Source organism: Hyperolius riggenbachi, chromosome 2 (assembly GCF_040937935.1).
Source record: "Hyperolius riggenbachi isolate aHypRig1 chromosome 2, aHypRig1.pri, whole genome shotgun sequence".
Taxonomy (NCBI): domain Eukaryota; kingdom Metazoa; phylum Chordata; class Amphibia; order Anura; family Hyperoliidae; genus Hyperolius; species Hyperolius riggenbachi.
Window position 1 is genome coordinate 481626772 of NC_090647.1, and position 288358 is coordinate 481915129.

Consider the following 288358-nt stretch of genomic DNA (forward strand, 5'->3'; position numbering starts at 1 on the left):
GGAAACAATATCAAGACAAGTAAGGCTTTTAAATCTGTAATATGCATAGCTGAATAAATTAAGACAACTCCTTGCACAATGAAAACGAGATAATGAACCTGTGTGCAGCCATTTTGTTGACTGCAGACCTCATCTGAAGTAGTTCAGTAATTCCTCAAAGGTTGTGGTACCAGGGCAAAAACTGGGCAAGTTAATTTTAGTGTGTGGAATAAATGTGGAACACTGATCTATTATAAAAGGTACAGTTCCTATTTCAACTCAACCTGTCATAAGCCCAACGCAACAGCCGTTACCTTCATACATATAAAACAATCAGTGCATTCCAATACAGCAGCTGTTGTCTCATTCCCACTTTCATTGGTGGTCAAGCTAGTACTACATCTAATGGAAGTTACCATAGTGTACATCAATGCTCTAGTTCCTAGACCAAGCCTAGGCAAACTCCGCATTCCTAGCCTCCCCTTCTCTCCCCCCCCTCCCCCCTTCCTGAGTCGTGAGCGGGCGATTAGCAGGGGTTAACTTACCTACATAGAGCTTCCTGCTTCTTGTCTCCATAGTAACAGGCCGTCACATGTGATACACTGGAACGTCATCTGATGCAAGTCACTGTTACTATGGAGATGTGACGCAGGAAGTGCTATGTAGGTGAGTTAACCCACGCTAATCGCCCACTCGCGACTCTGCAGGGAGGGAGGAGGGAAAGAGTGGAATCCGCCTATCGGCAGGCTGGATGTACAGCGGGCCGTAGTTTGCCCAGCACTGTCCTAGACAGTGATCTCAATCACAGTGATGCCAAACGACAACTTTCTTACCCATAGGACTTAAAGAGCATAGCACATCTCAGTTCAATAATTAGTGGCAGGATGTATTTTATAAAGAGGGTGGAGCTACATGTCCATACATGCTTAACTGATCACATGGCTTTTCAACATGGATTTAATCATCTCTAGGAATGGAGCGGTCCTTATTTAAGTAAGACGTTCGTAGTGTATGGCTTTCATGACAGAAGACTACAGTTCCAAAAGGTCTGCAATGGACCATGAGATCACTACCCTGCTGAGATTTCACAAACTGTTGTGCAGCTGCAACAATTCCTCCAAATAGCCAGAGACTAAAGTGTGTAAAGCGTTACATATTAAGTGGATTTTCAAAAACATTATTCATGTAATGGGTGTAATGAGTGAGGAATCACTGTTGTGTGGCAATGGTGGGATTGGTGTGTTAAGGGCAGTAGGCAGTGCAGGTCTTTCTTAAGAGGTTTGTGTAGGGGCACTGCAATACTACAGCTAAGAAGTAATAAAAGTGGGTGATTCGCTGCCTTGAAAATAGCCTACAGTCTGAGTTAGACCATCTCCAACAAATAGATTCCCTTTACAGGGGCCACTCAACATAAAATACAGGATGTATTTTACCAATTATACTGTACTGTGTAGGTTTAAACAAGCTTATAACCTCATCTAACTGGTACATAGCCGCACAGTGTTTTAAAGACAGATAGATAGTGGATCTGGTTCTTAAGGTTTGAGATCATTAGAGAACGTGTGATTCTGCAATCCTAGCCTAGATACATTACAAACTGTCTACCATTATGTAGCAAACCTCAACTGAGTCATATACTGAAGCTTGCTCTAAGGTTAGTCAATTCGTTTTTATGTAGTTGCAGTTGAGAGTATCCAAAATGATGACCAGAACAATCTGGCTTTACTAAAACAAGAGTTCGGATTATGGGCTCTACATAGAACTACAAAAGCACAAAATACATTTCACTAACCTCCCAGCCTTCTTCTATGAGGTCTGCTCAAGGAGAGGGTTGCAAACTTTTGCAATGTAATAGCAGAACCAACATCCAGCCTAGTTTTGCTGGAACACTTATGTTCTTCAATGAGTTCATGCCCAAATGTAGTAAATCAAGAGATTTCTCCACTTCCTGTTTGTATAGGAAATACTCAGATGGGGATACAGAAACCAATCAAAGCCATAACCATCCTGAACTGAGAGTATCACAGAGGCTTTATTTCAGTTCACTTTTTATAATGCAGCAAAAGGTGATGAGGCTATTTGTTTTGTTTCGTTTTGTTTTAAGTCCAGTTACATAGCTGTCCTATTGATCTCTGGTCTTTTATGGTCTGCTGACTTCATGCTAGTTCCAGGTGTCAGAGTCAGAACACTGAACCTGCATACTTATTCTGTGTCAGCGATTCTGTCTCAGCTAGCATGAAAGGCAAACCAGCTGGACAGCCACCAGTAGATCCCTCTAGCTTTCTCTCAGGTCAGGATTCCTTTAATGATTCGTTTCATACATTTCTAAAAGGCTGTTTTGTTTTTTTTTTGTCCTTTAACACTATCCACATTTACATCTTCCATTTCCTTCTTAAGTTGTAGCCGGTGAGCAGTAATTTATCTAAATGAAATATGATCACAGTTATATGTAGCCCTTCAACACAGCAATGACCCTCAGATTGTCTCCATCACCATGAATATAGAAGAGAAGCCCAACGAGGTCTTAATCCTGGTTTAACCCCCCCATAGCCCACTCTTTGTTTTGTACATTATCATTTACTAGAGTTCCTTCTGCAACACAGAAATAGTACAAATATATAAATAGACCTATTTACAGCAAATTTTAGCCTGTTTTTGGATTCCCAGGATTTGTGCTTTTTCCCTCTGGACCTTGTCTCAGCACTGACATTTCAGATAGTTCTGCTCAGCATTCGGGGATAGGAGGGCACCATGGCTGCCCTCTGAGTGAACCTGTAGAAAACCAATGCAACCAATTCAGCTGACTTAATACAGAACAGCAACTGCACCTAGAAATCAAAGTCTGATTGTGCCTTCTGCATACACACTCATGAAGGGGTCTGTAGTGTTTTAGTGAACAGCCAAATGCTGGCAAGTCCATCTTGTCACATGGAAGGGAAATTACATTTTCTATCAGCCAAAGATGATAATGTAGCTTCCTGTGGATACTGTCAGGATGAAACAAGGGACTGTGAAATCATTATGTATTTAGAATATATTACCTGCCTCGTACTTATACAGAGGTGAGCGACAGGTAGCGCCGCTGCCTGGAACTGAAATGAGTAGGACTTGTTGGCCTGGGGGGTGTTGGTGGGAATGGGGGGGGGGCAGGTAACTTGCCTATTTCGCCGCCTATAGCTGATGCGGTTCACCCACATGCTTCCTCGTTTTGGGTTTGAAGGAGGAAGCATGTGAGTGACGTGAGTCGCAAATGAACCGCATTGGCTATAGGTGGCGATATAGGCAAGTTAACCCCCTCTCTGTCAGCAAGTCCTGCTCATAATTTCAATTCCAAGCAGCGGAGCTACACATAGCTCATCTCCATACTTATAAGTTTGCCAACCGGCTATGTCAAATGGGAAATGCTTACCTTTGTTACAGGACCACTATCACAGAAAATTGTAAAATGTAAAATACATACATTTACAATGTACATTTCTCCCACAGTAAAATGCACTATAAATTACTTTTTCCCCATATTGCAGTCACTTACAGTAGGTAGTAAAAAGCTGACAATCCTGACATATTTTGGACTAATTCATCTCCTCACTCCTCATAGGGGATTTTCAGGATTTTCAGCATTACCTTTATTCTTTACAAAAGCACTCTATGGAAAGGATCTGTACAAAGATGTCAGCCAGCTTCCCTACTCATTTTCACACTATTTGGCAGTTGGACTGAGCAACTGCCATTCAGTAAGTGCTTATGTAAACAAAGAAGTAACTGAGAATCCCCCATGAGGACAGGGACTAGTCCAAAACCCAAGAGAGCTGTCAGATTAAAAATCAAGTGCAATTTAGAAAGGATTTTCTTGAAATATATTTACACTGTAGTTCACGCAAATATGAAATATCATCAATAAATATTACAAGTGTATGGAGTGTGGCCAGCAGGTGGCGCTACAAAAATAATTAGATTATCCCTAACAATGTGATCAGCTTTTCAAGAATAGGGATGATCAATGAGATGCAAATATTTCTGAGTTGATACAAATGTATCCACATTTTCATGCAAACATATGCAGTTTGAAAATAGACCAATAAATTTAAAGCCAGGTTTAAAATGATTGGTCCATTTTCAAGCCGAATATATTTGCATAACAATTTGCAATAACTGAAAAATGTGCATATCATTGATCATTCTTATTCAAGAACAGCTCATTCCTTTCTCCTCTGCTTACATTGCAGTCAACACAGTGGCTTATGCTGACTGCACAGAGTACCACAAAGCCAGAGATGGCTGTTCTCTTAAACAGCCAAGATGTAGGCCACCTGGTGGACATCACTGAATCCACATAAAAATCATATGCAATATTTCAGATTTTTATAAAAGAAGCTGATGCAAATAAAAAAATAAATAAAAAATCTCGACGCTACACATTCCTTTTCACTGAATCAAGATTTGAGCAGAAAGACTAAAAACTGCCAGAATAGCTCATTTAGAAGAAAACAGCAGTGATAATACACGGTTTTCAACTTTCTGTACACGTTGCTTGGCTGGTTGACCTTTGCTAATACCTCACTCAGACTGCAGTGGTGGATTGGCTAACCGTCATCTCATGTCTAGGGTCAGCTCAATGGAATTCTATAGTGTGAGAAATATGTAGGCTGCCATCTTTAATCCCTTTTACAAATGTGAGTTACCTGGCTTTCTCCCATTGACCATCTGTTTGTAGTAGTGTCTGAGTCACACAGGTGTAACAAGCATGCGGTCTGTGAAATCATACCTGAAACAGGTGACCCGAGTTGCATACTTGAGTGAGACAGAGACTCAATATCAGAGGCTGAGGCAAGCAGTACGGTTTCACAGCAAGCAGTACTTTTTTTCAGAGACTAAACCCAAAACAACTAAACCTAAGACTGAACTAGGTAAATTCTATCAGCAATCCGGCTTCTTCCCTACACAATTTCTACACAGTTCTCAAAGCGGTGGACAGAATACTTGTTTAATGGGTCAAAAGTGCTTGACATTATAGTATGGCTCTCTCTTTCCTCTCTGGATTCAGTAGGCAGGTCATTCATAGGTGACCATGTTTCAATCACGTTGCTGTGAATGACAATTTTACCATTCGTTAAACAGACAAGGTAGCACCCATTGTGCAATCAGCGCAACCCTCGTTACCAAGATTATGCGAGCATTGCTAGGGTAATGCGCAATAAGTTACTTGCATAGCATGTTACTCTAACAAGGCTTGCTTTACCCAAGTAACACAGGTTGCGTTAATTGTGCATTGTGCGCTACTTTGTAGTTCACAGGACGAAGTAGTGATAAACTGCAAGGCCTCAAGTCTGCTAATAGAAAATAACAGTCAGGGGAGGCTTTGAGCTTGTATGGCCAGGTGCACCATAGCATAAAGCACAGACACACTAAGGGTTATGAATTTGAAAGTTTAGTTCCAAAGGTAATACTAATAAATTTACACTAATCAACATGATTGCTTTCAGAATTTACTTTGTTCAGTTTTGATTTTGCTGGGCTTTAAGGTATCAATTAAGGTGAATCCAACCCGTAGTGGCTGGATAGTGTAATGGTTAAGGGTTCTGCCTCTGACACAGGAGACCAGGGTTCGAATCTTGGCTCTGCCTATTCAGTAAGTCAGCACCTATTCAGTAGGAGACCTTGGGCAAGTCTCCCCAATACTGCTACTGCCTATAGAGCGTGTCCTAGTGGCTGCAGCTCTGGCGCTTTGAGTCCGCGCAATATAAATGTTCTGTGTTTGTTTGTTTACCCCAACTCATTACTTCCTAGTGGGAGATCTGGAGCAGTAGTTTGGGTAGAATGTTTAGATAGATAGATAGATAGATAGATAGATAGATAGATAGATAGATAGGATAGATTTAGCATGCATTCTGCCCAAAAACAAACAACTCTCAGGATTAAAATCTAGATTTGCATCAATGAGACGTGCAAAAACGTCCATTAAATTTGCAGTTAATTTAGCTGACAAAGTAAAATGCGTTGTGCAATTAAGGTTGCCCAAGTTATCTAGGTAATGTGAGTGTTGCTAGGGTAACTCCGGTTATGCTACTTGCATAGCACACTTTAGTTTAACAATGGCATTACCTGGGCAACGCAAGTAGTGCTAGTTTCTCAACGCATGCTACCTTGTCAATATAACGGCAAAAGCTTAAAGCAACTTTACTGGACTTTTGTGCATATGCCCCAATATGTGTTGTTTCGGATCCTCAAAGTTTACAGTTTCCTATTTGACATGCAAGATACTTAAAAAATATGCATACACATAATGGAACAGTGCAAGTCGTAGGTTTAAGTCCTGAGCAGAACCTTTACCACCTGACCTAATGTTACGTTTTATAAAGTGTTGGCTGGACCTTGATACTGTTCAGCTCTTTCTTCAGTGATACACTGTCTTGTTATTCCTTTGTTAGTTCTACATATATGTAAAGATTGTACACCTAACAGTTTCATTTGGTCAACTTCATCAGACTAACGAGTACAGTAGTTAGGATTGTTTCAACCCCAATGATAGAGTATCTAAAAAAATAGCATAAAACATTGGTTATATATGTTGTATACCTGAAAACTAATGTATGTAGAACTCCACCCACTATTTCTAAACATGGCTTTGATTGCTTATTCTAAGTAACACCAGTTTAAGGGATTATGTACACAGCCCTCTAAGTAATTTGTGTTTTTTTTTTGTAAAAAGGATGTCCCTTAACAGATGACATGCATTGATGAACAGGTATACCATGGCTTTGTTAAAAGGAGTAAGACTGTTAACAGTGCAGAGGAGTTTAGAAATGTCAGTAATACCTTTATATTAAAACTAATGAACAAAGTGCAGCAGCAAAGTGGTCAATAAGGAAACCCTTCATGGTCCCATCAATACAATGACATGTTCTGTCCAAGAAACCAAAGTGTACAAGATTCCTTTGCCCAGTTGTAGGCACCAAGCAGTCTAAGAAGTCACATAAAAGCAGCATTGCCAGCACTTACACTGCTAATTTGCAAATGTCTGGTCTGGCTAAGGCTGCCATTGGGACACTTTGAGAAGTTGTCCTTCTTGCAGACAAGGTTCTTTGAAATAATCTTGCGAAAAGTGTAACGAAAGTCCCTTATTTTGTAAGCATATATGATGGGGTTGACCACAGAGTTGGCATGAGACAAGATGATGGCCGTGTTCATGACCCACTCTGGCTTTTTCTTGTGGAACTCTGGGTCAAACAGGGTAATGCAGTTCAAGATGTGGATGGGCAACCAGCAGAAAGCAAAGAGGCCCACAATGATGGCCAAAGATTTGGCTGCGTTCACTTCCTTTTGAAGAGTGGTCCTTGAGTTGTCGGCACCGACACACTTCAGTTCGATCTGTCTCAGCTGTTTCCTGGCCACCATGAAGATCTTGATGTATATTCCCAGCATGATCAACAACGGAAGTAGGACGCAGCCAAAAAAATTGAAGTACACCATGTAAGTCATTGTGACGACTTTCTCAAACAAACAGGAAACTGTGCTGTTTCGGGTGGAGAGGGTGGAGTTTGAGCCACAGCCCTCCATGCAATTCCAGCCCATCAGTGGTGTTAAACCAATGCCAAAGGACAGAATCCAGAACACTGCAATAATGGTTCTTGCTCTTTTCCCAGTGACTAAACTCTTGTACCTGCAAAGGAGAAGAAAAAATGGATTACAAAAAGGTCAGGTAAGAAGACTGCTGTTGGTGTACAAGGAAAGACTGCCCTTTTGATCTTAAAGGAGAACTCTTATGACACATGGTTTCATTTGATATTTAATAGGAATACCATTTGTAGTTTAAAATGTCTTCGGCTGATTGCTTTTAGAGAAAAAACATTTTTCAATAGTATAAACACTCTCCCTAGCCCGCTGATTCACTCCGCTATACGAGTCAGGAGATGAGCAAAGAAATGGTCTCAGAGGTTGCACTTGTATTTAAAGATAACACTTCTATTCTTGAAGCTGTAATGCACATAATCTGAAAGAAGATACTTATCACTGCCAACCTAACAGAAGGGGTAAAAAACACATTTTGAAACACTGATCAGACTCACTTTATGATCTACATACAGTGTTTCAATAGCAGCGATGCGGTTTTCCACAATCTTGCAAGTGGGAAGTCTCATAAGACTTGGATAATGATGGCAAAATCAGTTAACCCTTTGCAAACTCACGTGCAAATGCTTCCATGCAAATCAATAAACCACCGCTATCCCTACAGCCAAGTTAAAAGCCGGGGTCTTTGTTATAAAAGAATACATTCTCTTGCCTAGTCACCTACACTACACAAAGGCTCTCCAGAGTTCATATGTGTCCTAACTATGGCCCATGTATGGTGCAAGCATACAGTGCATCAACCTATCAAAAGTTTAGGAGCACATATCCTAACGTCCTCTCTTTGGACAGATAATGCAGCACACTAATCCCACAAGGGAGCTATGAAATACATCCATGTGCACTGGGCAGGCCCCACAGCCATCTTGGGCTGAGAATGGGATGCAGTTAGGGTGCATGTGTAAGCAGCTTTACTGAATCAGAGCCAAGATATCGTAGTACTGGAAGTAAACATTTCTCCAGAGTTTTCTCCCAGGAGAGGTCACACCTTGGGAGATATCAACTAAAAGATGATAAAATTGCCATGGACTCCATGTCACAGCAATTTCACACAATGCTTACCTAGGTGACACGTCTTGCGCTCCACATGCAATGTAAACTGTGTATTCCTGCGCATGGTAATTTTATCTTCTTTTAGTGAATATCCTACATTAGCACTAAAATACCTTGTCAGCTCCAGGCAAGCAAAATTATTTAAGAATTTATTTCCTTGCCAACATTTTCACTTACAAGGGCAAACATGTACTGAATCAGAAGAACTGTTTCTAGTGTTATCCTTATCATGCAACTCATTTATATAGATTACCTTTCTTTTGTTCCCACATCAACAAAAAAAAGATAATAGCTTCTGTTCAGGATGCAATCAATCGAGTGACATTTTTGTAGTACAGGTCACTAAGTACTTATGAAAACTAAAGACTGCGGTCAATAATAGTCATTGATGTAATGAATTGTCCTTTGAACCCAGCTTAGGCATCTCTAGCTTACTATAGATTATGGTTGGTGGGTAAAAAGGATCTGAGCGAAAATGTGAATTTATTATAATAATTCAGATCAACCCCACCCCAGCAAGATGACCTTCTATTAAGAGAAAAACAGGGATATTAAGACAAAAAGAGGTTCTAATAATCTAGTCATACCCAGAGTCCCCCTAAAAACTTTTGGTCCCAGAGCCTTCTGTCATGCTGCCCCTACATTATGGAACTCCTTACCTAAGCAGATCATGACATGATTAAATCCAGATTGAAAACCCATCTGTTCAGTCAGGCATTTGCAGAAATATAACTTTTCTGTGTTAACACTTCATCCTACTACCAATCACTGAATCTGAGAGAGTTAGGATGTATAGTGTCGAACTTTAATAGTAGTGTCCATAGGGAAGGCTGGTTGTGATGCTCAGCGTACAAAAAATAATAATAATAATAATTAAAATGTCAATGCTCCACTGGAATACTGTGAAAACAGCAGCCTTTTCAGAAGTTTTCTCTTGATAGTTTGGTTATCCTTCAGGTTATACCATCATGTGCGGTGCCCTAAAATTAATTTCCAAGTTCCTTATTAGTACAACGCCTTAAATAAATACTATGTGTCACCATCACAAGTTGAATGCCTTATCCGGTCATGCTAATTAGATTACCATATGCTAGATCCTAACGAAGATGTCGTAGCCATGGCAACACATTGAAGCTATGCATACGTAGCAAGAGTGACATCACATGGTGATGTCATTGTGGGAATGTAAGAGTGTTGTGAGGGGATATTCATCCTGTTTTATTTCATTTCTTAGTTTTATAATACATTCACAATTAGGCTAAACTTAATAATAGTGACACTACTTCTTTCTGAATAAATACAGAATGTTTGAAACAAACAGGTAGATTAGTATTGGTAGCAGCTGATAGGTATGTTTGCATCTCAAATCTCTCAGCACACACACACACACACACACACACACACACACACACACACCTCCCACACACACACACGCCACACACACGCACCTCCACCCCCCGCACACACACACGCACCTCCCCCCCACACACACACCTCCACCCCACCCCCCCCCCCCACACACACGCCACACACACACACCTCCCCCCCCCCCCCCACACACACACACGTAAGATAAAAGTGACACCACCTAACAATCTCCCCCCCCCCCCCCCCAAAAAAAAACAAAACACAACAAATGGCTCTAACTGATAAGTCCATGAATTATCTGCATTATTGTGCTGCCCAGATGCGACTGACATAAAAAACTTGAGCGGACAATATGGCAGCCAAGGTCACGGGTGTCATTAGCAAACTGTATGTGCTGATTTGTTTAAACTACTATTGACTATGGAAATAGACCCAACTCTGAGAGAAAGTAGACTAGCAATACAGAATATATTCATGAAGACCTCCGATCATGGTCAGTGGATTGGAAGGTAAGGTCACAGAGACAAGAGTAAACTGGAGAAAATGGACAGGAACACTGATAGAAATCAATGCTGGATTGCTTTGTAGGTAGAGCTGATTGCCCTCAGTGTAGCATATTGATCTTTCTTTTTCCAATCTCAATAACAATGATCCATTCTTTCGTACGTATGCCAAAACGTTCTTTAGCCTTCGACTGTTCGTAATCTCATTTCTCATGGGTCACAATCTATGGCATAAGCAACTGTCAAATGACTTCCCCAGATGAATACAAATCTTATGGTCACTCCGGGTCACCTTTATGGAGAGTGGAAATCAATAATCAAGTGCAAGAGCAGGGAGATGTATACATATACATACAGTGTTTACATCTTTTATCACTGCTCGGATTTGTTTTGCAGCTGATGTGAAGCAAACTTTGGTTTGGAGAATACAGTCCATGTGGTAATTGCAAAAGGCCAAAATAGATGCACAAATTTCATATTAGTCAGATCTGCCAAAATGGCCAAGTACTGCTCATGCAATATTGTTCTTAGTCGCCCACTATTCTGAAGTGATGAATTATGGGAAAGGGTGTGACTTTTCGCCAATATGAAGCTGAATATTTGAAATACCCTCAGTATTAGGAAGGGAACTTGTACTTGGGGTAGTATTGCATACTTACATAGGTACAGACTAACCAGCAAGCTCATGGTGACCCAGAACTCATTGGAGTGTGTAAGGGACTACAATGGTCCTAAAAGCCCCCTTACTAAGACATTAAAAAAAACAAAAACGTTTGCTTTCCTAAAACAGAAAGAATTTGCAATAATTCAGGTTGGAGTGAGCTTGAGATGTCTCCTAGAGCATTAACAAATTAACAAGCTGACACATCATTGCAATCCAGCGGTTCTGGAGGTGTGTTTAGCTTCTAAGGGTACAATGGTTAATTTACATATATTTAGCAGTGTTGCTCTGGGAGACATCTCAAGCTCACTCCAAACTGAATTATCGCAAATTCTTTCTGTTTTAGGAAAGCAAACTTTTGTTATACTTACATAGCATGGATATTTTTCCCACAGCATTTTACTAACTACATTAAATCTAATGGCCCTAATGACACAGGAGACTAGGGTTCAAATATCAGCTCTTCCTATTCAGTAAGCCAGTACCTATTCAGTGAGGGGGACCTTGGGCAGCACTACCAAACACTGCTACTGCCTACTGAGTGCGCCCCTAGTGGCTGCAGCTCTCAAGTGTTTTGAGTCTGACAGGAGAAAAGCTGGAATTACTATTCTTATTATTACCGCTGTCAAGTCTTTGGCGGTCATGGATTGCACAGGCAGATAATGAAGTGGCCACTTTCTGCAGTAAAGTACAGAAGACTAGACACCAAAGAACCATGAAAGGAATGTTCATTAGGATTAGTACTCAATATACAAGTGAAGACATAAGTGATTGCTGGTTATTGTTGTTCCACTCATATTTACCATAACTAAGCAGAAGCACATAGTGGGAATAGGGGTGCCCAGAGGTTCAGGAGCCCTTAGGACCAAGTCACCTAATATTTTGGCAAAGTTTGACTTCAGCAGGAACCCTTATAAAGGAGACCCAAAGCTGGTGCTTAATTAACCTAGGCATGGGCAAACCTGCCCCTTCAGCTGTTGAGGAACTACAACTACAAGTCCCACAATGCATTGCAGGAGTCTGGCAGCCACAGTCATGACTCATAAAGGCAAAGACAAATATAGTAGTACATGATAATTGGTTATAAACAATTTCCAAGCATTTACTATTGCTTTTAATTAGCAAATATACTAATATGGCTTTGTTTAAATAAGATTTATTTTCTAAAACTCTAAATTTGTTATTCTTGGTTAAGTATATCAAGTCAGAGTACCCCCTGAAACCATCAGAAGTATCCCTTGGGGTACGCGCACCACACTAGATCTAGAAGACTCGACCAGAGTGGTGAGGCACTTCCCGAGTGCTGATACGCCTTACGGAGCAATAACACCGATGTTACGCATGCATGCTTATCACAGGCTCCACGCTTAAAGCAACACTGAATCCTACACTGTCGGCTAGCTTTGCATCCGCTTTTCATACAGGAGCCTTCATGTGCTAGTATATGGATTCCTGCACTATGTGCCTTAGAAATGTTCATGGGTGTATATAGAAACATGAAAGGACTGGTTTTCCTTTACAAATCTACATTAAACCCAGAACGATGGTTTAGCAGCATTGTTTCTTTCCCTATCAACAATGCTCCTAAACCATCGTTCTAGGTTTACTGTAGATTTGTAAAGGAAAACCAGTTGGTTAACAAACGAGATAGGGACTGTAGGTTTGTTCTTTACCTGAATCTGTTCTCAAGTCGGAACACTGTGCCATCTGTGTCCCCTGTACCTCCTCTGTGCCTCCAGTGCCCCCCCCCCCCCTCCTCTGTGTCACCTCTGCCCTCTGTACCTGCTTATAAAAGTTTAAAAGCCATTTTTTCTTTGAATTTTTTAAAATCAATTTTCTCAAAAACTACAAGTCCAATTTCAATAAAAAAAAAATTTGACTTGTTTCCATGGAAACAGAATACATGCCGTTCGTATCGGCGGGTCGTTAGTAAGTAGGGGACTACCTGTATTACTATTGGGAGTCATCATACTGTCATAACAATGTCAGCTGCTAATGCATATACTGCAGTAATATTAATTACAGTAGCTCATCATCGCTGAGAAGTGCTGTGTGTAACTTACTGTCCTCACTGGCCAAATGCTGTAATATGTGGGCGTGTCTCTGTGTGGACGGGGTCGACCCATACTGTATCATTTATTGTTGTTTGTTAGTGTAAACACACATAAAAAAGTTCAAACTGGCCGCAATGGTCAAACACAGTTTTTTTCATAATAAAGAGTTTTTTCATTTTTCTAATATGTGAGGCTCATGATTGTAACAATCATTCACTTCCTATTTGTTAGATAGACATGCAAGTCTCTGATTTGCTGGTCAAAATCATTTGCTAAAGCAGAATGTGATCACAGCAAATCAGAGCTTTGCAAATCTATCAGCTGATCCAACAAATCACATGCTTCTTCATGAGTTCTCCTAGACATGACCATCACTACTGCTGAATCGTTCATAGTGGCTCTGCATTCCAGATACCACCTGCAGGAGACACAACAGTGTCAAGCCTCCAGGTCTAAGAGCTGGAAAAGGTCACCTGCTGGTGGGTGGCAGAAGTCCACCACAGTTCACATGCACACTACCAGCAGCAGGTGAAACGTGGTAATATTCCTAACAGTGGGGCTGTACCAAGCCGGGAAGAAGGTTCCTTGAACTGCTTCATTTATGGTAAGGGGGGGGGCAGGCCTTGATTAACGGCTTTAGTGATGATGAACAACAATAAGGATGGGATTAAACTGAAATTACAATATAGCAGTTCTGAAATTGAATTTCTAGACCTGATTGTTCTGGCTGAAGGAAAGAAGGTGGTGGTAGTAAAACACACCTTAACCACTTGAGGACCTAGGGCTTTCTACCCCTTAAGGACCGGCCACTTTTTTTCCATTCAGACCACTGCAGCTTTCGCGGTTTATTGCTCGCTCATACAACCTACCACCTAAATGAATTTTGGCTCCTTTTCTTGTCACTAATACAGCTTTCTTTTGGGGCTATTTGATTGCTCCTGTGATTTTTACTTTTTATTATATTCATCAAAAAAGACATGAATTTTGGCAAAAAAATGATTTTTTTAACTTTCTGTGCTGACATTTTTCAAATAAAGTAAAATTTCTGTATACATGCAGCGCGAAAAATGTGGACAAACATGTTTTTGATAAAAAAAAAACCCATTCAGTGTATATTTATTGGTTTGGGTAAAAGTTATAGCGTTTACAAACTATGGTGCAAAAAGTGAATTTTCCCATTTTCAAGCATCTCTGACTTTTCTGACCCCCTGTCATGTTTCATGAGGGGCTAGAATTCCAGGATAGTATAAATACCCCCCAAATGACCCCATTTTGGAAAGAAGACATCCCAAAGTATTCACTGAGAGGCATAGTGAGTTCATAGAAGATATTATTTTTTGTCACAAGTAAGCGGAAAATGGCACTTTGTGAGAAAAAAAAAAAAAAAGTTTCCATTTCTTCTAACTTGCGACAAAAAAAAATGAAATCTGCCACGGACTCACCATGCCCCTCTCTGAATACCTTGAAGGGTCTACTTTCCAAAATGGGATCATTTGTGGGGTGTGTTTACTGTCCTGACATTTTGGGGGGTGCTAAATTGTAAGCACCCCTGTAAAGCCTAAAGGTGCTCATTGGACTTTGGACCCCTTAGCGCAGTTAGGCTGCAAAAAAGTGCCACACATGTGGTATTGCCATACTCAGGAGAAGTAGTATAATGTGTTTTGGGGTGTATTTTTACACATACCCATGCTGGGTGGGAGAAATATCTCTGTAAATGACAATTTGTTAATTTTTTTTACACACAATTGTCCATTTACAGAGATATTTCTCCCACTCAGCATGGGTATGTGTAAAAATACACCACAAAACACATTATACTACTTCTCCTGAGTACGGCGATACCACCTGTGTGGCACTTTTTTGCACCCTAACTGCGCTAAAGGGCCCAAAGTCCAATGAGTACCTTTAAGATTTCACAGGTCATTTTGAGAAATTTCGTTTCAAGACTACTCCTCACGGTTTAGGGCCCCTAAAATGCCAGGGCAGTATAGGAACCCCACAAATGACCCCATTTTAGAAAGAAGACACCCCAAGGTATTCCGTTAGTAGTATGGCGAGTTCATAGAAGATTTTATTTTTTGTCACAAGTTAGCGGAAAATGACACTTTGTGAAAAAACACAATTAAAATCAATTTCCGCTAACTTTTGACAAAAAATAAAAACTTCTATGAACTCACCATACTCCTAACGGAATACCTTGGGGTGTCTTCTTTCTAAAATGGGGTCATTTGTGGGGTTACTATACTGCCCTGGCATTTTAGGGGCCCTAAACCGTGAGGAGTAGTCTTGAAACGAAATTTCTCAAAATGACCTGTGAAATCCTAAAGGTACTCATTGGACTTTGGGCCCTTTAGCGCAGTTAGGGTGCAAAAAAGTGCCACACGTGGTATCGCCATACTCGGGAGAAGCAGTACAATGTGTTTTGAGGTGTATTTTTACACATACCCATGCTGGGTGGGAGAAATACCTCTGTAAATGGACAATTGTGTGTAAAAAAATCAAAAGATTGTCATTTACAGAGGTATTTCTCCCACCCAGCATGGGTATGTGTAAAAATACACCTCAAAACACATTGTACTACTTCTCCCGAGTACGGCGATACCACATGTGTGGCACTTTTTTGCACCCTAACTGCACTAAGGGGCATAAAGTCCAATGAGTACCTTTAGGATTTCACAGGTCATTTTTGTTTCAAGACTACTCCTCACGGTTTAGGGCCCCTAAAATGCCAGGGCAGTATAGGAACCCCACTAATGACCCCATTTTAGAAAGAAGACACCCCAAGGTATTCCGTTAGGAGTATGGTGAGTTCATAGAAGTTTTTATTTTTTTGTCACAAGTTAGCGGAAATTGATTTTAATAGTTTTTTTTCACAAAGTGTCATTTTCCGCTAACTTGTGACAAAAAATAAAATCTTCTATGAACTCACCATACTCCGTACGGAATACCTTTGGGTGTCTTCTTTCTAGAATGGGGTCATTTGTGGGGTTCCTATACTGCCCTGGCATTTTAGGGGCCCTAAACCGTGAGGAGTAGTCTTGAAACCAAATGTCGCAAAATGACCTGTGAAATCCTAAAGGTACTCATTGGACTTTGGGCCCCTTAGCGTACTTAGGGTGTAAAAAAGTGCCACACATGTGGTACCGCTGTACTCAGGAGAAGTAGTATAATGCGTTTTGGGGTGTATTTTTACACATACCCATGCTAAGTGGGAGAAATATCTCTGTAAATGACAATTGTTTGATTTTTTTACACACAATTGTCCATTTACATAGAAATTTCTCCCACCCAGCATGGGTATGTGTAAAAATACACCCCAAAACACATTATACTACTTTTCCTGAGTACGGCGGTACCACATGTGTGACACTTTTTTGCAGCCTAGGTGCGCTAAGGGGCCCAACGTCCTATTCACAGGTCATTTTGAAGCATTTGTTTTCTAGACTACTCCTCGCGGTTTAGGGCCCCTAAAATGCCAGGGCAGTATAGGAACCCCACAAGTGACCCCATTTTAGAAAGAAGACACCCCAAGGTATTCCGTTAGGTGTATGGCAAGTTCATAGAAGATTTTATTTTTTGTCACAAGTTAGTGAAAAATGACACTTTGTGAAAAAAAACCAATAAAAATTATTTTCCGCTAACTTTTGACAAAAAATAAAATCTTCTATGAACTCGTCATACACCTAACATAATACCTTGGGGTGTCTTTTTTTTCTAAAATGGGGTCACTTGTGGGGTTCCTATACCGCCCTGGCATTTTACAGGCCCAAAACCGTGAGTAGTCTGGAAACCAAATGTCTCAAAATGACTGTTCAGGGGTATAAGCATCTGCAAATTTTGATGACAGGTGGTCTATGAGGGGGTGAATTTTGTGGAACCGGTCATAAGCAGGGTGGCCTTTTAGATGACAGGTTGTATTGGGCCTGATCTGATGGATAGGAGTGCTGGGGGGGTGACAGGAGGTGATTGATGGGTGTCTCAGGGGGTGGTTAGAGGGGAAAATAGATGCAATCAATGCACTGGGGAGGTGATCGGAAGGGGGTCTGAGGGTTTGGCCGAGTGATCAGGAGCCCACACGGGGCACATTGGGGCCTGATCTGATGGGTAGGTGTGCTAGGGGGTGACAGGAGGTGATTGATGGGTGTCTCAAGGTGTGATTAGAGGGGAGAATAGATGCAAGCAATGCACTGGCGAGGTGATCAGGGCTGGGGTCTGAGGGCATTCTGAGGGTGTGGGCGGGTGATTGAGTGCCCTAGGGGCAGATAGGGGTCTAATCTGATAGGTAGCAGTGACAGGGGGTGATTGATGGGTAATTAGTGGGTGTTTAGGGTAGAGAATAGATGGAAACACTGCGCTTGGGTGGTGATCTGTTGTCGGATCTGCGGGCGATCTATTGGTGTGGGTGGGTGATCAGTTTGCCCACAAGGGGCAGGTTAGGGGCTGATTGATGGGTGTCAGTGACAGCGGGTGATTGATGGGTGTCAGTGACAGGGGGTGATTGATGGGTGATTGATAGGTGATTGACAGGTAATCAGTGGGTTATTACAGGGGAGAACAGATGTAAATATTGCACTGGCGAATTGATAAGGGGGGGTCTGAGGGCAATCTGAGATTGTAGGCGGGCGATTGGGTGCCCGCAAGGGGCAGATTAGGGTCTGATCTGATGGGTAACAGTGACAGGTGGTGATAGGGGGTGATTGATGGGTGATTGATGGGTAATTAGTGGGTGTTTAGAGGAGAGAATAGATGGAAACACTGCGCTTGGGTGGTGATCTGATGTCGGATCTGCGGGCGATCTATTGGTGTGGGTGGGTGATCAGTTTGCCCGCAAGGGGCAGGTTAGGGGCTGATTGTTGGGTGGCAGTGACAGGGGGTGATTGATGGGTGATAGGTGATTGGCAGGTGATTGACAGGTGATCAGTGGGTTATTACAGGGAAGGACAGATGTAATTAATGCACTGGCGAATTGATAAGCCGGGGGGGGGGTCAGAGGGCAATCTGAGCGTGTGGGCGGGTGATTGGGTGCCCGCAAGGGGCAGATTAGGGTCTGATCTGATAGGTAAAAGTGACAGGTGGTGATAGGGGGTGATTGATGGGTGATTGATGGGTAATTAGTGGGTGTTTAGAGAAGATAACAGATGTAAACGATACATTTGGGAGGTAATCTGACGGCGGGTTTGCGGGCGATCTAATGGTGTGGGTGGGTGATCAGATTGCCCGCAAGGGGCAGGTTAGGGGCTGATTGATGGGTGGCAGTGACAGGGGGTGATTGATGGGTGATAGGTGATTGGCAGGTGATTGACAGGTGATCAGTGGGTTATTACAGGGAAGGACAGATGTAATTAATGCACTGGCGAATTGATAAGGGGGGGGGGGGGTCAGAGGGCAATCTGAGCGTGTGGGCGGGTGATTGGGTGCCCGCAAGGGGCAGATTAGGGTCTGATCTGATAGGTAAAAGTGACAGGTGGTGATAGGGGGTGATTGATGGGTGATTGATGGGTAATTAGTGGGTGTTTAGAGAAGATAACAGATGTAAACGATACATTTGGGAGGTAATCTGACGGCGGGTTTGCGGGCGATCTAATGGTGTGGGTGGGTGATCAGATTGCCCGCAAGGGGCAGGTTAGGGGCTGATTGATGGGTGGCAGTGACAGGGGGTGATTGATGGGTGATAGGTGATTGGCAGGTGATTGACAGGTGATCAGTGGGTTATTACAGGGAAGAACAGATGTAATTAATGCACTGGCGAATTGATAAGGGGGGGTCTGAGGGCAATCTGAGCGTGTAGGCAGGTGATTGGGTGCCCGCAAGGGGCAGATTAGGGTCTGATCTGATAGGTAACAGTGACAGGTGGTGATAGGGGGTGATTGATGGGTAATTAGTGGGTGTTTAGAGGAGAGAATAGATGTAAACAATGGATTTGGGAGGTGATCTGATGTCGGATCTGTGGGCGATCTATTGGTGTGGGGGGGTGATCAGATTGCCCGCAAGGGGCAGGTTAGGGGCTGATTGATGGGTGGCAGTGACAGGGGGTGATTGACGGGTGATTGACGGGTGATTGACAGGTGATTGACAGGTGATCAGGGGGATAGATGCATACAGTAAACAGGGGGGGGGGGGGTCTGGGGAGAATCTGAGGGGTGGGGGGTGATCAGGAGGGGGCAGGGAGCAGGGGGGGGATAAAAAAAAAATAGCGTTGACAGATAGTGACAGGGAGTGATTGATGGGTGATTAGGGGGGTGATTGGGTGCAAACAGGGGTCTGGGGGGTGGGCAGGGGGGGGGTCTGATGGGTGCTGTGGGCGATCTGGGGCAGGGGAGGGAGAAATCAGTGTGCTTGGGTGCAGACTAGGGTGGCTGCAGCCTGCCCTGGTGGTCCCTCGGACACTGGGACCACCAGGGCAGGAGGCAGCCTGTATAATACACTTTGTAAACATTACAAAGTGTATTATACACTTTGTATGCGGCGATCGCGGGGTTAACATCCCGCCGGCGCTTCCGTATAGCCGGCGGGATGTTGCGGCGAGCGAGCGGTGACAGGCGCCGGCGGAGGATCGCGTCACGGATGACGCGATCGCTCCGCCCATGCCCTTAAATGGACCGCCGCCTCTGTGGGTGAGGCCGTCCTGCAGGGCTCCACTTCCCCGCCGCCCCTGTGTAGTGGGCGGTCGGGAAGTGGTTAAAGGACAGATGAAGCGAGAAATATATGAAGGCTGTTATTTACTTTTAAACAATACCAGTTGCCTGGCTGTCCTGCTGATCATTTGTCTCCAATACTTTCAGCCAAAGACCCTGAACAAGCCTGCAGATCAGATGTTTGACTGGATTAGCTGCATACTTGTTTGAGGTGTGAGATTCAGACACGACTGATGCATGAAAGATCGGCAGCACTGTCAGGCAACTGGGATTGTATAAAAGGAAATGAATATGGCAGCCTCCATATCCCTCTCACTTCAGTTGTCCTTTAAGGCAATATCCCAATGAGCAGCTGCCATCATCCCAAATAGATTAATAATATGTCGGAGGCGGTAGGCAGAGTATGAACTGCACAAGTTTAGAGGATTACTATGAACAAAGTAACATCAAGGAAAAGGCTTGAAGACAAGGAGGTATAATCCTAAAGATTTTGAGGCAGCAATAAAGGCTTGCAGTGCTGGTAAGAGGTAAGATAGGAGGAGGTGGCAGGGATCATGTAGATTAGAGTAATGTGTTTGTAGCCATTATAAACAATACAACTCAATTGATAAACCTATTTCTAAGCAATGGCCTATGAGGAAAAATGTCAAGATGTTGACCTATAGGCTTACGCATAGGCTAACATGTACACAGAATAAAGACTAGTTTACAATAAGCAGAGAGCTCCTATTTGAAATTTTTATTCTTCCAAAATATACTTAGCCAACATTTCAGTCGCACTCGTGTCTATGCGCACAGGAGAAAGCCTGTAGTGAGGACACGGCGGGAGGAGCCCTAGAGCTGCGCAGCCGCACTCGCAACTATGCAACAAGCTCCGGCAGCCATTTTACATGTGGAATGAGAGCCCGACCTGGGTGGTGGGGTCTGGAGCCAACCGGGGGTCTGGAACAGAGTGAGGAGCCGGCAGAAGTACACAGAGGGCACGGGTGGCGTGGCCATGGATACAGAATAAACACAAGTACCGTATATACTCGCAAGCAAGCCGAATTTTTCACCCCCCAAAAGTGGCCCAAAAGTTGGGGGGTCGGCTTGCTTGCGAGTCATGGGTAGGTGGGTGGGTAGGTGGTGCCCCTCTCCGCTCCCCCCGCGGCCGCCGCTGCTATTACCTTAGGTGGCGCCGCTTCCTCTATCCCCGTCCTGCTCCGATAACTAACTACTTCACAGCAGCGCGCCCCCCGCTGCTGTGATGACGGAGGAAACCATAGAGAGCGGTTCCCATAGTAACGGCATCGCCGCTACAGGAAGCCTAAGGTAATAGCAGCGGCGGCCGCGGGGGGAGCGGGGAGGGACACTAGCTACCTACCCACCCACCTACCCATACTGGGGCACTATGCTAGCTATACTGGGGCACTATGCTAGCTATACTGAGCACTATACTAGCTATACTGAGCACTATACTAGCTAAACTGAGCACTATACTAGCTAAACTGAGCACTATACTAGCTAAACTGGGGCACTTCACTAGCTATACTGAGCACTATACTAGCTATACTGAGCACTATACTAGCTATACTGAGCACTATACTAGCTATACTGAGCACTATACTAGCTATACTGAGCACTATACTAGCTAAACTGGGGCACTTTACTAGCTAAACTGGGGCACTTTACTAGCTAAACTGGGGCACTTTACTAGCTAAACTGGGGCACTTTACTAGCTATACAGAGCACTATACTAGCTATACTGAGCACTATACTAGCTAAACTGAGCACTATACTAGCTAAACTGAGCACTATACTAGCTAAACTGGGGCACTTCACTAGCTATACTGAGCACTATACTAGCTATACTGAGCACTATACTAGCTATACTGAGCACTATACTAGCTATACTGAGCACTATACTAGCTATACTGAGCACTATACTAGCTAAACTGGGGCACTTTACTAGCTAAACTGGGGCACTTTACTAGCTAAACTGGGGCACTTTACTAGCTAAACTGGGGCACTTTACTAGCTATACGGAGCACTATACTAGCTATACTGGACACTATACTAGCGATACTGGGCACTATACTAGCTATACTGGGCACTATACTAGCTATACTGGGACACACTAGGGGAATAAGGCGGCCAGCATTTCCTACCCCCGGCTTATATGGCAATCATTTTTCCCTGTTTTTTCAGGTGAAAGTTGGGGGGTCGGCTTACATGCGGGTCGGCTTGCTTGCGAGTATATACGGTACTTTTTTTTTTTTTTTTTTTTTAGACATTTTTTCTGTAGAGAGAGATGCTGCAGTTTAGTTACTTCCTGGTTTGCTGGAAGCACATACAGCAGGGTTAACCTACTGTGTTTACACATAGCCTGTGTAAATGGCATACTGCAGCACATATCAGACAGATATGACAGTTCAAATTACAGTGGCTCATTACTAGCAAATAGGGAGAATTAGACAGGTTGTTATTTCTAAATACAACTGGGGTGGGTTTCTCTGTGTTTGCCTTCTCTCCTGTGGAAGAGTTTAGGTCCTCTTTAAGCTGGCTTTTTACTGTACAGCTGTATTTTTGATCGACATTCTAATAGACATCACCAAGAACGAATATTGCTGTTTTCACAATGTTAATTGGAACATCTATTTTGCCCAATTAGACATTGTTGTGTAATCAAATGTCTAAATGGGCAAAACAAATGTATAGTGTATGGCCAGCTTTGATTAATTAACATGTATAAATACATCAGAGGGCAATATAATAGCTTGGCAGATGAGCTTTTTGTCCCTAGGCCTTCTCAAAGGACTAGAGGACATGATCTGCGCATGGAGGAAAAACGTTTTAGCCATTTATTTAGGAAAGGGTTCTTTACAGTAAGAGTGATTAAGATGTGGAATGCATTGCCACAGGAAGTCATTATGGCAAACGCTATACCTGCATTTAAAGGGGGCTTAGATGCTTTCCTTGCATTGAAAGACATCCATGGCTACAATTACTAGGTAATGCCTAATGATGTTGATCCAGGGATTTTATCTGATTGCCATTTGGAGTCAGGAAGGAATTTTTCCCTTTTGGGGCTAATCGGACCATGCCTTGTAAGGGTTTTTTCGCCTTCCTCTGGATCAACAGGGATATGTGAGGGAGCAGGCTGGAGTTGTACTTTATACTGGTTGAACTCGATGGACGTATGTCTTTTTTCAACCAAAATAACTATATAACTAATCCAGTGTCTGCCACTGACTTTTATAGGCATTTCCATGTCCCCATATTCCTGTGCCATGGATGTCTAAAGGAGGTTGGTGCCATCTTTCTATTTGACTTGAGATATTTAAATAATTCCAAGTTCATGCAGAATCATGCAAATGTTACTACAAATCTATGCAGCTTGAGGCTGGGTTCAGACTTGCCTAAAATCACAGACATTTTCCACAATGCGAAAATGCCGGCAAAACTGCACATAATGCTTCCTAAAGCACAATCGCAGTGGAAATAAATGCAGGCACCGCTGCTTTTTTCATGTTATTCCCCATTGCCGACAGTCAGCTGTTCTCAGCTGGCTGCTGGCCAATAATATGGTTTTGGTCGCGGGAAGTGTGACCCTTCCATCAAAATAGACCAATCAAATGCTTTAATGGCAAGATTTGGTAAGTCCATTTACAAGCTGCATAGTTTGTCATAGTAATTATCCTAATTCTCAAGCATCGCAAATGTCTTTGCACCTCAGCGATAATCCCTACTGACTAACGAGGACTTTGGTACATGTAGATTTGGGCAAGCCATTCACCACATACCGTAACTAGCACTGACACGTAGCCTTTAAAAATAAATATATACTGGCAGGCTAAGGGTTAATAGGGTAAAACTATATAGCGGTTCAAAAACATTTTTAGTTCTCATTATTTCAGAATCTGCAGGTGTTCATTTCCCTTTGTTCCTTTTCATTCTTATGCTGGGGATACACGGGTCCACCGGCGGCTCGATTAGCCGCAGGATCGACCCCAGCCTCGTTAGATGTATTTATTATAGTTTGGATTATCTGAATTTAATTCTTATCTGGAACTAAGTAGGCATTTGCAGACCCTTATTGCCTGATCACTGAAGATGATGAAAATTAACATCTATTAATTGCTTGATAAATGTATAGTACAGCTCTGTATGTGGCTCAGTGACCCCACTTATCAATGTCTTCAGTAGGGTGTTTCAGTACAGTTTAGTATTAATGCCTCTATGCTGTACAGTGACACTGATAAATAAAGTCAGCTAGCTTTCTAAGCACGTGTCATAAATTAGCAATGAGTACCACAACAGGACTAAGGCAGGAAAGGTCTATAGGCCAAAGCAGCTTAACCCTAATTATCTGCTGAAATATATACTGTACATGTATATCCACATGGCACAGACCATGAACCATGTCTCTCGGACCTGTAGAATTAGCAATATCTATTATATAGGATTTGTTTTTGTTGTCGGCATCTATAGGTGCTACTGTATCCTTAGAGATTGTCTGCTTCAGTCCAAATCTGCCCTACATTGCCTCGGCAAGTCCACAACCAGCAGAATTATAGGTTTCTTCAGGTTAGCGGAAACAAACAAACAGAATTAAAGAGGGAAGTGTGAAAAAGTCATCATCATTGAGGTCATGTTTGTCTACCACTACTATCCATGAAGCATCTTTTGTTGTTAGGTGACTAAATGCCAAATGGGGAATATCACTGAATATGTTAAATGACAAACATCGCTGTTTGTTATCAGTTTAGTAAAGGACAAAACAGTCTATCACTCCTATAATCCCAAGAGTCAAGTGCCATTTCTGTCGTCCGCTGCGGATCAAAACATTATCGAGCATCAGCCATTATGCAAGAGAGAGGCAGATCCCAGGTTTGATAACCCATCTGTGGCATAAGCCCAAACCTTCAGTAAAGTAGCCGTGCGCAGAGGGGAGGGGTAGGAACACTAGGTTAGGAGACGAAGTAGATATTTAGTAAGGCAAATAGTCTTGACATTCGGTGCAGATCTGGAAATGTGTCAGAGGGATCTTAGGATACATTATTTGCTTGTCGGTAGAGGTACATTATAAGGTTGTGATTCAAGGTTTCAAGACTTGAAGCATGGCAGGCAAAATCTGAAGAAAAGTGGCCAAAGATTGTAAAGTGCGAATGACAGGAGCAGTCCAAGGTGGAGGATATGAAGGTTTCTCATGTCAACCAATGGTTCGGAGTGGGATGATATCTAAAAAGTAATGAGGAAATGTATAGAGTGGACAGCTTATGGGGAGCTTTGTAAGTGAGATTTAAGAGTTAGAAATTAATTATCTGGGTAACTGGCAGTCAGTGGAGGGGAAAAAAAAAAAAAAGGGACAGCAGAGGAACAGCATAATAGGTAGATGAGACAAGTAGGACAAATCAGTAGACAAGACACAGAACATTTATATCATGCTTTTCCCCAGGCAAACTCAAAGTGACAGAGCTGCAGCCACTAGGATGCGCTCTATAGCCAGTAGCAGTCTTAGGGAGTCTTGCCCAAGGTCTCCTCACTGAATATGTGCAGGCTTACTGAACAGAAGGGGTGAGAATTGAACACTGGTCTCCTGTGTCAGAGGCAGAGCCCCTAACCAGTACACTAGATTAAGGGGAGTAGGTATCAGAGACACACCAGTCTGCTTTTGGTAGGCCACAGACTGTTACAGTAGTTCTGATGAGATATGATCAGTCAGTCAAAATGAAAGCCAAGTCAATTCCTTATGGACAGAAAACATTAGGAGCGGAGGTTCAACACCAATACGTGACCTGTACGTCTCTGAGTGACCTGTACGTCTCTGAATCAAAACGCCAGAGTAACTCTGCAGACTTCCTGCCTGCTGGTGCAGCCCTGAGTTACCTAATGCTCCCAGGAGGAATAGCCATGCTCATGGTTTCCTAGAACTCATGGAGAAGCAAATGCTTTGTTTGATGAGCGCACTCTACGTGCCTTGTGTTCTACAAGGATTCCTTTGCTTTGTGCCGACCCCTTGCCGTAGCAGATATAAACAGTTTGTAAATTACTTATATTACTGGGGTCCTGCAGATTGCATTGTCGGAGCTTTTGACAGGTTAAAATAAATATGTTAAATTGCACTTTCCAGAAAGTCATCTATTTTTATTTAAAGGTTTTAATGGGTAAGCTGTTGTGATACACATAGATGCCATTGCCTCAGCAATGCCAGCATGCTATAAACCACTGTCTGGTCTACAAGCCTGAATAGTGCCATTTCATTCAGCAGGACCTTTGCTGGCAGGTGGGACAAGTAGTAATTCTGTAGGCAACAGCCTTGGCCTGGCAACAAGAAACCCTGTCTCTATTAGAGCAACCAGGCAGGGGTGGGAATAACCGGCATTACCATGACATCTGCCAGCTTTAGCAGTTCCTATTCCTATATGTTCTGAAAGATTCTCCTTAGGACGACTTAGCAACAGAGAGATCTCAGGCTTCTGCTGTGTTTATGCTTCTGGCTAGATGTTGGCCAGACTTGCACAGAGGAGCTCTGGCCAAAGAAGCGGCTTACTAGGGGATTGATGTGGAATTGAGAGGTTTACTGTAAACTATTACACCAAGCTGACAAGACATAATCATAACACATTTTACAGGGGGTTTTATGTGTTTTACAGGCAAGGCCTGCTCAGGTTAGTAAATAGGACTTTCCTGAAAGTGAGGCAACTGCTAGGAAGCAATGTTTGAAATAAATGCTGAAAGGACTATTGTGACAATCGCTACATTTGAAAATACATGTCTGCATACATATCATACATGCATTTGTCCCAGAGCAAAAGGCACTGCCCGTAAGTAAGGATGACCAATGAGATGCACATATTTTCTCTTTGCATTCACATTTCATGTAAATGGTATGCAGCTTGAACTTGGACCAATAAGAATTGACAGGAAGTTATTCTGATAACTTCCTGTCGGGGGTATGAGTGCTCCCAATGCCTTACAAAGACTCCTGGAGGTGGCAATTTCAAACAGGGGTAGCAGCACTGGAAACTGGACACAGAGGGGGGAATGGGAAGGCTCTTTAAGATCCATAACCTTCCCTCTCCATAGGGAAGTATCTTGACTAAAGAGAACTCGAGGCATAAAGAAATACAAAAATCACGTTTACCAAAGAAGTGGGAAGCATGTGGATGCTAATGAAGATTCCCAAGCTGTCCTCCATCTCTGCTCATTCTGGGCCTCCAGCTGATTGGTGCTGGCCTCCTCTTCTGGCATGAGAGCAGACATGCAAGCACAGCTGAGCAGTAGCACAGAGTCCCTCCTGCACGTAGGCGTGGCCTGGTGCTTGATGTGGAGCTTGGCCCCGATCATATTACCAACAAGCCATTGTCAGTAATCTTTGGAGAGTCTGCAAGCAGCAATGGGGGACCGGAGGATGGCATGGGAATCATTAGGATCCAGAAGCTTTCCTCTTAGGCAAGTATGTGATTTCTGAAGTTATTTACGCCTCGGGTACACTTAAGCTGAATAGCAGGAATTGTCTTTTTTTTCCTATTATAATTTTGGCAGGTGCGGTAAAGGGGTTAAATGTTTCTTTGAGTTTGTATTGCTGTCTGTTGCACAGGAAGTCATGGAGACAGACAGGAACCTCTCTATTTAAAAATGGAAGAGGCAGCAGCATATAAAGCATATTTCCTTGCCAAGCTCATATTTTGCTACGGAAGATTACTAAAAAAATAAAAATAAATAAATGAAAAAAATAAAAAAAAGGATTGTGCTGCTTCTATAAACAACAGGCTCTGATTTAGCAAAGGTGCACAGCAGTCTTACAGTACCCATATGCACATCAATATCCCTCCAATGCGGTAAATATGATTCCATCCAGCAATTCAATTTGATCAATAGTTTTCAGCTGGAAACTTGAGAATGGTTTGATCCCCCCTCCTGTCTCACTTCCGTGCTTCTCAATCCATTTTAGCCCTATCGAGCATGTTGTGCAATTGATTCCCAGCAGATGTGATCAGAGTCATTGAATCTGTCAGGAACGTAACATATATGGCCTGCTTAGACACTGAAGCAAAAAAAACCAAACAAACAACAATGAATTGTATGCAGGGCTGTGGAGTTGGAGTCGAGGAGTCGGAGTCGGGGCAATTTTGGGCACCCGGAGTCGGAGTTGGAGTCGTGGTTTCAGAAACTGAGGAGTCGGAAGATTTTTGTACCGACTCCACAGCCCTGATTATATGTGTGGTTCGGATAATTTATAGAACATTAGTAGCAAAGAAAATATACTTTTTTAAAATAACATTGCATAATTCTCTAATATTCTATTTTAAACTATGAAACAGAGCAGAGCTAATGACCCTTTGAACGTTCCTGCAGTAAAACTTTAAACAGCGACCAAGTTGGGTCGGAGAGCTCAGAGAAGCTCTTTTGCATAGATACCAACTGAAGTTTCTTAACTCTCCCTGTACTATAATCAATATGGGACTCATATCTGTGCTACTAATGTTCTATTTCTTACCTGTACCACACATACAAATAATGATAGTTTATTTTCACTTCAGATTGAACTGGGAAAGTTAAGTGGGAAGACCTGCTGTTAAGTGGACCGATTTTGCAACCCAGGCTGGGTCATATCAGACCATTTTTGGCATTGCTATAAAAATAATGAAATATCATTATGTAGCCTTTGAACATTCAGAAAGAATGGGCCCCCCTTTTCTGTAGTCTGAGACAGAAGGACTCTCTGAAACAAATACCCGAGTCCTGTGATTTCTATACTAGGCTCCTATATGTTGCTTGCTTTCACATCTTGTATGAGCTAACTAATGTGATTGGGCTTCGCAGATGTAATTGGCTCTGCAAGAAGCCAAATGTAATGATCAAAGCTCATTCGCGACTGGCTAGTTCTAATCCAAGAGTGGCTTTAATAAGGCAAGGGTAATGATCTATCAAAGAATGTGAGCTGCAAATCCTGACAAAAGCAAAGGGGACAAAAATCTATAGCTAATAAATCAAAGTAAAGGAAAATCCAATCTCTATTTGCAGCATTTGTTCTTTTGTTGTGCGCAGTATATCATTATCTCCATGAAACACAGCCCTTAATTGTCCGCCTTCACCTCTGCTGTCATTACTGGTTGTGTCAGCCAGTACTTCTGTACGGTAGCACCGAATAGCTGTTTGCTTCCCTATTAAGGGCTTGTTCACATGACGAGTGATGTCTGGCCTCCTGTGCTGCTTACATGCACACGCTGGAAGTGCTGAGGCGATTTCTGGCCTCCTGTGCTGCTTACATGCACACGCTGGAAGGGCTGAGGTGATGTCTGGCCTCCTGTGCTGCTTACATGCACACACTGGAAGTGCTGAGGTGATTTCTGGCCTCCTGTGCTGCTTACATGCACACGCTGGAAGGGCTGAGGTGATTTCTGGCCTCCTGTGCTGCTTACATGCACACGCTGGAAGGGCTGAGGTGATTTCTGGCCTCCTGTGCTGCTTACATGCACACGCTGGAAGGGCTGAGGTGATTTCTGGCCTCCTGTGCTGCTTACATGCACACGCTGGAAGTGCTGAGGTGATTTCTCGCCTCCTGTGCTGCTTACATGCACACGCTGGAAGTGCTGAGGCGATTTCTGGCCTCCTGTGCTGCTTACATGCACACGCTGGAAGGGCTGAGGTGATTTCTGGCCTCCTGTGCTGCTTACATGCACAAGCTGGAAGTGCTGAGGTGATTTCTGGCCTCCTGTGCTGCTTACATGCACACGCTGGAAGGGCTGAGGTGATTTCTGGCCTCCTGTGCTGCTTACATGCACACGCTGGAAGGGCTGAGGTGATTTCTGGCCTCCTGTGCTGCTTACATGCACACGCTGGTAGGGCCAAGGTGATTTCTGGCCTCCTGTGCTGCTTACATGCACACGCTGGTAGGGCCAAGGTGATTTCTGGCCTCCTGTGCTGCATACATGCACACGCTGGAAGTGCTGAGGTGATTTCTGGCCTCCTGTGCTGCTTACATGCACACGCTGGAAGTGCTGAGGGGATTTCTGGCCTCCTGTGCTGCTTACATGCACACGCTGGAAGGGCTGAGGTGATTTCTGGCCTCCTGTGCTGCTTACATGCACACGCTGGAAGTGCTGAGGCGATTTCTGGCCTCCTGTGCTGCTTACATGCACACGCTGGAAGTGCTGAGGCGATTTCTGGCCTCCTGTGCTGCTTACATGCACACGCTGGAAGTGCTGAGGTGATTTCTGGCCTCCTGTGCTGCTTACATGCACACGCTGGAAGTGCTGAGGTGATTTCTGGCCTCCTGTGCTGCTTACATGCACACGCTGGTAGGACAAAGGTGATTTCTGGCCTCCTAAGCTGCGTACATGCACACGCTGGAAGTGCTGAGGGGATTTCTGGCCTCCTGTGCTGCTTACATGCACACGCTGGAAGTGCTGAGGTGATTTCTGGCCTCCTGTGCTGCTTACATGCACACGCTGGTAGGACAAAGGTGATTTCTGGCCTCCTAAGCTGCGTACATGCATACGCTGGAAGTGCTGAGGTGATTTCTGGCCTCCTGTGCTGCTTACATGCACACGCTGGATGCCCTGAGGAATACCAGCGTCTGCTGGCCGTTTACAAGAGTTGCCTTGCATTGCCAGATGCTTTTAGCGCATGCTCACTGATGCTTTTAGCAGGGGTTGCCTGGCACTTGAGGCTTTAATGATGCTGGCAGAGATTTTTATTGATGTCTGTGGGCACGTTCACGCTGGGAATGCTGAATATGGTTGAGTTGATAGAGGTTTGGCAGTACTTGCTTGGCCCTGAATATAGAGTTTAGCAGGCCGTATCTGGCATTTGCAGGTGCTTTATGGGCATTGCTTTGCATTTACAGGTGCTTTTAGCCGATACTGACTGGCACTGACTAGTACATGCTAGGATTCCCACTGGGGCTAGCAGACATTAAACATGGAGGAGAAATCTCTAGTCAGTGCCCCCAAAATGCAGGATTTTAGCAAAGCCATCCAACGTCAGGCTTGTGGAGTGAACGGCTTACCACATAGTCATGCTTTTGTCACAGCAGACTGTTTAATAAAATTCTTCTTAGGTTTTGTGGGACAGAATTATTATTTATTTTTTAGTAATAGCTGACCTAAGCCCGTTTGAAAACGGGCTCTAGGTCTGCCGCCAACGTGCGCACCACGCATGCACACACACACACACACACACACACACATCCGCCCGCCCTCCCCCAACGGCTGCCAGTGCTTGATATGCGCAGTAGCGCAAAAGCACTGACACAGGGACAGACGCAGGGACACTTGTACTTTATTAAATAGCATTTAATAGAGCTGAATCTGCTTCAGCGCTGTACAGAGTATATAGTCTTGTCACTTAACTGTCCCTCAGCGGGGCCCACAATCTAATCCCTGCCATAATCATACGTCAATTATAGTCTAGGGATGAAATAGAGGGAAGACCATTAACTTATCTGTACGTTTTTGGGATGTGGGAGGAAATCTGGAGTGCCTGGAGCAAACCCACGCAAAACAGGAACATGCAAACTCCATGCAGATAGTGTCCTGGCTGGGATTCAAACCAAGGACCCAATGCTGAAAGGAGAGCGTGCTTAACCACTACGCCACCATGCTGCCCATCGTCTTGTGGGTCTCCTTTGCATCCTCAGCAGTTGTACATACATCATGTACAGGGAAATGTCAAGGAGGAGGACGGCACAGTAGCTGCTCGCTAACATCAGCTGGTAATAATGGGAGCACAGAGATATTGCAGCAACACATTAATTGATCATATCTACATAAAATGTACTTCCAACAGATAGAACATAAGAATAGGACTCAGCCCACAGGTTTTTTTTTTTGTTTTGTTTCTTTCAGTTAGGGTCGGTTCACACAATGACGGACCAAGCCTGAGTAGGTGATGCACCTAATAGTGGTCCGTTGAGGTGTTTGTCTATGAAGTGAAAGTGCCCTATATTGGGTATATGAAGACACAGCTGCTATCTAAAAATTGTGCAGGTCATGAATGTCCATTAAAGTGGTGCAGTGGACAATTTTAACTGCTTCCCGACCGCCTAACGGTGATAGGCATCAGGAAGCTGGCAGCCCCAGGACTGCCCAGCACCGAAAGGCAGCAAGTCCTGGGGCAGGGTTTTGCAAGGGATCACCACCCCGTTTAAATGACAGAGCTCCGCTCGGTCATCAGTCTACCAGCGGTGATCGACTGTTTCGCCATCTATTTACATTGTACAGTGTAACGATCTACAGCAGCGCTGTACTTGGGACGGCCGTGTCACTCAGCTGTCCCCTGGGGAGGCTCAAGAGCGGTCGGCTGCAGCAGCAATCAGAGTCCAACAGAAAGCTCTTAGCACGCAAATGAATCCCCGGCTCCCCTTTTCTACCCACCAACAGAGATTTCTGTTGGTGGGCAGAAAAGGGGAGGGGGAATTAATTTGCGTGCTCAGTTGTATGGCTCTACAGAAAGCCATTAATGCTTCAGAGCACAAAATTGTAAAAAATAGCCTGTTCACTAGGGGGGTGCAAGCCTATGGTCCTCAAGTGGTTAAATACATAACAAATAAGTTTTGTGAATGGACCCATAGAAAAGCAGGAGTCTATTCCCACGTCTATTTTACGGCTGTCTGATCCTGGTAGAGGATATAGTGTAAACCAACCCACAGGATATACTATGATCTCTTCCTTTTCCTAATGTACCTCTGTAATGCAATAAAGCCAACTGATGACTTCCTACTACGTTGGCTGGTGGGAAATTATCTGCAGACTAGTTTTCTTTGCTTACTGTAGCTTGCTGCTTCTGCCAACATAAAACATCTTGTCACAGTTTCCAGAACACACAGAGGAGGAGACTTATGCAGTTTAAGCTCCGTTGACCACTCAATTCCCCCATGCGTTTGTGTGTGTTCAGTCAGACAATTGACAGGAGCAGCATGCTTAAGTCAGCAGAGAAAGTCAGGTTGCAGATTATTGCCCAACAGTCAAATAGCAGTGTTCTCCCCGGGCTCTTTTAGCCAGGTGCTCCACCCAGCTAAGTTTGGTGAGCACCTGGCTGTCATCAGCTCACCTCCTCATCTTCCACCTATGCTGTAAGTAGAGTTGTGCAAGCCCTGCATACCCCGTCGGACCCCACCCGGATACTTTTTCATGCCACCCAGCTAAAAAACAATTCTGGGGAGAACACTGAAGAGTAAGCAACCATCAATCAGCATCATCAGGTGACAGAGCTGTTTCAGGGCCAAAAGCCCGAAACGGGCTGTCTATATGTGGGGTTGATGTGGCTGTGTAATATTTAAAGCTATAGGCTTGCTATACACCAGCGGTTCCGGATGCTTGCCTGGCTTACAGGGGCAAAAAGGGATAATTTCCATATTCAGTAGAGATGCATTGTGGGTAACCACACATGTTCACTTATAGCTGAATTATTGCAAATGTCCTGTTTTAAGAAGGCAAATTTCACAGAGCCAGGAAGAAAGCTTATTAACTATCAAAGGTAAAACGTCTGATAGTTGTGTGTGCAAGTTCTGTCTAATTAATTTTGGCGGTCCTACATGTGAGTCACACTGCAGGGTTTAGGCACGCTTTATTGCCAAGTTTTTTTTGTTTCATGTTAATTTTGTCATTACATTCTAACAGCATGCTGATTTAAGAGGACATTAGATTGGTGTACTGTGAACAGAAACCTTATATAGAAAAGAACGTATGGTTTGCTTATAATCACATCATATACATGAATGGTAGGGTTCTATTTTCCTCTCTATGATTATTCATTGCAGTAAAACAGTCATCTGTACGGTAACTCCTCTTGTCCTTGTCCCCTATGTTACCACATCTTTCCTCCATGACGTAAAGGAACAAAAAGGAACTTAATTTCTTAATTATCACGGGGCTTTTGCTCACATTTCTGAACCTTCTGGTGTGACTACACTGCATGCGTGGATTATGTTGCAACTATGTGAAGTATGCTACAAGCTGCACTTGTGTCTGCTGTGCCTATTACACGACTCTCTCATAGATATGAAAAATATGCTCAAGTTTGTTTGAGTCTCTGGGTCTTGTACAAGTTTCTTGTTTGTTTTAGCTATTAAGCCCATGGCTGTCAACTTTGGATAAAAGAAGCAAGTTGCATCGTTCTGGGCGACAGGTTTACAAATGAGCGCTGTACTTACACATTGCCTAACTACAGACACTAGCAGCCTGTTCTGTTCCACCGAGGGTGAGAGAAGGGGGGTGCGACACTCAACAGATGAGCAGTGGATGGACGGATGGTACCCAGCTATAAAGAGGGTATGTCCAGGTCAGTTAGTGATCTGGCATGGCAGTTTGGTATACAGCATAGCATAGCATGCCTGTACTGAGGTCAAGTTTTCAAGACACACAGAACAGAACATTTATATTGTGCTTTTCTGCTGGGGGACACAAACGCTTCAGGGCTGCAGCCACTTAGGGCTCACTTCACAGCCAACCCGGATCATTAGGGAGCTTTTCCAAAAGACTCTGTGCTGTTTTACGTACTGGTTTGAGGTGAGAATCAAACATTGGTCAAAGGCCCAAACACCACATCAAAGGCAAGCAGCATGCTATTGTGAAATGATGGCATCTGAATATAGCTTAAACCATAGGACAAAAACAATATGGATGCCCCTATCATAAAGGAGTCTCAATAGAAAGATTGTTTAGGCATCTGTAGGCCTCATTCGTAGCACAAAATAGTAACTTTATAGGTATACAGGCTTCCTTCTCAATAGAAAATGTAATGCTGTAACAAAGCTCATTACAGATGTACTAATGATACTTTGTAAATATGTGTATTCTGGCGTATAAGGGCCTGTACACACTGCTGCGCTTGGTTTTTAAAATCGCAAGGTCTTTTGAAAAAGAATGAAAATCGTGATGACTTGTATACACTGGTGCGATGCGTTTTTTAGAAAAACTCAATCGCAGTGCCTGCTGCGCTTTAAGCGCAGCGCTTGAAAAACGCATTAAAAACGCATGTGCTTTTCAGAATTCAGTATCCCAGAAGACTCTGCAATTTCCTGATTCCTTTTGAAATGTAAACTAGGAAAAAAACAAAGGATTCTTTAGCCAATCAACAATTAAAAGAAAAACGCAAGCGCATCAAAAACGCAGGCAAAAGCGCATGAGTTTTTAAAAACGCATACGATGCGGTTTTAAAACTACATGCGCTTGCGATATTGCTTGCATTTTTCAGTGTGTACAGGCTACTTTTTAACCCTTAAAAATCTTCTGAAAACTCAGGGGTCAACTTATACGCCGGGTGTCATTGATGCCGGGTGATACGGCTCATCCTGTTACCGCCTCTCTCAGATCGCTCTGCTGAGGACTGTAGTGAAGTGGCGCAGGCGCACATGTGTGAGATCTGAGAGGCAGAGAAGGAGGTAAACAGTATACAAGGGTGGGCCAGAACGGTGAAAGAGATGTGTTTTATGGGCACAGCATGATCTATTCTTCCATACTCTGCTAAACAGGGAGAGTTGACCAATTCAATCAGTCAATTGCCTATATACTGTTATATACTGGGTACCATATACAGTACAGCACCAGTATCTGTTCATACATAGCACCAGTTTATGATATCTTTTTAAATTTTTATTTGGTGTGCATTAGAAGAGGGGTAGTCTTATACGGCGAGTATATCCCAAACTCTATATTTTAACTGGAAAAGTTAGGGGGTCATCTTATACAACCAGTTGTCTTATATGCCGGAAAATATGGTAAAAGTAACAGAAAAACAGAGAGAACACAGCTTTATATAGCATTAAGGGCCCTTTTCTACCAGCTGTTCTCCAGTTCAATAATCGGAGTGCTTGCGTTTTGCCGATCACATGGGCCTCACAATTAACATGTCATGAAACAAGGCACGACAATTATCGTGGTGCACTTTGTTTCACGGCAATGCAGAAAAAGCGATGCATGCTGCATTTTTCATTAGCTTGCGACTGACTGCTATAACGCTCCACGGGCAACCAGGATAATTAGGGGGAAATGTTAAAATTGCAGCAAAATTGATGCGATTTGAGAAAAATCGTAGGGATTTTGCCGTGACTCTCATTCGCATCTATGGGATTACGTTTTTCAAAACAAAAACGCTTTGCAAAATGCTTGGCAGCGTGTCTCGGCCCTTAGGGCCCTTTTACACTGGGGTGTTGAGGTGCGGTAAATGTAACACACCACGCCCCTAGGCAATGAAAGTCTATAGTGGAGTTCACACTCCTCACGTTGCGGTACGCTGCGCCGGGAGTTCCCCATTTAATGCAAGCGCATACCTGCTTTACCGTGCGGCTCCTGAGGCATTCTGCGTCTGACCAGAAGTCGTGTAAGTCTATGGAGACACAGGGTTTTTAAAAAACCAGTTCAGCGTGCATGCACATATTTGTTACAATACGCCTTCATGCATTTCTGTACACCAGAAACAGGAAGTGACCGCAATAGCACATCACTTCCTACTTGGACAGATGCCAGATGGGGTATACCGCAGTATCCCCCGAAGGCCTGTTTTTGGCAGTGCGGCCACCACACCGCATCTCTGATGCTAATATACAGTGTGAAGCCGGCCTCAAGGGGTACTTGAGAGGATGTTACCCACAATAGGGGTTACTTGGGATTCATTGATACGCAGCACATGCTATAATAACGTTGAGAAAGTGTACCAGAGGCAATATGTGACATGATGAGATAAACATGTGTATGTGCAGAACAAAACATTCATATTCAAGCTGTTTGACTTGTTTTATTTTGCTGCCTGAAAGACTTAATTTCTATACATGATTGTGTCAGCTTCTGTCTTGTTGGTAGCTTATCGGAAATATAGTAAACATCACTGATAAGCCAATTACAGCCATAAAAGTTTTCCTGGCAGAATACAACTTCTGAGGGTGGGGAGAGATAAAATACATGAACTTTTGACCTTTTTCTAACTCTGGGACACTTAATACACTACCACTGATTAGAGACAGTAAAACATTCAACCTACTTTGTAAATGTTTAAATCTAAAATAAAACCATGAGATATCTAAAAAAAAGTTATTTTTAGGAGTAGGAGGGTAAATATAATTGTTATTGCATCAGTTTATTTTCGCCTCAGTTCACTTTAAGGTAAGGTTTGCTGGAAAAAAAGAAAACTTTCAAATGAAAGGAAATTCTCGTCTGTCTACAGAGCAACTCACAAAATGCAAACCGACTATAGGGTCTCTCCAGGTTTATAAATGATTAACAGCTCAATGGTCAGGCCAGAGTATGCGAAGCACTCAGCATGCCTCCCTCAAGGTCCTCTGAGTGTAGAATGAAACTTGCCTTTCACAAGGAATGTCTCATGCTTGTAATAATAGTGCTGTTGCAGTGCATAAGTGGTAAATCATCCCCTCCCTTTATATTTACACAAACCAGTCAAGGTTAAACATTATTTTCTGCTTTGCCCCTACCTAGAAGTCTGCAGGTGGAGAGGTGCCTGTTAGCTGGTTGGTAATATATCTGCTCTATTAACCTCGCTTACGTAGGTCTCCCAAACTGCTGGCTACTATTATTTATTAATTATTCATATTATGCTCCTCAGATGTATGTGACTGATAATATCGGCACTGGAATAATGCATCAATTCATAAATCTTTTTTCACTATACTTTTGCAGTGTTTACACTTTAAGATTTATGGTAAAACTGGCCATAGACTTCTGAGGCGGGCCACACATGTAATCAGGCTTCTTATCCTGACACTAAATAACTGCGAGACCAACTTGGCCAGAGGGTATGGATTTCGGCCTATGGAGAGAGTAACAAGGATGCGGAGTCATCTTATCTAGACATGTCCCATCTTTATTTCCCCTGAGATTCGTCAGCTGGTGTTGTGTTATTGGGATATTGTCACAATGGACAGGCCAGCAACTCTCAGTTCCAGTTGGTAGATCTCTACAACAGGGCAGACAGCTACAAATCCTTTTTTTCCTGTCCCTCATGTCACCAAGACCCATAGTCCATGGATAACCCCAGCACAGGAAGTGACTCAATGCGTTCCTGACGGATTTATATACTTTATACAATGGAACCTTAGTTTGTAAGTTCCGGAAACATGCTTGTAATCCAAGCACTCTAAGGCCTGGTTCACACGTTAATCTGCCTTTTTCCTGTCCGGTCCAGTACTTGCCTGCACTGTCAGTTATCCGTTTTTAATCCATTTTCTATCAGTTTTAACTGACCGGAAATTTACACCTATTATATGTCATAGAAACAGCCATAGAAACACATGCAAAACTGATGCCAACTGTCAAAAACTGACAGGACACCGTTTTATGTGTGAACCAAGCCTTATATGAAAGCGCAGAGTTTCTTTGACAATTAACTTATTCAATGGGTTGCTTTTGCCTACTTTTGAGGATTTCATGGAAATAGGACATTGTAAAGTCACTACACTCAGAATAAGCACAATTCTGCAGCGTCAAAGGGAGAAGATCCACTGGCTCAGTTGTAATGACGTGATATACAAGCAAACAACGTATACGTGCATCAAGTCAAAATTTCACAAGAAATTTTGCTCGTCTTGCAAAGTGCTCTCAAATCAAGTCCAAGTTTTACTGTTAACTATATAACTTTATATATACACTATATAACATTTTCTCCTAGGAGATACATTTTCATCTCTTTAAAATACCTTTTCAGAACTCTGTAATTGAAAAGGTAGCAAAAAAAAAAAAAAAAAAAATTGGTGAAAAAGTACTGTCAAAACAATTCTGATTATTTTCTTATTTGCTGGTGCCTTCAAGAGAATCTGAAGTGAAAATAAAAAACAGATACTCTCCTCCTCAGTCTCCTCACGGTATCCGTGTTCCCGTTGCCCGTTAGCAGTCTGCAACCCATGGGTCGTAGACTGCTCCCTTCTGCTCCTGATGGGCTCCAAAAGTCTTCAGAAGCACTTGGGCTTCCGAAGATGGGCCATTCCATACTGCGCACAAGCGAGCACCCTCTCTCACGCACAAGCGTGTGCGCTGTACAGAGCCGCCCTTCGGGAACTCAAGTGCTTCTGAAGCCTCCCACAGAGGGAGATTTGAACAAGAGAGACAGCGCTGGAACGCGGGGACTGTGAGGAGAACGGGAAGACTCTATAGTACTCAGAACCTTCCCTCTCCATAGGAGAGTATCTGTTTTTTATTTTATTACAGATTCTCTTTAAAGTGCAACTGTCAGGCATAACAATCAATTCTTTATATTGTATCTGGTAAACCAGTAATAATGCTAACCAGGCAATACAAAAGTTAAAAATCCCTCTTACTTTTCTTCTCCATAAAACATCATTCCCCAGTTTCCCTGGCTCTTATTTGGTGCATCTGCCACAAAAAGGAAGTTGCAGAGCATGCTGGGTTTTCTTTTTTCTTCTTTACTTTCCCCTCAGACATAGCTAATGCAGCCTGATTGGCTGAAGCCTCTTTCCCTCCCGGTTTCCCCTCCTACACATCTGTTCCTCTCTGATTGGCCAATATTTCTCATGCTGAGACAATGCACTTTCTACTGCAGAGCTGGGTGGGAGTGTCTGAAGACTGGGAGGAGGGCGGGCAATGCCACACAGAAAGAGTAAGGGAGGAAATTATGTCAGGATTGGCTACAAGATAGACATAGTCAAAAAAAATTTACTATAAAAAAAAAAAAAAAAAAAAAAAAAAAAAAAAAAATCACTAAAATCAAAATGTGGACAGTGCAATACATATGTTATGTAAGTAGTGCAAGTAGTTATCTACGTATAAATGTGGGTTTTTTTCTGAATAGTATGGCTGACAGCTGCTCTTTAAAAGATATTTTATTTATAAGGTGTGAAAAGATCACCTAGGAGGAAACGTAGGAGAAAAAGTGAATTGAATAAGGACTTGTGTGTCTCACGGATTTGCATGATATAAGATTTTACAAGCAGTTGCACTTTAAAATGGGGCCTCAGATGGGAACTTAAAATAACAATAATACACGTAGCAAGAAAATAATCCTTTATCAGTCTGGAAAATCTTAATTCAATTTAATCAGGATAACATTGCATTATTTTATGTAGTAAACAAAAACATTCTAAGTCTTTAAGGGTCATTTGTTTTTTACTGAAGACTTGGTCTTGCTATGATACTCCCAGAAGAGACATATTGGACCATATGCTGAAAAAATAATATCTAGGATTTCCTAACTTTGATGCCTTAAAGATAAACCTTTAAAAACAAAAGAAATCAATTTTGAGGATACTGCATGAAGTCAAGAAAATAAAAATTGGACATGAATTTAAAGTGGACTTCAAGCATAAAAATAAAATCCACGTCATCAGCACAGGTAGCAGAAGTTATACTAGAGCAGCATAAAAATGAGACCTTCTGCATCATAAAATACAGGTTTAGTTGGTTATCCATGCCCTCCTCCTGAAAAACAACAATTTCCTACACACTGCAAAAAGATCTTGCCATATGTGGCAGGGAGGTGTGTCTTAGCCCAGCCCAGAGGGTGTGGCCAAAAAGTTACCATGCTACTGTCTGTGCCAGCCTATCTCAGAGAGAAGAGATGAAGAGACAATGTAGTGCCACCCATAGCATGAGGTCTTCCAGAGCTGCGTCTTTTCTTGTTAATACAGAAACCAGATGGTCCTGCATTGGGTGAGAAAGAGGGTGAATAGTAAATATCATTCTGGCTTTTTTTACACTTTGGAATTTATAGTCTAAGTCCACACTGACATCATGATCTGACCTCAGAATGAACCATCCTTTACTAGATTAACACAAGCATCCATGCTACTGTTGCTCAAACATTTCAATATGGACATTATGCAACCTTTCCGGGGCAGCTCCTCATAACTTTCTTTTTGAGAACTGCTGCAGTCATTGTTGAACGGAGGAACCTCAGACCCACCAGTAAACCTGACTGCAGATTGAGGTTGGCAAGTATCATAGTTATCTGCTTGGTGCTCAAAGTCCTCTACTCTTGGCTTGCTACATTCCAAAAATAGTTGTATTGACTGGCCCTCAGCAGGTAAAAATCTGGTCTCCAGATGGCCCATTCCAACTGTAGCTAGAAAGTCTTGGTAAGGATGACTCAATGTTATGAGAAGGTGAAAATGCCCTTTTACAAAGTAAAACCAGCCATACGCCTGTATGGCGTGTAGCCTGTGAAAGTTATATGAACACATTAACTGAATCTTGGACACCAGTGATGGCGCAGTTTTGCAGGGTTATAAAAAGGTGAGACTGCTGCACCTTAACAATATTCAGGGATGTATTTTAAACATCTTCCTTGATATTTTTTCAGGGTTTTTTATTTATTTTTATTTATTTTTATTTTTTTTTAAATATCCCCACAAAGCTATTTTTTTTTTTAAGTGTAGTCAAAGTGGTTTGAAACGCCGACATAACATTCAATAAAAATGTGTTTACCTACTTTTTATTGCTCAAACCCTTATTTTTGCTTTTGTGCATAAGTAATAATGTCTGTTTACAAATAAGTTTCCAAAGTGTAGTTTATCGTGCCCAAAATGCTGTCATTGCATTTTATTCAAACTGCTTTTTATTATATATTAACATCTTCTAATGAGCTATTCTGAGCGGTGTGTGTGTTTGAAGCACAGAGAGCTTAAAGGACTTGCGAGGCCAAAATCCGGCCCCCAAATGTAAAAAAAGTTATCTACCTGTATGACTTTCTAAGGCACGGAGGACGCCGTCCGCGCCCTCCGTGCCGTTCCGCCGGGTCCCCGCCTCTCAATACGACCCCGAATGGCTCCCGACCCCACGGCCAGGGTCGGGCTCTGCTGCCTGTATAAAGATGGCCGCCGACCCTGGCCGCGGCTGCGCACTCCGCATGGCCGCTACTGCGGCTGCGCAGCACTAGGGCCAACCCCCCGATCCACGCAACAGGCTGTTTCCTGTAGCGTGGATCGGGGGGTTGGCCCTAGTGCTGCGCAGCCGCAGTAGCGGCCATGCGGAGTGCGCAGCCGCGGCCAGGGTCGGCGGCCATCTTTATACAGGCAGCAGAGCCCGACCCTGGCCGTGGGGTCGGGAGCCATTCGGGGTCGTATTGAGAGGCGGGGACCCGGCGGAACGGCACGGAGGGCGCGGACGGCGTCCTCCGTGCCTTAGAAAGTCATACAGGTAGATAACTTTTTTACATTTGGGGGCCGGATTTTGGCCTCGGAAGTACTTTAACAGAGAGCTCCTTTTCACTTGTTACACTGTGTTTGTTCACATTCCAATGTTGTTACAATGTGTGTAAAGATACTGTTATCTACAGTTTGGATGCGGATTCGAAGCTGAATAGCAGGACAATGTGCTTTGTTTAACCATTTTAGTTCTGCTTAAAAAAAAATTCTGGGATAATAGTTTTCAAGATGTGAGGAATCTTTTAGAGCAAAGTAGAAATGCTGGCTTTCAGACCACTTTACCTCCTCGTTACCTGTATAGACTTGGCAGGCCCTGAGAATTTGAAGCACACCAGAGCTGAGCTCTCCCTGCTGAGCAACACTAGATACAAAAACATGGTTCTGATTGGGTGGGCACTCTGGTGGAGCAAAGTGAAAAAGTCTCTCTCCCAACCCCTTTCCTGAGCACCCTTGTCCAATGTCATGGACAACAGAGCACATCCCCAGCTCATGTTCAGGGAACTGGGGTAACTATGTTGGGCTCTGGGGAGGACTTATGGTGTAATCACAGAACTCTCTTTAATGAGGCGCTCACATTTGCATTTTCTCAGATAAAAAGAGGGGTCTTTTTTGACAAAAGTGTTAACATTAAATGTTTAATTTAAATGCACTCATATTTTCATATTAAAAGGGGTTTAAGAGGATAGTGGTTTAGACATGGGCCTAATGTTACATCTAAGGTTTATTTTGCATCTGTAAAGCCGGTGACATCTTTCTGAACTTTGCCTGATAAATATTAATTAGCCAACACATTTTAAATGGTTTCTAAGAGGTGACACAACCCGTTTTCAAGTGGCCGTTGATGAAACATGACCCATTGCACTTCTTCTGGCCCAGTCATTAGGCAGTCATTAGGCATTGTACAGCATCTAAAATAACTACACTGAGAAACGTTATATTATAAGTGGTTTCCTCATCTGACATGCAAAATGGTTTAAAATATGGATTGCTATTCAACCTCTTGAACCCAATATAAAAACAAGTGTGCTCAAGAGGTCACTGCCTGTGCCACACAGAAAGATTAGAAACTCTGCTAGATAGAGTAGTGATATTTTTAGCATTTTTTGGTGTTTTCATATTTACTAATGAGTGCCCCACCAACAAGTAGAAAAAGTGGACTAATTGCCTTTCTTCTAAAAGTTGGCACGGTGATGGCTGATGCCTTATAGTGGCTGCAGTGATTTATAACGCGATTTGCATCACGTTCAAATTTGAATAAACTACTGTAGGTTTCCTTTGGTCCATTGTTATGGACCAACTGGGATGTTCAGCAGGAAATTCAGTTATAATGACACCGTGGCTCCATCACTTGGCGATGGGTGTGTGCCCTGAACGAATGATGAGGCAGTAGGCTTTTAAAGGGTACCTGAAGCAAGAGGTATATGGAGGCTGCCATTTATTTCCTCATAAACAATACCAGCTGCCTGGCAGTCCTGCTGATCTCTGGCTGCAGTAGTGTCCGAATCACACACATGAAACAAGCATGCAGCTAATCTTGTCAGATTTTTGTCACAAAACATCTGAGCTGCATGTTTGTTCAGGGTCTATGGCTAAAAGTATGAGAGGCAGAGGATCAGCAGGACTGTCAGGAAATTTGCATTGTTTAAAATTAAATCAATATGGCAGCCTCCATATCCCTCTCACTTCAGGTGTCCTTTAAATCAAGCAAGAACACAGATGAAGTATTTGAAAAAAAAGATGAAGGTGTACACCATGACTAAAGCTGGGTTTATGGCTGGGACATGAAAAAGCAGATGCGTTGTCTGTATGTTTAGTTGGACAATTTGAAATTGGCGTTTAAATGTTAACCCTTTATGAAATAAGAAGCTTGAAACAGATTAACTAATTAACATGATGTCCCCTTTCTCAAGGGGAGGTCAGAGAGCACATGAGCATGTAGTGATGGCTAGTGAGCAGTTAATAAATGGATGGCATTGCGGACATGTAATTCGCCTCCTGTGGACGCTCCTCTATAGTAAATAGTGTGAGTGCCGTGCATTAGTGCTTTAATAAATTAAGCTCAGAGTGTTTTTGTGTGTTTATTTACATGAACTGTGAGTTTAGCTAAAAGGCGTCTAACTCAGATAATATGAAAAAGCTGCGAATACACCAACCAATTTTCCCCAGCAAATTTATTAACTGTGATCGAATCTGCCAGAGATCAATGTACTACCATGGCCACCCATTCGTAATTTATTAGTCTGTCTAGATGGAATATCTAGCTTGAAATACAGCCAGGTGGGAGCGCTGAGGTTGGCAATCGCCCAGGGTCCCATAGCCTGTAATCCTCCAGGGCCCCTGCAAAGTACTTACAGCAACAGACCGCACTCACCACTCACCTTTCCGGCCAGCACACTCCCGACAATCCATCTGTCTTCATCCTCGTTGGCGCCTGTTCTCCGTGACCCGCCAACATGTTGCACGAGTACGTAACATGCTGCTGGGTCATGGAGAACAGACGCCGGGGAGATGAAGACGCAAGCACACAGGAGGGAGCAAGTCGTCCGGACAGGTGAGTGTTCCCCATTGTCTCAAGTACTCTGCAGGGGCCCTGGGGAAGGACTCATTTTGGGGGAGACTCATTAGCTAGCTCTGGGGCCCCAGAGGGCTGTACTATCTGCAGCACTCCAAAGATTTTTTTTTATAGATTTCATGTTAAAATCTATTAAAAAATCTAAGAGTGAAAGTGTGTTATCAGATTCTAAACTGAGAGGGTCTAGCTTTTGGCCAAATTGGTTGCCCATCTACAAGTGTATGAGCACCTTAAGACAAACTGCAGAACCTGGCCCATCCTGTGCCTTACTAAACATTTTGAGGAACAGCTTTGAATGTATCACCATGAAACTTGTGAAAATGAACTTGTGTCACATATCCATATCATCCATTCTGCAGTGCTTGTTTTGGAAAAATGAGTTGATAGAATGTTAACCCCTGGAAATGCAGTTTGTACAACCTAGTTCAATGGTGACACCAGTTTGTTGCTGTAGCCACACCTCCTGCCTGCCAACCTGACCACACATCAGCTGAAGACTGTCTCAGATGAGGCATCTACCACTGAGGGACAATTGTTCACATAGTAGGCAAACAAACTCCACTATGTGTGGGTAGCTTAAGACAAAACAATCATTAAGTAAGCTAAAATTAGCAATAAGCCACAAAGATGATGCAGAGCTTTTCATGTGAACAGCAAACATGGCCTCCCTTTAAGACTGTGCTTTATTAAAGTGATATGAAACTCAACATTTCTTCTTTACAGAAAAAAAGTACTACCATTAAAAAAACACAGATAGCAGAACAGCATTCGAACAGTTTAACACAGCACTTTCTTCTTCAGTGGGTAGCTTAATGTAGTTGCCGAACTTGAGAAAGTGATTACAATAGTAGCTGAAAACCCAGACAAGATCGCAAACACTGCTAGCAGTATCTCATCTGAATATACCGTATATACTCGAGTATAAGCCGACCCCCCAACCTCTACCTTAAATTAAAAAAAAAAAAACCTGGAAAAATGTTTGACCGAATATAAGCCGGGAGTGGCAAGAGCCACAACCACAACACCACTCACAGCCATGACCAGCCACAACCATATATTAGAAAAGCAGTATAAAATCAGCAGATTGCAATAATAAGCCAGAACATAGGCCTACAATGGAGATGGACATGCAAAGAACTCCTGTAGTAAAGTTTAAGCTGGCATAACGATAAAGCAGAGAATGCAGAGCCACTTAGTCATGTATCTAAAACTTGATATAGGAATGCAAGGATTCGCACCACTCAGTAGACAAAGTGGCTGTATGCCTTCCAAGGCTAAAACTCAAATGGGGTTAGCTGGGACCCCCCACGGAAATGTCAAGTGTGTGTGGTCTACCTCAGATGATGCACCACTGTGCATATAGTGGGGGGTTGCTCATAGTGTAGTGACTTGAGTATAAGCAGAGACCCCCCACTCTTGGGCCACTTTTTGGCCCAAAAATTAGGCTTATACTCGAGTTTATACAGTAAGCCAAAAGTGTGCTTTGGTCCAAATCGGTGAAATCTCCCTTAATGGTAGTTTCATAACATGTTTAATTAATATTGGAGGATAGTGGTATCCAATGACTAACTATATTATGCTTCTTTTTTTCTTATTGACCTGTTCTTGTTAATTTCAATTTTCTCTTGGACACCCATTCCAATGTGCTGGGTTTATTTTTGTTATAGTTCTTGTTTGTTGCAATATGAGCACTACCTCCACAGCTAAGAAAAAGAAGGCCCATATGAGCAGCACCACTCAAGAATATAACAATTTATTCGAAAAATATATAAATCACATATAATAGAATGACATTAATGAATTTCAATGAATTAAAATCAATTAAAACAGACCACAAAGTCCTATGTTACTTCAGCTGCAAACAATCGTGCCCATTTAACCAGATAGTATATGCAACAATATGTAAGAGCATATAATTGATTGATTAATACCCCAAAAGTATATATTGACAGCTTGGTGGGCATCTATACAGAGTCCACCAGTGGTTGAACCCGGGTTCAGTAATTGTGCAATAGCAAAAGGAAGGGGGTCTGCACATGTCCTAAAATGAATCCTTTATTATGGACGTATCCAAAATCAAAACACCAAATCACGCATCAGCAGCTGACATGTTTCAGACCTACTGGTCCTTAATCATAGCTAAAGTGAAAATGACACAGAGTACCCATATATACCGACCTCCTGTGAAGGGGCGGCCCTGATAGCCAGGGATACGCCCTCAAACTTCACAGATGGGAGGGGATATTGACAGAACAAATGGGTATAAGGTTGTAAGGTATGGAAAATTTAATCAAAAGTCAAAACAATTGATTATATCCAAAAAAAATACACAGATAACAACCCCACTCGAATGTTATATACAATAAAATCAACTTTGTATAAAGATAAAAAGAGAAAGGTCGGGCTCGTGAGCAATATTAAGTAATTAAAGCCAAGTCCCATCGAGAATTCAAACCTCGAGGGAGCCTCGTACCTAACCTAAAAATGCATAAAGCCTCGCGGCTTTTCAGCTGTTTAGATGCATCGCCACCCCTCACATTCAAAGATATCCTTTCTAAGCCATGAAAGGAGAAGGAGGACATGTCGCCCTGATGCACTTGGCGAAAATGTTTCGCCACATGCGAAACATTTGAACTCAACCACCCAGGGCCGCAGTAATGTTCTCCAATTCTGGCACGCAGAGGTCTGGTAGTGCACCCTACATATTGCAGGGCACAATCACTGCAAGTAACCAGGTATATAACATAGCGGGTGCCACAATTGATGAACTGTTTTATGGGAAACCTGCGACCATTAGAGGTAGAAATGGCCTCCTGGGTCCGGGTATGGACATTGCAATAATGACAGGTCCTAACACCACAGCGGTAAGAGCCTATGGTGTTAAGCCAAGTAGGGACCCTCGACCAAGAGTTGTAGAGACTTGGGGATAATGATTGGGCCAGGGTGGGGGCGCGCCTACTTGCAAATCGAACCCCCTGCTGCAGGACACCACGTAGATCTTCATCACCCTCCAAAATTGGGAGGTATTTCTTCAGGATCGAAACGATCCTATCATACTCAACGCAGTATGTTGTCACAAATGTGGGTTTAGGATTTTTGTTATCACTCCCTTCAAGAGTTGGTCTCTGTCCCTAGAATTGTACAAAAACAGGTAGTCCTACATGTGCATACAAAAGCTTTATTGGTACAAAAAGGTTAAACTGTCGGACAGCTCAGTAAACTCATTTAAAATCACTAAAACCATGCGTAATAAAGGAACAGGAAGGAGCGCTCCTCCAAAGTATTCTTCCACTGGTCACCAAATGGTTAATGCACAACACGATCGCCCAGCGTCAGCCTATGCTGATCGTGTCTGCCACCGATCTGGTCCGACCCTGTGTGGACCCGCCACCGACGCACACCACAGAGGCCTCACACACACCTGCAAACACTGATCTCACTATAGATGTTTTCTACCCCTTAACAAGCTGGCTACTTCCCATCAAGTGTATTTCTCTGTGGCCTATCCCTCAATATGTTGTCTCCTGCTGCATTCTTCCCCCGTATCAAATGCAATGGATAGAGCTCAACAGTTCATGTAGGTGATCCTGATTTACGGAGCCATCTAAATGAAGTATATTGTTTCCATCTGTGATAGATAATAGATTGTCGGTGTCAGAATCTTGATCAGATCATTCATAAACAGCTCAAGGCTGTCAAACATTTACTCACGACTTCCACCACTTATGGCTGCAACCGTGTCTGGATGGGTACCTCCCGTCTCGGCTATTGTAGGATATATCTGTGCCTTCAGCAGTGCTCCAGCTACTGTTGAGCGAGCCTCTGCTTTCCGCTTCCAGTTAAATGGCGTTCAGTTTCCTCACCCCCGGTCCGCGGGATTCCCCAGCATGTGTTGCGTCATGATGCGTACGTACGGCTTTGGGTCACGTGAGCGCTCACTCCTGTTCCTCCCCTCCTACTTGTTGACGCGTTTCGCCCCTCCCACCGGGGCTTTCTCAAAGCAAAGGAGGTCTACGCCATTCCCTGTTGATGGTCTTTTTATTTAGTCTAGGGGCAGGACATCCCAGGCACGGCTCCACCTCTTCATGTATTACACCTCTTTTTCTGTCTTTACTGACTTCTTGTACGGACACGGACTTCCTAGATTTTTCATGTGGTATTCTTTTCAAAAAATTTGACACATAAATGATTCCTCACCCTGGAATCCAAATGGACTCAATACAGATCTAAATTTGGTATACTTCCTGTTTTTGTACAATTCCGCAGTCTATATATACCAGGTGAGTCCTCCTCATTTGAGTTGTGCAATAGCAATGAGGAAGTGCTCGCAACTTATATTCCACATTCCATCTCTGTCCCTAGAGTTGGCCCGCATTTTGCCCCTCCTAATCATCCATTCGGGATACCCCCTCTCACGCAGTCTCACCTCCACCTTCTCAAACTCCTCTTCGAGCCAGGCTGCCTCCGAGCAATTGCAGCGGGCTCTAATAAATTCCCCGACGGGGACCCCGCGAACAGTATGCATCGGATGACAGCTCGTGGCTCGGAGGGTGGTATTCCCACTACTGGGTTTCCGATATGTTTTAGTCTGTACTGTCCCTCTAATCGGGTCACCCACCAAGGTAATATCTAAATAATCTATGGAGGTAGCATGCCAACTGGAGATGAACTGTAAATTGAGAGCATTAGAGTTAAGATAGCTCAAAAAGGCGGGGATATCCCCAGGCACCCCCCTCTACACTAGGAGGTCGTCATCGATGTACCTCCCGTACCACGTAACACCCCCCAGGAGGCGGCTCCCACCCCCGAAGATGTAGCGCTCCTCCCACCACCCCATATAGAGGTTGGCCAGGGACGGGGAAAACTTGGCCCCCATGGAAGCGCCACACCTCCGGAGGTAGAAGCCGCCATCAAACATGAAGTAATTGCGGGCCAGGAGGTACTCTACAGCCAAACAAATGAAGGCCCGAAGATCCTCAGAATAGGTAGAGTATCTGATAGGATGGTATCTAATAGCTCCTATGGCGGGGCCCTGAGGTATGCACGAGTAAAGGGCCTTAACATCAATAGTGATCCAAGTATGATGTTCCTTCCAGGTAAAGCCCCCCAGACTTGAAAGGAGGTGCTTGGTATCCCTAATGAAACCCGGGAGACGTCTCACCAGTGGTTGGAGCAAAGAGTCCACCCACTCACTCAGGCGCTCCCCCAGAGACCCAATGCCGGCCACAATGGGCCTGCCTTCTGGGGGAACACCCGGTTTGTGGATCTTGGGGAGAGTGTGAAAAATCGGAGTGACCGGATGAGCCACACCCAAATAATCCACCATTTTCTGATCCAAAAAACTCCCAGACTGCGACCAAAGGATAGTAGATCCATGAGCTCCTGAAAGGACACTCTGGGATCTCCTCCCAGTCTCTGATAAACAGTAGGGTCAACCCAGTTGTCTCAGTGCCTCAGTCCTGTAACTATCACTATCGAGTACGACAACGCCCCCCCCCCCCCCCCTTACCAGCACTACGAATGACAATATTAGAGTTATTTTTAAGTTCAAAGAGGGCCTGCCGCTCCCGACGCGACAGATTAGAACCACCAAGTGGTCGGCTACTCTCCAGTTCGACTAAATCTCTCTCTACCAGCTCCTGGAAAGTCTCTACATGGTGGGTTCTACTGGTTAAAGGATAGAAATCTGGATTACGGGTCTGGATTGGCTTAACATCATCAAGGGAGATTATTCCAGTGCTTTCAGATGCCAGATGATCCAAAGCCCATCTGGCACTTGTCTCATCAAAATCCCCAATATCAGTGGCGCCAATCACAGTCCCCTGTTCACCAGTTCTACCCGGGTGTGCAATAGTGTAGACATCAATAGTGACAAAATATAAAGTGCTAATGCAATGATGACAGTGAGCAGCCTATATAGTAAAGTGCATAAGAGAAAGGAGATACTTAGCCCAGGAGAACCGGTGGAGCCAGGGCAGCGCAGCTGAGTATAGGTAGGGGTCCCCTCAAGACAGTCCCACTAGCTCCGCGGGCGTCACGACCGCTTTGAACGGAGGAGAGGACACCGCAGTGTGCGAACGCCAGACCGGCGGTTCAATAGAGCAAAGGAGGGAAGAGGTGTGCCAGGAAGCCGCCGTGCGTCAACCGGATGTGACGTCACAGATGCGGAAATAGGAAGAGACGGACGTAGAGGGAGTCAGGACAACGAGTGGTTGTTCCCGCAATCTGTGGGTACAAGCGTGCGATCACGTGAGTGAAGTTTAGCGACATACACCAATAACGACCATCATGACGGATCACGATGACTCTGCGGAAAGTACCGCAATTGCTTGGCTTCCCTTTCGTTTCCCGGTCGTTCAACATCGCAAGCAGGAAGAGGGATTGCCGAACGCTCATCGTCAAGAGGACATCGCTGGACTTGTTGGGTGGCGAGTACTCAGCATTAGAGGCAGGGGATCAGCAGGACAGCCAGGCAACTGGTATTGCTTAAAAGGAAAAATATCACAGCCTCCATATCCCTCTCGCTTCAGTTGTCCTTTAAAATATATGGACTCTTGTTCTACAAGCTTTTGTTTGAAGTCTTTCTTCACAAATGATCTCACCTTTACATGGAAGCTGAGGAATCTTTTGTTTCAGGTCAACAAATCACCCAAGACAAATTGCACCGAAACTCCCAACAAGAAAATCCCCCGCTACAAGAATTGTTCCAGAAAGAGAGAGTGCACCGGAGGAAACCGCTGCAGACATAAGACTTGTACAGCTCTGTTCTGTGTCTAACACAATAAAGGAGAGAAACCCTGAGTCTTTCTAGACAGCAAAGGTGACCACTTTATCCTCCCGGGCTGGAGAGGAGAAGCCGGAGTTGCTTATCCGGGAAGAGATGTGACAGAGAATAGATGCAGTGCTCTATGCTGAGGTTTACAATCTACATACCGATATACAGGAGGGACAATTCCTACAATAATACAGAATCCCACAGAGGTGGAACTGGAGGGAAAATAGGAGCAGATTCAGTCAAAATCACAGCCATTATTAGTGTATTGAAGCGGACCTGAACTCAGAACTTCCGCTCTGCTCCAAAAGATAAGCAACAGCATAATAACCTTTAAAGCAAACCTGAAGTAAAAAAAAAAAAAACACACACAACTTATGAGACAATGAATTGTATGTGCAGTACAGCTAAGAAATAGAACATTAGTTTCCAGTACAGGAAGAGTTTAGAAAAAATGACAGTTCTCTATGCAAAAGAGCTTCTCTGATCTCTCCGACCCAACTTGGGTCTGCTACAGTGGTATTTTCTGAAGTAATTAAACATCAAAGAAACCGTGAGAGACAGCTTCAGTTAAGGTTTTACTGCAGGAAAGTTCAAATGGCCATTATTTCTGCTTTGTTTTATAGCTTAAAAGGAACCAGAGACGAAGCACCCTTGTGTATTTTACCATATATATCAGTAAGAACATTATAGAAAACACTTACCATGCTCTCCGTTTCATCCTCACTGCTAAAAGTGTCTGTTATCAGCTGTGATAAGAATCCCGGACTGAGCATTCAGTCTAGCTTTGCAGGGAATAGTTATAGCTGAGTCATAGCAGAGCCACAAGGGGACAGGCTTGGGCTTGAAAAGACACCAGAGAAGACAGACTCAGCTATAATCTTTCCATAGCAAAGCCAGACTGAGTGCTCAGTAGGGGATTCTTATCAGAGGTGAGAACAGTCAGATTAAACAGAGAACAATGAAACAAAGAGCAGATTAGGTGTTTACTGTCATGTTCCCACTGATTTATAAGGTAAAATACAAGAGGGTGCTTCATCTCTGGGTCTCTTTAAAAGACGGAGTGTGGTCTCTAAATTGCAAATATGACAGAATAATGCAATGCTATAAAAAAAATCTATATAACTGAAAACAAAAAAATCTGAGACTCTTTTCTTTGCTACTTATGTTCTATTCATTATTCGTACCACACATACAATTCATTATATCATACGTTTGTTTGTTTGTTTTTCTGCAGTGTCACTTTAAAGAAAAAACATTTCTTTGTTATTGCGGATACAAATCCTGCAATAAATCTGCAGTGTGTTTCATGGAAGCAGACATATTGTTAACATCCTGTGTTTACAAATTAGCGGCTCTGCGTGTCAAAGGGGCATAACAGACTTGGAATACATTTGGGGACGTTAATGTACCACCATGGGCTGTGGGAGGAATACCAGATGAACTCCACACAGACATAGGGAGAACCTAGCAATTTAATGCCATATCCCATATAGGACTCACAGCTTGGACAATAAAGATGCAAGGCAAGAAAACATTGTCTTTCCTTGTAGCCTTGTTTCCAGACAACTAATGCTAATATAAAACAATTCTAGACATAACAGATCAGAGGTACCCTGTACTCTTCAGAGTTTGCACTGTACATGGTTTATTGCAAACTTTCCAAACATTAAAGTGAACCCAAGCGGAACCTTGGGTCAAAAGTAACACTATCCTCCAGACCACCACCGCTGCTCAAGACCCTCCTGCGCCGCCACGCTGCATCCAAGCGAGCATGGCCTGTGCACTTGCACAGAGCCACTTGTGCATGAGCGTCTCTGGCTTACTGCGCACGTGTGCTCAAGCCTGAGGAGCACAGTCATGATAGAGCCTGGAATCTGACAAGCTGCCGGATGCCTTTGGAGGGTCCAAGCTGGGCGACGGTGGACTGAAAGCCATACTGGTCTTTTTTAAGTCACATTTCATGTAAAGTTCAACCAGTTCAGATAGTTCTCCTTGGTGTATTACAATGTGCACATTATCTACTCTTTTGAGCACCCTGCAGGATAAACTTCCTGGTTCACTGTCCCGTGCATAAATGGCGTCAGTCATAAAAGCCAACCTGGTGTCTATATGGAGAGGAGCAGTGAGGCATGAACTTCAGGTCTGAGCCACATCACCTAACACACAGATGCTTAATGAGCTGGTAAATGGTGACCAAGTATGAACAGCTGCTAGGACTAAATATACAGGAGACTTGATCAGTGTTTCCACAGCAAGCCTCCCTAACATCGGGCACAGATATCACATTCTGCCATTCTAACAAGCAAATTACTCTAATTTTGTGTATTCCACGTAAGTGTGTTGCAACGTAAATACATAGGAAATAAAAGGTTGCCATGGCGTTATTTATAGTAGAAGTATGGAGTAGCAGGTATGTTTTGGCAGAAATAATGACTATTGACTGAGCAACACATTAACTACAGGTCACTGTGCCCATTCATCACTAAAACCTTTACCCTTTATCATTATAGTGGACCAATCATCTGGAAATAATAAAAGACACGTATATTGTAATGTAGCAGTATAGCTGTCCTATGACATAGGCAGTGTCAGCGTAGGAATAATAAAGTTTTCAGCTAATCTGGGTTGTAAATAAGGTTTATTGGCTGGACTGTGTGGATAATGTAAATAAATGGCAGACAAAAAAAAAAAGTTGAGTTGAAATGTTTCCTGAAGAACAAAAGTCAATAAATAAATAAAAAAATCAGCCCAGGATACAGCAGGTAACAGTATTGACAATGTTTATTTTGGCACAAGTACACAGATTTGTAGATCTCATGTAGAACTTGATTGGGAAACTGCTGATTGGGGAACTGATTGATGTACAGCCTGCAGACAATGCGGCCCTAACCGTCAAAAGATACCTAAAGAAGCGATCAGCTGTTATGCAGAGAAAATGCTTAGCTATGACTAGCATTGGTTGAGGTGACTGCAGGAGAGAATGCAACTTCAAGAGTACAAAGATTGTACATTAGAGAAAAACCTTTAATGTAAAGTACTGTTTTAGCGCTGTAAGGATCAGCCGGTGCTAGCGGAAGCAACATTGGGGTCAATTCATAAAGCAATACCGTATTCAGTAATGCAGAAAACAGCTGACTTTACCGAGCACTTAAGAAAAATGTCAATTCATAAAAGCCATTACCGCATGAAAACCTGAAATTCCCGAGCAGTGAGGTAAATTACCGACTTGTGCGGTAATTACCTCAACACAGGTCAGTAAATGTTAATTCATAAAGATTAGAACAGGCAATTATGGCGCAGAAGAATACAGCCTGCTTTGAGGTGGTAATAAGAGAGTGAAGTCTTTGAAGGACTGTGTGACTCACAAGCAGAAGCAGTGCGATCTCCCCTCAGGCAGCAGCAGAGCAATAGGAACAAACAAGGCTTCCCCTGAATACCTTAGGCTATGTTTAACCTCTTGGATTCCTGTTTTTAAGCTGGAGGTGAAAACCACAAAGCATGGCATGTGTAAAGATTCTTGAAGTTCTTCTAAGCTGTGGCAATTAAATAGATTGTTAAGAAAGACTCAGGCCCAGTGCACACCGGGCGGATCCGCCGGCCGAATCCGCCTGAAAATCCGCGTGGCTACTGTATCTCTATGGGCTGGTGCACACCGGCGGTTTGACGTTTTTAGCAAGCCGCAAACGTGCCTCTTGCTGCACGTTTGCGGTTTGCTTAAAACCTCAAACCACCGGTGTGCACCAGCCCAAAGAGATACATTAGCCACGCGGATGCTGATGCGGATGCGGCCGGTGAACACCCGGCGGATCGCACCAAGACTCACTCATCCGCACCCAAAACCGCTCGCGTTTTGTGGATCTGCTAGCGGTTTTGGTGTGCACTAGGCCTAAGACAGATTCAGAGCAGATTCAGGGCAAGCAGAGGCAGTATAACAAAACATGCACATCTAAAGGGAAGTTGGGATGCCTATTTTATTGTAATGCTGTCTCTGCATGGAGAACAGTGCAACAACTCAGACAGCTACTGGTTTGATAATACCGACAGTTTACTTCTGTAAATCCCCACACTTCTATCGCAGCTGTAAACATTTTTATGAATTAGCACACAAAAGTCTAAAATACCCAATGCGGTATTTTTCTGACCAGATTTTTTTTTTACCGCACAGCCTTTTATGAATTTACCCCTGTGTGTTTTAACAGTTTTGGGGGAAGTGGGGGGTTGGATCCAAGGAGTGGGCCCCATGTTTATTTCACTGGAGGGTGTCTCATGGGTTATTGCTATCCCATGGGTTAGTGCTCAAACTTTCAATCAGAAACACAGTTACCGGTGAGCAGCTCTGGACAGAAAGGCAGTGTTTTATCTCTTACAATACTGGGCATTGAGAGCTCTCATTCGGCCTGCCAGCCTTGAGTTTGACACCTGTTCCCTAAAGGAATCATATATGTGACCACCTATAAAACCACTTTTCAAAGTGGCTTTATAGTCCCCTATGTGATTGCTTTATCAAATGGCCTTATTGATGGCCCATTAACACTATTTGCAGACAAATTATGCATTTGAAAATTTTTGTGCAATAAATATTAGCTTTTTTTTGTGTGGTGCTTTCTAGTTACTAATTAGATCAGTGCTGGTACCTGCAAGAATTTGTATGCGGTGAAATAGTATACACCATTCAATGGGGTAAATTCACTAAACTGCGATGCTACAGCAGCACCAGTTAAAAAAACAACTTGGGAGCGCTACTCACACTATGCGCGGATGTGCTGCGTTGCGTGCCTTCCTTAGTTACGCACAATGTTTACATAGTAGCATGCACTACTTTAACTGACGCACGCTGAGAAGTATTTTTACCGCGATACTTCACAGTGCACGGCAGATAAAAGAAGCGCGCATTACTATGTAAATAGCATGCGTAACTAAGAAAGGCGTGCGACGCAGCACGTCCGCGCATAGTGTGCGTAGCGCTCCTAAGTTGTTTTTTAATCTCACACTGCTTAGCAGTGCACTTTAGCGAATGGACCCCATAGAGATTTTCTCAACAAAAGTACAATTGCTCTACTTTTGAAACGCTTAAATAAATACAATTGGAAAAGCCTCATTAACCACTTGAGGACCCACCCTTTACCCCCCCTTAAGGACCAGCGCTGTTTTAGGTGATCTGTGCTGGGTGGGCTCTGCAGCCCCCAGCACAGATCAAAGGGCACTCAGAGCGATCAGATCGCCCCCCTTTTTTCCCCACTAGGGGGATGATGTGCAGGGGGGGTCTGATCGCTCCTCCTGGCTGGCATTTTGCGGGGGGGGGGGGGGCACCTCAAAGCCCCCCTCCGCGGCGAAATCCTCCCCCTCCCTCTCCTACCTGCCACCCCCGGGAGATCTGGGCTGCACAGGACGCTATCCGTCCTGTGCAGCCAGTGACAGGACGTCCCCTGTCACATGGAGGCGATCCCCGGCCGCTGATTGGCCGGGGATCGCCGATCTGCCTTACGGCGCTGCTGCGCAGCAGCGCCGTACAAATGTAAACAAAGCGGATTATTTCCGCTTGTGTTTACATTTAGCCTGCGAGCCGCCATCGGCGGCCCGCAAGCTATTCACGGAGCCCCCCGCCGTGAATTGACAGGAAGCAGCCGCTCGTACGAGCGGCTGCTTCCTGATTAATTAGGCTGCAGCTGGCGACGCAATACTGCGTCGCTGGTCCTGCAGCTGCCACTTTGCCGACGCACGGTATAAGCGTGCGGTCGGCAAGTGGTTAAGATTCATTAAAATGTGACTGCTTTACCTGCGGAGATTTGTCTAATATTACATTTTCAAAGCTTCAGCCACTAAAGAATATTAGCGCACAAGTGTATGTAAACACCGCCATCTCTAAATCATACATTAATCAATCTTACAATACCAGATCCGGCAATAATGCAATTCCTTGTAGATCATCGAAACAAATTCTTGCAATCTCTTCCACAGAATTCTAGTCTTCTATATTCAACTTCTTCAGAGACTGGGAAGGTTACCGGAAACATCAAATCTAAAGGCCCATACACACTGTGCATAACTGTCGCCACAAACACGTGGCACACGCATGTTGCGGCTACAAGTCCTCCGTGTGTATAAGGCGCGCTCCACGAACTGTCGCTACCCAGAGCTGTCGCCAGGCGATTGACTTGGCCAATCGCCGGCAACAGCTGTCGCAGCAACCGTCGCTAGTCCACCACGCGTACTGCGTGTGTATGTGCGGACTAGCGACAGCTACCCATAGCCAGAAAGGAGCTCCCGGCGGGGGGAGGGGCGAAACTGTTGGCGACAGCTTCCGCTGCGTCTCTGCCTGTTGGACAGAGACATGTAGACAGCTGTCGCTCAGGCGGAGCTGTCGCCAAGCTGTTGCACACACGTCTCCTGTGTGCTAGCAACAGAAACAACGGTGGCCCGTGTGTATCAGCCTTTAAGGGCCAGATTAGTAACATTCCCCCATTTAATGCATTTGCCACTTAGCAGTGCCATAAAACAAGGATTAATGGTTTGAAAACACCTACATTGATGGCCTATTACAGGGCCGGGCCGAGGCATAGGCTGGAGAGGCTCCAGCCTCAGGGCGCAGTGTAGGAGGGGGCGCAGAATTAATTCAGCTGTCATTCCTAATTGTGTTTGAAGCAGAAAGAAATAAGAAAAGGGGATACATGGCAGTGACTGCAAGCCAGATAACTAGATTAGGTGTTGGGGAGGTTGTGGGCAATGTGGCGCCTCATAGTCTAATAGCAATCAGTGTGTGACAGCTGGGGTGGGAGGGATGGAGGGGCGCACTTTGGTGTCTCAGCCTTGGGTGCTGGAGGACCTTGTCCCGGCTCTGGCCTATTACAGATATGCCTGACTGACTTCCCAACAATAATTATAGTTTGCAGTCTAGTTCTATATGTGCCATCTCACAACTTCGCAACTTAACCTCCTCGGCGTTCTATTGAGATCGCCAGGGAGGCTGCGGGAGGGTTTTTTTTTAATTAAAAAAAAACTATTTCATGCAGCCAACTGAAAGTTGGCTGCATGAAAGCCCACTAGAGGGCGCTCCGGAGGCGTTCTTCCGATCGCCTCCGGCGCCCATAATAAACAAGGAAGGCCGCAATGAGCGGCCTTCCTTGTTTTGCTTAGATCGTCGCCATGGCGACGAGCGGAGTGACGTCATGGACGTCAGCCGACGTCCTGACGTCAGCCGCCTCCGATCCAGCCCTTAGCGCTGGCCGGAACTTTTTGTTCCGGCTGCGCAGGGCTCAGGCGGCTAGGGGGGCCCTCTTTCGCCGCTGCTCGCGGCGAATCGCCGCAGAGCGGCGGCGATCAGGCAGCACACGCGGCTGGCAAAGTGCCGGCTGCGTGTGCTGCACTTTATTTGATAAAAATCGGCCCAGCAGGGCCTGAGCGGCAGCCTCCGGCGGTGATGGACGAGCTGAGCTCGTCCATACCGCTCAGGAGGTTAAAGGGACACTTAAGTCAAACAAAAAAAAATGAGTTTTACTCACCTAGGGCTTCCAATAGCCCCTGCAGCTGTCCGGTGCCCTCACTGTCTCCCTCCTATCCTCCTGGCCCCGCCAGCAGCCACTTCCTGTTTCAGTGACAGGAGCTGACAGGCTGGGGACGTGAGTGATTCTTCACGTTCCCAGACACATTAGCACCCTCTATGCTGCTATATGGTATATGATATATGCTATAGCAGCATAGATGGCGCTATTGTGTCCAGGAACGCAAAGAATCACTCGCGTCCCCAGCCTGTCAGCTCCTGTCACCGAAACAGGAAGTGGCTGCCAGCGGGGCCAGGAGGATCGGAGGGAGATGGCGAGGGCACCGGACAGCTGCAGCAGGCTATTGGAAGCCCCAGGTGAGTAAAACTCATTTTTTTTTTTTTGACTTAAGTGTCCCTTTAAGCAAAGTGCTCTTTTTTTTTCTTGTTTTTTTCTTATCCCAGATTGCTCATAGCGTTAGTAAGAGCTCTTCCACACTGCATGCGATTTGATCCAATTTTTCGAAGTGCATGCGTTTTGCCGGTTGCAAGAGCACCATGATTAACATCGTAATCGCGCTTCGTGTACAGAGCGGTGTGGTCCATTTTTAACCCACCCAATCACAAATGTAGTGCCCGCTGCATTTTTCCTGCATTTGTGATTGTGTTAAACGTATGTAAGTGCACGCAAATCACATACCAAACGCCCTGCTATGCAATTTGCTGTTGACCTTCCTTTTTTTTTTTTTTTTTTTTTTTTTTTTTTACCGGCAGGAACCTGAATCACACCCTCTGTGAAACTACAGTTGCCTCAAAAGGAAATGGAATTAACGGAGCCAGCCTGATGATTGTAATATATTTATTGCAAAAAGTACAGCTCTCCGGACATAAAAAAAAAAAAAAAAATTTAAAATAAAATCTTTATTGGCAATTAATGCAAATTGGCTATCACATGCATTAAGGAAATAGGAGGCTGGCCTTGAGCATTGAAAGTCAGATCATGCAATTTAAAGAGGAGCTTTATTGATAGTAACATTTTCATTTTCCAATAGTCATTTATAATGAATTTAGTCAATGTTTGCGCCATATAAAATCTTTAAAATTTATCACATGTGGCCACATGTTTACTGCTAGTAAGGTGCATCATGCAGAATTTTGTAGGGTGTTACGAAGTGGGCAGAACACACAACTGGTCTCCCAGAGTGCTCAGGGCAAAAGTCTGCATAACTAAATAGCCTAGGTTAAATATAACAGGGAGGGCGGAGTTACATACCAACATAGAGTATAGATATAGGAAGGGTCTCTGATGCTGAAAGCAGGATAATTAACATACAATTGTGGATCCTGTATAATATAGTACATTCTACTATGTGTCACTAAACTGAGTGCATCTTGGATGAGCACCAGCACAGTACCCAGACTAGAAGGGGCAGAGCTCAGACAGCGCTGTCTAAAAATATCATATCTTGTAACTTTGAAAGTCTATGGAACAGGAAGTGGTAGATAAAGGGTTCCTTAATAAAAGGTTTATTAGACATCAGTTAATAAAGGAGTGGTTTATACCCTCGCAAACACTGAATCCATCAGGAGAAAAGTGCTATACAAATACTGGAATTATTATGATTATTAATAAACATGAGTATTGCCACTATGATAACGCATGGGGCCGGGCCGAGGCAGAGGCTGGAGAGGCTCCAGCCTCAGGGCGCAGTGTAGGAGGGGGCGCACAATTCATTCAGCTGTCATTCCCAATTGTGTTTGAAGCAGAAAGAAATAAGAAAAGGGGATACATGACAGTGACTGCAAGCCAGATAACTAGAGATTAAGGTGTTGGGGAGGTTGGGGGCCCTGGGGCACCTATTATTCTAATAGTGATCAGTGTGTGACGGCTGGGGTGGGAGGGTTGGGGGGAGGCACACTTTGCTGTCTCAGCCTTGGTTGCTGAAGGACCTTGTCCCGCCTCTGGATGGGGCTACGGGAAAAGGAGAACCTCGAGTTAGGCTTTCAGTTAAACAGACTAAAATATTTTACAAGTCACAATAAAATATTTAACACCAGTTTAGAAGTCCTCAGAAGTGGTAGAATGACTGTAGATGTGGGCTGAAACATCCCTCGACATTTTATTTTTATCTCTCAGAGGAGTTAACTCCTGTTGGGGAATGTGCAAGAATGAAAGGTAATTATTATGCATCTATCAATTACTTCTACACAGTACTCAGATTTCTGAACAGCAGCTGCCAGCAACTCATTCACAAGGAGTATGTAGCATCCCAATTTGGAACACTGCAGATAGCGGGTGTAACTAGAAATTATTGGCCTCATAGCCAACCCTTGATGTGGGTGTCTGGCTTGTTACATCCCCTCCCCCCCCCCCCCCCCCCCCCCAATCTCCCTACTGAGTGCAAGTTACCCTGTAGGGTCAAGACTCCTTTTATACATAATGGTCCTGACTCTAAACTTATGGCTGCCATACACTGGTCGATTGCCACCAGATCGACCAACAGATTGATCAGATTCGATCAGAGAGGGATCTGAGCGGGATCTATTGGCTGCTCATACACTGCACACAGATTTTTAATCAATTTCAGCATGAAATCGATTCACAACCTGTGGAGCTGCCGCTGCCTCTTCCTGCCTCGCTGCCCCCAGGCCTGCCTCCTTTGGTGCCCCCTTCCCTCCCTCCGGCAAGCAGAAACGATATTACCTGTCCGCCGGTGAGAGTCCCTGGGTCCGTGCTGTCCCTTTCTACAGCTGGATTTCTTTTCCTCTTCACATCCTGTCCTGTCCTGTGACAAGCTGAAATTCAAACAGTAGAGGGCGCTCTACTGTTTGAACTTCCCCTTCCCACAGGACAGGAAGTGAAGAGGAGATGGAGAAGAAGGCCAGCTGGAGAAAGGGACAGCACAGACCCGGGGACTCTCATCGGCGGAAAGGTGATAGTATTACTGCATCAGTCATCGCCGAATCTAACGCCAACGACGTGCTCCCGACCAGCCGGCGATCGAGCAAAATGTTCTGCCTGGAGAGATCAACTGAATCAATTGATTTCAGGATGAAAATCTGTCTATCGGTTAACGTTGCCGTAATGTATAAGCACCTTTAATCCTTCCAAATGACCCTGACAATACCCTCACCAATTCACCATGAGCTTGCTGGGTAGTCTGCAATTTTAACTAACATAGCCATGGGCTTTAGCCTTAGCCCCTACAAATAAAAGAACAGGATTATAAAACACTGGCGAAATCAAATAATAGTAAGTGGTTTTACTCCCTAACAAAAGGTCTGTGGTTCTGGTTCACCATGGCTTAAACAGTTTGTGAAGTCAAAAAATTGGAGGAAAAAAAGTTACTTACCTTAGTAGTAGAACATTGAACAGTCCAAGAACTTCCCCAATCACCTCACGCTTTCAGTGCTGGGACAGTCTAAACCTATTAGACACCAGCTTGTTAAATAGGTTTGTTGTGGCTGCTCGCTCCTGTGGTGTAGGAGTGCTTCCACATTGGGCAAGCAAGAGTACAGTCTGCACATGCCCAGTAGAACTAAGTGATTGTGCACAGAGGAAAAAAAGCCATTCTACTTAGGCATGCACAGACATTACTCAGGCATGCCCATTACAAATGCACTCGTGCACAGTCACAAGGAAAAGAGAGAGTCCACTTGCAGGAATGGAGGAGGGCTTGAAGAAGATCTGGAAAGCGTCTAGACCACCCAGAGGCATCCCACTACTGAGGTAAGCATCTAAATTTTACTCCTACTGCCCGCCACAAGTTTGCTTTAACTACCGTAGATGGTTTAGAAAACTCACATTTCCCAATTCTAGCTATAGAAACATATGAATCAATGCATTGCACTTATGAAGGCCACAGTACACACTGTACACCAGCAGCTCTGCATTCAAGCTTCCTTTTCAGGAACATAAATCAGTTCCGATTATTGAATATGCAGAACACTTCTTTATCATGGGAGTTCCTTCTTGTTCAGCTGAATATTTGCAAATGCAGTACCTTCTGTTTTACAGTAAAGGGGCTTTAAAGAGACCCAGAGATGAAGCACCCTCTTGTATTTTACCTTATAAATCAGTGGGAACATGACAGTAAACACCTACTCTGCTCTTTGTTTCATTGTTCTCCGTTTAATCTGATTTATCACCTCTGATAAGAATCCCCGACTGATCACTCAGTCTAGCTTTGCTACGGAAAGATTGTAGCGGAGTCTGTCTTCTCTGGTGTCTTTTTAAGCCCAAGCCTGCCCCTTGTGGCTCTGCTATAATGACTCAGCTATAATTATTCCCTGCAAAGCCAGACTGAATGCTCAGTCCGGGATTCTTATCACAGCTGATAACAGACACTTTTAGCAGTGAGGATGAAACAGAAAGCATGGTAAGTGTTTTCTCTAATGTTCTTACTGATATATATATTAAAATACACAAGGGTGCTTCGTCTCTGGTTCCCTTTAAGGCTCTTTTTAGTCCTTAATAAAATGAAGGCTGTGTAATCGAAGTAATTTTGGGTACCTGGAATCGGAGTTGGAGTCTGAGTCGGTGGTATCATAAACTGAGGAGTCGGAGTCAGGAGTCGGATGATTTTTGTACCAAATCCACAGTCTTAGTAAGTATTAGACTAAGGAATCGGAGTCGAGGAGTCTGAGCCATTGTGGGTACCTGGAGTCGGTGGTATCAAACTGAGGAGTTGGATTCAGGAGTCGGATGATTTTTGTACCAAATACACAGACTGTAAGTATTAGACTAAGGAGTCGGAGTCGAGGAGTCTGAGCCATTTTCGGTACCTGGAGTCTGAGTCTGAGGTTTCACAAACTAAGGAGTTGGATGATTTTTGTACCAACTCCACAGCCTTGAATAAAATTCCAGCGGTTCTCTTTCATAAGAACTAGGTACTCAGGAAAAAAAAAAAAAACTATTCTGAAGCTAAAAGTCAAAATAATTATGTAAGGGTTTCAGTTGTGCCAATAGAACATGTAAAACTTGAGTGTTACCCAAACTGTGTAACACACCCAAAAAGCTCAAGTTGTACTGCAACTTACACAAATAGGTGTGTAAAAAGAGCAAGATATGCTTAAGGTGCACACCGCACTTATGATATTTGCTTAAGTCGCAGTACACAGCGACGCTCATTGAATTTTATCACTCTATTTTTATATATTTGTCTAGCTAGCTATCAATGTAATGTAAATTTTAACATATATTGGTAGGTGAACAGAGGCGCCAGAAGGATAAAAGTACATACAATTTTTAAAAAATTGCTGGGAGGAAGTGGTGGACTCGCCTCCATTAAAGCAGACACCAAGGACTGTAAATATATAGATATACACATTTATTGAAAATACCCCAAAGATGCAACGCGTTTTGCGGGCACAGCCTACTTCTTCAGGCAATAAGCAGGGGATAAACAGCAATTCAGTTATAGCAAGCAGAGCACCTGCTTGCTATAACTGTTTCAATTTTTCAACAAATGTGTATATCTATATATTTACAGTCCTTGGTGTCTGCTTTAACGGAGGCGGGTTCACCACTTCCTCCCAGCAATTTTTTAACAATTTTATGTACTTTTATCCTTCTGGCGCCTCTGTTCACCTACCGATATATTTGAGTCCACCCCAGGTGGAGGGGTGATCTACCCCCTTTCTTCCTATCTACAGAGAGCGACTTCTTAATCCTGAGTGAGGACAGGTCTAATCTCCTCACCTGCCTAATGAGTGGTTACCTAGGTGGTAACCCGTGTTTGTGAGTATTACCATCTCACTGTTTCATTTATCCAATCAATTTTGACATACTACACCATATTGGGCTCTCGATTTCTCTTCAACTTTATGTAAATTTTAACGTTCTTTTGTGTATACCTCAAATGTTCTCAATAGTACATTCAGGATACATCTGCATTAAAATAAATAAATAAAATTAACGAATAACTATATGACCCATTTAGGTTTGCAGAAAATAAATTTTGCAAAACCAACTTGAACTCACAATTGATGCCTATGGGACATATATTTATATATGATGTAATATATCATTTGCAACATCCAAACATTCATGAAAAAAAGGAAAGAAGGCAGGCAACACAATTATGCATTGATTGATCAGGAGTACAGAGTGTGGTGTCAGGTAAGGACAAGGAGGTGAGAGAAAGTTACAGAAGTGTGAAGGTAAACTGGGTCCAAGGACATCAGGTATGGAGGAACTTAGCTAGGGAACCTCCTATGCTCATCGATCATACATAAGAGAATGACCCCATTAATCTCACTTGCTCAATCCTTATACTAGCTGAATCCAGTATCTTATCTTATTAACTTAGGAGTCGGATGATTTTTGTACCAATTCCACAGCCCAGGTAAGAATTAGACTAAGGAGTCGGAGTTGAGGAGTCTGAGCAATTTTGGATACTTTGAGCAGGAGGTTTCATAAACGGAGGAGTCTGAATCAGAGTTGGATGATTTTTGTACCAACTCCACAGCCGTGGATCAAAAAGCATTGCTATGGAAATCTGCAGCATGCCTACCAGATTTGCACTGAGGAGTGATCTGGACGTCATGCCACTGCAAAGATAGGCAGTGGTTCCCTGCGCAGCTCGCAAGTGGGAAAACCAGGGATGTGTGGAGTCGGTACAAAAATCACCCAACTCCTCAATTTATGAAACCACTGACTCCAGGTACCCAAAATGGCTCCGGCTCCTCGACCCCTTAGTCTAATACTTAACAGGGCTGTGGATTTGGTACAAAAATCATCCGACCCGACTCCAGGTACCCAAAACTGCAAATCTGGATATAGGGGCCCTTATAGTCAAAGTAGTTTTTATCTAAGGGTTACCTTTCAGCTGCGTAAAAATTAATTAGTATTACATAAGCTACAAACTCAGGTGCACGAATGACAACCAGACAATGTAGAGCAGGCTGCGGCCTTGGCTGTTGACAGATCTATGAACAGGACACAGTGGAAGAGATTAATTAAGGCTGGGTACACATCATGCAATCTTGTCAGACAGGCAAGAAATGTCCAATCGATAATTTCCAGCATGCCCCATCTGCTACAGATTGAGAAAGGGATCAATTTTGAGCTGCACGAATCTTACAATGGACCCTTTTCTTGATCAGAAGTAGGTTGGACATGCTGGAAATTTCCCATTGATGTGATGAAACATTGCTTGGTGTTTTCCAGGCATACAGCTATGCACACACTTTAGATTTCTAACAGAGATGACCAGGAATGGATGCTTTATCAGAGGAAAAGGTGTACAGATGTCTCACAATGCTACTGCCTTTCCGCTAAACACATTTGCCAGACTAGATCACTCTTCCCATTGCATACAATTCTTCCTGTGGAAGTTCTCCCAACAGGGTGCCGCTTGTGCGTCGTACCCTTCCCGTTACCAAAGAGCAGAACACACTGCTTACCTGTGCACAGCTCTCACTCCTACACAGATTATTGTGGGTGACCGTTATAGCAAGTGTGCTGGTAGCTTACATAGTGACCAGCCCAGAAGCCCAGTGCAGTCAGACCGCAGGGGAACACTTCTATGGCCCCTGTCATACTCACAGCCAGTTTGGACACCATCCTTCTACCCTTCCACCTGAAATCACAACAACTAGGCAGGTGCACAAAACAAAACAGAAACCGAGAGTAAGAACAGCAGACTACATTGACCTTTCACCAACTGTTTCTTTCAGCTATGGCCATTGGATATCCAAGGCTGAATTTCCAGCAGATCAGAGCCTCAAAAAGTCCATGACTGTCCTCCGTATTCCTTGTCTTCCTCGTCCCGATAACCTCTCCCCCGCATTTCTGTGAATTTACATCAGTGGTGATTCCATAACTGTACGCATTTTATATTGATGTGACAATTTGGATTCAATTTTTTTTTATATTTACTACACCGCTCTTTTAAAAGGATCGCTAAATTCATTTTTTTTATTTAAAATACATATATATATAAAATGTACGTTTCTCCCAGAGTAAAATGCACTATAAATACTTTTTTCCTTATGTTACTGTCACGCACAGTAAGTAGGAAAAAGCTCACAAATCTTGGACTAGTTCAATTCCTCATGGGTGACTGGCAGTAATACTTTTATTTTTTTTTTGCAAAAGCATTCCCTGGAAAGGACCTAAGATGTCAGCCAGCTTCCCTATTCGTTTGCACATTATGATGTCAATAAGGGAGGGAGATACCGAGAGCCCGATATGGTGCAGTATGTACTGGTAATTGGGAAATATGTGAAAAAAGAGGTTGGAGTAATACTCACAAGTCAGGGTTACCTGCCAGGTAACCACTGTGTAGGCAGGTGGGGAGATTAAACCTGTCCCCACTCAGGAATAAGAAGTCGCTCTCTGTAGATAAGAAGAAAGGGGCCAATTCCCCTCCACCAGGGGTGGACACAATATGGTAACCAATGTTACAGAGGCGTCGAGTTTATGACAAATAAAATATTTATTTATATACTCCAATATTTTGGCAAAATATTGGAGTATATAAATAAATCTTTTATTTGTCATAAACTCGACAATTCCTTGTGTCTGCATCAGGGAGGTAAGTCCACCTATTGCCTCCCTGTTTTTAAACATTTTATCTAATTTTATCCTTCTGGCGCCTCTGTAACATTGGTTACCATTATGATGTCAGCTGGACTGAGCTACTGCAGTTCAGTAAGTGCTTTTGTAAATGAAAAAAAAACTGAAAATCCCCCATGAGGAGATGATTACTCTAAAAGCAGACAGATCTGTCAGTTTTTCACTACCTACTGTAAGTGACAGCAATCTAGAAAAAAGGAAGTTGTATACATTCTACTACTACTATAAAAAAAAAAAAAATTGTGGTCTGCTTATCAGGTTTGGCCATCATGATATTTCCTGTTGTAGATGACAGAACTACACAAGCACATTTCAAGTTACAGAACGATGTGTTAACTCCATAGAACCACTTTGGAATCAGACAGAAAATGGGGGGGGGGGGGAGGTGATGACAGCATCACTGTACTCAGGACAGAGCTGGTGGTAAATACATATAGCTGTGTTCTTAGCTATACCTCCTCCTAGTCTTTGAAAGACGACTTTATGAGTCAGAGCCGCTGGATCCCTGGCTGCTCATTATACTCATGTTTCTCTCATCAGCGCTACAGAAATTGATTAGCCATCCTGCTAATATCCCCAGAGGCTAATCATAATGGGCATTGGATGATCTGTATCGGCCAGGCTCTGCAGTCTCGCTGCTGCAGTCGCATTTTAGACAAATTCTAAGATAAGTAGTGCTGTATTAAGCAGTACAATAGGCTAAGAAGGGGGTTCAACAAAACTATGCATAGTAACGGATCAACGCATGATGATAGTGATCACATTAAAAATGTATAGTGTGCTGTGAACACAAATGCTTGTACCATATACAGTGTTCCTTCCTACTAGCTGCATCCAGTAGGAAAATAAAATGGTTCAACTGGACTACGAATTCTAGAACCTAAGTTCTCAATGTGTGGTACGTGTACCCCAGTGGGCACTTCTGATGGTTCCGGGGGGACTCGTTGCTAGTTAGTTTCCTCCAAAGCCCCCCCTGCGCACTGTCAGACCCCACAAAACACAGCCGCGCTGGCGACACGCAGCGTGATCTCACTAATGTCAGTCTCCGCTCTCCCCCTGCCTCCTGAATCGCTCCGGTCCCCGCCCACGTCCCTTCCCTCCCCACTGATTGGAGGGAAGGGACGCGGCCAGGGACCGGAGCGATTCAGGAGGCGGAGGAGCAGCCGAGACTGACATTAGTGAGGTAAACACAGCCGCATAGCGTGGCTGTGTTTTATGGGGTCTGACAGCGTGCAGGGGGGCATTGGAGGGAACTAACTAGCAACAGAGGCTGGGCTCTATAGACAGACCCAGCCTCTGTATGGGGATTGCGATGTAAGAACCCCGCCTCGGGCTCTCTTTAAAAATAGTAAATGCTTCAAAATTGTTTAGAACTAATCATGTATTACGATTAAATATATATATTTGTCAAGGAGTACTTGTGATAATGTTTACTATGCTGGGGGTACTTGGTGAGTACAGGGTTTTAAAAGGGGTACATACCAATGTTGAGAAACACTGTTCTAGAAGACATGTCAGTATTAATTCAAATGGCTTCCTCTGTAGGACGTTGCAATAAATAGTGGTGATCAGTAGCTGCATTGGGCCACAAAATCAAGAAATATTCTGACTGGCTGCTCTGCTTCTATATTGCACTTCAGTTTTTATTGCCATGGAGACTATTTATGACGATCAGGATAAGGCAAAGCAGTGACCGCCGGTGAAGCCAATCAGCTTTAACTTAAAGGGAACCTGAACCGAGTAAAATTATTTAAAATAAACACATGATGTACCTGCACATGAATATTACATACTTACCTCGCCATCCGTTCCTCTCAGAAGCTCACCATTTTCTTCTTACAATGATTCCTTCCATATCTGACAAGATTTTGTGAGAACTGAAATATATATCAGGTGATGTCTGTTATAGCTGAAAGGACAACTGATAAACAAGGTAATGTCCATGTTTCCCTGGGGCTCAATAGGAATATATTCCAGTGTGCTAACCAGGAAGCCGTTATGGGGTAATGGCCATTTTCAAAATGGAGGACAGAGCATTCCAATGATCACAGTGGACAAACGGGACACAGGAGAGGCGAAAGAGATTGATGAGTAGACTACATGGGAGGCAAATATGACCTGTGTATGTTTATTTTGACTATTAATTTTCAGTTCAGGTTTACTTTAAAGAGAACTTGAAAAGAGAGAAATGGTGGCTGCCATATTTATTTCCATTTAAACAATGCCATTGCCTGGCCGTCCTGATCTTTTTTTGTCTGAATCACACACCTGAAACAAGCATGTGGCAAACCAGCCAGACTTCTGTCAGAGCACAGAGTGTCTGATCTGCATTCTTGTTCAGGGTTTATGGTTATAAGTGGTAGAGGCAGAGGAGCAGCAGGATAGCAAGGCAGTGTGCTTTGTTTAAAAGAAAATAAATATGTCAGCCTCCTTATCCCTCTCACTTCAGGTTTGCTTTGACTGCTGAAGCCCTATTGGCCCATTATATAACATAAAATGGATATTCTGCATTAAGCAGAACCTAATACTTTGCGCTGCCCATAGCTCCTGGAATACTTTGCTTTCCCCACCCCAGTGCCTGCATTCCCCGGCTGTATGAATGGTCCTGACAAGACTCCAGCTATGAAACAATAGGGCCGGAGTACGGGTATGGCTGGAGCAGATCCACATTTTGTTATGATTTCTGAAAAGCTCTTAATTGCGTTTCAGAAAATCTGACATTTTTTCCCCGTTACCGAGAGCACTGCGGGAGTGCATTTCATGTAACAGAGCTGATTTAATCCAGTAGAAGCACTTGATAGAGTCATTTCAAGTTCCCAGTCATCACAAGCTCATTAGAGGCATGTGAGGACTCTCGGTAAGGGCTCGTTTCCACTATCGCGAATCCGCATGCGTCCAACGCATGCGGATTCGCACATGGTATGCAAGTGGATGGGCCTGTTTCCACTGTTGCGTTGGTGATGTGCGTTTTTTTCAGCGGTGAAAAAACGCACAAAAGAGCCAACGATTTCGCCTGAGAGTGGAATGCATGCGAATCGCATGCAATGTATTTAATAGGGAAATCGCATGCGTTTTCCCCATGCGTTTTTTGCTGCGAATTCGCATGCGAATTCGCATAGGTACGATGAAAATTCACACAGGCAATGACATGGTTAAAATCGCATATACCCTCACCTATGCGAATTCGCATGCGAATTCGTGGCAAAAACCGCATGGGGAATCGCATCCGCATGCTATTTTATCAGCGGTGGAATCCAGGCGATTCCGCACCGCAACAGTGGAAACGAGCCCTAACACTCCTCACACCACTGACACCTCAAGTGCAGAGGTCTTATCAGGTGCTATGTGTAGCCAGGGGATACATCTGAGGGACTCCGGAAGTACCTGTGCTACTCACAGTCATTCTTTTCACAATAGCACTGCGTATTCAAACAAAATTAAATACGTATAGTATGTTTTAGTAGATGAAAATGCAGTTAAACCCTTTGGGAAAAGTGGATATTTCTTTGCCTGGTGCTTCTTTCTGCCACCTGTAGTCTTTGGGGTCCCTTGGTTTCCTCCGCATCCCCTCCGCTGTTCTGCTGTCACCACAATTAAAGTCCTTGACTTGTCCAGGTTGGACACTATGGTGCATTTGCTGTCTGAGCTATGTGCCTCCTCAATTGTGCTCCCGTAGCTGAGAACAATGCATAACTACAATTCATGCCCACCCCCACCCAGCGTAAAACGTTGATGTGGCTACCCCAATGTGCACACTCCTTCCCTTGCCTCCCCTTGGTGCCCTTCATGACCTTGGGGCCCACTTCTCAAGGGTCATAAAACAAGTATGGCCATCAGGATCTTCACACCCATAACAAGCATAGCCACACAAACACTTGATCTGAGGCAGGGATCACACTTGTCTTTCAGTTTTCTGCGCATTTTCCTACATACTTTTTCTGCACACCAAGTGGGTTTCTTTGCAGGAAACCGCGCACGTTTTTTTCACAGCAGCTGATGTAATTGATACAGAAAACTGACAAAATGTGCAGAGTCATGATGCAGAATGTCATTTTTTTTGCTGCGCGCAAACAAAATATTAAGGGCTTGATTCACAAAGCGGTGCAAACTGTTTAGCGAACAACACTTCACGTGCTAACTTTAGCACACCCGTGCTAAAAACAGTTTGCACCGCTTTGTGAATCAAGCCCTAAGTGTGTACTAGCCCATTGATTAACATGAGTTTTCAGTTTTTCTGTGCAGAAAACGCACACGAAAACAGTCAAGTGTGTTCCCTGCCTGAGGTATAGTCCCCAGTATCGGAGGAAGGGGAGGTTAGTAGTTGGGAGGACTCCTATCTAGAATATAAAGCCTCATCTACACGGTACAATTTTCCGTCAGATCAGATCTATTAGACGGACCTATTAGATCATTTCCAACCGGTCCAATCGGATTGCGATAGAATTTGCGACAGATTTTGGTTACTTAATGCAAAATCTATCGCAAAATTGATCTGAAACAATTTGTACGTTTGCACACTATTCAACTTCTTATCAGATCACCGGTCGATCCGATGGAAAATTGTACCGTGTAGATGCGGCTTAAAGAGAATCTGTATTGTTAAAATCACACAAAAGTAAACATACCAGTGCGTTAGGGGACATCTCCTATTACCCTCTGTCACAATTTTGCCGCTCCCCGCCGCATTAAAGGTGGTTAAAAACAGTTTTAAAAAGTTTGTTTATAAACAAACAAAATGGCCACCAAAACAGGAAGTAGGTTGATGTCCAGTATGTCCACACATAGAAAATACATCCATACACAAGCAGGCTGTATACAGCCTTCCTTTTGAATCTCAAGAGATCATTTGTGTGTTTCTTCCCCCCTGCATCTCTCATGCACTGAAGTTTCAGGCTGCTCTTTTTTCTCCTGCAAACAGCTTTGCCCTTGTCTGTAATTCCTCACTATGTGAAAGCCCAGCCAGCTCAGAGGACGATTTATCCAGCTTGTAAAAGATAAGAGAGAAGAGAGAAGCTGCTCTAAGGGCTGGAACCCACAGGAGCGCTTTTGGCAGCGTTTTGGCAGCACTGCGATACGCTAGCAGTTTGCCAAAACGCTGGGCTAATGTTAATGGATGGGGCAACTTCCACAGGAGCGTTTGCGTTTCTCAGAAACGCAAACGCAGGACGTGCAGCATTTTGGGAGCGTTAGTGCTTCAATGTAAAGTATTGAACCGCTAGTGGAAACGCTCAGCAAAACCTAAACTGAGCGGTTTTGCTAGCGTTTTGCGGTTCAGCACACTGTAACAAAATGAAAAATAATTCACAGGACCAATCAGGATAAAAACGCAAAACGCAAAACGCTAGGCACCCGCTGGGGAAAAAAATACAATGTTGCAAAACACAACCCAAAACGCGCATGAATCCGCTTGCAAACCGCTCAGACAAAACGCTAGCGTTTGCGGTTTTCAGTGGGTTCCAGGCCTCATCTAAATAACACACAGGCAGTTTGCATAGAGGGGCCTGGAAGGGGGAGTTCATAGCATAACCACAACACTGAAGAACTTGGCAGCCTTCCAGACACAGGCCGACAAGTCTGACAGGGGAAAGATACATTGATTTATTACAGAGACTGTGATAGTACAAAGTGCTGCAGTAAGCCAGAACACATTAGAATAGCTTTTGGAACTTGTAGGATGATAAAAAACAGGATGCAATTTTTGTTACGGAGTCTCTTTAAAACAAAGTAAACATTATTTCTGGAGACAGAGAGGGACAGAAAGTTGTTACTATAAATCAGTTTCTGTAAATGGCTAGAAGATTGCAACAGTGTCAGTCTTCATGCTACAGTATAAATCTGATGATACAGTGTTATTTTTTCATTCTTTTTCAAGAAATCATTTAATAAAGGCAGAATAATCACATCCTCCAGCACCATTTCCTGCTGAACCTGCTGCTGCCGCCAAGGGTTGTATTTTGTGATTATCAGCTAACCTGGGTGTTTTACAGCTAATCTACCCGATTAAGAAAATAAACGGATCCTCACCTTTGCCAAGAAAGATTAAAGGGCAATGTGGAATACAAGTTGCCTTAAAGAACACCTGAAGTGAGGGATATGGAGGCTGCCATATTTATTTCCTTTTAAACAATATCAGTTGCCTGGCAACCCTGCTGATCTCTGGCTGCAGTAGTGTCTGAATAACACCAGGAACAAGCATGCAGCTAATCTTGTCATATCTGACAATAATGTCAGAAACACCTGATCTGATCTGCTGAATGCTTGTTCAGGGTCCATGGCTAAATGTATTAGAGGCAGTAGATCAGCAGGACTGCCAGGCAACTGGTATTGCTTGAAAGGAAATAAATATGGCAGCCTCCATATCACTCACACCTTGGGTTCTCTTTAAAGAGGAACTAGAGTGAAAATAATGTAATAAAAAAAAGTGCTTCATTTTTTTCAATAATTATGTATACATGATTTACTCAGTGTTTGCCCATTGTAAAATATTTTAAATCCCTGATTTAGATTCTGACATTTATCACATGGTGACATTTTTACTGCTGGCAAGTGATGTAGCTGTAAACAGCTATTTCCCACAATGCAACAGGGTTCACAGACAGGAAACTGCCAAGAGTACTTTGGTACTCAGAATTTCTTTGTGGAAGGGGTTTCACCACAATATCGGCCATACAGCGCCCCCTGATGGTCTGTTTGTGAAACGGAATATATTTCTCATGTAAAAGGGGGTATCAGCTACTGATTGGGATACAGTTCAATTCTCGGTCGGAGTTTCTCTTTAAAGAGACACTGAAGCGAAAAAAAATGATGATATTATGATTTGTATGTGTAGTACAGCTAAGAAAAAAACATTAAGATCAGATACATCAGTGTAATGGTTTCCAGTACAGGAAGAGTTGAGAAACTCCAGTTGTTATCTCTATGCAAAAAAGCTATTAAGCTCTCAGACTAACTTGGTCCTGGAGAGGGCTGTTATCTGACTTATTATCTCAACTGTAATTGAACTGTTTACTTTTCCTCTGCTAGAGGAGATGTCATTACTTCACAGACTGCTCTGAAAGACTCATTTTGAATGCTGAGTGTTGTGTAATCTGCACATATTATAGTATGATGCAATGTTAGAAAAAACATTATATACCTGAAAATAAAAGTATGAGAATATTTTCTTTGCTGCTAATCTTCTAGTAATTATTCATAGTACACAACCAATTCATTATATCATATATATTTTTTCGCTTCAGTGTCTCTTTAAGCTGCATACAACCAGTAGTTTTGTTACCTGAACAATCATTTTGGATCACAGTTAATGGTTTGTACAGGTATCCCTCCTCCATCCAGGTCTTCTTTAGCAGGGCAACCGCTTTGCGGCATTGGTTCTAGACCCTGCATAAGTTGGCATGCGAAAGCGAATGCATATTTGCATGAGCATTGCCTCATGAATAGCCAATTAGGCCAAATTTGCTTAGACAGTTTTGTCAGGTGTTCACTTGGTGTTTAATGCACACATTCAATTCTCTCTGTAGTTCTTTAGCAGTCCGCTAGGGTGAAAATTCCTTGATCGATCGCCATTTTCCTTGCTTTGTCTGCAGCAAGACATCCCCGGTTTGTCCTCTCCCTCACCTCTGCATAGGACAGAATGTGCTGACTGGCAGTTAAACCATAAGCACTTATGTACAGATATCATGAGAACTATCACTTAAAGTAATCATGAAGGATTGTCTTGGCAATCCTTATCCAAGCTCTGTTTAGGAAGCTTCACTTTACCCCTGTTGCTTCTATAAAATGTTGGTCCGAAGGATTCTTTTCAACTTTCATTTGATTTAATCATTATGGTGGAATAAATGGGAAAATCGATCCTCCTTCCCCGCCCCCCCCCCCCCCCCCCCCCAAGAAAAAAAAAATTCAGGTTCGGGGCCCTTGTACACTTAATGCGTTGCTATGCTATGCATTACGTTTCAATTTGTGTTTTTTATCCTCCATAGCAGTGCACTGTGAAAAAGCTTTTGTTTTTCAGCGTATAGTGTGAAAGAGGCCATAGAGAAACATGGACACTGGACTGCACATCAGTTGTCCTTTCAGTTAGAATTGACAGCAACTGATGAAGTGTAAAAGGAGCCTAAGGCCTCTTTTATAATATACACTGAAAAACTGATTGTTTTAACTGAAAACTTTTCACAATGTACTGCTATGGAAAGTTAAAACACATTAAAATATGTATATTGTGAACTGAGCCATAAGAAACATGGACATTACTTTGAAAAATCAGTTGTTCTTTCAGTTATAACTAAGAGCAATTTTAAAGAGCAACTGTTGCAAAAATCTTACCATTTAAAACACATACAAATAAGTAATACGTTTCTCCCAGAGTAAAATGAGCCATATATTACTTTTCTCCTATGTTGCTGTCACTTACAGTAAGTAGTAGAAATCTGACAATACCAGCAGATTTTGGACTAGCCCATCTTGTCATAGGGGGGTTATCAGGGTTTTCTTTATTTTTTAAAAGCACTTATAGCAGTTGCTTCGTCCAACTGCCAAAATAGTGTGCAGCGAGCAGGTAAGCTGGCCAGCATTTTTGTATTAATCATTTTCAGGGAATGTCTTTATAAAGAATAAAGGCCATGCTGAGAATCCCCCATGAAGAGATGGACTAGCCCAAAACCTGTCAGTAATGTCAGATTTCTACTACTTACTGTAAGTGACAGCAACATAGGAGAAAAGTAATTTATGGCCTATTTTACTCTGGGAGAAATGTACTTCTTTGTATGGGTTTTAAAGAGAATCTGTAATGAGTAAAATTATTTAAAATAAACACATGAGGTAGCTTCAAATGAACATTACATAGTTACTTTGCCATCAGTTCCTCTCAGAAACTCAACATTTTCTGCTGACAGTGATCCCTTCCAGTTCTGACAACATTTTGTCAGAACTGAAATATATCAGTTGCTGTCAGTTATATATCAGTTGCTGTCTGTCAGTTACAGCTGAGAGGAGAGCTGATGTGTCCATGGTTCCCTATGGCTCAAGTGGGCGATGTTACAGTTTAACTGTGTGCTGACCAGAAAGCTGTTATGGTGTAATGGCCATTTTCCAAATGGAGGATGGAGAAATCCATGGATCACAGTGGACAAACAGGATGCAGGAGAGGAAAAAGAGATTGAGGAGTAGACTACACAGGAGGTAAGTATGACGTGTGTATGCTTATTTTGACTTTTTCAGTTCAGGTTTTCTTTAAATTTTAAGATTTTCGCGACAGTTCCTCTAACATTAGATCAATTGCTGTCAGTTGTAACTGAAAGGACAACTGGTGTGCAGTCCACTGTCCATGTCTCCCTATGGCCTCTTTCACACTATACACTGAAAAACTGAAGCCTTTACACAATGCACTGCTATGGAGAGAAAAAAAAACGCATCAAATGAAATGCATAGCAACGCATTAAAATGCATTACGTGTAAAGGGTCCTTTCTTTAACACCAGAGCATCCCCTGTAGTAGAACTTATATTGACCAAGCTAAGGAAATTTGCAGGGACCAATCAGAATTCTACATTGCTGGCCACTGTGAAAACTCATCAGTGGTTTGGGGTTCTGATTGGCCCTGCAGATCTCCCAGTCTTCCCACCTGGGTGGCTCCAGCTATTCACGGCAGGGTCACTTGAAGAAGCAGGTCATAAGTTTTCTTGCCACAAACCAGCAGCATTTCTGGGGTTCTGCCCAACCACAACAATGAGTCACGTAAGCCCAGGAACAACACAGGCTCATTGGGCTATACATCATTACACACTGCAGGCAGATTAGAGATTCTATTGGGTTTTACCAGATAGATAATACCTTGCTGCGGTAAAAGCAACCGTAATTGAGATTAGAGGGGAGATAAGATAAGTGGCTCAGATACAGCGCTGAGCCTGCATATGGAATGAGCATATCTATGTGACCACATGTACAATTATAGGAACGGTAACATGGAAACGAGGTTTGTTAACCATTGACTAGGTACAAGCTGAGCAACTTCTCCTTATATCTAAGAGCAGAGAAACTACAGTGCTGTGTTCTACAATTTCTGGATAGACAGTATCAGGACTGGTGCACACCAAGAGCGCTTCTGAGCGATTTTAACAATGGTAGCACTTTATAAAAAGAGTTTGGCTAATGTATTAGAATGGGATGGATCATACCAGAACAATGTTATTTCCTCCCAAACACAAACGCGGGTCCTGCAGCATTTCTGCTGATTTCTGAGACAATTCAGCCTCAAAGTTAAGTATAGGAAAGTGGAAAATCGCTCTGAGAGGTGCTAGATCAGAACGATTTCCCAAGCGTTTTTGTCACAAACACAGTACACTAGCAGCTGTACTGTACAAAAAAAAATGCTACACAAAAACGCTCCAAAAATCACTAGGTATTGATAGAAAATCGCTAGGCCTAGAATCGCCTTGAAAAATCACTTCAAAAAGTGTGGAGCGTTTGCAATTACGTTAGTGCTTTTTAGTGTACAATGGCACTTAGTGTAGCCCTAGTCTGAGTCATATGCCTAAGGCCTCGTTCAGACTATACACGCTGCCGTGCGAATTTTGGCAGCGCGTATAGTGTGCGACGCGCAAGAACGGTAGAAGGGCATAGACAGCCCTTCTACCGTTCCCATAATATGCGCTGCTTGGCAGCGCGATTGCGCTATCGCGTGCTGCACGCATTTTTGGTAATCGCAGTGCAGATCCCATTCATTGTAATCTGCAGCGCAGTGCATAGTAGCGCAGATGGCGTGCGATCGGACGCGTTGCGTTCCAATCGCACATCCATCTGCGCTAAATGATGTGAACGAGGCCTTAGCAGTAAGTCCAAACATTTCTAAATGCGTTTTCCTTATAGTCTTTTGTAACTATAAACAGCCTTTAAGGGAGATGTTGTGAGAAGGGTGGATTCCTGCAAATGCTTCAACCTAGAAGGAAGCGCGCACATAGAGAGACTGCTGCACATGGAACTAGGGAAGTGCAGAGCATGGAAGAGAGGGGCTGTGGTACATGGGAAGGGGGGGGGGGGGGGTCAAAGCAGTGCAAATTCCACAGGAACAGGACAATACATACTTCTACAAGGCTAGTCTAATGGCGGCCGCTATCGGTACAATTTTTAGCAAAGAATTGTTCAAACGAACAGAGAAACAATAATATGTAGGACAACAATTATTTCACGATCAACGAACGAACCAATCTGTACTTCTTATCCATCACATCTGATTATAAAAAAAACTTTTTTTCTCAAATCGACAAAATTGCCGTTGAATGATCACTTTAGGAATCGTTTGCAACAAGTCATAAGAATGGACTCTAGATTCACCCATGATGTAATTACAATTTGTCTGAGGGCTCTTTTCCATGGACGGTGCAATTTAAAGAGACACTGAAGCGAAAAAAAAATGATGATAATATGAATTGGTTGTGTAGTATGGATAATTACTAGAACATTAGTTGCAAAGAAAATATTCTTACATTTTTATTTTCAGTTATATAGTATTTTTTTATAACATTGCAACATTCTCTAATATTTGCAGTTTACACACTACTCAGCATTCTAAATGATTTTACAGAGCAGGACAGTGAACTATTGAACTGTACTCTGGAGAGAAAAAGAAATTACAATGACTGACAGCTGAGATAAGCTTCAGAAGACAGGGTCATGCTCAGATGCAAAATTGGGCGGCCACCTGTCTGCTGCTCGTGCAGAGAGCTAGCAAGCGCTCAACTAGTGGATAGGAGCAGCTTGGGTGAAAAAGTGAATTTCATATGGCCCATTGCACTTTAAAGTATGGTACTCAATACAGTAGCCCGGAGGGTGTCTGCATAAATATATTAACTACCAGGGCTGTGGAGTTGGTACAAAAATCATCCGACTCCAACTCCGATTTATTAAAACACCGACTCCGACTCCAGGTACCCAAAACGTCTCAAACTCCGACTCCTCGACTCCGACTCCTTAGTCTAATACTTACCAAAGCTGTGGATTTCGTACAAAAAAAAAAAAAAAATCATCAGACTTCGACTCCTCAGTTTATGAAACCTCCGACTCAAGACTCCAGGTACCCAGAATTGCTCCGACTCCACAGCCCTGCTAACTACTACCGTACAAGAGTTTATTCTTTGCAGACATTTTGATAACTGAGGAGCAATCAGATCACAGATAAACATTGCCAAAACTGGGGAGTTTGGTGAGAAACAACAGGAGAGGCTGGCAGAAGCTGCAGCGCTCCAATGCATTGCATGAAGGAGGGGAAGGTTTGAAAACATGCAGCCCAGCAGTCCTCTAAGCTTAGCAGGGAAGTGAAAAAAGAAATGGTCTATCATTACATTATTGTTAGTGGTGAGGGCATAGTGGCATAATGCTTAGCACTCTCGACCTTGAAGCGCTGGTTCCTGGTTCAAATGGCAGCCAGGGCACTATCTGCAGGGAGGTTGTATGTACTCCCCGTGTCTATGTGGCTTTCCTCTAAGCACTCCTTTCCTTCCACATCACAGAAACATACAGATAAGTTAATTGGCTTTCCCCTAAAATCGGCCCTAGTCTAAAGATACATACACTACACGATACATAAATAGACATATTACTATGGGAGGGATTAGATTGTAAGCCCCTCTGAGGGACAGTTAAAGTGTACCAGAGATGAATGGTATACAAAAATCGATACTAACCCGGGGGCTTCCTCCTGCCCCATAAACATGTGCGAGTCCCACGCCGTCCTCCCTTGGTCTACCGTTCAGCCCCGGTAACTTGCTCAGTTGCGTCCAGTCTGGGTCTTCTGCGCCTGCACTGACCTACTGCACATGCGCAGTAGACCTGGACCGACGTCGCTGAGCAAGTTACTGGGGCTGATCGCGGCTGAGCGGCAGACAGCGGGAGGACAGCGAGGGACTCACACGTTTATGGGGCGGGAGGGAGCCCCGGGTAAGTATCAATTTTTGTATACCATTGATCTCTGGTTTCCTTTAAGTGACAAGACAATATACTCTGTACAGCGCTGTGCAAGATGTCAGCGCTATATGAATAATAAATACTTTCTGCGTTAAAACTTTAATAAGATCTCAACTCAGCACTGCTACAAACTGTACCGAAAGAAGTCTTTGGACATGATTATATATATATATATATATATATATATATATATATATATATATATATATATATATATATATATATATATATATATATATATATATATATATATTAGATGTATTACCTATACGGATCTGTAGTATCTTAAGGTACTGCAGCAGTTACTACATGGCTTCCTTTAGAGCCTCACTAAACTTGGTTACTCTCCTCAAATGGTCTTGTTGTTTTGTGACAAATATGAGAAGGCAAGAGTGTCACTTTAAGGCCTGGTGTGTATGTGAGGGCCCAGGATGCCTTGCACTTCATCACACAGAGAGTTGCTTTTCTGCTGCTTGTAGGCTTCACTTCACCCTACAGGCAGTTCTGTGCCCGCTCAAACTGGCGCAATGTGGCAGCTCCAGATGCAGCTCAACAGGTCGTGTCTTATCAGCTTGCATCAACCCCTGCTCATTCCTTTCCACAGAGGCAGGTGACCTGCCCACAGGAATCCAAGAACCCTGCTGAGAGCAGCGTCAGCGCAACTCACCTTGCCTTGTGGTAAATGGAGTTCAGGACAACACAGACTTCCAGTGAAGGCCAGTCCTAACAAACACATATGTGATCTTCCCTCTGCATTCCCTCAGTAAAAGCACTGGCATACTTACAACTGCCTAGGTTTTATACACATCTGTTCAACCAACAAACACACACACACACACCACACACTTGGAATAATAATTGGAAGCCTAGGACCATGATTAGGACAAAGTAAGAAAAACAGTTTGAGGTATGTTATATGGCACAAGAATTTGAATACAGTAGAATCCCTGTATAGTAAACTCCAAGTGACAGGGCAATGTAGTTTACTATATCAGAAGTTTATTATATCAGAAATTGTCATACTCAAGCACAAAGTATATGATAGTACTGTATCTTAATTCAGTCAATAATTAGGATTCTTTTTTTTCTCGCCAATGCTTTAGCAAGCTAGAACAGACAGCTTCTAAGCTAGATCACAATGCACAGTGCTCAATATGCAGGCATTTGCATGCAATAATCATGCAACAGCTTGCACAGGAAGTATAGGTCTCATCAGTAGATGCAGCTTGCGGTCTTTAGTCCATGCACCAGCCAGTGCCTTTAAAGGTAATCCACACAGGCCCAGAGTAGTGTGCAGATAGCGAGTAGGCTACAAGTGGATTCCAGCCAGCCCACCCACTGATCACATGTCATGGGTCTCCGACTGACACATGACGCATGTCTCCGCCCACTTTTCACAATAGCTGGATACAGAATACTCCAGGTACCAAAAACAGGTTTACTATAACTAGTTCTATTATATCAGGGTTTACTATACCAGGCATTATCCCATATACTTATTATGTTGCTTGACTGGGACCTGGACATTTACTTTACTATAAATGAAGTTTTACTATACCAAAGTTTACTATAACGATATTATGCTGTACTGCAATATTACCCTTTAAATATAGGTTAGCTTGACTAACAATACATCCGTACAATAAATAGAGACCACCAAATAATAATATTCACAAATAAAAACAAAACATTCAAATAACAAAAAAACTCCACACAGTTTTTCCTGCCATTTGATACAATAACATTTGTAACGCGCTTTTCTCCCATAGGACTCAAAGCGCATGTGCTAACCTATCAAAAATATTGTAACGTGTGCGTCAGCCTTAACGACTACTTCCAGTGTAAGATAACAAGCCAGTGTAAGGCTTTATTAATAGAAGTGGAGGGGATGGAGCTTTTGTCATACATTAATTACAGGTGAGCGATTAACCCTCCCTGCATCCAATCCTTAAAAGCGGTATTGTCCCCATTAAAAAATCAAATTTCAACAGCAACTGGTCTGAGTGTATTTAGTGATAAAGATGCTAATCCTGCATTCAACACTTTCTTCTGTTATGGTTTGGAGTTATCACATACCTTAAGAGCACTGGCCCTTTAATTGCCATTGCCAAACAGTTGCATGCTGGGGGGCCTTTTTATCTATAATATATTCCTCCTTTTCCCTCTCCTTCTAATGACATAAGGCCGTGCACTTCCTAGTATAGACCTCAGTGGGAGCGTCTGAAGATTCTGGGAGGATGAAGTTAATGAATACACAATGTGAGGGAGGAAATTATGTAAGGAGGCCAAAGGTAACCAAGATGGAAACTGTCTAGAATAGGATTCTCTGCTTTTCCTTTATCAAATTCACATGATTCATAACGTGGACAGTGCAATACATCTGTTATGGAAGTAGAACTAGTATTTATCTACTTATATATGTGTTTTTGATTTCTAGGTTAGCATGGGTGTCACTTGTTCTTTAAAGCAAAAATAGAGAGCCTTACATTGCAGGATCTCTATTTTACACTCAAAGTACTCTATAAAATTAAAGGCACAAGCCCCTAGTATTATTGTTACCGTGTTATTTAATGTTGCATAACCTTAATATGCATCCTTCATGTAGACATTGTGGAAGGTTAGGTGTGGTGTAGTGTCTAGCACTAGTGGAGTTCTCTGGCAGTGGCTACCTGGCAGGTGTGTTTATTTGACACACACTGCGCCATCAGATTCTCCTGGAGGATTATTTACAAGGAGGATTAGATGGCAGATAACACCTCTAAGCGCTAAAACAGTGTAATTCAATATCTTGAGGAATAAAAAGATAAATCTTCATTAATGGTGCCAGTTTCTGTATTATGAAATGCTGCTCTTCTGTTACTGGCAACTACAACATCTTGTATTTAGAAGAACCACTGAAGTAGTATGCAGTTTGATCAGGTGACAGATTTGTAAGGCTCTGATTGGCTGATCAGGATCATGTGTAGCTTCTGTTTCCAGTGTAGGCTTAAGCTGTGGTAGACAAGAAACGAAAAAAACCACAGAGACACCGGGAGCCCCTATAGTGTATTATCTTCGTGAACCAGTATAGAAAAAGATAAAATATTACTCACAAGTGTGGGTTGCTGAAAGGCAACCACTCGAGAAGGCTTGTGGGGAAGTCCCGTCCCCACTCGGTCTTTAGGATAGATGGTCGCAACTCCTTTAGAAAAAGTTTTTTTCACCACAAACATACGTTTATGTTAAAACTAGCCCTCCCACTGTGTGGGATGCTATATGTATACGGGAAGGTTGTAGGAGGCGCCCTTGTTGTAGGTTTAGTGGTGTTGTATAAGGTGCAGCATATGATGGTAAAATAAACCGCCTACCTTATGAGACGACACTTCACTCAGTAGGGATGGTGAAAAATATTTATTAGTAGGATGCACTCTGGACAACGCGTTTCACGGTATAAACCGCTTCATCAGGTCTATATATGGTGCTGATAATAGGTGCGGACGGACTGGGCGCACCTACAACAAGGGCGCCTCCTACAACCTTCCCGTAGGCTTAAGCTGGCCACTAACGGTCCAATTTCTAGCGAAAAATCGTTAGAGCGATCAGAAATTCTGATTCTGTAAATAATCTCCATTGGTGGACACAATCGATTATGAACGAGTGAAAAAAAAATGTCACCCAAATGAATTTTCGTCGAACGAACATTTGGATTTTCTTGGTGGTCATGATAGATAGGAAGCAAATATTGGTTAGTTGATGGTGTAGTAAACGATTTTTCGTCCAATGAGAATTTCTGATCGCTCAAACAATTTTTCGCTAGAAATTGGACAGTTAGTGGCCACCTTAAGGCAGGAAGTGAACACAGAAAATCACAGGCTTTCAAATCTTAAGCTGACTAAAATGATCACACGTTTCTGCAGAGCTTGATAGGAGCTTACAAAACGAAATTACAGTGATCTGTTAAGAAGGAGACAGTCATTTACCTTTGTCTCGACGGATATCTAGTGTGTGTACAGCTGCCCAATGAATTGCTTTAGTGGTCCACCACAATAAATTGCTAAACAACGAGCAGATACTTGCCCTTCCTGCTGACATTACTTACCTGAGAGCCATACAGTTGTCCTCTACCCCCCTCTCCATAGGGTACATGCTGCTTCTCCGTAGAACATTACACACTGGTTGCCTATAGCCGGGTAGCGTGTCTGCACAATGCTCATTCCCAGCAATGTTGCCCAAGCGACAAAATAACGATTGCTAGGAGCAGAGAAAATCCAGCGCTTATACAAACTCTACTAGCAGCAGACAAACTACATGGAGATATAATCAGTTCAATATTTTTGGTAACACTTCAGTTTCATTTTAAAGAAACAGAAGCTGCCCTGCACCTGCTTATCATTGTTAGCACAGCAGGAGATGTAAAACCACCCCATGGCAAACAGTTCTTTTAATATAAAAAATGCTGTTTTCAGTAATCTGTGCTTCTGACAACTGTATAACCCAAGTGGAATGTCCCATTGAAGTTATGGACCCTTTTCTGGAAGCCAGTGATTACCAAGCAGTAGTTCTGTTGTTGTGGGTCACGTTATCCTGTGTCTCCTTAGCGATGGTATTAGCTGTGCTTTTTAAAGGGCCAATTTTACTGTTCTGAAACTGATCTTGTTGCTAAACTTGCTTGACCTCGTGTGACCTTTGCCACCCATGACCCCTGCTGCAACCTTCAACCCTGCATATTCTCTCTGCAGCCTGGTGGAATCTGCCTACAACAGTCCCTGCCTGGATCTCCAGCCACTTAAGACTTGTTTTGTGCATCCTATGGTAAATCAAAGCCTCCAGTTATATTCTCCATATAACGATATTCAAAATCTAACAGAGGTCGAGGCACCCATAGTAAATACAGCATGTGAAAAATAAAAAAGGGGGAAAGGGGATTGCTCTGCGAAAAGGCCCCCTTACCATCCTTTGGTTTGGCTAACTTAAAGAGAACCAGAGGCTTTTTTTTTGTTATCTCTTAATAGGACCCAGAGGCATTTTCTGTGCACAATTACATGGCTCTGTGTCCTCCTATTGCCACCGTTAGCGCACTGTCTCCCAAGACAAATAGTGCCAGGCTAGCGACATGAAGTGTAGACTGAGGCGCAATAAGGTGTGGCTTGGATTTCAAGCCAGGAAGTCCAGCCAAACATCAGTAAACCTTGTTCATGCCAGTAGCTTCCGCAGTGATAAAGCTGTACAGTACACAGCCCTGCCACAACTTTATTGTCATCCTGTCCTCTGTACAATTCCTTTCAGCAGATCTGAAGTGGATCTACAGCAATATTCACAACCTGAACATATTAGCCTGCAGGGTAGACTTTAGACATCTGAGATTCTCATTCTGGATCCATGGGGCTCCAGGGCCTGTTAGCCAACTCTAGCACGGGCTGGAGAACAGGTAGTCAACTGAAACTGTCCTAAGTGTGACACAGACAGCAATAAACATGCTGGGAAGCTCCAGTAGATTATTATTACTGACTGAACCCCCACTGAAGAGACCCCCTCACTCTTGCTGAACCTCACTGAAGAGACCCCCTCCCTCTTGCTGAACCCCACTAAAGAGACCCCCTCCCTCTTGCTGAACCTCACTGAAGAGACCCCCTCACTCTTGCTGAACCCCACTAAAGAGACCCCCTCACTCTTGCTGAACCCCACTAAAGAGACCCCCATCCCTCCTGCTGAACCCCCACTGAAGAGACCCCCTCCCTCTTGCTGAACCTCACTGAAGAGACCCCCTCACTCTTGCTGAACCCCACTAAAGAGACCCCCTCACTCTTGCTGAACCCCACTAAAGAGACCCCCTCCCTCCCGCTGAACCCCCACTGAAGAGACCCCCTCACTCTTGCTGAACCCCACTAAAGAGACCCCCATCCCTCCTGCTGAACCCCCACTGAAGAGACCCCCTCCCTCTTGCTGAACCTCACTGAAGAGACCCCCTCCCTCTTGCTGAACCTCACTGAAGAGACCCCCTCCCTCTTGCTGAACCTCACTGAAGAGACCCCCTCCCTCTTGCTGAACCTCACTGAAGAGACCCCCTCCCTCTTGCTGAACCACCAATGAAGAGACCCCCTCCCTCCTACTGAACCCCCACTGAAGAGACCCCCTCCCTCCTACTGAACCCCCACTGAAGAGACCCCCTCCCTCCTACTGAACCCCCACTGAAGAGACCCCCTCCCTCTTGCTGTACTCCTACTGAAGAGACCCCCTCCCTCCCTGTCCCTTCAGCCTAGGCTACAGTCCTGGAACCAAGTTTGACATTTCAGCTACACTGTAAATGTTTACTGTGGGAGTTGATTTGTTTGATATGGATGGGTATATACGTCTAATCTCACTCTCATTCATCTACCAAAACCAGAAATATCACTTCTGCACGGACTGGCCCTTTGAAATATATTTATGTAACAAAGTTTACGTTTCAGATATAATAGTAGCACTAATTCTCAGAAAACAACAACACTGACAAAATATTTGCTAGAAGCAAGCGGCTTATTAATAGCTCAAAACACATTCCACGAGTCCTACAACTTTGTTACAAAGGAATGACATTCAGCTCTGCTTATAACTACAGCTTCAGTGGGGTGATTTACATAGTTGCATAGTTCAAAAATAAATAAAATAAAGTAAGCATGAGGTAACGTTCCTTCCTGAATCCTTGCATATACCAGTTTATCCAGGGGAAGGCAAAAACCCCTACAAGGCTTGGGCCAAAGGACATCTGTAGCAAGGAGGTATGTGGAGGCTGCCATTATATTTCCTTTTACACAATAACAGTTGCCTGGCAGCTCTGTTGATCTATTTGGCTGCAGTAGTGTCTGAATCACACCAGAAACAAGCATGCACCTAATCTTGGCACATCTGACAATGTCAGAAACACCTGATCTGTTGCATGCTTATTCGGGGTCTATGGCTGAAAGTATTAGAGGTAGAGGATCAGCAGGATAGCCGGGCAACTGGTGTTGCTTAACCACCCTGGCGTTCTATTAAGATCGCCAGGACGGCTGCGGGAGGGTTTTTTTTAAATAAAAAAAAAACTAGTTGGCTGCATGAAAGCCCACTAGAGGGCGCTCTGGAGGCGTTCTTCTGAGCAATGAGCGGCCTTCCGTGTTTTGCTTACTTCGTCGCCATGGCGATGAGCGGAGTGACGTCATGGACGTCAGCCGACGTCCTGACGTCAGCCGCCTCTGATACAGCCCTTAGCGCTGGCCGGAACTATTTGTTCCGGCTGCGCAGGGCTCAGGCGGCTGGGGGGACCCTCTTTCGCCGCTGCTAGCGGCGGATCGCCGCAGAGCGGCGGCGTTCAGGCAGCACACGCGGCTGGCAAAGTGCCGGCTGCGTGTGCTGCACTTTATTTCATCAAAATCGGCCCAGCAGGGCCTGAGCGGCAGCCATCGGCGGTGATGGACGAGCTGAGCTCGTCCATACCGCTAAGATGGTTAAAAGGAAATAAAATATGGCAGCCTTCACATACCTCTCGCTACAGTTGTCCTATAAGGGGAAAAAAAAAATCCTTCCCAACTCCAGGTGACAGCCAGATAAAATCCCTGGATCCACTCCGCTAGGAAAATTTCCTTAAAAAAAAAAAAAAATAAAAAAAAAGCACTAAAGCTGGGGAAACAGGAAGATAAGCGATCCAAAAATCCTGGACTGGATTTTTTTTAAGTGTCTGCCATAAGGAAGAAAATGATAGCCATAGTGAGGATTGTTGAAGAATTGAGTGAATTCATTTACGTACACCAGGTTGAACAATTTTTTGTTATCACCTCATGCGATAGTAATCCACTATAAGCAGGCAGCGAAGTGTTCTTCCACTAAGCAGGTTGCTGAAGTGGCAGGTCAAGGTGTCCATGAACACGACTCTACCTATTCCATCACCTGGCATGGGCCAGTACACAGGGCCTCACTAGTCAGGGGAATTATGTGAAGTGACTTTACCTTAGCTGATTTTACTAAACAGTAAAGTCAAAGGATTTTTTTTCCTCCTCCTCACCTCTTCAACATGGTCAGCCTTTCCTATAGTTGTGAGACTATCCCAGGGCCAGATTTACCATTCTACTAGGTAGGTAGTACCACGAACCGTGACTACAAGCGCCTGATGATGGAAAGGCGGCTCACTCCCCTCCCTCCTTTCCCAAGCAGAGTCCTGATGAGAGAGTGTAAATGACAGGTTACTCACCCTACTCTCAGCATTCCACTGACGAGATCTCCCTTCAGTCAGGGGCACCGCTAGCTACTTAATACTGAGGTTGCTTTAGCTACCCAACACTTATGGGCACCTACCTCTAGCTACTTAATATTGAGAGTACTTCTGGCTACCTAATACTAAGGGGCTCCTGTAGCTGCCTATGACAGTCTAGGGAAGTAAAGGAAAAGTGACAGCTGGGCCAACCAGTACACTTGTGCTGCAGTTTGGTGGGGGTTTGTAGGTTCATGGAGGGCAAAGTCTAAGGTGCCAAAACATCAGTACCTATGGGCTCTGTGAGGTAAATCCAGGCCTGGACTAGTCTTCCCACACACTACCTTACCTCTACCCATGCAAGCACACACTGAAATCATGTCACATCAGCCGGTGAGACATAATCTACACACAACTCTGTCATTCAGTATTGTTGCGATGGCAACACACTGATACATACATGTGCTATTTACTGACAGCCACATCCCCTGAGAGAAATCACTCCTCCACAAATGTCATGACACTTTGCATGGATGGCTGCCTTTGGCCAGGTATTCCCCAGTACTACATTTCCCGCCTGCACTGCTCCACAGCACGTTATTTTGACGTCAGCGCCAGTAGAGATCAATGAAGTCCCATCTACATATATGAATTTACCCATGTTTTTCACAATCAGGTTAAGCGTTGCGTAATATGTTGGCGCTTTATAAATACAATAAATAAATAAAGTTTTTTGCATGGGCCGCCCATGATAATCAATAGACTCAATCACACACACACACACACACACACACACTTTTTTTCTGGTCTAGGGAAAGAAAAAAAAAAAAAAAAAAAAGAAAACAATCAGGTCAGAGCTTTGAATTTCTATTGGGAATATTCCCCCATGAGATAAACACTCTGCAGACAATTACTGTGAAAGCTTTGAGAAATGTACATGTGTGCATGTAAGCTCGCAAGGGCTGTACTTTACCAATACTGGTAGATGTTCATGTGATAATGTCTCAAACCACACATCAACTATGTATGCATTTGTTCTTGTGTTGCTGGTTATCCTGATTGTCCAAGGTTTTGAACTTCTCATTGCTCGCCAATATTGGTTTTGTATTGTACTACTGTTTTGTACTATGTGAGCGCTACGGAGTTGCCGCTATACAAATACAAAAATAATAATAGCCTTATAAAAAGGCTGCTCAATAAATTTGGGTAAGCAATGAGTTTTTATAAACTTATTCTAGTAATAATAAACCTTATTCTACAAGTAGACATTGCAGAAATGATCACAACTCCATATTTCTGACTCAGACTACCCTTTAAATATTCACACAAAAAAGAGCTATCCCATCAGCTTTCACTGAGACTTAAATGGGACATGCAATGCGTGCTATTAGCATTAGTCACTGTCTGTCAAGTGACATTAAGCATTTTCAAAAACTTTTAATGCCCATTATACAAATAGGTCATAACAAGTATTATCCATAGAATCTATTGTTATGTAACTGTGCCAATGCAGGCAGCCGTGGCTCTATCCCACACCCCGAATCCTTGGCTGCAGCACAAGAAACAAGAGATTTTACTTTTACTGTACTTAAAAATAGTTATCTAAACCAAATACATGTACGTAAAGATCAACACTTTTGCTATTTGCACCTTGGTTACACACACACACACACACACACACACACACACACACACACACACACACACACATATATATACACACACACACACGGCCGGCGCTACCATAGAGGCAAAGGGAGCAATTGCCCCGGGGCCCCAAAGCCTATTGGGACCCCCAAGGTGTCTCCCCACCAACTTAACTCTGTTCCCCTGCCACATCTTTAAAAGAGAGTCTCATCTGTCCCGGTGGTCACCACAGAGGAGCATGCCCATCGGAACAGGTGATTTGCTACTACTGTCAAAGACATTGCAGGGACCCTGGGGAGAACAGTTAAGTTTGGGGGGGTGGGGGTGGGGGGGGAAAGGTGCGCAAATTGCTTAGGGACCCTGCGGGCAAATATGGCTGCAACAAGGGGTCTGTAATGCTGCTCGATAGTCGGGGTAAGGGTGGGGGGGGGGGTCTCTGTCAGAGGCCCCCCTGGGTTAATTTTGCCCTAGGGCCCCATTGTTGCTAGAACCGGCCCTGCACACACACACACACACATATAACTAAAGACCTACAAATGTCTCGTCTTTACCAGAGAATACGAAATGAATACAAACCTGTCCATAATCAATAACGAAACCCCAAATATTTTTGTTTGGTCACAGTAAGAGAAGGTTAGAACCGCTGCTAGGATATTATTGCTGCCTGGGCTCATACTGAGAAGAATTCTCCTCACTTCCTGTTGCTCCCATGGACATCAAAGGACACAAAACGAGGCAATATCTTCACAACTGGGATACAATTAAAAAGAAAAACTTTCACTAACATGGGGATGGATTTGAACTTCTGTTTGGAAATTTCCCTTAATTCCTGTGGACAGGAAATGAGATACAGTATAATCTCTCCATTTGGGATACAGGTAGCATCATTCCCTGTGTATTTTCTCTCTGTGAACACAGGTTGTTGGCTCTCTGTTATCAGTTCAGCCCTTTGAGAATAGGAAAGGACAATAGAGTAGAGTATGCACTGAAAGGGTTAAAGGATATCTGATGCGGAACAAGCTAGAGAAACAGGAAGGGGGGGGGGGGCGTATACTGTCACCTGTCCTGATCCTTGCCGCTTCCCTCCCATTCTCCTCTGTGCCCCAGCATTCTACCTAAATGCCCCTCCAGCAGCCTCTGTCAGGTCCAGGCGCTGGTAGGGCTGCATGCGTCCTACAGCACACGCCCGTGGCCGGGAGCGCTCTGCGCATTCGCATGTCAGCATGTCCTGCCCATGACGTCTCTACGTCATGTGCAGTGCGCTCCTGGTCACGGGCATGCGCTGTAGGACGCATGCAGCTCTGCCAGGGCCTGCACAGTAGTGGCTGACTCCGGCGACCTGGAAGAGCTGTTGGAGGGGCATTTAGGTAGAATGCAGAGGCAGATAGAACAGGGAGAGCGGAAGGCATCAGGACAGGTGACAGTATATGCATTCTCCCCATTTCACTAGCTTGTTTCGCATCTGGTATCCTTTTAGCCCTAGTGTTTACAATATGGACAGCTGCATTGGAAAAGTGGTCTTGCAGTCTATTCTCATTTGCTGTTGAAGGACAACTGTAGCGAGAGGTATGTGGAGGCTGCTATATTTATTTCCTTTTAAGCAATACCAGTTGCCTGGCTATCCTGTTGATCCTTTATGGCTACAAGTATTAGAGGCAGACCCTGAACAAGCATGCAGTAGATCAGGTGTTTGACATTATTGTCAGATCTGACACGATTAGTTACACACTTGTTTCAGGTGTGATTCAGACACTACTGCAGTCAAATAGACCATCAGGGCTACCAGGCAACTGGTATTGTTTAAAAAGGAAATAAATATGGCTGCCAACACATGCCTCTCACTACAGTTGTCCTTTAAGGACTAATTAGGCAGGTCAGTCTGCCTAAACAAAACACAGAACACAGAGAAGTGAATTGCTTCAGCAGTTTTATGTAGAATAAAGTATTTTCATTGTGCGCTGTGCAAGAGTTCGGTTCCACTTTAATGGCTGGTTATTTCTGCAAAGGATTTTTAGTAATAATTAACTGGATACCTCCAGATGCAGTCTGTTTTATTTGAAAAGCCTTGTTCTTGTAAGGTTACTATGCTTGCGTTGAAAATGTAAGGACCAGATTGACTGGTCAATTGGAAAGTAGCAGAAAATGTCCCATCAGACACTTCATACAAGCTTCAGAAATGTTTGAGCCTGTGCTCTATGCAGCTATGATAGGCTGAAGAGGAGCAACAACAATAAGGTCCAAAATGTGATCCTCATGTGCCTATCAAAGCAAGAGAACGTCATACACATCCACTTTCCTTTTTTTTTTCCTCTAGAAACCATTCACTGCTGCTATATTTTGTGCCTAGTCTATATGCAAATAGCACTTATGAAATGCTTTAATCTTTCAAAGATAAGAGCACTTCTGAAAACACTTCCTGATTTCCAATCAGACTATGCTGTAATATCAAGATCTGAAACCTGATATGAACGAAATCAGCTATTTCTGGGAACTTGGTGCAGCTCCTGCTATTAGCCTGCTGTCAAATTTTCCTACCATTAGTGGGCACTATTTGAAGACAAGAGACAGGCTGCTGATTCAGCATCGCCATGATGCTGAATCAACAGCCTGTCTCTTGTCTTCAAATAGTGCCCACTAGTGGTAGGAAATGTTCAGGCTCTGCTGTAACTTATTCATACTGAGGAATAGATTGCACCACTGGGGAAAAAAAAAAGGGTAACAACTTTGGGCTGCCCAGTGCTGGTAGCCTAGCGTTTTCATCCACAAAAAGAGGTGAAAATTCAATCCAACAAATTGTTACTGGATGTAGCAATGGCTGAATGTCTACTTGTGTCATGAATAAGGTCTCTTTCCTCCATATTGGTTTAAAAAGAAAAAAAATGCATACTCAACCTTTAAAGGGAACCAGAAGTCAGAGGGATATGGAGGCTGCCATATTTATTTCCAAAAAAACAATACCAGTTGCCTGGAAGTCCTGCTGATCCTGTGTCTCTAATACGTTTAGCCATAGACCTTAAAGAAGCATGCAGCGGATCAGGTACTCTGACTCAGCACTCAGGTTTTACTGGATTAGCCATATGCTTGTTCCAGGGTTTGGACTCAGACACTACTTATGTCAGAAGATCAACAGGGCTACGAGGCAACTGGCATTGTTTGCAAGGAAATAATTATGGCAGCCTCCATATCCCTCTCACCTTGGGTTCCCTTTAAATGCACACCAATGGAAATGGAATGGAATGATATGGACAATATAACTGATAAATAGGTGGTTAATTTACCATATATAGGACAAGAAGCCACACACGATCCAATAGAGATCTCATCACTCAAGTAATCAGTAAAACCCAATCAAAAATTAGATTGGGGTTTATGTAGCTCCTGGTGCACCACATGCCATCATTTGAATTAAATTAGAATTTTGCAGAAATTTGATTTGAGAAAAATTCAAACCCGCTTCCTCTGGTTCTGCACTGAGCGCAGGTGGAGATTGGTGGAGATTTTCACTATTCCTGATCACACTTTTAATGATAAAATGTCCAAAACTGATTAGACTTTCATCGAATCAGCAATCCAGTTATTGAATCTGCAGAAAAAATATTGACCTATATCTGGCCAATGGAAACATGAACTTTGCACAATAGCTCAGAGACATGTGGGAATACATTTATTTAAACAAGGGGGGGGGGGGGGGGGGGGGAGTGCCTTTGAGGTCAGTTTGCCATTATAAAACAGCAACTACGCAACATATACCAATCATACATCATAGCTCTTCAATCCTATTCACGTCAAATCATCCGCAGTTTATTTCCCCACAGGGTGGTGACAGACATGCTATGTGACTAACAAACAGAGAAGTGCTGCCAGCATATCTTCCTCCGAATGCAGTCAGTGACTACTGCTAGAGCTAACAAACTTGGGAAGAGGATATGCCTCAATAGAGGCTAAAGCGACTGATCTCTGAACGGTTACTGGACGTTTTGTCAATACAGTAATAAGGTTTATATACGTCTATTATTAGTAAAACAGGACTTCGCAACATCTCACCAGGAGATATTACAATTCATTTCTTGCAAAAAAAAAAATAAAAAAAAAAATATATATATATATATATATATATATATATATATATATATATATATATATATATATATATATATATATATATATATATATATATATATATATATATATATATGTCATGTATGATACATGAATGTATGTTCTCCTGTAACATTCAACGCCTTTTAAACCCCCGGGAAGGGTTGTGTACAAGAGCAGAGTGAAATGTCATCAAAGCAACATTTAGGTTGCTTACACACAGGGACGTTACAGGCGCATGTTAGTGCGCCTGTAACGCTCCCCCAACGCACAGCAATGTAACTCAAGTGGGCTGTTCACACAGCCCACGTTGCGTTACATGTAACGCTGTACGTTGCCCGGAAAGTGCAGCATGCTACGGCGTTAGAGCGGCTATAGCCGCGTTAGACTGTTTACACATGCGCAGTAGGGGGCGGAGAGGAGGCGGGGAGAGCCAGCTACAGTAGCCGCGCACATGGCTACTTAATATTCACTGCACTGGCGGCCGCTGATTGGCCGGAGGGACCACGTGATGCGGAGTGTCTCGCTCCGCGTCACGTGGTCCCGCCGGCCAATCAGCGCCACTTTGGGAGACTTTATCGGAATAGAGCCGCCTAAAGCTGGCCACTAACGGTCCAATTTCTAGCGAAAAATCGTTTGAGCGATCAGAAATTCTGATCGGATTGGTTGTAAATCTCCATTGGTGGACACAATCGATTATGAACGAGTGAAAAAAAATGTCGCCCGAATGAATTTTCGTCGAACGAAAATTTGGATTTTCTTGGTGGTCGTGATAGATAGGAAGCAATGATTGGTTAGTTGATGGTGTAGTGAACGATTTTTCGTCCGATCAGAATTTCTGATCGCTCGAACGATTTTTCGCTAGAAATTGGATCGTTAGTGGCCAGCTTAACGCGGCTCACTCTACCGTCGGCTCTTGCAGCACCATACGTTGTGTTAGGTGCACGTTATACGACCTTAACGTGGCACCTAACGCAACGTCTTGGTGTGCAAGTAGCCTTAATTGAATGGAACACTTGTGCAAGTACAGTACTTTCTATTGTTTGTAAATGTGATTTGATGTAGGCAACGACCACTTCATAAGTCAATATCAACAGCCACTACACAAATGTTGCCAATGAGTATTATGTCCAACTTGTCATTTATGAAAGTGATTAACCAATCACCTTCTGAGGTACAGGCACATGAGCTCATCCAGCATTTTCATTGGGTGCTTCACAGCAAGTTTTCCTCACAGGAAAGTCTGCTGTTTGGTTGGCTTTAATTTCTAGATGGGATGAAATACACCAGAAAGTCGCCATTCTTTATTACAAGGGTGATGGTATTTCTGTACAGTGACTAAAAGAGTGTAAGCTTTAAAAAGGTACATTCCAGTCTGATATTGGAACAGTTGCAATATTTCCTGGCCAGTAATAACCGCTTCACTGATGTTAATCTCTAGTTTATTTTTATGTATGGAGGTTTACATGTCAACATTGCATTTTCTCTAAGAAACATTAGCGGGAGAGAAACTCTTGTGCTTTCCCCGCCGCCTCTGTCTGAAGGACGGATGACAGGTTTTCATTAATGCCAGTGTTCTATCTTGTCACAAACCACAAGGCTGTGACCATAGAAATCCCCTTTGATGAAAGACTAGATGAAGTATGGATGACAGACACCCCAAAGGGAATTTCCCTTTTTTATTTTATTTCCACTAATAAAACTCTGACCCGTGGCAGAGGAGATGATGTTACAGGCGATTTGGTATTCATTCATAATGCTCTGAGGTAGGAAAACGATACAGTAACTCTAAGTAGTACTTAGGGAATTTCCTTCAGCGCATAGGAAGGTCCATGGATAATTCATAAGAACTAAAGTTTGAGGTAAAAAAAGGGGAGGATTTTTCTACCACAGGGATAGATCTTCAAAACAGAGTAGTGTACCTGGCTGACCACATCACAAAAATGGAACAGCATTACTTTTATTATGGTATTACGTATCAAACTGAGACTAGTTTAAAGAGGGGAACTGCATTGAAAATAACAATGAAAAAAAGAGCTAAATTCTTGCAATCATTCATTATTAATTATTTAGTCAGTGTTTGTCCATTGTAAAAATCTTTCCTCACCCCAATTTACATTTTTTTACATGGCGACATATTTACTGCTGGCAGGTGATGTCTGTGGAAGGAGATGCTGCTTTATTGGCAGTTGGAAACAGCTGTTATTTCCCACAATGCAACAAGGCTCCCACAGTGTGCTGTCAGCACCATGGTCCTGACATCACACTGTGGGAGGGGTTTCACCACAATATCAGCCATACAGAGCCCCCTGATGATCAGTTTGAGAAAAGGTAAATATTTCTCATGGGAAAGGAGGTATCAGATACTGATTGGGATGAAGTTCAATCCTTGATTACAGTTCCTCTTGGTGGTGGTGATGGGAACAGGCACAGGCTGGAAATGCCCGATCGATGCTTTTATCCTGAAATTTGACCAAGTTATATACTTATAACTGATCTGAAGTAAACTACAAATCCAGTTATCATGCAGATAGATACAATATCTATTTATTTATCTATCTATAGATCTTTTTTTATAGATCCTGGAAACTGATATCCTAAAATTGCTGTAGACCTTTCACAGGAACTATTGAGCAGTCATTTTAACACCAATTTTCCTTTGAAGAAGCTATTGCGTTTCCAGGTGAGAAATAGGAATGTATAGGACAACCAGATACAGTATATTTTGGGAAGTCATTACTGCCTTTATTTAGTGTCACTATTCCTGTGAGGTAGGAAAAACAAACCAAAAAACACCACCACAATCAGCATCTTAACTCTTTTAGGACTGGACAGCACAGACTTCCTTTCCCTATTCTTATACAGAACTGGGATTAGTCTGTGATTGGCTCACAGAAATCACAGGGTCGGGAGCCAATGAAATTGGATCTCAGCCCAGTCTCTCATGAGACACGTTTGTCAAATTGAACAGAATTTATTACATCGTTTTAGTTGCTCCTTTTTGTAAGAGGCTTCTCATTTTTAGATTGTAAGCTCGCAAAGGAGGGCTCTACCCCCTTTTGTGTCTTGGAAATCATTATACATTTTATTCATCATGTTACTTTTATCACTGTCATTACCAATTCTATATTTTGTATCATTTTTTTGTATTTTGTCACTAACTATGTATCTTGTATATTGGTGTACACCATTGTCTGTATTATTATGTACCCCATGTTTGTTTCTTACTTTGTACAGTGCCACGGAATATGTTGGCACTTTATCAATAATAAAATCTTCAACATGCCAAACCAACTAACAGAACTATCCACCCCCATTACATGCAAAGCTTTGCAAAATCACCAGCGGGACCAGTTTGGAAGTTTCTCACCACACCAGGATTTGTACCACACTGCGGTCAGCCTTTTTCTGTGGTAATCAGCACGATGTATGTGGCATCCCACACACAGTGGAAGGGGGTATGGTCACATGAGAGACCACGTGATGCATTTCCACCTCAACAATGTTTCATCAGTTGTATGGATCACTGCACTTCCTGCCAGCCCTTTTACCATTTCCTCCAGCCAATCAATATCAGGTGGGTGGAGGCGGGGGCAATCTGTACTTCTCTGACTGGTAAAGCAAAAGGAATACATGATTCTGACTAACCAATCAGAGAAGTGAAACTGCTCACCTGAAAAATCAGCTATGCACTTCTCCATGCATTTTCCTTGCAGAATAAATTCTAAAATGCCCTTATAATACCTCTTCAGGACTATAGTAACATACAACTTTGTGGACTACCAGCTAACTGAATGATACTGCTCCAATCTGTACTGAACTCAGCTACTCAACTGATTCATCTCTTCTCTGCTACTCTTCTCTGTCAAGCTCTTCATTGGTTGCCAATTAACAAGAGGATCCAGTTCAAACTCTTAACCCTAACCTACAAAAAACTCTCCACACTCTCGCTCCCCTGTACATCTCCTCACTAGTTCCCAGATACCAACCCAACTGCAATCTCGATCTGCACAGGACTTGCTTTTGTCATCTAGAACCTGGGTTCTCAATGTGTGGTACGCGTCCCGTATGGGGTACTTCTGATGGTTCCAGGGTGTACTCGGGCTTGATATACTTAACCAAGAACAACAAATTTTGTGTTTTAGAAAATGATAACTCATTTAAACACCAAATTAGTGTTTTAACTAATTATAAGCAATAGTAAATGCTTGGACATTGTTTAGAACCAATTACCATTTACTACAATTCAATATATATTTGTCAAGGGGTACTTGTGATAATTTTTACTAGGATAGGGGGAACTTGGTGAGAACAAGGTTTTAAAAGGGGTACATACCAATAAATGTTGAGAAACATTGCTCTTGAATCAGCTCTTTGCATTCACATATACAATTCTGTATTTTGTATGCCTGTATTGGTGTGTACCATTGTCTGTATTATTATGTAACCATGTTTGTTTCTTGCTCTGTACAGCAACACAGATATGTTGGCACTTTATAAAATCAATAATTATAATAATAATAAAAAAGGAATTCTCAATCTCCTCTGAGAACCACATAAAAAGGGTTTGCCCGTCTCTGTGCTAATCCCAGATCCACAAATTCAGGAGACCCTGGCATGAGGCACACAAAGGAGGCAACTTACTATAAGACTTATGCACATGAGAACAGTGAAAATTAACCATATTTACTTCAAACATCCAATCAAGTTGGGGATTTACAATGTAAAGGGGCTTCTTTCCCAGGGTTGGGCGTTTTAAGTGAGCGCAGTTTTACCTCATTGTTCTTCAGGACGCAGCTAGTTTAATAGAAATCACCCCAACATTGAAAGGATCTCTTTACAGAAAAAAAAAAACAAAGATTTCCAGCTGGGCTGCTTCTCCGCATTCCTTTTCAAATATTGAGCCATGTGTAGCTGTGTTCACTGAATACTAAAAGGCCAATCTCTGACCAGTATGTGCTCTGACTTCCCTTCAAACCATCTTCCCAGTGTGACTTCTCTGTGAAAACCACGCAAAGGACATCAAGTGGCAGAAACTCCTCTACCGCCCAGTTTTCAGACTTACACGGGAAGAGGAGAGCCTCGGGTTCGAGGGCTGTCTCACTTTGCCCTTGTAGCCCAAAGATGATACACAGAGGAAAGTCACTCAAAAAGGAAAAAAATAAAACCACCCTGGGCTTTGAGCATGCCAACAAACTGCCTCTTTCAGAAATAAACACAAGCCGTCAGCACACAACACATGACCAGAAAACACAGGTAAATACGAACTACAAATGCCAAATGGGCAGTCAGAACTCTATTGCTCTAAGAAGTGATAAAACAATGTATAGAGCCATAAACATATTATTGATTTATTTACCAGGGCTGTGGAGTTGGGACAAAAATCTTCCAACGCCGACGCCTCAGTTTATGAAACCACTACTCCGACTCCAACTCCAGGTACCCAAAATGGCCCCGACTCCGACTACTTAGTCTAATACTTAACCGTGCTGTGGATTTTGTACAAAAATCATCCAACTCCGACTCCCACTCCTCAGTTTATAAAATAAACGACTACAACTCCGACTCCGGGTATCCAAAATTGCTCCGACTCCTCGACTCAGACTCCAACTCCACAGCCCTGTTATTAAGAGCATATTCTGTGGCACTGTACAAAGTAAGAAACAAAACACGGGGTACAAAATAATACAGACAACGGTATACAGCAATCTACAAAGTACAGAGTTGGTACAAAATATAGAATCGGTACAAAATACAGAATTGGTAATTACAGTGACAAAATTAATATGAATAAATGAGTAACAAAATCCAAGACACAAAAGGGTGAGAGAGCCCTGCCCTTGCGAGCTTACAATCATATGTATGTGAGCACGCTTTACCTCCAGATACCGCTTTACCTCCAACTAAACCTTTTCAACTGAACACTTCAGATTCAAAAACTCAGTGTGTAGCTCTGCTTGCTTGCAGCTGTGCATGCACCTACCCACACAGGCTTAAAGCAAACCAGAGCTGAAAATAAACTGATGAAATTGTATCTATCCTTCTACTCAGAGACGGTTCAGATGGATGGCTGCCAGCAGCTCGTTTAGCTGATGCTTGACACTTTTCTGCTACCCAGCAGACAAGCGTTGGATGTGGATTCCCGGCGTTTCATTGATGCATTGCATTAGGAGTCCCTAGGAAGACATGAAACTGTGAACCCAGCCAACACTAGATGCTACATGCAGTGTCTTGGGGAAAAAAAAAAAATCTATCAAATGTGGGTTCAAGCAATTGCCTGTAATCAACGATAAAAGTACTGAGTTGGATATTGCCCTTTATCTCAATGGGAGATATGATGGATCTCGGTGGTAACTGCCATGCAGTCCCCGGCAGTCTCTTGTCCTAAAAATGACTTAGAACACCCCAGCTTTCTTTTTTATTTCAAAGCTGAAAGAGTAGATTGAATGTGTTATTGTCTCAGCTAAATGACTGTCTGCCTTTCACACAGTTTGACAGCGTTCAGAGCCACAATCTATGAATATTGACTTTTTTTATCTATCCCCTGCACTCAGCTGCTGAGGGGCCGCGCATGCGCAGAAGAGCCGACTGCAATGACTGAGCCAGATTACCGGAACCGATACCAGGCGAACAGAGACACTCAGTAGGACGGCGAGGGACGCAGCGGTGCTCATGAGGTTTGATTGTACAGTACTTCTTATATTGTGTGGGGCCACCTTTAGGCTCCCCCTTGCATGGTGAAATTCAGGGCTTTATCCCTTTGGGCACAGGACTGCAATACTACCTTACAACTACAGTTTGTGGGTAAATCAGTTTGCTGGTTTGATGATGTAGAAGAACATTTGGAGGAAATACTAGGAGAATGGGTGAGCTCCATGCAGATACTGCCCTGTATTCAGACCTGGGACTTCAGTGCTGAAGGTCAAGTCTGCTAGCCAGCTTATGCACAGATCCTTGAGCGGTTACTGTCAGAATTCTTTATAAGAAATGAGTACACTGCTATTAACAGAGACAGGCCACATTCAGGGCATGATGACCCTGACTGACCAATCAGAGGAGTCCGTTATCATTTAGAAGAGACAGTTCTTTGGCAATTGAAGCCAGAAAAATATCCTGACCCTATTTGGAAGCAAATTACTCTACAAGTGCGAACCAGACTCAGAACCAGCCTAATGGTGAAGTGGCATGTGGTGACAGCATCATCGTTTCAGGATAGAGTATCTCATATGTAAATGCATGTAAGACATCTGTTTAGGAAGTCAAACCTTATTCTGCACAATAGTCTGTATGACGCTTGGCGTGCATCTGAAACACATGGATGACAACTGCTTTGCAACTATTTTTTATGTATTGATCCAATTACCGTATCTATTCCCTTTTCTTTAGTTTTCAAAATCGGATTATGACTTTTATGACAACAATTTTATAGGGAGGCAATCAGATTTTGCTCCTTGATGTATAGAGCAGCGATGGTCATACCATATTTACCCTAAACTGGCAGTCATTTAAATGGAGTAACAACAGATTACCTATTGTAGCCGTTGCTCCTTGCTAAAATTATAAATAATATTTTTTTTTTTTTAAAAGTACACAGACCACCGACTTCTATTACAGACATTTACCGTAGCAATCTGTGGCAAACTCACAAAACAGGTTGCTTGAAGCAAACACAACCGTTATTTCCATTAACTCTTGCTGTATATAGAGCTAAACTGATTAAATGGCAATTTCACTTTTGTAGAAGAAAAAAAGCCACTTTTAAACAAATACATTCTCCTTGTGAACAGGGCTAAATGTTCCATACGCAGCAAGAGGCATTAAAGGAAACACGAGGTGAAAATAAAACTAATGAGAAACAATTGTATCTATCCTCCTTTTAGATATCCCACGGTTTTATTTTATATTTACAATTACGTTTTTACCGTTTCATTGTTTCTGCTCAATGACACATGCATGTATGCCAGAGCTAAAATCTATGAACTATTAATCTTTTATTTATTTTTGTTCAGCCCTCAGAAGCCATTTTCTGCCAAGAAAGTGTTTTATGGCTCTAAGGCCTGGAACCCACTGAAAAGCGCAAACGCAAAACGCAACCGCTAGCGTTTTGTCTGAGCGGTTTGCAAGCGGATTCATGCGCGTTTTTGGTCGTGTTTTGCAACATTGTATTTTTTTCCCCAGCGGGTGCCTAGCGTTGTGCGTTTTGCGTTTTTATCCTGATTGGTCCTGTGAATTATTTTTCATTTTGTTACAGTGTGCTGAACCGCAAAACGCTAGCAAAACCGCTCAGTTTAGGTTTTGCTGAGCGTTTCTGCTAGCGTTTCAATACTTTACATTGAAGCGCTGACGCTCCCAAAATGCTGCAGGTCCAGCGTTTGCGTTTCTGGGAAACGCAAACGCTCCTGTGGAAGTTGCCCCATCCATTAACATTAGCCCAGCGTTTTGGCAAACTGCTAGCGTATCGCAGTGCTGCCAAAACGCTGCCAAAAGCGCTCCTGTGGGTTCCAGCCCTTATTCCTTATCAGTAAGGGTTACACTATAGTCCAACCCAGTCCCGATAGAAACTGTGACTTGTATACCTGATGTTTAACTCTTTTAGGCAGAGAAAGGAACACAGAATAGTGTTATTTGTGTGATTGGCGCTGTATACACACACACACACACACACAATCTCAACATGGCATATGTCACCTCATGTATCCTTTAAGTTAACTGGTAAGAAAATGTTGTCAGGTCCATGCTGGAATCAGGTGGGTGCCTCAATGCCTGTTCTCATAGAGACCTCAGCTTACCTAGAATGCAGTAAAAAAATAAAAAAAAACACTCCAAAACATGCTAGTCTTGCGCAAGTAGCAAGTTGCCAGTGATTAATATCCATCCGCTGCCCAAACTACTGTTTAATATTCCAGCAATTAATGGCCCATCTCCCACTGCTGGACTTGCAGTATTGATCAGTCTGTACTCTGTATGCTGTTTCACTACATGCTGCGGTTATTAAACGGATTCAAAGAATGAGTCAGTAAGCTGTGCAAAGACAGGGTGTCTGCTAGCCTGATTAATAAACAGTGGATTGTATTAATAACTGCCCAGACAGCAGAGGCAAACTGGTTAAGAAATTAACCTCTGAATGTCTATGCAAGGACGACAGGCAGGCAGATAAAAGATGATAACAGTAAAAGAAGAGTATATAAAAGAAAGAAAGAACAGAAACCGAAAGCCTAGCTCCTTATCTAAAACGTATTTCCAGATACCATCTACACACAATCTTTGCTCTACTAACAGTATTCTCCTGTTTTCTTCTTGATCACCTCTTCTCACTCCCTCTTACAGGATTTCTCCTGATCCTCTGCCCTCTTCTGGAGAGCCCTCCCTCAACATATCCGCCACTCACCCACACTTACTCTTTTTAGACACAATCTGAAATCTCATTGTTTCAGGCAAGCCTACTCTATCAGCCACTGACCACCATTTTTTCCATCTTGTACACAGCTTCCATTTACCTACAGTCCTATCCCTTAAACATTTAGACTGTAAAGGCTCATACACACATCAGACCATGGTCTTTGGAAAATGAAAGATCACAGACCAGTTTTACCCCCTTCCATGTAGTATGAGAGCCATACTCTACACAGTCTATTCTATGGAGCTGAACTCCCCATCAGAAAAAAAAAACTTTGCAAGATGCTGGACACACAGATCCTGTACAGACACAAAAGATCAGTATCTGCAAAAGATCTGTTCCTGCCAAAAATCCATTCCTGCAAATTGCAATGATAGTCTATGAGATCTGCAGATCATCATACACACATGATTTAACTGACAGATCTGCAGATCTGAAAATCCAACCTGGTGGATATGATCTGCAGATGAATGTCAGTTAAATCATGTGTGTACGATGATCTGCAGTTCTCATAGACTATCGTTGCAATTTGCAGGGTTGGATTTTTGGCAGGAACAGATCTTTTGCAGCTACTGATCTTTTGTGTCTGTACAGCATCTGTGTGTGCAGCATCTTGCAAAGTTTTTTTTCTGATGGGGAGTTCAGCTCCATAGAAAAGACTGTGAAGGTATGGCTCTCATACTACATGGAAGGGGGTAAAACAGATCTGTGATCTTTCATTTTCAAAAGACTATGGTCTGATGTGTGTATGAGGGGTAAGGCCTTTTGGCCAGGGCTCTCTTCCCTTTTGTCTCTGATTGCTGTGTAATCTATGTGCATACCGCCCACCCCGGTGTAAAAATCTCTAGTTGATTTGTTCACTGCATCAGCTGTAATCCACCATTGTCTTGTATTAACTGTAGTATGGTTTATTTTGTATGGTTATACCATGTATGCTGTTGTACAGCTCTGCGATAGATTCTGGCCCTCTATTAATCAATAGTAATAAAAGAATGGAAACATCACAATTATTTTCAAATGACAGTCCTTTTCTTGGCCATTGGTGTTGGTAGATATCACCAGACATGAACTAATCATTGCAGTTGAATTAAATGCCTGGTAACTGTAGTAGGATGTTCAAATATTTTATTGGACAGGTGTAATTTGAGCCCTCTTAGCTCCCCCCTATTACTCCCACAATGGCACCCACTACCATACATCCACATCCAAAGCACCACTGGGTTTAGAAACAGCCTTTCCTTACTTACCCGGCTATTGCTTTCTCAGATGGAGCTGCAATAAACATGGTAGATCGCTTCTCCATTGCGTACATATTGTAACATCGCCAGTGAGCTGGGCGCAGGGTGAGCCGAATTACAGCTCTCCCTGCTGCTGCTGCTGCTATAATTCCCGGCAGTGATCAAGCCTTTTCCCCCTCCAATTTGTAGCAACTCAGAGGGAGATGTAATTCGGGGTGTGGCGATCGCTGGAACCCTGAATTACTCTTGCGTGGGGCCCACTGTAACATTACTGCTAGAGCAGCGCCTAGCTTCGGTGCCGAAATGACCTGCTTTGTTCTTGAGTCTCCGTTTGTTTAAAAGGAGGTGCGGCCTACTGTGCTGAACCACAGAACAAATGGAGAGAAAAGTGTGGTAAGAAATTAAAAAACAATGTGCCAGCCACAGTGGGTGACAAGATGCCTGGTGCCTGCGGGTAAAACAGCTGGTAGTAGGTACCAGGGGTAATTAGGGGAGTAGGGCAAATTATTTAGATATTGCATTTTACAAGTGCTGATATTTTATGAACACCTTTATTGAAACAAGGTGCGTTTTTTATTGTTAAAAAAAAAAAAACAAGGTACATTAAACTGTATATGTTTAACATGTCAGTGTGCATGTCCCGGCCTAGCTTGTACTGACAGAAACTCTAAACCCAGAGTATATTGATAATCAAGTCTTGACTTACAACGTTCTCAAAAACACTGACATTTTCACATCAGGTAGTGAACTGCAAGAGATAAAGGCTCCTTTTACAGTGTCCATTGTTTTCAGTTAGAAATGAATAGACAACTGATGTGCCAGGTAATGTCAGTGTTCCCTATGGCCATTTCCACACTGTACGCTAAAAAAAAAAAAAAAAAAAAACTTAAGCTTTTTCATTACATTGTAATACACTGCTATTTATCTACTGAGCAGTTAAAACACATCAGATGTTCAACCTACAGTGCAAAAGAGGCCTTAGACAATTCAGGTTTGCCCGTTTTATTTGAAGCGGTGTATGGACATAAGATGATCACCATACCATATGATGGGATTTAATGGTTATGTCACTGTGGGTTGTTTTTGTCTTCTGCACTTAATTCGTAGAAAAGGTCTGCAGACCCAGTTTCTTAAAAAGACTGTTGGTGACAGTATTCTGAGTTTAAAGAGGAACTCCAGTGAAAATAATGTAAAAATGAAGCACTTTTTTATTACAATAATGATGTATACTTTTAGAAATCCAATACTGCTGCGCTTGTACTTCTCAAAGATCCAGCAGCAGCACATGTGGGGGGAAAAAAAACACAAAGAGGCAAACATAGGGTGTATCATAGAAGGCAAACATAGGGTGTATCGTAGATACTACTTCACCCACAGTGTAACTCCACATACTACCAGAAAGAGTGAATAAGCCCCAAACCCACCGGGACTGCCACCACCTCTCCCTATAGATTGGCTGCTCACCCGCAGTACTCTTGTATTCAAGCACAATCCCCGGCAGCCAACCATTGCCATCAGACAAAATATCCTAGAGCCAGTATAAAAGTGAACATCGCGTAATCCTATTTATTGAACATTAAAAGCCTGCTAAAAATCTGCCTACAGTGTAAACTCTTGATAAACAGCGTCCCTGTGACGAAACGCGTAGGGCGGAGCTTGGACGCTCAGGAAGCGAGGTCAATTCACTACACCCGGCCGGGGGACGCGCTGATGTTGCAGTGCAGTATTTTATTATGACACGCTGTTTATCAAGAGTTTACACTGTAGGCAGATTTTTAGCAGGCTTTTAATGTTCAATAAATAGGATTACGCGATGTTCACTTTTATACTGGCTCTAGGATATTTTGTCTGATGGCAATGGTTGGCTGCCGGGGATTGTGCTTGAATACAAGAGTACTGCGGGTGAGCAGCCAATCTATAGGGAGAGGTGGTGGCAGTCCCGGTGGGTTTGGGGCTTAGTCACTCTTTCTGGTAGTATGTGGAGTTACACTGTGGGTGAAGTAGTATCTACGATACACCCTATGTTTGCCTTCTACGATGCACCCTATGTTTGCCTTCTACGATGCACCCTATGTTTGCCTTCTACGATGCACCCTATGTTTGCCTTCTACGATACACCCTATATTTGCCTCTGTGTTTTTTTCCCCCACATGTGCTACTGCTGGATCTTTGAGAAGTACAAGCGCAGCAGTATTGGATTTCTAAAAGTGTGCAACGCCTATATAGAGGACACTGCTTGCAGCTCGGATTGTAACCAAGTACTTTCATTTCATCGTGCGCAGCATTATCATTGAATAATTATGTATAAATGATTTAGTCAGTGTTTTCCCATTGTAAAATCTCTTTCTTCTCCCCGATTTACATTCCGACATTTACCACATGGCGACATTTTTGTTGCTGGCAGGTGATGTCAGTGGAAGGAGATGCTGCTTTTTTTTTTTTTTTTTTTTTTTGTGGCAGTTAGACCCAGCTGTAAACAGCTGTTATTTCCCACAATGCAATGAGGTTCACAGACAGGAAACTGTCAGGACCATGGTGATCCGTTTGTGAAAAGGAAAAGATTTCTCATGGGAAAGGGGGTATCAGCTACTGATTGGGATGAAGTTCAATTCTTGGTCACGGCTTCTCTTTAAGTAGAGGGGTGTGGCAATAACCCTCGCAGCAATACCAGCTGCTATGGGGCCCTGGAGAATGGGGGCATCCTGGCACTTCTTTACCCATCTGACTTTCCAATTTTTGACACCCTGTGACTTCACATTTTTTACAATATGCTGTATGGACTTCACATTGCATCTTGTCAACACAAATCCACATCACAGGGGAAGTTGTCATACCTCTAGTGTGCACCCAGAATTATAGGTACCCCACATTCTGAGCACATACATCAAGTTCCCTGTTGATTTTTACCCCCACTTGACTTCTCCTTTAACTGGCACAGAGTAGCTGCAGCACATCTGCTATTTTTAATATGTTATTAATAGAGCCTTAATGTCGGCCTAATAAGATAGCGCTGACATTCTTGGATGAAGAAAGCGGGATAAGCCATTACCAATTGTTATTGCAGTTGTTTATCCTCCCCATTATAGCTGAAGACAGGACTGGGCAAATGACGCCGAACTTGGTTGTCATCAAAACAGCAGTCCAATTTAATGTTAATGTGGTTCCAGTTTGTCCAGAGATTTACTCATAATAACTCAGAATTATCTGTCCATTCCTAATGTAATTCGATGAACCGCATTTTAAAATGATGGGATTTTTACAACCATGCCGTAGTAACACGTCTCATAAACCGGGCGCTTCATTTGCCGCGTACACAAGTATATTGGTATACATTTCTGGCCATCTTCCATGGCTTTGCCTGACACTGGATGGCCCATCATCTGATAAGAAGGCCGTAATGATGTTACATGTCCTATAATTACACCCAAGTCTAAACTGCGGTTTAAATGACTGCTGGTGTCTCATCTCATGACAAGTTACATCACAGTAATAGGGTTTTAAATGACAGGCCGTGAAAGGTAAAAGGACAAAAGGTTATAATGCTAGACAGCTACCATAGTAACCATGTTAAAAAAAAACAAAACAAAAACAATCATCTAGATACAGTAAACAACAACTCTATTAGCCTTTGGTGACTGCGTCACACACGGGAACAGGCATGCAGCCATTGGAGTCAGAACACCTAAACTGCATACTAGTTGTAGACTAATGAACACTTTTATTCCTAAAGATGACCAGTAACAATAGGATTCTTCATGCGATCGACTTTCTGATTCGATCGCATTGATCCAGTTCTTGGATCGCTTCCATACATTTGATCGAATTGGATAGCAGCTGTACTACTGTTAGTGGCCCGAATGTTCGATATTCTGATCAAAAATTGATCATCTAAAGAACTATCAGTAATGCCCACCTTTAGTTTCACCATCCTCCCTTACAAAAATACAGAATTGTAACAATCTAAACAAATGGAGAGGCTTCAAATGACACAACATTTTTGATGCATACAGAGTACACACCGAAACAGATTTTAAATATCACTTTTAAAAAAATAAACAAAGTAATAGTCATATTGAAAAGAACCACCATTGCAAAAAAAATTGTTCAATTTAAAATATACGTATAAGTGTACAATTGTTTAGAATAAAATTAACTATTTAATTACTTTTTTCCTCTGTTGCTGTCACTCACAGTAAGAGCCCGTTCAGACTGCACGCGTTTCCAGCCGCGTTTTGGAAACGCGTGCGGGTGGCCTGTCACGCACGACATCAGACAGTGCATAGAGTGCACTGTGTGATGTTCACACTGCATGCGTTCCGGACCTGTGCGGTCCGGAACGCATGCTGCACGCATATTTTGCAAAAACGCACGGCTGTCCCATTCACTTTTCAGTGATGGGATCAGCCACGCAACGCATACAAACGCGGATGGCGTGCGTTCTTACGCGTTGCATTCCACATGCGTGGCCGTCCGCGCTTTGTAATGGGAACCGGCCCTAAGTAGTAAAAATCTAACAGGTTTCAGACTAATCCATTTCCTCATAGTGCACACTTGGGGTTTTCTTTATTTCCAAAAATATTAACTAAAGGGTAGTTGCTCAGTCCAACTGCCAAAATAGTGTGCAAACGAGCAGAGTAGCCGGCTGCCACCTTTGTATAGATCTTTTCCATGTAGAGCCTTTGTAAACAATAAAGGAAATGTTGAGACTTCCCCACGCGGAGATGGGCTAGTCCAAAACCTGTCAGATTTTTACTACCTGCTGTAAGTAAACAGCAACATAGGAAAAAAGTAATTTATAGTGCATTGCACTCTGGGAGAAATATAGGTTTACATTTTTTGTGATGGGGTCCTTTAAATATAAAATGGTTTGTACTCTGTAAAATTTAAAAATAATCGTGTCCATTTGAAACTTCTGCATTTGTTTTGATTGTTACAATACTTGTTCTAGGCAAAAAATAAAAGCATTACAGTAAGCTGTGTACACACAAACTGATCCACAGACATCCGTCCAGTAATTATGAGAGTCAATAATGAGAACAAGTTTATTGATCATTTCCTATTGATCTGCAGCAGTATTCACTTCTGATCAGTAGACTATTTAATCATCTTAAATCAGATCGTTCAAGGATTTGTATGTTCAAGTCCTAAGAGGCAGTGGATCAGCAGCACCCTTAGGCCTTGTTCACATCATAAATCGCCAGCGTGAACGCTTGCGTTTTTGCGCACGATTTTTTTAACACCTCCCGGTGCTTACCTGCTCATTAGAGGTTTTTTGTAAAGCGCTTTTCTAAGCGCTTTTGCAGAGCGATTTTGTTTTTTCACTTCCTGACGACAGCCAGGAAGTGAAATCTTTGACCCGGAAAAGAATAAATACATGGGGCCTGATTCACAAAGCGGTGATAACTCAGTTATCACGCCTAAAGACTTTAGGCGTGATAAGCTTTGCACCGCTGAGTTAGCACCGATTTGTGCTCTTTATCGTGCAATTCCGCGTGCAGCACCCATAGGGTTTAATGGGCGCATTGCGCGTACTGCACCACGCGATTGTGCGTGCAAAACTTTGCGCGCGGGATTTTATGCGAGTTTCATTTTATCACGCCTAAACTGAGTTTAGGCGTGATAAAGGGCTTTTCACGGGCGTGCAAACACTTTGCACCGCTTTGTGAATCAGGCCCATGGTATTTATGCTTACAAGCACTCGGGAAATCGCAATACAAAGCACTTTTTCAAGGGCTTAGCGAATTCCCTATATCTTCCATTGAGCCAAAACGCTCAAAAAAATGGTACAGGCAGCGCTTTGGTCATCGGAAAGCAATCAAAACGCGCAGATGTGAACACTCTCATAGGGAAACATTGCACAAGCATTTTAGGGTGATGTTCAAAATCGCTGGCACTTAAAAAAAACCCGAAAAGGTGTTAACAAGCCCTTAACTGAGAGGGATATGGATGTTTCCTTTTAAACAATACCAGTTGCTTGGCAGTCCCGCTGATCTCTTTGGCTGCAGCAGTGGCTGAATTACACACCTGAAACAAGCATGCAACTAATCCAGTTTGACTTAAGTCAGAGCACCTGATCTGCATGCTTGTTCAGGGGCTGTAGGTAAATGTATTAGAGACACAGGATCAGCAGGAGAGTCAGGCAACTTGTATTTTAAAAGGAAAAACCCATATCCTTCTCAGTTTAAGTTCCATTTAAGCATATAGCATTTTCTAAAAAGGAACAAAGATGGCAGCCTTCACATGCCAATCAATATAGCTTTCCTCTAAAAAAGGAGGTACAGTTTGATAAAGAAAAATAACAAATAATGAAAAATCTTTATAATTAGAAATGGGTGCTGCACAATTCTTTCTGCAATTACAGTACAGGTAGTCCACGGTTAACGAACGAGATAGGGACTGCCCACTCGTTCTTAACCTGAATCTCTCTGTAAGTCGGGACTACCTGTTCTGGCCCGTTGAAAAGAAAGAATATGGGCAGCGGAAGGTAGAGGCCTACTCACCTGATCCTCGGCGGTAGAAGGTGCCCTCATGGTGCCCGGAAGGTCCGCCCCTAGTGGCGGCGCTTCCTAATTGCGTCATTATGCGCCGCATGTGAAGCCAGGAGCCGCCGGGGAACAATGGAGGAAGCGAGAGGATGGGCTGCGGACCTTCTGGGCACCACGAGGGCACCTTCTACCGCCGAGGATCAGGAGAGTAGGCCTCTATTTACCTTCCGATGCCCATATTCTTCTTTTTCAACGGGGCAGAACAGGTGGTCCCCGGCGGGCGTGACGTCATGCGACGGGGCGGAGCTATGGTCGCGGCGTTCATATCGGCGGGTCGTTCGTAAGTCGGGCATTCGTAACCCGGGGACTACCTGTACTCTTAAAAATGATATGTCCAATCTGTAGCTAGCCAAGAACTTCCAAAACTGACAGTACCATTTCCAGAAGACAGCACCTAAATTACCGGCGTGCTACAATTGGCTGCAAAGGGCAAGAGGGTTAGGAGCAGTTGAAAAAGTCACAGCCAAAAATGGGCGCAATTGTTATTTATCGATATAGGTGGGCACAATTGTTATTTATTGTAATATAGAAATCCATTACGCTATTTAGTGGGCGGGTGCAATTAGATTGAAATGTATTATTTTTATTTATTTTTTTATTTTTTTTAGCAGGGATTGGGGGTGTTAAGGTTAGTCACCAATAGGGGGTCTTAAAGAGGAACTCCAGTGAAAATAATGTAATAAAAAAAGTGCTTCATTTTTACAATAATTATGTATAAATGATTTAGTCAGTGTTTGCTCATTGTAAAATCTTTCCTCTCCCAGATTCACATTCTGACATGCATTACACGGTGACATTGTTACTGTGGGCAGGTTATGTAGCTGTTTCTAGCTGTTCTGGCTGTTACAGACAGCTGTAAACAGCTCATTCCTGTCTGTGAACATTGTTACATTGTGGCAGTTTGCCTAGAGTACCGCGGTACTCAGAGCTTCTTGTGGGAGGGGTTTCATCATAATATCAGTCATACAGCGCCCCTGATGGTCTGTTTGTGAAATGCAATAGATTTGTCATGTAAAAGGGGGTATCAGCTACTGATTGGGATAAAGTTAAATTCTTGGTCGGAGTTTCTCTTTAAGGTGCGTACACCACGCCTGTTTTGCTGGGACGGGTCCATCGGATCTCCCTCTGGGTGGGCGTTCCAGCGATAGAGCGGGTGTACAGTCTGTCTGCAGACTGATCACACTGTTTCTGAACGATCCGCTGAGCGGATCGCTCAGAAACCGCCTTATCAGTCTGCAGACAGACTGTACACCCGCTCTATCGCTGGAACGCCCGCCCAGCGGGAGGGTCCGATGGACCCGTCGTTCCAGCAAATCAATCGTGTGTACGCACCTTTAGGGTAAGGCACCACTGGGGGGGGGGGGGGGGGGTCTTAGGGTTAGGCACCACCAGGGGGGTTTCTGTGTGAGAGTAGGGAAAGATTAGGTTATAGTTAGGTTCAACATTATTAGTAAATTGACCAATAATGTAATAGCACAATTAAATTCTTATAATGTTGCGCTTAAATTGTTATTTACCAATATTTATCATTATTTAACAACGCACCTAAATTCGCTTGCAACTTTTTAAAATGTATGCAAAGGGTTTGTTACTCATTTTCAGCATGTTGATGTACCTTACATGTCAGATATGTTCAATCAAGCTTTGACTAATTTATTTTTGTATTAAAAAAGGAACCAGAGGTGAGAGATATATGAAGAGTGTCATATTTATTCCCTTTTAAGCAATACCAGTTCCCTGGCCATCCTGCTCATTTTTCTGTTCAGAAGTGTCGGAATCACACACCTGAAACAAGCATGCAGCCAATCCAGTCAGACTTGAGTCAGAGACACCTGATCTGCTGCATGCTTGTTCAGGGTCTATGGCTAAACAGAAAAACAGCAGTACAGACAATGTGCATTGTTTAAATGGAAATAAATAGGTCAGCCTCCATATAGCTCATCTCGGGTTAAATTGAAAACAATTACATCAGAGTAATTTTAAATCAAAACAAACTCTAAACTATTAAAATCTCTCGAACAAGTTCTGCCTTTTAGAAAATAATGTACAAAGATTTTTTAGATTTTCTTTCATCGTTTTTCACAGTAAATAAAATTGCCATTTGAAATAAGCAGCAAAAAAGTCACTGTATATAATACGGCAGAAATGGTCCAAGGAGGTTGAAAGGGGAGGGGGGAGGGGGGGTTAGTTTTATAGTGTCAGTGCCATGTACAATGAGTAGGGTTGGAGCTATGTATGGAAAAGATGCAGAGAGGAGAAACACCAGTCAGCTGCCCTCCCCTGCCCCATCCAGATATTGCAGCCAGGCCCGATACTCCTTACCTAGATGAATTCACCATGTGGTAGTGTGGTATGGAGCAATTTTGAAAAATAGGAGATTTTTTCCTTTTACTTGGAGTCACACCAGCTAAGCAAGTTCTGAAGAGGGATAATTTTCAGCACACTGGCAACAAAGTATTTAGAAACAGGAGCCCAACTGGCCTATGGGGTCACCCAGTAACTAAGCATGTAATAACAGAAGCAGAGGCCAGTTCCATTCCAAAAATGGATCTGCTTGGAACAGCTAAGGATGCAGCTTGGTGACTTACTGCAGTGATGATGGCAATGTAGACATTAGAGGCAGGGGCAAATCTAAATGCCAATATCCCTGCAGCTAAGGAAAGAATTCTGGCCCATTTGCAGTTGGTAAGAGGTTATGGGCCATAGAGGAATAGATCTGAAGGTGATAGGCTTATCATAGGCCCTGTTATGCTTTTGGAGCAAAGCTACTGAGGCTGGCAGAATAGCCAAGTTGCAGGGTATCAAAGCTTTTTCTGCTCTTTTCACCCCAACTCCTACAGCAGAACATGCCTAGCCTGTATTCCGAAGATGAAGAACAAGGGACAGGATCTTGTTTCAAAAATAGAAAAGGTAATTCCAAAGGAGCGAGTTGGGAGCTATGTAGTGACCCAATGCTGACCTCCCTCAGACAGGGTTCATTTTACTAATGTTAATATCACTTTGAATCACTACCAGCTATGATATTAGTTTACAATAATCAGTTCTGTTAAGAGATGTTGAGTTATTTGTGCTTGTTCAGCAAGACAGCAAAGTAGAGGGTGTTCGTCCAACCAGACATCAGTGCATAAAATGTCTGCAAGAACCAGACTAAAAAGAGACAAGACAAAAGAGGCCAAATTTTATATGTCTGTCATGCTCCAAGCCTGGACATTTTCAAACAAACCCACCAGTATGGTCAATAGAATGCAAATAATTTAGAGTTGATGCAACATTACACAAATTTTCTCTGCAACTTGAACATAAACCAATCAGAAACTACTGAGGTAGAGTTCGATTTATTCAGCTTGAAAATGGACTAATCAAATATAACCTCAGCAGGATTCGAATGGTTTATGTTCAAGCTGCAAAATGTGCATACAAAATTTGCATAATCCAGCATCAACTCGAAATCATTTGCGCCTCATTGACCATCCCTACCCACAAGACATGCCTATTGAGACAAGCTTATAATTTGCCACAGGAATCATTTAAAGATAGCTGCCTCATCTGCTAACCCATTTGCCCCCCTCCCCCCCCCCCCCCCACACACACACTCTACTCTCTAGATTGTAAGCTCATAGGAGCAGGGACCTCCCCCTTTCTGTTTCCTGTTTCTGTGCATTTTTATCAACAACAATTGTATATATCTGTACTGGTCACTGGCTGTCCTCGTTGTACAGTGTGTTGAGCTGCTCATGTATCTAGGCTCCCCATTGTTGTATGTTTTGTACGTTGTACAGTGCTACAGAAGATGTTGGCGCTATATAAATAAAAAACAACAACTTGTCAGATAAGCCACTATTGTCTCAATACATTTCACCCTTCAAAGAATCTGGGACTTGTATCTTAATCTGAAACATTGAGGCCCCTTTTACACGTGTCACGTTGCGGTACTCTCCCGACGCTGGTCGTCACAGTGGCCATTAAAGTCTACGAGACATGGCGCACTGTTTGCGGCACAACGCTATGTGACTGAAGTGCTACAGTTGCCACAGAATTAACACTTAAAGAAGAACTCTAGTGAAATAAAAAAGTGCTTCATTTTTACAATAATTATTTATAAAGGATTTAGTCAGTGTTTGCCCATTGTAAAATTTTTCCTCTCCCTGATTTACATTCTGATATTTATCACATGGTGACATTTTTACTGTTGGCAGGTGATGTCACTGGAAGTAGCTGCTGCTTGCTTTTTTGGCAGTTGGAAACAGCTGTAAACAGGTATAATGCGTAATGTTTCAGAACCCTGAAGGAAAATGACAGGAATATGGAGGCTGCCATTGTTTTACCAGTCTTAAAAAATTTAATTTTCCTGACAGTCATAAACATCTTTTTTTTCTTTTTCCTTCGGCAACATCAGAGTCAGCAGATGCTTGGAAGGAACACGCAACTTTAATCTGAAAAATACATTAACATTTTCTTGTGTACACAAATAACTCTCTGGGGATTAAACTGTAATAAATAGACTCAATACATCAGAAATTGTTATTTGTTTCTAATGTTGCCAATTTACTAAAAAGTGAAGGCTTGTTTTGGTTGTGACATGAAGAAATGTCCATAAGAAATGACAGCGTTCTGGATCGCAGCCTAGTACCTAATGTGAAGAGCGTTCTTTAAAGGGTGCCTGTCAGTGAAAATCACACTTCATGTAAGATAACAGGGCACATGTCAGGATTACCAAGTCACATCATTTTAAGTAATGGCTCATTCACACGGAGTGCGTTTTTTCATGTTTTCCGCATACGAAAAGGTTTTGGACCTGGCAGCCTGTGTTAATCAAACTGGTTCACATTTAAAAAGGGGCAGTGCGAGTGTCCAGAAGTTTGATTGGAACTTGGCATACATAATTTTTTAAAACTTAAAATGTGAGGGATGGACTTGGTGAGAGGGGTAGCTAGGCCACTGGCCTCTTTATGTCCCTCGCTCCTTTCTGCTCCCTCATTGTGGTTTGACTTTTTGTGTTAAAATTATAAATCTACATAAAGGTATATACAGATGTACATATTTGTGAAGCAATAAAATGTCAAACGATGATGCAAAATAAAACCCAACATAAGAGGGCTCCGGTGAAGCGCAGCTAATCTAGTTGGGTATAGTACAATTTTGTACGCTGAGTTTGAAAAAAAAATAAATAAAAAAAAAAAAAATAAATAAATAAAAAGGGGCAGTATGGTGAAAACAATTTGGGCATATAAAATTGCACTTACTAGATAAAAACAGATGAAAGGCATATCAACATGGGCAAAAAAAAGCCCTAACTTGGAAACCTCTGCCTGTGTGTCCGCCGTAGCCTGCGGCGAGCTGTGTCCTGGTGGAGGAGGACTGGGAGGCTGACCCTTGGATATTTTGTGGGCTGGTAGCGTCACATTTCAGCGAATCCTCGCCTTCGTCAGGTCAGGACGCACAGGCGGCTTCCCTCAGAGGTTTCCAGGTTAGGGCTTTTTTGCCCATGTTGATATGCCTTTCATCTGTTTTTATCTAGTAAGTGCAATTTTATATGCGCGATTTGTTGAATAAATTTGGTTTTACACTACGGAGTGCTCCTCCTCTCTCCATTTCTGTCTTTTCACAAGAATGCCTTACAGCCAGGCATAAAGCAGCTGCTAAAAGTGTGAAACCTGCCACTGCTCACCAAGTTGTCTCCGTTATCCAGAAGCGCAAGATTTGACGTCTTTGTTTGTTTTTGTTTGGTGAAAACAACTGTAAGATTTAAAAATTAGATGTAGATGTAGTCCACAGATACAAGTGCATCTCTGTAATCGCTTCCATGGAATACTCCCAGCATGCACTGCAAGGCATGCGCGCACCTAAGCCGGCACTGTGCGAGCTCTCCGTGGAGAAGAGTGGTACATCCCATATGGATGAGAGGCTACACAAGCAGCCGCCTGTAGGCAAGTAATGCTGCTCATCCCAACCCCTGCCCCCCAACAGCACACTATGGAGAACCTCTTTGGGGAGATTTAAAAAAAAATAATTCCAGGTGCTCAGTTCACTTTAAGGACTCATTCATACCCTCATTAAGAATTCACCGCCTTTCAGCTGCTCTGGCCGGGTACTTGTTAGTGCTCAGTACTGGCGTAATTTAAATATTACATGGGCACTAGGGGTGCCGTTGCCAGATCTAGTACAGCATGGATTGGTACTATGCTGCGAAATGTACAGTATATACTCGAATACAAGTCGACCTCAAAATTCACTCGTCTTAAACTGGAATCTTTGATTGACTCAAGTATAAGTCTACCCAGCAAAGTAATTGGCTGCACTTGGGGACCAGGAAGAACATCTGCACTTGAGGCCTAGGAGGGATTTATGACTGCACTGCATACAGTATTGCAGCCATTAACACCTCCTTCCCCTTAAGTGCAGCCAATACCTCCTCCAGGCACCAGAGTTCAGCAATGATTCACTCCCCTTCCTGCAGCCCAGTATTTTCCCCTGGCCTTTTCTTGTTATGACCAGGCCTTTCACACCTGTGTTTTCTTGGCATTTCCTTTACCTCTGGTTAAATTGCTGCAAATGGCAATGTCACTAATAGCTCATATTGCTCAGTGTTGCTTGTGACTCGAGTATAAGTTGACGCCTATACTTTAAGTGAGTCAGACCTCAATTCCTAGATTTATACTCGAGTATATACAGTAATACCATTATTACGCTGGTACGTGTGCAATGGGGGCAGAGCTACAGCAAATGAGCTGGCATCAGCACCAACACCCCACACCACTAACGCTGGGTCACATCCTCTGTCTGGTGCGAGGCATAGAGACCTGGCCTGATCACCCCTCCCCCCCCCCCCATCCCCCCGGCAGCAGCACTTCTGCAAACACCCCCTAGTGCTGGAGGAGACATGGGTGATCACAAACATGGATTAGTAAGAGTTACAGGATTACACCAAGCATACAGATTTCATTTTTGATCAGTAACTAATTTCACCCACATTATTGTAGGTATAAGTAAACCATAACCTTTCACAAAGGGTGCTCACTAGGGAGGAGATGCTAATAATAACACGCTGGTGCGAATTGCATGCAAATCTAAGCTGCTTGATATTGGACCACTAAAATGCAGCAGCTGCTGGCATTGTGATTTTCACAAAGATGGCATTACTTTTGGGCCAAAGGCAGGTAAGATACATAATGAGGGCATAGAAAAGACCCACCCCCTTCAGAATATTCACATTTTTTCCAATCATTTATGTATACTGTGCATTTATTACACCAACACATAAGAAAAAGATAAATAAGCGTTAAGGACAGAAACCCACTAGGAGCGCTTTTCTGAGCACTTTGCGATTTGAAAACTCTTGCTAATGTAATGCTATGGATGTGATCCCACTTGAGCGATGTGATTTTATAAAAATCCCACATAGTATTGCATTAGCAAGAGCTTTTTCAAATCACTAGTCCTTAGAAATCGCTCCTAGTGGGTTTCTCGCCTAAAGTGGACCTGAACTCAGAACTTCCTCTTGGTTTTAAAAGACAAGCAAAATCATAACCTTTAAAAAAAAAAAAAAAAAAAAAAAAAATCTCGTTACAGCTGATAGAAATCCTGCAATAATTCTGCAATGTGTCTACTTCCCGCTTTCATAGAAGCAGACATTGGGTTAACATCCTGCGTTTACAAATTAGCTGCTCTGCTGTGGCTGCCAAGATTCCTGAGCTGACACAGCAGAGAGATCAAATTACAGTAGTGATTAGTCACAGATGAGGGGTAATTAGACAGGCTAAACTCTGTAAATACATAAAGGGGGGCTGTCTCAGTTTTCCTTCTGTCCTGTGCAGGAGTTCAGGCCCAGTTTAAGACTGCAGATTTCCTAGAACTAGAATATAATGTAATTTCTATCATTTCACGAGTAATGGGACAATGTCCGCATTGTCATCCAATAAACTGCAGGAAAAAGATAAGAACAATAAGCCTAAAGAAACAGGGAGATTGCAGGGAACATAATGTCTTCACACCAAACAATGCGGCCACAAAATGGCAATATTGGCAAACAACAAGATAGTGTGCAGGTATGTCCTTCACTATACAGTGTGGCTTTGTTTCCAAGAACGCACAATCCCGATTTCATAACAGATGGATTGTGCCAAAAAGGGGATTTAAATATAATATACTATGTGTGTGAAATGCGCATGTGAACAGGTTGTGGCTACAGCAGATGCCATCAGCCAGAAAGTGAAAAACTGATGTATTTATAGAAACTCTAAACATAGCATCTGTTTGTGGTAAGAGATAATACACTATGGGCCCCATCAAATTCACTTTTGTTTTCTCCCAGGAGGTAAATTTTTCTTCTATTTAAAATAACTTTTGCACTCTGCAATAAAAAAAAACAATTACGAAAAAAGTAGGTGGAAAAGTACTGACAAAACTATTGTAAGGGCCCTTTCACACCAGAGGGCTTTTTCGGCGTTTTAACGCCACGGCCGAAGTTGGCGTTTTCCAAGGTAAAATGAAAGTCCATAGACTTTCATTTTACCTTTCACATCTAACGCTGCGTTTTGGAGCGTTGCGTTTCAACGCTCCCAGGAGCTTTTTTAGGGCTGACCGCGGCGTTTCTCATTACAATTGATACTAGTGTATTGGCGTTAAACGCCTTAAAAATGCCAGCAGCCAAAACGCAGCGTTTTAGCCTTTTACCGCTGCCTGTAGTGTGAAAGAGCCCTTAGTATTTTCTTGTGTGTTGGTAACTTAAAGAGAACCCGAGGTGGGTTTGAAGAATATTATCTGCATACAGAGGCTGGATCTGCCTATACAGCCCAGCCTCTGTTGCTATCCCAAACCCCCCTAAGGTCCCCCTGCACTCTGCAATCCCTCATAAATCACAGCCACGCTGCTGACAAACAGCTTGTCAGAGCTGTCTGTGTTTATCTCTATAGTGTCAGTCTGCTGCTCTCCCCGCCTCCTGCAGAACTCCAGTCCCCGCCTGCATCCCTTCCCTTCCTGCTGATTGGAGGGAAGGGACGGGGGCAGGGACCGGAGCTATGCAGGAGGCGGGGGAGCAGCCGAGACTGATACTACAGATGTAAACACAGCCTCACAGCACGGCTGTGATTTATGAGGGATTGCAGAGTGCAGGGGGACCTTAGGGGGGTTTGGGATAGCAACAGAGGCTGGGCTGTATAGGCAGATCCAGCCTCTGTATGCAGATAACATTCTTTAAACACACCTCGGGTTCTCTTTAAAGGGAACCTAAACTGAGAAGTATATGGATTTTATTTCTTTTAAAATAATACCATTTGCCTGACTCTCCTGCCGACACTGTCTGTAAGGGCCCGTTTCCACTGTCGCGGAAACGGGCGCGAATCCGCAGAGTTTCCCCGCAGGCAAATCGCGCGGGGAAACTCTGCCATAGGGGAGAACGGCGCCGCCGGCCGAATTGCTTGCAGTAGCGATTCGGCCGGAACCCCCTACAGAATTCGCGGCGGAGGCTGCGATTCCCACAGCCGTGCATGGCACGGCTCATGGGATTCGCCTGCGATCCCGCCCACCCGCTCAGTGTCGGCGTGCGTCTACGAGACGCACGTCGCACTAGTGGAAACGAGTCCTAATACTTTTAGCTACAGCCCCTAAACAGGCATGCAGATCAGGTGCTTTGACTGCAGTCAGACTGGATTAGCTGCAGGCCAGAAACCCACTACGAGAGATTTTCTGAGCACTTGCATGCTTGTTTCATGTTTGGGATTCAGCCACTACCGCAGCCAAAGAGATCAGCAGTACTGCCAAGCAAGTGGTATTGTTTAAAAGGAAAAATCCATATCCCTCTCAGTTAAGGTTCTCTTTAAAGGACCACTCCAGCTAAAAAAAGTAAGCAGTTAAAATCTAACAAAACGGACAGGTTTTGAGCTAGTCCTTCACCTCATGGAGGATACGCAGGTGTTTGTTTGTTTGTTTTCAAAAGCAGCTACTGACCGTCAGTTGCTAAGTCTGAGGCCTTGTTCACATTATAGGAGTTTTTGTAAAAATTAAAGTGTGGGCTTTTTTCAAAAAACCCGCGATGAAAGCGCTTGTGAAATGATTCTCTATGAGAGAGTGCATATCAGAGCAGAGCAGTTTGCGATCCGTTTTGAAAAGCGGTGCTTGGGCCATTTTTGATGCGATTTGCCTCAATGGAAGGTATAGAAAAAAAAACGCAAAACGCTCACAAAATCGCTTAGGCAAGCGATTTTAAATATATATAGCCGAACGCAATCTGAACAAGGCCTAACTGCCACTATTGCTGCACACCATTTTGACTTAGCAACTGCCAATTACTTTGAAAACAAACAAAAAACACCCCCTAAAAATCCTATGAGGAGATGGATTAGTCCAAAATCTGTCAGTTCTGTTAGATTTTAACTGCTTACTTTTTCACTGGAATGGTCCCTTAAAAGGGTATTTTATTTAGAATATCACTCGGGGCGGGGGGCTGGGGAGGGAGACTTAGAAGAGAATTGAATCAGGCCCTATATATCTAAGATCAGTAGAGAAAATAAAGCGGAGAATGATAAAATGTTCATGCCAGTTATCATCACACATCGATTTATTAATGTGAAACTGTTATGCTTTTATAACATGTGCCAAACCTACAGAACATAAACAGCAGAAAGCGCTGAGAGTGAGTTTGCCATTGTTGATGTCTGGGGAACACACGGATTCTGGGCATCTGCTCTATCCCTGGCTACCAACACGTGGTGCATATAACATGGGGCAGAACTCTGGCGGTGGCGGATACATGGGAGACATGAGCTCGTCACTGCAGCGAGTTATCAGTATAAAAAACCGTATGCATGAATGAGAGTTTTGGTAAGGGGTAACCTAATTAAAAGAACATGTTTAGAAATGTTAGGAAAGGAAATTCCATTTTCGTTATTTAAAGATACTAATCAAAATGAATAAATGTAGATACATGCTCCACAAATAGAGGTAATCAGTTTTGAGTTGATACTAATTGTATGCAGCATGGAATGAGCGTTTTCTGTGGATTATAAGGCCACATACACACATCAGACCATAGTCTTTGGAAAATGAAAGACAGGCTCTCCGCACGCTGATGCCACCACTCGAGTGATGACGCTGAAGACGTTACATGACGACGTCCGCTCCTCTTTCCTCGCAGGCATGGACGTCCACGCACTGACGTCCATGCCTGCGTCTGATGTGCATCCAGGAGGTGGAGCCGGCAGCGCTGAGCGGAAGAGAGGATGGCTCAGGAGTCAGGACGCCGGGTGGTTTCCATGGAGACCCGACGCTGGAACCGGCGGTAGCGGTATGTATCTCTTCCTTCCTCCCCGCTCCAGGCCCCGCTCCCCAGCTCTGGCCAGGCTCAAGTTTTATAATTTGCGGTCTCCGCACCCGGCCGGCACCCACACACCCAGCAGCCCAGGACACAGGCAGCAGCAGCAGGCATGATGCACGACGCACAGCACAGTGTCCCAGGCTGTGCAGATTTGTTTTATGTTTGCTGCCAGTGGGGGCCGGGGCCCCCCAGGTGGCCGGGGCCCTAGGGCAGCTGCCTTCCCTGCCTTAATTGTAGCGCCGGCCCTGCCACCAGGATGGATTTTCAGATCTGCAGAGGATTGTCTGATCTGCAGATGAATGCCAGCTAAACAAGGTGTGTATGAGATCTGCAGATATAGACTATGAATGCAATTTGCAGGAACGGATCTTTGGCAGCAACAGATCTTTTGCAGATAACCTTGTATAAGGGAGAGACAGACTGGCACCAGATGTGGGTGGGTGGGTGCTGGGTTCACCGGATTGCGTACTCCATAATCAACGTGCTCTCCAGAGCATACACTTGAGCAATTGACAATGAAGAGAAAATGGAGGCACAGTTGAAAAAATAGAAATACCTTTTAATCCACGGTGTGCTGACACGCGGGGTACAGTGGGGGTGAGGGGATGCCTGACAGCTGTTTCGCTAAAAAAGCTTCCTCAGAGGCAAAGAATCTTTGCCTCTGAGGAAGCTTTTTTAGCGAAACAGCTGTCAGGCATCCCCTCACCCCACTGTACCCCGCGTGTCAGCACACCGTGGATTAAAAGGTATTTCTATTTTTTCAACTGTGCCTCCATTTTCTCTTCATTGTCAACAGATCTTTTGCAGATACTGATCTTTTGTGTCTGTACAGCATCTGTGTGTGCAGCATCTTGCAAAGATTTTTTTCTGTTGGGGAGTTCAGCTCCATAGAATAGACTGTGTAGGTATGGCTCTCATACTACTTGGAAAGGGGCAACATTGGTCTGTGATCTTTCATTTTCCAAAGACTATAGTCTGATGTGTGTATGAGCCTTAAAGAGGAACTCCAGTGAAAATAATGTAATAAAAAAGTGCCTCATTTTTACAATTATTATGTATAAATCATTTAGTCAGTGTTTGCCCATTGTAAAATATTTTAAATCCCTGATTTACATTCTGACATTTATTACATGGTGACATTTTTACTGCTGGCAAATGAGGTAGCTGCTGCTTGCTGTTTTGGCAGTTGGAAACAGCTGTAAACAGCGATTTCCCACAATGTAACAGGGTTCACAGACAGGAAACTGCCAGAAGTACCTCGGTACTCAGAGTTTCTTGTGGGAGGGGTTTCACCACAATATCAGTCATACAGCGCCCCCTGATGGTCTGTTTGTAAAAAGGAATAGATTTCTCATGTAAAAAGGGGGTATCAGCTACTGATTGGGATAAAGTTCAAATCTTGGTCGGAGTTTCTCTTTAAGTCTAGGCATTAGAGATGGGCGGAGCTTTAGTCAGTCACTATACTGGCCCCACCTCTGCCTTGAAGATAGCAGGAAGGGCAATTTCAGACTGCACTTTACAGACAGGTCAGAGGAAAAGCAAGGTGGTGGTGGGGGGGGGGGAATCTGGAACTGTCTGAATAGGCGTACGGCTGCATGTAAACAACAATACAAGATTCTAAATTAGAAAATGCAGTTGCAAAAGTAATACTTAACTTACCTTACTCAATTTATTCACTTTCAGAATTTACCAACTTCAATTTTGGGTTTAGTTGGGGTAAGTGGTATGTATGGATTGAATACAAGCTAATGATTTGCATTGAAGGAAATAAATTTCAGCCTCCATCTACCTCTCATCCCTGGGTTCCCCTTAAAGGGGAACTGAAGAGAGAGGTATATGGAGGCTGCCATGTTTATTTCCTTTTAAGCAATACCAGTTGCCTGGCAAACCTGCTGATCCTCTGCCTCTAATACAATTAGCCATAGCCCCTGAACAAGCATGCAGCAGATCAGGTGTTTCAGACTTTAAAGTCAGATCTGACAAGACTAGCTGCATGGTTGTTTCTGGTGTTATTCAGATACTACTGCAGAGAAATAGACCAGCAGGGCTGCCAAGCAACTTGTATTGATTAAAAGAAAATAAATATGGCAGCCTCCGTATACCTCTTACTTCAGTTCCCCTTTAATCCTTTGCTGATATCTAACCCAAACACCCCCTCCCTAACTTCTTTCTAGAAACTAACCTAACTTACCACCAACTACCCCCCCCCCCCCCCCCAACTTTAATCACGATTCCTAACCTTAACATCTAATGTGGACCTCGTCTACCACTGTCGCTTGATACAAACCCTCCACATCTTCTCACATACCCCGATCCTCTGCTTTGGTACTATTCTGTTTGACTCCAGCCTTCTGTATCACCCCCAGCACCTGCTGAAATCATGGACAGTCTACCAAAACGCTCGAGTGATGTGAGCCCCACTCATCAGGAAGGATCACCTGAATCAGCCTTTTCTCAAATTAAGGACTTCGTTTTAATGCCTTTGGAGAAATGTTTTTTGTGCTTTTCTGTGGACTGGAATGAATTTCATTTTTATTAGGCTGCTTTCACAGTGGGACGTTACAGGCGCACGTTAGAGCAGCCTGTAACGCACCCCCACCGCACAGCAATGAAAAATCAATGGGCTGTTCACAGTGCCCACGTTGCGTTACATAGTAACGCTTCACGTGAAGACAACGTACTGCAACGTCAAGACAACGTACTGCATGCAGTACTTTATACGCGGCTAAGCCGCATTAGACTGTTTGCACATGCTAGGTACGGGTGGGGTTTTTTTATTTTAGGGGCAGAGAGGAGGCAGGGAGAGGCCGCTACGTAGCCAGGCACATGGCTACTTGGCATTCACTGCACTTGCAGGGTTTACTCTTTGGAGCGGCCGCTGATTGACAGGCGGGACCACGTGATGCGGAGAGCTCCGCTCACGTGGTCTCCGCAGCGCCTCCGACAGAGCAGGCGCACCAAGAGCTGCTTGTAACGCGGCTCTTGGTAGCGACCTGCTCCAACACCACCAGGCGTTGCGTTAGGGGCATGTTATGTGCCCTATAACGTCCCCTAAACGCAACGTCCTGGTGTGTAAGTAGCCTTAACCTTTAGCAGCAATGTCCCATATGTACAGCCATTACTGTAAAGTGCTGCATACCTGGCAATAAACATGTATAGAAAAAAAAAATACAAATCTAAGGAAAACAAAAACAAAAACACAGGTCTGTTTTTCAATAGTGTTCAGTAAATGAATGCAGCTGGCAAGCTTCAATAGATAAAGCTGTGCTTGACAAGAAGATGTAAAGTAAAAAGGAGACACCAGGAGGAAAATAGGAGGCCGAGGAGGGATGGGAAGCCAGACACAGAATGGCCAAGCACACAAGCTGGCAGTTGTTTCCCATCACAGAAATAACGTGCTGTTCCTTATAGCAGCCCATCGGCATTTACTTTCAGCTGGTAAAGCAGAATAATGAATGGGGATGTCTGACAACTGCCTGCCTGAGCCTGCTGCAGAGCAACGCTTTCCAGACATCCCCAATGCGTGAAGAACAGACCAGCAGCAAACAGGGAAGCAGCAGTACATAAGGAACACATGGAAACTGAATCACATTTTCATTTCACAGTAGTCCTTACACCTCACAACTACTATCCTGAGTTTCCTGATGCAAGTTGCAACAATGTCACGTAGAGTTATGGACAGAGGGCTGCAAGTCTCTGCCTGAACACCTGAAGTACCTGAGCAAATTCTACACATTCCCAAAAAAAAAAAAAAAAAAGGAACAGTAATCGATTTAATACCCGAATAGCGCTGTGCACACTGACTTTTAGCAAACATCTACTGCTATGTCAACAGGACCACTGCTGCTGCTAGCTTTGTGCTGATCCAGCTATAGGAATGAGCATTGCTCCACTGACATGGCTGCATCTGCTCTACCAGTTCAACCTTAATATCGATCGTAATTACTTGAACCTGAGGTGGTGAGTGATATGGAGGCTGCCATATTTATTTCCTTTTAACCAATACCAGTAGCTCGGCAACCCTGCTGGTCTATTTGGCTGCGGCAGTGTCTGAATAACACCAGAAACAAGCATGCAGCTAATCTTGTTGTTCTGCAGCATATGCTTGTTCAGGGCCTATGAATAAAAAAGTGGTAGAGGCAGAGGATCAGCAGGACAGCCAGGCAACTGGTGTAGCTTAAAAGGAAATATATATGGCAGCCTCCATAACACTCTTACCTTGGGTTCACTTTATATCCACTTTTACGTCTAATTGGGAATAATAATTGCATAGTGTATGGCTACCTTTATGGTATTGAAATTAGACAATGGATGTGGTAGGGATTAAAGGACACCAGTAGCAAAAAACAAACAAAAAAAAAAAAACCACACACACACACAACACAGCCCCAAATGGGCATTTCCCTATAAAAAAATGGAGGCCGCTGGATAATCCAGGGCCTTCCCACATCATGTTGGAAAGCTACATCCCCGAAAGACCATGGAAAAACCCTTGCTGACAGCTTGCACCTGCGCAGTAACATGGACAAGACTGGGCTCAGCTTTTTCCACCAAAGCCCAGGAAGGTCTGTGCTACAGCGCAGGCACAGTGCTTCGGGGGTTTCAGTGCTGGAATGGCCTGACAGTGGGAGGAGCCAGAGGCTTCCATCTACTGCAGTAAGTATTTTATTATTTTTTGTTTGTTTTTTAAACAGGAAAGTCCCCATAATCCGGAACTCAGGCAACCGGAAGTCTCAACTAACCGGCATGGAGACAGTGCTTTGGGCATTTACAGAGCAGAACATACTTACAGAGCCTCCAGGTTTCTTGTTCTACCCTTCCTGCAGCTCTCTTCTGCCTTCCGGCATCCATGCACCGCTCCCGGCATGTCACGTGACCCCATGCGAGTCAGATGACACGCTGGGATTAGTACACAGAAGGCGGTGGAAAGTTGCTAGGAGCTACAGAAAAGGTAGAAGACAGTGTCTGGTGGCTCGGTAAGTATTTTCTGCTGCACGGGATGGGTCCTGACGAAGCACCCATCTGTGGGGTGCGAAACAGCTGTTGACCTCGTCTCATGCTGATCCCTCTCTCTCCTGCTACTCTGTTGCTGTGGATGTCAACATTTTAACTTTATACGAATAAAGGTTTTTTTACTGAATGTGCCCAGCCGCTCCTATCTATACATTATATTTTCTGCTGCACGGGATGGGGAGGTTTGTGCTTTTTCATCCTATTGCTCAAGCAACCAGCAAGTACACGTATCCGCAATCAGGCAATCCATGCCTGTGCTGGATTTCAGGAGACCAGGCCTCGTGTATTTGGCTCAGTCTGCAGGGCACAGCGTCTGTCTGGTGAAAAAAAAAAATGGATTTTAGCTTTGAGGACACAAAGTTAGAATTTCCATCCCATAAAGAATCTATTGTTCTATTCATCGAGGAACAAAACAAAAATGCTGCAAACTTGTTGGGGGTAAAAAAAATAAAAAATTAAAAAAGAGATGGGAAACAGGCAGAAAGAAAATGAAGAAAAAAAAAAAATACCAGAAGAAAAGTATTTAGTCAGTGGGCTGTTTCCATCCATCAGAAATCCCCAATGCAGACAGCTGTCCCTGGAGAAGTACTTAGCTGCATAAAGAATAACTGGAACCTCCGGCATCAACATAGCAGTGCGGGGCCTGGAGCAGCAGGACGGACTGGCCTATATGAGTTATTGCAGCTATGTTTACCATGCCAGTCTGACCTGAAAGCTTGCCAGAGCCAGCGTATAATGGCTGTGTGTTGTAGTGCGAGTTTGAATGGTACTTACAAGAGAAAAGTGTACTTATAAACACTTCTATAATACGGTTATGATAAAGAACTGACTTTTCTCACTTGAATAGAGATGAGACCACATGCACACACTCACCTATTTATCAACACTTTCCTACTGCAGCCCAAACACTGTGCATAAAAAACTAGATCCACCGTCTCTGCACCCTGCCAGCTCTTACATATCGGATCTGTAGCGAGAGCCTGATCACGCACAAGGCAACTTAGGCAAGTGCCAAGTGTCCGATAGGAGTATAAAGACAAGACACATAACATTTATATTGCGATTTTTCCCTGGCGCACTCAAAGCGCCAGAGCTGCAGCAAATAGGACACGCTCTATAGACATTAGCAGTGTTAGGGATTCTTGCTGAGAAGGTGCTGGCTTACTGAACAGCAAAAGCAGAGATTAGAACCCAGGTCTCCTGTGTCAGAGGCAGAGCCCTTAGTACACTATCCAGCCATAAGCTTCAACCTTACTAAGGACACCATCTTGTCTTAATCCATCTCTGCTGAGATGAGACCATTTCATTCCACAATACTCTTCCAGTTCTGGCCTGGGCGTTTGTGTTATCTCGGCGGCGGTCACCTGGGTGTGGGGAGAAGCTGATAGACGACTATCCACTCGCTAGGCAACGTACAAGAATATAACAAATATATTCCCATACTGACTATCTAGCAGGCACTCCAATTTACAGAGATTTCAGTAGGAATTCCGCCTGTGCCGATATAGCCGTAATAACATTACGTCAAGTTAGGCGCTACGTGATGCACAGCTAGAAATGTAGCAACAGAGGAATGTAAACAAGAGACAATGTCATCACCTCTTCAGATGTGGACCAGAAAAACACTGGAGTATAAAGTGCTGTGTTTAACTTTTTAAATGCTGTCCTGCTACAATTTTGTTCAGGATATTAGGTTTAAGTCTATAAATAATCTTTTAGAGCAAATAAGAAATGCAGAGTTTCAGCTCTCCCCCAATTGCCTAAAAATTAACCCCCTCTCAGTGCCTAAACACAAACCCCTCCCTATCCCCCACCTAATGCCTGAAAGTAACCCCCTCCCAGTGCCTAACACTAACATCCTCACCTAATGCCTAAACCTAATCCCCCACCCTAATGCCTAAATTGAACCACTCCCTATCCCCCACTTAATGCCTAAGGGAGTGTCCACACTTGTCAGCTTTTCTGTACATTTTCTGCACCGGAAAACTGAGAACCAATGTTAATCAATGAGCTAGTTCACACACTTAATGCATTTTTCACATGCAGAAAAACAACTGACAGCAATGCAGCAGTGTCAGACACCTCGTGCAGAAAAACTGACGCAGAAAACTGATAGACAAGTTTGGATCCAGCCTAAGATTAAACCCCCACCTCCCCCTTCTAATGCTTACACCTAACCTCCCTCTTCAGCGCCCACTATTTGTAGCCGATCAGCTACTGTAATATAAACCTATATAGTATCCAATCAATATATCGGAGTCATACTTAATGTAACCAATCAGTATATCACAGTATCGGTAATCGGGTGCCCGGGGCAGTGAGTTGAGCGCTCGATTACCAATACTCGGCATTGGTGTCAATTAGACGCCTGTCAAGCCGCACACCTAAATCACCTGCTTTAGGCAGTAAAGAGAAATAACTGACTGTTCTGTCTGTCTGGTTGTGCCCCAACTAACAGAATTGGTGTTTTCTGATATGTATGATATGAGCAATAAGGGGCCCATACACTGGTCAATTTTAGCCTTCCATCGATTCTATGGAATCAATTGGAAATTGATGCTAGCGAATCAGCCGATCGATTTTCAGCTGATTTCGATTGATTTGATCTGACAAGATGGGAAATCTGTTTCGATCTGCTGCTGGCAGCAGATTGATGGCCCATAGAGTTGCATTGGATCTAATGGTCCATTTCATTCTGAAATCTATTCGAAATCTGTTCCTAGTGTGTAGCACCCATCAGATAGATTCCTGTCAGATTCAACTTGACAGGTATCTGACAGAAATCTGATGGTCGAATCTGCTGCAAATCTATAAGTGTATGTCCAGCTTTATGCTGGGCATAGACAGTTCGTTTATGCGCCGGTATAGAGCCAGCTGCTCGATGCCGGCGCGTCACCGCTTGTCTGTGCAGATCGATCCCCACTTGTCCCTGCGGGCACTTCCTTTTCAGCGTTTCGTTTCTACCAGTCCGCCCGCGGGGATCGATCGCGGTATCGACCGCCGCGGTGATTGGACAGGTTGAATATTATCAATCGAGCCATCAGTGGCTCGATTGATAATATAAAACGAACCGTCAATGCCCAGCTTTAGAGTGTGAGCTCATCGGGAGCGACAGGCATGCAATAGTTATTTGTAGTCTGTAAGTTGCTGTGTGATAAGTGATGTAACTAGAGATGGAGATCACGTGAAAACAGAGATTGTTGAAGGGAGGCTGTTCTATGAGCCAACAGCCAGGCAGACAGTTCTATGTGGAAATGTGCAGGTGAGAGTGAGCCAAGTGCAATGTTAGAGGAAATACACTCTTCAGACTTTTACTGAGACTATGAAAGCTTCCATTGCCGATTCTACGCATTGCATAGATATCACACGGATCTCCTGGCTTCAGCAGTCTCAGTCACACACCTGTAACAAACACACACAGCTGATGTAGGTACAGGTCTGAATGGTGAAATCATCTGATCTACATACTCTTTCCATGTCATTGGCTCAGGAAGTATTTAATGCAGAGGATCAATACACAACCAGGTAAGCAGCATTTTTTAGATCAATGTCAGCAATGGCAACTTCCTGATCTGTCGAGATACAGTCAGCACACTTTACAGCACATAGTTCCTGCACGTCAGTGAAAGATAAACTTATCTCTGTGTAAAATCTATCATATTTGTGGGCGTGGCCTATCTGATTATATAAGCATCTTATATCCACAGCATTCCTTGGATGCAGACAGAGCAATGCGAGTTGATTGCAGGGATTGGAAAATTTCACACAACACCCCATTGTATGATAAGCATAAAATAATTGTAGTAGCGTATAAATGACTTAAAGGACTCACAGGATGAAAGCCTAAATATAGTTGCACTTACCTGGGGCTTCTTCCAGCCGCTAGATGTCATTTTGGTTCCTTGTCAGTGTCGTCACAACTCCGGTCCTCTCCGGGTCCCACTGGCAGCTGATCAGATTCGATCAGAGAGGGATCTAGCTTACCTGCCTATATACATTGTGTAATGTATGAATACCTTAACCACACAGATCTTTCAAAAATATTCAGTAGGAGTCAGCAATGTACCAGTTTTCTCTCCCTTTAGCTTCCACCTCCCCTCATTTAGTCAGGTGAACAGAAAATATCTGATTTAAATAAGCAAAAAACAACAACATAGATACTGTTCTTTGGCTTTTCACATAGCCATAGTTTCACTCAGTCTCAGCACAACTGAAACTGGGAGAGTTCTGAACCCTCTTAATTTCTACATGGCTGTTTACAAATTCATATAAACCCCCTAATTATGGCCAAAGCATCTCCCACCCAGCCCGAGCATCTCCCACCCAGCCCGAGCATCTCCCACTCCTTTAGAACAGCTGTGAAAAACAAAGCACAAGTATACCGGCGTAATCACCTCCCAATTACATTTACAAAGAACAATTGGAACTAAATATGCAAGCACACCTTTGATGGATGTCGCTTGTCGGGGCGGGGGGAGAAATCAGGACCTGATCCCCTTATGCGACACCGCTGGGCCGTGCTGCACAAGCGCAAGTTGTGTAGCTGACGACTGCACTGTGTTGCTATGTGGGTGGGGTGGGGGGGGGGGAAAGAGTAGCACGTGTGACACCACACAACGAAGGGGTAGTGGCCCGAACAATGGGATCAGTGGAAACCGTCCCTTAGTACTATGGACAGTGATGGTTTTAGGTCGGGACGGGCAGCAAGGTGGCGTAGTGGATAGCACTCTCACCTTGCAGTGCTGGTTCAAATAGCAGCCAGGGTAACATAAGCCAGAAGTTTGTATGTTCTCCCCATGTCTGTGTGGGTTTCCTCTGGGCACTCCAGTTTCCTCCCACATCCCAAAAATCACAGAGTTAAGTTAAATGGCCCTAGACTACATAACTGTGGCATGAATTAGATTGTGAGCTCCTCTGAGGGATATTTAGTGACAAGACGGTGTTCACCCTGTAAAAGAGTTGTGGAAGAGGTTGACGCTATATAAATACTAAATAATAATGGGTAAAATGGGGCTCTCGGCAAAAATAAAATGTTGGGCCCCTTACATATTCATACTGTACTGATTGTAAACTTGTGATTATAGCTCCTGACTTGTGGGGCCCTGAGGAGGTGGGGGCCCTGGGCAATTGCCCAGTCTGACCCTATGGAAGCACCAGCAGTGGAATACACTGGTACTTTATAAGTATCAAATAAACGGAATGGATAATGCTCCACTCAAATTAAAAGCAAATTTAATCAAAGATGGGCAGGTGAGGTCAAATGGAGGCTTGAGAAGCAGAGAGTTACATTCTGATAAGCGGAGCAGTACTTTCCATCATAGATAGACAGACAGACAAACACATAGTGGAACTCAAACATCCTTTGTGAAATTCAACTGCAGGAAGAGAACCATATTTCCCCCTCCCCAGGAACCAGAGCTGGATTATCCACCAAGCAACCTAGGCAGGTGCTTGGGACCTACTGGGTGACAAGGGGCCCACCTGGCACTTTCTTTGACCTCTCTCCACTTCAAGCTTACCAAAAGGACCACAAGGGGGCCCCAAATCTACTACCATGCCTAGGGTCCCATTACATATTAATCCATCTCTGCCAGGAATGCTCCTACTAGTCCACAGTCCTCCTCTTTAATACTTTGCAGATATAGTCTCACCTAGCAATGTTATGACAGCCATAAAGATGCTGCAGTTCCACATTACAACATGGCTGCCTTGTCCCACCCTTTCTGGTAAGCAATGCTATGGGAATACAAGGAGAGCAGCTTTGAGTGACAGTACCACTGCCCACTCAGTATCCCTGGATAGACGGCTATCAGAGGGCAGGATCCATCAACTCATAGCCAGACAAGACACAGAATATTTATATTGCACTTTTTCCTGGCGGACTCAAAACCCCAGAGCTGCAGCCAATAGGACGCGCTCAGTAGGCAGTAGCAGTGTTAGGGAGCCTTGCCCAAGGTCTCCTTACTAAATAGGTGCTGGCTTACTGAACAGGAGGAGCCAAGATTCAAACCCAGGTCTCCTGTGTCAGAGGCAGGGTCCTTAAAGGGGAACTAAACTGAGAAGGATATAGATTTTCCCTCTTAAAATAATTGTAGTTGCCTGGCTCTCCTGCTGATCCTGTGTCTCTAATACGTTTAGCCACAGCCCCTCAACAAGCATGCAGATCAGGTGCTCTGACTGAAATCAGACTTGGTTAGCTGCATGCTTGTTTCAGGTGTGTGATTCAGCCACTACTGCAGCCAAAGAGATCAGCAGGACTGCCAAGCAACTGGTATTGTGTAAAAGGAAACATCCATATCCCCCTCAGTTAAGGTTCCCTCTAACCACGGCCATGCTAGAAGAGGCATAAAGTAAAGAAAAGATTCAGTAACCGTCAGAGGGGAGAGATCTGCTTTTCATTCCACGGATATTTTTTGTAAGAGTGACACTTTAATCGCATTTGCCACAGCCAGCACATTGGCGAATTATCTGTGTCTGTACAAGATGAGAGAGGAATTGATTTTACAGTGCGTATATCATTCGGAATAAGTTTTTGGCTTTTCAAGTATAATTTGAATTACCATTAATTCTGTGAGTTGCATAAAGCATCTCGTGTGGTTCTAAAATAAACGACGCCAAGCACTGATCAAGTTAATGTCTTGCCTGGTGACAAAAACGGGCTCAGCTGTGACCTTGTATTACCCCCATGACCCCCCCCCCCCCCCTCCTTACCCTGCCTATTAAGTCCTTCACATATCCTTACCGCGTATATTACTGCATTATATGCTCATCATACACGCGGCTGCTCACAAGACACATGGATGCAGATGGCACTGTGTACGCTGACTGGGGTTTGTTTACAATCGTGTGTCTGTCACTCAGATCTATGTTTGCTATCGCGATGGCAATGCAGCCACCACAAAGGCAAATGCAGGAATGGAAGTCAGCTGGCGTTTTCATGTATGTGAATTAACTCCTTCAAGGCCAATGCTAAAATCTGGGCTCACGGCACACAGATAATGGCAATCAGCATTTTCCAGGCGTTTTAATACCTGACCAAAGCTACAACAGAACCTGAAGTTCAAGGATAGCAGAATAATAATCTATAGGCTTATAAGTGGTATCTAAAATAAACACAAATGCTTTAAAATTGTTCAGGTGAACTTTACTGCATCAGTGAGAAAGAAGCAGCCAAACTTCTAAGAACTGGAACCCACTAGAACCCACTTTCAATCGCTAGCGATTTCCCTAAACGCTCTGCCAATGTAAATGGATGGGACAGATTCCACTAGAGCGATTGCGATTAGGGATGTGGAAAGTGGATGGATAAGGGCCCTTTCACAGCAAGTCCATTGCGTCACAACGGGCAATGTCATTATATCACGGCACGATGAACTGATATTACTACAGGGTTTTTCATATCTAGTGTGGAGAAGCGCTGGGGGTTCCGACTCAGTAACACAGAGCATACAGGGCAATGCATACGTTTACTGTGGCAGTGAAGCATACTTTCACTGCATCGTATGCCTCACTGTGTGGTTGCACCACAACGCTAACGTGTGGTCTGAATTTTTGTCTCTGTTGAGTTGCAAAGCAACTTGCACAGTGTGGAAGGGGCCTAAGAGTTAATTGGAGGACTAATTATATAACAAACAAAAACAGGGGGGCGGGGGAGGTCTGGAGAGAAACATCACAATGTGAATGTATTCAGCTGAGAATTTGCATCAGCAGCAATGTCTTTGTTCTGCGTTGGACCACTGGAACTCAGTTTGTTTTATTGTTTGTGTTCAGCTACGTACACATGCTAGATTCCCATTGCAAATAATACATTGTTCACGATCATATCAGGTGAAAATCTACCACAAGTACAGGTGTAGCCAGTTGTCGCTGGTTTCTCCATCAGTGACCCAGTGTGTTGTGTTAATCTCTAGTGACTACTATTGTGGATTCCATAGTGGGGCACCTCCTGCTCTTCCTCTCCCATCCCTTAGGCTAAGTTCACATTGGGACGTTGCATTGTGTTCTCTGTTCAACAGGTACACAACAAAAAAAGTCGTATCGCACATTACTGCTATGTTAACGTTGCATACAGTAGGTACAGTGAAGCATATAGACAATGAAAAATATGATTCCCTGTATCTGTTAACCTCCCTGGCGGGATGACAATGTATTGTCCAAAAGCAGGGCAAAGGTTTCTCAAGCTTTTAGGCCTGGGGCACACCAAAACCCGCTAGCAGATCCGCAAAATGCTACCAGATTTTGAGCCGCTTTTTTTTATTTTTATGAGGCGTTTTGCGGATTGCTGCTGCGGAGTTCAGTGTACCATATTTCATATATTGTTACAGTAAAGCTGTTACTGAACAGCTTCTGTAACAAAAAGCCTGAAAAACCGCTCTGATCTGCCATTTTTCAGAGCAGCTTGTGTTTTTCCTATACTTTACATTGGGGGCAGAAACGCCTCCGCAATCCAAAAAATGCCTCACCCCGGGAGTATGCATTTCAGCAAAACGCCTCCCGCTCTGGTGTGAACCACCCCATTGAGATACATTAACCAAGCGTATCCACAGGCGCAAGTGGCTGTAAAAATGCCAAAAAAACCCGCTCGGTGTGCACCAGCCCTGAGACGACCCCGACCCAACCCCCCCCCCCCCCCCCCAAAAAAAAAAAAAAAAAACTGCTAGATAGCTCTGCAGTAGCCCTGCACATTCCACACCTCCTATGGATCCAATTCGGGATTACCACTATGAACTGCGGCTTTCCGTCCCAAGCCTGACTCTGGTTTACCGCTAAGGAGGTAACGCCTGCATGCAATAACAGCAGCGATGTAACGTTGCCAGGGCTGTGGATTCAGAGCAATTTTGGGTACCTGGAATCTGAGTCGGAGGTTTTATAAACTGAGGAGTCGGGAGGCGGATGATTTTTGTACCGACTCCACAGCCCTGGTAAGTATTAGACAAAGGAGTCAGAGTCGAGGAGTCGGAGCCATTTTGGATACCTGGAGTCGTTGGTTTTCATAAGCTGAGGAGTCGGATGATTTTTGTACCGACTCCACAGCCCTGAACGTTGCATAGACTTATCATGCAGTGCGGTAAGCAGCGTTATAAGACTATGTAGCGCACGATCTTAACGCCTCACTGTGAACCTAGCCTAAAAATAAGGGCTGGCGCACACCAGAAGAGCTTTTCAGCGCGCTTTGTGATTTTAAAAGCTCCTGCTTATGTTATCCCATGCGTGTGTTCACACTGGAGCGATGCGATTTTGTAAAAATCCCCCATAGCATTGCATTAATAAGAGCTTTTAAAATCTCTAGCGTTTAAAAAGCTCTTGTGGTGTGCACCAGCCCTTATACAACATAACAGGCTAGTCGGCAGATAGCCAGGCAATGTGTCTGTATGATAATAGCACACAGAGTGCAATCTCACGTATGTACATGGCTCTCAAAGGTGCCAACACAAGGTACGAAAGCCCAATTATACAAACGGATCTTAGCTGCAAAATCGACTCATCTCATCATTCAATCTCAATCGGATTTCAACAAAAATGTGTTTGAAAATCGTTTGCATGGCTGCTCTATTACCTGTGTTGCTCAGCTCAGTGCAATACAAAACTATGCAGCTGGCAATCAACCCTATGCTTCATTAAGGTATATTTACCACCACGCTGGACCATGCCTACAAGCAACAAAATGGATCAAAACGGATTGTAAGTTTACTGGTCAGCAACACGACTGATTTCTGATCAAAATGATAAACTGTACTGGAAAAAGTGGCTCATATAGAGCCAAACTTAAGCCTAGTACACACCTTCAATTTCGATTGGCCAATCACTTACCAAGTTTACCACCTCCATGTAGTATAAAGAACAACAGATACCGTATTGCATACTATGAGCAAAATGTGCAAGTAAATCCTCATACTACATACACATCAATTTTACTTGGCCAATCACTGACTAATTTTTCCACCTCCATTATTATTATTTAGTAGTTAAATAGCGCTGGCATCTTCCGCAGCGCCATACAGAGTATATAGTCATGTCACTAACTGTCCCTCAAAGAGCTCACAATCTAATCACTATCATCATATCACTATGTATGTATCGTGTAGTGTTTGTATCGTATTCTTGGACCAATTTAGGGGGAAGCCAATTAACTTATCTGTATGTTTTTGGGATGTGGGAGGAAATCTGAGTCCTGTGGGAAATACACGCAGATATGGACAGAACATAGAAACTCCATGCAGATAGTGCTCTGGCTGGGATACGAACCGGGGACCCAGCGCTGCAAGGCGAGAGCACTAACCATTATTCCACCGTGCTGTCCATGCAGTAAGAGGGCCAACAGATTTTCAATACTATAAACCAGGGGTCCCCAAACATTTTGGGTCGCGGGCCGGATCAAGGTTCTTCAGACTGCTTTGGGGGCCCGGAGTGTACATAAAATGATGTAGAAGTCTTTACGGGCCAGACAGTGAAGCATACCCAGGTGACAACCTGCAGTGGACCGCAGTATCACCTAATGTGGAATTTGATGAAACCAGCGAATGACTGCTTTCTGGCTTCCATGTGGATGGGTGGTGCCAGCACTACTATTCTATATGCGGACCACCAATATTTAAAGATGTAGCTGACCGCATCTATAAGTAATACAATTTGTGTGCGGGGGGCCGGTAAAAAAGCCTCAGGGGGCCACATTCGGCCTGCGGGCCTTAGTTTGAGGACCATTGCTATAAACAGTTTGTGTAGGTAAGTAATGATCATTGTAGATGAAACTGGTAAAATTGGTCAATCATAACTGGATGTGTGTATGCAACTAAAGGGGTAGTGCAGACCAAAAAATCGCAAATGCAAGTAAAGCGATTATCAAATCAATGAATAAGCGATTTGCACTTTTCACTCCAGCTGAATTGCAAGAAAAAAGAAAAAAAAAGCTGTGGGTTTACAAATGAGAAAAAAAAATTAAAATAAATAAACAAACAAACACCACAATGCAGCTGTGGAACACCCTCATACGGATACAGTAGACCAGCACTCAAAAGCCCTCTTGGTGTGCACCAGCCCCAAGACTGACTCAAACTGGTATTGGCAGGTGTGTTATGCAGCATTTGACACATATGAAGGAGAGATAATCTGGACCAGCTTTTCTCAACCATTTTACCTTGGAGGAACCCTGCCAATAACTTTTGGATCTCGAGGAACCCCTGCAAACAATTTTTTGATCTCGAGGAACCCCTGCATTTATTTTGCAGGCGGCATGATCTTTAAAAGTATGTGTATCTGTTTATTTCACTACTCCCTATTACACTGCCACTCATTATACTGTCTCCTGAGCCCCCAATTTAGTGCTTCTTGTTACAGTACCACCTATTATAATGTGCTCAATTATGCTTCCCCCAAGATAGGGAAAAATGCCAAGGAACCCCTGCAGAGTGCGCAAGGAACCCTGGGGTTCCAGGGAACCCTGGTTGAGAAAGCCTGATCTGTACAATGCCTTACACACATTTCAGACCAAAACATCTTAGCCACCTGTAATTGGAGGTCATTTTATTGGACACACCATAATAAAGAATTGTGTTTAAGGCATTGTGCGGGTCATCGCTCCTTTGTGTTGCCTTTTGCACTGGCCGTTCAGGATCGAGCACTACCTATGTTATAGGGGTGAGTATTACAACCCATCTTATCGCATATTTGACACATATGGCCATATGTGAGAAAGCGAACCATACCTTGGTCAATTTCTCCATCCAATTAAGCAATCCACTCGATTATATCATTAGATCAATTTTAAACGTCATCATCCAAAAGTGATCAATATGGAGTGGGAAAAAAAAAAAAAAAAAAAAAAAAAAAAAAAAGGTCGATGTATCAGGTTGGAAGCTTTTCATTGATTGTACAAGTATTTGACAGGTGTTGATCGGCTCCTGGTTTGATCATATTTTTACGTATGTCTACATACCCATACCTTACTTTCTCCTATGAATTACTACTACACAATCCAACGCATCATTTGCCACGTGTGGAACGGCGGTCAATTTGTTTTCAATAGACAGGCGATCATTTTATCAAACAAGCCAATCAATTTGAAGAACAATACATTCAACCTGTGTATAGCTAGCTGTAATGTTGCCAAAGCCTTCGCATTTGGTGCTTATAATGAAGTACACCATTCTCTTCAGAACTACATACACGTGTTCTGTCAACGATAACATTGCAAAGATCTAATTCTACAACAAACCCACGCAATACCTGTGCGCATAACACAAGCATGACGCCCAGTCCTCCATCACTCTTTGATTGGGTAAAAAGGTGCTGACAATAAAAGATGCAGAAGTAAAAAAAAATGCCCTGCAATTGGCTAGGTGGGAGAGTTTTTGTACAAAATGGATGGGATGGATTGAATTTATGATCACAGAAGAATATGAAAAGCATGAGGTTGCTGGTGGGGGTGGTTCCCATTGAGAGTATTTTTGCCTTTTTGTTGTTGTTGTTTTGGTTGGTATTTGTACTTTAATTGTATTGTGATATTTTTGTATCAATAAAAATGATCTATAATTGACATAACACAAGCATAAGTGTTATTAGCAAATCACATGTAAAAAGTCCTAATTTATCGGGATACCATTTTAGAACTTTGACATAGCTTTTAATATTTTCATCTAAGAAGAATGTGTTGTTATAACTGTCAACGGAGCTTGATATGAACATTGCTAGTAAGGTGCCCAGGGCAATATATATCCATTATACATGCATTAAACTGGTAACTGAGCAATTATTTTTTTTTTTTACATGAAATGACCTTCTTCAACTTGGAGGCTTATGATCCCTCATAGAATATAAAAAAACAGGAGTGAGAGGTTCATGGTACATTTAAGTCCTTAATGAAAACCAGGGACCGCCTGTGTGAATGGAAAGCATTATAGGTAGCTATGACTCAGGAGATGACTGTCCCCCTCCAGGCGCCTCCACAAGTGTCTCTTACCTGAGTGGGATCTTGATGGCCAGGTACCTGTCTATAGCCACAGCCAGGAGGCTGAAAATGGAGCTTTGGGTCAGCACCAGCACAAAGCAGGCAAAGAACAGGCAGCTGTGGAAATCAGTCTGTAAGCCGATGCTGATAGTGATGGCAAAGGGAATCGCAAGCAGTCCCACAGCTATATCAGCCACTGCCAGGGACACCAGGAAATAGTTGGTGGCATTTTTCAGGGTGCTGTTAATGGCCACTGCCCAACAGACCAGCACGTTCCCCACGATGGACAGGACAGCGATGATCACCTCCAGAACAATGTACACTGGACTTATAGTCATTTCCACTGCTGGTTGGGAAAATCACACAAGGAGACAGTTATAGGCATCTGTGATGGGGGAGTGGAGGGAATGTGGGTCCCCTTCTATTCCTGTTCAGTAACTCCTAGAAAGCAAGTAAGCAGGTGATCTTATCAGAGAACAGCTTATATATAGATCAGATATAGGGGTGCCTGCTGTCACCACTTAGAGTATTAGCTAGTCACTGGTGATCCCATGATACGCTCAGTCTCACAGGGGACCCTCCAGACACTTGACTATTAGCACCATGTCACTTCATTGATCCAGCAATCTACACCTTCTTCACATCTCTCAGGAAGGACCCCCGGGGGAAGCGACAGGATTGTCCTGCCAGCTGTGCCCACTTTGCCACCCCTACTTCAGGAAGGCTCGGCGCTGGCACACCGCTGCCTGGACATCAGAGAGGCGAGGGACCACACTTGGCACAAGCCCGGGAACCTCATCGAGCCGAGGAGTCACAAAAAGTTTTGCCAGGATTCCGGAGCCCTATCCACACGCTGACACCTCCACAGCGGCTCCTCGCTTGTCAATGGGAAGCCCGTCCAGCCCGCTCCGTGCTGAAAGTTTGCCTGCAGCTGCTGATGTGTAGATCCCGATGGCTGCTCTCCTGCCACTGCTCAGCTGCAGCCCGTACACATGGGGGCTCTTATTATACAGTATAGGCAGCGGAGTTTTAGGAAACGCGTCAGTGGATGTTCGCTGATGTTAGCGCTCCTCCCCTCCCCGTACTATATGCCTCTCCTATAGGGCGCTGCTACCCCGACAGTTTGCATAGGACCTTCCCTCCACCTCCCACAATCACACCAATTACCCCTCATTGTATTTCCCTGCAGAGAACAGAGCGCTGCACGCCGCCCGCGAGCAGATCACAGCCAGAGCTATCACTGCACGGGCTAATCATTGCTTCTGTTTATAGTAGGGAAGCTGGGGCTATCTTCAAAACACTGCTGATGGCTTTTATCTCTATGATCAGTACTTTTATTTGGTACATACTGGAAACCATTATGCATAAAATGACACGTTGGGTGGCAAAGACTGGGAAGCCACTGTGATGAAATGCTGAAATAATGATGATGGCAATAATTATTGTAATTACAAGGATAATTGTCATTATTAAGCTGTATTGAAAATCAATGGTGATGAGGCAAGTTAAAAGGGGAAAAAAAACTAGTATACGTCTATACGTAGCAGGTCGTTTTTATCATATGGAAATTTTACACTGGGCCTCCCTACACTGGGATGTAGCCATAGGGAGGCTGAGAATGTGACTGGTGATGGCCACTGCAATGACTGTTTATTATCCAGGTGGTTTATGTAAATGTTTCTGTATTTTGTACACAGGTTTGGATTGGTCCAATTGAAATACTCAGCTACTGCATTTGATTGCCCCAGTCTTGAGCTGTATACAAATTGCAAAGAAATTTGTATCATGTGAACATCTCATTGATCATAGGTGCAATCGTACCTGAGCCCCCTGCACCAGAGATCCCACTTGTGCCCTGCACCAGTAATCACACCTGAGCCCCCTGCACCAGTGATCACACCTGAGCCCCCTGCACCAGAGATCACACCTGAGCCCCCTGCACCAGAGATCCCACCTGAGCCCCCTGCACCAGAGATCCCACTTGTGCCCTGCACCAGTAATCACAAATGAGCCCCCTGCACCAGTGATCACACCTGAGCCCCCTGCACCAGAGATCACACCTGAGCCCCCATGCACCAGAGATCCCACTTGTGCCCTGCACCAGAGATCCCACTTGTGCCCTGCACCAGAGACCACACCTAAGCCCCTGCACCAGAGATCCCACTTGTGCCCTGCACCAGAGATCACACCTGAGCCCCCTGCACCAGAGATCACACCTGAGCCCCCTGCACCAGAGATCACACCTGAGCCCCCTGCACCAGAGATCACACCTGAGCCCCCTGCACCAGAGATCACACCTGAGCCCCCTGCACCAGAGACCACACCTCAGCCCCTGCACCAGAAATCACACCCGAGCCACTGCACCAGAAATCACACCCGAGCCCCTGCACCAGAGATCACACCCGAGCCCCTGCACGAGAGACCGCACCCGAGCCCCTGCACGAGAGATTGCACCCGAGCCCCTGCACCAGAGATTGCACCCGAGCCCCTGCACCAGAGATCGCACCCGAGCCCCTGCACCAGAGATCACACCTCAGCCCCTGCACCAGAGATCACACCTCAGCCCCTGCACCAGAGATCACACACGAGCCCTGCACCAGAGATCACACACGAGCCCTGCACCAGAGATCACACACGAGCCCTGCACCAGAGATCACACCCGAGCCCCTGCACCAGAGATCACACACGAGCCCTGCACTGAAGATCACACCTGAGCCCCTGCACCAGAGATCACACACGAGCCCTGCACCAGAGATCACACACGAGCCTGCACCAGAGATCACACCTGAGCCCCTGCACAGGAGATCACACCTGAGCCCTGCACCGGAGATCGCACCTGAGCCCCTGCACCGGAGATCGCACCTGAGCCCCTGAACCGGAGATTGCACCTGAGCCCCTGCACCGGAGATTGCACCTGAGCCCCTGCACCGGAGATTGCACCTGAGCCCCTGCACCAGAGATCGCACCTGAGCCCTTGCACCACAGATCGCACCTGAGCCTGCACCAGAGATCACACCTGAGCCTGCACCAGAGATCACACCTGAGCCTGCACCAGAGATCACACCTGAGCCTGCACCAGAGATCACACCTGAGCCTGCACCAGAGATCACATCACACCTGAGCCTGTACCAGAGATCACACCTCAGCCCCTGCACCAGAGATCACACCTGAGCCCTGCACCAGAGATCACACCTGAGCCCTGCACCAGAGATCACACCTGAGCCCTGCACCAGAGATCACACCTGAGCCCTGCACCAGAGATCACACCTGAGCCCTGCACCAGAGATCACACCTGAGCCCTGCACCAGAGATCACACCTGAACCCTGCACCAGAGATCACACCTGAGCTGCTGCACCAGAGATCACACCTGAGCTGCTGCACCAGAGATCACACCTGAGCTGCTGCACCAACAGAGATCACACCTAAGCACTGCACCGCAGATCTCACCTGAGCCTGAACCAGAGATCACACCTGAGCCTGCGCCAGAGATCACACCTGAGCCTGCACCAGAGATCACACCTGAGCCTGCACCAGAGATCACACCTGAGCCGGCACCAGAGATCACACCTGAGCATGCACCAGAGATCACACCTGATCCCTGCACCAGAGATCACACCTGAGATGCTGCACCAGAGATCACACCTGAGATGCTGCACCACCAGAGATCACACCTGAGCCCTGCACCGCAGATCACACCTGAGCCTGCACCAGAGATCACACCTGAGCCTGCGCCAGAGATCACACCCGAGCCTGCACCAGAGATCACACCTGAGCCTGAACCAGAGATCACACCTGAGCCTGCGCCAGAGATCACACCTGAGCCTGCACCAGAGATCACACCTGAGCCTGCACCAGAGATCACACCTGAGCCGGCACCAGAGATCACACATGAGCCTGCACAAGAGATCACACCTGAGGCCCTGCACCAGAAATCTCACCTAAGCCCCTGCACTAGAGATCACACACCTGAGCCCTGCAACGGAGATCACACCTGAGCCTGCATCAGAGTTCACACCTGAGCCCTGAACCGGAGATCACACCCGAGCCCTGCACCGGAGGTCCTACCTGGGCCTGCACCGGAAATCACATCTGAGCCTGCACCGGAAATCACATCTGAGCCTGCACCGGAAATCACACCTGAGCCTGCATCGGAAATCACACCTGAGCCCTGCACCGGAGATCACACCTGAGCCCCTGCACCGGAGATCACACCTGAGCCCCTACACCGGAGATCACAACTCAGCCCTGCACCAGAGATCACACCTCAGCCCCTGCACCAGAGATCACACCTCAGCCCCTGCACCAGAGATCACACCTCAGCCCCTGCACCAGAGATCACACCTCAGCCCCTGCACCAAAGATCACACCTCAGCCCCTGCACCAGAGATCACACCTCAGCCCCTGCACCAGAGATCACACCTCAGCCCCTACACCAGAGATCACACCCGAGCCCCTGCACCAGAGATAACACCCGAGCCCCTGCACCAGAGATAACACCCGAGCCTCTGCACCAGAGATCACACCTCAGCCCCTACACAGGAGATCACACCTCAGCCCCTACACCAGAGATCTCATCTGAGCCCCTGCACCAGAGATTACACCTCAGCCCCTACACCAGAGATCTCATCTGAGCCCCTGCACCAGAGATAACACCCGAGCCCCTGCACCAGAGATAACACCCGAGCCCCTGCACCAAAGATCACACCCGAGCCCATACACCAAAGATCACACCTCAGCCCCTGCACCAGAGATCACACACGAGCCTGCACCAGAGATCACACCTGAGCCCCTGCACAGGAGATCACACCTGAGCCCTGCACCGGAGATCGCACCTGAGCCCCTGCACCGGAGATCGCACCTGAGCCCCTGAACCGGAGATTGCACCTGAGCCCCTGCACCGGAGATTGCACCTGAGCCCCTGCACCAGAGATCGCACCTGAGCCCTTGCACCACAGATCGCACCTGAGCCTGCACCAGAGATCACACCTGAGCCTGCACCAGAGATCACACCTGAGCCTGCACCAGAGATCACACCTGAGCCTGCACCAGAGATCACACCTGAGCCTGCACCAGAGATCACATCACACCTGAGCCTGTACCAGAGATCACACCTCAGCCCCTGCACCAGAGATCACACCTGAGCCCTGCACCAGAGATCACACCTGAGCCCTGCACCAGAGATCACACCTGAGCCCTGCACCAGAGATCACACCTGAGCCCTGCACCAGAGATCACACCTGAGCCCTGCACCAGAGATCACACCTGAGCTGCTGCACCAGAGATCACACCTGAGCTGCTGCACCAGAGATCACACCTGAGCTGCTGCACCAACAGAGATCACACCTAAGCACTGCACCGCAGATCTCACCTGAGCCTGAACCAGAGATCACACCTGAGCCTGCGCCAGAGATCACACCTGAGCCTGCACCAGAGATCACACCTGAGCCTGCACCAGAGATCACACCTGAGCCGGCACCAGAGATCACACCTGAGCATGCACCAGAGATCACACCTGATCCCTGCACCAGAGATCACACCTGAGATGCTGCACCAGAGATCACACCTGAGATGCTGCACCACCAGAGATCACACCTGAGCCCTGCACCGCAGATCACACCTGAGCCTGCACCAGAGATCACACCTGAGCCTGCGCCAGAGATCACACCCGAGCCTGCACCAGAGATCACACCTGAGCCTGAACCAGAGATCACACCTGAGCCTGCGCCAGAGATCACACCTGAGCCTGCACCAGAGATCACACCTGAGCCTGCACCAGAGATCACACCTGAGCCGGCACCAGAGATCACACATGAGCCTGCACAAGAGATCACACCTGAGGCCCTGCACCAGAAATCTCACCTAAGCCCCTGCACTAGAGATCACACACCTGAGCCCTGCAACGGAGATCACACCTGAGCCTGCATCAGAGTTCACACCTGAGCCCTGAACCGGAGATCACACCCGAGCCCTGCACCGGAGGTCCTACCTGGGCCTGCACCGGAAATCACATCTGAGCCTGCACCGGAAATCACATCTGAGCCTGCACCGGAAATCACACCTGAGCCTGCATCGGAAATCACACCTGAGCCCTGCACCGGAGATCACACCTGAGCCCCTGCACCGGAGATCACACCTGAGCCCCTACACCGGAGATCACAACTCAGCCCTGCACCAGAGATCACACCTCAGCCCCTGCACCAGAGATCACACCTCAGCCCCTGCACCAAAGATCACACCTCAGCCCCTGCACCAGAGATCACACCTCAGCCCCTGCACCAGAGATCACACCTCAGCCCCTACACCAGAGATCACACCCGAGCCCCTGCACCAGAGATAACACCCGAGCCCCTGCACCAGAGATAACACCCGAGCCTCTGCACCGGAGATCACACCTCAGCCCCTACACAGGAGATCACACCTCAGCCCCTACACCAGAGATCTCATCTGAGCCCCTGCACCAGAGATTACACCTCAGCCCCTACACCAGAGATCTCATCTGAGCCCCTGCACCAGAGATAACACCCGAGCCCCTGCACCAGAGATAACACCCGAGCCCCTGCACCAAAGATCACACCCGAGCCCATACACCAAAGATCACACCTCAGCCCCTGCACCAGAGATCACACCTCAGCCCCTGCACCAGAGATCACACCTCAGCCCCTACACCAGAGATCACACCCGAGCCCCTGCACCAGAGATCACACCCGAGCCCCTGCACCAGAGATCACACCCGAGCCCCTGCGCCAAAGATCACACCCGAGCCCCTGCACCAAAGATCACACCCGAGCCCCTGCACCAAAGATCACACCCGAGCCCCTACACCAAAGATCACACCCAAGCCCCTGCACCAGAGATCACACCCGAGCCCCTGCACCAGAGATCACACCTGAGCCCCTGTACCAGAGAGCACACCTGAGCCCCTGCACCAGAGAGCCCACCTGAGCCCTTGCACCAGAGAGCCCACCTGAGCCCCTGCACCAGAGAGCCCACCTCAGCTCCTGCACCAGAGATCACACCTGAGCCCCACCGGAGATCACACCTGAGCCCTGCACCGGAGATCACACCTGAGCCCTGCACCAGAGATCACACCTCAGCCCCTGCACCAGAGACCACGCCCGAGCCCCTGCACCAGAGATCACGCCCGAGCCCCTGCACCAGAGATCACGCCCGAGCCCCTGCACCAGAGATCACGCCCGAGCCCCTGCACCAGAGATCACGCCTGAGCCCCTGCACCAGAGATCTCACCTGAGCCCCTGCACCAGAGATCACACCCGTGCCCCTGCACCAAAGCTCACACCGGTGCCCCTGCACCAGAGATCACACCTCAGCCCCTGCACCAGAGATCACACCCCAGCCCCTACACCAGAGATCACACCCGAGCCCCTGCACCAGAGATCACACCCGAGCCCCTGCACCAGAAATCTCACCTAAGCCCCTGCACTAGAGATCACACACCTGAGCCCTGCAACGGAGATCACACCTGAGCCTGCACTGGAGATCACACCTGAGCCTGCATCAGAGTTCACACCTGAGCCCTGAACCGGAGATCACACCCGAGCCCTGCACCGGAGGTCCTACCTGGGCCTGCACCGGAAATCACATCTGAGCCTGCACCGGAAATCACATCTGAGCCTGCACCGGAAATCACACCTGAGCCTGCATCGGAAATCACACCTGAGCCCTGCACCGGAGATCACACCTGAGCCCCTGCACCGGAGATAACACCTGAGCCCCTACACCGGAGATCACAACTCAGCCTTGCACCAGAGATCACACCTCAGCCCCTGCACCAGAGATCACACCTCAGCCCCTGCACCAGAGATCACACCTCAGCCCCTGCACCAGAGATCACACCTCAGCCCCTACACCAGAGATCACACCCGAGCCCCTGCACCAGAGATCACACCCGAGCCCCTGCACCAAAGATCACACCCGAGCCCCTGCACCAAAGATCACACCCGAGCCCCTGCACCAAAGATCACACCCGAGCCCCTGCACCAAAGATCACACCCGAGCCCCTGCACCAGAGATCACACCCGAGCCCCTGCACCAGAGATCACACCTCAGCCCCTACACCAGAGATCACACCCGAGCCCCTGCACCAGAGATCACACCCGAGCCCCTGCACCAAAGATCACACCCGAGCCCCTGCACCAAAGATCACACCCGAGCCCCTGCACCAGAGATCACACCCGAGCCCCTGCACCAAAGATCACACCCGAGCCCATACACCAAAGATCACACCTCAGCCCCTGCACCAGAGATCACACCTCAGCCCCTGCACCAGAGATCACACCTCAGCCCCTACACCAGAGATCACACCCGAGCCCCTGCACCAGAGATCACACCCGAGCCCCTGCACCAGAGATCACACCCGAGCCCCTGCACCAAAGATCACACCCGAGCCCCTGCACCAAAGATCACACCCGAGCCCCTACACCAAAGATCACACCCAAGCCCCTGCACCAGAGATCACACCCGAGCCCCTGCACCAGAGAGCACACCTGAGCCGCTGCACCAGAGAGCCCACCTGAGCCCTTGCACCAGAGAGCCCACCTGAGCCCCTGCACCAGAGAGCCCACCTCAGCTCCTGCACCAGAGATCACACCTGAGCCCCTGCACCGGAGATCACACCTGAGCCCTGCACCGGAGATCACACCTGAGCCCTGCACCGGAGATCACACCTGAGCCCTGCACCAGAGATCACACCTCAGCCCCTGCACCAGAGACCACGCCCGAGCCCCTGCACCAGAGATCACGCCCGAGCCCCTGCACCAGAGATCACGCCCGAGCCCCTGCACCAGAGATCACGCCCGAGCCCCTGCACCAGAGATCACGCCTGAGCCCCTGCACCAGAGATCTCACCTGAGCCCCTGCACCAGAGATCACACCCGTGCCCCTGCACCAAAGCTCACACCGGTGCCCCTGCACCAGAGATCACACCCGAGCCCCTGCACCAGAGATCACACCGAGCCTCTGCACCAGAGATTACACCCAAACCTCTGCACCGGAGATCACACCTCAGCCCCTACACAGGAGATCACACCTCAGCCCCTACACCAGAGATCTCATCTAAGCCCCTGCACCAGAGATTACACCTCAGCCCCTACACCAGAGATCTCATCTGAGCCCCTGCACCAGAGATAACACCCGAGCCCCTGCACCAGAGATAACACCCGAGCCCCTGCACCAGAGATAACACCCGAGCCCCTGCACCAGAGATCACACCTCAGCCCCTGCACATGAGATCGAACCTGAGCCCCTGCACCAGAGATCACACCTGAGCCCCTGCACCAGAGAACTCACCTGAGCCCCTGCACCAGAGATCACACCCGAGCCCCTGAACCAGAGATCACACCCGAGCCCCCGCACCAGAGATCACACCCGAGCCCCCGAACCAGAGATCACACCCGAGCCCCTGCACCATAGATAACACCCGAGCCCCTGCACCAGAGATCACACCTGAGCCCCTGCACCAGAGGTCACACCTGAGCCCCTGCACCAGAGATCACAACTTAGCCCCTACACCAGAGATCACACCCGAGCCCCTGCACCAGAGATCACACCCGAGCCCCTGCACCAGAGATCACACCTCAGCCCCTGCACCAGAGATCACACCTCAGCCCTGCACCAGGGATCACACCTCAGCCCTGCACCAGGGATCACACCTGAGCCCCTGCACCAGAGATCACACCTGAGCCCCTGCACCAGGGATCACACCTGAGCCCCTGCACCAGGGATCACACCTGAGCCCCTGCATGTGAGATCACACCTCAGCCCCTGCACGTGAGATCACACCTGAGCCCCTACACCGGAGATCACACCTCAGCCCCTACACCAGAAATCTCATCTGAGCCCCTGCACCAGAGATCACACCTCAGCCCCTACACCAGAGATCTCATCTGAGCCCCTGCACCAGAGATAACACCCGAGCCCCTGCACCAGAGATAACACCCGAGCCCCTGCACCAGAGATCACACCTCAGCCCCTGCACATGAGATCACACTTGAGCCCCTGCACCAGAGATCACACCTGAGCCCCTGCACCAGAGAACTCACCTGAGCCCCTGCACCAGAGATCACACCCGAGCCCCTGAACCAGAGATCACACCCGAGCCCCTGCACCAGAGATCACACCCGAGCCCCCGAACCAGAGATCACACCCGAGCCCCTGCACCATAGATAACACCCGAGCCCCTGCACCAGAGATCACACCTGAGCCCCTGCACCAAAGGTCACACCTGAGCCCCTGCACCAGAGATCACACCTAAGCCCTTGCACCAGAGATCACACCCGAGCCCCTGCACCAGAGATCACACCCGAGCCCCCGAACCAGAGATCACACCCGAGCCCCTGCACCATAGATAACACCCGAGCCCCTGCACCAGAGATCACACCTGAGCCCCTGCACCAAAGGTCACACCTGAGCCCCTGCACCAGAGATCACACCTAAGCCCTTGCACCAGAGATCGCACCCGAGCCCCTGCACCAGAGATCACACCCGAGCCCCTGCACTAGAGGTCACACCCGAGCCCCTGCACCAGAGATCACACCCGAGCCCCTGCACTAGAGGTCACACCTGAGCTCTGCACCAGAGATTACACCTCAGCCCCTGCACCAGAAATCACACCTGAGCTCTGCACCAGAGATCACACCTGTGTCCCTGCACCAGAGATCACACATCAGCCCTGCACAAGAGATCGCACCTGAGCCCCTGCACCAGGGATCACACCTGAGCCCCTGCAACGGAGATCACAGCAGACCAGAGATCACACCTAAGTCATATGCCTCCAGATACAAGAACTAAGTAGCCTGGTGTTTCCAGATATTAGTGTTAGGTAGCCAGATGTGCCTCAAATTAGCTGTATGAGGTTGTCCTTTAAGCCCCCCAGATTGCAGTTTTAGGTATTCCTGTGTTCCTGACAGATAGTGTTTGGTAGGTTAATGTACCCCATAGTTATTATTTAGTCCTGTGAGCCACTCAGATAGCAGTATTATGTAGACCCCCCCAAAAAAGAACTGTTAGGGAGCCATGTACGCCATGAAGATAACAGTAAAAGGTAGTCCCGTGAGTCCCCCAGATAGTACTTTTAGGCAGCCAGGTGTACCTACCAGTTAGTGGCATTAGGTAGTCCAGTGAGCCTCCCCATAGAGAATTAGGTAGCCAGATGTGCCCCCATAAAGTATTAGGTAGTTTTAAGTGCCCCCCCCCCCCATGGAGTATTAGGTAGCCAGAGGTGCCTCGCATGCGTACAGGCTGTGCTCCTGTAAGATGTGATGCACGTGCACCGCCTCCCTGCACCTATCTTCCTCTGCTGTCCCAAGTCCGCCAGTGTGCCACGCATGCACGCTGAACAAAACGCATGGGCACAGGAGGACGCAGAGACACAGGAATTATTATATAGGATAAGTTTTTGCTTCGAGAACAGTCTTGTTTGGCATCCTTCATTCGATGGCACCTGCCAACCTGGATTGACAATTGTTTGCTATTATGTGGTTAGCACCAGGATTATATTACTTGATACTCAGGAGGATACTGAGGAGTCCCTAAAGTAGTGGTGGTGCGACTGCAGCGGCAGGCAGCTTCCACAGTCAGCAATAGACTCTTTTATCCAAATCCAAAACAGCATGAGATATACAGTGCTGCCCATAATCATTCATACACCTGGGAAATATTGACTTGAAGTTACTTTTATTCAACCGGCAAGTAATTTTTTGACCGGAAATGGCATAGGTGTCTCCCAAAAGACAATAAGACGATGTACACGAGGCATTATTATGGAAAGAAAAACATTTATCAGCTTTTATTTACATTTGAGCAAAAAGTGTCCAGTCCAAAATGAGTCAAAATTTGCCAGGGGTATGAATAATTATGGGCTGCACTGTAGAAAGAGACTTCTCACTGAGGGCTCATGCATAATTCTGAAGTCACACAACCTAGTCAGTACGACAGCTGAGAGTTGCAATCTTCTAATCTTCTATCACGTTGCAGCATGTTGTTTGTTTGTTTTATTCAGTCCGGGTTTGCTGAATCACACATGACATCCAAGATAGAGATTCTTAGAGATGCCTTAATTACGCAACGCTACCTTGTAACTAGTTATGATGATAACCTACTAATTAATTAAATACGTAATTATGATTTGGATGCTCAACTGTTTTCAAGTAATCCAATCATACTTTCGCATAATTTTCGGATAATTCTGTGCCAACAACAGCAAAGCCCCAATACATGCTTTCAACATCAAAAAATATATTTTTCAAAAAGACCTTGTCGTTTTTGAGAAAATCGATTTTAAAAAGCAAAGGGAACATTTTGTCTCGTTCCCACTAATCCCCTGAACATACATAGTAATTTTGGTGATGATAGCATGTATTGGGGCATTAGTAGAGGTAATATTAGTAGGGGTAATTAGTAGATTACAATTATCACTAATTACAGGGTAGCACGCATTGCGTAACTAAGTCTTCTCTAAGAATCGTCATCATGAAATTACGAGAAAATTACGCAAAATTGCGAAATGAAGGTTCCTTATCACTTTTACAAATTAAGTTACTGTATATTCTGGCATATAAGACTTCATATTTAACCCTTGAAAATCTTCTGAATAGTTGGGGGTCGTCTTATACGCCGGGTGTCATTGATGCCGGGTGATACACCCTATCCTGTTACCGCCTCTCAGATCGTGCTGCTGAGGACTGTAGTGAAGCTGTGCAGGTGCACATGTGTGGGATGTGAGAGACAGAGAAGGAGGTAAGTAGGATACAAGGGTGGGCCAGAAGGGTGAAAGAAGCGTGTTTTTTGGGCACAGAGCAATCTATTCTTCCATACTGCTATGATAAACAGGGAGACAGGAAGAGCTTTCCAATCCTCTTAGGGAGTGGGAGCGTTGACCAATCCAACCAGTCAATCTCCTGTATGCTGTTATATACTGAGTACCACAGACAGTACAGCACCAGAATCTGTTCATACATAGCACCAGTACATCATGTTTTTCTAATTTTTATTTGGTGAGTGTTGGTAGAGGGGTAGTCTTTTATATGGCGAGTATATCCCAAACTCTATATTTTAACTGGAAAAGTTGGTTGGGTCGTCTTATACACCCAGTCTTCTTATACGCCGGAATAAACGGTACTTACAAACTTAACTGAAATTGTGAATTAAGATGCAAAATTACAATTATGCGAAATTTGTGCTCATCACTACCTGTCACTGTAAGTAAAGGTGACATAAGTGGATTGCAAATCACACATCTGACGTGATCCGCAGATATGCAGATATATGAATAATCCTGTCAGTTATGGTACTCAATATATGGAGGCGCCAGAAGAATAAAAGTCAAATTTAAAACGATAAAATTGTGGGTGGCAATAGTGGACTTGCTCACCCAACAAAAGCACAAGCACTGATTTAGTGTAGTATAAAACATATAATTTAATTATTACTCCTCATAAAAAACAAATTTTGCAACGCGTTTCACGGATCCCAAGTCCGCTTCCTCAGGCAAAGAAAATACACACAGGCAGGAGCAACAGTGTTGCTGTGCAGACACGAATGGCGCCTCCGCTCCACAGCAGAGGCGCCATTCGTGTCTGCACAGCAACACTGTTGCTCCTGCCTGTGTGTATTTTCTTTGCCTGAGGAAGCGGACTTGGGATCCGTGAAACGCGTTGCAAAATTTGTTTTTTATGAGGAGTAATAATTAAATTATATGTTTTATACTACACTAAATCAGTGCTTGTGCTTTTGTTGGGTGAGCAAGTCCACCATTGCCACCCACAATTTTATCGTTTTAAATTTGACTTTTATTCTTCTGGCGCCTCCATATATTGAGTACATATTGATCCACCTGGTGGATGGGTGTTGACACCCCTCTTTTTTTCCTCTACGGAGAGCGACTTCTTAAACCTGAGCGAGGACAGGTCAAATCTCCTCGTCTGCGTTTGAAGTGGTTGCCTCTACCGGCAACCCAGACTTGTGAGTATAACTATTTTGCCTTACTTTGTGCCAATTTTTAAAACGATAATACACTATTGGGGGCTCTCGATCTCCCTTTTTCTTTTCTTGTTACTGTCAGTTAAGGTGGCCACACACAATACAATTTTTTAAATTGCTTTACATTTCAAGGATTATAATACATTTTTTTCTGATTGATTGTAACATTTAAAAAATCTGACCAATGTACCACACACACATGTGTTCAATTCATGGGTGTCCACAGAACATTTTCTGGGTGACGTTCCTTTTAAACAATACCAGTTGCCTGGCAGTCCTAATGACCCTGTGTCTTTAATACTTTTAGCCATAGACCCTGAACAGGCATGCAGCAGATCAGGGACTCTGACCCAGCTGACTCAGGTTTTACTGCATTACCCATATGCTTGTTCCAGTGTTTTCATTCAGACACTACTTATGCCAGAAGATCAACAGGGTTTCCAGGCAACTTGCATTTTTTAAAAGGAAATAAATATGGCAGCTTCCATACCCCTCTCACCTCAGGTTCCCTTTAAGAATCTGACAATCTACCCTACACCATTCAATTTTCATAAAAATCGATCTGAAAAATCCACTACTCCCGATCGACTCACAACAAAAGAAGCAGGAAAACCGATTGTATTTCTTGCTCGAATTAAAAAAAAAAAGCTTTAAATTTTTCAGGACAACTGATTGTTTTGATCAAATTGCCATCGAATTGGATAATTTAAATGTACCGTGTGTGGCCAACACTGATTGATGGCTATGTATACTGTTAGCAGACAGAGGCAGTGCACAGACTGCTATTACTGGGGAAACCGTTTATTAATAGGTACCCAGGGGTCCTCAGATGCGCATGTATGATTACGCAGCTGGTGAGTTGGGCGCAGTTGCTGCCACTCAAACCCCCCGCAGTATAAAATACTATTCTTCCTCTGAGTTGTAGCCACTCGGAGAGAGGTGTAATTGAGGGTCTGGTGATCGCCGGATCCCTGAATAAAAAAACAAACCAGTAACCCTTCGCACACTCGCATGCAAATGTTCAAACAAATGCATTCACAGATTCACTCATCCAGGCACCACTGTTATCCCTACAGCTAAGTTAAAAGCCGGGGTCTTAGTTCACAGAAGAATGCATTCTCTTGCTTAGTCACCTATACTGCGCACATGGGCGTCCGCACATATGGCAAAACCGGGCATCTGCCCGAGCCTGGCCGCCCGCTGCCCCCCCCTGGCCGCGTGCCCGTGCAGCCAGCAGGAGGGGAACACGCAGAGAAGAGAGAGAGCGCTATGGGCACAGTGGGGAAGGGCAGACGTCTCCCCCCCCTTCCCTCACCTTAGGGGTCTCTCTCTCCCTCGCTGTCCCCTCCGGAATGAAGTGTGCAGCGGCTGGCAGCGGTGGGCGGAACTTACCTCCTCTCGCTCCTGCGCCGGAAGTTCTGGTGCCGCACTCTGGTCTGGATCAGGCCAGAGTAGCGGCTAATCCATCCGGCGCGTGCGACGAGAGGAGGTAAGTTCCGCCCACCGCTGCCAGCCGCTGCACACTTCATTCCGGACTCCGGAGGGGAGAGCGAGAGAGGGAGGGAGAGCCCCCTAAGGTGAGTGCCCATAGCTCTCCCTCTTCTCTCCGCTGCTCCCCTCCTCCTGCACACATGGCCACTTTTTCTGGGGACATATCCCCCTGGCTACATATACCGGGACATATACCTCTGCCTACATATACTGGGACATATACCCCTGCCTACATATACTGGGACATATACCCCTGCCTACATATACTGTCTGGGACATATACCCCTGCCTACATATACTGTCTGGGACATATACCCCTGCCTACATATACTGTCTGGGACATATACCCCTGCCTACATATACTGGGACATATACCCCTGCCTACATATACCCCTGCCTACATATACTGTCTGGGACATATACCCCTGCCTACATATACTGTCTGGGACATATACCCCTGCCTACATATACTGGGACATATACCCCTGCCTACATATACTGGGACATATACCCCTGCCTACATATACTGTCTGGGACATATACCCCTGCCTACATATACTGTCTGGGACATATACCCCTGCCTACATATACTGTCTGGGACATATACCCCTGCCTACATATACTGTCTGGGACATATACCCCTGCCTACATATACCCCTGCCTACATATACTGTCTGGGACATATACCCCTGCCTACATATACTGGGACATATACCCCTGCCTACATATACTGGGACATATACCCCTGCCTACATATACTGGGACATATACACCTGCCTACATTTACTGGGACATATACCCCTTGCCTACATATACTGGGACATATACCCCTGCCTACATATACTGGGACATATACCCCCGCCTACATATACTGGGACATATACCCCTGGCTACATATACTGGGACATATACCCCTGCCTACATATACTGGGACATATCCCCCTGGCTACATATACTGGGACATATACCCCCTGCCTACATATACTGGGACATATACCCTTGCCTACATATACTGGGCACATATACCCCTGGCTACCTGTTCTGGGGACATCTCTACCCCTGGCTACCAGTTCTGGGGACATCTATACCGCTGGCCACCTATTCTGGGGACACCTATAGACCTGGGGCTACCTATTTTTGGGGAACCACTGCTGTCAGATTGAGTGTATTTTGGGGAACTGCTGCCAGGTGAGAGGTGTCTACATATTAAGGGGGCATTCTGCCTATTTATGTGAAAAGCTGTCTATTTATGTGCCTCATGACTGCTGAATTTGTCTTGTTGCGGGCCTCATGGTTACTGACTTTGTCTTGTTGGGGGCCTCATGATTTGTTGGGGGCCTCAAGATTGCTGAATTTGTCTTGTTGGGGGCCTCATGATTGCTGAATTTGTCTTGTTGGGGGCCTCATGATTGCTGAATTTGTCTTGTTGGGGGCCTCATGATTGCTGAGTTGGTCATGTTGGGGGCCTCATGATTGCTGAATTTGTCTTGATGGGGGGGGCCTCATGATTGCTGAATTTGTCTTGTTGGGGGTCACATGATTGCTAACTGCGAGACTATGGAAAAAGCTGAATCATCATCATATGAGACAATAGCATTAAACCTACTTTTTCTGCTTTTTAAAACAGAAAATGAAACTGGGAGGTTCTAAAAAAAATGAATAATTTTTTTCAGGAGTACGATGGATGAAATTGTTTATCTTCACAGTTTATTTTCAACTTAATTTTCCATAATGTTCATGTATGAGTTAAAACGTTTGTATTTAGTTTAAATTGCTGTTGGCACTTTGTGATAGTAAAGTGACTTTGCAGTTTGGACACTCGACCTCCAAAAGGTTCGCCACCACTGTCCTAATCTAATGTCCCACCATTGCTTAGTTCATGTAAACTTGTCTCCACCCACGACCACACCCACATTCTGGTTCATGACCACACCCATTTTTCGGCGCGGCGCGCTACGCGCGCCGCATGACGTAGCTCCATTTTTTGGCGCGCGTACACCAGCCCAAATTTTTAACGCCCCACTTTTTGCCCCCCCCTGGAAAATTTTCTGCGGACGCCCATGACTGCGCAGAAGTACCCAGGTAAAGGTAGGTGTCCTAACTCTGGCCCTGTAATATGCATAGTGCAAACATGCAAACATTCAATGCATCAAACTTATCAATGGATTAGGAGCACACATCCTGACGTCCTCTCCTGGGACAGATAGTGCATCTTACCAATCGCACAAGGGAGCTAACGTAATCTATCCATGCGCACCATGCACATACACCAGCATAAGCTGTGTGCTTGCTGACAAAAAACACAAACGGGAAGGAGGGAATGCATTGAATTAAAACCCTGGCCACAGGGGGTCAGTAACAAGAAAAAAAAAACACATATATCCAGGCACATCTAGTTAGGACATTAAATAAGTTATTAAGGAAAGGGAGGTGCTGAAGGGGTGTGGCCAGAAAATTTGCAAAAATCAGTAACCCTTCGCACACTCGCATGCAAATGTTCAAATGCATTCACAGATTCACTCATCCAGGCCCCACTGTAATCCCTACAGCTAATTTAAAAGCCAGGGTCTTAGTTCACAGAAGAATGCATTATTTTGCTTAGTCACCTACACCTTCCCGTTTGTGTTTTTTGTCAGCAAGCACACAGCTTATGCTGGTGTATGTGCATTGTGCGCATGGATACATTACGTTAGCTCCCTTGTGCGATTGGTATGATGCGCTATCTGTCCCAGGAGAGGACGTCAGGATGTGTGCTCCTAATACTTTGATAGGTTTGATGCAATGAATATTTGCATGTTTGCACTATGCATGTTGCAGGGCCAGAGTTAGGACACTTACTTTTACCTGGGTACTTCTGTGCAGTGTAGGTGACTAAGCAAAAGAATGCATTCTTCTGTGAACTAAGACCCCGGCTTTAAAATCAGCTGTAGGGATAACAGTGGTGCCTGGATGAGTGAATCTGTGAATGCATTTGTTTGAACATTTGCATGCGAGTGTGCAAAGGGTTACTGATTTTTGCAAATTTTCTGGCCACACCCCCTTCAGCACCTCCCTTTCCTTAATAACTTATTTAATGTCCTAACTAGAGGCGATGTGCCTGGATATATGTGTTTTTTTTTCTTGTTTTTTTTCCGGATCCCTGAATAAGTCTTGTGCAGGGCATGCAGCATAGACACTAGTGCTATGACGACATCAGCACTGAGTGCCGGGTGCCGAAATAACCTTCTTCATCTCAGATGTCAGAAGAACAAAAACAATAATGAATTATAACGGTAACATTGATCAGGAGGTAATCTGGAGTTGATTTGACACATGCATACTATCATTAAAGTTACTGTTTCTCATAAATCTCCCCCCCCCCCCCCTTTCATAGCACAACCCCACCTTGCTTGCCCTCCCTGACCCTGCGCTCACTTAAATACTTTAATGCTCTTTATGTCTATTACTCAGTGTCTGGAAATGATCAACAACTGGGGCACCTTTTAATGAAATCCTGACTCAGATGCAGGATAACCTGTGTGCATATATATTTTTTCCCCAGTTAGAGAAAGTGTATCCAGGCATAACCATGCATTAGACAGGGTGGAGACAATTGCCTGAGGTTTTCACAGTGTTGACGTAAGGTACTCCTTGTATCTGCGGTTATTTGACTAGTCAGGTTTTGGATTTCTTTGAGAGATACTTATGCAATCAGTAAGGTCAAACATGCCACTTGCCTTTCTTTAATTAAAAACAGACAGTGTTAATTATCAAAATGACACACGATCATTCCAGACAGACAAGTTCTCGGTTAAAACTGGACCTGTTATTAAAATTCATAGATAACAAGGATTGATGCAGCACCTGTCAGCGCTAAAAACATTCTGCTCCATGAACTCCCTTGCGCGACCTACAGCCTAGGCAAAACATCACGCGGTCTCTGCCTATCAGGTGCATTGTGGTTTGAATATAGGCAGAGCAAAGAGGAGCTGATTTGTCACGACAGATACAAAGAAATCTGGAGCAAAATGTCGTTTAACCCAAAGCATGTTAATACCAGAGGCGTAGCTATGGGGGGACAAGGAGGGATATATGTCCCCGGACGCAGCACTGTGAGGTCGCTCAGCGCGGCTGTTCCCTCGTCCCCCCACGTGCATGAAAGGCGGCGTGCTGGCTGTCCAAAGTCCCCCTGCGTCTCTTCCTCCCTCTGCAGAGGAGTGCAGAAGCATTAACAGCAGCCAGACCGGTCCACCCATGATGCCAAGTGAGGCAACTTCCTCAGGCGGCAGAAGTCTGGGGACAGCACCAGGCAGAAACAGGAAGTGAAGAGAGTGCCTGGCCAACCTATACTGGGGGCAACTGTACTTGGCTACCTAACTATACTGAGGGTGTTTTTTGGGGGGCTTACAGCAGCTATAACGTGTGGTGCAAATTGTTGGGTGCTGTGCAATCATTCCAGCTTGGGGGGGGAGGGGGGACATCCTCACAAGTTTGCCTCAGGCAGCAAAAAGTCTAGAACCGGCCCTGACAGCTGTAGAAAAAGTGGAACACATCTGGCTATCTAAAGGGGAGCACATCTGGTTATCTAAAGGGGGCACATCTGGTTGTCTAAAGTGAGGTACACAGTGGCGTAACTAAGGAGCTATGGGCCCGGCTGCAAATTTTACATTGGGCCCTTACATGCTCTCTATGTATAACAATTGATTTGGCGCACCAAAACCTGCCAAGGACAACCACAGTGTCAGAGGTGCAAGAAGGGGATGGGGAACAGTTTGTTAATGATTACTACTATTCAAAGCATCTATAGAAGTGATTATTACCAGCACAGGACCAATAAAGAGCTAATACTGTGCATGAGGGAGGGCCCTATGTGGCCCCTCTGGCCCAAGGGCCCCAGTGCGGTCGCAACCTTTGCACCCCCTACTGCTACGCCACTGGGGGCACATCTGGCTATCTAAAGGAGGGCACATCTGGTAATCTAAAGGGGGAGGGGGGCATCTGGCTATCTAAAGGGGGGCACATTTACCTATTTAAAGGGGGCACATTTGGTTATTTAAAGGTGGGAAGAGGAGACATTTGACGAACACTGTAAGACAGGCAGAGCTGTGCCACAGTTTGTACTCTAGATTGGTCTTAAAACAGTAATTCTATGCATGCTACTAAGCTGATCAAACATCGTCAAGGTGTTTCCCCTGATTGGTTGTTCCCTACACTAACCATGTACCTTATTTACAACTGCCAGGAAACAAAATTATGTATCAAATCTTATTCAGAGCACTTAATCAGGATCTATACCCTAACCGTAGCAAAATCCACGTTTTAGGGAGTCATGCAGATCACGTTCTACACAGTTCTAATTAGCAGGGCTGGTTCTAGGTTAAATGGAGCCCTGGGGGAAAAAATAATAACGGGACCCCCTACATGACACTTGCTGGCCTCCCCCACCTGCGTTGCTATGGGCCGATCAGGTCATTTATTAACCCTATCCCCCCAATATTGCAGCACTGAGACAAAGGCTTACATAACAGGCTTTGTGTTTTACACTGTAAGTACTTTAATCCATGAACCCCCCAGGGGCGTAGCAATAGGGGTTGCAGAGGTTAAGACTGCATCGGGGCCATTGGGCCAGAGGGGCCCTGAAGGGCCCTCCCTCAACTACAGTATTAGCTCTCTATTGGTCATGTGATCATAATAATCACTTCTATAAATACTATGAATAGTAGTAATCATTAACAAACTGTTCCTCATCCCCTTCTTGCACCTCTGACACTGTGGTTGTCATTGGCAGGTTTTGTTGTGCCGTATCAATTGTTATGTATAGAGTGATTGGGGGGCCCCATTGTAAAACTTGCATCGGGGAACCCCCCCCCCCCACACACACACACACACACACACATCATCCCTTTTTTCTCAGGCATTATTTAATTTCAAAGTGAGTCATTTAGATGGCAGATACACCTGTAGATACGATACAATAGCCCGAAACAGCAAAGTGCCTCCCCCAGACCAATCATCCATTTTGAATATTTCCATTTAAATCCCATACCTCTGTAGCTTAGGGATCCAAGGATTCAAGGAAATTCACAGAAAGTCCATTGCAAATCAGTGGATACATAGAATCATGGAAGTAGACCTGGCCCCACGGCTTAAAGAGACACTGAAGCGGAAAAAAAAAATTATGATATTATGATTTGTGTAGTACAGCTAAGAAATAAAACATTAAGATCAGATACATCAGTCTAATTGTTTCCAGTACAGGAAGAGTTAAGAAACTCCAGTTGTTATCTCTATGCAAAAAAGCAATTACCGTAAGCTCTGCGACTTTCAAAGTCCTGGAGAGGGCTGTCTTCTGACGTTTATTATCTCAAGTGTTATTGAACTATTTACTCTTTCTCTTCCAGAGGAGAGGTCATTAGTTCACAGACTGCTCTGAAAGAATCATTTTGAATGCTGAGTGTTGTGTAATCTGCACATATTAGAGAATGATGCAATGTTAGAAAACACACTATATACCTAAAAATAAAAATATGAGAATATTTTCTTTGCTGCTAAACTTCTAGTAATTATTCATAGTACACAACCAATTCATTATATCATTTTATTTTTTTCGCATCAGTGTCTCTTTAAACACCCTTAGCAGCCTCTTTTTATATCATGCAGTGGCTGGCTACATTCTTATTCAGTATTTTAGGCAAACATGTGGGGATTACACACTTCCACAGCAGTAGCATTGCAACAACCAAGGTCAGGTCCAAGAGGAGAAGGAGATTTATAGTAGCTAAGAATATATTTGTTAATGTGCTATCATTATTATTGATTTATATGGCACCTTCATCTTCTGCAGTGCTGTACAATATAATTACAAGAAAAAAAAGTGTATAAAAAAAGGGGTGGACAACATATGTATAACAAATTATATATCATATCTCTTCAAGAGATGTGAATAATGCTGAGCAGTAAATTCTCCTATTATGCTCTTCTGGGAGGCTGGAGTTAGCAAATCACATTGGCCTCAATTCACTAAGCATGCTGGTGATAATAAGGCAAGAGAAAACTTGCCACCACACAGTGAGAGAGAGTTATCTTATCTCTTCATTCCTAAAGTTACCTCCTCTGTAGTTAAAGAGGAACTCCAGTGAAAATAATGTAATAAAAAAGTGCTTCATTTTTACAATAATTATGTATAAATGATTTAGTCAGTGTTTGCCCATTGTAAAATATTTTAAATCCCTGATTTATATTCTGACATTTATCACATGGTGACATTTTTACTGCTGGCAGGTGATGTAGCTGCTGCTTGCTGTTTTGGCGGTTGGAAACAGCTGTATACAGCTATTTACCACAATGCAACAGGGTTCACAGACAGGAAACTGCCAAGAGTACGTACTCAGAATTTCTTTGTGGGAGGGGTTTCACCACAATATCAGCCATACAGCGCCCTCTGATGGTCTGTTTGTGAAAAGGAATAGATTTCTCATGTAAAAGGGGGGATCAGCTACTGATTGGGATAAAGTTTAATTCTTGGTCGGAGTTTCTCTTTAAGTTACCTCCTCTGTAATTAAGTTACCTCCTCTGTAGTTAAGTTACCTCCTCTGTAGTTAAGTTACCTCCTCTGTAGTTATTTTCACACGCAGTTAATTAACAGTCTGTCTTTAACTTTAGAATTCTGGCGTTATTGTAAGTATTGAAGAGTTAACTTAAAGACAGAAGCGTTAACTTTAGGTTTGCCTGAGGTAAAATGTTTCCTGAATACTACATGCCTCGATAACTATAGAAACGTTATTAAAGACAGGAGATAAGCTTGGTGAATTTAGGCCAATATGTACATCAGATAGTGGTTAAAGGTTTCAACTGTTAGTAAGGATTTGCTGAATGCAACTTCTGCCTCCTGGGTGGAGCTAACTAGCATTAACAGAGAATTTTATTTGACAGCACTTGTGTGGAGTTTGTGCTGAATGTTTGAATTTGGGGAGCAAATAAAATAGCTTTGAGCTTTACACCTAGAGTGCTTTTGGATTTAAATTTCTTGAGTCAAATTGAATGGTTTATGTCCTAAGACAGTGGTGGAAAGAGTACTATATCTGTGCTGCGAGTCCTATATATTCATGGGATGCTTCTAAAGGCCAATACCCACTATACAGTTTTTCAGACCGGCGTCCGACGAGCGATCGTTTCAGTGATCTCATGACGCAGGTATGCAAACTATGTTTAGCAACAACAACAAAAGCTACAACGAAACATTTGTAAATCGCTTTTCTCCCGTCGTAGCACCCAAAGCACATAAGCTTGTCTCAGTTCAGTACATAGTGATCTGTACAGAAGGAAATGTTATGTGATCATACAGGCTAGACTAAACAGGTGGCTTTTCAGTGATGATTTAAATGTGTCCAGGGTTGGAGCTGTCATGATTATGTTTGGCAAAGCATTCCACAGGGTAGGGGCAGCATGACCCAAAGCTCTGTCTCCAAAGGTTTTTAGTTGAACTCTGGGGGTGATCAAATTGGATCTTTTTGATCTGAGATTGTGGGAGGTGTGACGCAGAAAGCAACACATGTAGTTAATGGCCCTCGCGGCAGATCGAATCTTTAAGATCCCTGACTACTCCACGCGAAGTACTGTGATTGCTTGACTTCCCATTTGCTCCCATTGTGCCATCATGTGACGTCTCCTGTACTCACCACCCGTAAGATGGATCATGGAATGCTCATCATCAGGGAGACGTCTCTGAATCCATCTTCCTCCCTCGGGTGGTGAGCACTATTTGGAAATCTATGAAGTGCCAAACAGATTGATCTTTGTAGTAATCATCACTATACTGCTGTTAGTTAATGGTGAGATGGCAGTAACAGGAATTTGGTGATCTTCTTTTAAAAGGGTGATCATTAAAACTGACTACCACTTTTAAAAATAATCTGATCTAAAAAGTGTAATTCTTTTGGGGAAAAGCCTTTTAGACTTCTTCAAAAATAAATGGTTCATAACTATAAGAGAACGTTTTTCAGGCCCCCGAGGCAGTATAGCTCCCCTTTCCCCGACACTACCACCACCATGTCTTACAATTGGTAGTATATATCATTACTGTGAAATTTTGCATTGGCTTGATGCAGAACTTGGAATATGTAGGATAAGCATTGATATTTATTTGGGATATCAGTTGGTCCTACCTCTGCACTCTTCCATGAATTACATTTTGTACATTCGGTGCCTGATCCAATTCCCTTTTTTTCTCCTAGGTTTCCTCCTAGGTGATATTTTCACATCTTTTAAATAAAATGCCTTTTAAAGAGACACTGAAGCGGAAAAAAATGATGATATAATGAATTGGTTGTGTAGTATGGATAATTACTAGAACATTAGTAGCAAAGAAAATATTCTCATATTTTTATTTTCAGTTATATAGTGTTTTTGTTTTCTTTTTTAAACATTGCATCATTCTCTAATATTTGCAGTTTACACACTACGCAGCATTCTAAATGATTTTACAGAGCAGGCAAGTGAATAAATATTGAACTGTCCCTTGGAGAGAAAAAGAAAATACAGTGACTGACAGTTGAGATAACAAGCTTCACAAGACAGAGCTCTCTGCGACTTTGAAAGTCGTAGAGATCAGTGGCTCTTTTTCATAGATAACAACTGGAGTTTCTTAACTCTTCCTGTACTGGAAACAATATTAGACTCATATCTTTGCTCCAAATGTTTTATTACTTAGCTGTACTACACATACAAATCATTATATCATATTTTTTTTTTTTTTTTGCTTCAGTGTCTCTTTAAGCCACCAGCAAGCAAGACAATACGCCGGATAGTTTTGACAGTCGTTTTTTTTATTTTATTTTACTAAAACGCCTATAATGTGAACAAGGCTTAAAACCTAGGAGATAATTTGTCATTTTCGATCACAACCTCTGCATTCCTTGTTGATTCACGGCTGGTCAGGAACACTGGCATTGGTGGGGATTAGTAATTACACCAGAGAGGAAATGTGTGCATCAACCAAGTGAACCTGACAAATCTGGCTTTGCAAATTTGGCCTATTGGCTAATCACGAGGCATTGCTCATGCAAATATGCATTTGCTTTCGCATGCCTAAATATGCAGGGTCAAAAACCAAAACCGCAAAACAATCGCCCTGCGGGAATTAGTTCATGCTACATAGCACTATCCAGGGGCGCCACGAGGAGGCTTCCCATTGCCCCCATACAACCAGGGGGCCGCGGGGGTCCCAGGCTCTCTCACTGCCTGGAACACACACAGCGGCACCCCGGAGGGGGAGGCTGGGGGGTGCAGGCGATCTCCCCAGCGTGGCCAGCGCCGGGAAGAGCCGCCCGCACACACCTCCCAAGATTAAAAACAGGCACTTACCTTAACGTCCATTGCGTTCTGCTACATGCGCATGACCTGGGCGCGACACATAAGGGGAGGACAGGCGCAAACAGCCTGCTCCAGGGCTCTCACCTTCTAAAACAAGCCATTCACCAGTTGCCTCCAAAGGAAAGAAAATGCAATGCTAATTACACCAGAGAGGAAATGTGTGCATTTGTGGGGGCCTTGGGGATTAGAGAGGCCTCCAGATCTTGGGATGTTTTGTAACTTCCTGGGTAAGTAGTGAATACAAATAGTTATATCACTACTTACCCAGGAGGTAAGTAGTAATATAACTATTTGTATTCACTCCTGTGAAGATGTACTGGTGTTTCAAGCATTTGCAGATATTGGATTCTACTATGGTTTGGTTCCACAATTTTAACATGGTGATCCTTATCAGACTAATACATTGTAACATCTTTATTGTCATCTCTTCTGGAATTTCCTTTGACTCAGGCATAGCATTCTTGTAGGAACTTTGTGGTGACTACTTCATACTCATGTAACATTCACTAAGTAGTGACGTTTGGATTCAGCATGACTGATTGAAAGCAAGTCTAATGCTGGGAGCACACAATGCAATTTCCTGTCCGATCGACGGGTGATTGGACAGGAAGTTGTACTGTGTGTACATGTCCAAATTGCTCCTAATCGATAAAGGAATTGATTTTCCGATGATAACTTGCATTGAAATTGCATTGTGTATTCCCAGCATTATTGACCCTAAATCACTAAACTCTATTTATAATTGTTAAGCGCAGATAGCGCTCTGCAATTTTACCTGTGTTTACACTAAAGCTGGCCATACACTAGGCCGATTCCCCGCCGATCGACAGCAGATTCAATCACTGGGATCGAATCTGCTGTCAAATCGTTAACGTTAACGCTAATGCTAAATTTCGATCTATTTCGTCCCGAAATAGATCGGTCCCGTCGATCGCTCTGTGCGTGAAATTACCGTCGATCGCCCGCGGGTAGGGAGTTCGTCGCTAGCGGCGTTCGAGTGCCCGACGACCAATGCAATACAGCTGCAATACATTACCTGCTCTACGCCGCGACTCCCCTGGTCTCCGCTGTCTTCTTCTCCGCGTTGGTCTCCGGGTCCGGCAGGCTTCACTTCTTCCTGTCCCGGCAGGAAGTTTAAACAGTGGAGGGCGCTCCACTGTTTAAACTTCCCCCAGACAGGAAGAAGTGAAGCCTGCCGGACCCGGAGACCAGACCAGAGCAGAGAAGAAGACAGTGGAGACTGGGGGGACTCGCGCCGGCCGGAGCAGGTAATGTATGCGGGGGGGGGGGGGGGAACGGCGGCAGCACCACCACCACAGATTGTGAACGGTTTCAGGCTGAAATCGATTTACAATCTGTTTGCAGTAAAGGCAGCCATACGATCCCTCTCTGATCATATCAGATTCGATCAGAGAGGGATCTATCTGTTGGTCGAATCTGATGGCAAATCGACCAGTGTATGGCTACCTTAACCTCTTGCCGACCGCGTCACGCCGATGGGCGTGGCCACGGCAGCAGCCCCAGGACCGCCTAACGTCGATTGGCGTAAAGTCCTGGGGCTCTGTTTTGCAGGAGATCACGCGCAGGCTGCGCGCGCATCTCCTGCTTGGGGGGTGGAGCTCCGCCTCGCCTTCAGTCTCCGAGCGGCTATTGCCACTCGGGAGACTGTTAGACGGCGTGATCGCCGTCTATTTCCATGTATAGTGCTGCGATCGGCAGCAGCGCTGTACTGGGGACAACAGAGCGATCGGCTCTCATAGGCAGAAGCCTATGACAGCCGATCGCCATAATTGACTGGCTGCGGGGAGGGAACATTTTTAAAGAAACAGTTTTTTTTTTTAAAGAGAGCTCTGTTGGTGGGGAGAAAAGGGGGAGGGGGGAATCATTTGTGTGCTATGTTGTACGGCCCTGCAGCTTAGCCTTAAAGCTGCAGTGGCCTATTTTAGGGCCTGTTTCCACTACACGCAGATTCTGCATGCAGAAAACTGACTCCAATGAATGTCTATGGTCCTGTTTCCACTGAACGCGATTTTTCTGATGCAGATTTCCCATAGGCATTAATTGGAGTCAGTTTTCTGCATGCAGAATCTGCGTGTAGTGGAAACAGGCCCTTACTAAAAATGGCCTGGTCACTAGGGGGGTTTAGCACTGCGGTCCTCAAGAGGTTAACAAGGTAAACAGATAAGCTAAATGGCTTCCCTCTAAATTGGCTGTAGACTAAAGCCGACATATCACTATAGTAAGGATAAGATTGTAAGCCCCTCTGAGGGACAGTTAGAGACGAGGCTATATACTCTGTACGACGCTGAAGAAGATGTCGACGCTATATAAATACTAAATAAGGTTAATTAAAAAAATAATAAAGTGTATTGTACCCACAGTGCAACTCGCATCATATATTCATGCTGCACGTTTCTATAACTCGATTAACTCGTTATACATTTACTTTTCATTTGGGTGATATGGATGTTGGATGGGGATAATCTTGCTCCATGAATAAATGAAATGCGTACCACTTATTAATATTCCAAATATCTTCAAATGCCAGGGTCAGGAACTGACACACTTCCACCCTGAAACCACACAGAAAGGCCCCAATCACACCGAAAAACGCAAATGCAAGCGTTTTGGTGCACTGTTTTTTTCCCCCTTCCGGCGCTCCATTGCGTGCTGCATTTCTGGTAAAATCGCTTTTTCAGAGCGATTTTGTAATTCACTCCCTGACGCAAGTCAGGAAGTGAACTCTTTGACCCACAAAAGAATAAATACAATGTATTTATTCTTAAAAACGCAAACAAAATGAGCAAAAAAATTGTCCGAGTTATTACAACATTTAAAATATGTCCCTAGTACAATGTATGACAAAATTTTATTTGGAAATAAAGCCGTATTTTTTTCTGTTTTTCACCCATCCCCAATTACAAGCCCTTATTTATGCACTCATGACATACTTATGAAAAAAAAGTTGAGTCCCTAAGATAATGTATATATATATATATATATATATATATATATATATATATATATATATATATATATATTTTTTTTTTTTTTGGGTAACTATGGGAGAGTGGGGGAGGTAAGAGGTTAATTAATGGGGTGTTTATGTATATTTATTTAAATATTTATGTAAATAAATATTTATGTAAATAAATATTTATGTAAATGTGTAAATCTGGATGGTGACTACATAGAGAACTCAGCATCCAGAAAGCAAACTTTCTGTCAATTTTATTAGAGGTGATGATTAAACCTTTACGATACCCCCTTGTACAACATTGCACTTATTTCACCCTCATACAGATATTTTACATGCTGGAGTTGGTGTTAAGTGCTGTTTTCCAGATTTATTTTCTACCCACCTGAGAGTTGAGGGATTGAGCTGCTGTTCTACAAACCTCAAACAGATGTTAAATTGCTGTTTCACATCCATCTTGATTTCTTTTACACAACTGGGAAAACAGCCAAAGTGAACTTGTGTTTGTCTGTGAAGAAGCCTATAGACCAGTAGTGGCAAACCTTTTAGAGACCGAGTGCCCAAACTTCAACTCAAACGTCTCTTGTCTCTCGTAAAGTGCAACACGCCAATTTGAACAAAATGACACCCCCCCCCCCCCCTCAGAAGAGATGACAAATACCAGGCCCTCACATCTACAGTGACCAGATTTTTCTGGGTTCAACACGGGGCGGGGGGGGGGGGGGTGTTTTCACCGTGCCGGAAAATGGGCGTGGCCAAGACATTGTATGGGCGGAGCTAACGTAATGATGTAACAGCGAGGCATAAGAAAGCAGTGTTTCCGCCATGATGTGGTGAAACGAGGATTCGCATCATGGGTGTGAAGAAACTGTGTGATGCTATTTATTAGTATACCGTAACCCCAAAGCAGCAAATATAGCCAACTATGACTATTCAATAATAAATGCAGCAACAGTTACCCCAGGCACCAGAAAATAAACACAATGTGTGCAGCATTTCACCAGAAAATAAACGCAATGAGGGCAGCTTTTCACCAGAAAATAAACGTAATGAGGGCAGCTTTTCACCAGAAAATAAACGCAATGAGGGCAGCATTTCCCCAGAAAATAAACGCAATGAGGGCAGCATTTCCCCAGAAAATAAACGCAATGAGGGCAGCATTTCACAGAAAATAAACACAATGAGGGTAGCTTTTCACCAGAAAATAAACGCAATGAGGGCAGCTTTTCACCAGAAAATAAACGCAATGAGGGCAGCTTTTCACCAGAAAATAAATGCAATGAGGTCAGCTTTTCACCAGAAAATAAACACAATGAGGGCAGCTTTTCACCAAAAAATAAACGCAATGAGGGCAGCATTTCACCAGAAAATAAACGCAATGAGGGCAGCTTTTCAACAGAAAATAAATGCAATGAGGGCAGCATTTCACCAGAAAATAAACGCAATGAGGGCAGCTTTCCACCAGAAAATAAACGCAATGAGGGCAGCTTTTCAACAGAAAATAAACGCAATGAGGGCAGCATTTCAACAGAAAAACGTAATGAGGGCAGCATTTCACCACAAAATAAACGCAATGAGGGCAGCATTTCACCAGAAAATAAACACAATGAGGGCAGCTTTTCACCAGAAAATAAACGCAATAAGGGCAGCATTTCACCAGAAAATAAACGCAATGAGGGCAGCTTTTCATCAGAAAATAAACGCAATGAGGGCGGCTTTTCATCAGAAAATAAATGCAATGAGGGAAGCTTTTCACCAGAAAACGAACGCAATGAGGGCAGCATTTCACCAGAAAATAAACGCAATGAGGGCAGCTTTTCACCAGAAAATAAACGCAATGAGGGCAGCATTTCACCAGACAAATAGCATGCCTTATCAGAGTTAACACACCTTATCAGCATTAACACACCTTATAAGAGTAGCATAGCGAGTGCTACGAACTTATGCCTGCTAATTTGCAATGACGAGAGCTCCTCTCATCCTGCCCTGAGCCCCTGCGGGTCCAATCACTTTAAAGGACATTATCCCCGCACTTTGATTGGCCCAATAGGCTGCCTGTCACTTGACAGGAAACTTGACAGGAAGCCTACTGGGCCAATCAAAGTGTGGGGATAATGCACTGTAAAGTGATTGGACCCGCAGGGGCTCAGGGCAGGACGAGTGGAGCTCTTGTCATTGCCAATTAGCAGGCTTAAGTTCGTAGCGCTTGCTATGCTACTCTGATAAGGCATGTTAACTCTGATAAGGCATGCTATTTGTCTTAGTGAATCAAGGGTATTTGCATCCAAATCAGGTGAACGGTGTAGGAATTACAACAGTTTGCATATGTGCCTCCCACTTGTTAAGGCAGCAAAAGTAAAGGGACAATTGGCTTCTCAGTTGTGCAATGGCCAGGTGTGTGTTATTCCCTCATTATCACAATTACAATGAGCAGATAAAAGGTCCAGAGCTCATTTCAAGTGTGCTATTTGCATTTGGAATCTGTTGCTGTCAACTCTCAAGATGAGTTTCAAAAAGCTGTCACTATCAGTGAAGCAAGCCATCATTAGGCTAAAAAAAACAAACAAAACCATCAGAGATATTAAAAACATTAGGTGTGGCCAAAAAAAACTGTTTGCAATATTATTAAAAGTAAGGAATGCACCGGTGAGCTCAGCAACACCAAAAGACCCGGAAGACCATGGAAAACAACTGTGGTGGATGACCAAATAATTATTTCCCTGGTGAAGAAAACACCCATTAAAATTGGTTGGCCAGATCAAGAACACTCTCCAGGAGGTAGGTGTATGTGTGTCAAAGTCAACAATCAAGAGAAGACTTCATCAGAGTGAATACAGAGGGTTCACCACAAAATGTAAACCATTGGTGAGCCTCAAAAACAGGAAAGCCAGATTAGAGTCTGCTAAACAACATCTAAAAAAGCCTTCACAGTTCTGACACAACATCCTATGGACAGAAGAGACCAAGATCAACTTATACTGGAGTGATGGGAAGAGAAGAGTATGGAGAAGGAAAGGAACTGCTCATGATCCTAAGCATACCACCTTATCAGTGAAGCATGGTGGTGGTAGTAGTGTCATGGCGTGGGCATAAATGGCTGCCAATGGAACCGGTTCTCCTGTATAGGGATGCTCATTCGGATTTCGCAGAATCGAAATTTCCGATCGAAAATCGGAAAACCTAACTCGGAAATTGGATTTCTGCCGAAATACTGCATTACTGCAATTCGGTCATTTTAGCCCAATCACAGAATTCGAAATCAATGGCCCAATCAGAGAAAGCAGAAGCAACTCGAAAGTATTTGGTCAATCAGAGAATGCAAAAAATGTAAACAAAAAAAGACTATTCGGAAATCGATCAGAAATCGGATTTCTGTAGAAATACTGCATTACCATAACTCGGTAACTTTAGCCCAATCACAGAACTCAGAAGCATTGGACCAATCAGAGAATGCAGAGTCAACTCGGAAGTATATGGCCAATCAGAGAATGCACGAAATGACCCCCAAAAAAAAACACTACTCGGAAATCGGAATTCGATCGGAAATCGTGAAATCGGTAATCGGCATTGGCGGAAATCGGAATTTCTGCAGAATCTGACATCGACATTTCCGACCATCCCTACGGTCTTGTATTTATTGACAGTGTGACTGCTGAGCTGACAAAGCAGCAGGATGAATTCAGAAGTGTTTGGGCAATATTATAAGCCTGCATTCAGCCAAATGCTACAGAACTCAGTGGAAGGCACTTCACAGTGCAGATGGACAATGACCCAATGCATACCGCAAAAGCAATTAAAGAGTTTTGGAAGGGAAAGAAGTGGAATGTTATGCAAAGGCCAAGTCAATCACCTGACCTGAATTCGATTGATCATGCATTTTATTTGCTAAGGACAAAATTGGAGGGAAATGCCCCAAGAACAAGCAGGAACTGAAGACAATAGCAGTAGAGGCCTGGCAGAGCATAGCCAGGGATGAATCCCAGCATCTGGTGATGTCTATGCGTTCCAGACTTCAGGCTGTCATTCACTGCAAAGGATTTGAAACCAAGAATTAAAAAGTTAAAAGTTTATTGATGATTATTAACACTGTTTTTGAGCACTGTAAAGCTCTATATAAGATAAGATATCCTGATCCTACCTTAAGAAGGAGGCTCAAGGAAGGTATTATGAAAATCTATGACTTTTTTTTCAGTACTCAGGACAACGCGTTTCATGATGTAAGCCGCTTCCTCAGGTCAAATGTTGTGCCTGTCTGTTAGTACAAATCCCAGGCACCTCCTGTCTGCATTAAGTTTAGTTAGGTTAGTGTTGAGGTAGGTTTTGGGCATAAGATCAGGTCCTATGAGTAGCACATGCAGTTTGACATATATTGTTTGCTTTAAAGTAAACCCAAGGTGGAAATAAACTGATGAGATAAACAATCGTATTTATCCTGCTACTCCTAAAAATGACCTTTTTTTTAGCTATCCCACAGTTTTATTTTATATTTAAATATTTACAATGTAGATTGAATGTTTTGTTGCATCTGCTCAGGGCAACCTATTAAGTGTCCCAGAATTAAAATACATGATCTATTGAATTTTTTTTTCCTTTGCGCTCAGAAATTGTATTCTGTATTCTGCCAGGAAAACTTTTAAGGCCCTTTTCCATTGTCATATTGATGTGAATGCGGCTATCTCGCAGCATTGCATCACTTTCGCTGTCGTTCGCGTCACTTCACTTCGGAAGATGCGGAAGTGTATGGAGGGGACGGCGGGTGAATGCTGCAGGTTCTCAGATAGCTCAGCACGCAATGGAAACAGTTCCATTGCCGTGCATTGGTTTCAGGACACCCGCGGTGTGATGCAGCTATGTAGCTGCATCGCTCCGCATGTAATGGACCCTTATGGCTGTAATCTGTTTATCAGTGAGGTTTACTATATTCCAGACAAGACAACAAGTAAAACAGCCTGGTTATTTATGTTTTGCACTGAACATACATGTTTACCTTATCATGACACCTGCTGCCTCGGGTACACTTTAACACTAACTTTATCAAATGTCAGTTTGTTGTTATACTGAAGAGATATGGAGGCATTCAAAGCTAGTCCACTAATCTGAAAAGCCATCATGGAATTATACCAAATTTTCAGTTTTGCCCCCTGGCAGCAGGGACGGATCTAGACCAAGTTGCCCCAAGTTGCGCCTGGGGCAAGGTCAGGTTTTGGCGCCTAAACTGCCATTCCCCATCCACATTTTGCCGCCTTTTTAAGTATTCAACAAACTGCGCCTGGGGCAAGAGACCCGCTTGCCCCCCCCCCTAGATCCGTCCCTGCCTGGCAGAAAGGTTGGCCAAGGCAAGAGTTCTCATGCAAAGAAGTCGTTTTTATTTCTACATTTTATGCTTTTCTATCATTTATTTCTACATTTCACGTACTGCTTATTTTACTTATTTTTTTTATTTACTTTTTCATGGTCCTCATTTATCTAGCAATGACAAATTTTGGCAGCACTTTACAAAGAACACCGAGCCGTTCCCATGAAATGACAGAGGCTACGGGTTATGGCTGTCTACCTATCCATCCATCGAGCTGATAATAGGATTTCTGTTAGTAGTTTTGCTTACGGTCGCAAGACCTGATTTTGCTTCTCCCTCCAAGAACACACCATGCATGTCACAGTCTCCGATAGGCTGCCCTTCATGAATTAGAAATGAGAAAGGTTTTTTTTTAGTTTTAATGTTCTCCATAAACTGTCTCCTTTAGGTATAAGATTCAAGAGAATGTGGTGAGTTAAGTTCTGTATGGTGTTCCAGTGCAGACTGTAATGTCCATGGAGAACTGTGTGACTGCCAATCTGACAGCTGCTTCCGTTTGATGGTGATCATGCTTTTCATACTCTTGGATTCCCTTGTGGTCCTCCTGATGTACAATAACATACGTTACGGTGACAGTTCTCTGTAGTATGATGGAGTAGAATGTGCAGTCACAGCAGTGTTCAGGATTGAACTAGGGGAGAGCAGAACCAGATGAATCTGTCCAGTGGAGAAATAAGATGAGATTAGTCATGTCAGGAGACTGCTAGCGCTCCAGACATCAACAAAGAAAGTGCTCACAAAGTAATTAAGTTACCATTGCACTGCTTTTTCTTGCTGTAAGGTCATGGTGGCAGCTCCCAAGCCACCATGGGCTAAAGCATGAAAGGAATGACAGTAGTCTTCGAGGACCGCATACACATCATGAGTTGGGTTAGGCAGTTATTGTGATCACTGGACCACACTTTTATACTTTTCGCTCTCCTTAAAGTAGACCCGAGGTGACAATAAAAAAAATACAGATAATTACATAAAAAGGGATCTGGATCCTCCTGAGGTTTGCCATGTCCTCCTCCTCCTGCAGACCACCGCAGCTATCCGGGACCCTCATGAAGATCACGCCTGTGCTCCTCTTCACGCACAAGCACAGCCATGTTGCCCCCGCGCGAGAACAGCAGCGTCTACACAGAAGTATGGAGCCTCTCATGGATGAGCGGCTTCCCCTTACTGCCATGTCAGATATGTCTGGGGTCCACAGGCAGCCTCGCTGGGGGCCAGGAGGACGTGGGAAGCCTCTGCAGGATCCAAAGGCTTCCCTCTTGTCATGCTTACTGGTTCCCTCCTTGGCGTCTTCTGCAGTGTACTGCTCGTGAGCATGCGTGCGTAAGAACGGCATCTTATTTTTTTACTAGACGTATTACGCCCTATGGCATCACATCTCACATACATTTACCACGAAACGAGCATTCACACATGCACGATTGGTCATTCAGATACACACACATGTGCAAGCGTTCCGTAGGATGCGCATGCACGACGTTTGAAGTTTCGCACCAATCGTCTGCTTATAAAGGCCTGTTTCTGGTGCTGTTTGTTCATGCAGATTGGCTAGCATCAGTACTTGTACCTGCCTGCCAGTTCCTGATCCGATTATTCATTATTGATCTTGGCTTGTTTCCCGTTTACGTCGGTCTGCTGCCCGGCCTGGCCCTTGGCCTGTTAATTGACTACAATTGAACACTGTCTGCCTCTGAGCCTTGTTTGTGGCCTTAATATGTCTGTCTGCAGCCTATTACTAAACAACAAACTCCACTACACAGTGTCACACGTTCTTTCTAGTCACTGGTGAGGCAATTCCAGGGGTCGTGACCTGGAAGCTACCAGACAGCAAAGTAGTCCGTTGCCCACTGGAAGTAGCGGCCCATCATTCCTTGCAGGGTGCTCTGGTGAAGACCTGTAGCTACTTAGAATCCACGCCTTGGGGAGCCCACTCCTACCACTAATGGCGAAGTCAACAGTGCCTGCTCTTGCCTTACCTCTTCTTAGGTAAGTATCTTTATTATTATTATTATTATTTTATTCCCCTGAGGTACACTTTAAGTGAACTTTTATACCCCTCCATGCAAACTGAAAGGAGAGTAAGATTTATCTGAAGCAGGTGTCATTCCTGACGCCTACCATGCTTACATGTGAGGAGACCATTCTGTAGCCCCATTCATTGCCATTGTAACCACCTTTTGCTGCATAATCACATCATCAAATGTGTTATGCTGAAGAATAGCCATAGTCAACAGGATATTCAGAGTCGGATGATTTTTGTACCGACTCCACAGCCCTGATATTCTGGCATTACTGCCTCAACCTCTGCATCAGTGCAGCAAAATTAATTTGGACAGGGATGTATGCATTTTTTTAAATAAAAGCTTTGCCCTGTACTCTGTCAAAACAATCAAAGTTGACCTATAAGTTTCAGTAAACAAAGCACTTACAGGTCTTTAACCACTTCCCCTCCCCCGGAACAAGTATCTATGTCCCTGCTTTACCCCCCTTCCCCCTCCCCCGTGATAAGTATCTATGTCTCTGCTTTACCCCCCTTTCTCCTCCCCCGGGACGAGGAACTACGTCCCTTGCTGCTGTGCGCTCCCGCTTTCCCCCCACACGCTCCCACTCTTGTTACTGCCGCCGATCGCTAGACAGGAGATAAATGAATGGGAACACAGTTCCCATTTATTGATCTAAGTCCCTGGGTGAATGATGGTGGCCATCATTGAGGTGGCGCCATCATTAATAAAAAACGATACGTATATGTCCACACATTACCTCCTGTTTGCGTAGTAATACTATGCATAGGAAAGGGCAGTGGCGTAGCTATGGAGCTATGGGCCCCGGTGCGAGTTTTACACGCCCCCCCCCCCCCCCCCCCAAGCACTGTATTTGTAACACTTGATACAGCGCACTAAAACCTGCCAAGGTCATCCACAGTATTAGAGGTGCAAGAAGGGGATGGGGAACAGTTTGTTAATCATTACTACTATTCAAAGCATCTATAGAAGTGATTATTACCACCACAGGACCAATAAACAGCTAATACTTTGGTTGAGGAAGAGCCCCATGGGGCCCCTCTGGCCCAAGGACCCCGATGTGGTTGCTACCTCTGCACCCCCTATTGCTACCCCACTGGGGACGGGTAATACTACGCCTAAGGAAGTTATGCGCGAGGACATCTTGTGACAAATAGTAAAATTATCTCTAAGCAAATCTCTTGTGTACAACGGGCAAAAATGTATATTGCTTCAAAATTGCCCCTTTTACACTAGGGCATTGCATCACTCCACCACCGCTCCCCCATCGCAGTGGCCATTAGTCTCCGTGGACTGACCACACTACCCTTGGGGTGACGCGATATGGCAGATGTGCATCCAATGAAGCAAAGGAAGACTCTGCAGAGCAATGCCGAGCGGTACTACGTGGTACACAATTGTATTGGAGTCACTGGCACAGCAACAGTCTATTTATATTAATAGCAAAGACAAAAAGGAGAAGGGCTGCGCATCCCAAAAAACATTAGACATGCCGCATTTGAATGGTTAATCACTCAGGCATGCACCACTTCTAACAGGCTAAATGCACACCTTGCATCCAAACAAATACTGCATTTATTTACACTATGGAGGATATTAGCTTCCATAATAGTTTGCATGCAAAATATCAAGTACTGGACTCTTCTACCTTGGTGAGGTTGTCCCCCTGTGAAGAGACCCTAACCTATAGTTTAAATGGCCCCAAAAATATATGTACACACAGTTACATGGTGTCTAATGGCCCACTCCCTCCCCATACAGTTTCCTGGTGTCTATTGGCTCCTCTCCCTACCCTATACAGTTCTTAGGTTTCTAGTGGCCCTCCTTCCCGCCCTCCCCTATATAGTTCCCTGGTGTGTACTGGCCCCCTTCCTCCCCTATACAGATCCCACATGTATAGTGCCCCCCCCCCCACCTCTAAACAGTAACCTAGTGTCACCCCATACAGTTCCCTGGTGTCTAATGCTTTTCCCTCCCTCCCCCATGGCTTCCCTGAGGTAGACAATGGAAAAGAGAGAGAGCGTACTCACTCTTTTCCACTGTCTGTCTCAGATTTTTCCGGCTTGCATGGAACTAGAGCAGCACCAACACTGATTCTGACCGCTCCTCCCAAGGAATTGGGAGTTTATGCAAAACAAGACATTTGGCTTCCCTGGTGATCTCTAGGGCTTCAACCCTAACATAGCTTCCCTGGTGGTCTAGAGTGGGCCAGTCATAATGCAATGCTGGGAAACCACTTGCAGTCCACATTTGATGGCTCTCGCAAGCCAGAGTTTGACATGTATGATCTAAAAGGATGTAGAGCAAACAAGAGGTGGGGTGGTAACGATGATTTGCTCAGATGACAACAATTCAAACTGTTCCCTGCTGCAGGACATGCGTGTGGACATAGACAATGAGTGTCGCTATTTCGGAGGGTAATGGAAGGAGAGGGATTCTCTGCTCAAAACGCCCACTAGGGGCGTTCCTGCAGGCACGCCCCATGCCGCTCCCCCACCTCCCTGCCTGCTTCTCTGTGAGAGCAGCTTCTTTCAGTGACCCCTAGGGTCAAGAAAGTGAAACTGCAAGATTGCAGGCGAACGGAGCAGCGGAGATGGCGGCTACCTGATCTGCCCAACCCCCAGGATCAGGTAGCATTGATCATTTCTGATGTCCAGACCCACCTCAGGTCTTCTTTAGCCCATCAAGTTCTCCACAGCTCTCTGACGTTATTAAATCACTCTAATTTTAGCTATAAACAGACAGCTTATCTAAATACAGCCAAATATTATTGGCAGATTGGCGTTGAATGTGAACAAATCCAAGTGGTGAATTCAGCCATATTGATAATCTGGCTTCTGTGTGACATGACTTCAGATTGCTGCATACGCTAACCACAGGCGGATCATCAGGCTCTTATTAAAATGTGACTCGTAAAACAAATCTGTAAAGTTTGTGCCAAACAGGCACTTAGTGATAACATGATAAAATATTCACGCAGTAAACATGGAGCACAATAACAGCGAGAGACAACACACACACACACAAAAATAAAATGCTGCAGGCAAAATAGATGTTAATAAGATCTTAAGAGCCCATTCTCAAATAGATATGATGGTTGCTACCCACCTGTAAATATTTGGTTTCTACGCCGCCTATATTTTCCTCCCACGCTGCCCCCATGGTAAATATATTTGCTGTAAAAAGTTCTACTCTCAGCTGCTGACAGGCAGGACTGTGCACAATGCTAATACTAATTACTTTCTACATATAAAGCCCCATCAGATTATATAGCACTTTACATACAGCACAGTAACTCTAAGCAGTGGCGTAGCTAAGGAGCTACGATGGGCCCTGGTGCAAGTTTTACATGCGGCCTTCCAAGCACTCTATATGGCGCACCAAAACCTGCCAAGGACAACACAGTGTCAGAGGTGAAACAAGGGGATGGGGAACAGTTTGTTAATGATTATTATCATTTATACCATTTATGGAAGTGATTATAACCAGCACAGGACCAATCAAGAGCTAATACTGCAGTTGAGGGAGAGCGCTATGGGGTCTCTCTTGCCAAAGGGCCCCGGTGTGAGACCTGTGCAACCCCTATTGATACACCACTGTCTCTAAGCAGGGAGTAACAATAGCCCAATGACCCCCACTGTCACGGGCGGGGGGGAGGGGTTTGGGCTGAAGCTGCTATACATTATTTGCGCTGTGCAGCTACAGCCAGTCAGCTTGCGGCTTCAGTCTCTGCATGTCATGTGACATGTATCAAGAGCCGCATGGTGATAAGCTACATGATAAGGCAATGAGCTGGAATTAAGAGGATCTGTCCTGCTGCCGGGAGCAGGTACTGTACAACCCTCCGCTGCGGCTCTATATTAATTACACACAGGATTACGCCCTCCCGGGTCCCCCGAGTGAACTAAAAAAACCTAGCAGTATCTTTCCTGGAAGCAACACTTTATAACTAATAGGGTAGAGAGCCAACCTCCAAAATAATAACAACAATTATAGTATAGTATAAGAATATATATAGTATAAGAATGCCACTTAACTTCTAGTGCAACAACCCATATATCACAAAGATATTTATTAAGTTCTGAACTGAACAATGCATTTTGTGATTAACTTATGCTCCAGCCACATCATTGCAGCATTTTAACGTGAAAATTAGAGATGACCCGAACCTCCGATTTTCGGTTCTCAAACCGTGAACACGAACTTCCGCAAAAGTTCAGTTCGCGCGAACTTTAGTGAACCGCGATAGACTTCAATAGGGAGGCGAACTCTGAAAACTAGAAACACCTATGCTGGCCACAAAAGTAATGGAAAAGATGTTTCAAGGAGTCTAACATCTGAGTTTTTGCATGGATGAGTGGGATAGACGCCAAAAGTCCCAGGGAAAAATCTGGATTTGATGCAAAGCAGCGTTTTAAGGGCAGAAATCACATTGCATGCTAAATTGGAGGCCTAAAGTGCTAAAACATCTTGCATGTGTATACATCAATCAGGGAGTGTAATTAGAGTACTGCTTCACACTGACACACCAAACTCACTGTGTAACGCACCGCAAACAGCTGTTTGTGTTGTGACGGACGTGCTGGACTGGTGCGCATCCTGGCAAGATTGCTCTTCCTCGGTGATATCAGGTAATGTCTGACTGCCTTATCAACTTTCGATGGTTCTTTCTCTACCATTGTTAAAGCTTACATCTATTTTTTTTAAATTACATTTTTTGCAGGCTGCTCAGTACCTGTAACGAGAATCTGTTATGGAGGGCACATCTGCCATTGTGACCACGGGTAATGGCTGGGAATCAGGGTTCGATTCTGGTCCGGAGTGGGAGCCTGAGAACCGGCTACCACCACCACACATCCAAGTAAGGACCCATTTGCTGTATAAGTAATGTACCTGCCCTGACCGTGCTTTGCAGACCAGGCATCTGTGGTCAGATGGACCTTTGACCCAGCGCAAGACAAACCAAATCGAAAGCATTTGCCAAGAATGCATTATGGAGGGCAAGTCTGCCATTCATTCAACTGTGTAAACTTTCAATGGTACTTTCTCAGTAGCATGGTGACCATGGGTAATGGCCGGGGAATCCTGGTTCGATTCTGGTCCGGAGTGGGAGCCTAAGAAACAGCTACCACTACCACACATCCAAGGAAGGCAGCAGGCATGGCACGCAAGTCCCGAGGTAGTGACAAAAAATAACAATACAGGAGGACTTTCGAGGCCCTGCTGTATATGAGACTAATCAACTTTAATACCTTTTACGAGAATCTGTTATGGAGGGCAAGTCTGCCATCCATTTAAGTGAAAGGTATACACTGACTGCCAGGTATAATGCAATGTGCAGTCACAGATGCAGTGAAAGGTATGCAGTGACTGCAAACAGCTGTTTGCTGGACTGGTGCGCACCATGACGAGAGTGCAGGTGATGGCGGCTTTCCAGCACATATGGTCACCGGGCTGAGGTAGCTGAATGACAGAACAGTGACTGTCCAGCTGATCAAATTTGGTCTGTCCACAATGAAGCAACGACCTTATTATCATGGGTGTGCCCCCCCCCCCCCCCCCCCCCGAGACACTCATATAGCCGGTGGGCATTGCTTCATTGTGATACGCAAGCCCCTTCACCGCGGCAAGGTAATGATCACGAAGGGCAATTGGCACATGTACATGCCTTTTGGTTTGTTGTTGCAACTGCAGCCAGAAAAATTAGGCTGGCATGTACACGCACCAGAAAAATTATTATAGCGGCCGCTGCTAGCAGCAGCCTTAACCACTTGAGGACCGTGGGCTTTACCCCCCTTAGGGACCAGGCACTTTTTTTCCATTCAGACCACTGCAGCTTTCACGGTTTATTGCTCGCTCATACAACCTACCACCTAAATGAATTTTGGCTCCTTTTCTTGTCACTAATAAAGCTTTCTTTTGGTGCTATTTGATTGCTGCTGTGAGTTTTACTTTTTATTATATTCATCAAAAAAGACATGAATTTTGGCAAAAAAATGATTTTTTTTTACTTTCTGTGCTGACATTTTTCAAATAAAGTAAAATTTCTGTATACATGCAGCGCGAAAAATGTGGACAAACATGTTTTTGATTAAAAAAAACCCATTCAGTTTATATTTATTGGTTTGGGTAAAAGTTATAGCGTTTACAAACTATGGTGCAAAAAGTGAATTTTCCCATTTTCAAGCATCTATGACTTTTCTGACCACCTGACATGTTTCATGAGGGGCTAGAATTCCAGGATAGTATAAATACCCCCCAAATGACCCCATTTTGGAAAGAAGACCCCAAAGTATTCACTGAGAGGCATAGTGAGTTCATAGAAGATATTAATTTTTGTCACAAGTAAGCGGAAAATGACACTTTGTGACACAAAAAAAAAAAGTTTCCATTTCTTCTAACTTGCGACAAAAAAAAATGAAATCTGCCACAGACTCACCATGCCCCTCTCTGAATACCTTGAAGTGTCTACTTTCCAAAATGGGGTCATTTGTGGGGTGTGTTTACTGTCCTCGCATTTTGGGGGAGGCTAATTTGTAAGCACTCCTGTAAAGCCTAAAGGTGCTCATTGGACTTTGGGCCCCTTAGCGCAGTTAGGCTGCAAAAAAGTGCCACACATGTGGTATTGCCGTACTCAGGAGAAGTAGTATAATGTGTTTTAGGGTGTATTTTTACACATACCCATGCTGGGTGGGAGAAATATCTCTGTAAATGACAATTTTTTAATTTTTTTTTACACACAATTGTCCATTTACAGAGATCTTTCTCCCACTCAGCATGGGTATGTGTAAAAATACACCCCAAAACACATTATACTACTTCTCCTGAGTACGGCGGTACCACATGTGTGGCACTTTTTTGCACCCGAACTGCGCTAAGGGGCCCAAAGTCCAATGAGTACCTTTAGGATTTCACAGGTCATTTTGAGAAATTTCGTTTCAAGACTACTCCTCACGGTTTAGGGCCCCTAAAATGCCAGGACAGTATAAGAACCCCACAAATGACCCCATTTTAGAAAGAAGACACCCCAAGGTATTCCGTTAATAGTACGGTGAGTTCATAGAACATTTTATTTTTTGTCACAAGTTAGCGGAAAATGACACTTTGTGAAAAAAACCAATAAAAATCAATTTCCACTAACTTGTGACAAAAAATAAAATCTTCTATGAACTCACCGTACTACTAACAGAATACCTTGGGGTTTCTTCTTTCTAAAATGGAGTCATTTGTGGGGTTCCTATACTGTCCTGGCATTTTAGGGGCCCTAAACCGTGAGGAGTAGTAACAAAATTTCTCAAAATGACCTGTGAAATCCTAAAGATACTCATTGGACTTTGGGCCCCTTAGCGCAGTTAGGGTGCAAAAAAGTGCCACACATGTGGTATCGCCGTACTCGGGAGAAGTAGTACAACGTGTTTTGGGGTGTATTTTTACACATACCCATGCTGGGTGGGAGAAATAACTCTGTAAATGGACAATTGTGTGTAAAAAAAATCAAAAGATTGTCATTTACAGAGGTATTTCTCCCACTCAGCATGGGTATGTGTAAAAATACACCCCAAAACACATTATACTACTTCTCCCGAGTACGGCGATACCACATGTGTGGCACTTTTTTGCAGCCTAACTGCGCTAAGGGGCCCAAAGTCCAATGAGTACCTTTAGGATTTCACAGGTCATTTTTGTTTCAAGACTACTCCTCACGGTTTAGGGCCCCTAAAATGCCAGGGCAGTATAGGAATCCCACTAATGACCCCATTTTAGAAAGAAGACACCCCAAGGTATTCCGTTAGGAGTATGGTGAGTTCATAGAAGTTTTTATTTGTTTGTCACAAGTTAGCGGAAGTTGATTTTAATTGTTTTTTTTTCACAAAGTGTCATTTTCCGCTAACTTGTGACAAAAAATAAAATCTTCTATGAACTCACCATACTCCTAACGGAATACCTTTGGGTGTCTTCTTTCTAGAATGGGGTCATTTTTGGGGTTCCTATACTGCCCTGGCATTTTAGGGGCCCTAAACCGTGAGGAGTAGTCTTAAAACCAAATGGCGCAAAATGACTGTTCAGGGGTATAAGCATCTGCAAATTTTGATGACAAGTGGTCTATGAGGGGGCGAATTTTGTGGAACCGGTCATAAGCAGGGTGGCCTCTTAGATGACAGGTTGTATTGGACCTGATCTGATGGATAGGAGTGCTAGGGGGGTGACAGGAGGGGGTTGATGGGTGTCTCAGGGGGTGATTAGAGGGGAAAATAGATGCAATCATTGCACTGGGGAGGTGATCGGAAGGGGGATCTGAGGGTTTGGCCGAGTGATCAGGAGCCAACACGGGGCAAATTAGGGCCTGATCTGATGGGTAGGTGTGCTAGGGGGTGACAGGAGGTGATTGATGGGTGTCTCAGGGTGTGATTAGAGGGGGGAATAGATGCAAGCAATGCACTGGCGAGGTGATCAGGGCTGGGGTCTGAGGGCGTTCTGAGGGTGTGGGCGGGTGATTAGGTGCCCTAGGGGCAGATAGGGATCTGATGGGTAGCAGTGACAGGTGGTAACATGGGGTGATTGATGGGATTGATGGGTGATTGATATTTTAGAAAGAAGACACCCCAAGGTATTCCGTTAGGAGTATGGTGAGTTCATAGAAGTTTTTATTTTTTTTGTCACAAGTTAGCAGAAGTTGATTTTAATTGTTTTTTTTTCACAAAGTGTCATTTTCCGCTAACTTGTGACAAAAAATAAAATCTTCTATGAACTCACCATACTCCTAACGGAATACCTTTGGGTGTCTTCTTTCTAGAATGGGGTCATTTTTGGGGTTCCTATACTGCCCTGGCATTTTAGGGGCCCTAAACCGTGAGGAGTAGTCTTGAAACGAAATTTCTCAAAATGACCTGTGAAATCCTAAAGGTACTCATTGGACTTTGGGCCCCTTAGCGTACTTAGGGTGTAAAAAAGTGCCACACATGTGGTACCGCCGTACTCAGGAGAAGTAGTATAATGTGTTTTGGGGTGTATTTTTACACATACCCATGCTGGGTGGGAGAAATATCTCTGTAAATGACAATTGTTTGATTTTTTTTACACACAATTGTCCATTTACAGAGAGATTTCTCCCACCCAGCATGGGTATGTGTAAAATACACCCCAAAACACATTATACTACTTCTCCTGAGTACGGCGATACCACATGTGTGACACTTTTTTGCAGCCTAGGTGCGCTAAGGGGCCCAACGTCCTATTCACAGGTCATTTTGGGGCATTTGTTTTCTAGACTACTCCTCACGGTTTAGGGCCCCTTAAATGCCAGGGCAGTATAGGAACCTGACAAGTGACCCCATTTTAGAAAGAAGACACCCCAAGGTATTCCGTTAGGTGTATGGCGAGTTCATAGAAGATTTTATTTTTTGTCACAAGTTAGTGAAAAATGACACTTTGTGAAAAAAAAAACAATAAAAATCAATTTCCGCTAACTTTTGACAAAAAATAAAATCTTCTATGAACTCGCCATACACCTAACAGAATACATTGGGGTGTCTTTTTTCTAAAATGGGGTCACTTGTGGGGTTCCTATACCGCCCTGGCATTTTACGGGCCCAAAACCGTGAGTAGTCTGGAAACCAAATGTCTCAAAATGACTGTTCAGAGGTATAAGCATCTGCAAATTTTGATGACAGGTGGTGTATGAGGGGGCAAATTTTGTGGAACCGGTCATAAGCAGGGTGGCCTTTTAGATGACAGGTTGTATTGGGCCTGATCTGATGGATAGGAGTGCTAGGGGGGTGACAGGAGGTAATTGATGGGTGTCTCAGGGGGTGGTTAGAGGGGAAAATAGATGCAATCAATGCACTGGGGAGGTGATTGGAAGGGGGTCTGAGGGGGATCTGAGGGTTTGGCCGAGTGATCAGGAGCCCACACGGGGCAAATTAGGGCCTGATCTGATGGGTAGGTGTGCTAGGGGGTGACAGGAGGTGATTGATGGGTATCTCAAGGTGTGATTAGAGGGGGGAATAGATGCAAGCAATGCACTGGCGAGGTGATCAGGGCTGGGGTCTGAGGGCGTTCTGAGGGTGTGGGCGGGTGATTGAGTGCCCTAGGGGCAGATAGGGGTCTAATCTGATGGATAGCAGTGACAGGGGGTGATTGATGGGTAATTAGTGGGTGTTTAGAGGAGAGAACAGATGTAAACAATGCACTTGGGAGGTGATCTGACGTCGGATCTGCGGGCGATCTATTGGTGTGGGTGGGTGATCAGATTGCCCACAAGGGGCAGGTTAGGGGCTGATTGATGGGTGGCAGTGACAGGGGGTGATTGATGGGTGGCAGTGCCAGGGGGTGATTGATGGGTGGCAGTGACAGGGGGTGATTGATGGGTGATTGACAGGTGATTGACAGGTGATCAGTGGGTTATTACAGGGAAGAACAGATGTAACTAATGCACTGGCGAATTGATAAGGGGGGGTCTGAGGGCAATCTGAGCGTGTAGGCGGGTGATTGGGTGCCCGCAAGGGGCAGATTAGGGTCTGATCTGATGGGTAACAGTGACAGGTGGTGATAGGGGGTGATTGATGGGTAATTAGTGGGTGTTTAGGGTAGAGAACAGATGTAAACACTGCACTTGGGAGGTGATCTGACGTCGGATCTGCGGGCGATCTATTGGTGTGGGTGGGTGATCAGATTGCCCGCAAGGGGCAGGTTAGGGGCTGATTGATGGGTGGCAGTGCCAGGGGGTGATTGATGGGTGGCAGTGACAGGGGGTGAGTGATGGGTGATTGACAGGTGATCAGTGGGTTATTACAGGGAAGAACAGATGTAACTAATGCACTGGCGAATTGATAAGGGGGGGTCTGAGGGCAATCTGAGCGTATAGGCGGGTGATTGGGTGCCCGCAAGGGGCAGATTAGGGTCTGATCTGATGGGTAATAGTTACAGTTGGTGATAGGGGGTGATTGATGGGTGATTGATGGGTAATTAGTGGGTGTTTAGGGTAGAAAACAGATGTAAACACTGCACTTGGGAGGTGATCTGACGTCGGATCTGTGGGCGATCTATTGGTGTGGGTGGGTGATCAGATTGCCCGCAAGGGGCAGGTTAGGGGCTGATTGATGGGTGGTAGTGACAGGGGGTGATTGATGGGTGATTGATGGGTGATTGACGGGTGATTGACAGGTGATTGACAGGTGATCATGGGGATAGATGCATACAGTACACGGGGGGGGGGGGGGGGGGTCTGGGGAGAATCTGAGGGGTGGGGGGTGATCAGGAGGAGGCAGGGGGCAGGGGGGGATAAAAAAATATTGCGTTGACAGATAGTGACAGGGAGTGATTGATGGGTGATTAGGGGGGTGATTGGGTGCAAACAGGGGTCTGGGGGGTGGGCAGGGGGGGGGGTCTGAGGGGTGCTGTGGGCGATCTGGGGCAGGGGGGGGAGAAATCAGTGTGCTTGGGTGCAACATAGGGTGGCTGCAGCCTGCCCTGGGGGTCCCTCGGACATTGGGACCACCAGGGCAGGAGGCAGCCTGTATAATACACTTTGTAAGCATTACAAAGTGTATTATACACTTTGTATGCGGCGAACGCAGGGTTAACATCCCGCCGGCGCTTCCGTATGGCCGGCGGGATGTTGCGGCGGGTGAGCTGAGTCAGGCGCCGGCGCAGGATCGCGTCACGGATGCCCATGCCCCTAAAAGGACCTCCGCCTCTGTGGGTGAGCTGGTCCTTGCGGGCTCCACTTCCCGGCCGCCCCTGTGCGTTAGGCGGTCGGAAAGTGGTTAAAAATTCAGGAATCCACCTGAAGTCCTGGACCCTGTATGTGGTGGCAGAGAAGGCAGTCAACCGGCCTGTAGGCAGAGATGCTGTGTGGGGAGCGACTTAGTCTTGGGGCAGGCAGTCACACGGCGTGCAGGCGGAGATGCTGTGTGTGGGGACTGACTTAGTCTTCGGGCAGGCCTGAGTGTGCTTTGCCTGAGCGTGCTTTGCAGACCAGGCATCCGTGGTCAGAAGGACCCTTGACCCAACGCTGTGTGCCAGAGATGTCACCACTTGCCTTTCAACATCACGGTACAGTTTAGGTATCGCCTTTTTTGAGAAGAAATTGCGGCCTGGTATCTTCCAGTGTGGTGTGTGGCTTTGCTTTTGTGTGCTGCTTTTCCTCAGGTGGTCATCCCATTGCAGTTTGTGCTTTGTAATCATGTGCCTTTGTAAGGTAGTTGTCCCTACGCGAGTCTTGGTCTTTCCACGGCTCACTTTTCGGTGGCAGAGAGTACAGATGGCATTGCTCTCATCTGAGGCAGACACACAAAAAAAATTCCACACCGCTGAGCCCTGGGGTGATGGCACTTTGGTGGTGGTGGCCAACTGAGTGTTAAGTGGGTGGTGGTGGCCAACTGAGTGTTAAGTGGGGTGCCAGAATCAGAGCAGGAGGAGGAAGACATGTCTCGCTTCCGTGCAGAAGCTGAGAAAGATGAGGTGTTCTGTGTTAAGTTAGACAACTATGCCCTGACAATATTGGGGGTTGATGGCACGTGCCTTCTTCTGAACACTGTACTTTGGTTGAGGGCCGCACAAAATCACGACAGCGTGACCTTGAACAGACCTGCCAGGTGGCCTGCCTCTGCCTTTTGTTTTGTCTATATTGGGGGGGATGAAGTGAAAGGTATGCACTGACTTGACTAATACAATGTGCAGTCACACAGGTGCAGTTAACAGGTATGCACGGAGTGGTATTTCACACTGCGTGCACTCACGTAGGTAGGTGAGTGCACTGAACACAACAGGTAGGTATATGCAGTGATGGGTATTACAAATGTGCACCTGTCACACACACGTACCGTGAACAGGTACAGTGACTGGTGGTATTAAATATCACACTGCGTGTGCTGACGTAGGTAGGAGGGTGCACTGCTAACAACATGTAGGTATATGCAGTGATGGGTATTACAATGTGCACCTGTCACACACAGACAGGTACTAGACAGGCACAGTGACACTGCGTGCGCTCACGTAGGTAGGTGGGTGCACTGTGAATAACAGGTAGGTATATGCAGTGATGGGTATTTCAATGTGCACCTGGCACAGTAGTAATAATTATACCACCAAGGGGCCAATGGCCAGCTGCGACTGACTGACAGGGCTGTATATAATGCAAGTGGGTCACACACACACACACACACACAAAAAAGTAGATCACAAGAACAAGATTAGCTCTCAAAAGAGCTGTTGAGGGGTGCTTTTTTAGCAATAAGAATCAGCAAGGAGCAAGCTAAGAAGCCTACAAGAGCCTAACTAAGCTTTCACTATAGGTCTCTGCACAGCAGCTCTCCCTTCTCTAATTACTGCAGGCACACGAGTCAGTCCAAAGCCTGACGCTGCCTGCCTTTTATAAGGGGGGGAGTGGCTCCAGGAGGGAGTGTAGCCTGATTAGCTACAATGTACCTGCTGACTGTGATTTAGAGGCTCAAAGTTGACCCTCATGATGCACTATGGGAGCGAATCAAACTTCCGGAAAAGTTTGCGGTTCTCCGCGAACCACCGAAGTTCGCGGGGAGCCGTTCGCCGGCGAACCGTTCGGGCCATCTCTAGTGAAGAAGTAGAGACATCTATGAAACATGCTGTTTATTAAAGTACCCCTGAATTAAAGAGAAACATTTAATGAAGTTGGAGTGATTGCCAAAAATGTTCTGCAATTTACAAGACTCAAAACAATGCCAGTTGCTTGGCTGTCATGCTGAGCTTGGGGCTTCAAAAGGAACTGTAGTGAAAATAACAACGAATAAAATTGCTTATTTTTTACAGTATTTGTTGCTTATTGTAAATTCTTACCCCTCCCTGATTTACATTCTGAAATGTATCACTGGTGGTGACATCTTTAGTTCTGCCAGATGATCTGTGCAGAATGTTAGTTTCTGGGAGTTCTAAGCACAGAGATATTGCTTGCTTGGCAGTTGGAAAATGCAGTTATTTCCCACAATGCAATGAGGTTCACAGACAGCAAAATGTCAGTACCATGGTCATGACATCCCAGTTTGGGAGGAGTTTCACCACAATATCGCCCATACAAACACCCCTGATGATTTATTTGAGAAAAGGTAAAGATTTCCTATGGGAATGGGGGTATCAGTTACTGACTGGAATGACATGCAATCCTTGGTTATAGTTCCTCTTTAAGTTGTTTTTGAGTCACACACCTGAAACAAGCATTCAGCCAGTGGAGTCATATCAGAGTCAAAGCATCTGTTATGTGTTACTGACACTAAATTCATTTACAGGATTCACCATCTAGATGCACACACAATGGGCTTGATTCACTAAGACAAATAGCATGCCTTATCCAAAGTTAACACGCCTTATCAGAGTAGCATAGGGAACGCTACGAACCCGCAGGGTCTCAGGGCAGGATGAGTGGAACAGAAACCAATGACCCACAACAATATAGATAATCTTATGCAGTAATCAAGTAGAACAGTGACATCTACAGGCCAGATAAACATCACAATATGTATGCTGATTCTGGGCCAATGATTTTAGCTATTAGAGGCAGAGCATAAGCACAGAGGTCGGGCAACTGGCATTGTTTATTAGAGAATGAAGATGGCAGCCTCCACATTCCTCTCACTTCAGGTTCCCTTTAATAATTGGAATCGACGCTCTGCAAATGGTCTTTGGGTGAAGTCTTAACACTCTGGGGAAGCTACCTCTCTTGTTATTCAATTGTATTATATTTACTAAAGTTTTTTCCATTGTCAGTTTAAAAGCCCCTAATAAGGTTGTCTGGTGTGCAGCATGACTTTAGTGCTTTTAATAAATAATCTCTTCCTTTGTTCTTACTAATAATATTATCAGTGAATTCTTTCATGTTTTACTTACAGCACCTTTGACCAGAGGTGCTGCAAAAGTTCTTGTGGTCCCAAGCGGCACATCCTTTGTAGCCCTCCCTCCCCCAGTCAGAGGCCCCTGATCCCGTAAGTAATCATAGGTGGCCAAAGGTGCCACCCTCCCCCCCCCCCATAAAAGGTAGCCAAAGTGTCCCCCCAGTATAGGTAGCCACCCCCAGTATAGGTAAGTCAAAGGTGTGTCCCCCCCTTCACAGAGAAGGCGGCCCTGGCAGTAAGGGAGGGTCCTGCTGTGGGTGGGACGACTGCTTGATTTGCCTTAGCCAAGCAGCACCTTAACTCCCACCCCAAAAAAACTTTTGTTAAAAATGGCAAATGCTCTGGGACCGGCTATTGGGCGCATGCGGCCCGCCCAAACTTCCATGGTGCCGATGGCGCTCAAATTTCCTGCTCCCCACTCCAGTGGGTGCTCTGCATGGGGGGCTAGGGTGCGTATTTGGGGGTCAGCTAATTGGCAGTTCATGGCTTTTGCCCTGTTTTTTATCCCAAAAGTGTGTGTGTGTGTGTGTGTTGGGGGAGGGGGGAGTTATATTGGCATTTGCACAGTGCAGCATATATGTGAGTATATACGGCACCAGGCCCGGATTTAGTTCACTGGAGCCTATAGGCACAGATGTCCTGGCACCCTAGACTTCACCCTCCATGAACCTACGAACCCCGCCGCACCACAAGTGTGCTGGCTAGCCCTGCTGTCATTTCTCCCTTACTTCCCTTGCCCATCCAAGGTAGCTCTCGTATTAGGCTTCCAGAGGAACCTTCATATTAGGTTGCTACAGTTGCCATGAAGGGAGGTCCCGTCAGTGGAATGCTGAGAGCCGGGTGAATAACGTCTCATTTACACTTTGATCAGGACTCTACATAGGGAATGAAGGAGAGAGATTTAGTTCACTGGAGCCTATAGGCACAGATGTCCTGGCACCCTAGACTTCACCCTCCATGAACCTACGAACCCCGCCGCACCACAAGTGTGCTGGCTAGCCCTGCTGTCATTTCTCCCTTACTTCCCTTGCCCATCCAAGGTAGCTCTCGTATTAGGCTTCCAGAGGAACCTTCATATTAGGTTGCTACAGTTGCCCTGAAGGGAGGTCCCGTCAGTGGAATGCTGAGAGCCGGGTGAATAACGTCTCATTTACACTTTGATCAGGACTCTACATAGGGAATGAAGGAGAGAGCCGCCTCTCCATCAGCAGGCGCCTGTAGGCACGTGCCTACAGTGCCTTATGGTAAATCCGGCCCTGTACGGCACTTTGTCTCTACATGATTCTCACCTAGAGGAGAGCAGCCAGCATAACAATCTCCCTGCACCAACATCTCTGCCTCCTGCTTCATAGTATAAATGTTTTCTAATAACTGAGCACCATTATGAGATGTTTGGAGAATTGTCAGGGCTACACTGTATGGGCGATTCAATGAACAATTCTACCAAAATAACTGTGACACAGTGCCGTTTTGCAGTAGATCCGTTTAGAAGAGCCAGAATTAAACCATCTGTTGTAGAATGAGGCAGCTGTCCCTGGACATCGCCCAACAGCTGCGGACATTTACTATAAAAAACAAAACAAAATGGGCATCAGCTTCAAAACTATTTGCTAAAATCCCACCCAAAGATGCCATGTCTGAAAGCAGCTTATTATTTTCAAACATTTGCATTTATTTTTAACTCAGCAGCACATTATGAAAGACATCATTATACTAGCATGCATAAAATGTGATAGTGGTGCTTCTGATCTAATGGCTCATGGATGCGAAACAGCAGCTTCCAATGCGGTTTAGGCTAGTGTACACAGACCTTTGTTTACAGGGTGACATCATTTTCACATTCAAGTAAAATTCCTCTTAAGAGTAAAAATAAGCAATCCCTTCAGTTTAGCTCTACATATTGTTATGATTAATGCCTCACACTACTTCAAAGTGCCTATGTTGTATAAGTGAAGTCAAATGCTTAGCTACTTTACCAACTGATGGCAACAGACTCTGTTAAGACTGGGAGGGTTCTGAGCTTCCCGCCAGCCACTCAGTTTGTGCAAGTGTGGAAAATAAGCAACAATTCTTCCTGCGCTGTGCAGCTACCTACTCTTGCAGGAAGAGGGAAGTCAGTACTGAAAACTAGTGCAATACAGTTCAGATTCCAGACTAGAAAAGTAATCTAGGGTGAGCCTAGTCTCTCTTGGTAAGTCATAGCTGGCTGTAAATTAAAATGGAATGGTAATAACATTTAATAACATTATATATATATGTATATATGTATATATACAGTATATACAATTTTGAGCAAGCATAAAGTCACTTTGTCAGGCTAGTCTGGGCAATGAATATAGGTCAGGCTATATGCTTATATGTCTGACCTATAGCCCAGCCCGTAACACCTGCACAAACTCCTACCTAATACAGATCTACAGTAACCCTGCGGGTAGATGTAGCATACAGACTGACAGATAGTATTCACCAAACAAACAAGTAGTTATTATACAGGTCACAGTATTCACCAGTAGTATAGTCACCTGAGGCCTGAAGGCTGAGGCAGTCCAGATGATAGCCAGGTGACTGTAGGCTGGTGAGGATTGGTTTAGGCAGTTCAAACACTTTACAGGTAGAGTGGTCAATTGAAGCCAATGTCAGTCCAGGGAGAGTTCAAGGGAGTCCTCAATCAAGCAGGGGTCGATCCAGGTGGCAATCAGACAAGTCCAAGTACAAAGCAGAGTCGGCAACAGGTAATCCAATCGAAGGCAAAGTCAGGAACAAGCAGTGGTAGGCAACGGGAATCAATCTACAGTAAGCTTGGTCAGGATACAAGGAAAAGTCGGCAACAGAGATCAATCAGAGTGTAAACACATACCCAGCAACAAGCCACAGCTAATGCTATCACGGGCGATGTCTGAGGATGCTCACCTTAGCTATATACCAGGACTAACCAATCATAAAGTAAAGGAATCCAAATTAACCAATAACATAGCAACGTGTCAGCAGATCAGCTGACACGCAATGTACCCACGTGGCTACTGTTTACAGCAGTGGAGTGCGTGCTGAGATGGGAGCTGAGCTCTATGCGCTCCAGTGACGTTAGCGGGCCACCGAAACCCAGAGGCTTGCGCCTCAGCGTGGGTCTCGGCGTTCCGCCGCCATAAGTGCCCTAAAGACCTTACAGTACCCCCTATCTTAGGAGTGGACTCTGGACACTCCAACCTGGGTTTGCCAGGATTCTTCTCATAAAACTCCCTTGTTGCTAAATCAGCACGAACCTGTTTAGCAGGAACCCAAGATCTCTCTTCTGGTCCATATCCTTTCCAGTCAGTTAAGAATTGTAATAAGTTTCTCACAATATGAGAATCAAGAATACTCTCAACCTCAAATTCTTGTTCACCATCAACTTCCACGGGTGGAGGGTGTGGGTCTGAAGTATTGTAATTAGCTGCGGATTTCAACAGCGAAACATGAAAAGAGTTAAAGTGGACCCAAACCAAACATTTTTTTAATTAAAAATTTTTAGTTGCACCATTCTGACACATACAAAGATAAATAAACACTCCTTCAAACCTATGATCATTTCAGTGCATGCTTTTCACCCTTTTCTTTTCATAGCTAGCGTTATACTGGGGGCAGCCATTAGCAATTCCTCCATTGCCGGACACCATCTACTCCACCAGTTTGCCGGAAAAATCCCGGCAATTTGAAAGGAAGGGAGGGGTTCCTCCAATAAATGTAAAATATTTTATATTTGTCATCATGCAGCTGAAAAAAGGTTGCTATTTATTATTATAATTTAGAAAATAGATTTTATTTCTGAAATCTTGTATTTTTAGTTTGGGTCCACTTTAACCCCCCTAATGGATATGGGCAATTTGACTCTATAAGTTACCCGGTTGATTTTTTCCATCACTGGATATGGACCAATGAACTTGGGTCCCAGCTTGGCAGAAGGCTGGCGTAAAGGAATGTGACGGGTAGAGGCCCAAACTAAATCTCCAGGCATAAATTCATCCTCAACAGTTCAGTGCATATCAGAAAACAATTTCTGGGTATTTACAGCATTCCTAATGTTATTCTGTACTTGTTTCCAAATTTGGTTACACCTTGAAGACCATTCCTCTAACTCAGGAAGATTGGAAATACCAGAAAGTGCATTGAACTTAGAGTTGGAACCATAAATAATCTGGAAAGGAGACATCTTGGTAGAACTATTAACCTGATTGTTCATAGCAAATTCAGCAAATGGCAAAAACTGAACCCAAACTTCTTGACAATCTGAAACAAAACCTCTCAAATACTGTTCCAATGACTGGTTCATTCTTTCAGTTTGCCCATTAGATTTAGGATGAAACCCAGAAGAAAATGATAAAGAGACTCCCAATTTGTCACAAAAAGCATGCCAAAACTGGGAAACAAATTGCCTCTACCGGAAACAATGTTTTCAGGAACACCATGGATTTTGAAAATATTTTCAATGAAAATCTGGGAAAATTCCTTAGCTGAAGGCAGTTTAGGAAGGGGTACAAAAAGTGACATCTTACTAATCTGTCCACCACTACCCAAATGACAGTTTTACCCTGGGAAACTGGAAGATCAACCACAAAATCCATGGACACATTAAACCAAGGTTTTTCAGGGATAGGCAAGGGCAACAGGGTACCCTGAGGTGCAGTACGTGCCACCTTACTTCGGGCACAAACAGAACATGATTTCACAAATATTTCAACATCTTTACTGAGAGACGGCCACCAAACATCTCTCCTGAGAAGCTGAGTGGTTCTTTTAAACCCAGGATGACCTACAGATTTATCTGCATGAAATTGCTTCAAGACTATCTCTTGCAGATCACAGTCTCCAAAAGGATAGACACCGCACTCCAGATGTATTATAAGCTCTTATACTTTATTGCATAGTAAAGTGACAGGCAGCGACAGGCCGCTGTTTCGGCCCAAACGGCCTTTATCAAGTTGCCAAAGTGTCATACATACAAACACAAGCCAACACCAATTATATACCCCACACTCCGCCCACAAGGCGGATCCCAAAGAGGTATGCATACTGGGAAAGAAAAAGCGGACCTGATGGGGAACTTAGCACATATTCAAATCCTTCAATCGAAGGCTAAGCAAATACACACCTACCAGGTATCGCATCTCATAGAGAAAGCGCCGGTCTCCACCCATCAGCCTTGATGATATTAACGAGCGCATCACGCTCACAGCACTTCCGCTATCAAACCTGGAAGGATTACTGGGTGGGGCTGGGGAAGACCCGGCTGTCATGGTACACATTGGCACCAATGACAAAGTTAGTGGGAGATGGAAGGTCCTCAAAAAGGATTTTCAGGTACTTGGAGATAAACTTAAAGCAAGGACCTCCAAGGTGGTGTTTTCTGAAATACTGCCAGTGCCACGTGCTACATCTGAGAGACAGAGGGAGCTTAGGGAGTTAAATAAGTGGCTGAGAAATTGGTGTAGGAAGGAAGGGTTTGGGTTCCTGGAGAACTGGGCAGACTTTGCAGTCGGCTACAGGTTCTACAGCAGGGATGGGCTGCACCTTAATGGGGAGGGTGCAGCTGCATTGGGGGAGAAGATGGCTAAACGGTTGGAGGAGATTTTAGACTAGGATCTGGGGGGAGGCGGGAGGATAAAGTCTCAATACATGGACAAGATGAGGTAAAAAGACAGTGGGAACCTATCATTATGGAGGGTGGAGAGGGGGGTGGGGACAGTGTAAAGATTAAGGAGGTTGGTAAAAATTCAAGTAGCCCATTTCATGTAAACAAAATTGGTAAATGTGGTGGTAAAAATACAAAGTGCATGGTAACCAATGCTCGGAGCCTTGCAAATAAAATAGACGAACTAGAGTTCATTCTGAATGACAAAGGCTATGACATTGTGGGAATAACCGAGACATGGATGGATGAAAGCCATGACTGGATAGCTAATTTAAAAGGATACAATGTGTTTAGGAGGGATAGAACAGGGAAAAAAGGTGGAGGGGTTTGTCTCTTTGTTAAGAATTCTCTTACAGCTGTCCTCAACGATGAGATGGAGGAAGATTGCGAAGATGTGGAGTCCGTTTGGGTAAATATTCATGGTGGAAATAAAAGTTGCCAATTGCTTATTGGGGTATGCTACAGGCCACCTCTTATTAATGAAGCTGCAGAACTGCGATTACTACAGCAGATTGAAAAAGCTGCAGGTAAAAATGAGGTCATAATTATGGGCGACTTCAACTTTCCAGACATTGACTGGAGTATTGAGGCTACCCATTCTGGTAAAAGCAGCAGATTTCTGGCAGCACTACAGGACAATTACTTGACTCAAATGGTAACTGAACCAACTAGGGGGAATGCGTTACTGGATCTGATCATTTCTAATAGACCAGATAATGTATCAAATGTGCAGGTTCAAGAACATTTGGGAAATAGTGATCACAACATGATAACGTTTGAGCTGGTGACTGATAGGCCACGGGGCAGCGGGACCACTAAAACTATGAACTTTAGAAAAGCAAAGTTCACTCAGATTAGGCAGGCACTAAGTTTGGTGAACTGGGATAATGTACTACAAGGGGAAGACACTGAAGGGAAATGGCAAGCTTTTAAACTTATACTCAATCAATACTGTAGTATGTATATCCCATATGGAAACAAAATGTCTAGGAATAAAAAAAGGCCTCTATGGATGAATAGAAAGGTTAAAGATAAAATGAAGAGGAAAAAGAATGCCTATAAGGTCTTAAAACAGGAGGGGACCGAGGCTGCACTAAGCAATTATAAGGAGTGCAATAAAAATTGTAAAAAAGAAATTAGGCAGGCAAAGATTGAAGCTGAAAAACAAATCGCTAAGGATATCAAATCTAACCCAAAAAAGTTTTACAAGTACATTAACTCTAAAAAAAGAAAGGTTGACTGTATAGGACTCCTAAAGGATGAGGATGGGAACTCAATGGTGGATGACCAAGGTAAGGCAGAGTTATTAAATGCTTTCTTTGCTTCTGTCTTCACAAAAGAAACAGCACTGTTGCAAACTACAGAGGCGGAAGAGTCTCAATCTTCTAACTGTAATATTAAATACTTAACGCAGGAAGAAGTGAAGGCAAGACTAAATAAATTAAAAATAGACAAGGCACCTGGCCCGGATGGCATGCATCCTCGGGTCCTAAGGGAATTAAGTTCAGTTATAGATAAACCCCTTTATCTTATCTTTTGTGACTCTCTTGCAACTGGCAGAGTCCCAGTGGATTGGCGTACAGCCCACGTTTTCCCATTATTTAAGAAGGGCAAAAAATCTGATCCAGGAAATTATAGACCTGTAAGTTTAACATCAGTTGTATGCAAACTATTTGAGGGGTTACTAAGAGATACTATACATGACTTCATAGTAGAAAATAATCTTATTTCTCAGCATCAACATGGGTTTACTAAAGACAGGTCCTGTTTGACTAACATGCTCAGCTTTTATGAGGTAGTGAATGCTAATATGGATATTGGGAATGCTGTAGATGTGATATACTTGGACTTTGCAAAGGCCTTCGACACTGTTCCCCACAAAAGTCTGGTGCAAAAGTTGAGGATGCAAGGACTGGGGAAGAGTCTGTGTTCATGGATAGGGAACTGGCTAATGGACAGAAAACAAAGAGTTGTGGTCAATGGATCATACTCAAAATGGGAGACTGTTAGCAGTGGGGTCCCACAGGGGTCTGTTCTGGGTCCAGTGCTCTCCAATTTATTTATTAATGACCTAGTAGATGCAGTAGTGAGCAATGTTGCTATTTTTGCAGATGATACAAAATTGTGCAGAATCATTAACTCTCAGGAAGATAGTGTCATATTGCAACAGGATCTGGATAGGATGGCTATATGGGCACATACATGGCAGATGAAATTCAATGTTGACAAATGTAAGGTCATGCATTTTGGACGTACTAATGGTCTAGCACCATACAAAATAAATGGGATACAGTTGGGGACATCAAACTTGGAGAAGGACTTAGGAGTACTCATTGACAACAAGTTAAATAATCGTACTCAATGCCAAGCAGCTGCAGCTAAAGCTAACAAAATTTTGGGATGCATTAAAAGGGAAATAAAAACTCGAGATGCTAGCATAATATTGCCCCTGTTTAACTCTCTAGTAAGGCCACATCTGGAATATGGAATTCAGTTCTGGGCACCACATTACAAAAAAGATATTGCAGTTTTAGAGCAGGTGCAGAGACGAGCAACAAAATTGATGCGTGGGATGGAAGGTCTCACTTATCGAGAAAGGTTAGATAAACTGGGTTTATTTAGTCTAGAGAAAAGACGCCTTAGAGGGGATCTAATTAACATGTATAAATACATCAGAGGGCAATATAATACCTTGGCGGATGAGCTTTTTGTCCCTAGGCCTTCTCAAAGGACTAGAGGACATGATCTGCGCATGGAGGAAAAATGTTTTAGCCATTTATTTAGGAAAGGGTTCTTTACAGTAAGAGTGATTAAGATGTGGAATGCATTGCCACAGGAAGTCGTTATGGCAAACTCTATACCTGCATTTAAAGGGGGCTTAGATGCTTTCCTTGCGTTGAAAGACATCCATGGCTACAATTACTAGGTAATGCCTAATGATGCTGATCCAGGGATTTTATCTGATTGCCATTTGGAGTCGGGAAGGAATTTTTCCCTTTAGGGGCTAATTGGACCATGCCTTGTAAGGGTTTTTTCGCCTTCCTCTGGATCAACAGGGATATGTGAGGGAGCAGGCTGGTGTTGTACTTTATACTGGTTGAACTCGATGGACGTATGTCTTTTTTCAACCAAAATAACTATGTAACTAACTATGTAAGTTATTGCCGGTCATGGGATCAAGTCACATGACCCTGCCATAGGAGCCTATCACTTGTGCTAGTCTATCAGCCAATGGGGGATGGCCAGCCCCGGCTCGATGCAGTAGGAGGCGTGTCAAATACTGAAGGAGATGCACTGAACACAGCCAATTACGGCAGTGCCATCTCCTAGCAACAATAAACATAAACAAAACCACGCCATACACACAACTGCAGCCAAGTTAAAGGTATCACTACGCAGATGCGATGTTGTCCCAAAATTTTTTGGGCAGAATGTGGGGTATATAATTGGTGTTGGCTTGTGTTTGTATGTATGACACTTTGGCAACTTGATAAAGGACGTATGGGCCAAAACAGCGAGCTGTCGCTGCCTTTCACTTTACTATGCAATAAAGTATAAGAGCTTATAATACATCTGGAGTGCGTTGCCTATCCTTTTGGAGACTGTGACTTGTGGACCCTCAGGTACAAGGGTGAGGATTTGGGCACGCACTATTGTAACTTCTTAGCCTGGTGTGTGTGCAATTTTCCAGGAGGTTTATTCTGAGGTGCCTGGTCTTGAACTTTGAGAAACTGGTTGGAAAGGTCAGGAGACAATTTACATTTCTTAGAATTTATGGATACAGGATCCATATTGTTATCTTAATCTATCTATCTTGACAAGGCATCAGCCTTAATGTTTTTTGAACTAAGTTTATAAGTGATGCGAAAATTAAACCTAGAGAAAAACAATGCCCAACAGGCTTGTCGTAAATTCAACCACTTAGTGTTCTCAAAGTATTTGAGATTCTTATGATCGGTGTAAATTGTCACAGGATTTTCTGCACCATCCAACCAATGTCTCCATTCTTCTAGAGCTAATTTTATCGCCAATAGTTCTCTGTTCCCAATATCATAATTTTTCTCTGCAGGAGAGAATTTCCAAGACAAAAACGCACATGGGTGTAGTTGCTCAGGACTGCCAGAAAACTGAGACAAAACAGCCCCGACTCCTACCTCAGATGCGTCAACCTCGACAAAGATTTTTTAATATTTGTGTGGACCAAAATAGGAGAAGAACAGAAGACCTGTTTTAACTCTTCAAAAGCCACAACAGCTTTAGGACTCCAATTTGACAGGTCTGCCCCTTTTTTTATGAGATCTGTGAGAGGAGCGACTTTGACAAATGAATTTCCTTTAAAAATTGGAAAACCCCAAAAAGCGTTGCAATGCTCTAAGACTTTTTGGCTGAGGCCATTCTAATACAGCTCAAACGTTCCTGATCCCTGGTCAACCCAGTATCAGAGATTACGTACCCCCAAAATGTGACTTGATTCACCTCAAATATGCATTTCTCCAACTTAGCATATAATCGATTTTCTCTCAACTTGGTTAACACCTTTCTCACATGGTCACGATGGTCACCATGGTCAGACAAGGAAGAGGAAAAGATCAAGATATCATCAAGATATACAACCATAAATTTGCCAAGGAACTCACAAAATATATCATTAACAAAATGTTGAAAAATTTTCCATTTATCATTTTCTCTGATACAAATAAGGTTATAAGCACCTCTAAGATCAAATTTAGAGAAAATCTTAGCCCCCACAACCTGAGAGAACAAATCATCAATCAAAGGTAACAGATAACGATTTTTAACAGTGACCTTATTCAGCCCTCTATAATCAATACAAGGTCTTAGACCACCATCTTTCTTCTGTACAAAAAAATAATCCTGCAACAGCTGGTGAGGAAGAGGTTCGGATGAACCACTTCTGGAGGTTTTCCTGGATATACTCCCTCATGGCCTGCTCTTCTGGCCTGGTCAGATTGTACAGCCGACCACGAGAAGGCATACTACCAGAGAGAAGCTCAATAGCACAATCATATGGTCTATGAGAGCGTAACACATCAGCTGCTTTTGGAGAAAACACATCTGCAAATTCTTGGTAAACATGAGGTCATTTTTGTTCAGTGAGTTTGGTACAATTTAACACAACTGTAAACAGTCATTATTACTCTGAACAGACCAGCTAACCAGCTGACCGGACTGCCAATCAAACACTGGGTTATGTTTTTTTTCATCCATGGTAACCCAAGGATGATTGCATAAGAAGGTAAATTCAAACAGTAAAACTTCATGACCTGTAACACGGTGTCATCAACCGCAGTGATGTGTATCGATTCAGACACTGCAGTTGTCTGAATGGATAACGTTTCCACTAAGGAAATGTCCATGAAATTGCCCACCGCCCCCCAATCGATTAAGGCTTGGTAATTATACACCATTTCATCTTTAATAATGGAGACTGGTAGCATGATAAGATTATTTTCTAGAGAGAATTTCTGATTGCTTAACTGGGTTCTCTCCACCTCAGTCAAGCATTGACCGATTTTGTTAGGGCATGATTGAACAATGTGTCCAAGTTCTCCACAATAGAAACATAACCTTTCAGTATTTCTCCGGTTTCTCTCTGCTAAGGAAAGTTTTGAAAACCCCAACTCCATAGGTTCCTCAGTAGTAGTTGTGACGTTATTATTATTGGAAGGAACAGTTGCACGGATGGATATGTGAGACCGTCCCTAGCAGGGTTGTCTGACTCGTCTGTCAACCCGGTGTAACGTTTGTGGAATTATCTCCGTGGTCATCGCAAAACATGTGCGCTGACACTGCGGAAACCCTCCACAAGCGTTTGGATAAGGGAACCCAGCTTTGGTGCAAATGCACCTATAGAGAGGAATTCCAACCCGCAGATGGAGCTGTGGAGTACAGAGGAACTCGGTCTCTGTACAACCACAGATGCCAGAAAGAGATTGTACGAAGTGAAGCAAAATAGGGCAAGATAGCCACTCGAGAGAGAGTGAGCACAGAGACAGAATGTATGTATGTCCACCAATCTAGTCGCCACCCAGCGACGGGTTGACATACAACAGCGAAGACCAAAGTGAGAAAGCAATCGCAAGAATGGTGATTGCTAGCAGAGACACAAGACGGAGTAAAGACAGAACATAGAATGAATAAAGACAGATCCAATTAGCAACCTGCAATCCAACACGAAGGAACAGACAGGACTAGCTAAATGCGGTCACCACACGTTAAGCGCAATAGCGACAAATCGCTTTCAAGGTACGGTCACAGCACGTTAAGCGCAACAGTGACAAAACGTACCAACCCTAACAGATGAAACACGGAAAATGAAAATAAACAAAGAACGCGAACGCTTGCTAATCGGTTGCCTCACCCAGACAACAGCAAGCGTTCGTTCCAGACAAGACAGACAGAAGGAGTAACCAGTAGCAACCGCAGCTAAGGTTAAACTCCAAGGTTCAGACAAGAGAGATCCACCGCCTCTAACGCTAGGGCGAATGCAATCTAGGAACAGGACAGAACGATTTACTGTCATCCACTGCTGGCGACAGCACCAACGCACAGACCAGACAAGACAGACAGAAGGAGTAACCAGTAGCAGCTCTGGCTTACACTCCAAGACAGAGTACAGAAGGATCCACCGCCTCTACCTCTAGGGCGGGTGCGATCCAAACAGACAGGACAGAACTAGGCCATACAGACAATAAACAATCTGACTGCACTAGAAGGAATGCTAGTGCACTCCCAAGGACTACTCTAAAACAATATTAGCAAACAGTTAGCAGAGGGGCTGAAACTCAAGGTAAGTCCAGCAGAACCAAACCTTTATGACCAGCAGGGAATTCTGGGAGGAAATGGCATTTATACTGCAAGCCTTCAAGAGAGGCAGAACTATCAATAACCAGATACGTGAATGCAAATCCCTCACCAGAACAGCAAGTCTGAAACTTGCAGAGTGAAAACAGGTCTCCTTTCCAGGGACCTGCAGCATGCAGACCTGAAAAATGGTCAAAAAGCTGTCTGCCTGTGCAGACAGCAGAGCAGATCATTACACCCGGATTGCCAAAGCATTAGCTTCTTCAAGGGAGGAAGATACTGGATGGCTGACAAGAATATCATTAACAATATCAGATAGTCCAAACAGAAATTGGTCCATGAGAGCGGAATCATTCCAATCATTCCAATTAGTTGAGACTGCCCATCACTTGAATTCTGTAGCATATTCTTCAACAGTGCAATGACCTTGTCGTAATTCCTTAATTTCTGTACAGTACTGCAGTAGAAGTAACATCAGGATCAGAGTACAAAACAGCCATAGCTTTAAACAAGTTATCCTCTGAGGTCAAGGCTTCATGCTCAGAGGGTAGGCCATAGTCCCAGGACTGTGGATCCCCTTGTAACAGGGATATGACAAAAGACACTTTTTGAGATTCTGAACCAGAGGATTGAGAACGGACTTTGAAATATGACAGAAAGTTATTCATGAAATTACTGAATTGAGATCTGGCGCCAGAAAATTTATCCGGAACAGGCATTTTTGGATCCATAGGTGCGCTGAGTGAAGGAGCAGGGGGAGGCAAAGAACAATCAGAAGCAGAAACAGGCAGTTCAGTACGTGGGGTGGCATTGGTCAATTGAGTCAGTTGTACCTGTTGAGCACATACTTGTTCCATAAGGGCATTTACAGTCCCTGTGAGGAGCAGTATTTGTTGTTGTAACTCCTCCATAGTGGAGACCCCCGTTGGTCTCCTTTTGCTTAGGGGGTATTTGGGCATGATACTGTCAGGCTAGTCTGGTCAATGACTATAGGTCAGACTGTATGCCCATATGACTGACCTATAACCCAGCCAGTAACACCTGCACAAACTCCTACAGAACTACAGTAACCCTGCAGTTAGATGTAGCATACAGACTGACAGATAGTATTCACCAAACAAACCAGTAGTTATTATACAAGTCACAGTATTCACAAGTAGTATAGTCGCCTGAGGCCTGAAGGCTGAGGCAGTCCAGATGATAGGTGACTGCAGACTGATTAAGGCAGTTCAAACACCTTACAGGTAGCGTGGTCAGTTCAAGCCAATGTCGGTCCAGGCAGAGTTCAAGGGAGTCTTTAATCAAGCAGGGGTCGATACAGGCGGCAATCAGACAAGTCCAGGTACAAAGCAGAGTCGGCAACAGGTAATCCAATCGAAGGCAAAGTCAGGAACAAGCAGTGGTCAGCAACGGGAATCAATCTAGAGTAAACTTGGTCAGGATACAAGGCAAAGTCGGCAACAGAGATCAATCAGAGTATGAGCGCATACCCAGCAACAAGCCACAGCTAATGCTATCACGGGCGATGTCTGAGGGCGCTCACCTTAGCTATATACCAGGACTAACCAATCGGAAAGTAAAGGAATCCAAATTAACCAACAACAGATCAGCTGACACGCAATGTACCCACGTGGCTACTTTTTACAGCAGTGGAGCGCGTACTGAGAACGCGTCTGCCGCTTATCCAATGGGAGCTGAGCGCCATGCACTCCAGTGACGTCAGCGGCCCGCCGAGACCCGGAGGTTTACGTCTCAGCGTGGGTCTCGGCGTTCCACCGCTATAAGTGCCCTAAAGACCTTGCACACTTTAATTACACTTGTATGAGCAGTTAGAGTGTTGCCAGCCTAGTATGTTGACACATTCAGTATGTTTGAATTTGAAACCTTGTACCGAATGCTGATGATGAAAACCTGAATCTCTGTACACACGATTTAGGTCCTGATTGGCCAAAGTTGAATATGCCAAATGTGTCAACACTACTGCCTAATTACCCCCCCCCCCCCTCCCCCAGGTGCATTGGTGACTGGAGAACAACTACTGAACATGAAAACATATGTAAAGTGCTTTTCTCCCCAGGACCCAAACTGTATAAAATTGTCTTAGAGCAGTACATAGTTGCAGTTCGTGACATTTTACAAGGGAAAAGGTTATGTGATCATGAATGCGAGAAAAAACAGGTTGCATTTCAGTTTTGATTTAAACGCCTCCAGGGTTGGAGCTGTCTTGATTGGGTGTGGCAAAGCATTCCAAAGAGTAGCAGCAGCATGACAGAAAGCTCTGGCTCTGATGGTTTTGAGTTGGACTCTGGGGGTGTGTAAGTTATTACATTCTGCTGATCTGAAGTTATGGGATGTGTGACACAGTTGCATCACACCTGAAGTCCTCTATAGAATTACAGTTCCTTGTATTATATATCATATAAAGAAAATACATGAATCAATTCTGTCACTTAACAATGTTAGAAAAGGAAGTGAAACATATTCAGGAAAAGCTATCATTCATCCAGATGATTAGATTGGATTTTATTTCTATTTTTGTCCTCCCATTTGTTGTACATGTGACTGATTACGATTTATAGACTCATCCCCAAAAGACAAATAGCACAGCAAACACTTTTTTTTAAGGCAATGGCATAGGACCGTACTCTAGAAAGGGGAAAAACAATGAAAACAAAGAAAATACAGATAGTTTTTCTTGTCTTCAGCATTATTAGTGGTGCAATGTAGATAAGTTGGTAATGTATGGTGAAGACAAAAAAATGACATCAGCTAGTTTATATTCGATGCAAGAGTAAAAATGGAACTACAGTGTGTTAGCTAATCTTACATACCCAGTATGCTGTAATGACAGCTACACTTCAACATGATCAATCACCCTCGTAAGGTTCATAGATACAGCTGTTTTCTATTGGAACTGCTTTTGCTCCTTTGGTAGTACTGAGGACTTGGCTGTAAAACTAACTCTGTTGCTGATTAGTCTGAGCACTATTAGCAACACAGGTGCAAACAAGCAGTACCAAGGAAACTAATCCGGAGTAGGGGCACTCAAGTGCTCTTCAGACTTACTCAGATGTGATCCAAAGTAACAGACAAGGTACAGAAACACCGTAATTGTTTGTGAATAATACAGTTAAGTGTTCTGTCTGTTGCACTTGGCTGATAACTCAATAACCTTCAAGGGCGATGTATCTGGGAGGCATTAGCTCTCAGCAATCTGGACTTCTTTCAGCGTGGACAATAAGCAGATACTCCATACTCCGGAATTGGTCCTACCCAGTTTTTCCTTTAGACTCTAAGCAAGATATTTTTTCTTCTTTTTAGGACAAGTGCAGTTATAGTGCACTTAACCTTTTTAAATTCTCCTGAGTGCCTGCAAAAAAATAATTAAATATGATTATCTTCCCCTTTGCACGTTGAACCATATCCTCTTTCTTCTCCGAATTGCTAGGCAACGTGAACAACAATATCAGAGATCCCATCATGCTTTGCACAGTATCAGGGGTAAAATGCCCGGGCTGTTTGCTAGGACACTAGCTGAGAAGGACTGGCTCACAATAGAGTTGATAATACAATACAATAACATTTGTATAGCGCTTTTCTCTCATAGGACTCATAGCGCATAGATATGTCTCAGATCAATACAGGGTTGCAGGCTGGACTGTGTTGCAGAAGAAATAGGTGTTTACAAATGCCAGACTAAATAGGTGGCTTTTCAGTTTGGACTTAAATGCTTCCATTGATGGAGATATCCTGATTGAGTTTGGCAGGGCGTTCCAAAGTGTAGGAGCAGCATGACTCTGTTCCCAAAGGTTTTGAGGTAGACTCTGGGGGTGACCAAGATTTGATCTGAGATTGTGGGGGGGGGGGGGGTGATGCAGTTGCAGGTGATGCACGAACCAGCAGTAAAATTGCTGTGCACAGGGTATTCACGTCACACACAGCGCACGTTACTCAAATAGCACAACTCACATTACCTGGATAACCAGGTGTGTTGCTACGATAACGCGTGTCACTCTACTTACGTAATTCACATTACCAAAGTAACTTGCTTGTTATCCAGGTAATACGGGCTGAGATAATGTCATTTTTACCTGTTTGTGTATTGACCCCATTATTCCAAACCACTGGAGGGTGAGGAAGAAGACAAAAAGACAATAATAATCCTAACATTTGTATAGCGCTTTTCTCCTGTTGGACTCTAAGGGTGCGCTCAAGGGGCCACCCTGCAGCGTTAGGAAGCCTTGCCCAAGGACTTCTTACTGAATAGGTACTGACCCTAGCCAGGATTCAAACCCTGGTCTCCCACTTTAAAGCCAGAGCACAAGACGCCCTGATTCAGCGATGATGAGTACCTTTTTGCTTGCAAGTAGCTGAAGAGTTATTTTATTTACTGTATGAAAACAACTCCTTTCAATGAACTTAGTAAAAAATGTTATTTGAATTAAAGGATACCCAAAGTGACATGATGAGATAGACATGTGTATGTACAGTGCCTAGCACACAAATAACTATGCTGTGTTCCTTTTTTCTTTCTCTGCCTAAAATAGTTAAATATCAGGTTTGTAAGTGGCTGGCTCGATCCTGACTCAGGCCTGGAACCCACTGAAATCCGCAAACGCAAAACGCAACCGCTAGCGTTTTGTCTGAGCGGTTTGCAAGCGGATTCATGCGCGTTTTCGGTCGCGTTTTGCAACAGTGTATTTTTTTGCTCAGCGGTTGTGTAGCGTTTTGCGTTTCGCGTTTTTATCCTGATTGGTCCTGTGAATTATTTTTAATTTTGTTACAGTGTGCTGAACCGCAAAACGCTAGCAAAACCGCTCAGTTTAGGTTTTGCTGAGCGTTTCTGCTAGCGTTTCAATACTTTACATTGAAGCGCTAACGCTCCCAAAATGCTGCAGGTCCTGCGTTTGCGTTTCCCAGAAACGCAAACGCTCCTGTGGAAGTTGCCCCATCCATTAACATCAGCTGAGCGTTTTGGCAAAACGCTAGCGTATCGCAGCGCTGCCAAAATGCTCAAAAAACCGCTCTTGTGGGTTCCAGCCCTCAGACAGGAAGTGACTACAGTGTGACCCTCACTGATAAGAAATTCCCCTTTTTATCTCATTCTTGCTCTCAGAAGCCATTTTCTGCTAGGAAAGTGTTTTATAGTTAGAATTTCTTCCTTTCTGAGTCAGGACTGAGTCAGCCACTTACATATCTGATATTTAACTCTTTCAGACAGAGAAAGAAAAAAAAGGAGCACATCATAGTTATTTGTGTGCTAGACACTGTACATACCCAGGTCTATCTCATTGTGTCACATGTCACTTCGGGTATCCTTTTAGGCCAGGATCTTAACCACTTCGCCGCCCGGGTACAGTATATCTACGCCCCTTTGGACTTCAGTTCCCTGCCCGGAGCATAGATATACGCACCCCCCCCCCCCCCCGCGCCGCTACCGCCGCTGTCCACGCTCCCGCTCGCACGTGCGCGCACTCCCGCGATCGTGCACGCCGCCGCCGAATGGGAAAATCCATTCCCATTCGTTGATCTCTGCCCCCCGCAATGATCGGCATGCTTCTATGAGTTTTTTCACAATGGTCGCGCTGACCATTGTGAAAAAACTCAGTTTCCCAGCCTCCCTTCCTGCAAGCGTCCTTCCGACGCTTGTAGGACGCCTACAAAAAAAATGTGGCCATCTTGTGGCCAAAAAGTAATACTACACCCAAAAACATTTTTCACATACATTATTTTCACTATTCATTTTAACTCATTAACTCCCACACTCCCCAATTGTTACCAATATTTTTTTTTTGTAATATTAAAATAATAAAAAAAAAATTACAATAAAAAAAAACTTAAATAGTTACCTTAGGGACTGAAATCTTTAAATATTTATATCAAGAGGGTATAACACTGTTGCTTTATAAATTATGGGCTTGTAATTAGGGATAGACGCAAAACTGAAAAAAATGCACCTTTATTTGCAAATAAAATATTGGCGCCAAACATTGTGGTAGGGACATAATTTAAACGGTGTAATAACTGGGACAAATGGGCATATAAGTTACATTAATTTTAATTATAGTAGCATGCATTATTTAAAAACTATAATGGCGGAAAACTGAAAAATAATGTTTTTTTTTTCCAAATGTTTTCGTATTTTCCCATTAAAACACATTTAGAATAAAATAATTCTTGGCATAGTGTCCCACCTAAAGAAAGCCTAATTGGTGGTGAAAAAATACAAGATATAGTTCATTTTATTGTGATAAGTAATGATAAAGTTATAGGCGAATGAATGTAAGGAGCGCTGAAAGGAGAAAATTGCTCGGCTGCTGAAGGGGTAAAACCCCTCAGTGGTGAAGTGGTTAAGGTGCGTACACACGCACAATTACTGTAGCCTGCAGGGATTAGAACTTGATCCCTTGGGTGGAAGGTTAGGCCTGAGTTCTGTACAGAAGCGCCACTAGCCTCTTGGCTAGTTAATTTGCTATAAAAGGGGCATGATGGTGCAGGACACAGTAGAGTGGAATGGGTAAGGAGGAAAAAATGTCCTCATCTGGCACTCGGACAACATGCAGTCCAGATCTTTTTCTGAGGGTCAGGCGCCACGTTAGATTATTAGCAGAAGCGGTCTTGACACCAGCATGTTAACAAGAGCATGAGCCCACTAGCAAAGTTCTGTGTATTTTTCTGCAACAATTCAATAATACACAGTGCAGAAACAAGCGTGCTCAGACCCCAAGGCTTTATTCAATCAAATAAAGACTACATCTCTCCACCTACCCTTGCTCTCTTTAGTTGCCAGAAGGTGAGATTTTTTTTTTAATCAATTATATTAGGGAAGAAATTAATAGGAGTAGGCTTAAAGAGAAATAAAGCCTAGACTAATTAAAGTGTAACTGTCGGGCACAAAATCAAAAAATCAATTCTTTATTTTTATCTGGTAAACAAGTAATAAGGTTACTTTTCTTGTTGATAAATGATCATTCCCCAGTTTACCTCACTCTTATTTGGTACACACAAAATTTGGTACGCAAAAAGGAAGTTGCAGGGCATGCTGGGTTGTCCTTTTTTGCTGCTCTACTTCCCCTCAGACTTAAACTAATGCAGCCTGATTGGCTGAAGCCTCTTTCCCTCCTGTTTTCCTCTCCCACACCCCTGTGCCTCTCTGATTGGCCAGTATTTCTCATGCTGAGACAATGCATTTTCTATAGTGGAGCGCGGGCAGTGCATACACAATCAGGAAGGAGGAAAGTAAGGGAGGAAATGACAAATGGATTGGCTTCAAAATAGCCACACTTAAAGAGAGTCTGAAGTCATAATTAAAATGGCTTTTTTTTCTTATATATAGCAGGGGCATGTGTGCCCCTGCTAAAACGCCGCTATCCTGCGGCTGAATGAGGGTCCTTTCCCCTCCAAATCCCCCCTGTGCTGCCCGGGGAGCGCTTCCGTGTGAGGCCGGGCTATGAGCTGCAGCCCTGCCCCACACGCGTCTATCAGCGGTGGATCTCCGCCTCTCCCCCGTCCCTCTCAGTCTGCCTGCGCTGAGAGGGGCGGGGGAGAGGCGGAGATCAGCCGCTGATAAGACGCGTGTGAGGCAGGGCTGCAGCTCATAGCCTTGCCTCACACGGAAGCGCACAGGGGTAGCAAAATCTATGACCAAGTTGGTCGTGATTTTGCAGGGGGGATTTGGAGGGGAAAGGACCCTCGTTCAGCCGCGGGATAGCGGCATTTTAGCAGGGGCAAACATGCCTCTGCTATATATAAGGAAAAAAGCCATTTTTATTAAGGCTTCAGAGTCTCTTTAAAATGGGAAATGCTGAGAAGGATTTTCTCTTTTTTTACTGTAGAAAAATCACTAACATCAGCAGTGCAATTATGTAAGTAGAGCAAGTATTTATCTACTTATATATGTGTTTTTTTTCTGAGATAGTATGGCTGACAGCGACTCTTTCAGGCTGGGTTCACATTTCATTGGATTCCTGCTGTGCCTGGATGTCCTGTCACCATCCATTGCCCAACCCCTTGCAGATTGCCTCCATTGTCCAGCGCTGCATAATATGTTGACGCTTTATAAATACAATAAATAATAATAATAATTGTGTCCGTTGCATATATCACATGTCTGGTGTGTGAAATGATTGTGTACCACACAAGGGTGTATTCTGCTTACCTTAACAGAGGTAGCGAATACATTGGTGACAAACATGTATAAATGGGTCCTATACATAGCAAACTATCCGTCAACATGTCACTGGTCCCATTTTTCAGTAAACACCCCTCTATGTTCTTCACACCTATACATGTGTCAGACATTAAATGCAACAAATGCAATTAATTATAAATACCTTATTTTAGGCTATGATGTCATGGTCACATGATTGTAGCAGACTCATCTTCTTTTGCACTTCCTTCACTGAAGGCAGGTTACTTCTCCTCATCTTTAGTGGATCTAAACTCAGAACTTCCTCTCTGCTCTAAAAGATTAGGCACTGCATGTTAACCATTAGGAACAAAAAAAACATTAATTTCAATTTATGATAATCTTAAACAAATGAAATATTTAACTAGAATACCTTTCAAGGAGCACAGAAAGGGTTAAAGCATCTGTCTTTTCCTGCAGCGCTGTGATTCACACCTACAGATAAGGCACTCCCACAGATATTTACCCTCAAATGTAGCAAAACACAGCTGTGCAGTTGATTTCTCCAGCATTTATATGTGAAATGAAAACTTTTCATTATTTGCTATGAAAGATTTTGGGGCTACTTTAATAACACTGTGCTACACGACTACACGACTATGGGAGGAAAATTCCAAATGGGAGGAGCTTTGGCACCCACTTCCAAACTCCCAGTTTGCACAGGAACTAGCCTGACAATTCAGGGTAAGAGAGGAGGAGGCAGTCTAAAATAAGTGGTTTATGATAGCTTGCATTTTTTTATACAATACAGAATGGGTGCTCTGTTAGGCCTGCTTGCTAAAAATTGGAGTTAGAATTTAAGGAATAGTGAGTATTCTAATCTACTTTGCTCTCAAAGACATTTTCTTGGAAAAGTATTTTAACCACTTTGTATCCAGACCTTGTTTTCCCCTTATGGACCAGAGCAGTTTTGACGTTTTAGCTATGTCCCTATTCAATCAGCAATAACTTTATCCCTACTGACTACACCTAAATGATCTTTATATCGTTTTTTGAAGACAAACCAGGCTTTCAATGGGGGGTATTTAGTCCCAAGAACAATTTTGTTTTTTTTAGGCATTTTAATGGAAAAAAAGGAACAAAAATGAAAAAAAAAATGCATTATTTCTCAGTTTTTAACAATTCCAGTTTAAAAATAAAAAGTGTCACAGTGATAAAAACCATGCCACCAGTTTTATGTCCCCCCCTAATATAGTCAGATGTGTCCCGAGAATCAGCCCAACCTTCCCAGTATAGCCAGATGTGACCCCAATATCAGCACCCCCGGTATAGTCAGATGTGTCCCTTGTATGTGTCACCCCCCAGTACAGAGAGACAGTAACGTCGCCAGGACTGGCACCCCTCATTATAGGCAGATGTGTCCCCAGGATAAAATTTCCAAATCAAGCTGCCTCTCTCACCTTACCTCAATCCAGCGATGAGCCTGAAGCCCGAGCCTCCGATCCCCGCTCTGCACACAGCCGCATATTCCCGGTTACCCGGGTCCCGGCTTGATGACGTCATTGTGGGTTGGAGGATGCCACAGATGATGTATATATACTGTAGCGGTGGATTAAGTGGTTAAAAAGAAATTAGCCTTTAATTTAATTGTAAGTAAAACCGCTATTACTTTTATTCCCCCCACCCACCTCCCCAACTTGGCCTTAGACTGCGATCCATACACTACCGTACCCTCTCTTAGGCATCAGCCTATATGCACGGATTACTGCACTTCCATAACCCTCACAGAGGTTAATACCCTTTAAATAATCACAAAAGAATGCACATAGGGACAATTACTGCCTTGATGCAACTACAATTAACACCACGTGTTGCACTCCTGGGGGTAGTGCCACCACCTCGGGAAGGATACAACTTAAACTCCCCTTATGTGGTCCCACTCACCAGAAGCGCGTCTTGTCACACTGCATATAAACATAAGCCGGTCATCGTGACTCATTCAGGGGCTGGAGGAAAGTGGCTGACGTCCGGCTAAAAATACATATCCGCTCGCTAGTCCGCCTAGCGACAATAGAGGGCGGCGTCGTGGGCGGACTAGCGAGCGGAGGGGGCGCGGTTATGTATTTTTAGCCGGACGTCAGCTACTTTCCTCCAGCCCCTGAATGAGTCACGACGGTGATGAAACGCGTAGGGCGGAGCCTGAGAAACGTGATGACGTCATAATAAGGAAGAAGGTGATCGGGTAACGTGCACTCTGTGTACCGCGGCCGAAGTGTGCTGTTTTTTACTGTTTGATCCCCTCCTGGCGATTTTTATAAATAAATACTGGATGTACTTTTACAAGTGAAGCTTCACCTTGGCTGACCGGCTTATGTTTATATGCAGTGTGACAAGACGCACTTCTCGTGAGTGGGGCCACATAGGGGGAGTTTGGGTTGTATCCTTCCCGAGGTGGTGGCACTACCCCCAGGAGTGCAACACGTGGTGTTAATTGTAGTTGCATCAAGGCAGTACTTGTCACTATGTGCATTCTTTTGTGATTATTCAAAGGGTATTAACCTCCGTGAGGGTTATGGAAGTGCAGTAATCCGTACATATTGACTGTTTTTAAGGTGAAGTGACCTTTCCCATTGCTGCGATCCCCTGTTATATTGGGTACCATAGGAGCGCAGTGATAATTTTGAAAATAGGCATCAGCCTATGAGAGTGATTAGATTGTAAGCCGTTAGGAGGGACAGTTACAGGGGCACTACAGCGAAAAACTGTAAAATTTAAAATATGTGCAAACATATACAAATAAGAAGTACATTTTTTCCAGAGTAAAATGAGCCATAAATTACTTTTCTCCTATGTTGCTGTCACTTACAGTAGGTAGTAGAAATCTGACAGAAGTGACAGGTTTTGAACTAGTCCATCTCTTTATTGGAGATTCTCAGGGATATATTTATTTTCAAAAGCACTTAGTGAATGGCAGTTGCTGTGTCCAACTGCCAAAAAACTGTGTAGGGAGCAGGGAAGCTGGCCAGCATCATTATTTAAATCATTTTTAGGGAATATCTTTATAAAGAATAAAGGCCATGCTGAGAATCCCCTATGAAGAGATGGACTAGTCCAAAACCTGTCACTTCGGTCAGATTTCTACTGCCTACTGTAAGTGACAGCATTATAGGAGAAAAGTAATTCATGGCTCATTTTACTCTGGAAAAAATGTACTTCTTATTTGCATATGTTTGCACATATTTTAACCACTTTAGGATCCTTGGTACGCATATCCACGCCCCTTTAAACTTCACGTGCGGATCAGGGGCGTAGATATGCGTACTGCTGCCTTACCGTCGCGTTCACGATCCCCACGCTGTTTTCCGCCAAACCACCGTCGCAGCCCCCTCCATCTGTGATCAGGATGTGAGAAACTTTTGATTCTCGATCCCGATCACCGTTCCCATGTCTTCCGAGAGCTTGTTAAAGTCGCATAAGCTCTCAGACCCGACACTTCCGTGTTCGGCTGTGTTCTATTAATAGAAACACGGTCTCAATAGCACCATCTTGTGGCCAAAGATGCCACTATACTGTTTTCCATAGCAAGTTTATTATTTTTTTTATATTTTATTACTTTTAACCCCTTCCATCCCTGCCCCACAGTTACAGAAATAAAACACTTGTTAAAAAAAAAAATTAAAAAAATCCCATCATTTCATTTTTTTAGATAAATAGTTACCTTAGGGACTTTTGTAATACAGATGTCATGAGTATATCAAAAAAAGTTCTTGTAATAAGTGAAAAAGTATTAAAAATCCCTAAATGGAAAAATGCTCCTTAATTTTCAGTTAAAATATTATTACCATACATTGTACTAGGGACACAATTTAACCACTTCCCGACCGCCTAACGCACAGAGGCGGCCGGGAAGTGAAGCCCTGAAGGACCGGCTCACCCACAGAGGCGGCGGTCCTTCTAAGGGCATGGGCGGAGCGATCGCGTCATCCGTGACGCGATCCTCCGCCCGGGATCGTTACATGGGCATTTTGTCTCCGCTCGCCGGCCACTTAGCAGAGCCGGCGAGCGGAGGAATCCGCAGAAGGAGCCAATCAGGGAGTATAAGGCACTTTGTTAGGTAAACAAAGTGCCTTATACGTGCTTCCTCCTCGCCTCGTGGTCTCATTGTTGCAGAGACCACCAGCGAGGAGGAACCACTTTGTGAGTATCCAGCACACATTGTTTTTTTTTGCTCAGAGTCCCTGATCTCCCACCCCAGCCTTCATACCCCCCCTGATCACCCCAGCAGACCCCTGCCAGCACCCTTGCACCCCTGCAAAACCCCCACCCCCCCCACCTGCCACTAACTAGCGACGCTGCCCTTTAGTTTAGGTCCCTAACTGCCACCTAATCACCCCTGATCCCCCCCTCCTACCTTTAGATCACCCCCAGACCCCATCCCAGACTACCCCCCTGTATACTGTATACATCTGTATACAGCTACCTTATCCCCTGATCCCCCTCTGATCCCCCTCTGATCACCTGTCTATCACCTGTCCATCACCCCTTAGCACCCCCACCCATCAGAGCAGACCCTAACTGCCCCGCGGGGGTAACCGATCACCTGCCCAGGCCCTCGATTGCCCTCATACCCCCCGCCTGATTACATCCCCTGCTCTTTGTTTACATCTGTCCTCCCCAGCGATCACTAACTGATCTGCGATCAGTAACCCCCTGTGTCTGCCTCTCATCAGATCAGGACTCAGTCTGCCCCGTGCAGGCTCCTGATCAACCCCCCACCCCCTCAAATCGCCCTCAGACCCCCCCCCCCCAATCACCGTCCAAGTGCATTGTATTTGACTGTGCTGCGCTTGTATTCGATTGTGCTGCGCTTGTATTCGATTGTGCTGTAATTGTATTTGATTGTCCCGTGATCGGCTTCGATTGCCCCGTGATTGTTTGATTGCCTGAGACCCCACTTCCCACCACACCCAACCCCACCCTCCCCCCCACCACACCCAACCCCACCCTCCCCCCCCACCACCTTCCGAGTGCATCAGATTTGCTTGTGCTGTGATTGGAGTCGATTGTGCTGTAATTGTATTTGATTGTCCCGTGATCGACTTCGATTGCCCCGTGATTGTTTGATTGCCTGAGACCCCACTTCCCGCCACACCCAATCCCACCCTCCCCCCATCACCTTCCGAGTGCATCAGATTTGCTTGTGCTGCGCTTGTATTCGATTGTGCTGTAATTGTATTTGATTGTCCCGTGATCGGCTTTGATTGCCCCGTGATTGTTTGATTGCCTGAGACCCCACTTCCCACCACACCCAACCCCACCCTCCCCCCCACCACACCCAACCCCACCCTCCCCCCCCACACCCAACCCCACCCTCCCCCACCACCACCTTCCGAGTGCATCAGATTTGATTGTGCTGTGATTGGATTCGATTGTGCTGTAATTGTATTTGATTGTCCCGTGATTGTTTGATTGCCTCTGAGACCCCACTTCCCACCAACCCCAATACCTCTCAAATACTCCCTTTTTGCTAGGTAGGTGCTCTTTTTTTCTGGGTAGTCTCGGAGGAAACCCCCATAAATTTAGTAATCCACAATGGCAAGAAGGGGGCTTTCCGATGACGAGGTATACAGGTACATGGACCAGTCGGATGAGTTCTTTTGGGAAGAATCATCCGTCGAATCTTCCGGGTCCGAATTTGAACCTGTAGAAAGCAGTGGTTCCTTGACCGAAAGTGATGACGAGGCTATGGTCCCGGCTAGAGCCAGGCGTACCAGACCCCAAGTCGTTAGACCGCAGGTGGCGCAGGATCCGCCTCAAGGGCAGCAGGGTGGTGCTAGCGCTGATGATAGTTTTCTTGGTGAGGCAGGCACCAGCAGCGCAGCATCTCCTGGACTTAGTGCCAGTGCTTCCGTAGACCCTGGCGAAGTGGTGAGCGTCAGCATGGAAGTTGAAACTGGTACGGTGGCAAGTGCAGTAGTACCCCCATCGCAGCCACCAATAAGAAGACGGGCCCGTAGTACCCATAGACTCCCAGAGGTGCTGGCACAACCAGATTGGCAATCCCCTGATTCCGCCGCACCCGTAGTGCCCCCTTTCACCGCCCAGTCTGGAGTCCAGGTGGCGACAGCTCATCTAGGAACGGCCCTAGACTTTTTGCAGCTGTTCATCACCCAGGTTCTCCTGGACTTAATTGTGGTTGAGACCAACCGTAAAGCCACACAATTCATCACCGAGCACCCGGAGAGCATGTATGCTCAGCCTTTCGGGTGGAACCAGTCCAAGTTTCCGACATTAAAATCTTTTTGGCCCTTATCCTTCACTTGGGACTAATGAAACAGAATGTACTGCGGTCGTATTGGTCTACGAACCCAGTAAATCATGTTCCCTTGTACCCTGCTGCCATGTCCAGGACACGATTTGAGTCCATCCTGCGCTTCCTGCACTTCAACGACGACAAAACCTGTCATGAAAAGGGCCACCCTGCTTATGACCGGCTCCACAAAATTCGGCCCCTCATAGACCACCTGTCATCAACATTTGCAGATGCTTATATCCCTGAACAGAACATCTGCGTAGACGAGTCCCTCTTACGCTTTACCGGGCGCCTTGGCATCAAACAGTACATCCCAAGCAAGCGCGCCCGGTATGGGGTGAAACTGTATAAGCTCTGTGAAAGGGCCACAGGCTATACATGTCGTTTTAGGGTCTATGAGGGAAAAGACTCAAAATTGGAGCCGGTCGGATGCCCTGACTACCTGGGGAGCAGTGGAAAGGTTGTGTGGGACTTGGTGTCACCCTTGTTCCAGAAGGGGTACCATCTTTTTGTGGACAATTATTACACAAGTGTGGCCCTCTTTCAGCACTTAAAGTTAGAAGGAATCCGATGCTGTGGCACTGCGCGGCCTAGTCGCCAGGGCTTCCCCCAACGGCTCGTTACCACCAGACTTCAACGGGGGCAGAGGGCCGCCTTGCGTACTGAAGACCTGCTCGCGGTGAAATGGAGGGACAAGAGGGACGTTTACTTTCTGTCCACCATTCACACAGACACGACAGTCCAAATTCAACGGGCAACTAAGGTCATTGAAAAGCCCCTTGTCGTCCACGAATATAATGTCAACATGGGAGGGGTGGACTTCAATGACCAGAGGTTAGCGCCCTATTTAATTTCCCGGAAAACAAGACGCTGGTATAAGAAAGTGTCTTTTTATCTGATTCAATTGGCAGTTCACAACAGCTTTGTTCTCTACAGTAAGGCTGGGAGAACTGGATCTTTCCTTCAATTTCAGGAACAGATCGTTCTGGACATCCTGTATCCAGGAGGTGCCAGGCCCCCCCCCCCCCCCCCCCCAGATGCAACTAGCCGACTGCATGGAAGGCATTACGCCTATCAGCTTCCGTGTGCCCCAGGTCAACGCATCCGAAGAAAACGTTGCCGTGTCTGCAGCAGGGCTGGAACAAGGACTGACACCGTTTATTATTGTCCCCGCTGTCCTGACCAGCCTGGCCTATGTGTAGGGCCGTGTTTTGAGAGGTACCACGAGCAGGTACACTATTAGAACCTAGGGAACTCCAGACACAGGAGTAGGCACACACTCAGTGGTCTTTCGCACATTGTCGCAGGGAGAGGAGAGATAAGCTTGAAAACCAAACGGGTAAGCATAAAAGTGGCAAGAAGGATCGGTTTCCATGCTTGATATTGCTGATCTGTCCTGGGTTGGCGATATAAGACGGCATGTTTGAATTTCCCTTGAGTGTGGACACCCCCGGTTTATATGTGATTTGGGCCTATGATGATGCTTTAATGCCACACAGAGTCATCTCTATTGGCAGGCATATTGCTGTATCCTACAGGCATAATGCTGTATACTAAAGTTCTGAGGCCCAGTCACATAAGTTGGTGGCTCACCCTGAGTGCAGGGTGGCACGGGGTGTCTCTCTCCTGAGGTTATCACTGCCATTGATGTGGAGGAAGATCTGCCATTGATGTGGAGCAAGGTATGTTTGCCGTTCATTTTTCCTTTCAGCCCAGAGTGCATTACCCGTATACCCAATATAAGGAGTATAGCAGAAACTCCTAATACTGGCCATACATGTAATGATTGCAGAGACCCTAAAATGCCAGGACAGACTTCACAAATGACCCCATTTTGGAAAGAGGACACCCTAAAGTATTATGTGAGGTGCACGGTGAGTTCATAAAAGATTTTAGTTTTTGTCACAAGTTAGCAGAATTTATTTTTTATTTTTTTTTCTAACAAAGTGTCATTTTCCGTTTACTTGTGACAAAAAATAAGATTTTCAATGACCTCACCATTACCCTCATGGAACACCTTGTTGTGTATTCTTTCCAAAATGGGGTCATTTGTGGGGTTTGTTAACTGTCCTGGCAAGTGGGCGGGGTGCTAAATTGTGAGCACCCCTGTAAAGCCTAAAGGTACTCATTGGACTCTGGGCCCCTTAGCGCAGTTAGGGTGCAAAAAAGTGCCACACATGTGGTATCGCCGTACTCGGGAGAAGTAGTACAATGTGTTTTGGGGTGTATTTTTACACATACCCATGCTGGGTGGGAGAAATACCTCTGTAAATGACAATCTTTTGATTTTTTTACACACAATTGTCCATTTACAGAGGTATTTCTCCCACCCAGCATGGGTATGTGTAAAAATACACCCCAAAACACATTGTACTACTTCTCCCGAGTACGGCAATAGCACATGTGTGGCACTTTTTTGCACCCTAACTGCGCTAAAGGGCCCAAAGTCCAATGAGTACCTTTAGGATTTCACAGGTCATTTTGCGGAATTTGATTTCCAGACTACTCCTCACGGTTTAGGGCCCCTAAAATGCCAGGGCAGTATAGGAACCCCACAAATGACCCCATTTTAGAAAGAAGACACCCCAAGGTATTCCGTTAGGAGTATGGTGAGTTCATAGAAGATTTTATTTTTTGTCACAAGTTAGCGGAAAATTGATTTTTATTGTTTTTTTCACAAAGTGTAATTTTCCACTAACTTGTGACAAAAAATAAAATCTTCTATGAACTCACCATACTCCTAACGGAATACCTTGGGGTGTCTTCTTTCTAAAATGGGGTCATTTGTGGGGTTCCTATACTGCCCTGGCATTTTAGGGGCCCTAAACCGTGAGGAGTAGTCTGGAAATCAAATTCCGCAAAATGACCTGTGAAATCCTAAAGGTACTCATTGGACTTTGGGCCCTTTAGCGCAGTTAGGGTGCAAAAAAGTGCCACACATGCGGTATTGCCGTACTCGGGAGAAGTAGTACAATGTGTTTTGGGGTGTATTTTTACACATACCCATGCTGGGTGGGAGAAATACCTCTGTAAATGGACAATTGTGTGTAAAAAAATCAAAAGATTGCCATTTACAGAGGTATTTCTCCCACCCAGCATGGGTATGTGTAAAAATACACCCCAAAACACATTGTACTACTTCTCCTGAGTACTGCGATACCACATGTGTGGCACTTTTTTGCACCCTAACTGCGCTAAAGGGCCCAAAGTCCAATGAGTACCTTTAGGATTTCACAGTTCATTTTGCGGAATTTGATTTCCAGACTACTCCTCACGGTTTAGGGCCCCTAAAATGCCAGGGCAGTATAGGAACCCCACAAATGACCCCATTTTAGAAAGAAGACACCCCAAGGTGTTCCGTTAGGAGTATGGTGAGTTCATAGAAGATTTTATTTTTTGTCACAAGTTAGCGGAAAATGACACTTTGTGAAAAAAACAATTAAAATCAATTTCCGCTAACTTGTGACAAAAAAATAAAAACTTCTATGAACTCACCATACTCCTAACGGAATACCTTGGGGTGTCTTCTTTCTAAAATGGGGTCATTTGTGGGGTTCCTATACTGCCCTGGCATTTTAGGGGCCCTAAACCGTGAGGAGTAGTCTGGAAATCAAATTCCGCAAAATGACCTGTGAAATCCTAAAAGTACTCATTGGACTTTGGGCCCTTTAGCGCAGTTAGGGTGCAAAAAAGTGTCACACATGTGGTATTGCCGTACTCGGGAGAAGTAGTACAATGTGTTTTGGGGTGTATTTTTACACATACCCATGCTGGGTGGGAGAAATACCTCTGTAAATGACAATCTTTTGATTTTTTTACACACAATTGTATATTTACAGAGTTATTTCTCCCACCCAGCATGGGTATGTGTAAAAATACACCCCAAAACACATTGTACTACTTCTCCCGAGTACAGCGATACCACATGTGTGGCACTTTTTTGCACCCTAACTGCGCTAAAGGGCCCAAAGTCCAATGAGTACCTGTAGGATTTCACAGGTCATTTTGCGGAATTTCGTTTCCAGACTACTCCTCACGGTTTAGGGCCCCTAAAATGCCAGGACAGTATAGGAACCCCACAAATGACCCCATTTTAGAAAGAAGACACCCCAAGGTATTCCGTTAGGAGTATGGTGAGTTCATAGAAGATTTTATTTTTTGTCACAAGTTAGTGGAAAATGACACTTTGTGAAAAAAAACAATAAAAATCAATTTTCCGCTAACTTTTGACAAAAAAAAAAATCTTCTATGAACTCACCATACTCCTAACGGAATACCTTGGGGTGTCTTCTTTCTAAAATGGGGTCATTTGTGGGGTTCCTATACTGCCCTGGCATTTTAGGGGCCCTAAACCGTGAGGAGTAGTCTTGAAACGAAATTTCTCAAAATGACCTGTGAAATCCTAAAGGTACTCATTGGACTTTGGGCCCTTTAGCGCAGTTAGGGTGCAAAAAAGTGCCACACATGTGGTATCGCCGTACTCAGGAGAAGTAGTATAATGTGTTTTGTGGTGTATTTTTACACATACCCATGCTGAGTGGGAGAAATATCTCTGTAAATGGACAATTGTGTGTAAAAAAAATTAACAAATTGTCATTTACAGAGATATTTCTCCCACCCAGCATGGGTATGTGTAAAAATACATCCCAAAACACATTATACTACTTCTCCTGAGTACGGCAATACCACATGTGTGGCACTTTTTTGCAGCCTAACTGCGCTAAGGGGTCCAAAGTCCAATGAGCACCTTTAGGCTTTACAGGCTTACAATTTAGCACCCCCCAAAATGTCAGGACAGTAAACACACCCCACAAATGACCCCATTTTGGAAAGTAGACCCTTCAAGGTATTCAGAGAGGGGTATGGTGAGTCTGTGGCAGATTTCATTTTTTTTTGGTGCAAGTTAGAAGAAATGGAAACTTTTTTTTTTTTTTTTTTTTTTCTCACAAAGTGTCATTTTCCGCTTACTTGTGACAAAAAATAATATCTTCTATGAACTCACTATGCCTCTCAGTGAATACTTTGGGATGTCTTCTTTCCAAAATGGGGTCATTTGGGGGGTATTTATACTATCCTGGAATTCTAGCCCCTAATGAAACATGACAGGGGGTCAGAAAAGTCATAGATGCTTGAAAATGGGAAAATTCACTTTTTGCACCATAGTTTGTAAACGCCATAACTTTTACCCAAACCAATAAATATACGCTGAATGGGTTTTTTTTTATCAAAAACATGTTTGTCCACATTTTTCACGCTGCATGTATACAGAAATTTTACTTTATTTGAAAACTGTCAGCACAGAAAGTTAAAAAAATCATTTTTTTGCCAAAATTCATGTCTTTTTTGCTGAATATAATAAAAAGTAAAAATCGCAGGAGCAATTAAATAGCACCAAAAGAAAGCTTTATTAGTGAGAAGAAAAGGAGCCAAAATTCATTTAGGTGGTAGGTTGTATGAGCGAGCAATAAACCGTGAAAGCTGCAGTGGTCTGAATGGAAAAAAAGTGGCCGGTCCTTAAGGGGTAGAAAGCCCTAGGTCCTCAAGTGGTTAAACGTTGTAATAAACCGGACAAATGGGCAAATAAGATGTGTGGGTTTTATGTACCAAAGCACATTTTATTTTAAAACTATAATGGCTGAAAACTGAGAAATAATAATTTTTTTTCTTTTTTTCCTTAGTATTCCCTTTACAATGCATATAAAATAAAATAATTCAGAGCAAAAACTACCACCTAAAGAAAGCATAATTTGTGGCGAAAACAACAATATATAGATCATTTCAGTGTGATAAGTAACAATAAAGTTATCGCTGAATAAATGGGAGGAGCGCTGAAATGTGAAAGTTGTTTTGGTTTTTAAGGGGAAAAACCTGTTATCCTGAAGTGGTTAAAATGCTCCTTAATTTTCAGTTAAAATATTATCACCATACATTGTACTAGGGACACAATTTAAACGTTGTAATAAACCGGACAAATGGGCAAATAAGATGTGTGGGTTTTATGTACCAAAGCACATTTTATTTTAAAACTATAATGGCTGAAAACTGAGAAATAATCATTTTTTTTCTTTTTTTCCTTAGTATTCCCTTTACAATGCATATAAAATAAAATAATTCAGAGCAAAAACTACCACCTAAAGAAAGCATAATTTGTGGCGAAAAAAACAATATATAGATCATTTCAGTGTGATAAGTAACAATAAAGTTATCGCTGAATGAATGGGAGGAGCGCTGAAATGTGAAAGTTGTTTTGGTTTTTAAGGGGAAAAACCTGTTATCCTGAAGTGGTTAAATTTTACAGTTTTTCGCTGTAGTGCCCCTTTAAGTGACAAGGCTGTCCTTAGTACAGTGCTGCGCTAGATCCCAGTGCTGTCCAAATGATTAGCAGAGGAAGAAATACCACTCACCGCTCTGCCATTCTTCACCCGGAGCAGGACAAAGCATAGCCAGGCCGACTAAATATATAAGGGAAGGAACCGCTCAACCAGATAAAAGTCCAATTTTTATTGGAAAAACATTTATTGGAGAAACATTATATATGCCTGTCTGTCCAATTCTGATGTCCTTCCAATAAAAATCGGACTTTTATTCATCCGGTTGAGCGGTATCTTCCCTTATATATTTAGTCGGCCTGGCTATGCTTTGTCCTGCTCCTGGTGAAGAATGGCAGAGCGGTGAGTGGTATTTCTTCCTCTGCTAATCATTTGTACAGCGCTGGGATCTAGCGCAGCACTGTACTAAGGACAGCCTTGTCACTTCACTGTCCCTCCTAACGGCTAACAATCGAATCACTCTCATAGGCTGATGCCTAATTTTAAGGATTGAAACGTTAACTTTAGAGATCTCTCTTTAATTTGAAGACAGAAGAGTTAACTTTAGGTTTGCCTGAGGTAAAATGTTTCCCGAATACTGCATGCCTTATCACCATGGTGATAACTCTAGAAACGTTATTAAAGACAGGAGATAAGCTTAGTGAATTGAGGCCATTGTCTTTGAGAAAGCTCCGTCGAGGCTACCTCAGTAAGTTGGGTCCATGCATTGTTTGACATGCACAACAGTGGGGATACTCATTCGCATTCCACAGAACTGCAATTTCTGAAAATGAAAGCATTGGACCAATCAGAGAATGTAGAATGTTTCCTCAATAATCATATTACCACGGTAATTTTAGACCAATCGCAAGATACTACCGAGTATTCCCGAGTCTTATGATAGGCCTAAAATTTCTGTGGTATTCCAATTACCATGGTAAAATTCTGCATTCTCTGAGGGGTCCAATGCTTCAGAGTCAACTTGGAAGTATTTGGCCAATCAGATTATGCAAAAAATGTAAAAAAAAATATGGCAGATATCAGAATTTCTGCGGGATTGGAAATTGGCTTTTCCAACCATCCCTACACAGCAGCAGATAATCATTGGGAGTGGACTTTACTTGAGGTTGCCCTAACCTTCCTCTGAGTGCATCACCTACAGTATGTTTAAACAGCTTCTGAAGAACGTGACTGCCATTCAGTTCTATAGGAAACCCAAGCTGCAGTTGCTGATATCAGTTATAATTTATGTGGGTGGAGCACAATGAAGAGAGTGTTGTTGTAAATGTGAGTATATAATATAGCCCAATATTTCCCCTGATTGGATATAAGTTTTCCATGGAGTTTCATCTTAATTGAGGGAGAGATAAGTAAAGTTACCAACCTGATTATGGGAGGATGTGCAGAGAACTAGTTGAGCAGAATTTAAACTATTTAAAGATCTAATGTCACTAAAATACTAAAACTACAGTGTGACCCTCACTGATAAAAAATTCCAACTATAAAACACTTTCCTAGCAGAAAATGGCTTCTGAGAGCAGGAAAGAGATAAAAAGGGGAATTTCTTATCAGTGAGGGTCACACTGTAGTCACTTCCTGTCTGAGTCAGGACCGAGTCAGCCACTTACATACCTGATATTTAACTCTTTCAGGCAGAGAAATAAAAAAAGCAACACAGCATAGTTATTTGTGTGCTAGGCACTGTACATACACATGTCTATCTCATCATGTCACATGTCACCTCGGGTATCCTTCAATTGCATATGGGCCCTGGGGTGCAATTCACGTTTTCTCCTGAGTTTTCTCCTAGGAGATCATTTTTCATCTTCGACTTAAAATAACTTTTTAACACTTTGCCCTGGAAAGAGTACCAAAAAGTAAGTGGAAAGTACTGTCAAAATTATTTTGAGTATTTGTTTATTTGCTGGGGGTATAAAAAGCATTTTATTGACAAGTTGTGAAAATATCAACTAGGAGAAAACTCAGGTGAAAAAGTGAATTGCATATGGGCTCTTACAAAGGCACTGATCTATACAAGATGCTGGTCACCCGCCTTACTCGCCTACACACTATTTTGCCAGTTGGACTGACTAAAACTGCCATTTTTCGAGTGCTTTGGAAAATAAAGAAAACTCTGAGAATCCCTCATGAGGAGATGGACTAGTCCAAAGCCAATACCCTATACAGCTGCTGATCTAGCTAAAACCGACTGGCACAGAAATCCTTGATTCTACAATTTTTAGTCCAAAACCTGTTACATGGCTCAGATTTTTACTGCCTGCTATAAGTGACAAGTAACATAGGAAAAAAGTAATTTTTAGAGCATTTTACTCTGGAGCAAATGTACTTATTTGTATGTGTTTTAAAAGTATTAAAAGAATTTTATTTATTTTTTGCCGATAGCAATAAAGTAGAGTATTTTTGGGGTGTCTAAAAGCACAAGATACATACCCAAATCTCATAGTTTAATAGGCTGAAACAAAAAGTCAACTGCTAACAAACTGTAATTAAAAAGAATGTTCTGTGTTGATCAAAGAACTATGCAGACCTGGCCACAGTAATCAATCAAATAGCAGCACACATACTCCAACATTCAGCTGCATAATTCATTATGGCTGGTTTCTGTTTACAATGAACCAATAACCACCTCTGTATGGAATGTGTAGCACGATCTACTGATCCATGACTTATCTCTAATAATGAACTGGATGGATTCCAAGAACTGAATGGATTCCCAAAAAAAAATCTACAAACATGATTGATTCGACCCATTAGGTATAAGCTTTCTGAAAGAGATGTTTAGTTGTTTTTAAAAGACATTATATATAACAGTTTATTATAAGGTTTGTAATGCCATTTTGCATTCTAGAATTTCCTGTGATTAGTGGCGTAGCAATAAGGGTTGCAGAGGTTGTGACCGCACCAGGGCTCCTGAGCCAGAGGGGCCCTCCCTCAACCGCAGTATTAGCTCTCTATTGGCCCTGTGCTGGTAATAATCACTTCTATAGATGCTTTGAACTGTGGTAATCATTAACAAACTGTTCCCTTCTTGCACCTCTGGCAGTGTGGTTGTCCATGGCAAGTTTTGGTGCCGTATCAATTGTTATGTATAGAGTGCTTGGAGGGGCCCACTGTAAAACTTGCACTGGGGCCCAGAGCTCCTTAGCTACGCCACTGCCTGTGATCATGTACTGAGAGTGATTATACTGTAGACTAGACCTCAGGCCCATTAAGCACTTAAGGACCAGGGGTGGTTTGCCTGATCTGTCCTGCGTGGACTCTCCAGCCTGCAGCACAGATCAGGATTGAGCCAGGGCGATCAGACTTACCCCCTTTTTTCCCCACTAGGGGGATGTCCTCCTGGGGGGGTCTGATCGCCGCCGGCTTGCTGCGCTTTGCGGGAGGGGGCTCCGTCCCTCTCCCTCCCTCTCCCTCCCCCTGTGAGCGGCGCAGGACGGATATCCGTCCTGCGCATTGTAGGATAGGCTTCAGCCTATCATATGCCGGCGATCCCCGGCCAATCAGAGGCCGGGGATCGCCGATCTGCCTTACGGCGCTGCTGCGCAGCAGCGCCGTATGATGTAAACAGCGGGGATTTCTTCCCCGCGTGTTTACATTTTGCCGGCGAGCCCCGATCGGCAGCTCTCCGGCTGTTCACAGAGACACCCTCCGTGAACTGACATGGATGGTAACCCACTTAAGACCTGCTGACGCCTATGACCGTTAGCTGGTCATTAAGTGAAATAACGGGCACTAGGACTCACAAAATTCCCTACCACCCCTGTCGCCACTGTTACCGCCGCATACCCCCCTGGCGCTGTCCTCCTACTGTCCCAACAGCTGCGCATGCGCAGTAGGCCGAAAGCACGGACGCAGTGACACAGGAGAAGGATGCAGGGACACAGGGGTTTTAATATAATGTGATAGTAGTCAGATAACTTTTGCTGTCTGTGTTTGTATGATTTCCTGTGATTGCATAGCAGTGCCTTCCCAGTACCCTATTGAAAAACACACCAGTGGACTGATCAGCATCTGACCAAACTCGCCACAGACTGTACAAATCTGATAGATTGTTCAGAACTAAATCACCCCCCATATTCCTCCCAAGTCACCTTTCTTTCGCTGCCATAACTGCATGTACAGCAGATTGCATTTTCCATGTACAGCAGTTCCCATTCTACAGTATGTGCAGCAACCATTGCATATTCCCATGGACTGCCCTTTCTTCCATGTATAGCCTAACAGTAGCCCCGTGTACGGTTGCCTCCCTCTTCCATGTACATCACCCACCTCTCTCCACCAATCATCAGCCACTTCCATTGCAGACACTTGCAGTGTCCTCCCAATGTACAGCAGATTAATATTTGTGGTGCTAGCCCTGCCAATTAGATCAATAGGCAATTCCTGCTTAAAATGCTGATTGCCTGGAGTGACATTCAAATGATAATATTGGGTCAAATTAGCGTGAGGAAACTTGGATGCCCAATTTCGACTAGTAGAATATTTGTAAACTATACCAATATTCTACGTTTTAAAAGTATAAATTATTGTAGTAAAATAATACCATTATTTTCCAATTAAACCTAATACTTTTACACAGAATCCTCTCTCACGGATGCATAACCTTAACCCCCCCCCCAGCCTAACCTTAACCATCCTCCCCATGCCTAAACCTTAAAAACACACCCCACACCTAACCTTTACCATCCTCCCATGACAAAACCTTAAAAACGCTCCCTCCACACTCCACACTTAACCTTAACCACCCCCCCCCCCTCACTTCTAACTTTAACCAACCCATCGCCGTCAATTCTTTTACAATAACTTTTGGGCGTCGCCATAGGCATCCTTTTAAATAGCAGCTGAAGTGTGATATTTGCTATTTATCAGTGTCCTTAGTGTGAAATTTACTATTTATCAAGCGCCCAAATTTCACACTATAGCCGCTTTTTATAATGGCGCCTATGCCGGTGCCCAAGTTTCTTACAATATCAGGCGCTGAAATTTCCCACTTCAGTCAAGTCCTTCGAAACTTTTATTCCCTGGTATTTCTATTCTGAGACCCTCATTTGAGAGGGCACTGGGGGGTGTTAGGCCTAGGATGCCAATCAACATAATAAGTGATTTCTCCCAGTAGATCAGGAGTCCAGAATAGACCCCTAACCCCCTAGATAATATCCAGAGCACGGAAAACAGAGACATTCGGTTTGGTTAAATACAGCAGCATGTCGTCTGTATACAATGACAGTTTCTTCTCCAGCCCTCCTTTATTTAAACTTCCGAAATCTGTCCTGAGCAGCATAGCCAAAGGTTCGACCGCCAATGTGTGCAATGAAGTCAACTTAGGACATCTCAGCCCAGTACCCCACTGTAGAGTAAACTCATCTGACATACCAGCAGGGGGTCATTAGACTACCTATACATAAGGGGGGGGAGGGTCATTTGGCTGCCTACACTAGAGTGAAGGGTCAACAGGCTACCTATACTGGAGGGAGGGGGAATAGTCCTCTGGCTACCTATACTGGAGGGGGGGGGCATCTGTCTACCTATACTGAAGGAAGGGGGGGGGGGAATCTAGCTACCTACACTGAAGGGGGGATGGCTACCGACAGTGGCCTTGGGTGGTAAAATGTACAAATCTGGCCCCTTCATACCAGCACCAGTCTACTCTTGCCCTGAGTCTCAAGAGGAGTCACAAATAAACATGTCAATGGAATGCAAATAATTCTGAGTTGATGCATGATTATGCAAATTCTGTATGTAAATGTATGCATCTTGAAAATGGAGCCTTCATATCCTACCAACATAGATTTCAGTTGCTCCAATTTCAAGCTGCACAAATTTGCATACACAATTTGCATAATGATGCCTCAACTCGGAATTATTTACTTTTCATTGACCATCCCTAGTCACACGTGAAAAGTGAATGCTGGATAAATCCATTTGCCCTTTTCATATTTAAAGGGGCACTATGGCGAAAAAGTGTAAAATTTAAGGTACATGTAAACATATACAAATAAGAAGTACGTTTTGAGCCATAAATGACCTTTCTCCTATGTTGCTGTCACTTACAGTAGGTAGTAGAAATCTGACATTACCGACAGGTTTTGGGCTAGTCCATCATTGGGGATTCTCAGCATGGCCTTTATTCTTTATAAAGACATTCCCTGAAAAGGATTTATACAAATATGCTAGCCAACCTTGTTGCTCGCTGCATTTTTTTTAGCAGTTGGATGGAGCAACCCCCATTTACTAAGTGCTTTTGAAAATAAAGTAAATCTTGAGAACCCCCCATGGGGAGATAAACTGGTCTAAAACCGGTCAGTTCTGTCAGATTTCTACAACCTACTGTAAAGGTGGCCATACACTGGTCGATTTGCCATCAGATCGACCAACAGATAGATCCCTCTCTGATCGAATCTGATCAGAGAGGGATCGTATGGCTGCCTTTACTGCAAATAGATTGTGAATTGATTTCAGCATGACACCGATCACCATCTGTGAAGCTGCCGCCCCCCCTGCATACATTACCTGATCCGTCCGGCGCGAGACCCCCGGTCTCCGCTGTCTTCTTCTCCGTGCTCGGCTCCAGCTTCACTTCCTGTCCGGGGAAGTTTAAACAGTAGAGGGTGCTCTACTGTTTAAACTTCCTGCCGGGACAGGAAGAAGTGAAGCCTGCCGGACTCGGAGCCCAGCGGAGAAGGAGCAGTGGTGACAGCGGGGACAGGCGCTGGCGGAACAGGTAATGTATTGCTGCTGTATTGCGTTGGTCGTCGGACATTCGAACACTGCTATCGACACACTCCCGACCCGACGGAGATCGAGCGAAATCTTTTGCATGGACAGGAATGACGGGAATCGGCAGGTACGATCGATTTCGGTCGGAAATCGACCGTTCGGTCAACGTTTGCGCAGCGATTTTACAGCAGATTCGATCACAGTGATCGAATCTGCCGTATATCAGCGGGAATATCGTTAGGTGTATGGGCCCCTTAAGTGACAGCAACATAGTAAAAAAGTAATTTATGTCTCATTTTACTCTGTGAAAAATGTACTTCTTATTTGTATATGTTTACATGTACTTTAAATTTTACACTATTTCAGCATAGTGCCCCTTTAAATATCACAGTCCTTCATTCATATAGTTTTTGTTGTTGATTTTTTTTATTTGATTGTCCATCAAACAGCAGTGCTTTATAAATAATACATAAAAAGCAAGGTCATAGGTACTTAATTATTTATCCTGTCTATGCAGCATTTACCTTGCTGTTTGCTGTTTTTCCCCTTCCATTTAAGTGACCTCATTTGGTGTGTTTGCGACTGTGGGATAAATTCTCTTGTCTTCAATGTTCTTCTTTTGTTCATTGCTGTAGAAATTACAATGTGATGACAAAAGCTATAATGAATTACAGCCTGTCAGGTTTCATAGGAAGAGGTGACGACAGCAGAACCACATCTATGTTCCAAAAGGCGTGAAAAATGATATCTTTAATTACTACAAACTTCAAGTCCTCTTTACTGAGACAAGCACATTTCATTGGGCTGGGGCCTCATAGGTTATCCAGAGACATTGCACAACAAGCAAAACAGTCACAGTATGCACATGCTTACTATTGAGGTTCCTGCATGCAGGAGCAGACAGCAGTGGCATAACTAGAAATATTGGGGCCCCACAGAACTAGGCACACAGCGATAAAGCAAGAATAACAGAGGCGCCAACAAGTATAAAATAGTTAAAAACCGCTTAAAAGGAGGGGTGTAGGTGGACACACCTCTCAGGTATAAAATAGACCAGCCAGGTATAAAATAGACCAGCCAGGTATAAAAAAAAAAATATGCCAGGGAACGCTTAAATTACAGAAATGTCATTTCTGTAAATCAAGCATTCCCTGGCATAATTTTTCCTTCTGTTTTTTTCCCCCAGTGTTTCTCCTATTTGATTGCCTGATGAAGCGGGAGCTTTGCCCGTGAAACGCGTTGCATGCTTGGAGAATCCCCAATAAATATTACTGTTATTAAATAACAGCGCACTGGCTGGTCTATTTTATACCTGAGAGGTGTGTCCACCTACACTCCTCCTTTTAAGCGGTTTTTAACTATTTTATACTTGTTGGCGCCTCTGTTATTCTTGCTTTATCACTATACAGTCCACCCTGGGTGGAGGGGTGTTTTCCCCATTTTTCTACAGAGAGCGACTTTTTAATACCTAAGTGGGGTCAGGTTCTAATCGTCCCCACCTGCAGTTACAGTGGTTGCCTTTGTAGTAACCCAGACTTGTGAGTATATCTACCACTTACTTTCAATTCATCTCCATGTGTTAATCGACTTACTACACCATATTGGGCTCTCGGTCTCTTTGTCTACTTGTTTTTCTAGGCACACAGCACCTGAGATGAATGAAAAAAAAGTTTTAAACAAACCTGGGGCTTCCTCCAGCCCCCTTCAGGCTGATCGGTCCCTCGCCGTCCTCATCCTCCACCTGGATCACACGCTACAGGTCTGGAAATTTGCCAAATCGGCACAGGCCGGCCACGCGAGCTCCCCCGTCCCACTCTTGCTGCCGGGCTACACATGTGCAGTAAGCCCCGACCTGGGATATTACTGGGACCCGTAGCAGAGGATTCAGGCGGGGAGGAGGATGGCGAGAGACTGATCAGCCTGAAGGGGGCTGGAAGAAGCCTCAGGTATGTATAAAACTCAGGTTTATTTTAAAGAGAACCCGAGGTGGGAATTACTAATACTATTGGGGCACAGAGGCTGGTTGCGCACACTAAGACCAGCCTCTGTTGCCCCATCGTATGCCTCCATGTCCCCCCTGCTCGCCGCTATAGACCCCGCAGTGCTGGCGACACGCAGCGTGTCGCCAGCACAATGTTTACCTTAGCGCTGTCTGTCAGCGCCGCTCCCCCGCCTCCTCCGCAATGGCGCACCCGCCCGTGTCCCTTCCCTCCCGCTGATAGGAGGGAAGTGACGCGGGCGGGTAGCGGCGATGCGGAGGAGGCGGGGGAGCGGCGCTGACTGACAGCGCTAAGGTAAACATTGTGCTGGCGACGCGCTGCGTGTCGCCAGCACTGCGGGGTCTATAGCGGCGAGCAGGGGGGACATGGAGGCATACGATGGGGCAACAGAGGCTGGTCTTAGTGTGCGCAACCAGCCTCTGTGCCCCAATAGTATTAGTAATTCCCACCTCGGGTTCTCTTTAAGCAATGACTCTACTACGACCCATGAATGGTGGTGAACATGGCAATGAATACTCACATTCTGTGTACAATGTATACAGCATGGCAAATTAAAAAGGTAGTGAATACATTAAAGAGGAACTTTAGCGAAAAGTAGGAAAAATCAATACATTGCAAAGTGGGAAGTTAAAAAAAAAAGAAGAGAGATCAAGAAATTATTAATATTCGCCATGTCATTTGTTCATGTTGTTTGATCCACAATGAACCTGCACATGATCACCTTTACTACTGGCAGACAAGAAAAAAACTAGACAGCATGAACTGCCATTATCTATAACCACACCCCCTAACAATGTGATAGGCAAATTTTTTTTTTTTTTTTAATTATAGATACACATATGCATAGAGGGAGATACTGGTTGCTTTGTAGTTAGAAACAGCTGTTATTTCCCACTATGCAACAAGATTCACAGACAGGAATTTGTCAGGTTCTGACATAATACTATGGGAGGGGTTTCACCACCACAATATCAGGTAAACAGACCCCCACTCCCCCATGATCTATTAGAGAAAAGGTAAATATTTCACATTGGAAAGGGAGTATCAGCTACTGATTGAGATGAAGTTCAATTCTTAGTTACAGATCCTTTTTAAGGACTGCTAACCTCCCTACCCTCTGCCCCTCTTCAGGACCCCAGCAGAGCAGTTGCTATGGCTATTATGCTTATAGCTAATCCTCTGGTGCCAACCCTGGTAATGAGGGAACAGTACCAATCAGCCAGTGAAACAGTTTCTGGTAATAGTTAAAGCCTTTTCTGTCTGGATGTTATGCAAACCATTCTATAGTACCATATGAGTCACTGCTTTTGCATGATTAAATTCCATCAATTTCTCACTCCACTTGCTGCATATTTGTTGCAGGTGGGTAACTATTGAAAACAAAAGATAAACATCACAGCCAGACATTTGTCATTGTTATTTCTGCTCACTTCAGATTTCCATTAACTAGAAAAGCTTATTGCTTCCTTAACACGAAATATACAAAATAGTTTTTCTATGCTTTAAGTAACTTCCATGTAGTGTAAAGTATTGATGCTTTCTGATTTCATCCCTCCACTCACTGGTCAATATATTTTCTCGAAGACTCTTGGTGTGCTCAACGTGCTTCCTTATTAGTGGCCTTAATGTTTCCAGCTCCAATACTCAGCACCTACAGTAAAGCTTGATTAAACGGTCTTGTTGGCAATCTAAGAAATGCTCTGACTGGCTCATAGTTTACAACATCGCAAATATTATAAGGCCACCAATCATGCTGAGATGACCTGACAATGCTCAGGACTTTCATTTTGCCAATGCGCAAATAGCCAACCAGCTTAGGCCTAGAATCGCTGTATTTGTTAGGGGAGGGCAAGAGGAGTCAAGTGATGGCAGCACCACAGCCATCTTGTTACAGAGGATTGAAGGGTAATAAGGTAAGCTATTCCAAGTTATGTGATTGTTCGCCCACTTTAACCACTTAATGGTTACAGTACAATATATCTATGCCCCTAAAAACTTCATCTAAGCCTCAGGGGCGTAGATATATATGTACTCTGCCACGATCTCCACCGCCCATTAGTCCGGAGATCAATGAATGAGAACGCAGTTCCCATTCATAGATCTAGGCCCCTGTGTCAATGATCGCAGCATCAATTAGATGCCTGCGGTCATTTTTAAATACTAACATTGCTTCCTGTTTTGGATACTAAAAGCATGTGCAGGAAGCTAATGACTGAGGACATGTAAATAGTGATGGGCACAAAGATGAAAAAATGCACCTTTCATTTCAAATAAAATATTACCATACATTATGATAGGTACATAATTTAAATGGTTTAATAACCAGGACAAATGGGCAAATAATATACAGGGGTTTTAATTATAATAGCATGTATTATTTGAAAACTACAGGGTGGGCCATTTATATGGATACACCTGAATAAAATTGGAATGGTTGGTGATATTAACTTCCTGTTTTTGTGGCACATTAGTATATGTGAGGGGGGGGGGGAACTTTTCAAGATGGGTGATGACCATGGCGGCCATTTTGAAGTCAGCCATTTTGAATCCACCTTTTGTTTTTTCAATAGGAAAAGGGTCATGTGACACATCAAACTTATTAGGAATTTCACAAGAAAAACAATGGCGTGCTTGGTTTTAACATAACTTTATTTTTTCATAAGTTATTTACAAGTTTCTGACCACTTATAAAATGTGTTCAATGTGCTGCCCATTGTGTTGGATTGTCAATGCAACCCTCTTCTCCCACTCTTCACACACTGATAGCAACACCGAACGAGAAATGCTAGCACAGGCTTCCAGTATCCGTAGTTTCAGGTGCTGCACATCTCGTACCTTCACAGCTTAGACAATTGCCTTCAGATGAGCCCAAAGATAAAAGTTTAAGGGAGTCAGATTGGGAGACCTTAGGGGCCATTCAACTGGCCCACGACGACCAATCCAATGGGCAGAACATTGAACACATTTTATAAGTGGTCAGAAACTTGTAAATAACTAATGAAAGAATAAAGTTACATTAAAACCAAGCACACCATTGTTTCTCTTGTGAAATTCCCAATAAGTTTGATGCGTCACATGACCCTCTTCCTATTGAAAAAACAAAAGTTGGATTCAAAATGGCCGACTTCAAAATGGCAAAATGCCTGCCATGGTCACCACCCATCTTGAAAAGTTGCCCCCCTCACATATACTAATGTGCCACAAACAGGAAGTTAATATGACCAACCATTCCCATTTTATTAAGGTGTATCCATATAAATGACCCACCATGTATAATGGCCAAAATAATGGTACCCTATATAAAAATCATATGATACATTTAAAGTTCAAGTAAAGGAAGGGAAACATTTTGTTAAAGAGCAGGGCCCCCTCTGCTCCATGACCTCAAGTGTGGTCATAGCCTCTGCATCCCTTATTGCTACACCAGTAGTGGTCAGCTGGTTGTATAAAATGTACTCTCAAAACTTATACGCTAAACCATATTGCTTGATTGCCATCTGTTTAGATTCTAGACTACTCTATTTATAGATATGATCATTACCACAACAGCAACAATTAAGAGCCCCATTCACTGAAGGAGGGAACCATGTGGGTCTCTCAGGTCCAGAGGTTCAGTTACAGCATCTGCATCTCCTGCTATGCCACTGTTTCCTTCCTAAAAAATAGAACACACACACATATATATATATATATATATATATATATATATATATATATATATATATACTATATGATCACTTTCATATGTACCAAGTGGGACCCATAATGCATCCTGCACAGTAGCACAATGGATAGCACTCTCACTTTGCAGTGCTGGGTCCCTGACTTGAATCCCAGGGAACTATCTGCACAGAGTTTGCATGTTCTTCCTGTGAGTTTCTCCCAGGCACTCTGGTTTCCTCCCACATTCCCAAAACATACAGATAAGTAAATTGTCTTGCCCCTAAATTGGCTCAAGACTATGATGGACATGTTAATATGGCAGGGATTTTCTGAGGGACACTTAGTGAAAAGACTATAAATACTCTGTAAAGGGCTGCAGGAGATGTCACTTCTACATACATAGTACATAGTAATAATCCTTCTGGGAGAGTGGACACACTTGTAGCCTTTTAACTTTACAGAGATAAAAAAAATACTGGTAACTTACAGACAGCTGTTGCAGGCTGTTTTGGTCTTCATCAGTGTAAATTATGGACTTCAATGACCCTGTGGTAGGGTTGCATCACAGGACTCCCAGTAAACTCAAGGAAAACCTAGACCACCAACATTTTGTACTGTAGACCTAAGGGAACTGGAATCTCCCCCCAACTGCACATGTACAATATTGTCTGAAACCAGAGCAGGAAAGAGGAGTATATATAGTATGTGTGCTTCAAAGCCCCTCTATTAACTTAGGATAAAACCTTCATCTAACCATTAATGAGATAACAAGAAACATGGGCCCATATGCAATTAACTTTTTCTCCTGAGTTTTCTCCTAGGAGATAATTTTTCATCTTCAATTTAAAATAACTTTCCAGCACTTTTCAACTAAAAAAGTACCAAAAAGTAGGTGAAAAAGTACTATCAAAATTATTTTGAGTATTTTCTTGCTTTCTGGTGGCTTAAAGGGCATTTTATGGACACATTTAAAACATATCACCTAGGAGAAAAGTCAGGAGAAAAAGGTAATTGCAAATGGGCCATTATGTTAAATATATGAAAGCTGGAGCTGTCTTCAAGACACACAAAGCAGACCTATAACCCATAGTCAACGATTTCACCACTTTTCTGTAGTACTGATCAGATATTAAGCACAAAACGTTGTGGTTAAACAAAACAGAGCTTGAAATAACATTTAAATGGTAACGGAGCAGAGGAATGATTTAGGAGCACTAAGCATCATTTAATTCACTTTAATACACTTGAATGGTTTCCTGTAGAGACAGCCAAATCTGGAGGTGCTTATAATTAGCAGAGCCGGCTGTGAGAAGAACGTGTATATACGGCCTCTCAGTGATTCTGAACAATGTCGTTTCCACCAGGGACAGTATTGTTCTGATGCTTAGTCACAGAGCTGATGCCAGACAGGTTCTCATTTACTTGATATCGCAATCATCATTAACAAATCCATGCCCAGTCATGTATTCCAAGACACTAAAGAGCCCTGGCTGAGATAGAACGCATCTAAGTCTCTAGGAGACGGGGAATTTTATGATCAGTGTGGAGGAAGTCAATGTTTGTTCAAGTAAGCTGAATACTTAGAACAGCAGTTGGCTACTTCTTTCAGTTCTTCTAGACAATTTAGTCTTCTTTAAATAGGAGGAAATTGCAATTTTGACTTCTGCATGACCAGGAAACAACAACCATAATGCGTCACTTCTGGTAGTGGATGGAACATTACCGTTTGTCCTTGTAACGGGAGCGTAGCCAGGCCTACATTCAGGATCACTACTATTCTACTCCCATGCTCCCCTCCCTACCACTGATCTGCACACTAGAAGCTGCAAAGAAGAGGAAACGCAAACACTGGTGGGGGCCCCGACCGGTCATGTGCACCAGTGTCATCTCAGTGTCATGTGCAAATTGCACATTCCCTAAAATGCTTTTCCAGTTGTGTTTTTATATAATGATTTATTTAATAAAACTCAACATTTGCTATACTGAAATACATGCATTAACCTCAAGTACCCCTTTAACCTCCTTGGCAATATGATTCTTTCTGGATTTTATGGTCTAAAAGATGTGCAATATTTTTGTGCTTTTAGATCCCAAAATCAAGAAAAAAACAATTCCCCTGAGAGATTCTCAAACAGCCCCTAAAGAGATCTCACCTCCCCAGGATCTAAGTTTTGCCTTCCCAGCCACTCTCTGCAATACAGATGCAGAGGTTGTCTATGGCCATTCAGCGCCGGACATTTGTCGGGAACTGTGGTTGTGCAGGATCTTCTTAGAGGATACTAATGTTGGATCACTTCTGAGGTTAGTGGTGCGGGATTATACAAAGGCAAGTATTCATTTAGAACAATAAAGGACTTTATTCGTGGTTGCATTTTTAACAGCTACCCACCATATTATATTGTGATCCATTGTTGTATCCTATTGTATATTTTACTTTGACCATTATCACCTGAGTCACTTTAGTGACTCAGTGTGTTAATTGCTTTTATACAGGGAAAAGTCCCTAATAAACTTTATTGTAATTTGGACATATATGTTGTGGACATTTCTTGATTGCTATATGGATGGTTTTGTATTTCATTGAGTTGAACTAATTAATTCAAGGCACTTTACTTGTTACAGCTCTGACTTTGTGTTTGGGGTGTAGGAGAGAAAGGTACCTAATGCTTACTTGATTATTTTTTTCTGGTTGGACTTGATGGAGGAATGTCTTTTTTCAACCAAACTGTCTGTAACTATGAAGAACCATTGGATTCAAGCCTGAATAAGGATAACTTTTCTAATGTATACCTTTTTAATGTTTTATGAAAGATGGGTTCTTGTCTGGTTAGGAGCTTTAGAACAAGAGAAAGTGTTCACAGCACTTGCAATAATAGACGGTGTGCTTTGGGTCAAAAAATACTATGCATGGTATAAAATATATACATAAGATCTGTATTATAAATGATCAGTCATTTAGACAAAAAACAGCACTTCATGATTATTCAACAATATAAACACTACTATGGATGATGTTTTTAATGTTTTTATTGTTGAATAATCATGAAGTGCTATTTTTTGTCTAGACGACTGATCATTTGTAATAAAGATCCTATGTATATATTTTCTTGGGTTCCTGTGCTCCTGGTTAATGCATGGTTAAGAGCTTTTGACATTAAAATGGACCGATTCTGTTGGAAGATACAGCACCCCCAGGCTCTCCTTGTTGATGGGCCCAAGGTTGGTGCCTCGACCCAACCTGGAAGTTTGGTCAGTTTTCCATGTTGGGTTATATGAAACAAAAAGGGAGTCACTCATGTTCCCACGTCTGGAACTGCATACTTGTATGATCACCAGACAAACTTCAACAGTTTTCTGCAAGCACTCAGGATGTCCTGACATATGCCACATGTGTTATGACTCTTGTTGTTTGAGCGCTGGGAGATCAGAGGACCATTCAATGTATTTCCAGAAACCCTCGACAGATGTTGGAATAAAATCTGCGCATTGATATTATTTTTGTCTAGTGAGAAACAAGAATGACTTTATTGCCTTCCAGTTTCCACTACAACAGTTTTATGGGCACAAAATAATAAAACTTACCAGCAAAATGTCATTTTTATGACCATTTGAAAGCCAATTATAGGCTTGTGGTTTTTAATGGCAGGTAGGTTTTTATTGAATGATAAGCTGCTCTTTAGGAGAAAAAAGCCAGCAAAGCCAACCCATAGTGCACCCCATCAACGTGTTTTTGTACACAAAACTACAGTGATAACACTTGAGAACTGTCTGACAAACACAGCTGTGTTGTAATGGAGATGGCAGACAAGTCAATAAAAGTAACTCAATGAGTCCATATCAATTGCAAGGGAAGGAGCGGATGTCCCTCGAGACATCCTCTCCAAATTTCATGTGTAAATTCCACAGAGTGCCGGTTACTAATAGCTTCTTCCCACTGGAACAATATCACTGCTTCTCTTCCTTTTGCTGATTTTAATGAGTGTGTAGAAGAACTGTTGTTTGTGCTTCATTTCCTAGTAGCGTTCATTTTTGCATAATTGACTTCTCTACAGAGTACATTAAGCCAATCACATCAGCCCTGCTCCCGAATGAGCTTACATCTTAGATGGAAGGAATAAGGGAAGGGTCCAACTATCAAGTGCTGCATTCAGCATGAACTTGTATAGTCCACATTGTTTTATCTGTTAAAAAGTCAAACACCAACATACTGAATATACAATATATATATACAGTGGGATACGAAAGTTTTGGCAACCTTCTTAATCGCCATGATTTTCCTGTATAAATCGTTGGTTGTTACGATAAAAAATGTCAGTTAAATATATCATATAGTAGACACACACAGTGATATTTGAGAAGTAAAATGAAGTTTATTGGATTTACAGAAAGTGCGCAAAAATTGTCATTTTATTGATTCCAAAAGCTTTAGAACTAATTATTGGAACTCAAATTGGCTTGGTAAGCTCAGTGACCCCTGACCTACATACACAGGTGAATCCAATTATGAGAAAGAGTATTTAAGGGCGTCAAGTGTAAGTTTCCCTACTCTTTTAATTTTCTCTGAAGAGTAGCAACACAAGCGTCTCAAAACAACTCTTAAATGACCTGAAGATTGTTCACCATCATGGTTTAGGGGAAGGATACAGAAATCTGTCTCAGAGATTTCAGCGGTCTGTTTTCACAGTTAGGAACATATTGAAGAAATGGAAGACCACAGGTTCAGTATAACTTAAGGCTTGAGGTGGCAGACCAAGAAAAATCTCGGATAGACAGAAGCAACGAATGGTGCGACAAACATATGCTACTTACAGTAAAATATGGTGGTGGTTCCATCATGCTGTGGGGCTGTGTGGCCAGTGCAGGGACTGGGAATCTTGTCAAAGTTGAGGGATGCATAGATTCCACTCAGTATCAGCAGATTCTGGAGACCAATGTCCAGGAATCAGTGACAAAGCTGAAGCTGCGCCAAGGCTGGATCTTTCAACAAGACAACGATCCTAAACACTGCTCAAAATCCACTAAGGCATTCATGCAGAGGAACAAGTACAACGTTCTGGAATGGCTATCTCAGTCCCCAGACCTGAATATAGTTAAAAATCTGTGGTGTTAGTTAAAGAGAGCTTTCAATGCTTGGAAGCCATCAAACCTGAATGAACTAGAGATGTTTTGTAAAGAGGAATGGTCCAAAATACCTTCAACCAGAATCCAGACTCTATTTGGAACCTACAGGAAGCGTTTAGAGGCTGTAACTTCTGCAAAAGGAGGATCTACTAAATATTGATTTCATTTCTTTTTTGTGGTACCCAAATTTATGCACCTGCCTAATGTTGTTTAACCACTTAAGGACCAGGGCTTTTCTGAAAGATCTGTGCTGTGTGGGCTCTCCAGCCCACAGCACAGATCAGGTTTCAGCCAGGGCGACCAGACTTCCCCCCTTTTCTCCCCACTAGGGGGATGTCCTGCTGGAGGGGTCTGATCGCAGCCGGCCATCTGTGTTTTGCGGGGGGGGGGCTCCTCAAAGCCCCCCTCCGCAGTGATTTCCGCCCTCCCTCTCCTTAGCGCTGTGGGCGGCACAGGATGGCGGTCCGTCCTGCGCCGCCTAGGATAGGCTTCAGCCTATATGTTTTTCAAAAAAGTAACTAATGCCTCCCAAGTACAAAAAACAAAAACACACACTCTCATGCCACAAAAATTTCACAATATCCATTTATAAATTATATAGTCAGTGTCTGCCTATTGTAAAATCTTACCTCACCCTGACTTACATTTTTAAATTTATCAGAGATGCTGGCATCTTTACTGCTGGAAAAGTAAATCACTGTCTTCTGTGAAGTGAGCAGGAACACCACATTATCACCTGGGTGGAGGGCTCTAGGGTATAAGGCTAAATGACATCATAGCCTAGGCAAAACATCACTGGAAGAGCAGGGCTACATAACAATATAAAGAAATATATAGATATAAGAAGCATGTCTGAAACCATAATTAAAGTGGACCCAAATTAAAAATACAAGATTTCAGAAAATTATAATAATAAATAGCAGCCTTTTTTCAGCTGCATGATGACAAATATAACATATTTTACATTTATTGGAGGAACCCCTCCCTTCCTTTCATATTGCCGGGACAGAATCCGGCAGACTGGTGGAGGAGATAAAAAACAAAAACAAAACACAGGCTGCTACTGATGATATCACAGGGGAGGTGATCTCAGCTTGTGCGAGATTTCACATAGACGACGCCCCTGTGAGGGAGGGTAGCTGATGACAAACACACCCGTGATCTAAAACCTCCTACTAAGCTCAGAACTCAGAAGTAATGGCTGCCCCCTGTATAACCCTAGTTATGAAAAGAGAAGGGTGAAAAGCATGCACTGAAATGCTCATAGGCTTGAAGGAGTGTTTATTTATCTTTGTATGTGTCAGAGTGGTACAACTAAATATTTTGAATTAAAAAAATGTTTGGTTTGGGTCCGCTTTAAGGTAAAAATAGGTATCCTGAATAATGTATTACATTCTCCTATTATTACCTGTCACTATAATTCCTCTTTAAGAAATAATTATCAACTTATCACGTGTCCTGTATTGCACACTTATACTAAAGTAGTAGATAATATATTTTTCTTTCCTAAGAGGGTTCAATTTGTCATGAGACAGTGCACTGACATTCATTGGCATAAACACTGTTTGTTGTTCTTGTTGTGTGAGGGTACATCTTTTTGTACCACAGGGTGAAGTTTACTAGCGTGTTTCCACAATTTGTCTATGCGCACGTGTGTTTTTACAGTTTTACAATTAAGTATTTGAATTTTTAAGTTAGGCGTGCATTGCTGCCTCGATTTTGAAACTTCTCTGGTAGACAAAGCTCTATTTGAAATTTTCCTTTGGATAGTGCTGAAGGGCATTGGTTACTTGTTCTAACAAAAAGTAACTTCTTAGATTCCCTACCACAGTCAAAAACTCACTCTACAGGGATGTTATCTCCAGCGGTGAATGCATTGCTTCAGTTGCTTGGCAGCCATTACCTTTGCACACACACGTAATACTGCCACTTACCTGTTCACTGCAGGCACCAAAGCAGTTTCTCCTATGCAGATGACCATGATAAAGATCTCTAGTGTGTAGCTGTACGCAAAACAGGGTGATCAGGAAGCCCATTAGGGTTAATGAAGACCTGATTGAACTCAAAGTCTAGAACTGAAGATCTACTGGCACAGAGGATCCTCAGGTGCAAATAAATTGCTCAGATTAGTGCAGGAGCACGTTGGGACTATGGCCTCTATTCATATAGCCTCACCGCATTCAGTAATGCCGAAAACAGCTGACATTACCGAGCACTTAGGAAAATGTTAATTCATAAATGCTGATACCGCATGAAAAGCTGAAATTTCCGAGCAATGAAGTAAATTACCGAATGTGGTAATGCTTGATGAATTGATGCCTATGTTACTGGCTTCGGCCAGTATTGAAACCCTGGTCCCTTAAAGCAGTATTGTCAGCCATAAAATCAAATTACATTTACCCACTGCACTGAGTTTATTATTTAGTCTACATGCAGTCTTCGTTGCAAGCATTCCAATACAATCATAAACATCTCTGCTGTAATGAATCTCATATCAGTCAGCCTGGCTCTATTTGGTACATTGCTGGGGAGAGTGGGAAGCTTGTTACCTCCAATTCCACATTCCTGCTCCTCACTGATTGGCTGAGGGCAATTCAGTGTAACAAGTTGAGGCTGAGAAGGGAAATACACCTCAACCCTCTGCAGAATCTGCTGAAATGTGATCTATGCTATCTATGCTGAGCTCACATGTACACAATCGCTTAAGCGCACATCCTAATTCGTATAAAAGTCCACATAAACATCAATCAGGATAATAATCTTCTTCCAGAGAGTGAAAGAGGTGGATTATCATTCCTGTACTGTGCAGTCTCCCCAGCCAGTCACAGGCTGGCCTAGCTGCCCCAAATTCCCAAAGATGCCTTTCTGGAGTGTCCGCTGGTACCAGGCGATCCCCAGTCTGCCATAACAGCAGCTCCTTCCAGGTACTTTGCATGGACAATGTGGAGAATGATGGTGGTCTAAAAGGACAGCATCACAGCGGTACCAGAATCCTGAGTACTGAGGCTCCTGGATTTGTGCATAGTTGGCCAGTCTAGCAGTGGCCAATACATCTGGTGAGTCTGTTTACTGTTGGGTGTTCATGGTGATGGTGGCACAAGAGATCAAGAAACTGCATATAAGAACGGCATATGAGAACTCCTGATTGATGTTTATGTGGACTTTTATACAAATTAGGATGTGCGCTTAAGCGATTGTGTACAAGTTTTTAGGTCTTGCCGGACCTTGTGGAAGCGCACTCCGTTGGGACGTTTTAATTGTGCATCAGCTATAGCGCTTTGATATTATTTAACATATTTGAGCTCACGTGTGTTTACAAAGCAAGGTAGATATGACAGTTATGTGCAGTTTTAGTACTCAGCTCAGTGGGGAGAAGGGCTGGCAATGCATACACCATCTTAAGCAGGAGAAACAAAAGAGTAAGAAAGGAAATTACATCAAGATTGGCTTCAGTCAGATAAAATGCCTGGAACAGTTTTCTCTTAATTTACTATATAAAATTGTCTGAAATCAAGTAGAACAAATATTTATCTACTTATAGTTATGTTTTTTTCCTGGGATAGTATAGCAGTCCCTGCTGCTTTAAGTCAATGTTTGTATCCTTAACCAGTACACTATCCAGCTGATAAGTCATAGCATTTGCACCATCTATGGATTGAAGAACTAGTGGCCAGAGTCAGAAACTGGCTACAAGGTGATCTCTAGCAATGGGGACGCATAGCATGCCATAGTGCCACAGGGATGACAAAACAGAAGCCTCAGGCAGGTAAGCTATTCCTCCAGTGTGCTTCGAGGGTGACTTTTCAGTTTGTCTGACGTGTACCTTTAACTCTCTATTTCTTGAGAAGGTGTTTCTGACAAGCGCAATAACCTTTGAGGCTGCATTATTGCTAACGGGCTTTGCTGTCCTTTCCCAGCATGCACTCTCAAATTAGGTCTATCAGGAAAAGAGGAAGTGACAGGCAGATTAAAGAAAGGCCACATAAATCCTGATGAACAGGGGACGGAGTGACATGAGCAGCGAGCTCTCTAGTTAAAAGATAAACATTATTATATCATACATTTTCTTAATTAATACGAAGTGTCTTTATCCACTGGCATCAATTCTAATATATTTCACCTGAATATTACCGAGATTAAAATGAAGGCCGTGCGAAGCGGCACATACAAGGTGTACTTTCACTTAGGACAAATCAAAATGTCACTCTACATATACCAAATTTAGTCATTTTGATTGTTCATAATTAAAGTTGTTCTAAGTTCAAGAAAAAGCTAAATTGATCCTAAGCATTACAGATTATGACATGTACCGCTAAATATAAACATTAGGCCAACTCATAGCCCGCTGGACCTCTGATATTTATTTGGACCCCCATTAAGCTGAAATCTTTGGCTGGCGGATTGATTTGGCCAAGAACATCATCCTTATCACTCACCCCACCTACCACATGATGTCAATCCCAGGTTCCTCCACCTCCTCCCCGCATAATGTTACTAACCTATAGGCTATTGACGTGTCTGCACAGACTCTGCCCTGTAATGCGGCCCAAGAGATCGGGTCCCAATACCCACCTGGTGATGCTTTACGTTTATCCTACTCATCAAATTAAGAGTTTAGATGTAGTGGTGGTTGAACTGGTGACATATTTTGAGGCAGCAGCAGTCTTTGATCTTAATAATATTATTTTAGGAAGATTTTTTTTTTTTATTCTTCACAAATTGTTTCCTGGACAGTGGTGAAAGATCACTCTTCTTTGCTACTATCCAGTGAATTATACCTTTATTAAATTGTGGTGACACTATTTATATACATTGCTCGAGAAGTCTGTGGCCATCTTATGATATGCAGAAGTGCATTCCTCCGGTGGCCATTTTGGTGAAGTCCATGATGGGGCCATTGGGATCCTTATTGGATTCAAACCCCAGAAGTAACAAAAACAATGGAAACAAGCTACAAAGCTACTGACTGCTCGTCAGGGCATCCTGGCCAATCAGTCACTTAGGTCACAATCAGACACCCCATCAAAGGCCTTGTTTTCTCTTGAAGGCCTACTAATAAATAAAATTAATATAAAAGAACCAATGCCACCATTATGCCCACCGCCAGAGTGTGGCTGTACAGGGGGGCCGCTGCTGAGTACATATGTTCCAGCTGCATGTAATCTGGGCACAGGGAGAATCCGAAAGACAACTCTCCTTACACCAGGTAATTTCAGAAAATATAACAAACATTCACCAATTTATTACCTATTTTTTTAATTTAGCTGCATAATTCAAGGTCTGGCTATTGCCAGTACCCCAATTAGGATGATTTTATTGTAATTTAGGATGCGCTGCTACAGCTGTGATTAACATTATGGCCTATGACAGCGCCCAAATCCGGTACAGAACAGCGTTGATTGGGCACCAGAATGACGTGTCTCGACCGCTGCTATCAAAAGAAACACAGCAAATCCTGCAGAACCTTACACAGTGCTGTGACAGTGCTGCAGGTTGCTAAACAGACCACCTGAATTTTGTAACCATTTGTTCAATGATTTTGGGTTTTTATTCACTTTTTGTGTTCAAAGAACACTTTATACAATCTCTGACTGTCTGCTTTTTACTAGCTTTTTCATTCACTTTGTGCAATATTATGAAATATGATTGTTGAATGAAATTCTTAGGAAATGCACACAAATTCCCAGGTAGTGAAAACGGGCCCTAACTGTTAACAGAAGTTATCAAGCTGTTTTGCCTTTTTCTGCTGAGCTAATTAGCTAAACTGAACTGACATTACAATGTGCTGATGCTGAAATAACTTCAGTCTACTTCCAGCTGGCCACAGTAAATTTGATCTTTTGTCAAATATCTGTTTTAGCCCACAGATCTAGTATATGCGGTACTGTATACTGAGTGGCCCAAAAAATACAGGCACACCCTATTAACGAGTTGGTCCATCTTTAGCTCTGATCACAGCCGATATTCTTCTTGGCATGGACTCCACAAGATGCTGATACCGTTGCTGAGGAATGTTGGTCCATCCTGATATAATGGCAGCTCTTAGTTGGGTCAGATTGGATGGTGGTGTTTCCAAGCTTTGAAGTAAACTTTTGACTTCGTCCCACAAATGCTCTGTAGGATTGAGGTCATGGGACTGAGCTGGCCATGGAAGCCCGTTAAACTCTGACTGATGTTCCTCAAACCAGTTTGAGACCAATTAAGCACTGTGGCAAGAGCCTACAACAGGTGTCTTTTCCTATTTCTCTGTGATGCCAAAGGCACTCTTAATGGTCTCCTACTGCTAAAGCCCACCCTTTGCAAAGTCCGTCTTGTTGTGTGTTGGGATATGCTTTGTGATGCACCTGAATTGAATTCAGCTGTAATTTTTTATGTTGTTGTCCTCCTGTTGCGGCAAACTATGCATGCTACTCGCCCTTCACCTCTCTCGTTCAACAACCTTCTTCGATCAAAATAGTCCTTTTAGCTTGCAGGGTATTTTTTCTCAACTGCCACTCTCTGAACATCCGAGATACTGTTGGGTAAGAAAATCTTAAAATAGTCATCGTTTTAGAGATGCTAGCACTAGCTCTTCTTCCATGATCATCACTCGTTCAAAATCACTTAAGTTTTGTCTTCTTACTCATTTTGACATTAACTTCCGTTATAACTACGTCGTACAAAGCTGAGAGTTCCTTATATAAGAAACTCTGCATTGTTACGTCACTCTACATCACTGTTGGACTGGTAAGGTTTACTTTCAAATAATGGGAGTCTCTTATTTTTGGGCCACTCAGTGTATATTATAAAGCAGGATCTGGAATAGTGTTTAGTTAACGTTCTGTTACAAGGCCATGCGGGTTTGAAGGCAACTAAATTAATTAAAGTGAGACACTTACCATGAAACATCTTCACACTCAAAAAAACAAGCTTGTTCAGTTTGGATTGAAGATACTTAGAGGCAATTTCATTAATATGCATGAATATATGAAAGGTAAATTTAAGAATTTATCAAATCCACGCCTTGTTAGAAGGATGGCAGAAAGGACAAGGGACATTCATTACACATGACAAAGAGACAGTTTTGCCAGCAGTACAGAAAATGTAATGTAGGCACGGCCAAGCTTCTAATAAAAAGTCTGGCTGCATTTCTTTCATCTTATGGTATCCAGAGTTACTACAGGAGAGCGCGGAAATATTTTAATCCATGGACTGAATCTGCCTTTATGGGGAAAAAAAGGTTCTCTAGACCAAAACTGCTGTGTTAATGGGCACGTCTTGCTCAGGTCCACTTAATTGTAAGTATAGGAATGTAATGTGAACACACAGCTGCTAAATAGATGGGAATATTGATATGCATGACGAGGACTCCAGTAACCGGTGATGTGAACCTCTACAATTGCAGGATGAATGTGCCATGGTCCCCAGTTCTTTAATGCAGTACAACAGCCCAACATACCAGCCAGCTGCATGCCTTCTCCCTGCGCATGTGACAGGGCGGACAAGTTACATCTTCTGTTTTATGGACAAAAGTGTAGACAATTCTGGAGGCATGGAAACAAAATCAGGACATGTGGGGAGGAGGCTGTGTGCTTGTGATTTGTTTTTCATATTAACAGCCCCATTTTGCCCTAATTATTCCATATACTGTACCTCCCTTACAGTGTTCCCATTATAGTGTTCCTGTTAAAGCAAACCTGAACTGTAAATAAAACTGATGAGATAAATGATTGTACCTATCCTCCTCCTCCTAAATTTGACCTATTTCTTTTAGACTCATAGAATTGTATCTTGTGTTTAAAAGCTAAAATAATAGTAGATTCAATGTTTTTGTCTACTTTTGTACTTTATTTTCTCACGTGAATAATAAAGTCTTTATGCCTAGTATGCAACATGCAATGTCCCATCAGATAGATGGGTCAAAATGCTTATTTCTGACAGGTCCAATCGGATTTCTGATCGTTTTTCTGATCGATTTTGTATAGAAGTGATTGGAAAATTTATCAGAAAAATGATCGGAAATCAGATCAGAAACAAGGAACATGGTCTAGTTATATGTGCCTATAGCCTACTTACCCCACAATCCACGCAAAAGAGTGATTTTTTTTCAAAAATGGAGTAAAATATGTAGTCTAAGCTACTGTACTACATTACACTTTAATCTTAAAATGTACCCCTGACAATCCTGACAATGTAAGCTTAAAGTGGATCCGAGATAAACTTTTACTCATTGCATAATTGTGTTCTTTTCATATAGTTTATAGGGCATTCCTCAAGCCAAATACTTTTTTGTTGTTGTTTTAATACTCTTATTTGCTAAAAACTAAACAAGCCTTGCCCACAGCTTCTCTAGAGAGCCTTGGCACTGTAGTAAGGGCTTATGGAAGCTCAGTCTGAGCAGGAGGAGGAGGAGGTTACTAGCCAGAGATTTCAGAGGCAGAGGGGAGGAGGGAGTGAAGTTTTCACAGGCTGAGGGCTGGAGATGCTATCAGCTTTCCTGTGTGTAATGTGACAAACAGAACATGGCTGCTGTCATTGTATCACAGGAATAAATAATCATAAGCTGTTGAAGCTGTTTGCAGCTAGATTTGCTGTGTAAACTATCTAAACTTTAGATAAGATATATAGACAAGTTACTTGTTAAAGTTCGTTTTTCATCTCAGATCCACTTTAAATTAGCAAGAGCAGTAGTTAAATAGCTGACTCTGAGACCCCTGGGGTCACACTGAGAGGAACACACCTATTGTCTGCAATGCATAGCAGCTTAATCAGTGCCATGCTTTGCTTTCTCTCAGACTCCTGCTGTCCAATGTTATAAATACAGGTGTTATAGGAGTGTGGTGGTTTCACCACACCCAGCAATCACCACCTAATAAATCAAACAGCCTTTCCTATCTCTGTTTTATTTGAGCAGAGAAAAATCATTTTGCCTGAGGTTATAGCAGAAAAAAAGATAAAGGAAAGTGTTCTCAAGTTATGCAAATTAATTAAATACATGTTTTGCCCCTGATATCCTTTAAACATTGCCAAAAGTATTATGTTCTTTGTTTCATGCTCTGTTTGTCTAAAGAGAATCTGAGAGATCCTTAAGGTTGCCATACATCTGGTGACTTGGCGGCTGATTGACAATCTGATTTGATTATTATAATCGAATTATATAAAAATTGGTGCCACCGAGTGCATGCCCAACTGACAATGCGACCAATTTTGGGCCGAAAATTGGTTGCATACTAAATCGCGAATGCTGCAAGAGGTTGAGCCGACTTGCTCGATCGGGTGTGCGGAGGTAACAGCATGCACGACGAAATCCCTGTTACTTTCCCCCCAATGTGAAATGTCTCCCCGTGCCTAATGTAAAGTAAACATTACCTGTCCACGGCCTGCGCTTGTCCCACCGCTGCTCCAGGCGCATTGCCCTGTCCATACACGTACGCCTCACGTGGTTTCCTAGTAAGTGACGTCACGCGTGCGTCCTTACTAGGAAACCCCGTGTGGCGTGCGTGTATGCAGTGGAGAAATCCCAGAAGCCAGCGGGGGACAAGGGCAGGCCGTGGACTGGTAATGTATACACTGGGCACTGGGGGGACATTTTTCATTAGGGGACAGCATTGGGGCACCGAGGCGGACAGATGTGGTGTTACAAGGCTGATTCCGAACCGATTTCAGCATGAAATTGATCGGGTATCGGCCGGTGGTGTATGGGCAGCTGGCAGATCTCTCTCTAATCAGATTCGATTAGAGAGAGATTTGTCTCTTGGTCAAATCTGCCCATCATCACTAGATGTATGGCTACCTTTAGGTAAAATAGGATTTATTCATTAAAAATCGGTAGTATTACCGTGCACGCACAGCACTCACCAATATAACTGTCACTTCCGTGTAAGTACCGTGAGATACGCTGGAAGCGTGACCCACGGTACTCTAGTAGCGCATCCTCTACTACGATAACAGTCGCGCTACTGGAGTATTGCGGGTCACGCTATTAGCCTAACTTGCTGTACTTACGCGTGGGTGTAGTGGTACTATTGCCATATGTTGTATGTACATGGTTATATTACCAATGTTTAAAGAATCAACCCCAATATTTGGATACTTACCTAAGGAGAGGAAAGACTCTGGATCCTCCAGAGGCTTCCCCCGTTCCTCTCTGTCCCTCCTTTCCAGTACTGGGACATCCAAAGTTTCACGGAGCTCGCCTGCATTGCACAAGTGCAGACAACTCACGCCTGCGTAGCAGCATGGAGATACTGCTCGGGCTCGGCAGAAAGAGCTAAGCCAGTTCGGCTCCGTGCTAGTGAGCAGGCACGATCTGTATGCACCTGCGCACTGCTCCTGAGCTCCATCGATGGGCTTGCAAGGGTCTTGGTGCTGGAGCAGCAAGGAGGAGAGCGACGGGGAAAGACTCTTTAGGACCAAGAGGCTTCCCTCTCTCTCGAGGTAAGTAGCCAAATTGGATTTTTTTCCCCTTCAGGTATACTTTATGAGCTGGAAATAGACTAGGAGAGCTCTCCCAGCGGTAATGTTATATCGCCTAATAAAACATTTTAAAACAAAAAAGAAGGGCTCACAATCTAGTCCCTACCATATTTACAGTATATACCCATCATAGGCTAGGGCCAATTTTTTAGGGGGAAGCCAATGAACCTATATGTATGTTTCTTTGGGTTATTTATATACATTTTAATCAATGTAGACTTGATTCATCCTTAGTGAGCGTCCATCTTTAGCAATTGCACCAAAATTCTTCCAAAAATTGCAATCGTACCAAAATCGCAATTGCTGGAAAAAGACAGAAAACTCTTAATTGCAGAAAAATGTACTTCCTTCTTCTTAGCATAGGTCACCAAGGAACTCCAGGTTGAAACAGATACATCCTCATGAATGTGCAATTATTATTTATTGGGGGCAGGGGGGGATGGTTTATATACATTTTAACCAATGTAGAATTCATTTTTTATGACTTTAAAGGGAGTCTGAAGCGTTTATAAAAAAGAAAAAAAAGATACCTAAGGAGAAGGAAGGCTCTGGGTCCTTTAGAGCATTCCTGTTCCTCCTACGGTCCCCGCATTATATCCCTGGCTCCCCCATTAGCAGTGGGTTGGAGATTGCTCTCTGCCGCTCCAGAAGTCTTTGGGATCCCGAGTGCTCCCGAAGACAGACTGTGTATTGCGCATGTGCAAGCACATTGTTTTGTGCTCTTGCACATGGGCAGTACGGAGCCACCTGTCTTCAGGAGCACTCGGGTTTCCGAAGACTTCAGAAGCCTCCTACGGTGGGAGATTTGACAGATGGACCAGGAGAGGAACGGGAAGGCTCCATAGGACCCAGCGCCTTCCCTCTCCTTAGGTGTTTATCTGTCACGATCTGCATCTGCTGGTAACATCATGAACTCTCTGGATAAACTTCCTATGTCTCACCAGCAGATGTCACCAGTCTCTTCAGGGATTGTGCAGCCTGAACTGCTCTCTGCCCACCAGCAGAGGTCTCTATTTTCAGAAACATTTCTGTTACAGACTGCTAATGAAGGCAGGTCTGGGATCACATGGACATTGTTATCTGACCTCCCAGCACACCATATAATCAGCTTCAGCAGACCAGTTCAGTGCTAGTTCATCAAGCCTGTTTCCTGGTCCTAATCCCCGAGTTCTAGCCTTCCCTGCTTCGCTCTTGTTACCTGCCGTGTATGACCTTTTGCTATTTCCGCGACTAATCTTTTGCCTAAGCAATTATATCACTGTATGATTCTCTGGTTTGACTTTGCTTGTATGACTACCCATTACCTGTCGATATATGATTAAGTTGCCTTGTGTGTGTATATATTGTATATAGTTTATGTGTTATATATTAACCAGGTTCCAGGGTTCAGTGTGCACACTAGTGATATATACTTAAGGGTGGCCTTGCATATTCACTATATGCAAGGAGCACTTAGTGTATATGTATATCCCTGACGACTACTACTACTAGTCCTGTGTATGGTTTTGTCTTGCAGTTGCATATTTTCTTATTTGATTGCCTGGTTTCCGTGCATGAAGCCAATGTACGTTTTGATGCGATTTGCTTAATTTATGTTGCAATAAACCTTTGTTATTTTTTCCTTATTCCTGGCCTGAGTCTTGGTGTATTTCCACATTGGTGACAAACCTGCATTTCTTGCAATTCCTATGCACTGCACATGATGTTTTATGTTACCAGTGCAGAGGTATCGTAACAGTATCTACACTTCAGATTCACTTTAAACGCAGTGTTTGCCTGTTCCCTTTGTAAAAATTTTCCTCACCCTGATTTACATTAATACATTTATCACAGGTGGCCACAACTCTACTGCTGGCAGGTGCAGTAGAGAGATCAGCCCCTCCATGATGCCAGCCTCTAATCTGGAAGTAAGGGCCACCGTGGCCTAACGTTTCTGTGACAGCCAGACAGAGCTGGGACAAGGTCCTCCAGCACCCAAGGCTGAGACAGCAAAGTGCGCCCCTCCATCCCTGCCTCCCCAGCCGTCACACACTGATTGCTATTAGACTAAGAAGCGCCACAGGGCCCACAACCTCCCCAACACCTTAACATCTAGTTATCTGGCTTGCAGTCACTGCCATGTATCCCCTTTTATGATTTCTTTCTGCTTCAAACACAATTAGGAATGACAGCTGAATGAATTCTGCGCCCCCTCCTACACTGCGCCCTGAGGCTGGAGCCTCTCCAGCCTATGCCTCGGCCAGGCCCGGCAGCCAGATCATCTTGACCAGCCCTGCCAAATGCTGCCCAGGAGTCGGGACCCACCACAGAAATGAACACTACTGCACCTTTTGAACTGGAACACTTGGGCCATGGCCACCATTGCCAGATGCCAGCAATCAGCCACCATTGCATGTTTCTTTCATGAAAAACTTGGTCATCACTGATGAACCTTCACCTCCATCTGTCCCTCCCCTTCCCCCACCCAATGTCTCCTTAGGAATAATAGATGATGCAAAGTTCGAATGGTGGCATCGTAGTATGGCAGTCTTAGCCCTTAGCTTTCAGACATTATCCCATCCCTCCAGAACCTGTATGAGCCAAAACCAATTCCAGGTACTTTGTACTTGGCAAAATGAATTATTCTGATTTTGTTGACCATTCTAAAGTGAGCAGAAACAACACCTAATCTCCCAGAGTGCACTAGCAGGAGAAGGCTTCCTGATATCATAGCCTAGGCAAAGCATGACTGGGAGGTCGGGCTTACATAGCAATATAGGAACTATTTCTGATGCTGAAACCAGGATAATTAACATAAAATTTGGTATCCTAAATTATGTATTACATACTGTACTACTATATGTAGTTACAGTGCCTCTTTAGACACCTTAGAATCATTATTTGCTGTGAGCAACTGCCCCACTTTGCTCCAATTTGCTCCTTGCAGTTTTATTGATAAATCTGCCTGTGTCATTTATTACAGACCTACTGTCAAACATAAACATGGCATAATGTAATAAGCCACAGTTTAACAAAGTTTGCCCCGCTCCCCGCTGCACCATCATCTTATTGTGGCTGCCACACAGGAAATACAGTGTGCAGATAAAGGTAAATAAAAACCTCAGAGCGAATATGATGTGATAAATTTAGTGATAGTGACCTTTCAATATACGGTATACAGACTGAATTGAATTTATACATTCCTGCATAATTCCTGAAAACACAGGATTCCTGCTTTATGAAGCTGGGACAGCCTGCAGCTCTTGCCTGTGATAACCACAAGGGCCAGGTTTCGGGAAAGGCCACAGAGGCCCGGGCCTTGAGCCGCAACAGCAGGTGCCACGAGCATGAAAGAGGTGTTGCTACACTTGAAAGTGAAAGCTGAAAATAGGAAAATGGAGAGCAGCACATGAAAAAGGGAAACTAGTGTCCATGGGAGCTGTACCTGATAGATAGAGAATCTGTACATAGATTATACACATGGAAGAGGAGGCTGCACATGGAACTGGAGGGGTGCTGCTACACAAGAAAGGGGAGCCACAGCATACTTGTCCTAGGGACACACAGAGTATAAATCTGGCTTTGATAACCATTCACATTCCCCCTATTGTTTCCTCAGAAAATGGAAGATTGGTGGCTGGTAAGAGCTGCAACTGTGTCTGTTCTGCATCCTGCAGCAGCCAGATCCTAAACATAACCTATGAACCTCGCCTTGTACCAGCCTCTCTGTACATATATATATATATCTTCTCTATTTTCTCTGCGTGTTGACCTTTAGTCTATTTTATATTTTGTCAATACTACAATATTGTATATTCAAGACAGGTGGGGATGTTCCCAGGGTCGCTCTGTATACCTCTCTTACCTGCAGTTCTTTTGTAATGTTGTATGGTGTAGAATAATACTGAAAGAGATAAGAAGGCTGCCTTTGCTGTAGCCTTCTAAAAAATAAAATAAAAATAAAGCTGTTGTGCTGATCCTCTTCTTTAAAGAGTCACCCCGGGCAGAAAGGTGAGTAAAAGTCATGTAACCAAATAGTAAATTACTGATGGTGTTTTCAGCCCTAGGCTACTGCAGGCCTGCCTGTGCATATGTTAACCACTTTCAGACCGCCGCAGTTGAAATCTATGCCGTTTATGTCCTCTTAAGTCAGCAAGTGTGTAGATTTAAACTTCCACATTCATGCGCACCTACCGTTCCCGTTGCTCTCGGCGTTTTTGCAAAGCTGCAGCCCGCTCGCTCTACTGTCTGTCACATTGACAGCAGAGCTTCTGTATCTCAGTCGGGAGCCATGATCTTGTGATTACTGGAAGCAAATCACAGCAGAGGTGGCTCCACGATTATTTAAATTAAGGATGCTGTGCGGGTGCTGGATCCACTGGCACGGTAGCTGGTGACCTGCAGCGTGCTTCATGTGTCGCCGCAAAAATGGGCGCATCCATGCACTGAAATGTGGGCGTGGTAATGACGGATCATGGGCAGAGCCAAATGTACATGAATTTAGCAGCAGTGTAATTCACAGATAGTGGACATCAACAGCATAGGTGATCTTGTAGCATAGGTGGTCAGAGGTGCTTCCCCCCTCCCTCCTCTTGTTGTATAGGTTGCCAGATGCTTCCCCCCTCCCCTCTTGTAGCATAGGTGGTCAGAGATGCTTCCCCCCTCCCTCCCCTTGTCGCATAGGTTGCCAGATGCTTCTCCCCTCCCCCCTTGTAGTATATAGGTGGCCAGATGCTTCCACCTTCCCCTCTTGTCATATAGGTGGCCAGACGCTTCCCCCTCCTCCCTCCCCTTGTCATATAGGTGGCCAGATGCTTCTCCCCTCCCCCTTGTATTATATAGGTGGCCAGTTGCCCCCTTCCCCTTCTCTGCATTCTCTCTTCCCTTTCATCATCAGACGCTGTGTACCTGTGCACCTGTGTCTGCAGCCACCAATTCCTATCATGTGAAAAACTGGTATGTTACCGGCGAATAAAAACAGGAATTATCGACTGCAGAGACAGATACACAGTGGAAGCTGATGATGGAAGTGAAGGGGAAGCTTCAGCGCTGGAGGCGAGTGGAGAGATGAGTGACTCTCCCTCAATGGGCTGGCTGCTGCTAGTCCTCTTACCTCTGTCTGTCTCACGCTTCATGGGGGAGCTTTGGGGGGTGCTATGGAGGTGCTGGGAGGTGCTATAGCGCCAGCAAGCCCCCCCGACTGGATCACAGTAACCACTGTTTACTAAAGGGAAAAGATGGTTCTGATCCTTTAAGGGAACCTGAAGTGAGGGGGATATGGACCAAGACCAATAGACCAATGGGAATGCTTGGTAGGAAAATGATGTATCCTGGCCCCATGGTTACTGGTCTGTTGTGGTGGGGAATGTAAGAAGTGTAGATAACAAATAGGAAGGTCTGCAAACTTGAAACAAAATTACAGAAATGGAAAAGAAGAATGCAGATGAAGAAAAGAAGATGAAAAAGCATACAACAAAGATATCCCTGCGCTACCATTGTGCAAACTGTGAATTCTCCAGTCCCTCCTCCTCATTTGTTCCAGTGTAAGTTTCATATATAAAGGGCTAAGAAGGTAAGAGTCCCGTCAAAAGACTTTCTGCCATATAACTTGTAAGCAAATTTTGGTTACTGTCTTCTCTTGCAGAGAATTGACTAACTGGGGAAAAATGTTTGGTTTGGTTAACTGGAAACAAGTTTTTTTCCTCCTCCTTTATTTTTTCCTCTTTTTTCCTGATTAATGGCATTATGTTACCGGAATTACAAATCACCATTGTAATGATTAACTAGTGGTTTTGTGGGATTAGCAAGGTACGAGTTCTGTAGCCAAGAGATTTGAGTTTCCTGCCTACTGAACAGAGTTATTGTATTTTACAGGGCCATTGCTTTTTAATTTAACATTGGATGGAAGTACAGGATATTCTTGAAGGGCGTCACTGATTCCAGTCCCAGTACGACTTCTCACTCACTTTCTCATGCACAAGCAATGTTTTCATAACAGGTAGAACAGAACTAGAGACTAGCGTTAAAGCGGTCCAAGCTACAAATAGATTTAGGGAATGTCAGCATGCCAAGAATAGAAGACAAAGTGTAAGCTCTGGGGCTACTTTCCCAGGACAAAGGGGGCCCTGTAAGGCTCCCCAAACAGGTTTTTTTGAACCATGCATTTTAATAAAAGGCTAATATTTTTGCTTCTATCCTAATGCACTGGTAGCATTAGCTGACTCTGTTTGAAGCTCCATGAGATAAGATTCCATAACTTTCTGCCAAACACCCATTTACTGTAAGCCTACAAAAGTATAATTAGTGCCACCAGTCAGGACTGAGCTCGATCCTACAGGTAGCACTACAGGGAACGAGCCCTGCACAGATGTTTTGCTCTGCTATAGTAGAGCAATGTGTGCTGATGCTATTGGTAGGGGAGGAGGATTGACATGTCACATAAAATAGTGGCTTACTACAGGTGGGGTAAGGTGGAAAACAAAGCACCCACAGGTCAAGTGGTGTGACACTCAAGTCTCATATATGATCTAAAGACACAGCATTAAACTAATAGCAAAACAATATATAAACAGAGGCCAAGAATTAAACTTCATCCCAATCAGTAGCTGATTCCCCCTTTCCCATGAGAAATCTTTACCTTTTCACAAACGGACCATCAGGGTGCTCTGTATGGATGGTTCTGACATCACACTGTGGGAGCCTTGTTGCATTGTGGGAAATAATCAGCTGTTTACAGCTGTTTCCAACTGCCAGAAAAGCAAGCAGCATCTCCTTCCAGTGACATCACCTGCCAGCAGTAAAAAAGTCCCCATGTGATAAATGTCAGAATGTAAATCGGGAAGAGGAAAGATTTTACAATGGGCAAACACTGACTAAATCATTTATAATAATTGTAAAAATGAAGCACTTTTTTATTACATTATTTTCACCGGAGTTCCTCTTTAATACTGAAACTTGTATGACACTTAACCACTTGAGGACCGTGGGCTTTACCCCCCTTAAGGACCAGGCACTTTTTTTCCATTCAGACCACTGCAGCTTTCACGGTTTATTGCTCGCTCATACAAACTACCACCTAAATGAATTTTGGCTCCTTTTCTTGTCACTAATAAAGCTTTCTTTTGGTGCTATTTGATTGCTGCTGCGATTTTTACTTTTTATTATATTCATCAAAAAGGACATGAATTTTGTCAAAAAAATGATTTTTTTTAACTTTCTGTGCTGGCATTTTTCAAATAAAGTAAAATTTCTGTATACATGCAGCACGAAAAATGTGGACAAACATGTTTTTGATTAAAAAAAACCCCATTCAGCCTTTATTTATTGGTTTGGGTAAAAGTTATAGCGTTTACAAACTATGGTGCAAAAAGTGAATTTTCCCATTTTCCAGCATCTCTGACTTTTCTGACCACCTGACATGTTTCATGAGGGGCTAAAATTCCAGGATAGTATAAATACCCCCCAAATGACGCCATTTTGGAAAGAAGACATCCCAAAGTATTCACTGAGAGGCATAGTGAGTTCATAGAAGATATTCTTTTTTGTCACAAGTAAGCGGAAAATGACACTTTGTGACAACAAAAAAAAAGTTTCCATTTCTTCTAACTTGCGACAAAAAAAAAATGAAATCTGCCACGGACTCACCATGCCCCTCTCTGAACACCTTGAAGTGTCTACTTTCCAAAATGGGGTCATTTGTGGGGTGTGTTTACTGTCCTGACATTTTGGGGGGTGCTAAATTGTAAGCACCCCTGTAAAGCCTAAAGGTGCTCATTGGACTTTGGGCCCCTTAGCGCAGTTAGGCTGCAAAAAAGTGCCACACACGTGGTATTGCCGTACTCAGGAGAAGTAGTATAATGTGTTTTGGGGTGTATTTTTACACATACCCATGCTGGGTAGGAGAAATATCTCTGTAAATGACAATTGTTTGATTTTTTTTTACACACAATTGTCCATTTACAGAGAGATTTCTCCCACTCAGCATGGGTATGTGTAAAAATACACCCCAAAACACATTATACTACTTCTCCTGAGTACAGCGATACCACATGTGTGGCACTTTTTTTGCACCCTAACTGCGCTAAGGGGCCCAAAGTCCAATGAGTACCTTTAGGATTTCACAGGTCATTTTGCGACATTTGGTTTCAAGACTAATCTTCACGGTTTAGGGCCCCTAAAATGCCAGGGCAGTATAGGAACCCCACTAATGACCCCATTTTAGAAAGAAGACACCCCAAGGTATTCCGTTAGGAGTATGGCGAGTTCATAGAAGATTTTATTTTTTTGTCCCAAGTTAGCGGAAATTGATTTTAATTAGTTTTTTTCACAAAGTGTCATTTTCCGCTAATTTGTGACAAAAAATAAAATCTTCTATGAACTCACCATACTCCTAACGGAATACCTTTGGGTGTCTTCTTTCTAGAATGGGGTCATTTGTGGGGTTCCTATACTGCCTTGGCATTTTAGGGGCCCTAAACCTTGAGGAGTAGTCTTGAAACCAAATGTCGCAAAATGACCTGTGAAATCCTAAAGGTACTCATTGGTCTTTGGGCCCCTTAGCGTACTTAGGGTGTAAAAAAAGTGCCACACATGTGGTACCGCCGTACTCAGGAGAAGTAGTATAATGTGTTTTGGGGTGTATTTTTACACATACCCATGCTGGGTGGGAGAAATATCTCTGTAAATGACAATTGTTTGATTTTTTTTACACACAATTGTCCATTTACAGAGAGATTTCTCCCACCCAGCATGGGTATGTGTAAAAATACACCCCAAAACACATTATACTACTTTTCCTGAGTACGGCGGTACCACATGTGTGACACTTTTTTGCAGCCTAGGTGCGCTAAGGGGCCCAACGTCCTATTCACAGGTCATTTTGAGGCATTTGTTTTCTAGACTACTCCTCACGGTTTAGGGCCTCTAAAATGCCAGGGCAGTATAGGAACCCACAAGTGACCCCATTTTAGAAAGAAGACACCCCAAGGTATTCCGTTAGGTGTATGGTGAGTTCATAGTTGATTTTATTTTTTGTCACAAGTTAGTGAAAAATGACACTTTGTGAAAAAAAACAATAAAAATCAATTTCCACTAACTTTTGACAAAAAATAAAATCTTCTATGAACTTGTCATACACCTAACAGAATACCTTGGGGTGTCTTTTTTTCTAAAATGGGGTCACTTGTGGGGTTCTTATACCGCCCTGGCATTTTACGGGCCCAAAACCGAGAGTAGTCTGGAAACCAAATGTCTCAAAATGACTGTTCAGGGGTATAAGCATCTGAAAATTTTGATGACAGGTGGCCTATGAGGGGGCGAATTTTGTGGAACCGGTCATAAGCAGGGTGGCCTTTTAGATGACAGGTTGTATTGGGCCTGATCTGATGGATAGGAGTGCTAGGGGGGTGACAGGAGGTGATTGATGGGTGTCTCAGGGGGTGGTTAGAGGGGAAAATAGATGCAATCAATGCACTGGGGAGGTGATCGGAAGGGGGTCTGAGGGGGATCTGAGGGTTTGGCCGAGTGATCAGGAGCCCACACGGGGCAAATTAGGGCCTGATCTGATGGGTAGGTGTGCTAGGGGGTGACAGGAGGTGATTGATGGGTGTCTCAAGGTGTGATTAGAGGGGGGAATAGATGCAAGCAATGCACTGGCGAGGTGATCAGGGCTCGGGTCTGAGGGCGTTCTGAGGGTGTGGGCGGGTGATTGAGTGCCCTAGGGGTAGATAGGGGTCTAATCTGATAGGTAGCAGTGACAGGGGGTGATGGATGGGTAATTAGTGGGTGTTTAGGGTAGAGAACAGATGTAAACACTGCACTTGGGAGGTGATCGGACGTCGGATCTGCGGGCGATCTATTGGTGTGGGTGGGTGATCAGATTGCTCGCAAGGGGCAGGTTAGGGGCTGATTGATGGGTGGCAGTGACATGGGGTGATTGATGGGTGGCAGTGACAGGGGGTGATTGACGGGTGATTGACAGGTGATCAGTGGGTTATTACAGCGAAGAACAGATGTAAATATTGCACTGGCGAATTGATAAGGGGGGGTCTGAGGGAAATCTGAGCGTGTAGGCGGGTGATTGGGTGCCCGCAAGGGGCAGATTATGGTCTGATCTGATGGGTAACAGTGACAGGTGGTGATAGGGGGTGATTGATGGGTAATTAGTGGGTGTTTAGGGTAGAGAACAGATGTAAACACTGCACTTGGGAGGTGATCTGACGTCGGATCTGCGGGCAATCTATTGGTGTGGGTGGGTGATCAGATTGCCCGCAAGGGGCAGGTTAGGGGCTGATTGATGGGTGGCAGTGACAGGGGGTGATTGATGGGTGATTGACAGGTGATTGACAGGTGATCAGTGGGTTATTACAGGGAAGAACAGATGTAAATATTGCACTGGCAAATTGATAAGGGGGGGGTCTGAGGGCAATCTGAGCGTGTAGGCGGGTAATTGGGTGCCCGCAAGGGGCAGATTAGGGTCTGATCTGATGGGTAACAGTGACAGGTGGTGATAGGGGGTGATTGATGGGTGATTGATGGGTAATTAGTGGGTGTTTAGGGTAGAGAACAGATGTAAACACTGCACTTGGGAGGTGATCTGACGTCGGATCTGCGGGCGATCTATTGGTGTGGGTGGGTGATCAGATTGCCCGCAAGGGGCAGGTTAGGGGCTGATTGATGGGTGGCAGTGACAGGCGGTGATTGATGGGCGATTGAAAGGTGATTGACAGGTGATCAGGGGGATAGATGCATACAGTACACGGGGGGGGGGGTGTAGGGGGGGGGTCTGGGGAGAATCTGAGGGGTGGGGGGGTGATCAGGAGGGAGCAGGGGGCAGTTTAGGGAATAAAAAAAAATAGCGTTGACAGATAGTGACAGGGAGTGATTGATGGGTGATTAAGGGGGTGATTGGGTGCAAACAGTGGTCTGGGGGGTGGGCAGGGGGGGTCTGAGTCTGTGCTTGGGTGCAGACTAGGGTGGCTGCAGCCTGCCCTGGTGGTCCCTCGGACACTGGGACCACCAGGGCAGGAGGCAGCCTGTATAATACACTTTGTATACATTACAAAGTGTATTATACACTTTGTATGCGGCGATCCGGGTGCTAGTAACCCGCCGGCGGTTCCGAACAGCCGGAGGGTTACAGCACGAGGGGGGCGGAGCCAGTCCCCAGCGGAGGATCGCGTCACGGATGACGCGATCGCTCCGCCCATGCCCCTACAAGGACCGCCGCCTCTGGGCATGAGCTGGTCCTTGCGGGATCCACTTTCCGGCCGCCCCTGTGCAGTGGGCGGTCGTTAAGTGGTTAAAGAGACTCTGAAGCAAAAAAATGTTGCTATATTTACCTTTTAATTAGCTTCAGAAGTCTCATCAGCGGTAAACTGCCACATCCCGGCAAAAAAATGAGTGCTGCAGACCCTCCAAATCCCCGGGCAAACATCCACGACCAACTTGGTTGTGGAATGTGTTGCCCTGAGAGGCAGAGCTATGAGCTGTAGCTCTGCCTCTCCTGCCATCAATCGCCGCGTGGATCACTGCCTCTCCCCGCCCCTCTCTGTGAAGGAAGAGTGAGAGGGCCGGGTAGAGGCGGCGATCAGCGCAGATTGACATCAGAAGAGGCAGAGCTACCGCAGAGAGCTCTGCCTCTCTGCCTCTTCAGGAAGCGCCGGCCAGGTTTCCCCCCCCGGGGATTTTGGGGGGTCTGCAGCCCTCATTTTTCAGCATTTTTTTCGCTTCAGATTCTCTTTAAAACCTACTTGTCACGATTGCCATTGCTTACTAAAATTATCAGATTGTCTCGGGCTATATTAAAGTACACCTGTAAGAATAAAAACCTGCCTTAGGGGTGCTCTCCTCAGCAGAGGGAAGCCTCTGGATCCTAAAGATGCTTCCACCCACAGACAAAAGGTAAATATAAACACTCTGCTCACCATAGTAGCAGATTTCCCCTCAGGCTCCTGCAGAACTAGCCGAGCACAATCATGTCCGCTCTACTGCGCAGGCGCAAGCTGTCTGCACCTGCGCACTACAGTGGACCCTATCAGCCTCAGCTACTTCCGCAGGAGCCCGTTGGAAAGCCAGTACTGCACTGCACAATGGCCAATGTAAATGTGGCCTCAGAGCTTATGTATTTAATGTAGATTACTCTTCCCTTCACAATGCAGGGTATGCAGCTTTAAAATCATTATCTTTGGAATGGGCATACAAAGTCAGTAGAAATAGGTAGAAGTATTTAGTCTTAAACAAAACCACATGTTCATGCACACAGTAAAATTTTGTTTAACAAGGCAATGGTTCAGATGAAAAATGCCATTAATCTGAGTGTGTGTGCAGCTGCTCTGCGGTAGTGACTGTTCTATCAAGCCATGAAGAGTTATTGGTGAAACTAAAACACAAACATGAGACTTCATTGGAAAATGAAGACAAATCTGTCCATTCAGTTATTTAATTTGGGTCATCTGTTATTCCTGGTAAACTCATCACTCTTCGGACTCATCACATCAGTGTTTTGTTTTGTAGCATTCTTTATCAGTTTAACAGTTTCAGTTTAGTACAGAGGACCAAACCTTTTAGATCTGAGCACCTTATATATATAACCGTATGGCTGGGTGTGTGGATACATAAATACCATATCCATTAGCAAAATAGGAGGTATTGCCACTATGTAGGTATTGCGTTGAATTTGAAGCAGTTATTTTGCCTTTCCACTGTAGTAGGTGAATGTGACTAGTATTGGTAGGAAAATCAGGGTAGGTTAAGGGCAGTGACATAAGTGAGAGGGATATGGAGGCTGCCATATTTATTTACTTTTAAGCAATGCACATGGCCTGGCTGTCCTGCCGATCCTCTGCCTCTAATACTTTTAGATATAGACCCTGAACAAGCAGGCAGATCAGATGTTTGAATGGATATGCTGCATGCTTGTTTCAGGTGGATGGTTCAGACATTACTGATGCATGAAAGGATGCCAGGCAACTGCTATTTAAACGAAAATAAATATGACAGCCAGGGGTGTTGTAACCCTTCAAAAAGGGGTATTGTGAAGTAGAAGTGTAATTTGCCTTTATTCTGTAAGATTGACATGTTGTGTGTACTGCACCTTTAACAGCAGTATTGTGGAACTAAAACGGCGCATAGAAAGAGACCAGGCGCTCATATAGTCGCATAGCTGGGTTGCTACGGCGACCATATCAGAGAGGGGAATATTCTGGAAGCTTTACACGGCTAAAGCAGAGGCACAGCGCAGGCGCAGAGGGTCAGAGCGTGCGAGACACAGCCAGAGGGAACAGGTTTAAACCAGCTTCCCTCAGCACTCTTCAGTCAGTCAGGAGGCGGCAGTAAGAGGGAAAGAAGGCCAGAGAGAGCGGCCACAGCAGTCACCCCATGAGGCAAATCGGGGACCCGGCAGCAGCCTGAAGACCACCAGCAGAGAGAGGAGGGCAGCAGTGAAAAAGCCAGGCAGTAACCGGAAGCCAAGTGGAGTGATAGCAGGCAAGATCCGAGCTAGCACGGAAGGAGAAAAACCCTGTCAAGCCAGATGAGTATAGGCCTTGCGCCAGCTTCAAGCCACAGTGTGTGTTCAGAAAAGGGCCAGCGTTCAATGGAGGATTTCTGAATATAGAGACAGTTTACCCAAGTTACTGAACGGCATATTCTGATGAAAGTGGTGTGACTAAAATCTGCCTGTTTGATAAATTTTTACGCATTGAACCAGTAATGCATAAAAACGTATGTGTTAATGTTCCTGCACTAGTTGGAATGCGTAAAAATGTACGCAATGCGGCCCGCCGACCTCTGAGGTCAGCAAGCTGCCAGCTGGGGACTGGAGCAGCAGTGAGTGGCTACGAGGGCACAGGATGGCTGCATGGGGCTGGTAGAAGCCCCAGGTAAGGAATACTCATTTTTTTATTTTGTTTGAACCTTCCCTTTAAGAGAGACACTGACATTGTGATGATGATCAGTTTATTGATGCAAGATAGTGCTGCCCTGCCAAAGTAATAGAGATGGCATCCAAGTATATTAAGTGTGAGTGCCTTTCTGTCATCAAAAAAGTTATCAGCCTCAATAGCTCCCTCAGAACTAACACAGATCAGCCGTTCGCAGTAATCCTGACTCAGAGACATTATTCTTGTCAATCTGCTTCAATTCATAAGTCATCAGTTCATCAGTTCTTCAGTTGATTTGTTCTGCAGTATTTACTAAAAGCCTGATTTCAGATGTGAACTAAAGTGTTATTTGTGTGATACCTAAGTGCACGGCCTAAGAAAGAGAACAAAAGCCGTGGAGATAAAAAGAACCTGTCAGTGAGATATAACTAGATCTGTTAACCTGTCAGCTACTAAAGTGAACTACAGTGAAAAGCGGAGTGACATCTTTTTTGTGATTTTATTTTCTTTATTTTTACTTCTCTAACCCCTTTTTGATTGTTTGATTCTTTCTGTATTTTTGTTTATTATTTTGGGAAGCCCCTATCCAAACAAGTGGTGCTTAAGAGTATAGTGAGTTGAGAAATACAGTATAAAGAGTAAGATTCTGAGAGATCTTCTGAGTAAAGTGAACATTCTTGTGGATGCCATATTGCCAACCAACAAACTGTGGAAATTGCTTTAGTACCATAGTAAAGAGGGTCACAAGCTCCCTAAGGTTTTGCTGAGCAATATAGCTTGGACTTGGCTACAAGGGACTGAGACAGTATAGTAAATGAATTGCTCAGTAGACCTGTCCCTACCCAACCCCCTATACCTAAGTGAATGGTACTGTGATTAAAAGGTGTTGTATTTGTAAAGTGGTTGATAATTGTACAAGAAGACCTGTTGTAGCTCAACTTTCATATAACATTTCTGTGTAACTTAACCTTTTTATTCCGCAGCTTTTACGGTGCACCGGCTGTGAAGAGAAGATTGTATTATGTTGACCTGTGATGTGCGAAGGAAGTGTATATTTGTGTTGAGAGTTACTGGTTGAGAAAAGTTACCAGTTGACCACTATTAGGTCACAAACAAATCCTTGATATTCGCATCTGAGTCAGTGTCTGGTGGATTCCTCTCAGCCAGGGCCGAGTGCTAAGGATAAATCGGGTTACAGTGTAACTACAAATCACTGGGCCTCCCTGCGAAACTTTGGATGGGGCCCCCTCCCACCAAAGGGGCTGGGCGCTGTTTACAAGAGCCTGATGCACACTGACTAGGGACTGTCTACAAATCTTTGTCTGCAAAACTTTGTATGATTCCTTATCAGTGGCTGAGCAGATGGAGTCATCAGAACAATTGTGCAGAGAGCAAAAAGTTTTTTCTCTCCTTGGCCTTAGTTGTCAGTCTCTCAGGACGGAGCCCCATGTGGCTTCTGGGGCCCCCTGTAGCTGCATCCCTTGCAGGGTCTATTGTTACATCCCTCTCATTTCAGGTTTCCTTTAAATAGGAAGTCTGGGGACTCCCTTTTTTCTGCATGTTTCTATCAACCCACATAACAGTTAGCTGTAGGGCTGAGATACTCCATGACTAGATCTGTTTTGACAATGGATGTTCCATTCATTTGAATAGGATGCTGAAGACAGTTATACTGTAACTCAGGTAGTCTCATTCTAAAATGAGTGTGATCTCTCCCTTGTTCTTATCACTGCTGGGTAGTTTCAGAGTGATCTTAGCTTTGGTGGTTATAGTGCTAGAATTATTTAATTGAACTGAGTTTTTTTTATTATTATTATTTTTAGAGTGGGATGATTGGTTGGTAGTGTCAGGTGTTAAGGGATGGAGGATCCGCTAAGGCATGGAAAGAGGAACAAAAAGGAAAGGAGGAGAAACACCCAAGCAAAGGGACCTGTAGTGTGTTCAAGCCCAAGGTCTCAGCACCAAGAGACTGATCAGTCACCAATCAAATCAGGCTGGCACCTCAAAAAAGGCTCTTTATTCAAACGTCATTAAAATGACATTATATAATTTTTTACTTTTTTATATGGATGTAATGTCATTTTAATAACGTTTGAATAAAGAGCTATAATTTACCTTTTTTGTGGTGCCAGCCTTATTCCAAATGATGGAAAGAGGAACAGTTTATTTTATTATAAGGGGGTTATGCGGGGGGCTTACATTAGAGGAAGAATGCTAGGAAAAGGGGAGGAGTTATTTTGTTATGTTGGTGGGTTGTGTAGAAAAACAGTTTAAGTTAAAGGGGTGGGGAGCGTGTTGCAAGTGCAGGAAAAAAAATAGCTCCTTGCATAGGGAGTTATGTGGGGGGAGGGGGTATTTGGACATGAAGGAGAAATATTACATTGCATTAGTAGTGTTTATCTTTGGGCAATTGGTTACATACAGAGGATGAATACTATAAAACAAAAAAGTAAACACAGACGCAGTTATGTAGAGCCCTTTAAGATGACAGGTTCTGAGGTACAGTCAATCTGTACATGGGATTGCATGCAGGGGTGTTGCAGAACCAAGTTAGATGCCAGTTAAGCTCCCGCCAAATTAGTAAATGTCATTTGCTCCTAAACATGTTCATAAACATATAAAAAGTTAGTTACATAGTAGCCTAGTTAGCTTGGTTGAAAAAACATTCGTAAATCAAGTTCGACCAGAAATAAGTAGATAAATAATCACTATCCTGCACCCGCACATATCCCAAATGACCCTTACAAGGCTCTGGTTAAGTAGCCCTAAAAAAGGTGTGTGTGTGTGTGTGTGTGTGTGGTGTGTGTGGTGTGTGTGGTGTGGTGTGTGGTGTGTGGTGTGTGGTGTGTGGTGTGTGGTGTGTGGTGTGTGTGTGTGTGTGTGTGTGTGTGTGTGTGAAGGGGGGGGATCCTTTCTGACGCCAGACTGAAGTTTGACTGATAAAATTCCTGGATCAACACCACCGGGAATTATGTAGTTGGTATAGACATGTATTGGGGGTATGGCTCTCATTCTGGAATTGAGAGATACATAGTGGCTTCACATATCCCACTGCATCAATCTGGCCCTGTCTACTAGGCACACACCCACTACTAGGAGACACAAACAATACAATCCATTTGCTTACCTTCAAAGAAGAAGGAAAAAATATGTGTTGAATCCGGGCACGTGATCAAGGATGTGTGTCACCAGGCAGCGCCTGCGCAGTAGTCACCAACCCTCCTGACCAGGAAGTAACTTTGGAAGGGTCAGTACAGAGTAATGGAGGGCGCCAGAGGAAAACAGTGGGCATGAGGAGAGCCCACTACACATGCCTGCTCGGAGCTGGGAAAAAAGGGCGCAGGCCGCTAGTGGACAAAAAGGGCGCCGCCATTCACTCCCATAATAAATAACGTTTAATGGGCGCCGAGCAGGAAAAAAGGGCGCCGGAGCTAAATAAAGTTTACAAACGGCGCCCGGAGCTAAATAAAGTTTACAAACGGCTCCCGGAGCTGTTTAATGATTTATAACTGAGCTTGTGTTGATTTACGTTTATAAAATGCACCCGTGCCGAATAACGTTTATGAAAATACTAAATATATTTATCTAATTTAAATAATTAAAACATTATTTAAAGTTTTATCCCTTACTGTTTTTAAAACATTATTCACAAAATAAAGCGATCAGTACGTAATGTAAATTGCAATATATTTTTTTATTTAAAGTTTTATCCCTTACTGTTTTTAAAACATTATTCACAAAATAAAGCGATCAGTACGTAATGTAAATTGGAATATATTTTTTGGAGTCACAATTTGTAAAACATTATTATCCACATAATAAAGGGGGGTCTTAGGTTTAGGCACCACCAGGGGGGTCTTAGGTTTAGGCACCAACAGGAGGGTCTTAGGTTTAGGCACCAACAGGAGGGTCTTAGGTTTAGGCACCAACAGGGGGGTCTTAGGTTTAGGCACCAACAGGGGGTCTTAGGTTTAGGCACCACCAGGGGGGTTTTAGGTTTAGGCACCAACAGTTGGGTCTTAGGTTTAGGCACCAACAGGGGGGTCTAGGGGTTAGGGGTAGGTACAGGGAGGGTTACTTAGGCACCAACAGGGGGGGTCTTAGGTTTAGGCACCAACAGGGGGGTCTTAGGTTTAGGCACCAACAGGGGGGTCTAGGGGTTAGGGGTAGGTACAGGGAGGGTTACTTAGGCACCAACAGGGGGGGTCTTAGGTTTAGGCACCAACAGGGGGGTCTTAGGTTTAGGCACCACCAGGGGGGTCTTAGGTTTAGGCACCAACAGGGGGGTCTTAGGTTTAGGCACCAACAGGGGGGTCTAGGGGTAGGTACAGGGAGGGTTACTTAGGCACCAACAGGGGGGGTCTTAGGTTTAGGCACCAACAGGGGGGTCTTAGGTTTAGGCACCAACAGGGGGGTCTAGGGGTTAGGGATAGGTACAGGGAGGGATCTGTGTAAGAGTAGGCTTAGGTATAGTTTTAGTCAAATTTTAGTAATAATTACTAATGTTTTACAACACTTATTACGAACGTACTTATATTTATATCATCGTTATAAAGAATATTTTCAGATTTTATTATAAGAACAAACCATAAATGAAGGTTATTCACAATAATATACAATTATAACAATTAAACATATATTATTGTTTTTTTAATAAACGTAATTATAAGTTTAACTTTAGAAATAGGGAAGATTAACGTTTTCACATTTTCCGATTTTATAAACATTATTTAATGATTTATAGTTTTGTTAAACTTTATTTGTAAACGAAATATAGCACACTATTTTTATAAACCCTATTAATGATTAATTATTATTTAGAGTTTACACCCCGCGCCCTTTTTGTCCAGGCGCCCTTTTTGTACGTACGCTGCCTGCTCCTGTTTTGAAATGTTCTTTTGGGTTAAGGTATCCTTTAAGGATCTCAGAAATCTGTAAATTTACTAGGTAATTCCTGGTGGTGTTGATCCAGGGATTTTATCTGATTGCCAACTGGAGTTGGGAAGGATTTTTTTTTCCCTTTTGGGGCTAATTGGACCATTCCTTGTTGGTTTTTCACCTTCTCCTGGTTAAAAAGGCGGCCCAGTAAAAAAAAGGCGCATATTGCTTAAGGCACAAAAAAGGGCGCCGCCATAGACTGCAATGCAAAATATCGGCTATTGGGCGCCTGACAGGAAAAAAGGGCGCCCGAGAAATAGCGGTTGCAGGGATCGTGTTAACAAAAGTTTTTATTTACAGAATAAGGTTTATAACAAATACCGCTTACAAGTTCGTTTTAACTTTGTGGTTTACTTATTTTTTCGTTTTTAAATTTCGCTTATAGGAGCTTTTACTTATTTTTCCGTTTTATAAATTTCGCTTTCAGGGCTGTAACAACTAAATTATCGTTTACACTTATTTTATCATTTAAAATTTGTTTTCATACGTATAATGCTTAAATATAGTTTTCAACCTTGTTCTATTGGAAATACATCGCTTTTGGTATTAACTTAGTTTTTTACCCTTATAATGCGTTGATTATAGTTTTCTAATTTATCACTTTTATTATTACCATTATTTTAAGATTTTTAATGCGTACGTGATTGTAAGGCTATCTATTCTAATATATATATATATATATATATATATATATATATATATATATATATATATATATATATATATATACACCTTTTTCTATTTATAATATTATTAATGTGTACGTGATTTTAACGCTATTTATTCTATTACCAATATATAAATTATTCTATTCATGTTATTTATAGTGAAGTATTTTAAGGATTAAATATATTATTGTTTATATGTGTGTAATGGTGTTTGTGCAGTGGGGAAGGTAAGGGTTAGGCATGGCCAGGGGGGTGGTTAGGGTTAGGCACCACCAGGGGGGTCTTAGGGTTAGGCACCACCAGGGGGGTCTAGGGGATAGGGACAGGGAGAGTTCTGTGTGAGAGTAGGGATAGGTATAGTTACAGTACAATTTACACCACCAGAGGAGTGGTTAGGGTTAGGCACCAACAGGGGGGTCAAAAATTTTGATTCCCCTATAGGCAGGCATTATTTTGAATGCAACCATATGGTAAATGATTTACGGTGGTGTGTATTGGAGAAAGTCACAACAGGAGAAGGAATGGACAACGAGACAGCACTCCTAAGAAGGGAAAGTAGGTGGATTAATAAGTTGGAAACCCTTGCACCTAATGGACTTAATGAGGAATGTAATATGAGATGTTTCCTATAACCTGGATGGACTGGTGTACTGTCGCTTTAAGAGCCCTCTAATTAAGTATGTGCCCAGCATGAGCTCAGTTTTGTGTAACACTTGATAAAGGCCGCAGGCCGAAACGTCGTGTGTTGGTTTTTGTAACTATGGTGCAATAAAACACAGCATTTTGCTCAAATCCAGGTGGAGACCCAGCCATCTTTCTTTTGTTGCAGTCCACATACACACCTAATGAGGATCCAGGTGTGAGCTGGTTGACTCCCTGGTGGATGAATTGAAGGCAGTTGAGCTGAGGGGTAAGCTTTTCCTGTATGACCAGAGGCGTAGTTAGGGTTAGGCACCACCAGGGGGGTGGTTAGGGTTAGGCACCAACAGGGGTATGGTTAGGGTTAGGCACCACAAGGAGGATGGTTAGGGTTAGGCACCACCAGGGGGGGTCTTAGGGTTAGGCACCACCAGGGGAGTTAGGGTTAGGCACCACCAGGGGGGTCTAGGGGATAGGGAGAGTTCTGTGTGAGAGTAGGGATAGGTATAGTTACGGTACAATATACACCACCAGGGGGGTGGTTAAGGTTAGGCACCACCAGGGGTGGTGGTTAGGGTTAGGCACCACCAGGGGGGGTGGTTAGGGTTAGGCACCGCCAGGGGGGGTGGTTAGGGTTAGGCACCGCCAGGGGGGTGGTTAGGGTTAGGCACCACCAGGGGGGGTCTTAGGGTTAGGCACCACCAGGGGGGGTCTTAGGGTTAGGCACCACCAGGGGGGTGGTTAGGGTTAGGCACCACTAGGGGGTCTAGGGATTAGGGCTAGGTACAGGGAGGGTTATGTGTGAGAGCAGGGATAGGTATAGTTACAGTACAATATACACCACCAGGAGGGTGGTTAGGCACCCCCAGGGAGGGGGGGGGGGGGTTCTAGGGGTTAGGGATAGGTACAGGGAAGGTTCTGTGTGAGAGGAGGGATAGGTATAGTTAGTTACAGTACAATATTTGTAATATACACAATTTGTTAAATTATGTATATTTACACAAAGGGGGGGGGGGGGGGGGGTGGCGTCTAAGGGTTAGGGATATGGATAGGGAGAGCCTACAGTTAGGTATAATTGCAGTAAAATACCTGTAAAATCTACCATTGTATTACTATGCTTAATACAAGTGTAAATATCGTTTTTTTGTTATAGACGCTATTTGACGTTTCATTTCCGAATTCGTTTGTTGTTATAGACGGTATTTTGCCGTTTCATTTCCGTTTATTGAACTGATTTAGCACTATATTTTCATTTATAAGCTATAAATGAAAAATATTGTTTTACATTACAACTTATAATTTCGGCTATATCCCGCGCCCTTTTTTCCAGGCGCCCTTTTTTGATACACACATCAAAAGGGATATGTGAGGGTGCAAGCTAGTGTTGTACCTTATTTTCTGGTTGAACTTGATGGACATATGTCTTTTTTGAACCTAAACTATGTAGCATTTGACTCTCAAGACGCAGAAATTAGTCTGTCCAGTTGACCGAACAAACCACCAGGAATTTTTCCCCCTTGGCTACAATGTAGTCCAGATTCAATGCCTTCAAATCCCTAACCTGTTGGACTTTTCAGACAAAATGCCCATGAATCACAAAGAGATATATTCAAGTAACACCGCTAAAAAACATCATGTTTTGATCTGTTTCAGCCATGTATAGTCATTTCTATTGCCGTGGCATGATTGCTTCCAGTTATTGCTTTTCAAGAAAGTTTTGCTAATCATTTAATTAGCGGAGAGTGAAGTGCTTCTGTGAGGAACTTAATGGCTGGGATTTCTGAGAACCCTGGAGATGCAGCTCATGAGATACATGAGATTGGAATGTGAAGAAGAACCTACGATTCACATTTTACTGGAAGACGGGCACTTGATGTACTGGTCGTACTAAAAACACAAAAACAAATCAACAGCGCATTGAAAATTCTGTGAAGGAACAAGCCATGCTTTGCCGCCGAGGCGGAGGGAAGAAAACATCCCTAAGGAGTGATTGTTATTCCTGGTCTACTCATTTGATAAATGGCCAGTGACTCACTGCAGAAATGTAAAACAACTGAAATGGAAGTAGACAGGGATGGATTTAAATGTTCCATCTTACTTGCCTGTGTTTCTTTCAGGTTTACAATATAAGGTACTTTTTCTCTTTTTCCTTACATACTATGATGTTATTGTTTTTCATCATGGCAGTGCTTATTTGTATATAATCGTTTTCTCTTTTATTTGAGGCGATTTATATAGAGAGTCTTCCTCTTCACCTTCCCTTCTCTTTACCCATTTTTTTCCTCATCTGTTTCTTTTCAGCCTGCCTACAAAATTTGGAACTACAAAATGTTGCAGATGTGGCAGGTTGGGTGAGGAAGCACATACTAGCCAGGGACCAGAAGAGGTAAGTAGTGAGGCAGGCTCGCCACAACCCCTCCCCTTACATCAGAATCAGAGTGATTCATCAAGCATGACTGGGGCTTGCCCAGAATTGGGATTGGCTCAAAAACAGTTCACAATGGAAAAGGGTAAAAGGAAAAATAAATAGAGATCCAGAAACAAATAAGACACTTAGAATAGCAGCTTCAACAAGAATTCTACACGGAAGAGCAATGAGGCAAAAATAATAGCAGATTTGACAAGACAATGACACAGGAATAGAGATGTAGCGAACGGTTCGCCGGCGAATGGTTCCAGGCGAACTTTGGGGGTTCGCGTTCGCCTGCACCCGGCGAACTTTTGCGGAAGTTCGATTCGCCCCATAATGCACTATGAGGGTCAACTTTGACCCTCTGCATCACAGTCAGCAGGCACATTGTAGCCATTCAGGCTACACTAAGCCCTGGAGCCCCACCCCCCCTTATATAAGGCAGGCTCGCTGGCCATGACACTCACTCGTGTGCCTACTAGACAGACTAGGGACAGCTGCTGCAGACTTGTTCTCCTAGGGAAAGATTAGTTAGGCTCTTGGCTTGCTCCTGGATGATTGTTATTGCTAAAATAGCACCCCTCAGCTCTCTTTTGAGAGATAATGTTTTCCTGATGTGTTTTTTTGTGTGTGTGTTGCTCACTGACGTTATACAGCCCTTTCTGTTGCAGCTGGACCTTGGTAATTGTTATTACTGAGCCAGCCAGGCCCTGCCTAACTATCTATACTGGGACACCTACCAATGCCTACCTAACTACTGGGGCACCTACTTACCTATACGGGGACACCTACCTACCTACCTATACTAGGGGACCTACCTATGCCTACCTACCTATACTGGGACTCCTACCTATGCCTAGCTAACTACTGGGACACCTACCTATGCCTACCTACCTATACTGTGTCTCCTACCTATGCCTAGCTAACTACTGAGGCACCTACCTATGCCTAACTACCTATACTGGGACTCCTACCTATGCCTAGCTAACTACTGAGGCACCTACCTATGCCCACCTACCTATACTGGGACTCCTACCTATGTCTACATACCTGTACTGGGTCTCCTACCTATGCCTAGCTAACTACTGAGGCACCTACCTATGCCTACCTACCTATATTGGGACTCCTACCTATGCCTAGCTAACTACTGAGGCACCTACCTATGCTTACCTACCTATACTGGGACTCCTACCTATGCCTACCTACCTATACTGGGTCTCCTACCTATGCCTAGCTAACTACTGAGGCACCTACCTATGCCTACCTACCTATACTGGGTCTCCTACCTATGCCTAGCTAACTACTGAGGCACCTACCTATGCCTACCTACCTATACTGGGTCTCCTACCTATGCCTAGCTAACTACTGAGGCACCTACCTATGCCTACCTACCTATACTGGGACTCCAACCTATGCCTACCTACCTATACTGGGACTCCTACCTATGCCTACCTACATACAAGAAGATAATAAGGTTGTTGCTTCATTGTGGACAGACCAAATTCGATCAGCTGGACAGTCACTGTTGTTCTATCATTGAGCTACCACAGCCCGGCGACCATATGGGCTGGAAAACTGCCACGGCCTGCACTCTGGCCATGGTGCGCACCAGTCCAGCACGGCCATCACTACGCAAACAGCTGTTTGCGGTGTGTTACACAGTGAGTTTGTTGTGTCAGTGTGAAGCAGAACTCTAATTGCACTCCCTGATTGATGTATACACATGCAAGATGTTTGAAAGCACTTTAGGCCTGCAATTTAGCATTCAATGTGATTTCTGCCCTTAAAACGCTGCTTTGCGTCAAATTCAGATTTTTCCCCGGGGATTTTGGTGTCTATCCCACTCATCCATGCCACCCTCCAGGTGTTAGACCCCTTGAAACATGTTTTCCATAACTTTTCTGGCCAGCATAATTTTTTCTATTTTTCAAAGTTCGCCTCCCCATTGAAGTCTATTGCGGTTCGCAAACTTTTACGCGAACCGAACCTTCCACGGAACCGAAACCGAAAATCGGAGGTTCGCGACATCTCTACACAGGAAGCACAATAGCAGTAGCTTTAGCCGGATACGTTGCGTAGCAAGATACAGTGTTGCAAAAGTCAGTCTATCGGGAGCAATTCACCCGCGTCTGCAGAATTTAAAGGGGAGGTGCTATATGGAGTTCAAGAGGTTGACAGCAGAGGGGAAGAAAGAGTTCCTATGCCTAGCAGTCCTGGTGGAGAAGGCCTGGGAACCTACTGCAATTTGGGAGCTGACTGAAAAAACGGTGGACGGGATGTGAGGGGTCGTTGGCAATTTTCAATGCTCTGGAGCGCAGTCTGGAGTTGTAGAGAAAGTTGAGCGGGGAGAGGGGTTTACCAAGTAACAGCCTGTTGCACACTCCATTGTGAACCTCCCTTATGGGGCAGCTCATTCAAAAAAAATTACAGGTACTCAGTCCTCTTTAAGCTTGGTACACACTTTAGACATCTGTCACTCAAAATGATCATCCCTTATTGGTTCGGGTGGCGTTTTGCAGACATACTGTTCATCTCCAGGCTATGCAGAATCTACTGTTTAACAGAACACTGCAGGAAATTGAGGTACTTTGCAGCTCTTCAGATTTTAACACATGCAAAATTGTATATTCAGCATGACCTATGCCAACCTCCTGGACTGATGTTCCCACCTTCTCAGTTGTGCACTTCTCCAGACCACGTTTGTACCTTGCTGAACCATTGCCTACATACCACTTACTTTAACTATTAGGACAGAAGCCTGTCTGCGCCATGACATCACCTCTATCTCCCACTCTAGCAAATCAGCAGTGGTGTAGCAATAGGGGATGCAGAGGTTGCGACCACAGCGGGGTCCTTGGGATGGAGGAGCCCAAGGGGCCCTCCCTTGATGGCAGTATTAGCTCTTTATTGGTCCTGTGCTGGTCATGATCACTTCTCTAGATGCTTTGAATTGTGGTAATCATTAGCAAACTGTTCTCCTTCTCTGCTTGCATCTCTCATACTGTTGTTGTCCTTGGCAGGTTTTGATGCACCATATCAATTGTTATGTATAGAATGCTTGGGGGGGGGCAAACCTAAAACGTAAAACTTGCACTGGGGCCCAAAGCTCCTTAGCTACACCACTGCAAACCAGTATATTGAGAAGGTAAAAAGGGAGAACTTTGAACACATTCAAGGAAAGGATACCTTGTCACTGTGGAGGACATATCGGTTAAAATCAAAATAACCTTTTGCTGAACACATATACATTAAGTGGATGAAAGCATTAGGTTCACATTGAAAGACATAAAAAAAGCAACCAATTAATGTTCTTGGACTGTGGAACGGTGCTAAGACATAGAAGTTTACAGGGAATCATCTTATACAGATTCCCAACTTCCAGCAGAACGCAAGCTGGGTGGTATTAGAACTCTACCTCTACTGGGTTAAGATGACAGCTACCAGTACAAAAGTTTGCCTTCTTAAAACAGAAGGTAATTGTGATTATTCGGGTTGGCGTGAGCAAATGATGTCTCCCACAATGCAACACCATTGAATACGCCAATCATCCTTTATTATCCCTGTAAGCTAAACACACCTCCAGAACCACTGGGATGCAATGATGTGTCAGCTTGTTATTTGTACAGAGCCACAATAATCCAACATGCATACATACTTTTTTGAACTAGTTGATCCTCATCAGTGCATGGCATGGATTAATGTGGCTCTGAGGCAGGGGTGTCAAACTCAAATACAAAGTGGGCCAAAATCATACACTGAGACCTAGTTGCGTGCCAATCTCAATGTCTACTGGCCACCTTCCTCCCTTATAACGTTACCAGGTGTCTAATGCCCCCCCCCCCCTTTCCAACCCCTATACAGTTCCCTGGTGTCTAGTGGTCCTCCCTCCCCTATACATTTCCCTGGTATCTAGATGAGGCCCCCACCCTCCCCTATCCAGTTCTACAGTTCGCCAGTGTTTAGAGCTTCCCCCTACCTCCCTCATATGGCTTCCCTGGTGTTCTGGGGCTTACCCTCCAATATAGCTTCTCTGGTGGTATAGAGTGGGCCAAACATAATGCAAAGTGGGGAAACCACTTAAGGGCCAAATTTAATGGCTCTGAGGGCCAGATTTGGCCCACGGGCCGGAGTTTGACATGTATGCTCTATGGGGTAGGACCCAGAGTTAGATTACCCAACAAGCTCATGGTGAACTCCTAGGTGTGTGTAAGGGGATACAAAGGATCAAAACGCTCTCTTACAAAAATGTTATGCAAAACAAACATTTTTGAGAGACTGGCTCAGCTGTGGGCGGCTTCAGGAAATGTGTGGTGGCCCGACGGGGAGCTCTGGGGGTCTCCTCATTTAAGGAGACATGTGGATGCAGCGGCAGAAGATGGCGGCGGTTGATCGGCGTTCATCTCTGGGGAGTGAGGTGAAGGACGGCACCACAGCATAAAGCCTCGCTCCCCATCGCCTGGTAAAAGGGAGCTTCGCTCAGGCTATATAGCATTTGCAACAGGATTTGCCGGTAATCCTCTCACGATGGCAAGGTGATAACTAGCTCGCATCTGCAAGCTACTTATCACCTTGAATAGGGTATGGCCCACAGTGTGGTCACACAGCAAACTGCTTCATATCACCTCTGAGTGCAGCTGCTGCAATGGTCAGCTGTGCGTCCATAGCAAGGACACCTTCCTACTGCCCGCACCAGTGCATGACAGCAGCTGACTGGCACTTAATGTGCCCCCTGCAGCTTGCTATGGGAGGAGCCCAAATTCAGGCACCCTTTTTTCCAGAGGCTGCAGTTGTTTAATCAGCACACCTGGTGACTAGCGACAAAATGTTATTTATTTATTCAACTAACTATGGTCTGCGGCGTATCTAGAGGGGTGCAGTTATGGATCTTGCCATGGGTGCCATGCCTGCCACTATACTGCACCCCATGCCTGCCCCCATGCCTCCCCATCACTCAGACCTCAGATCATATAAATTCTGTTATCTAGGGAACATGGCTTCATTTATGTATGTAGGGTGCACTAGGCTTAGTGTTAGAAAAATGGACAGAGAGGAAATAAGAAGAGATATTTCTCAAAAAGTAACTTCAGCAATATCCTGAGCAAAAAACACAGGCAACCATAACACATGTACATGGGAAAGGATGCTGTTTTTAAAGGTGAAGGGGGGACCACATATGAAGCCTGGTGTGCCCTTCACCCCCTAGAAGGAGGCCTTATTTATTATATTTATTCTTTTCTTTCCCAACCAACAGAATTTATAAAAACCCGTACAATGCTACAATGGGAAAGGGACCTAGGCACCACGTTAACCATTAAATGTTGGTCCAATTGCTGTTTAACACTTACAAAAGGTAGTAGCTACTTTTCCCACATCGAAACCAATTACAAAATATTGCATAGAACTTATGTAACCCCCATCAAAATGCATGCAATATCACAGGCCAACTCCCACTTATGCTTTAGAGGCTGTGGTATGCCCGGAACTATTGACCACATCTGGTGGTTTTGCCCCACAGTAAAAAAAATACTGGTCCCAAGTTACTACCTTTCTGAGCACAGCCCTTGAAAATATCTTTCTCCAGACCCCCTGCTCCTACTCTTAGGGGATAAACCGCCTGGATGGAGCTACCCACAGCATAGGCTCGCCCAACACATAGCCAAGGCTGCTAGACTCCACATCGCGCGCCAATGGAGACAACCAACACTCTCGATAGATCTTACTGACCATATCATTACTGACATGTTAATTTCTGAACGCACTCTCGCCATTATTATTGACACCACAAATGCCTTCACTAGAACCTGGCAGCCTTGGCTTTCCTGCTCTCACACGATAGGTCTTCGCTCATGTGCCCTCTTTTTCTGAAGAAAAACTCTGCAGTGCCTACAGGGTCCTGTGCACCAACCCGGAAATTAAAGCTAAAATATATGGCTGTTTGTAACTAACCAAAATTACATATGTGATTTATTGCTACTTTTGTTGAAAGTGGACTGCGTTCCCACTTTTCTATACTGTTCCAGCTGTACTGTGCCCTATGTTTAGGGCTTATGAAAAGCAACTCTGTAATCAACTGATTATTTCAATAAAACACTTCGAAACTAAAGGTGAAGGGGGCTTTGACTGGGAGGGTGGGGGGCAATTTCAGTGCTCTATATTACCCAGATATGCCCCTGGTCTGATGTGATTCGAGTTAGGGCTGCAGACCACCGCTATGAAATAATATGTGTTGGTTTTTTAAATTCAGCCCATGTGTTCAGGATCACGTATGTTCTCTGATACCTTCCAGTATGGGGGTCGGGAGAAGCTCAGCAAATGAAGTTCCATGACCTGAATTCACGGATGAACCTTTGATTTCCATATAAGGAGGGACATTGATTTGATCTCCACTGTAACATGATCAATACCAATGGCCACATCTGAAGATGATCTTTTTCTTTTTAGAATATCATTTGAATGTAATGTATTTTCCTGGTGTGCACCCATCAGTTTCACTAACACCTCCCGGATAAGACGTGGGTTCGTGTTTGTATTTGGAATGGTTGCCAGGTGATGTCAGGAGGACTGTTATTAATATGCTTTTACTATTATAATGTCCATGTTGTTTAGTTTGCTGAAAATCGCATTTTCTGATATATTCTGATGCAATTATAGGATAGTTTTTTAATGGAAAAATATATTATTTTTAAACCAGAAATTGCACTCCTTTGTAAATCAGCTAGCTATTTTCTGCTGTTCACGATACAAACTGTTTGCGCTATCTGATATTGATTAGACCACAAGCTTCCCTGTCAGTGAATGAACGTAACCCATCTGGCTGCAGTTTATGTGTAGTCTGCTCATTATATAGAATTATCAGAGCCTGTCTGATATTGATGTGCTCTATTGAGGTTCTGGGGGTTCCCTAAATTTACTTGTCCAGTTCTGATGAACACAGCCAACTTCCAGCTGTTTGAAAGAAACCTTTGCACTTAAAGCGCTTGCACCAAATGGATTTAAAGCAAACTTAAACTGAAAATCAATTGATGAGATAAACAGTTGCATCTGTAGTTCAGCAAATAAATATGATTTCTTGGAATCCAAGCATCATATTTTGTGTTAAAAAGCTAAAAAATAAATGAGGTTTTATTGTCTCAGCTGAATGATGACAGTTTTAGATGTTTTAAGGTTTGAACTATTTTTTATCTATTCCCTATACTAAGAATTGACTCCCTGCCATGCAAGAGTTTTATAGCCTGTAATTAGTTATCAGTGAAAGTTATGCCACAGCCAGACTGAAGTCTAACTTGAAAGAAACTGTCATTCAGAACTCTGAAATTTTAACGCTAAGGATTCTTTCACACTGTATCCATTGCATTCCGTTGCAACGCACAATACCATGGCATCTTAACCTCCTGAGTGTTACGCCGCTCAGGAGGTTTTGTTGGTTTTTGCCCCCAACATTAAATAATTTGTAAAACTGTAAAACGTTTAGCTAGCACTAGGCTAGCTAGTAAAGGTGTCCAGCACCCCCCGATCCAGCAAGTTTATACATTACCCAGCCTGGATCCAGCGATCGGCACAGCCTCCCCGCACAGCTCCGGTCTTCACTATGGGGAGGATTGCACATGACGTCATGACGTCGCCGTCATGCGCAAACCCGATCCTCCCCATAGAGAGACCGGAGCTGTGCAGGGAGGCTGCACGATCGCTGGATCCAGGCTGGGTAATGTATAAACGGTGGGATGGGGGGGGGTTTCCCAGTCGATCGGGGGGTGCCGGACACCTTTACTAGCTAGCCTAGTGCTAGCTAAAGGTTTTACAGCCATGTAAGCAAATTATTTAATTATGGGGGACTCCTGAAGCTTCCCCGACCCAGACTCGGGATTACCGCTCGCATCTTCTTTTTTTCACATCAAGCCTGGGACGAGAGGTTAATGCAGCGCTCTCCTTGCAACTCCTAATGAAGCAAACACAATTGCTAACTCCCAGCTAGAGCAATTTCCTGCCTTTATCCTGCCTTGTCAGGAGTCACAAGGAGACAGGCTGTATATCATTCGGATGCACTGGAGAGAGGAGTGGAGACTTTTCACGCCGCAGAAGCCATTAATCTGCTATATCTGGGGGAAGTGGGATGATCAGGAGTCCTACGTTAATTAAAGGTGCCTGGAACTGGAAAGGGCCGATAGTAAAATATCGGTATTAAATACCAATATTTTACTATTAAAGTGTAAAATATCGATATTAAATACCGATATTTTACTATGGCTAAGCCTAACCCTACTCTTGCACAGAACCTTCCCCCTGACACCTAACCCTGAGACCCCCCCCCCGCACAAATTATCTACTTAATGTCTAAAACTAACCCCCTGCACACACTGCCTGCCTAATGCCTAAAACTACACACACACACACACACACACACACACACACACACGCACGCACGCACGCACGCACGCACGCACGCACACACACACAGAAATAAAACATTAAGATCAGATACATCAGTCTAATTGTTTCCAATTCCAGTACAGGAAGAGTTGAGAAACTCCAGTTGTTATCTCTATGCAAACAAGCCATTAAGCTCTCCGACTAAGTTAGTGGTGGAGAGGGCTGTTATCTGACTTTTATTATCTCAACTGTTCCTGGACTATTTACTTTTCCTCTGCCAGAGGAGAGGTCATTACTTCACAGACTGCTCTGAAAGAATCATTTTGAATGCTGAGTGTTGTGTAATCTGCACATATTATAGAATAATGCAATGTTAGAAAAAACACTATATACCTGAAAATAAAAGTATGAGAATATTTTCTTTGCTGCTAATCTTCTAGTAATTATTCATAGTACACAACCAATCCATTATATCATATTTTTTTTCCGCTTCAGTGTCTCTTTAAACCCCCCCCCCCCCCCACACCACCACCGCCTGCACAGACTAACTAACTAACCCCCCCCCACACACACACACACACACACACACACACTACCTACCTAATGCTTAAACCTAACTCCTCCCCACACACACTACCGAATGCCTAAACCTAAACTCCCTACCCCCCCCCCCCCCCACACACACACACACTACCTAATTAATGCCTAAACCTAAGCTCCTCTCCCCCACACACACACTACTTACCTAGCACTGAACCCCCCCCCCCCCCCCCCCCCGCACTAGCCGCGGTACAATGAATGCATCACATCTGCAGAAAAAAAATTCAAGTGACAGGCACCACAAAATATCGGCATTTGGCCGCCCATGGTGCCCGATATATATTAGCGGGCACTGTATCAGCACCCGCTATTTACCGTCACCCAATTTCCCACTCCGGCACCTATGGCGGCGCCCAATTAGTCCACTTGCTGCATGCACCATTTTTTACTGCTACCAGGAGAAGAGCAGCACACACAGGCTAACTAACTGAGACTTTGCTAGTGGGAGCTGCAGGATTTTGCTGGGGGGTCCTGCATACTCAAGTTACACCCCTGGCTGGTTGGCTATAGTAACAGGACTGCCAAGGAGCAGAGGTCATTGAGCAGACACAACGTGGGTCATCTACATTCCTAGTTAGGAGCCCATCAGTTACTCAACACATGAATAATCAAATAGGCCTGATTACGAACAAAGTTTTCATTGCATAATAGGTTAAGGCAGCAGTATGTAAAAGTTTGTGAGCCATGCAAAATGCCTCTTTACGGCTATGCATAGTTTTTCAAACAAATGCTGTAGTTTTCTAAGGTGCAATAATATTGAACAGTGCAAAATCCATGGATAGGGAACTTCTTAATGCATTTTCCATAACGTTTATTCTGTTACTAAGTGTTTATGTGGCTCCAGAACTGATGGTGTAAATGTCCCCCCAACTTTGTATTGTTTTGCTGGTGCAATAAAATTGAAGCCCAATGAATTCAACCATGTGAAAGCAGTTATAAACCAAACATAATACAAAAAGACAGCACACATAAGATGTGAAAAGTCAGGGGCACCTTTTGTGAATTGGGTCTCGGATTGTAGAACTGCAGAATGTGTTTAAAGGTAACCTGAAGTGAGAGGAATAGAGAAACTGTCATCATCATTCCCTTATTCACAATGCCAGTTGCCTGGCCATCATTATAGGTTTTTGGTGTTGGTGTTAGAGTACCAACTTGGTGCTAGAGCTCTAAACTTGGTGTTAGAGCACACATAAATTTTCCTCAGGTAAGCATTATAGGTTTTTGGCTTAAAGGGATACTGTAGGGGGGTCGGGGGAAAATGAGCTGAACTTACCCGGGGCTTCTAATGGTCCCCCGCAGACATCCTGTGCCCGCGCAGCCGCTCACCGATGCCCCGGCCCCGCCTCCGGTTCACTTCTGGAATTTCTGACTTTAAAGTCAGAAAACCACTGCGCCTGCGTTGCCGTGTCCTCGCTCCCGCTGATGTCACCAAGAGCGCACAGCGCAGGCCCAGTATGGTCTGTGTCTGCGCAGTACACTCCTGGTGACATCAGCGGGAGCGAGGACACGGCAATGCAGGCGCAGTGGTTTTCTGACTTTAAAGTCAGAAATTCCAGAAGTGAACCGGAGGCGGGGCCGGAGCATTGGGGAGTGGCTGTGCCAACACAGGATGTCTGCGGGGGACCATTAGAAGCTCATTTTCCCCCGACCCCCCTACAGTATCCCTTTAAGTTATTTTTGAGTCACGCACCTGCAAGATTGGGACCTTTTGGACTGAGGTGAATATACATCCTAAAGGCACTTTGAAGGCAGCCGCAGCCCAAATGAATATCTTTAGTGGCCTCAATTCACTAAGCAATTTAGACTAGTCTACTGATGGTTTTAGTCTACTGATGGTTTTGTGTAAACCAGCAATCAGTCACATCAAAAGGGAATATAGAATATGTTAGACCTGTTTTTAGACCTGGTCTAAAACATTCGGTAATTAGGTCTAGTTACCATACGAGGTCTGGATTTCTGGGAAGGCCGGGGTCTTGGGTGGAAAAAGCTTAGGGGTGGTGGGACTCAGGAGAGGAAAGAGGCAATTTTTGAAAGTAAATTGTCTCTACTGGTCCACAGCCACCCCATTTTGCTCTGCACACACTGTCTGCAGCCTGCATCTGTGTGCTGCCTGCAGGCAGCTGGGATGTGTGCTGACCTCACCTGAACCTGACACCCTGTTCAGCATGCCCATACACATGTGTATGAAGCTTTATAGTGGGACAAGTTATTTTTTTTTTCTTTCTTTCTTTCTTTTTTTTTGTGTGGCACAAGCTCTTGAAGGATGCTTGAAATGAGAGGGATATGGAGGGCTGCCGTATTTATTTCTTAAAGGACACCTGAACTGAGAGGGAAATGTAGGGCTGACATATTTGTTTCTTTTTAAACCATTCTATCTCTTTGGCTGCAGTAGTGTCTGAATCCCACACCTGAAAAAAAGCATACAGCTTGCAAATAAAGCACGACTATCTGATCTGCATGCTTGTTCAGGGTCTACGGCTAAAAGTATTAGAGGCAGATGTTCAGCAGGATAGCCAGGTAACTGGTATTGTTTAAAAGAAAATAAATATTGCAGCATCCAGATCCCTCTCAGTTCAGGTGTCCTTTAAACAATTCTGATAGGGTGCAGACAGAGAGAAAAGAATTTATACTTTCAAATATCTCACATTCCCTGGGAACTGAGCTTGTTAATAGCAGTAGTGTTTCCATGCTGCTTGCAGTTTTACATAATAATTTCCCATTAATTCCAAAGTGAGTGACATCACATATCACATGACTGACTCAGGAAATGCATAGAAAAAGAAATCTACCAATATTTTTTCATTACCAGACTAGATGGCAAATGGTGAAGATATTTTCCTTGCATGAGTAAGGGTATATTTCCTTACCAATGTGCCACCTGGATAGTGGGTAATGCCACCATACCAAAAATGGCTACAAGAGAATGGGAGACAATGAGGGCGCTCCTCTGAAGGCAGTTTATATTGAAAACTACACAGAGAAAAGAGAAAGTAAAACATCCACAAAGGTGTAATAAGGAACCCACAAGGCTGCATAACAAAAAAATCATAGAGCCCCCACAAAATCATGTCAGATTTCAAAGGACCACTCCAGCGAAAAAAGTAAGCCGTTAAAATCTGACAGAACGGACAGTCCATCTCCTCATGGGGGATTCTCACGGTTTTTTTTTTTATTCAAAAGCATTTCCTGAACGGCAGTTGCTACTATTTTGCTAGTTAAAGCGGTATAAAACCCTGACTAAATATTTAATAAAAACATGTTTTCCTACTTTTTATATGCCATACGGTTATCATATTTGCTTTTGTGCATAAGTATTATTATTCATTTAGAAATCATACGTTCCCAAAGTACACCTTTTTTCCTCTGAGAGCTGACTTTGCATTTTCTTTATAACTGCTTTATTTATCTTCTGACTTAAAGGAACACTATCGATATACATATTTTTTTCAATTGAGATAGGAATATTTTGGGAAGTGCTGCTAAGTACTGGTGTATACATTTCACTGGCAACCTCTTTGTTTACTGTTATCAAAATACTTTCAAACTTTACTGACGCCAAAACTGAGGGCAGAATGAGCCATGAGGAGAGGGGAAATTCCCCTCACACTTGATCAGTTAACCCTGTGTGAGAGAGAGAGAGAGAGAGAAAGCCCACAGGTTTTGTCACAGCTTGTCATACTGTTTTTGCTTTCTGATAAAAGATACTCTGTAGTCTGATATGCAACTCTGGCTGTGCACTGAAGCAGACACCCCTTCTGCAATTGATTTGTCCCAATATAGCTAAATCCTACTCTCAATAAATTAAAGCTTTTGCCTCTGATATAGTAGGAAAATGTTTACACAGCTACTTAGACATTTTTTTGTACATTGTAATTTTAGAACACTTGGGCATTGATAGTATT

General features: G+C 44.1%; 1 protein-coding gene and 1 long non-coding RNA gene across 2 annotated transcripts; both read right to left on the reverse strand.

Moving 5' to 3' along the window:
• Nucleotides 1-4411: 4411 nt before the first annotated feature.
• Nucleotides 4412-141704, reverse strand: ADORA2B (adenosine A2b receptor). The gene is made up of 2 exons (XM_068266010.1): nt 140720-141704; nt 4412-7639 (listed from the first exon to the last, which is right to left on the reverse strand). Exons 1-2 carry the CDS (start codon nt 141043-141045, stop codon nt 6949-6951), a joined length of 1017 nt encoding a protein of 338 aa, XP_068122111.1. The 5' UTR covers nt 141046-141704; the 3' UTR covers nt 4412-6948.
• A 33393-nt stretch (nt 141705-175097) lies between these two features.
• Nucleotides 175098-215318, reverse strand: LOC137544913 (uncharacterized). The gene is made up of 3 exons (XR_011025939.1): nt 215244-215318; nt 212583-212711; nt 175098-175534 (listed from the first exon to the last, which is right to left on the reverse strand). It is a non-coding gene; the product is annotated as an uncharacterized lncRNA (long non-coding RNA).
• Nucleotides 215319-288358: the final 73040 nt, after the last annotated feature.

Bases quoted from the DNA above. Each gene is read 5' to 3' on its own strand.
- ADORA2B (XM_068266010.1), bottom strand. From the start codon at position 141,045: ATGACTATAAGTCCAGTGTACATTGTTCTGGAGGTGATCATCGCTGTC. The intron at 7,640-140,719 runs GTAAGAGACACT...TCTCCTTTGCAG, and splicing joins GCCATCAAGATCCCACTCAG to GTACAAGAGTTTAGTCACTG.